The following is a 229,751-nucleotide window of genomic DNA, read 5'->3' on the forward strand; positions in this document are numbered from 1 at the left end:
CTCTTGGCCTTCTTTTAACACCATGTTTGAAAAACTGAGGTGTTGAAGGGCACCAAGAGGTCTGAGCTGTCACAGGTGGGGACTATTTAAACTCTTCCAATGTTCAAAACTCCCATTGTACTAGTCGCATTTTGCATCAGGGGATTTCATTGGCGCGAGCAGTTTCTGGGCTCTGGGTGCAGTACTGAGCCTAAGATTTCAGATTAAAACTGCAGAATAGAAGGAAAGGAGGACCTTTTTCTGCCTCCCCTCTTCCAACTCCTTTCTGAAGACTGGAGAAGAGACCCTCTTAAGAATACTAGGGGGGTGGGCAGGGGAATGACTAGAAAAATGAACATAACATTTTAGCCGCAGTTCGTTCATTTTCATCTTTGCATTCTTGTTATAAAAAAGCGCACCTAGACATTCTGTGGTTGTGCCCATAACCTTAAGGCTTAAGGTGCCATTTAGCTCCTAGCTTTCATATCTCAGTTTCTAACACTGAACTCTTCCATCTATGATCTATTATCCACGAACACTTGTACATAAAAGGGGTTCTGTCTAGCCCTGGAGCTTGTTGGTTCCAGAGTTTTGAATGCTATTGGGCTTGACATGGGGCTGGCTAACCACCCCGTTCAGGGGCCTGATCTGCCCACCCCCCACCCCAAGCAAAGGTCACACTGCTTTCAAAATAAAGCAAGCCACAGCCTGTCTCCTTTTTAAGGTGGAACGGAAATATCCTAACAGGGACCCCATGGGGATGCAAATGTATATAGGCATTTCTTTCCCACCCTTTTCACCAAGGAGCTCAAGGTGACACACATGGTTCTCCTCCCCATACTGATTTAATCCCCGCAACCTACCCTGTGAGGTAGGTTAGGCTGAGAGGCAGCAACTGAGCTTCATGGTCAAGTGGGCATTCGAACCCTTGTCTCCCAGGTACTAGTCTGACTCTTAAGCACTGAAGGTAAAAAAGGAAAAGGACCCCTGGACAGTTAAATCCAGTCAAAGGTGACGATGGGGTTGCAGCGCTCAACTCGCTTTCAGTCCGAGGGAGCCGGCGTTTATCCACAGACCAGCGGTGTAGCGTGGGTTGTCAGCACCCGGGGCAAGGCAAGTAATTTGCGCCCCCTAACCCAGGGCAAGGCAAGTAATTTGCGCCCCTAACCCCTAACCCCTAACCTGCCGCCGCTGCCAGCTTCTTCTTGCTGCTGCCTGGGCTGGGGTATTTACGGTAAGGTAGCCACGGCGGCGGTGGCGGGTCCGTGTCAGGTGATCTGAGGTGAGTTGCCGCTGGCGTTGCCGCCCAAACGACGCCGCTTGCCTGGAGGAGGAGGAGGGCAGAGAGGCGAGGAAAATGCAACATGGCCCAGCAGCTGCAGCAGCAGCAGCAGCGGCGGCGGCGGCGGGGGGGGGTGTGAGGAGGGCTGCCTGGCGCGCCCTCCGCGGCGAGCACTGAGAGCCGCTGCCTGCCGGACGCCTTCAGCCCGGACACGCGCACAGCTCGCCGGTTCCGCGAGACATGGGGCTCTGCTACAGCCTGCGCCCGAGGCTCTTCGGCGACTCCGGAGGCGGCGAGCACGCCCCCCCCCCCAGATGTTGTGCCCGGGGCGGGCGCCCCCCCTGCACCCCCCACGCTACGCCACTGCCACAGACAGCTTTCTAGGTCATGTGACCAGCATGACTAAACCGCTTCTGGTGCGACAGAATGCTGTGACGGAAACCAGAGCGCACGGAAACCCCATTTACCTTCCCTCCGCAGCGGTACCTATTTATCTACTTGCAGTGGTGTGCTTATGAACTTGCTAGGTAAGCAGGAGCTGGGACGGAGCAACAGGAGCTCACCCCGTTGTGCGGCTTTGAACCACCAACCTTCTGATCAGCAAGCCCAAGAGGCTCAGTGGTTTAGATCACAGTGCCACCCACTACACCTAACTGGCTTACAACAGCTCTGGGGCAAGTGACATTGAAGCTGAGTCCAAAAGGGGTTGCAGGTACCATGGATGGGGAGGGCCTGCAAGGCACTTGAAAGCCCCATCAGCTGGTTGTCGGGCCTTCAAAGCACAGCAGAGGGTCTCTGCAAACATCCATCTGCTTAGTTTGGCTGCAGTCTTCATGATTAGTTCAGGACTCCCATGCAAGAGAAGTTGCCTGCACATGTGACATTTTAAATGTACCAGATGCTCTTTGCATAATCCATCAAACCACATGACACTCAGAACAACCTATTCATTAAAATCTAGTTAAGGCTGACTTTTGTGAACCTGTCACTTCGTGCTTTTTACACAACCACCAATGCTCTCAGTAACTACTGATCAACATACCCAGAAAGGGGTTGTATTTTTTGTGGGTTTTTTGCACCCTTTATTCCCTTATTTATGAACTCTTCTTTCTTAGAACCAGGATGTGATCAGGAATTCTATCTTTAAATAAATAAATGAGTATTTGACTTGGGTCCCACCCCCCACAGAAAAGCACTGTAATATATATTTTAGTGATCCAATATGCAAATACTTTTCCTCCTAACCTAACTTTATTTTGTTTGGATTTCATTTTCCTCATTATCATATCTCAGTTTCTAACACTGAACTCTTCCATCTATGATCTATTATCCACGAACACTTGTACATAAAAGGGGTTCTGTCTAGCCCTGGAGCTTGTTGGTTCCAGAGTTTTGAATGCTATTGGGCTTGACATGGGGCTGGCTAACCACCCCGTTCAGGGGCCTGATCTGCCCACCCCCCACCCCAAGCAAAGGTCACACTGCTTTCAAAATAAAGCAAGCCACAGCCTGTCTCCTTTTTAAGGTGGAACGCAAATATCCTAACAGGGACCCCATGGGGATGCAAATGTATATAGGCATTTCTTTCCCACCCTTTTCACCAAGGAGCTCAAGGTGACACACATGGTTCTCCTCCCCATACTGATTTAATCCCCGCAACCTACCCTGTGAGGTAGGTTAGGCTGAGAGGCAGCAACTGAGCTTCATGGTCAAGTGGGCATTTGAACCCTTGTCTCCCAGGTACTAGTCTGACTCTTAAGCACTGAAGGTAAAAAAGGAAAAGGACCCCTGGACAGTTAAATCCAGTCAAAGGTGACGATGGGGTTGCAGCGCTCAACTCGCTTTCAGTCCGAGGGAGCCGGCGTTTATCCACAGACCAGCGGTGTAGCGTGGGTTGTCAGCACCCGGGGCAAGGCAAGTAATTTGCGCCCCCTAACCCAGGGCAAGGCAAGTAATTTGCGCCCCTAACCCCTAACCCCTAACCTGCCGCCGCTGCCAGCTTCTTCTTGCTGCTGCCTGGGCTGGGGTATTTACGGTAAGGTAGCCACGGCGGCGGTGGCGGGTCCGTGTCAGGTGATCTGAGGTGAGTTGCCGCTGGCGTTGCCGCCCAAACGACGCCGCTTGCCTGGAGGAGGAGGAGGGCAGAGAGGCGAGGAAAATGCAACATGGCCCAGCAGCAGCGGCGGCGGCGGGGGGGCTGTGAGGAGGGCTGCCTGGCACGCCCTCCACGGCGAGCACTGAGAGCCGCTGCCTGCCGGACGCCTTCAGCCCGGACGCGCGCACAGCTCGTTGGTTCCGCGAGACATGGGGCTCTGCTACAGCCTGCGCCCGAGGCTCTTCGGCGACTCCGGAGGCGGCGAGCACGCCCCCCCCAGATGTTGCGCCCGGGGTGGGCGGGCCCCCCCTGCACCCCCCACGCTACGCCACTGCCACAGACAGCTTTCTAGGTCATGTGACCAGCATGACTAAACCGCTTCTGGTGCGACAGAATGCTGTGACGGAAACCAGAGCGCACGGAAACCCCATTTACCTTCCCTCCGCAGCGGTACCTATTTATCTACTTGCAGTGGTGTGCTTATGAACTTGCTAGGTAAGCAGGAGCTGGGACGGAGCAACAGGAGCTCACCCCGTTGTGCGGCTTTGAACCACCAACCTTCTGATCAGCAAGCCCAAGAGGCTCAGTGGTTTAGATCACAGTGCCACCCACTACACCTAACTGGCTTACAACAGCTCTGGGGCAAGTGACATTGAAGCTGAGTCCAAAAGGGGTTGCAGGTACCATGGATGGGGAGGGCCTGCAAGGCACTTGAAAGCCCCATCAGCTGGTTGTCGGGCCTTCAAAGCACAGCAGAGGGTCTCTGCAAACATCCATCTGCTTAGTTTGGCTGCAGTCTTCATGATTAGTTCAGGACTCCCATGCAAGAGAAGTTGCCTGCACATGTGACATTTTAAATGTACCAGATGCTCTTTGCATAATCCATCAAACCACATGACACTCAGAACAACCTATTCATTAAAATCTAGTTAAGGCTGACTTTTGTGAACCTGTCACTTCGTGCTTTTTACACAACCACCAATGCTCTCAGTAACTACTGATCAACATACCCGGAAAGGGGTTGTATTTTTTGTGGGTTTTTTGCACCCTTTATTCCCTTATTTATGAACTCTTCTTTCTTAGAACCAGGATGTGATCAGGAATTCTATCTTTAAATAAATAAATGAGTATTTGACTTGGGTCCCACCCCCCACAGAAAAGCACTGTAATATATATTTTAGTGATCCAATATGCAAATACTTTTCCTCCTAACCTAACTTTATTTTGTTTGGATTTCATTTTCCTCATTATCCTGGCACTGTTTCCATGTTGCACAATATGCAAACACATTTATGTCTGCAGAGGACTTTCCCCCCTTTTTGCCACAGCAATGTTGTTCATTGAATGTGTGCATGGGGCTATAGCAGAGCTCTCCAAACTTTTCATGTTGGCAGCACACTTTTTAGACATGCATCAATTTCGCGACACAGCAATTCAGTTTTAATAGCAAACTGGAGGTTAAACTAACCCCTTGTAAGGGATACAGACGCATACATAAACTGCAATGACAAAATGTACGGGGACACAGTTACACACCACAACTGGCACACAGCTGGCAGAGTTTGGAAAGCTCTGGGATATCAGGTCCCTGACATTTCCACACTTAATGTAAAGCTGTAGATAAAAGAGTACAGGCCACTAAGTGACGGAAGTAGGAAATGCAGAGGATAACATTGCACCCAAACCCAGCCTGCTGCAGGTCTGTTTCACGCTGAATAGAGTTGCAATATAGCTACTGGAATAAGTTACTGGACAGATAGATGGATGCCTGGGCCATTGTCACCTAGCTCCTTGGCACTCAAACAGTGTGGCTGCTGGCTCACCCCAAGAAAAACTGTCTCTGGATTAGGTGTTCTTGGTGGGCATAGGCACCAACCCCCAGGGGCTGAGGCAGTTTCAGCCCTCCCCCACTCCATGTATTTTTTTTGAGCCCCTCAATTGTGCCAGACCACCTCAATCTTCTGGAGAAGTTGTAGCCTCTGGTGGTGGGGATTTTCTTATAGTGAAAGAGGGAAGACTGCAGGGGTTAAGTAGTTTCGCACAATCCTGTTTTAAAGCGGCAGGTTCCAAGCTTTTCTGAGCTTACACCCCACTGCATAGATTTATACCCAGTGGCCCCCTACCCTAACTCTATAAAAAGAGTTAGCAGTTTGGAAAACCCACTAAGAAAGTTTAATTCAACAAAATTAATGAACTTGATTTAGTGAGACCAGCCTTTCAGAACCTGAGAGTCGTTTACAGCTCCAGCACCACCCCGCTAGCAAAAGACCCTAAACCTCTTAGTAGCATGGGTCAGCTTCTGGTTTATCATGTCTGACAAAGTTCCCCCAAAGACAGGGCTGCAACTGAACGCATAGCAGGAGGCCAGTGATACTCTTTTGGAGGTTTCTAGGTGCAATTTTAATTTCAGTGATATGCAGCTCTGGAATGCAAGGCATCCAGTAACTTTCACTTCTGCACCTTCGGTTGCAAAAAGTCTTGACTTCCCACCCAACTAGAAAGCCAGGCTTGCAGGGGATGCCCCATGTCTGAAAATGAAGTCTTTTCCCGGAAACATTGCTGAAACCGTGAAACCCTTCATCTGCCACTCGGCTGACTCGCCCTGCACTTTGTACAAACAATTCTGGAGTTCCTTGATGTTATCCCCCTGGCTGTTGACTTTTGTCAGCAAGCTGCTAATAAAAGGCAGGACAGAGGCGACCTCTGAGCATCAGAAGACCAGAACGTGGACATCTCCTAACCAGGTGAGCCGGAAACTTTCCTTCAAAGCACAATAGTGTGATAGAATATGGAGGGAACAAGTCACACTCCCTTTGAACACAGAGAACCCACCACTGTAGAGCAGTAGGATTCAGCGGTTGCTGTGTTGATACCAGTTTTGGACAAACTTGAAGACCCAAAGGGAGGCAAGAGGGTTGTGGTGTATCAGTGACTGGTCTCTTTGCATTGCGGCAAATAGCAGCTGTGGGTGGGTGATGTTCCTGGCTGCTGCTGGTAACAAGAATAAGAGTGGTGGTCCTGGTTGGTGGGGTGGGGTGTTACTACTACTAGGTTGGTATCAGTGGTCCCGACTGGTACTGTTGCACGATACCCCAACCTTCAAGTGGTGCAAGATCCCGTGGGTTACAGGGAATGAGGCACAGCAGAGACTACGGTGTCTTTAGGATATATGGTTTATGTACAACCTGAGCCTACAATGGAGGGATTCACAGCATCAGTACCACCGAGGGGGCTTGTTTCTCCCATAGCTGCAGCCTGGATTCAAGCAGAAATAAAACATTGTGATCTCTCTCTCCCTCCCTCTCTCTCTCCCCCCCCCCTCTCTCTCTGCCTTTTCCAGCCAACAACTTTCCCCAGCCTTCTTATCACACATCACAGCCAGCTCTCAGCTCTGGCTTTTGTCCTTCTAGCTAGAAGGAGCTGAAGGAGGGTCCCCACCCATCTGCCTCTGGCAAAGGGCCCCCTCTCCTTTCCCGCAGGTTGTCAGGTAACGCCGCATCTGGCTCCAGGCTAGGATCCGCACCTGTGGGCAGAATATTCAGAGCAGAAGTCCTTTGGTCTTGCAGTTATGGCTGTGATCGTGGAAGAGAGGACATTCAACGCTGCTCAACTTCAGTCATGGAAAACTTCAGATGGTCTCAAATGCAGGGGCCAGATTACTGATTTGGGGTCCCATTAGATCTTATATATCCCATTGTTTCAAAACAGCGGCACTGGTTGCCCGTTCATTCCTGGACCCAAGTCAAGATGCTCATGTTAGCATTCCAAGCCCTAAATGACTCAGGCCCCAAATATCTGAAAGACCGTCTCCTTCCCTGCAGACCCTCTAGGAGGTGGTGTGATTAAGATCAGCAGAGGGGCCCCCTCTTGGTAGTTCCTTTGCCCTCAGGTGCTCGGGGGGGGGGCGGTGGCCCAAGAAGAGAGGGCTTTCTCTGTGGTGGCCCCTAAGTTGTGGAAGTCCCTGCAGAAGTGCATCTGGCACCTTCATCCTACAGCTTTCAGGGGATGCTGAAGACGCACTGCTTTGCCTGGCTTTTCACACAAGGGATATATTATTAGGACCCACCTTATTTTTATGGTTGTAAGCTGTTTTTTGATTGCTTTTAATGCTCTAACCCACCATGGGACCTTAGGGTGAAGGGATGAATGAATGAATGAATGAATGAATGAATGAATGAATGAATGTTGGTGTGGATGGGCCGTGGATAGTTCAGTTGGTAGAGCAGAAGACTCTTGATCTTAGGGTTGTGAGTTCAAGGCCCACCTTGGGCAAAAGATTCCTGCCTTGCAGGGGGTTGGACTAGATGACCCTCGGGGTCCCTTCCAGCTCTGCAATTCTAAAGCAAGTGATGAATCATGCTGATTGTGGGGCGCCAGATTAAGAGAGACGAATTGTTCAGTCGTTTGATTAAGACCACTGCTTTTTTCTCTGGGAGGACGCATAACCTGAAACATTTTGCGAATCTTTGTACTTTTGTCCATTTACTGTATTTCTTTTTCCCGATTTGAACTATAAAATGGTGATTTTCTTGCGTCAAAATGAGAGTACCCCTAAACATTTTTTATTTTTATTTTTTTAGGGGGGAAAGCACTGATTAAGGCCCACCAGTTCCTAGGGGTGAGCCACCCCGTCATTGACTCACCAGCCCTCTCATTTTCACCCACAGAAAAAGCCCACCATGAAGCGATTTGCTCTCCTCCTTTTACTCTTGGCTGACCTCCCAAAGGGGGACCTGTGTGGTAAGAATATGCTGGTGTCTAGGGTGGGGGGGGGGAGAGAGAGACTGTGCCAGGATGTTGTGCTTTTCTTTGGTCTTTTTTGGGGGGGCAAGGGGCCTTTCCATACACATTTGGCATATCTTGGGGCAAACTCTTGGAACCGTTGTGTTGGAAGGGCACCTCCAAAGGACATCTAGCCGAGCCCCCTGCCAATGAAGGAGATGCTCACCTGCAGCACCCAGTGATAAGTACCTATCCAGCCTCCACTTAAAAGCAGCTAGTGATTGAAGAGTCTCTCACCTTCCAGGACTCTGTGTTCCACGGCTGAACACCTTGTGTTCTCCCTGCTATTGAGTCAAAATCTATTTCTCATAAATTGAAACTGCTGGTTTCAGCCCTCGCCTCCGGAGGAACATAAATCAGATCTGCTTTCTGTGAGGGCCCTTCAAATGTTTGAAGGCGGTGATTGTATCTTAAGAACATAACAAACATCTCCTGGGTCAGGCGGCCAACCAGCCGTCTAGTCCAGCATCCTGTTCTCACAAGGGCCAAACAATTGCCGGTGGGAAGCCCGCAATCAGGATCCGAACAAAAGAACCCTTTCCCCTCCTGTGGCTTCCAGCAACTGCTAGTAGCCATTGATAGTCTCCTCCTCCTCCATGAATTTGCCCAATCCTCTCTAAAAACCATCCAAGCTGGTGGCCACTACTGTCCCCTGTGGCAGGGAGTTCCATAGTTTAACTATGTGCTCCGTGTAGAAGCCCTTTTGTTTCTCCACCCTGACTCTTCCAATATTCCACTTCATTAGATGTCCCCCGGGTTCTAGTGTCAGGAGAGCGGGGGTGTGTGTGTGTGTCTCAGCCTTTGGTCTCTTCTCCAGATTGAACAAAGCTTCTTAAACATTTTCTCACAGGATTGGCTTCCCAGGCCCTTGACTGCCCCCATTTCCAGTTTGTTCATATCCCTTCCTGACAACCAGAACTGGAAACAGTATTCAGGTGAAATCTGACCAAAGTGGAATGGAGCAGTACCAGTGCTGTTGGGTTTATTTTTTTTAAAGGGTACTCACGGGTACACAGTACTGGCACCTCTTTTTTGTTGTTAAAAAGTGTGGCACTTACTGTAACAACTTCATGGTGAGTAAGGTAAAGGTAAAGGGACTCCTGACCGTTAGGTCCAGTCATGGACGACTCTGGGATTGCGGCATTCACCTTGCTTTATTGGCCGAGGGAGCCGGTGTACAGCTTCCAGGTCATGTGGCCAGCATGACTAAGCCACTTCTGGTGAGCCAGAGCAGCGCATGGAAACACCATTTACCTTCCCGCCAGAGCGGTACCTATTTATCTACTTGCACTTCGTGCTTTTGAACTGCTAGGTGGGCAGGAGCAGCGGGAGCTCACCCTGTCGTGGGGATTCAAACTGCCAACCTTCTGACCTATTTTTCCAGGGAAAAAAGTACTGACCATTACTTCTCACATTCTGGACACTATACTTCTTTTGATACAACCTAGAATTGCACTGGCCCATTTTGCTGCCATACTACACTGCTGGCTCATGTTTTGCTTATCCATTAAAACCCGGGATGCCTTTTCCTAGGTTCTGCTGTCAAGCCAAGTTGTCACCCTTCCTGTATTTTGTCCCTGTGAGTCTGCCTATGTAAGTGCATTGATCTCTGTTGAAATTCATGTTGTTAGTTCTGGCCCAGTTCCCTGTCCTGCCAAGGTCACCCTGGATCCTGCTTCCGTCTTCCAACCTGGGCAACTCCCTCTCCATATGTCTGGGTAACTCAGCCTGTTCACACCTATTGTCCTGCACACAGATAGCAGCTGCTGCCTCAGCTCTGCAAAGCAAGATGTCCTCGGTCTGCTGCAGAAGTGGGAAGAGGCGTCATCCTGCAGCACAAGCAATCCACACGGTCTTCACAAGCTTCCAAGGAGCTGCAAAGAAATCAAGAGCTCCTCGCCAGGGTGCACAGGTGAGGAAATAAGCAGCTGTTCCGTGGACTACAACTCCCATCATCCCTAGCTAACAAAGACCTGTGGTCAGGGATGATGGGAATTGTAGTCCGTAAACAGACCCAAGTTTGGGAAACACTGATCTAAAGGTGGCCAAGTCTTCTTAAGACCACCCAATTGCTTGATCCTGTATTGATCCTGAAGGAGTTAAGACAGTTATGATTAAATGGGCGCAAGAGTTTGGTCACAATATTGAATTAGAGATGTGGGAAAGATTATGGACAAAAACAATTAAATTCACTGCATGTACGGCATTAAAAGAAAATTTAATGAAGATGATGTATAGGTGGTATTTGACGCCGACTAGCTAAAATGTATAGAATTTAAGATAAGGTATGTTGGAAATGTAAGGAGAAGGAAGGGAATTTCCTTCATATGTGGTGGATGTGTCCTAAGTTTAAAGCCTACTGGGGTATGATATATAATGAACTGAAAAAGATTTTCAAAAATACCTTTAGTAAAAAACCAGAGGCTTTCTTATTAGGGATAATAGGTGAAGAAATTCCCAAAAAAGACATAAATATATTTATGTATGCTACCACGGCAGCAAGGATACCTTTAGCCCAGAAATGGAAGCAGCAAGAACTTCCAGCGTTGGAAGAATGGCAGACAAAGATGACTGAATAGGTTAAGCTGGCGAGACTGACGGGGAAAATCTGAAACCAGTGCAACTGTTTGAAAAGGACTGGAATAAATTTGTACAATATATGAAGGAACATTGCAAACATTTGAAAACATTTGCAAGATTGATTTAAAATATTTTGTAAGGTTATGATTTGATACCTGTTTATAAATATTAGAAGTAAGTCTTTTAAGTATGGAGATAAGGTAAATAGGGTGATGATTTAGAAATGCGAAGATAAAACTGATTACATATGGAAGTCAGGGAGGGGGAGGGGAGGAAGTCAAAGCTCAATTTGAGCAAAGATATATGTGATGAAGAAATTTTATTTGGTTGTTATAAAGGAAAAAAGGAAATTTAATAAACATTATATTAAGGGGCGGGGGAAAGGTCCTCTCTTGATCCTGTCTTTTGAGCAGATGGGTTGTATTTCCTGGCCACGGAAGACGGAGAGATCTACCAGACCTTCTGTGACATGACCACCAATGGAGGAGGCTGGACTTTGGTGGCCAGTGTCCACGAAAACAACATGTATGGGAAATGCACCGTGGGGGACCGCTGGTCCAGCCAGCAGGGCAGTAATGCCAACTACGCTACTGGAGATGGAAACTGGTCCAACAACTCCACCTTTGGGTCAGCTATAGCCTCAACCAGTGATGACTACAAGGTGAGACTGTCTTTGTAGTGGCGCAATAGGTGAACGATACCCTTTGCCTGCCTATTCAGAAGTCCACTGCTACTGAGTTCAGCAGAGCTTGGCCCCAGCAGTAATGTAAAACATGTGAAAGGTTAAAATAACAAGAGACGGAAACAAATTAAAATCCGCGTCAACTTTCTAAACATCTGGGGAGGGTTGTCTAAACTGGAGGCTCCGAGGAAAGGTACAGTGACAGCACCGGCTGATATCAAGTGGCAGGGAGTTCCGAAGTTTCGCCATATTAAATGACTGAGTTCTTACAAATGTGGGTCTTGTGCGGCACCTGTGTCAGAATGGCAATTTTGCCAATTGAAGGTACATGGGGAAATGTTTCAAAGACATCCCCCTAAAGGGCAAAAACAGGGACAAAAATAGACTGCCACAAATAGGAACTTGCAAGGGGGAAATACAGAGGAAATGGCTCTTTCTCGACAGTGTCTCCTGTTACTGTAAAAGATTTACATTTAAAAACCAAACCCCCCTCCCCCTCTAACACCCCTGATTTCTCTTTCTTTCCAGAATCCTGGCTATTATGACCTTGAAGCAGCAGACATGGCCATATGGCACGTCCCCAACAACACCCCCATGAAGAAATGGCGCGAGTCTTCGCTCCTGAGATACCGCACCGAAAATGGGTTCTTGTCTGAGCTTGGAGGGAACCTTCTCAGGCTCTACCAGGTAAGCAAGTGGTGACTCAGCATTTCTGCCGGCTGACTCGGTATTTGGGATTTGGGTGGTTGAGCAGGGCAGGAGAATTCCCCCCCCCTTTTTTTTTTAGTAATGGGGACCCAGGAAGCTCCCTCAGAACCGTCTACACTGACAGACAGCAATGGCGCTCCAGGATTTTAGACAGGAGTGTCCCTCTAACCCCTCCTGGGGAGGCCACCAGCAGGGATTGAACCTGCGACCTTCTGCTTGCAAGGCAGACCCTCTGCCACTGAGCTATAAGGGCCCTTCCCCAGGCCTCCAAGTTTCCCTAGGAAAGCCCTGCTGTGGCAGAGACCCCAGATCAGGGCCCCATCTAGGCCAGTGTCCTGGGGCCTCCAGCAAGCCCACAAGCAGGGCAGGAAGGCACCCCCTGGTCACATACTGGGGTCTCACAGACCCTCCAAGTGCCCCCATTTTCCAGGGACAGTCACAGATTTACAGAAGCCATCCCAGTTTCTGATTTGGTCCTGGAATGTTCTCGCTTTTGCTTAAAAGGTAAAGGTAAAGGGACCCCTGACCATTAGGTCCAGTCGTGGCCGACTCTGGGGTTGCGGTGCTCATCTCGCTTTACTGGCCGAGGGTGCCGGCGTACAGCCAACATGACTAAGCCGCTTCTGGCGAACCAGAGCAGCGCACGGAAACGCCGTTTACCTTCCTGCCGGAGCGGTACCTATTCTCTACTTGCACTTTGACGTGCTTTCGAACTGCTAGGTTGGCAGGAGCAGGGACCGAGCAACAGGAGCTCACCCCATTGCAGGGATTTGAACTTCCAACCTTCTGATCGGCAAGTCCTAGGCTCTGTGGTTTAACCCACAGCGCCACCCGCGTTCCATCGCTTTTGCTTAGGACGTCCCTGTTTTCATCAGAGAAACATTGGAGTTCCTGTACTGAGAGTAATTAGATGTTCTGGATCTCCTTTCCTCCCTTATGGATCTTTTCTGGCTGAGCATGAGGAACGCCACAAGCCCAAAGCGAGCCTCAGATCCCTTCCTGCTTCTCTTTTCAGAAATACCCTGTGACCTATGGCATTGGCACCTGCCAGACCAACAACGGCCCAGCCGTCCCCGTCACCTACGATGCAGGGAGTGCCCAGAATACCTCGGACTACTATTCTCCAAACGGGCGAAGTAAGTCTTGCTTCCTTTGACCAGACTATGGCTGAGCATAAATAAGAAATTGGGGGAGGGGGCAGATGAGGGCTCTGGTGAGGTCTCTCCTCGACCTGCTGCTCAACTCACTCAGGTGCCTAACTTGACTGCCTAACTATTTGCCAAGATGCTTTGTTGCAAGGCCTGAGACACATTTATTGAAAAACTGGGTTTACTGAATAACTGGGTTCCCTCGCATGCTCACCTTACCTGGCTTATTTTTTTAAAAATACCATATTTTTCGCTCTATAGGACACACTTTTCCCCCTCCAAAAATGAAGGGGAAATGTGTGTGCGTCCTATGGAGCGAATGCAGGCAGCTATCCGCAAGCCTTCGGAGCCCGGCGGGAGTTCCACGGCTAAAAACGAAGCCAAGACAGCGAGCGGGATCCATCCCGCTCACTGTCTTGGCTTCTGCCAAAGCCGCGCGCAGCCTCTCCTGGATGGATCCTGCTGGCTGTCTTGGTTTCTTTGCTCTTTGGGGCTGGGGGGGGGGAAATAATTTCCCCCCCTTTATTTTCCCCCTCCCTAAAATCTAGGTGCGCCCTATGGTCCAGTGCGCCCTACAGAGCGAAAAATACGGTAAATAACAAATTATGTATCTCTGCAACAAGGGTTTAGGATGCGGCAGTGCGACTGAGGCTCAAGTTACGCAGTTATGTGTGGCACGGAGAAAGCAAATAGAGGAGTTTTTGTCCCGCTCTTGTTTAACACTAGAACTCATGCACATCCCATGAAGCTGAATGTTGGAAGATTCAGGACAGACCAAAAAATGAGGGCTTCTTCATGAAGTGCATAGATAAATTATTATAGAATTTGCTCCAACTTGGATGGCTTTAAAAGAGGATTAGACAAATTCATTGGGGGGTATTGGTTTGTGGTTTTGTTGTTGTTTCTATCTTGTGTTTTGTGCTTTCATATTGTATTTTTATGTCGTGAACCACTCTGAGTTCTGCTGATGAAGGGCGGTACACAGATTTTAATAGTAGTAATACTAGATGGCTATCCTCTGTCTCCAGGCTCAGAGGCAGTAATGCTTCTAAATAGCAGTTCTTGGAAACCACAGGAGGAGAGAGGGGCTCTTCTGCTCTGGCCCTGCTTTTGGACTTCCCAGAAGGGGCATCTGGTTGGGCCCTGTGAGAACAGGATGCTGGGCCATAGCTGTCAACCGTCCCTTATTTGGCGGGAAACTCCCTTATTTGGCGCCGTGTCCCGCTGCTGTCCCTTATTGATGATGTCCCTTAAATTTCCCAGGTTTCAAAGGAAGCAGCTCATCTCCCTCCCTCCCTGCTGGCCAGGGAAGAGGGGGACACCAAGTGTGTTGCTTGGCTGCGTTGCTCACCCAATAAGGAGTCTAAGAACGACTGGGGGGGGGTGGAGCTTGCATGCCTTGTGCCGATCAAATCGGCCGCGTTGCCTGGGGACTCGCCTTTGCTCAGCCCTTCCCAGCGGAGAGGCGATGGTGGTTTTCCTTGCTGCATCCCCTTTGCCGGGTTGCTGCGAGGGGAACCACCGCTTGAGGCTTCGTTTGGCTGCTGGCTGGGCTTTCTGCCTTTGGTTCGGAGGGGCTCAGAAGTTGAACATACCTGTGCCCGGAAAATCCCTTATTTTGGCTGCTGGTCCCTTATTTTCAAATCTGTAAGTTGACAACTATGTGCTGGGCTAGGTGGGCTCCTGGCTTGATCCAGCTGGCTTTTCTGATGTCGTTACGCCCAGCTGCTGGCCAAGGTTTTCCACCAGAGGGACTAAAGACACTTCTGCTATTTCTCCTTTCTTTTTCTCAGCCGAATTTGTCGCTGGCTTTGTGCAGTTCCGAGTGTTTAATCACGAGAAAGCCGCCATGGCACTGTGCCCTGGTGTTAAAGTCACGGGATGCAACACAGAACACGTGAGTCTCCTCACCAGCCTTGAATCTACAGCAAGATGCCCTCTTGTCTCTTCTTGGCTTCTGCCAGTTTCCCCTCCCAACAGCCACTTTTAAAGGATTTGAGTAGTCTTTGCATGCCCTCCACTTTTAACTTAGGATACTGAGGGTTTCCTGTATCTCCTGAAGTTCCTTTTGCCAGCTGGGGCCCTCCTCATCCACAAAACCCTCAACTCTTGCTTGCCTTCTGTTATAAAACTGCTCCTTTTCCCTTATGGGGTACCCAAGAGTCCATATAGAGTCCTAAAGCGAGTTCCCTATCGGCAGGAGAAAATAACAGAGGCCAACCAGAGAATATTGAGAAGCAAAGCAGCTAGTAAGCCTGATCTTTATTAAACTGTTGCAACAGGGTGCTTCCCCCCCCCCACAGGAGGGAGGAGGAACCCAGAACAATGATGTGCAAACCCTTATACAGTGGTACCTCAGTTTACATACGCTTCAGGTTACAGACTCCGCTAACTCAGAAATAGTGCTTCAGGTTAAGAACTTTGCTTCAGGATAAGAACAGAAACCATGCTCCGGCGGCGCGGTGGCAGCGGGATGCCCCATTAGCTAAAGTGGTGCTTCAGGTTAAGAACGGACCTCCGGAACGAATTAAGTACTTAACCCGAGGTACCACTGTATAGAATTTTGAAATTGCCACCCTGTAGATCAAGACGCAGGTGACGCTGTGGTCTAAACCACTGAGCCTAGGGCTTGCAGATTGGAAGGTCGGCGGTTCGAATCCCCGCGACGGGGGTCCCAGCTCCTGCCAACCTAGCAGTTCAAAAGCACGTCAAAGTGCAAGTAGATAAATAGATAAATGTTGTGTTCCAAAAGCAAGGAAGGATTGGACTCTGATTAATAAAACACACACGAGGCTTGCCCAGCAAGACTCTGGAGGAAGTGCCAATAATAATTTGTCCACCCCTTGGCCCAGGTTGTTTTATTCACAAAAGAACTTTTTACACAGTGTTCGTAAGAACCAATCAGATTTCCTCTGAGCATTTAGAAAACCCCACGTGGGACAAAGTCAGATCAGAAGAAATCCTTTTAACTACAAAGAAACTATTTCCTACTTGAGCATGCATACGTGGTTAAGCGAAATAAACAGGAACCAAGGAGGAATGCATTTAGTACCCCTCGGAGGTCATAAACCCACGGGAAAGAAAGTTGCATTTACCATCTCCATGTAAACTCTGTTCCTGGCTCTTAAGATCTATCTAAAGATTAACAAAACTGACAAAAGCTACATCAAAGCTACCTTCTATCTTTATGGCTCAGGATGCCTGGTGAACAACTGGCCTGTGTTTAGAATGCTTATACTTGCCTGCCAGGCATAGAGAAAGAAAATGGCAGAGGTGCAGAGGCTTATGGGATTCAATCAGAAATTACTGTCAATGACTCAAACCCAGTCAAGCAATGTTTTCATTGTGACACAATAGCTTGTTCCATTTTTCATAATTCCTCATAGCCATCCCACCTGACCCCCACATACCGCTCTGGCAGGGAGGTAAACAGCGTTTCTGTGTGCTGCTCTGGTTTTGCCAGAAGCGGCTTAGTCATGGTGGCCACATGACCCGGAAAAACTGTCTGCGGACAAACACCAGCTCCCTCGGCCAGTAAAGCGAGATGAGCGCCGCAACCCCAGAGTTGTTCACGACTGGACTTAACTGTCGGGGTCCTTTACCTTTTAGATCAAGACCACCCCACAATACATCATACATACATCACAGAAGGGGCAGTCTACAGCAGAATCCTGTCTGGCAGGTAACCTGTTAATGGGTTTACCTGGACAGCTTGGCCATTCTTTTGTCAGGATAAATACGGTAATTCCTGAGTCCAGGTCACAGGCTCACCCTAAAGGTAAAGGTAAAGGTACCCCTGCCCGTACGGGCCAGTCTTGACAGACTCTGGGGTTGTGCGCCCATCTCACTTAAGAGGCCAGGGGCCAGCGCTGTCCGGAGACACTTCCGGGTCACGTGGCCAGCGTGACATCGCTGCTCTGGCGAGCCAGAGCCGCACACGGAAACACCGTTTACCTTCCCGCTGGTAAGCGGTCCCTATTTATCTACTTGCACCCGGAGGTGCTTTCGAACTGCTAGGTTGGCAGGCGCTGGGACCGAGCAGCGGGAGCTCACCCCGCCGCAGGGATTCGAACCGCCGACCTTTCGATTGGCAAGTCCTAGGCGCTGAGGCTTTAACCCACAGCGCCACCCCAAATGTGCCCTTAAGGCAGGATTTGTGAGCACAGAGACAATGTTATATGTTAACATGTTATATTCTGGATTATGTATGTTTTAATAGATTATGTCTGAATAGGATGAGAGTGTTGGAGATACGTGCAAATGTGTATGTGAATCCGGTCTTGGGTGTTTGATTTTCGTTGTTGTGTATACTGTGTATATACGGACAATGACAATAAATTTATCTAATCTAATCTAATCTAATCAATGGCGAGGCTTTTCCCACTTCCATCCAAACTGCGGAGGAATATTTGAGGTCACTGAAAGAGTCAAAATGGCTTTAGGATTGTTTTCCTGTACTGTTTCAGACATGTGTTTATATATTTATGTATGTGTTTGCCTGGTACATTTATTTTATATCTTAGACCTTATAATTCTCATAACACCTTCCTTGTTATAAACAAACAGGGGGTGACCAAAGACTGGGCAGTCAGTGCATTTAGTAATGCAGCTCAAAAGTGCCACCACCTTGCTGTTGCAAAAAAATATCCCATTGCGGGCTGGCTGACAGTGGCCTGATCACACTCTGATGCTTAAGTCTCTCAGCAGAGTTCACAAGACTAGGTGTATTTTGTATTTGCCCCCCCCCCCCCCGAGTTTCTTTTTCTCCTATGCTGCTGAGCTCTGCAATCCATCACGCGCATTTCAAATTGTGATCCCATCCTCTCCGTAGGGCTTGCATCCCCTCCCAATTTGTCCCACCTCTCTCCCCTTGTTCTTTCTTCCCTTTCCTAGCACTGCATTGGGGGAGGAGGGTTCTTCCCAGAAGCCAGCCCTCGGCAGTGCGGCGACTTTGTCAGCTTCGACTGGAACGGATACGGAACTCACAAAGGCTGGAGCGCTTCCAAAGAGATGACGGAGTCTTCCGTGCTGATCTTTTACCACTGATTCCAGCAGAGGCCGGTGCTGCAGAAACAGATGCATCAGAGCCACAACTCTGAAGACGAGAAACTTCTATTTGGGGGTGCAGCTGTTGACCAGCATGGCCAGTGATCAGGAATGCTGGCAGCTGCTGCAGTCCAACAACAGCCCCCCAAATAATTTTTAATAATTTTCAATAAAAAACCAACCAATTATTAACTAATCAAACCAAAACAAATTCCAAACACAGAATACAGAAACCTTCAAAGGCAATAAAACTGTAAAAGCACTGCATTGAGGTAGTCCCTGTGGGGTTTGTTCTCTGTGTGACCTAAGGAGATGCATTCCTTTGGAGAGGGCTTCCAGGTGAACATCGCCCTAACCTAAGAACATAAGAACAGCTTGGCTGCTGGATCATGGGTGGCCCATCTAGTCCAGCCTCCTGTTCTCACAAGAGCCAATCAGATGCATCAATGGGAAACCCACAGGCAATTCTCTTTGAAAGCCATCAAGGTTGGTGAGCATCCCTGCTTCCCTTGTGCTGTGTAAAGGACTTCCTTTTCTCTGTCCTGAATCTTCCAGCATTCAGCTGCATTGGATGTCCATGAGTTCAAGTGTTACAAGAGAGGGAGCGGAACTTTTATCCTTCCACTTTCTCCATGCCATGAATAACTTTAGACACTTCCATCACGTTGCTTCTTACTTAAAGGTAAAGGTAAAGGGACCCCTGACCATTAGGTCCAGTCATGACTGACTCTGGGGTTGCGGCACTCATCTCATTTTATTGGCTGAGGGAGCCTGGGTACAGCTTCCGGGTGATGTGGCCAGCATGACTAAGCCACTTCTGGCGAACCAGAGCAGCGCACGGAAACGCCGTTTACCTTCCCACCGGAGTGGTACCTATTTATCTACTTGCACTTTGACGTGCTTTCAAACTGCTAGGTTGGCAGGAGCAGAGACCGAGCAACGGGAGCTCACCCCGTCACAGGGATTTGAACCACCAACCTTCTGATCAGCAAGTCCTAGGCTCTCTAGCTTAACCCACAGCACCACCTGCGTCCCACTTCTTACTTACCTTTTCTCTAAACTAAAAAGTCCCACACGCTTTTCTCCATATCAACCCCTGTATATCCACACAGGAATTTTATCTGCTGATCCCAGCTAGACTTAGTGAAGGTTGTAAGAATCACAATATCATCATCATCATCATTATTAATGTTGCACTTCTGACACCAGTGTTGCATGTAGCCCAAACTCTGAGCAGCCAGAGACTCTAGGTGTGCCTGCATTGACCCAAGGTCCGGTTTCCTTAGAATGAAACCAAATAGAGACCATGGAATCTTTGGGATATATAGTTTTATTTACAGTACACATATACAGTATACAACCTGCTCTCAGCGTTAACACCTCAGTAGATCTTTCTTCCATGTTAGGGTTCCAGGGAAGCCCCAAGCCACAGCTTGGGGTCCAGGAGGGAGCAAGACAATATCTCTGTCTCTCCATATTCCAGCATCAACCCAACTCACACACAATTCCCCACTTTGTCCTTTTGGTCTCCATATTAGGGTGACGGTGGCATCCAGCCAGGTGGAGTGGGAAAAGCCCACTCATTTGTCTCTACGGCAACAGAGCTCACTTGGTTAAGATGCAAATGACAAGGACTGTACTTACGGTAGCTTTCCTGACAAAGATACTCATAGACAGAGGATCACAGAGGCCCAGGGTATCATTCAGACTGACCCCCCTAACTCTAGCTAAATGAGGGGTATGTATTTGGGTTAAATGTGGGTCCTGGGTCCAGTGGCGTAGCGTGGGTTGTCAGCACCCGGGGCAACGCAAGTAATTTGCACCCCCTAACCCCCAGATGTTGCGCCCGGTGCGGCCGGCCCCCCCTGCACCCCCCACGCTACGCCACTGCCTGGGTCTGAAATGGTGGGAGGTGACTGGCCCCCGCTGGCAGCAGCTCTCCAGAGTTTCAGGCAGGGAGTCTCTCGCAGCCCTACCTGGCAATGTCAGAATTTGAACCTGGTGCTTTCTGCAATGCAAGGGGGAAGCGCCACCACTGAGCTACGCCTCTTCCCCTAAACTTGGGAGATATGAGTTCTCTACTGTATTTAAAAGGATGGGATAGGTTTTCGCTAGAAACATTGCTTAAAGGGGAACCGCCTGGGAGAAGCTTGAGCTATGAAAGTGGAAGAGAGATGTTTCAGCCAGCTGCCAGACAGAATGGGAGGAGCCTCAAAGTTCCGAAGAAGCGTCAAGGCGCAGGAGGCGCAGGATTGGCCCAGGGAGCAAGTGGGTGGGTTGTCAAGGTAACAGTGACCAGCCCTCCTTTGTGACATCTTATTTTTCAGCTCAGGGTGGGAGTTAGAAGTGAGGTAGTTAGTGTGTATGGTAGAGAATAGAAGAGGCTCTTGATTTTGATATTTACATATATATATAAATATAAATATATGTGTAATATTTATACATTTGCTTGCTTTTAAAATGCCCTGTTCTTCGTTTCCAACCTGCTAAGAAAGATCTTCTGCATCTCTCAAGGTGCCTCCAGGCTAATGCATCAACACCCCACCTGCCGCCCAGATCTGTTCCCCCGCCCTTGCACTTTTAAGAGCATCAGGCGAGCCTCTTGGATCAGGCTAGTGGCCCACCTGGTCCAGCATCCTGTTCTCACAGAGGCCAACCAGGTGCCTTACTGAGAAACCCACAAGCAGGCCCCAGCACAACAGCCCTGTCCCCTCCTGTGGCTTCCAGCAACCGGGCGGAGGTCGTAGGTAGTAGCCATACATAGCCCTCTTCTCCATGAATTTGTCTAATCCTCTTTTAAAGCCAGCCAGGTTAGTGGCTATCACTGCCAACTGAGGGAGGGAGTTCCACAGTTTAACCGGGCGTTGCATAGTGTTTTCCTTCGCGAGGGCAACTGTCCAGCTCCTTGCATGGGGCTCTTAGGAAATGTTTATATCATGCACCCCCAAACTTGGCCCCCCCAGCTGTTTTGGGACTACAATTCCCATCATCCCTGATCACTGGTCCTGTTAGCTGGGGATGATAGGAGTTGTAGTCCCAAAAGAGCTGGAGGGCCGAGTTTGGGGATGCCTGGTTTATACCTACAGTTGTTCCATTGCAAAGAGAATCATCGAAGGAGCGCGCTTTAAAGCAGCCGCAAGAGGGCTCTCTCTAGCTTTGCCGGCGACGCCTTTTTGCAAAGATTGCAACCCCTCCCAGCAGAAATTGCATTTCCTCCCGCAGCAGCTTCCTGGGGCTGCCCTTAGCCGGCAGTCGGCTTCACTTCCTGCCTGAAACTCACAAGCCCCTAAAACAAGGGATCGTGCAATGCACAGGTTGCAACAGCCTTGCAAGGGGGGGAAAACGGGTCTCCTGTTCCTTTGCAACCTCTGCGTGCGAATGCAACGCTCGGACGCCGCGGAGCCTTTTGCAGCGTAGAGGCAGCATGTTTCAATTTTTCATGATAGTGAATTTCCTCCAAGCAGTCAGGCTGAAAAGCCGCTGAAAAGCCTCGCTCCGATGCTGGCTAGGAGGGCGAACATGAAGAGCATCACGAGGGTGGTGGTTTACCTGTCCAAAGAGAACAGCTGCCCGCAGCGCGCCAGGTTCCAGCAGGTAGCGACGGAAACTGTGTGTGGGTCTGTCACTCGCTGTCCTCTGTTGGGGTTCTGTGGAAGGATCCGGGTGATTTGCAGGCGGATGAGGTCCCGCATCCACACCAGGCATTTAAAGCAGTGGATCCCGGGGTGATCCCTAAAGGCCACGGCAATGGATTAAGCCAGGGGTTCCCCAACATCTGGGTGGCCTCTTGGTTCCATAAACTCGCCCCCATTGCTCCCTTCCCTATAAAAAGAACAATTCATAATTGCAGTTTGCAGGACTCCCTAAAGAAAATAATAGCACAAGAAAATTGAACACAGTAAAAAGTATTTCCACATTGGTTCAAAAGTTAGTTCAACAAATCGATGAACTTGATCCAACAACAGCAGATTATTATTATTATTATTATTATTATTATTAATTGAATTTATATATCACCCTATACCCAGAGATCTCAGGGTGGTTTACAGAAAAGATCAACATAAAAACCACAATATATATATAATCAAAATAAAAACAACAACCCCCTCACAAAAAGAGCCACATTTCAAAAGGGTATAGGATGTCAATCAGGTGAACCAAAGGCCTTTTAAAAGTCTAATAGTAATTTACACCCCTGGAACTCAAGGATTACCTACAGTCTTAATTGGACACTGCTCCCCACCAAAAAATAATCTTGCATACAGTATTATGAAATGGTTACCAGGATTTTGTTTTTTGTCTGCTTATCCCAGAGCATCGTTGGCCACTTTTGCACAGGCGATGAAGACAGCTGCATGGTGAACTGCGCCTTGGACCAGCGCCGGTTCCTGATTTCTGACAGGGAGTTTGCTGGCTCCAACAGGGTCCTCTTGCAGGTTGGTGGGGGAGATGGGGGGAGATGGATGGGGTTTCCAGAACTGAAACACACTTTTAAAAATGTTCAGTTCTGCTTCTTTTTTTAAAGACGCCTTCTTCAATTTATTTTCACCCAAGTTGCTACTGTGACCTTTTTTCTTTTTCTTTTTGTAGGAGAGAATAAAAGTATAAAACCAAAAAATTACCTTCTTATTTGTCTATCAATTGCCCAATGATGGAAAAGGTAAAGGGACCCCTGACCATTAGGTCCAGTAGTAGCCGACTCTTGGGGTTGCGGTGCTCATCTTGCTTTATTGGCCGAGGGAGCCAGCGTACAGCTTCCGGGTCATGTGGCCAGCATGACTAAGCCGCTTCTGGCGAACCAGAGCAGAGCACAGAAACGCCATTTACCTTCCTGTCAGAGCGGTACCTATTTATCTACTTGCACTTTGACGTGCTTCCGAACTGCTAGGTTGGCAGGAGCAGGGACCAAGCAACGGGAGCTCACCCCGTTGCAGGGATTCAAACTGCCGACCTTCTGATCGGCAAGCTCTAGGCTCTGTGGTTTAACCCACAGCGCCACCCGTGATGGAAAACTTTGTCTCAAATCAGCACCTCCCTATGGTGGAGTAACATATGGAAAATAGCATTACACCTGTTTTTGCAAAGAAAAAAAAATTACAGTTGTCTTTTCCACACATCTGTAGAAAGTTGGGATAAGTAACATCCAATTGGTTGGGGGCAGAAACACTGGTGTAATTTAGAGCCTTTTATTCTTGGTACTCCTTGTGTCTCTGGTGGTTCCAGTTATAGGTTTATGTTTCTGTATATTGGGCAAGTCATCTCTGATTCCCTCATTTCTTATGTTGCTGCTCTCCACTTACCTGTCACAGGTATCTAAGGATAACCAGCTTTTATTGTTCTTCTTGCAAATGTAGCATCCCATGCTAACCTTTGTTCGGTTCGGTTTATGTGTTTGTCTCATGAAGAAAGGAAAAGATAAAAAAAATACCTTCTTCCACAGAGACCACCTTTCTGCCCTATCAAACACCTGACAGAGGTGCAAGCTTCTTCCCTCCCTGCGGAGACCCAGGAGCGAGGGGTGGATGTGGGTGTGGCCATCCTCCTGCAGTCGGCCAATCAGAAAGTGTTGCTGACAAGGCGGTCCAAGACTCTGAGCAGCTTCCCCAACATTTGGGTCCCTCCAGGTAAGAGTTGGAGGTGAGGCAGGGGAAGGGAATGTGTTTGTGACACCACAGTTAGAGAAATTAGAGGTGGAGAAGGGATGGCATAAGCTGCCATGCTTCAAAGGCAGGAGAATACACAGTCATCCTACAGCCGGACTCTACAGGTGGTCCACAGGAAGGCTGAGAGCACCTGTATTTCCCCCTGCAGTTTGTATCCCCACCCCACCCCAGGTAACTGGGATAGAGGATCTTTAGACTAAGCCTGTATGCTTGAACAGGCCAGCCAAGGACCTTACCTGGGGGCCCTGATTTCCATAAGAAAGTGCTTTGAATTTTTTTTCTTCTTAAGACCAGCAGTATATAAATTTTACAAAATTAATAAAAGAAACAATACCACATTGGCTTTGAGTTGGATCCTGGGGCTGAAGGACCTGACCATTAGGTCCAGTCATGGCCGACTCTGGGGTTGCGGCGCTCATCTCGCTTTATTGGCCGAGGGAGCCGGCGACAGTTTCCGGGTCACGTGGCCAGCATGACTAAGCTGCTTCTGGCAAACCTGAGCAGCGCACGGAAATGCCGTTTACCTTCCCACCTATTTATCTACTTGCACTTTGACGTGCTTTCGAACTGCTAGGTGGGCAGGAGCAGGGGTAGTATATCTTTATCCCCATCGTGCATGCCGGAGGGGCCGTATATTCTGTGGAAAGCTGCCCCCCCAACGTTTCACCCCCTTTCCTTTGTGTCCAAGAGCTGAGACAGCAACTCCAAGAATGAAACGCTGAGCTGAGCGGTGGGCTTAGAGGGGGATCGAGCCTGTCAGAAATAAATTGGCATGGACCTTTTTTTTCCTTTGCAGGTGGCCACATCGAACAGGACGGACAGGTAACGAAACAGCTTGCTGTGCTCTGGAAGGAGAGGAAGTACAGAGGCAACCTGTGTCAGGGGAAGCCAGGCTGGGAGGAAATAAGTTTATTTATACCAGGGAGGGTCAATGTGGTTCCTTCTGCATATTGCTGGACTACGCCACCCATCAGCCTGGCCGAGTCAGGGGCTGATGGGAGTTTAGTCCAGCAGCATCTTCATGTTGGCTACCTGCAATTTATAGAGATTTCTGTCCCATCCTTCTTGTACCTCAGAGTGGCTTCTATCAATCTGAATTTGTGTTTTTCCTTTAAAAAAAAAGGGAGTTTCAGGATCTGCTCCAAACCTGCTTTTTCTGCTCCTGTAGTTGCTGGATGCTGGGCTGAGGGAACTGGGGGAAGAGACAGGCCTGTGGCTTGAGGACGGGGAGTTTTCCTGGCGGCCGCTGGCCCTGTGGGAGGTAAGAGTCACTCAAGCACCCCAGAAGAGCTGAGGTGAATTATGGGGTGCCTAGAAGGGCTGGGAGGGACCAGGGTTCAAAGGCCTGTCCACATGAGGCAGGGGCAGCCATGTTAGTTGTGCATGACTTTGTCCTCTTCATATCTAAAATGCACAAGTGTGAATTATTTGCACACTATTAGTTGTGCAGAGTCACCCATGAGAGACTCTTTGGTTTAGCAATCTGGTTAAGGCTGAGGAGACACCAGTTCTGATTCCCACTTGGATGCAGTTTGCCAGGTGACCTTGTCATCATCTCTCAAACCTGGCCTACCTCACAGGGTTGTGTTGAGGATGGAATTGGGGTGGGGAAGAGCCATGCCACCCTAATCTCCTTGGGGCTATTAATTTTCAAGAATAGATAAAAGAGAGTTATGAAACATGGCAATACTTGAGACCTATTGCTCTATCTACCGTATTTTTTGCTCTATAAGATGCACCAGACCACAAGATGCACCTAGTTTTTGGAGGAGAAAAACAAGAAAACAAATATTCTGAATCTCAGAAGCCAGAACAGCAAGAGGGATCGCTGCGCAGTGAAAGCAGCAATCCCTCTTGCTGTTCTGGCTTCTGGGATAGCTGCGCAGCCTGCATTTGCACCATAAGACGCACACACATTTCCCCTTACTATTTAGGAGGGAAAAAGTGAGTCTTATAGAGCAAAAAATACAGTACCTCAGAATTGTCCACACTGACTGGCAGCAGTGGCTGTTTGTGGTTTTCGATGGTATCTTCCCAGCCCTAACTGGAGATGCCATTGGGGTTTGAACTTGGGACATTCTGCATGCCAAGCAACTGCTCTGCCCCTTGAGATAGGGCCCTCCCCCCAGTGTTCAAAGCAGTTCACTTCCAGCCTGCTCCTTACAACACCCCTGTGAGGAGGAGTTGGTCTTCTCGCACAGCCTAGGGGTTTCCTCACGGGTGCTGCCTTCTCTCACCCACTGCAGTCTGTGTACCCTCCCATGCTGAGCAGAGGCCTGCCAAAGCGTCACCATATCGTCGTCTACCTCCTTTTGCTTTCCCGCGAGAGTCACCAGCAGCTCCAGGTGAGGTGGTTGGTGCTGTTCAGGGTCACAGGAAGCCTAACCGGGTGTCCAAGCGACCCCCCAGAAGAGAAGATCAGAAGCACACACACACACCCTCCTGGTTTTAAACTATGCACAGCATCCATATGTCGAAGAATGCTCAAGTTGTGATTGCAGGGGGTTGGAATAGATGATCCTTGGTGTCCCTTTCAACTCTACAATTCTGATTCGCTCTTATGGGCAAGCTCTGGTGACTCTGGTTTCTTGGAATTCTAGTTCAGCCTTTTTCCACCCGAGGGCTGATTTCCTTGATGGGCAGCCTGCCTAGTTCCTAGAGTGGTTTAACAATCTATCTCTCCACAGTGAACTCTGGGAGCTGCAGCTCTAGAAGGGCATTAAGGGGGTCTCCTAGGAACTCTCAGCACCCTTAACAAACTACAGCTCCCATAATTCTTTGGGGCAATTTAAAGTGGCATCCAACCAGCCTTTTAACTGAGAATGGCAAACCCCAGATATTTCATGGGCAAAGATGGGGGGCATACTTTTGTACTGGTGATAACCTTGTTTACACACCCAGCTTTGCCTACTTAAAATGATCCTAACAGGTTTTTTTAAAAGAAAATGGAAATTTATTAGAATATTTCATCTCAGCGTAAACAACAGAGCGTCTTGTGGCATAAGCTGAGAAGGATGGGGAAGCTTTTCTGATCAATGGGCCAGTTATCCTGACCCCTGGCAGGCAAAATTTCACAGGTGGGTGGGGCACATACCTGCCAATCGCCCTATGTCACAGTGACATCAGGTGATGCTGCACTCTAAAGTGAAGCCCTGGTTGTCGGGATTTCAAAGCACGGTGTGGGGCTGTTTGAAAGCCCTTTTGCAAGGAGACACAGACTGCTTTCAAACCTCTGAAAACCTGTTTGCAAAAGGGCTTTTAAACTGCCCCACACTGCTCTTTGAATCACCAGTTTTCTTTCAAAATAATATCCCACCGTACTCAACATGCCTAGAACAGTTCTGGTTGCTTGCTGTGCTTACTTTTGTGTCACATTTCAGGTGAGACTGAAGCCCAATGAAGCAGAAGTGAGCGCTTACGCCTGGCTGGACGAGCCAGTCTTGGCATCCATCGCTGCTACGCAGAATGAGATTGGGGCCACCAGTGCGATGGCAGGCGATCTCCCACCAGCTGTCAGGTATGTGGATGGTTAGGCAATGCGGAAAACGGGGGGGGGGGGGGGGAGAGCACCCCCCTCTCCTTCAGCACCTAGGTCAAAAGTGTGCTGGCAGCCCCTTGGGCAATGTTTTGGGCTAACTGGGCATCTTCTTTGCCTCCCTGAACAGCATCACCGAACTGCAGCACGGCTCAGCCAAGACAGTGGCCATCCCCACCACAATGTTCCTCAGCTCCGCTCCGCTACAGGGGGAAGATGTGGAAAGAGTGAGCACCGGGACAAAGTTTGCCCTGAGGCTCTGGCTGGACACTTTAGCGGTGCAAGCAGAGTGAAAGGATCAAAACTGGGACGGAAGAGAAAGAAAGAGGTGGCAAGCCACATGGGGTATCATCCGGACTCAGCCACTGGATTTAATCCTAGTTTTATGCTGGTGCCAGTTGGCTCTCTCGATACCACTAAGGTTAATCAGCCTTCCCTTTTTGGGGTGTGTGGGGGGGCGGGAAGGACTGATCTAATGGGGGAATTGTATTTTCACATTTTATTGTTCAGTGACCAAGGAGCAACAAGAGTTTCACTTCTTGCCTGGACTTTCAGAGATGTAGGCACACTCCACATTAACAGGGGCAGGAAAGCAAATGTGGGCTTTTAAAAGGTTGGGTGTGTTGTTTTTTTAGCAGAATCTGTCATTGTACATACTTATGGTTCCTGTTCAAAGGACTAGCACATATGGGTTCCCTTCGCATTCAAGATAACAGAAAATAACCCGTGGAAGTGTGGCGGATTTGAAGCCCTGCCTTCTTGCTCAAAAGTCTTACAACTTGTTCACTCGTCACCGTGGCCATATCTAGCAACCACTGTCGTGCTTTTTAGGAAAGGGCAACACATCTTTTGTAATCAACTACTGCTGCTATTATTTTAAAAATACTTGTTTTGAAAAACCCAACAAAAATAAAAGAATTGGTGACATATGGCTCCACTTTGCTGCTCTGCTCAGATCAGCAGCCGTATCCTGTACCAGCCGCGGCTTCCAGCCTGCCTGCCAACTCTACAATTCAAGGGTAGCCCCGGGTGCAGCACATTGCAGTAGTCCAGTCAGGACTGCCAACCAGGCTCTCTTGGTCCAGGGACAGCCATAGCAGGTGAACCAGCTGAGGCTGGAGATTGGCACTAATGAAGTTAGAACTCCACAACAGTTCTTTTGCCAAGAATTTATTTTATCTAAAAGGTACTTTTTGCATATACACAATGGCTCCAAGCTGATAAAACAAAGAGATTCAATGGACAGAAAAAGGAGACCCAAAAGTGTGAAGCGAAGCATTCCTCTTTTTTGCTATTGGGGTGCAGATGAAATGTTTTATGAAGTTAGTGAGATGAAGCACGGTGTGTGTTCTGTCTGCAGACACATTGTTTTAAAGCAGTTGATAATGGCAATGAAAGAAAAACCAGAACCCCTGACCTTTCTTTGTCCCCAAATGCTCATTGTTAATGTACAAAACATTTATGCCTGTAGAGCTTGGCGGTTCTTCATGCGGCTGCCTGGTCTTAACCCCCACTTGAAAAACAGCCGCAAGGCTGCATGCCAAGGGGGGGGGGGTAGGAACCTTGGGGGACACCTGCCCCCAAGTTCCAAGAAAATGTCTTCCTGAAGGCTCCCCACACCCATCCTTGAAAGACAAATCAGGTCAGCGCAAATAGATGTGTGTGTTGTTGGAAGAGAAATTTGCAGTATCGCTTACCAAGATTTCTTTTTCTTTTTTATTTTTAACCAAGATTTCATGCTTCAAAGGAGCAGGAATGTTGGAAATGCTCAGGAGGAATGGGGGGCGGGAGAGGTGTACAAAGCATGGAGATTTGAGGTTGGAAGATAAGACTGCAGCTGTAATACAGGGCAGGAGCTCCCTCCCCGCCCCCAGCTCTTTATTTCTGGCTTCAAACCTTGCTCAAAGAATAGCCTCACATCACGACGCTTCCCCTCCAAAGGACTAGAGACTTGAGTTTTTGTATAAACAGAAGTGGAGTTTTCAGGAGACGAATGCCTAGGGCTGGGTGACAGGAGTCGGTGCGTTTTGCAGTCTAGCGTTATAGATTTATGTCAGCTAGAAAAGTGGCTCCCCACCCACCCTGAAGGCGTAAATCTCTCAGCGTTTGACCGTTCTAAGCAGATGCCTAGATGGAAATGACTAGGGGACACCCAAGTCACACACTTAATGGCACATAATGAAGAACATCAGAAAAGCCTGCTGGATGAGGCCAGTGGCCCATCTAGTCCAGCATCCTGTTCTCAGTGGTGGCCACCCGGATGCCCATGGGAAACCTGGAAAGCAGGATTTGAGCACACAAGTGCCCTCTCCCACCCTGCGGTCTCCAGCACCTGGTATTCCTGGAGGCAGCAGTGAGCAGCTACTGATAGGCCTCTCCGCCATGAATCTGCCTAATCTTTTAAAGCCATGGAGGTTGGTGGCCATTGCTGCTTCCTGTAGAAGGGAGTTCCACCGTTTCAACTCTTCATTACCTTTCCGATTCAAAATATCCCCCCACTTCTACAGCCGCAGATCACCAATGCAGATTAATACCGCTTGCCCACCAAAGGATGCTCTGAAGAAATGGTGTAGCGTATTTGCATCCATTCAAGCATCCTCTAAAATGTTAGTGAAATGATATATTGGGGTGGGGTGAGGTGAGGAAGCTAATCTGCGTTAAAGCAAAGGTTGGATGACCTCCAAGGCACCAACCCTTACACTGTAGTCTGGCAGACATAAGTGCTGCTGAAACGTAAGACATTCCCTACAGTGGGAACTTCCAACAAACTCAAATTTGGATCGCCGTGAAGTACCGTATTTTTTGCTCTATAAGACTCACTTTTCCCCTCCTAAAAAGTAAGGGGAAATTATGGAGCGAATGCAGGCTGCGCAGCTATCACAGAAGCCGGAACAGCAAGAGGGATTGCTGCTTTCACTGCGCAGCGATCCCTCTTGCTGTTCTGGCTTCTGAGATTCAGAATATTTTTTTTCTTGTTTTCCTCCTCCAAAAACTAGGTGCGTCTTGTGGTCTGGTGTGTCTTATAGAGCGAAACATACGGTATGCGGATTTTATGTGTTGCTACTTGGAAGCGAAGCGGTTTGAGGCGGCTTTGGCCCAGTGATGCTAGGAAGTTTTTGGGCTGCTTAATTTTGACTTCCACCTCACTTTGCCAGCTGATCCTTTTGGCTGAATCCTTTTGGTGGGGTTGGGGGTTGGGTTTGTGCCTTCTGCATGTAATGGAAGGGCTCTACGACTCAACTATGGTCCCAACGCAGGGAGCGAATGTCTCCTATTTAAGGTTACCTTCAGGAACCTTAAATAAGCTTCCAAGGAAGCCCAGGATTCATCAAAACCTCTTTCTTGTTCCACGCTCAGATTTAAAACAAAACTTGAAAGGACTTATCGAAGCAAAGTTCTCCGCGGAGTGGGAGGTCTGGGTAATGGGCTATGCCAAACGGAATTAACAGCTCTGATCAAAATGCGTTGGAACATTTCCTGACCTGAAATTGGACATATCTGGCTTTTTGATCTGCACACCGTGGAGTCTTTGTTGAGTGATTAAAAAAAATAAAGTTGAAAAGAGGCAAAAGCTTCCTCATAAGGCTGTCACTGCTTTGCTGCATCTGGCTTAGTGCTCCTGTTGCTTTCAAGCAGGGAGAGATTTTATTATTTAAATTCTAAACTGCCTTTCAGGGCAGAACCACTCCGCTCAAGGCTTGTTCTTCTTGTTGAAAGCAACAGGATTCGTTAGAAAAGGAAAATGTGCTTAGCTTTCCAGAACACTGTCTGTCTTTCTCACCGCATCGTCTGGCTTGGAAAAGGCGAGACGGGCAGGTGCAGGAAGCGGAAAATGCAGAAGCAGCGGCTACAAACTTAAAACACACACACGCAAAACAATTATGCACTTAAATACATAAATAAAGTTTGTGCAATGGACGATGCGCTGCCCCCACCTGGGCAGGGAGGGAAGTGCAACCTTCATTTCGTCCTTGGAAGAGAGGGTGGGGGTGGGGGGACACAGAAAAGATCTTTGGAGTTCCTTATGTACAAAAACTGAAAATATAGATTATAATAATTATATATATCTATATATATATATCTATATATATATCTTTTGTTCTCTGTACAAGATTGGCAGGAAATATTTTAAGAGGAGTGGGGACGGGAACCCTAGATCTACAGCTTTAGAAAAATACACTGTGGTAACAACAGTCTTGAGGATGGACAGGCCCGCAGTGGATGTTGGTGATGGAGGAGAGGAGGACAGAGACACGGGGCAGGGGGGGCGCAAATCACGGGACTTTTAAGGGCATGCTGGTTTCGGAAGCGTCCCCTGGGGCTGCACATTAGCGTAAGTCCGAATGTCAAGGAAGCACAGCTAAGGAGGTACCTTTGACAAAGAGTCAAGACAGTGTTGCCTGCAATGGGTCAGGTTTTGTGGGCAGTGGGGGGGGGCACACAGACCCAGAAGTCACAGCCCATTGCTCTGTAGAGGGCACAAGCTCTCCACCCACCTGCGGCTCCCGTCAAGTGCTCACGCAGCCCAGGGGAAGAGGAGAAAGCAGTCACAGATGCCCCCACTGCGGGAAAGTCAGCAGGAAAGTAGAATCTCCGTTCCCCAGTCCTTTTGAGTCCTTGAGCTGCTCCAAAGCTCATCCCGGGCTTGTACTTCATCTTCATTATGAGTAAAACAACTTTTTTTTTTTTTTTTTGCTTGCCGTCAGGCTCTCTCGAGTGTAATAATCTTGAGAAGTTTGGGCACATGGAGGATCTTTGAGAAATCGGTTTTATTTGTGGCAAAACTCTCAGCTGGAACCGGCCACTCCTCACTGTGGAAGTGAGTTTCCTGTTATGCCCTCACCGGATGAGTCTGTTAAAAATCTGCTTGGGAGGGGGGTGGCTTTGGTTTTGGCAAATTAGTACACTGCTTTCAAGTCTCACGTTAGCCCTTCATCAGGCACATACAGTATGTCCTTCCCTGACAAAGAATTCTATCAGACTTCCACTTTTTTGTTTTTTTTAATGCCAGTCTGAAATGGTCCAATATAACCTGCCTGGGATCTCTGGTCATTTGTTGCAGAGCTGGCGATGTGCTGAGTATGAGCTGACCCAAACACTGAATTTATTCGTGCTTATGATAAAGTTGCCTTGATTTCACTGGCATTTTGAGGATTCTGCATTCAAATGCTGGACAGAAGAAACCCAGGTTTCATGCTCCCCCCCAAAAAAAGAAGGAAAAAAAAAAGTGGAATTCTGCAACTCAGATTATATGTTGACGAGTCTTCATTTGCATAAATAATCCTGCTTTCGTTAAGCCATGGGGACCTGGAACTCGACCCTCCCATGACTGAAATTAATTCTTGTTTCCCCAGTTCTTCAGGGCTTTCTGGACTCCACCAGCTCAAAACTCCCAAGCAGCTCCAAGGCCAAATGAAAAAGCGAGATTCTTTGGGCCCCCCAAACTGTCCCGAGCCAATTCCATCATTTTTCAAACCTTGAGAAGAATTGAAGAGTGAAAAAAAGAGCCCTGAAGGAAAACAAGAGAAAGATCTTTGCCCGATTTGTCTCTTTGCAAGAAAGGCTTGACAGAATTGTTTTTCCTTGTTTCGCTCCAGTGGGGGAACGACGATTCCACCTCCTGCCATCCTGTAGGGAAAGGGTATCTTCCATGCTGCAAGCTTTTAGTCTAGAGAGATGATATCTGGTCGGCACCCTGGCAAGATGGGGCTGCCCCCCACGGTGCCACTGTGCACATGGCTTTCCCGCAAGGCCGTGGTGGGTGAAGAGACAACACTGTTCATGCGGCTGCTGCTGCTGGTGGGGGAGCCCACGGTGCCATGGGACCCCACGACCACAGGGGCCAGGGGGTTCATAAAATGGGGTGAGGTGCCACGATACTGGAAGAAGTGGCTCAGGGTGTCTTGCTCATCCAGGGAGGTGATCACGGAAGGGCTGTAATGCTGTCAGGGAAGGAGACAATCAGTTATTTGATGCAAAACAAACAAACAACAACAACAACAACAACGAGTTAAAAGGTATTAACCAAGGCTGTGAGCCGGCATGATCCATTATGTCAGAGGAGAGGGGTGGGAAAACTTCAGGGAAAACACTTAAAAACAAAACCCCTAGGACTCCCATGATCTTGTCTGCTGCCAAATAGACATGGACGTCAAATTAAAGGAAGTCTGATGTAAGAGCTTGACCCAGGGAAACGAACAAACCCCCAAGTCTGGCACACAGACAAATAAACCAGAGCTTATTTCTCCAAAGTTTGGTTTCTTGCCTGGTGCCTCTGCAGCCTGGCGAGCGTGTGGAGTAGCCCCAAAACTTCCTAGGTGAAGAAGAACCCTGGGTTCCTGCACAATCGCAAGCCACAGTTAACAAGGAGCCAAGGTCTGTAAGCATCAACAAAACTCTGGATTGCGGGCAGTGAAACAAAAGCACAATTAATCTGCTAGGCTGGGTTTAGACAATCAAACCAACCAGAGTTTCATACAATGGTTTAATAAGCTGTGGCTGGCATTATGAGCGAAGGGTAAGAGGAACTGTCAATTTACCAAGTCCAGCCAGACAGGCTCCCTGCTTCCCCACCCAAATCCAACAGGCAGCAACAGCTTTAAGAAGTCCCAGGAAAATCAAAACTCCTTTCTCTAAAGGCAGATAAAGGAGATGACTCTTGAGTTGCAGAGTCTTGCAGTTCATGAGGATTTCCTCAGAGTGGGAAGCAGGTGAGGCAACTACCACTAAACCAATTAACATGCCTCTCACAAACATTTGTTGCTCGGGGACAGTTTGGAAAGGAGGAGGTGGGCAAAGTCCAGCGGAGAAAGAGAAACTGCCCCCTCCCTACCCCTGCTTCAGAATCCAACTTTGTTCTCCTCAGGTTAAGTTCCCTCGAAGTTTCTTAGATTGTTACTGGCAATCTTGGGCTGAGCTTGCTAGATCAAAGCAGAACATTTTGCAAGACAAGAGCAACTCTTTTGCAAAGGTTTTTATAGGAGCTCATTGCACAAACTGAACTGAAAGCTCAAAACCAGCCTCTCTGCAACAGCTTCAGCACAACAGCTCAGCTCTAAGGTCCCAGACAAACACAATTTGCTTTCCACGGAGCCGAGGGCTGTTAAGCTGTTCTTATTTCTCAGAACAGTTCTAGGAATGGATCCACACAGTGAATGCACCTTGAAAGGAAGGTGCTGGGGGGGGGGGGCAGCAGCCTGCTCCCACAGTGAAAACAGACAGAGTGAAGCAAGGAGGTAGGAATTTGCAAGAGGCAGGGAAAAGACTGATTTCCCCCAGCCTGTGTTTGCTGGGTTAGCTCAGTGGCAAGAGAAAGGCTTAGGTTCGCTCAATTGGTGAAGGGTGGAGAGAAAGCTCACTGGGTGGCTATGTTGCTGAACACATGGAGAAATGAAGACTGGGGAAGGGAGAATGGGGAGATGAAGGAAAAGGGGGGGGGGGGAACATACCTGATTTTCACTTTGAAGGAAGGAAAACAAATCCAGACCTAGAAAAATGAAAAGGTGAAAAAATAATCTTAATGGTAAAATGAACATATTGGAGAAGAGGAAGGGATTACTAAAAAAAAATATTGTAAAGTTGGGAGGGGTGTAGGAAAAGATATTTTGGTCATGGCAGGAGGGCCAGTCTCCACGGACACCGCAAAGGCCTCAGTGTCCTGGGAGGGCCTGCCAGGGTGGTGCCATTGAGGAGCACTCCTGGGATGGGTGACCCACCTGCCTCCATGCCCCCCCCACTGCCTGCAGTGGCAGAGGGGTCCTCCTGTGAGCAACACCCCCACTGCAAGGAGAAAACGCTGCCCCCTTCCTGCCACACAGCTGAGGAAAGGGAATGCAACACCCCCAGTCAAAAAACTAGCATTGTCGTTTCGGCTGGAGCAGTATTGCTTGGCCTGGGGGGCACAGGGCACTGGGGTTTGCTTGGTATGGAGGCACCTAGGTTGGGGGCAGCCAGGGGAGAGACCAGTGGGGGGGGGGGAAAGCTTCCTGGCCTTATGGCTGGTGTGCAGAGAGGGAGCTGTGCCACACAGCGGCTGGCCCATGACATGCCAAAGCGCCTGACATCCTCTCTGGGCCAGGTTTGGGTGGGTATTGAGCTGGCAGCTTTAGCGACCGCAGTTACATCAGCATTTCCTGACTGTCTGTTTGTCTTCAGAGCCTTCACCTTTTTTAACTTTTCGGACTCTGCCTTCTCTCCTCTCCTCTCTTGCACTGCCAAATCCCCAGGCCACAATTCCTTTGGACACAAACATACAAGCATCACGACGGGAATGAGGCTTATCAATCAGGAGGGGCAGGGAGCACCTGGCGGGATGGGGAGCGGCTCACTTTATGCCAGGCGAGAGTGAGACTGTGTATTCTGCCAACTGAGCAAGAATGGCACATTGACACACACCAGATCCTGGGGGTTTGCACAGCGTACGGCATCTCAGCCAACTCTTAACATTTCTAGTTCTCAAGGTTTCAAAAATGTGCCAGGAAGGATATGGGGTGGGCTTAAGGAGAAAATTAAAAAATGTTTGCAAATAAGCTTACTCTGCTTATATCCACGCAGGTCACAAATATGTTTTCTAGGGTGTATTTTGGCATGGAAAATCCCGAGCAAGCCGTACGTTCTAACAGTTCATGCTGCTTCATCCCACCACACCCTGAAAGCCAGGCGTAAGGTCGATTTGCCTCCCTGCCTGGTCCTGACTAGCAACCCTCAGCTCTCTTTCTCCGCAGGGCTCTGTGTCCACAGCTGCATCCTTCAGAGGTATACACTGGGATTGTGTAAGAAGCATTAGATTGGCTGTGCTTCTTCACAGCCTCTCTCATTTCTGAGGCTGTCCCTAGGTGCATTTGCATTCCAATAAAGGCCTCTCTTTTCACTTGTAGCCTGCATCCTTTTCTGTGAGGTATACTTCAGACCATTTAAATTTATCCAACATGGGACGAGGGCACAGGGGAACAGTTTATGGAACCAGGGGGGCGATATCCCAAAAAAGTTTGGGAACCACTGGTCTAAGCCTTCACAGCGCAGAGTGTCTCATGAAAACACTGCTTGGTTCTGGCGTGGTTGTTTTTAAGCAGGAGAATTAAGTTACCCTGCTCCTACGGGGATACAAAACAGAGCAACAAGGAACTAAACGCAAGCTTTGGCCCTGTGCTGAGCGATGCAGCCCAAATTACCTTGGATGTCCGAGGGGACCTGGTAAGGGTGGTAGTCGGGGATCGGGAGGCTGGAGAGGTAGTCGCTCCCCACAGTGGCCATCGGGGGGCTGCGCAACACCGAGGAGGGCTGGTGATCAGGGCTTAATACTCTGAAATGAAACAGAAAGACTAGGCTTGGAGAAGGAAAATAAAGGGGGCGCACATGGTGGACAGGTACCAAATCATATGCATAGTGTACTGACAGAAGTCTTTCTCCCTCTCTCGTAATACTAGAACCCAACGGGGTCATCCAATGAAGATGAACGTGGGACGACTCAGGAGAGACAAAACAAAGTCCTTCTTCATGCAGCACACAACCTAAAACTATAGAATTTGCTCCAGCAGGAGGCAGTGAGGGCGACCAACCTGGATAACCTCCATAGCCAGAGGTAGCAAAGCTTCCAAATACCACTTGCTAGAAACCACAGGAGGGAACACGGCTCTTGTGTTTGTCCTGTTTGCGGCTTTCCCACTGACCTCTGTTTGGTCCCTGTGAGAAAAGGATGCTGGGCAAGATGATCCCCCCCCCCTTGATCTGATTCAGCAGGGCTCTCCTTATTGTTCTCTGCTCTTCCCCATTCTGAATAACCCGCTTAATCTGGACCTGGAGCATTCCGCACAAGAGAGTGGGTTCGATGAAACTATTGATGGCTACTAGTCATAATGGCTACAGTAAGGATTCTGAATCCCAGTTGCTGGAGAACAGCACAGCCGTGGTTTAGCATGCTCATGTCCTGCTAGCTGATTTCCAATGGGCACCTAGCTGACCACTGTGAGAACAGGATGCTGGATAAGACAGATCCCCCCTTGGGCCTAATCCGCCAGCCAGGCTCTTCTCAGGCTCCTACACTCCCTTCTTTCCACGCAAAAAGGTTTAACCCAACACAGAGTAAACACAAAGCGAGCCCCACCCCTTGGGCCCCGCTGCAGATGGGATGGCCGCAGTGGTGAGCGGGAAGGGCTTCTTGGCGGGGGGCTCCTCCTCGTCTGAAGAGCTGTCCAGCGTGAGGTCGATGACCTCCACTTTCTTCTTGCCTTCGGCCAGCTGCTTCCCGTCAGAGCCCACTGTGTACAGCGAGGCTGCGAAGAGGAGGAGAAAAGAGGTTAAGGTAGGCGAAGACAGACAGCCCTGCCGTATAACAGCAGCAGGGCTCCAATCTTCAAACTCGGCAGCACTCAGGTTAGCACAGACAGCAAGGAGTTCCCTGTTCCCCCGTCAGGAAGGTGTGCAGTTGGCTCCCAACTCCCTTCATCCCTGATCACTAGCTGTGTCAACCGGGACTAATAGAAGTTGGGAGTCGAGTAACATCAAAGGATGTAAGCTAGGCTGACTTAGGAAGGAGGAGCAGGAGGAGCTGCAGGGGTCCCAGGACTATGGCATTTCTGTTCCCAGGGTCTTGTATCTTGCCCCTGCCATACAGACACGTAGGCAAGACTTGAAGAGCTTCTTCCTTAACTGAGATCATGGTTAGCTAGGATGTCTGAAGAGGAGGAGAGGGGCTGTGGCTCTGCCCTGCCCTCTCCTCAACTGCTTATGTCTGGCTTGGCCGTGCCCTTGCACTGTGACTATAATACCTCTTGCCTGCTTAAATGCAGGAGGGATGTGAGTGCAAATCCCCAAATGCTGCACAAAGGTGACATCAGTTGCTCGACAAAAAGTGGCAAAAGTGTGTCAATGCAGGAATTTACAGCCCTTGGGCTGGTCAAGAACTGTGTGTTTTGCTTGCTAACTTGGCTATTGTATCTTTATCTCTTGCCTTGCTCTTGTCTGTCTGTCGTGAAGATCTGTCCCAAAATGCCACTCTAAAGTACTTTGGCTCTTCATCAATCTGCCATTAGACATGACACTGCTAGGCCCAGACTAAAGGGCACCAGTCGAGGGCCCCATGAAGGCCAGAAGAACTCAAAGATGTCTCATCCTCTTCTAAAGCCAGCAAGTTGGCGGCCGTCATTGCTGCCTCATGTGGGAGGGAGTTCCACAGTTTAACTCAGTGTTGCATGAAGAAGGGGACTTTGACTCTTCCTCCCATCAATTTCAATCACAGAACGGCCAACTAACATGCACAGGGAGGTGCCAGGCCTCCCCAGTTCCTCCTACCTTCCAGCCCATTGTAAGCAGATGGCTGGCAAACCTCCTGGTTCTCTTTCTTGGGTTTCATGGGACACCAGGAGCCATCCTCCATGAATTGGATCTCATCACAGTCTGTGACAGAGTTGAGGATTTCCATGAACAACCTGGGGGGGGGGGGGAAGGAGGGGAAACAGAGGAAAACATAGGGGTGATTCAACATCTGGACGGTGGCTGAAGTGCTATAGCCCTAACCACCTGGAGGGCACCACTTTGGTGGAATCTGAGATTACTATAATTGATCTACAGCTGCCCATAATCTTACATAGTCCCTACGCTCTTCTTCTCTTCTTTGTGCACAAGGAGGAGGAGAGGAAGCTTCCTCATTCCTTTAGAACAGCGGTAGCCAATGTGGTCCCCTCCAAAGGCTTTTGGACTACAACTCCCATCATCCCTGACAACTGCAATGCTGGCTGGGGCTGATGGGAGCTGCAGTTCAAAAACATCTGGAGGATTCCAGGTTGGCTGCTTTGGAACTCGCCACAGTTCAAACTCCAGAAACCATGACTCGTTTTAACGAACGTCGGATAGAACCAACCACAGGTCCAAGTTTGTACGTGGCATAACACTGTAGTTTGTCCTTAAAGCAAAAGCAGATGTCTGCATGGAGGGAAAGTGAAGGAGAGCTATGCCAAGCCAGAGGGTCATCATGGTTTGTTCGCCAACAGTCTGATGCAGGCCACACAAAAGATGGACAAAACTGTAAGTATGGCTGCAATTCTTGAAAAGCAAAGATGGCGGACAGAATGTGGCTTCTGGAGAATCTCATCTTGTACTAAATCATTTACTAATTTACAGAGGTTGTGGAACCATTAATTTCTAGGTAATAAAACAGTACATCTATGCAGCCCTGAAGATAGACAACACCACCATCCCTCCAGAATTTAGTACGTCTGATGGCAAAAGCTGTGGGCAGGAGGGGTCATGCGGGGAGAGAGCCTGACCTCCGAGCCTCCCCCAGCATTACCCGTCAATAATCAAGGCCTCGTAGGGGGCCTTCTTGTCACAGACAGGGCAGGTCCAGGTGGGCTTCTTCTCATTCATCTGAAGGTAAAGGGCTGCGTCGAAGCACTGCAGGTGGGTGCAGGTGAAAGCTCGGCAGGGGACGATGAGCCTCATCTTGCCCAGCTGAAAGGAAGAGGGAGCTTATTTATCATAATCTATCTACTGCATTTATATCCCACCACTCTTGAGAGTTAAGAAATCCTTGCTGGTTTACTTCAAATTATCCAGAGATCTACCAGAAGATCTCAATCCACCTTCCGCCCACCCTGGTCCAGATCACAGACTGGGAGCCCTTCGCAAATAACACTGGTATTGGTGAAATTTCACTGATAGAAGCTTCACATAGAAACTCCCTATGCTCACATACCATACCATTGAGCTTTCATGGAGGTTGCAAGCTTTAGCGTAACTAAAGCTTCTAGCGGCTGCCAGATTAGTAATTGCCCGTTATTCTTAACGACTGCAATAGGTCTTACAGGAAAAAGCAAGGGGTGAGAAGGTGAAAAATGGCTTTGTCATGTATAATGAGATAAGAATCCAATGTCTTTGTTCAGACCAGGTCTCTCGATGGTTTTAAGTTTGGTAATAAGTTGCAATTCAGCAGCTTCTCTTTCCAGTCTATTTCTGAAATTCCTTTGTAATAGAACAGCTACTTTGAGATCTTGTATAGAATGTCCTGGGAGATTGAAGTGTTCTCCTGCTGGTTTCTCTGTCTTGTGGCTCCTGATGTCATCAGCTATCTGCCAATCACCCAATCCCACCACCCTTCTGAGTAATACCCCTCCCCACCTTCTCACTATATAGAAGGGTCTGGTGACTTCTGTTTCAGTGTATCTGAAGAAGTGTGCATGCACACGAAAGCTCATACCAAGAACTAACTTAGTTGGTCTTTAAGGTGCTACTGGAAGGAATTTTTTTATTTTGTTTTGACTATGGCAGACCAACACAGCTACCTATCTGTAACCCAAATGTAATCACAGATGAAGAGGGCATCTTATTCAGGGCATCAAGCAAAGGCTGGGCCTTGACGTCAGATGCCTTCTGTTCAGAGAAGAACAGAGTGGCATGGAAGCTTCATTTTCTGCAGCACCCTGGAAGCAGGCTCTGCTGCAGCGCTTGGGAGTCCCCAACTGGGGCCTCACACTGAATACAATGAGCAAAAGTGCTGGAGTGGGATTTTCCTTGTGCTCAGGGAAGGGCTGCTGATCCAGTGGAGCCACTCACTAACGGAAGAGGAGGGAACTGGGTCGATTCTCCCTGCAGTTCCCAGGCTTATTTTCCACCCTGTTCTCTCAACACTCTGAAGTCGGCTTGAGAGAGAGAGTTGCAAGGGGAGAGGGAAAGCCCTCTGGGTCTCTATGTTCAGGGTAGAAGTTGTGACCAGGACAAGGACCTAAGAAGAGCCCTGGCGGATCACGCCAATGGCCCATCTTAGCCCAGCATCCTGATCTCAGTGGCCAACCAGATGCCCCAATGGGACACCAGCAGGCAGGACCCCAGCACAAGAGCAACTCTCCCCTGCTGTGGCTTCCAGCAAGTGGTATTCCAGCAAGTGGTATTGCTGCCTCCAACTGTGGAGGCAGAGAGGAGCCATCATGGCTAGAAGCCGTCGATAGCTCTCTCCTCCTCCATGAATTAGTCCCTTTTCTTTTTAAGCTATCTAGGGTGGTAGCCGTGACTGCCTCCTGAGGGAGCAAGTTCCACAGTTTATCTAGGCACTGCGTGAAGGACTTTATTTGCCCTGAATCGTCCAACATTCAGCTTCTCTGCATGTCCCTGAGCTCTAGTGTTAGGAAAGAGGGAGAAAACCATTTCTTTATTCACCTCCTCCATACTCGCCTTTTCTCCAAGCTAAAAAAGTCTAAATGTTGCAGCCTTTCTCCATAAGGGGATTAGCTTCACCCCCCTTGATTATTTTTCTGGCCCTTTCCTGAACCTTTTCCAACTCTACAATATCCATTTTTGTACACAATATTCCGAGCACAGTTGCAGTACAGATTGGCATGACAGCATTATATCAGCAGTTTTATCTTCAGCTCCTTTCCCAACGATCCCTAGCATGGTATTTGCCTTTTCCACGGCCGCTGGGTTGGTATCTTCATCAAGTTACCTACCACAACCCCAAGGCCTGTCTCTTCCTGGCCAGATTTGAGAGTATATGGAAAGTTAAGGGGAGAGGGTTTTGCCCCCAAATGCATCTGAGATTAATTATCTTTGGTTAAGCTTACAGCTGCCTTCACTAACCCCGTGCCCTCCAAATTTTCTGGATTACAGCTCCCAACTCAGCAATGGCTGCTGTAATCCAAGACACGTGGCGGGCACCAGCTTGGTGAAGGCTGGTTTGCAGCATCATACAAAATCAAAGCGGAAACAACAATGGGAGAAAGGCGGTTTTTGTGCATAATGAGCAAATCATCAGTTGCACGTTCCAAATACATATTTATGAGCTTGGGCTGGAACAAGCTCCTCATCTGTTTTTGGACAGATTTGGTTTAATTCTCAAGGCAGATTTATAGTGTTTTGGTGGTTCTTCATGTATTTACATATATACGGCTTCATGTGAAATAAAGAGATAAAAGGAGAAACCCGACATACCGGACACATGAGAGAAACTCGTAAGCTTGTTGTCGCTATCTCGCTGTCGGGATCGGCTGTCAGTTTTTCTTTGACTGTGAGGTGTGGGGAGAGAAAGCAAAGAGCCCACTCAATATTAGGAACACACCATGATGCACACTGTGTGGGACCAGCCATGGCTCCGGGGTGAAGCATCAGCTGGCATGCAGAAGGGAAATGGTTCATCTCCATGGGCAGCTGGGGAAGACCCCTGCCTGAAACCTGGGGAAGGTGATGCTTGTCAGGGTAGACCTGAGCTAGATGGACCAAGGGTCCAAATCCGTACAAGGCAGCTTCCAACTCCCCCCTAAACACCTGGTGTGCGAGGGCAGGACTCCACTCTACAATCTCTTTTTACACTGGGACTTTTAAAAAATATGATCTGGAGTAAAGCTCTGCTCCACATTTAGGCTGGATGAACAATTTCCTGCAGGCAGGAGGGCAAACAGATCATAGAACTATAAATTAGAAGGGACCCCTTGCCCACAGCCGTCCCTGGGTGGGCTTGAACCACCAACCTTCTGGTTAACAGTCAGACATATTGACCCATTGAACCATCCAGTTCTGGGAGTAGTATTCAATTCTTTGCACTAGCGGGAAGCACTTCTGCTCATGAGAGATGAAGCACATGACTTTCACCAGTCCCCAATACACAGCACAAGGGCTGCAGTGAGCCAAGATGATAGCAAAAAGGTGCTTTGCCTTGTGTGACTAAGAGAGCTTTTCCCTAGTGCTAACCTACCACCTGGAGGTAATTGCAAGAAAAAAGCACACACATCCCTGACGCAGAATCATAGAGTTCGAAGGGACCCCAAGGGTCACATACTCCAACTCCCTGCAATGAAGGAACCACAACTAAAGCGTCCTTGACAGATGCAGACAAGATTTCAAAGGACACAGAACTTACTCAGGGCTCGTGAGTGGTCTGGGTTTCGGATGCCCTTGGCTCTCAGTTTCTGTAGCAGTGTCACTGATGTCAACTGTTTCACCAAATAAACCGATAGGGAGTAATTCTAGGCAGAAGGAAACCAATTATTATTCAGTTGTACAGAGGAATTAATGTATCCACTGATCTACGTAACAGGCTAAACCCTGGCTCTCGTCCATTGGCTACAGGCCTCCCTGCCCTTCTTCAACCATTGGCTGAGCTTTGCTGATGTCATGGAATGTTCACAAATGTTTAGCTGCTAAATTGGAGAGGCTGCTCACAGGATGTTCAGTTTATTTATTGCCGATCACCTAACTGGGACAGGCACTTTCATACACACAGTTGCAAGGATGGACAGGAAAGTGGAATAATTCTGTTCACACGTGGGGAGAAAAGTGCAACATAAACCACAAAGCTTCTCCTTACCCTGCCAAACTCAGAAGACCAGTTCACGACAATTGTATTGGGGACAGTGGCCGAAAGCCGCACCAAAGGGGTGATGTTGATGGGTCGACTGGGCCGCTTGGGCTCTGCCCCATTTTTGGTGGGGGGAAGATAACCCTGCAGAGGCAGAAGAGGACATCTGAGGTCAGGCCCCTTGACCCTTTGCCAAGGCTGGACATACAGGGAACCAAGAATAAGGATGGCAGGTGGGCCATCAAGGGGCTGAAGTCAAATATGGCCAAGAATCCCATGAAGCCAAGAATATACAATGGTGGATGGGAGGCAGTTCACCTTTCCATTTCATTATGGTGTCATTTGCTAGGAAGGGCAGCCATGCCCCCAGCTCCCCTAGGGGCAGAGGAAAAGCTCACTTACTGCCTCCCCCCACTCTAACTGAAGGCATCTCCTGGAAGGAACATGAACATAGGCAGGCACTAGTGTGCATTCCAGAACACCACCAATAATAATAATAATAATAATAATAATAATAGTTTATTACCTGCCCTTTACCTTAAGGTTCCAGGGCAGGTTACAACATTAATATACTGTCAGGATTAGGGTCCTGACGCCCCCATAACTTTTCTGGTATGCATGCCTGGTCTCTCAGACCCCAGGGCATGTACAGAGTTCAGCAGAGTGTTGGCAGCAAATGAATCACACGAACAGCTCACTCCATCGGCAAATATGCTTTACTGAAGCATCTCGATAAGCATTGCGGTTGCAAGTCCTCAGCCAGATCCCTGACTGGGTGCATAGCTCAAAAAACAGTTACAAAGAGACACCGGCGAACTGCATAGCTTGAAAACGAAAGAAAGACTGACTGACTCTCACACCTGCATACAACTATATAAGGAGGGCTCAGACAGCCTGGAACCTTCTGGTCAGCAATGAATACTGATGAAAAAGGTCTGCTGAGTCACATGTGCAATATTTAAAGCCGTTTAAAACAATCACAAAAATAAGGGAGATGTGATGAGGAAAGTGCTTCTTTGAGACACTATATAAACTATACACCAACTATATGGGGTTTGACAATATATAAACATAGATGGACTCTCCACACCTTTTACTTCTGCAAAAAAGACTGCTATTAATTCATTGCAAAGCTGAATGGTGATGGAGACTGTTGCCTGGTGTATATTGTATTACAGGCCATGTACTGTTGCAGGGTTGTTTGATTGTACTATAACATTAAAACATTTATTTGAAAAGTACAACTTGGGAGATCAGAATGTTCTGCATGCAAAGGGTGCACTTTTGCCACTAAGTCATGGACCCTTCTGACGGAACCGAGGAGCGGGTGGGAGGAGGGGCTTACTCACCGGAAGAGGGCAGAGCTTCCCATTGATCTTGACAAACAAATTGGGTGGGAAATAGTCCTCTTGCGGGCAACTGGTTTCACACAAACAAAACCTGCAGAGAGGCAAAGAGACCGGAAGGGTGAGGGGAAGATTACCCCAAGGACAAAATGGTAACTAGAGAGGGAGAGTTTCCCAGAGTCAAATTCCTTATTAAGAGAGATGGATAAATGAGAACACAGAATCACAGAATTATAGAGTTGGGACCCTGAGGGTCATCTAGTCCAACCCCCCTGGAATGCAGGAACCACAGCTAAACCACTACGCAGACAGGGCCTCCTAAGTTGCTCTGAGCTCTTATAGGGCAAGCCTCAGGGATTTTGCTCATTTGTAACTACACAAATGGGGAGGAGGACAGGTTCAAGGGCAGGCCCACCTACAGCACTTCACAATAATACAACCTAGAAGTCTCCAGAGCATGGAATACACTGGCCAAGTCATAGCTGGCCAACCAGCCTTGGCGAAGGTTGAGCCAGGACTGCTTTGTACAAAGGAAAAAGCACCCCAGGAGCCAATCCCTAAATAGTGTGAGATTTGTAGAAATGTATTTTTCCGATTTGTAAAAGCCCAAGAAAACATCAGGCTCTGCTTACCTCAGCTGTACCTGGACGGTGTAGTCACATTTGGCAGCAGGTAAGATATCGCTGGAAAAAGGAGGGGTGGAGGAGAAATTCTTAAATTTCCCAGAACAGTCAAGCTACTTGGAAATACTGTCATTATAATACAATACGTAACAGGCTGAAACCTACTTTTCAGGTTAGATTTTTGTTTTGTTTTTAAAGAACACATACACAACAAAAACCAGCCCTCCACCCCACCCCCCACTGGCGGAACTTCTGTGACATCACAGAGGGCTTGTGGGCTTTCTAACAGCAGAGGGGAAACAGCCTACCACAGATTGTTGCTGTGAGGGAAATGGGAGAATTGTTGACCTGCATGGGGACAGGGAAGAACCTTCTCCTTGGCTTGTGTCTTGGAACATCAGAGTCAGCCTATAGTTAGAAAATTACAATTACAATAAACAGGGAGCTGAGGGCCAGCACTTCACGCCTGGAAGGGGTTCTCTGGTTTAAGAGCACAATTAAGAGCCTGCTGGATTAAGCCAATGGCTCCTCTAGCCCAGCATCCTGTTCTCACAGTAGCCAACCAGGTACCCGTGGGAAACCTGCAAACAGGATTCGAGCACAGGACCACTCCTCTCCTGTGGTTTGCAGCAACTGGTATTCCAAAACACTGCTGCCTCCCGCGCAGGGAGGAATTTGTCTGAGCCTCTAGGCTGGTGGCCATCCCTGCCTCCAGTGGGAGGGAGTTCCATAGTTTAACTATGTGCTGCATGACTTTCTTTCACCTGCCCCCGAATCTTCCAACCTTCCATTTCTATAGCAAGCAAGATGGTGTCATTTGCTGGTCCACAGCCCAGGCCTAGAACTGTGTCATTGTCTGGAGTTACAGCACGGAGCCAGTGGGAGATGTTTGGCTATACTGCTGTATTTGCCCCTGACTGCTGCCAGTCTCCGCAGCAAGCAGCCTTTGTTCCTGCCCAAACAATGCCCAAACTCCTGCTAACAAATGTGGTACCTAAGGCTTCGTTCAAACTGACTACAGTCAAATTATAGGTGGTCAATTAGTAGCATTTGACCAGCGTGCTAAGCCTAGTGGCCAAACTTCTAGTTTATTTTTAAAGTAACTCTTTATATATGAAGTCCGCAGCAGGGAAGGGTAAAAACCTTCTGGAACGCCCATTTTGGTTGCATATATGTTTATGCGCAGCTGCCTCTGTTGGTGATACCCATGGCGGGGGGAGGGGGTTGTAAGTTTGGGAGAGGGAAGTAGATTATATTAAGAAGCAACTTAAAGAGGATAAAAACTGATATGAGGGAACTTTAAAATGAAATTATATTACAGTTATAAACACCAAGGACGGGTGAGCAGGAAGTCATTAGTATTGCAGAATAGGGTTATAATTATTGAGTGTTAAAATGTAATTTTGAATCTTGAAATCAGATAAAATATTGATATGGGGGGGGGATGAGAGGTCATCTTTAACTATCCTCTAAACGAAGGAGCCAGCCTGGTTGCCTTGTTCTACTGTAGACTACCTACTTAGGCTAGAACTAAAAAGTTACTCCCTAAATTGTGTATATCCGACAATAAACATAGCTTCATTACTTTCTTACCTACAAACATCTCTCTCTCTCTCTCTGTATGTGTGAAAGCAACAGGAAAAGCCTGCTCTCTGAGCAAGATTCACTGGTTTAAACACAACTCATCCTGCATACTATCCCATTAGTTTGTTTGTGTGGGTGAATGAATGCGTACATGTGAAAATTGATTTGAGGTGTGGACGTGTTAGTCAATGTGGAATTTGTGTGGGTTTTGAGTGAATGGAATTGTGAAGTCCTGCATTGTGGGTTTTTTCTTCATGTTTTATACAGTGGTGCCCTGCAAGACGAACGCCTCGCAAGACGGAAAACCCGCTAGACGAAAGGGTTTTCCGTTTTGGAGGCGCTTCGCTAAACGAATTTCTCTATGGGGTTGCTTCGCAAGACGAAAAAATCTTGCGAGTTCCCGCGGGTTATTTTCGCTTTCCCCCCCCCTTCCTAAGCCGCTAAGCCGCTTATCAGCTGTTCCGCTGATAAGCCGCTTAACAGCTGATCGCTAAAAGCCGCTAGACCGCTAATAGCGCTAATCCGCTAAGCCGTCAATGGGCTTGCTTCGCAAGACGAAAAAACCGCTAGACGAAGAGAATCGCGGAACGGATTAATTTCGTCTTGCGAGGCACCACTGTATAATGTATTTAATTTTGGGTTTTTTCCTTTGTAAACCACTTTGCAGGCGTTTCTGGTGAAAAGGAGGATGCAATACTTGAAATAAACATCCATTGCTCTTATGTTGCTGGCTTGGTTCAGACACCGCACCACAGTTTGTATCAATCATAGTTTAGAACAAACAAGCCAAACTAGGGTTTATCAGATGCTTATTTGATTCATTTTCTGTCTGGCTGAGCACTCCTGTTTCGAGGCAAAGAACCGGTTGTCACTTTGGTTTGGCAATTCAGACACTGCACAAAATAACGATACTTAGTCCTAATGCGTAACTAAAATTTCCTGATGCTTAGTGCAAACCACGGTTTGCAGGCACACTTCAAACCAGCTTCCAATTCCAGTTTCTCAGGCAATCACAAACTGTGGTTGTTAACCTCAGACATCACACCAGTTAAGCACCCTTGACTGTGGTTTCATACGATGTCTGCACTCAGCCATTGCATTTTGTGTGTGTGTGCTGAAAGAGCTACTAATCCTAAACAGAAAATAAAATGGCCCTTACCGAGAGGCAAGGATCTGCTGCACCTGCTGAGGAGTCAAGGCAAAGGTGAAGTGAGCCTCCTCAAACCTCTGGCTGTTCACAGATGCTGCAAAGAGAAAAGGCCAGAGGCTAAGCAGTGATCAGACAAGGCCGCAATCGGAAGCCCACATGGGAGAGGCCAAACCAAGCATTCTGCTATGCACAAAGGAATCCTGAAACAGAGGGAAGAGGATGGGGTGGGGGGAGCTCAGCAGGCTCCCTGGACCACCTATTTGCCCTCTCCATCATAGGTGGAATGGAAATGGGCTCCACATGCTTATCCCTGGCTCCTTAATGTCTAGCACAGGGGTGGGGAAAATGCAGCTCTCCAGATATCCTTGGACTCCAACTCCCATCGCTCAGCCCTAGCAGTCAGCAATGGTCAATGGTCAGGGATTATTAATACTATTATTACACTTAATTTATTAATTGCCTTCTAAACTGCCATCTCAACTAGGTTTAAAAACAGTTCAAAACACAAGCACAGCTAACACATTGCAGCAACAGTATTGCATGGAGGTAGAGAGGAAACTGGTGAAGAATCACCAGTGTGCACTACCAGTTGGGAGGGAAGGAATGATTCAGTGGGGGACCATGTGCTCTGCATGCGGAAGGACCCAATCCATGGCATCAGAAGTTAAAAAACGGATCAATGTGCAGCAGGTGACACCCACCCAAATCCAAAGCTGCCGACTGGCCATCTGATCTGGCTGAAGGCAGCTTCCTATGCACCTCAATATATAGATATTTTGGACTACAACTCCCATCAGCCCCAGCAACTATGACCAGTCCCAAACATCTGGAGGGCCCTACATTGGGGAGGTTTGGCCTGCACAATTCAGGTTCCTGCGCACAACTTGCAAAGCAAAAAAACCATCACACAAAATAGTTAGGGAAGGCAGAAGGCATTGTGCAAATTGCACAATTGACACAGATAATGGAATTTTTTTTTCTTTCAGTGCAGAATGCATAGTGCCTGGTGTATATGAGACTAGAATCTCTGTGTCTTCATACTCTCTCTCCTACCATTACAGGGTGAGACACAAGCAGCTCTGCCCCTCAGCAGAAAAATCTGAAAAATGCTAGCCCTGGGACAGAGAAATTCCCGGGCCCTGCAGGTGAAGCCAAGGCAAGAACTATCAGTTAAACATTCCTGCAGCACTTCATGGCCTCAGGAATGAGAAAAAGGGCCCTTTACCCTTACTCAGTCTCACTCTGGTTCTACTGCAAAACACATGCCACTCTATATTATTATTATTATTATTAAGCTGGCATTAGCTCACCAACACTCTTGCCATGACAAATCTGTCAATTTTTCATGTGCCATAAGACACATATAATTACTTTTGGCCCTGACAATCAAACCAAAACTTGCAAGGATTTGGCAATGGTCTCCCTCTACCATCTCTTTCCATCTCCTTGGACACACACAAAGCACTAATGCTTTGTTAAATTCTCAGAAAAGTGTTTATTTTTTGGAATCTTGGGACTCAACAAAAATTGTCTCACTGAGAAGCTTCTGGTTTCAGTGGCTCATTTTCCACAGCACAATGAACCATGGCTTGCCCTAACCATCATTTAGCCCCCCCCCCCCCCCACAACAGACAAAAGGCAATCCTGGGTGCAGAGCTGCTTGCCTCTTTCCATTTTCTTCTTCTTTTGTTGATTATTGGACTAATTAAATAATTTAACCAGAACACAAACTCTGCCGCACAAACTGTACCCGCTCCACCCTGTAACATATGGTTGTATTAAAGCCTTCCTTAGAGTGACATCGACTTTTGGACTCTCTCTGCTTATATGAACCTAAATAGTATTTAGATCTGAACTATTCTTTCAGGATGATGGGGGGGGGGGAAGGGGAGGGTGTTTTGTTTGCCATTTTTCCCTTTTCAATATGTAACTCAAATTAGCCAGTCTATTTTTCATTTTCTATCCCTTCAGCATTCAACTTTGTAAGTTCACCTCAATGTCTATGGCATAAAAGACCTCACAGGGTTGAGCAACTAAGATTTAAGAACATAGGGAGCTACCTTATTCTGAGCCAGGCCACTGGTCCATCTAGCTCAGTACTGCTTACACTGACTGGCAGCAGCAGTGGCTCTCCTGGGTTTCCACACAGGGGACATGCCCAGCCCTACCTGAAGATACCAGCAGAGATTGAACCCGAGACCTTTTGCAGGCAAAGCAGCCGCTCTATCGGCGAGCCTTGACCCTTCTCTTCCATTTGTCATCACGCCAAACCATAGCTAACCACAAACCCAGATTTGCAAACCCACTTCAAACCAAGGCTTGCTGGCCAATTGCAAATCATGATTTGTCAATTCAGACATAATGATTTCCTCTTGTGGAATCTTATTTCCCCTGGCTGGCGCCAATGTTTTGGCAGACACAGTTTGCAAGCTTCTGGGTTCCACAGCACTCTTCATCCCTAGCTATCTCAAGTTCTAGAGTCAGTAGGGAGGAAAGGGCAAAACGGAAGAAACAGCTTGGAGGACTCACCCAACGTGGTGGGCTTGATGAGCTCGTCGTATACATCGTAGAAGGGCAATCGCCGCATTTTCACGTCCGGGTGAACTGGGTGGATGGGGGGAGACAAGTGTGGGACGTCCGCCTCATGCTTGGGTCCCAACATAGGCACCGGGGGCAACATGCCAACCGGCACCCCAGAGGTCACTGACCCGTTGTCGTAGGGCAAGTGGCACATGGTGCCCTGGGTCAGCGTCGTGGTGGAGGGCAGCTGTCCCGCCTGGAGGTGCAGCATGGATAAGTCCGAGGGGGTGAGGATCTTCCGGGGGAACCGTCGCCGGTACAGCTCCTTGATTTTCATCTGAACGGCCGGGCTGCAGCCAGACTTCAGCAGCTGCAGGGCCTTGGTGAGCAACTCATGCTTCCTCCCGCTCTTGTTTCTGCCCGCGAAACCCAGAAGCACCTGCAGCTCCGACACTCTAAAGCTCATAACCATGTGCTGGAAGGGGGTAGAGAGAGGAACAGAATATTTAGAGAAACATCTAGATTTTGAGATGGCACTCCCTGAACCCCAAATTTTAGTGCTAGCCATCTCTGGCATTAAAACATCTGATATTGTACACATCTGGTACCCAACTCAGAATGAAGCACCTATCTCCAGCTCCTGATTCCATCTACACAAGAACCAAACTGACTGCAGGATTTCCAGTTGTGAGGGTGGAAGACGGGTGGGTGGGGGGTACTCCTAGACAATAGAAGGGGAGAGGGTGCTGCTTAGGGCACAGAGTTTGGGCTAGAGAAGCAAAAGCCTGGGGAGGAGAAGGAAAAATTCAGGTTCACTTCACCCCATATCATCAAGAAAGAAATAGGAGGGGAATTGATTTTTTTTAACAATGGAGAAATTGGTGGAAGAAAACCAGTTTTCTAGAACATAAGGAGGGCCTGCTGGATCAGGCCAAGGGGGACCTATTTAATCCAGCATCCTGTCCTCACAGTGGCAAACCAGATGCCCCAATGGGAAAGCTGCAAGCAGGATTCAAAAACAAAAGAGCACACTCCCCTCCTGTGGCTTGCAGCAAGAAGAAGCATTCTTGCCTCCAACCATGGAGGCACAGCATAGTCATCATCCCTAGCACCCATCGATAGCCCTCTCGTCCATGAAATTGTTAATGAAATTAATAATAATGAATTTGGTCCAATCCTTCTCTTTCAGATCTGCAAGTAAAATACTTTTTAAAGCAGAGTTTTAAAAATACTACTTACACAGCTAATTCATAGTCCTGCACACCTCCCAGTCAAATACAAGATTCAAAAGCAGTAATATCAGCAACTGCAGTGCTGATGTACTTGATTGGATGGCCAAGCAAGCAACAATTCTAGGATCTGGTGCTGGAAAAACACTTTCAGATGTTGCCAAACGCAGACCATCTTCAGGTGCTTCATAAATGTGTGCAGCCTAAAAGGTAAGGCGTTTCAACCTTCTGGACCTGGGCTCTTAGCTCATGAAGTCACCTGCAGGAACCCGAAACATTCTCTCTCTCTCTCATTTTCCCAAATGGCAAAAAGCTCTTATCAATAGCTCCTAGATATATTCACGGTTGCCATTTCAATAAAACTAAGGCATGTATATCTTTAAAAACTGCATAGCTTTATATTAAAAATAAAAAAGTCAAGCAGTGTGTAAACTGTGTGAAATAAATAAATACGCAATACAACTGTGAGCACTAAGATATACGGTACATTAAATACACACACACTTCATATTCTCAAACCAGCAAAATAAGTTTAGGGTTAATGAGAAAGCACTGCATACAATACAACTTTTTCCTACAATCCACTCCCCAACACTTTCCCCCCAGGTTTCCCCCATAGCTACAAAATGTTTTGGAATGTGATACCTTTAGTCAGTCTTGCCCCCCACCCCCTGCAATGTAGCTGCCTGCTTCCTATCATGCCACTTTATAGGCTAAACCAGGGGTCAGCAAACTTTTTCAGCAGGGGGCCGGTCCACTGTCCCTCAGACCTTGCGGGGGGCCGGATTATATTTTGAAGGGGGGGAAATGAACAAATTCCTATGCCCCACAAATAGCCCAGAGATGCATTTTAAATAAAAGCACACATTCTACTCATGTAAAAACACCAGGCAGCCCCCCCCAAATAACCCAGAGATGCATTTTAAATAAAAGGACACATTCTACTCATGTAAAAACACACTGATTCCCGGACTGTCCATGGGCCAGATTTAGAAGGCGATTGGGCCTGATCCGGCCCCGGCCCTTAGTTTGCCTACCCATGGGCTAAACCATCCCAAAGAATTGAGGGGGAGCAGGACATAACGTACATCCAAGAGGCATTAGGTCATACTTGGAAACTTAGGAATGGGGGGCAGGTTAGCCATTAATGTTTCCCAAGATCTGGATCATGCCAAGGTGGTCACCTGAGCTCAGAGGCAGAACACCTGCTTTGGGAAGAGAAGACCCAGGTCTAATGCCTCTCAAAGGATCCGGTAGCCCATTAACTCAGTAGAAAGTACCTGCTTTGCATGCAGAAAAGGGATACCAAAATTATCAAGGAGATGGAGTGACTCCCCTATGAGGAAAGGGACTTTACTTCCTCTCTACAGAAGCAAACACCTTTCCTCTCATTTCAAGATGGTAAAATGTGGGCTGGGGCAATACCACGGTTAGGCAACTCAACACCTGGTTGAGTGCTCATTATTGGCTCTATGTCAGCCTTCTCCAACCTGCTGTTCTTCAGATGTTTTGGACTACAACTCCCATCAGCCCCAGCCAGCACTATAGCTGGGTGGAAAGCAGGAAGGGGGCTAACAGGTGTGCAAGCAAGGGGTAAGGGGAATGGAAGCTTGCAGCATGTCTCCAGTAGCTGGTTTGAAAGATCACCTGAATTTAGACACCCTTTAAATTGGTTTCTAGTCCTCACTGACTACCAAGATCAAAGAGAGAAAACTGACCAGCAACACATGTGAGGTTTGGAGGGAGAGGAGGTGGACAGTCTTTCTTGCAAGGGTACTCACCTCCCACCCCTTCACCCAACTTCACATTTGCCAGCCACATTTCCTCAGCTCAAACCTCCACAGGCTTCTCTCCCTGCTCAAAACTCAAGAACAACCAATTCAGAAAATAAGGCAGGGCAACTCTGGTCCAGCAGATAAAGAACTGCTTTGGGGCCTAAGAGAAGATGAGTTGGGAGTCTCACCTCTATTGAGTGTGCAGACCCAGGAGGATGAGAACAAACACCTAACTCACAAGGCTGTTCTGAGGATGAATGTCACAATTATTTAAAACACTAAAAGTTTGTAACATGGGAGGAGCTACTCAGAGATGGAACACAAATTATAGGACAACCTGAGAGGAAGGCTTACAGAGCATCACCCCAGGGGTTTTCAATTAAAGATAAAATCCTTTCCCTTTAATCCTCAACAGCATTCTAAATTTGGGAGTCTCAGGGTTGTTTGGTTTGTAAATCGGGCAGAGGGCTGCTCATTCCTGTTTTTATGCTATTTATATGGTTCAGTCTGCTTTTAAGGTCGTGTTTGTTGCTTTTTTGTTTGTTTCTAGTTTAACAGAAAATAAATTGAGAAATGTTAGGAACGCAAACAACAAAACAGTCTATATAGGTTCACAGAGATACGGGGACAACGCGTGGTTTTCAATCTGCTTCTCAGATTTTCAGTGGGAGCTCTTGCCAGTGCAAGAGGCACAGAGAAGGTTGTCTTGAAGCCAAGAGCCTCTCTGGTTTCCAGGATGCAGCATCAACAAGGCACTCTCAAGAATTACAGGGATCTCTCACTAAGCTACCGTGGGTGTTTTGGTTTTTCTTCTGCGGCCCAGGGGATGGGCCACAGCAAAATGGTAGGGTGTCCCTCTGGCTGCCAATTGCTGGGAATCACAAGTGGGGCTGCTGTGCTCAAGTCCTGCTTTCGGGCTTCCCATAATGGGCACCTGGTTGGCCACTCTGAGAACAGGATGATGCAGTGGCCAGGCCATTAGCTTGACCCAGAATGCTCTTCTTATGATAAACTTTGCACACAGGAGAGCCTAGGTTCATTCCCAGCTTTTCCAGATGGGGCTAGGAAAGACTCCTTTTTGAACATCCTGGAGATCAACTTCCATCAGCCTCAACCAGGATGGCCAATGGATGGAACGATGAGTGTACTAACCCAACAACAACTGGAGGGTCACAGTCTCCTCGGTCTTTGGGCAGGCTCTACTGAGCGAGACCAACCCATCTTCTGTAAAAAGAGGTTTCCCATGTTCTAAGGACTTCCGGAGGCGGCGCGAACGGCAATGGCGGTCCTCTTCCTTCTGTGAAGAGGAAGCTTCGTGGGAAACGGGTCGTCCGCTACGGCAAAGCGGAGACCCACGTCGGAAACCCACAGGCAGCAAAAGCCTGTGGTCTTGGGACCCAGCGGGCGCCAGAAGCAACCCCTGAAACGTTGAAGGAACCCCGTAAGGGGCTCCGGAGCGGGGAGGGGGTAGCGGCGCTGTGGGTCGTTTCGCAAGCTACGGAGTGAAGCCGCGCTGCTGCTGCCGGTGAGCGCTGACCTCTTTTCCTGAAACTTCTGATTTGGAAAAGCAACAATCCGTGAGTAAAGAGGACTTTACAAAATTTGAGACTAAAAATTATTGAATTTGGCTGAAAGCGGAGCGACGTAAAACAGGAAGTCCGTCTTCCGCTGTCACTGAACTTCAAAGCAAAGAGCTGGAGGAGTGGAGGCAAAGAAAGAATTTTTAACCTAATCGATCTGAGCAACCGCTGAACTTTCTTGTAAGCAAAATAAGGACTTTAAGCACTTGATTTTATGCTCTTTACTTGCATCGTGATACCTTTCTTCTATCGGAAATATAATTTGAGTAAGAAACCCAGGTTCTGGAGCTGCCTGAGTGACTGAGCTGTCAGTCTGCAGATTTGGTTACTTTGAATTAAAAATTGCAACATTCTGAGGGAGTTTGGACTTGCTACTTTGAAGCATCATTTGAAATACCAGTTTGCACTGTTTGAAACAATGTGGCTGTTAATACTAACTCTGCTTAAAACCTGCTATTGAAGGTTCCTGGACTTTAAACTTGATTTTAGCAATTTTACCAGAATTGATCTTTTCCCTAAAGACATTTTAAGCTCCCCCTAGAGGATTCGGGATTTACAGCAGTGACATTATTTTACTTTCCTTTCCTGGCCTCCTGTTTGACTGTTACCATCTGGGCTGTTGTTTTCTCATGGGAACAACTCAGCTTGACCTTGACTTTTAGATAACTCTGGAATGAGTGGCGCAAGAAAAAAGGGACCAAAAACTAGACAAACAACTTTAACAACTTTAACCACAGCCTCTCAGGCACGTAGATCATCTGTACCTACTCTGCCTTCAGAAGAAGAAGCTGCTTCTCGGTCACAAGCAGGGGAGGGAGAAACTGAGCAATTACAACTGGAAGATATGGCCTCAGGAGCAACTGCTTCTATTTTAGAGAAAATCTATGAAAAACTGGAATCTTTGGACAAGAGAGTAGAATCTCTGGATAAGAAAGCTGATGAGCAAACAGCTAAAATTGATCAAAACACAGAATGTTTAAATAGATTAAATGGACAAGTATCACAGAACGTACAAGCAATTGGAGAACTGACGGAGGCCACGGCAGAAAATCAGAAATTGGCTGAGGATACTAGCCAAAGACTGGGAAATTTGGAACAAGAGGTAAGACCACTCAGCAAACAAGTAGGTGAACACCAGACCTACCTCTCCATGATAGAACTGCGGAACCGGGAGAGCAACCTTAGGATAAGGTCAATACCAGAAGCGGAAGAAGGAAACTTCCTGACTAAAGAGTTTTCCAAGTTTTGGAATTTAGAGGAAAAGGACTTTAAAATCATATCAGCCTTCAGGCTTGGAAGACTTGTAAAGAAAGAGAAGCCCAGAGACTGTTTGATAACATTGAGATCAAAGGAGGAAAGGGATAAGATTTTGGGCCTACACTACGGAAAGTCACTGGACATTTCGGACAGAAGAATTGAAATTTACAAGGACATCCCTAAACAACTGTTGGATCTTAGATCTGAATATCTTGAACTGGTCAAATTGTTGAGGAGCAACTCAATTATCTTCAGGTGGGAATTTCCCCAAGGAGTATCTTTCACTGTTAGAGGGAAGAAGGTTAAAATCAGAACATTGGAAGACAGAGATAAATTTTTGACTGCATACGGAGAGGACCTTCAAAAGGGAATTGAATTACCCTCTGGGCCTGGAGCACCAGCGGTACCTGCACCCTCGGAACCTGAAGATCCAGTGAACAAGACACCACCCCCAGGAAAATAATCAGATTAATTCAGGATGTCTCTGCAACTCTTGAGTTGGAATATAAATGGCTGTAACATCCCGGAAAAAAGGAGGAAAATTTTTCACATATTAAAAAAGGAACAATTGGATATCATTTGCCTACAAGAAACACATGTGACTAGGCTCCACAGAAAAGTGTTAATAAACAAAAGACTTGGCCAGGAATTTATATCTTCGGACAGAGTAAAGAAGAGAGGCGTGGTGATATATGCAAAAGAGAGCCTGTCACCCAAATTCTTATTTAAAGATGAACATGGAAGAATTTTAGCAATTGAGATACAACATCAAGGAGAGAAGATTTTGTTATTAGGAATTTATGCACCAAATGAAGGGAAATCGGAATTTTACAAGAAGTTGCATGAGACAATGCTGGATTCAGTGGACTATGACAACATCATTATGATGGGAGATATGAACGGGGTCGTATCAACTAACATGGATAAGTCACAAAGCCAAAATGTTACAAAGGACGGCAGACTACCAAAGACTTTTTTTGAAATGACAGACAATATGGACTTAATTGACATTTGGAGAACGAAGAATCCCTTGGGAAGAGAGGGAACATTTTTCTCTGAAGCCCAGCTGACTTGGACAAGAATCGACCAAATATGGATAACTAGAGGTCTGGCACCCAAGGTCAGAAAGGTGGAAATCTGCCCAAAGACCTGCTCCGACCATAATGCAACGAAGATGGACATGACACTACTACCAACCGGCTCCTTTAGATGGAAGATGAATGACAATTTGTTTAGAGATCAGGAGATTGTTGAGAAGGCCCAAAAAGCCTTGAAGGACTATTTTGAGATAAACATGAACACTACGGTGGAAAAAAGAACTATCTGGGACGCAAGTAAGGCTGTAATGAGGGGGTTCTTGATACAACAGAATGCTGTAAAGAAAAGGAGACAAAATGAGAGGAAAGACAAGATATTGGAGAAAATCAAAGAATTGGAGAAGAAGTTAAGGTCAAATCCGAAGTCACAGCCGACCCTGAGAGAAATCAAACTTCATCAAGCACAATATTCTAAATTGATAAACCAGGAAATAGAGTGGAAGATTAAATTAATGAAACAAAAAACTTTTGAATCGGCAAATAAATGTGGGAAACTGCTAGCTTGGCAGTTGAAGAGGAGACAAAAACTAAATACAGTTACAAATTTAGAAATTGAAGGAAGAAATATTCAGAACCCTGTGGAGATCAGAAAGTGCTTCCAGAGATATTTCAAAAGATTATATACTCAAGGGCCGCAAGATGAGGTTGAGATTAAACAATTTTTGGAAAAAAATGGACTAACAAAATTGTCACAAGAAAATAGATCAATCCTGAATTGCAAAATAACACGACAAGAGATTGAACAAGCCATTCAGAACATGCAATTGGGCAAATCCCCAGGGCCAGATGGGCTGACCTCCAAGTACTACAAGACATTAAAAGACTATCTGATACAACCACTGATGGAGGTCAGCAATGAAATTATGGAGGGGAAGAAGGCGCCGGAATCGTGGAAAGAAGCTTTTATCACATTGATACCAAAATCGGAAGCTGAAAAGACACAACTTAAGAACTATCGTCCCATCTCCCTTTTAAATGTGGATTACAAAATATTTGCAGACGTTTTGGCAAGTAGACTCAAAAAAGTATTAAATGAAGTAATTCATAAAGACCAGGCAGGCTTTCTCCCAGGTAGACACTTGTTTGCTAACACAAGGAATATCATTGACATTTTGGAACTTTTGCAAACAGACATAAATACAAAAGCAGTGTTAATTTTTATAGATGCGGAGAAGGCCTTTGACAATATCTCTTGGAAATTTATGAAGGGAAATTTAAAAGAAATGGGAGTGGGACGGGGTTTTGAGAATGGGATTGATGCAATATATTCAGAACAAAAAGCTAAATTGATAGTTAACAATGTGGTTACAGAAGAGTTTAAAATTGAAAAAGGAACACGACAAGGCTGCCCCATTTCCCCTCTGCTATTTATTTCGGTTCTGGAGGTGCTCTTGAACATGATCAGAGGGGACCGGTTGGTGGAAGGAATCCAGGTCGGAGCGAAACAATACAAACTTAAAGCTTTTGCAGATGACCTAGTTTTGACCCTGCAGGAGCCAGAATCTAGTACGAAAAGAGTGTTACAATTGATTCAAGACTTTGGTCGGGTGGCAGGATTCAAATTAAACAAACAGAAAACTAAGGTGCTGGGAAAAAATTTGACAGATACAGAGTCAGAACGGTTTCAGAGAGAGACAGAACTGTGGTTAAAAAAGTAAAGTACCTAGGGGTAAACATAACAGCAAAAAATCTGAGTCTTTTTAAGGATAACTATGAAAAATGTTGGTCTGAAATTAAAAGAGACTTAGACAGTTGGACAAAATTGAAACTTTCTTTGTTAGGCCGAATTGCTGCTATTAAGATGAATGTATTGCCAAAAATGTTGTTTTTGTTTCAAACACTACAGATTGTGGACAAGACGGAGTGCTTCTGGAAGTGGCAGAGAGACATCTCTAAGTTTGTCTGGCAGGGCAAAAAGCCCAGAATTAAGTTTAAGATATTAACTGATGCGAAAGAAAGAGGGGGCTTTGCCCTGCCAGACCTAAAGTTGTACTATGAGGCCGCAGCTTTCTGCTGGCTAAAAGACTGGCTACTTCTCGAGGACACTGACGTTCTGGATCTGGAAGGTTTTAACAATGCTTTTGGTTGGCATGCATACTTATGGTATGACAAGGTTAAGATCAATAAGGCCTTTAAGAATCATATTGTCAGAAAAGCAGTGTTTAATGTCTGGACAAAATATAAAGACTTATTGGAAAATAAAACTCCAAGGTGGCTTTCACCGCTGGAAGCTAAGGCCCGAAAAAGACCCAATATGGAGGCCAAATGGCCAAAATATTGGGAAATACTAGAAAAAGATGGAGACAATTGGAAATTGCAGAGTTTGGAGAAAATGAAGGATAAAGTGCGAGACTGGCTACACTACGCTCAGATTAAAGAAGTCTTTAAAAATGACAAAAAGTTAGGGTTCCAGGTGGAGAAATCGAAGTTGGAAACAGAACTGTTAGAGCCTAAGACTAAGGTACTTTCAAGAATGTATAACTTGCTGTTAAAATGGAATACACAAGATGAAATGGTTAAATCGGCTATGATAAAGTGGGCACAGGACATTGGGCACAACATTATGTTTGAGGACTGGGAAAGGTTGTGGACCATTGGGTTGAACTTCACTGCATGTAATGCTTTGAAGGAAAATGTAATGAAAATGATATATAGATGGTACATGACCCCAGTTAAACTTGCCAAAATATACCATTTGTCTGATAATAAATGTTGGAAATGTAAAGAAAATGAAGGAACATTCTTTCACCTCTGGTGGACTTGCCCTAGAGTGAAGGCTTTCTGGGAAATGATATATAATGAGCTGAAAAAGGTATTTAAGTATACCTTCACTAAGAAACCAGAGGCCTTCCTTTTGGGTATTGTCAGCCAGAAGGTGTTAAGGAAGGACCGAACATTTTTTATGTATGCAACAACAGCAGCAAGGATACTTATCGCTAAGCACTGGAAAACCCAAGATCTACCCACACTGGAAGAGTGGCAGATGCAGCTGATAGACTATATGGAACTAGCCGAGATGACCGGCAGAATCCGAGACCTGGGAGAAGAGAAAGTTGAAGAAGACTGGAAGAAATTTAAGATTTATTTTAAAAAGCATTGTAATTTGGTTGAATGTTAAGAAGGATGCTAGATCATAAAGAATTGAGCACCACTAAACTAGATGGAATTAGGATGACAAGTGAGATTGAGGAAAAAAACATAAACCTTTGGGAGGATTATTAGATTATATTTTAAATGAATGGGATATAAGAATGTAAACAAGATGATAAATTGCGGGTAAGAATTGACAATGACGCAAGTGGGAGCGGGAGACGTGAGGGAGTCCAATGAAGCTAAGAAAATATGTTATGATATATGTTTCATTGTTTTTTATTTCTGCATTTATGTTTAAAAATTTTAATAAATATATATAAAAAAACAAACAATAAAAAAACAAAATATCTGTGCAGCACCTGAGTTAAGCCCTGCAGATCCACAACTTCTCTGTGCAAAGATGGAGCATTGCTACCTGGGGCAAAGGATTTTGTATCATGACAATATTTTTCATTAATATAAGAGGAAAGGCAAGTTCCTAGCCTCTGAAGATTAGATTGAAATCATGTGGGCAAAGGTGAAGGAGGAAGCTGGATAATGACAGGAAACGGGGGGCGCTGCAGAAGATTTTAGTGCCCACCCAAGATCTAAATTCCCCCTTTGTTCCATGTGTACCTGACAAAGCATTGCAAGTTCTTGTGAGTCCTATATACAGTGAGGAATTGCCTAGTCTCTGCTTGCCTCAGAGTCTGGGAAATCTTTTATTTTATTTTTAGCTGCCAAATATGCAAAATTATCAGAGCTAGTCCTAAGTATACAATCGCTGAAAACAAACCCTTCATTTCTCTTTCCAAAGGAGCCCCTTCCTGGACACTGCAGCCCCCCCCCCCCCAACCCCAGACAGACAGACCTCCAAGGTGGGGAAACCAAATCTTTCTTGGTCTCAGTCAAATAAATATGGAACAAACGAAACAAAGCAGAACATGGGAAAAGGGTTGATGGGGGCGAGAAAGAGAGACAAGAGGGGATTCAGTTTGCCGGGAGGGAGCCTTCAGACTTCAAAGAGGTTAAGAAAGCCATCAAGGCAGCCAGCTGGGCAAATGCTCCAGCTCCATGGGTGGGCTAAATCAGCCTTTGAAAATGCAACGCTCTACACACACACACACACACACACACAACCAACCCATGTGCTTAAACATTACTCTCCTCCAAGTGAAATGTCTTAGCTGAGGCCTTATTTGCAGAAGGGGGGATTGGCAGAAAAAGGGCCTGGAAAATTCCATCCTTTAAATGGAGGAGTTGGGGGTGGCAATGCAAGGCCCACAGGCGGCTCCCCACTGCTTGCCAGATCCGGCTCTTCCTGTCTGAAAAAGCACAAAGCGGCAAAAAGTGGGAGGGGGCAGGGGAGAAGAAGGGAGTTTGTGTAGTTGTGCTATCTCCTTCAACCTGACCCACTGTATATGCCTGACACTCCCCACAGGATTTCCTACTTCTGCCTACGTTTACTCAAAAGTATGCACTGCAGAGTTCAACAGGACTTAATCTCAAGGAGGCATGTGTGCATAATATTGCTGCCTAAACCTTATATGCACATATTTGAGTTACTATTATTATTGCACTATTATTATTATTATTTAAAATTTATATACTGCCCTTCATCTGTAGATCTCAGGGTGGCTCACAACATAAAGGTAACCCAGGGATATTAACAATGTATAGTAATTTAACTATACAGCGAGTCCTTAATGAGACCCTGGTCTTTAGCTTCTCTTTGCAGTGTTTTCACATTTTCATTTGCCATGGGCATGGGGGGAAATTCTCTAACATTCACCCACCCTTATTGCACAGCAGGATTTGCAGAAAAATAACTTCTTCTAAGGAGTACCTGATCTCAGATAAACCCACAACATGAAATATGCACCCCACCTGTGGTGGGGAAACGTGGAAACTAAAGAGATCCCAAGAACTAGAAAATGCAACAGGAGCCAGACAAGAAGCAGCCCTGGGATCCTGTCTGGTCTCCAAATAACTCACTTGGCAGTCACTGATCTTACTTCACTCATTGGCTAAAAACACGTAAAATTGGGAGCAGCCAGTTTGGGCCCGTCTCACAAAAATGGCTTGGAAGAAGACCTGCACATTTTGCTTCATAACTTACTTTCAAGGAGAGCTATAGGCTTACTTTCTTAAAATAACAAAAACAAAAAACAGAAAATTCAGAATCTTGGGCCCCTGCTGGCTATGGGACCAGTATACCAGGAGCTCCTTTGCCCACCTCCCCAGGTGTTAAAAGCAAAGTGTTCCGATTTAAATTCAGGAAAGGTGTGCTCTGGCTCTCAAAAGTTCAGGAAGTGACACCTTACATGTACAGAAGTGCTTCTTTCAGGGCTCTCCAGTTCAACCCTAACCCCAAAGAGATTCCAGCCATGAGGGGCAGGTACCCTGCACAATGCGCCTTGAATAGCTTGCTTGAGCCACCTGATGCTATTTGGTATAAAGGTATCCTTTCAGTCACTGCTGCTGGCATTTGATCACCTGCTATTAAACCACAGTCAAACCTTCCACAGCCCTGAAGATGAAAAGCTGGCCTGTTGCTGCCAACTTAGCCTTTTAAAAAGTAACTTTTGTTCTTTTTGTTAGAGTTGCTGTCCCTGAGCTTCATTTCTTCCTTTTAAGCAAACTGCAACTTCAGGCTGACCTTGCTGTTCCAAGATAAAAGGGAAAGAAAAGGAACTTTCCCGTGAACCTGTTCAAATTTGAAAAAAATCTCACATAACATTGTAACTCTTAACTGTTCTTTATATATTTTTTAAAAGTTCATTTCATGGTTTCGCAATAAACAGTAACTAATTTGTTTCTTAGCCATGAGTATCAAACTTGCAGGCAGTTGAAGTTACCTTTCCCCCCTTTTCTTGTTCTAATCAAGCTAATGCTTTCAAAATCTTGACCATTAATTGAATCTTCCTTAACTAGTCAAATGCCCCAGAGTGTGGTCTGGATTGCCTGTCCGAGGGAATGTGTTACACGCTAATGATTCTCTCTCGTTACACACTAAAGATTCTTTAGTCCTTTCCAAGACTATGGCTCCTTGCATTCTCTCAGCAGCATTCATACATTAGGCCTAATTCCTAAAATGTCTAGTTCTGGCTCTTCATGTCCCCCTTCAGTTCAAAGGCATTATTTTATTTAAAACGTTTCTTACGCAATGACACAACCATTTCAGAGCAGGTCACAACTATAATATTAATGTTCTCAATATCATTCTTTTCTGCAACAGGTGTGATGGATGTGGTCTAGTTCACACAAACAGCAAGGGGAAGATTGTACTAATCTGGGCTGTAGGTATGGGAATCACAAGACTGATCCACATAATTTTAAAACAGAACAAAACTCAGATTCTGTGCAGTTAGAAAATTAACACAGCGAGGAGAGGAGTTGTAACATAGCCAATTCCCTGCTGTAGTACGGAGATTAGATTTTGCATGGAGAAACATTCTGTTGTGTGAACTCCCCCTCCCTTGCAAAGTGGTACATTGGAGAAACTGTTTTAACCACCTCCTCTGTTAATGCAAATTAGACTTTTTGGGGCAAAGAAGCAGAGGGCATTATTCAAGGGCTGTGTGTATGTGTGAACAAGCTTTTAAGTCTGTACATGTGCACAGCCTATACGAAAAGCTGCTAACACGTATTTGCTATAAATACTTCCAACGACCTGAAGACAAAGCTTCCTTACTACTAAACAATGTGTGGCCACACCTGGCTGAAAGCCCCACGTGAGGTATTCACCAGTCAAGCCAGCTTGTCATTTTATTGACAGAAGCTGTCCAGTCTGTCAGCATTCTACGGCTGTTGTCTTCCCCTACCTCCCCAAGCAGTTAAAACATGGTGATTCCTTGACAACGCAGCTCCTTAAGCCAATGAGAGATGTAAAAAGGGTCAGAGATAAGCAAGCGATGATTATTAATATGCTTGGGTAGATAAGTTTAAAAACGAAGGATTCACAATCCTCTCCTGCAATTTCAAGACCTAGATTTCCCAGCAAGCTCAATGTTGGGGGTTAGTAAAGATCTAAGAGACAATAAAGTTCTTTCATTAAAAATAAGATGGAAGGTAAGGAAAGACAAAAGCTGGAAAGTCTTAACAATTCTATGAATGTTTAAAGATGTCCCCATGACTACTCCCAGCCAAGGTGGGTAGAACCTCAAGATTTACCCCCAGGAAAAGCCAGATAGGAACCCATGCAGGGGATTTTAACACACCAACGAGGACCCCAAATTGGTTTCAGAATTCGTTAGTTACCAGGGGCAACTGCATATTCCGGGGTCTGGCAGTGGGCAATGATGGCAGTGGGCACTCTGACTCCTAAAGATGAGAAAGAAAGAAAAAAACCATATATACAGGAGAGCAACCCCACACCAAATTCTCTAGCTATGGGATCATATCATGAAACAAACTGCAGCACAGGGGAAATAGGAAGCTGCTTTTACCATACTTATTAGCCACGTGTTGTGGCCGTATTTGAGCAGATTATACGGAATCAAGCCATTGGTTCAATTAGCTCAATATTCTCTACACTGACTGGCAGCAGTGGCTTTCCAAGGTTTTAGACAAATGTGGTCTCTCCCATCCCTACCTGGAGACACCAGCAGGGATCGGACCTGGGACCTTCTGCATGCTAAGCAGACCACTGAGCCATGATCCTTCCTCAATGATCTTATCCCTCCTGAACCCCAGATCACACTCAATCTGTACACCCCTGCCACAGCCCACCCTTCCACCTCTGGTTTTCATTGCACAAAACTACACATACCCAATGTCCCTTTGGGTCTTCTATCAGCTTCACATCACCCCAGGTGTTCTGCCCCCACCGCAATATTATTTGTCTCCCCCCCACCCTAATATCCTTTTTACGACACAGGTTTTCCCAACTCACCTCCCCAATTCATCCTGAACCCACGTCTGATTTCCTCTGCTCTCTCTGTACCCCAAACACCCCCATCTCCCTATAGCTTCTCTCTCGCCAACATACCCCTCCCTCCACATCACCACTGTACCCCATCTTCTGTTTTGCAGCCCCTCTTTCTCACACTAATACCCCTCCCAGGCAAATTCTCTTCTCACCCCTTCACCCCCTCACTTTGAACTCCAACCCCCCACCCCCTCACGATCTCCTGTAGGAGTCATTTCCCGCCCCCTCCTTGACCCCATGTTCTTACTCCCCAACCCTACCAAGGCTTCTCACTCTGCACATGTTCTTACTCACCCCCCAACATCAACCCTCCCCTCCCCCTGCACCCCACAGCTACTCACACCCCACCCTCTTTACACCCATCACTAACCTAACCTATACCCCATTGCCCCCCACAGCCCCATTATTCCCTCCCCCTTTTACCGTGGGCTTTACTGCACAGTTGCTTTCCACACCCACCTCTCTTCTCCCTCCCCCCAACCTGCCAAAAAATTGTACCCTCAGGTACCCCCCTTCCAGCCCTCCCCTCCTTTTCTACCACCCCCCCCCATTTATTTCATGCAATAAAGCTCTCTCATATCCCTCCCCCCCACACACCTGGGGGGAGGATGTCCCTCTTTCTACCCCCAATTATCCCAGGCGCCTTCCCCATCCCTCTTGCCTATTGCAGCCCCCCGTTTTCTACCCCCCCCATTTGTTTTGTATATATTCAAGGCTCTCTCATATTCTTCACACACCCAAATAGCTGGGGGGGTTCCCTGCTCCCCACACAAAAAACGCGCCCCAAGTACCCCCATTTTACCAACTACAGCCCCCGTCATCTTTACCCATTTGCTTCATGCAGCAGAGGCTCCCTCATGTTATTTGGGGGCTCCCTCCTTATATCCCCCCCAAAATGCACACCAGGTTTCTCCTCCCCCCCCCCATTTTCCTACCCATTCGCTTTATGCAATAAAAGCTCTCTCTTATTTTTGGTTATAATTCTCCTCCCCCTCCCCTTTCCTGGGGGGCGCCCTCCTTCCCTCCCCCGCCCCGCTTCCTCTTCCTACCTTCAGCTCGGCCGCCTCCGCCATCTTGAGGCATCGTAGCCGCCGCGGCCGAAAGCGGAGGGGGCGGCCCAGGGAGCGGCGATAAACTCCGCCGCCGCCCGAGAGCCGCACGGAGTGCCAGAGGGGGCAGGAGGAGGGAAGACAATAGAGGGTTGGAGCGCTGGAGGAAGCCCCGCCCCCTTCGAGCTCCGCGGAGGGGCGGGGGTTGATGAGAGGGGGCGGAGGAAACGCCGTAGAGAACAGCGGGGAGGGCCTAAGGGAGCGGCGCTAAATTCTTCTGCCCGCAGTCAGGCGCACCGTGCTCTTTTCAGCCGCTCTTTTTTGGGGGCGCAAAACCAAATTGTTTAGTTTTTTGGGGGAATCCTCCCCTTAAAAATAGTGATTTTACGCTTTGGGGGCTGTTTTTCCATCGCGTTGCCATATATCCGGGGTTTCTCTGACAAAATTTCCCTGACAAAATCTGTATACCGCTTGGTTGTAAGGGGGTGGGAGGTGGGGGAGCTCAAAGTGGTTTACAGAAAGAATAAACATTTTAAAATTGTCAGTTGAAAACAGCTTAAAACGACTATTTCAAACATTCAAAAACAACGATGTTTGACGATCAAGTAAAAACCATGCCTAACCATGCTAATCTCTGTTGCAGCGGCCCCAAGGCTGTCATTTGATTGCAGCCCCCCCACCCCATAATAATAAATGTTGTTAATTATTAGCAGATTTATTGTGGTAAAAGCCTGCTCTGTTTGATGCATGTAGTGGCACCCACAATTTGGCAGAGATACGTCTGGGACTGGGAAGGTAAAGAGTAATAATGCTAGGTAGGTAACCAGCCTTGTAGCTGGAGGGTCTAGCGCAGGTGTCAGCACACTTTTTCAGCAGGGGGCCAGTCCACTGCCCCTCAGACCTTGTGGGGGGCCGGACTATATTTTGAAGGGGGGAAATGAACAAATTCCTATGCCCCACAAATAACCCAGAGATGCATTTAAATAAAAGCACACATTCTACTCATGTAAAAACACGCTGATTCCCGGACCATCAGCAGGCCGGATTTAGAAGGAGATTGGGCCGGATCCGGCCCCCAGGCCTTAGTTTGCTTACCCATGGTCTAGGGTAGGAGCAGGAGGTACAATCAGCACAGAGTAGCTGCAACCAAAATATTATTATTGTTGTATTAGATTTATTTATATCCCACTTTTCCCCCAGTCTGGGATTCAAGGCGGCTTACACAGATAAAATATAACGAGCTAAAAGTATAGAAAACACCATCACTAAAATGTAATTAAACACGAATAGAATTAAAATAGTATTTTTAAAAAATATATCAATTAAATGTAGGCAGTTAATAAAAGCATCATAGCACCAGCCCTTTCTTCAAAATACAGGTAGCCCTGATGCAGGAACCACCCTGGGCTCCTTTGTGAGGAAGGGCAGAATGTCAATTAAATATGTTTCTATGAAAATTATACAGGAAATTTGGTATCTATGAGGTTTTAAAACAGGGCATGCGGGCTGCAAGTCAGCCCATGGACTTCACACTCACTAACTGGAAGTTTCCTGCTTTTTTCAAGAGCAAATGGGTACAAGTCACCTATTTGTACAAAATCAGCTCAGGAACAAGATGGGGAAAGGGTTAACACTTCTCCTGCTCCCCACTCATGCTATTTTCTTCATTAAACCCAACCACAAGTTTCTATAGAGGGAAACTCAGCTATCATAAATGCACAGCATTTTCAAACAACCAATCCATTAACAGATTAATTGGATGAAAAGCAGGCAATTGAAATCTTCTAGATGGCTGATGGCCTTCCAGCACAATCCAATATTTGTGTTTACTGAAAGCAGATCCATTTAAAGCGTATCCAAGGCATGTTTACAGCACTGTGGTCCATGAACGCTGATGATGTGACACGGAGCTCATGGCAGAGTCGCAATTTGAACCCAGGACTGTTTGGTTTGTTGCTCACCGTGCTAGCCTGTATGATGTGTGCTGTGCGACATGGGAGAGGGCCTTCTCAGTGGCTGCCCCAGCTTTGGAACTCCCTCCCTAGAGAAACCACAATAAGATTTGAAGCACTATCAATTGCACATTTATTCAAAATCCAGTTAAACCTATTCAGTTCAATTAATTCAACAAAACTGACGACCGTGATCCAGTGATACCAAAGCCCAGTACATTCATTTGCCTCCAGAGCCGCTTGCCCCTTAGCCCATACACCCCTGGTTAATCCCACTGCCCCCCACAGGGAATCGCTACCACCCACTTTGGGAACCACTGATTTGGGGGGGGGGGGTCAGGGCAGAAACTGGTCTGATGGTACCTGCCAAGGGGTGCTGATGCCAGGCCTGACCTCAGACCACACACTTTGGTTGCCAGTTTTCTACGTGGAAGTGAGTTCCGTGTACGAAGTCTCGGCAGAGTGTGTCCCTGTGACTTTCACTTACCAAGTTATTTTTTATAGAAGGTGGTGTTTTCCCTGCCGGCTCAGGAGTCCCAGCTGTCTTCAGAGAAGTCCAGAAACGGTTGTGGTCTTCTCTGCAGTTCCTGCAAAGGAGCACTATGATCAAGGCTTTCTCAGTTGTGTGTGTGTTTTTCCCTTACTCCGCAGAAAAAGAAAGTATCAGACTCTCCCAAACAGCTCAAAACCACTCCTTCCCCGTCATCTGGGAGGTTTATCTTGGCAGTTGGAACCCGGAAACCCAAGTTAACAGACCCAGGCTGGTTAAAAAAATTTCATCACAGTTAAAAATAACTTATTTCTTTCTTTTTGCTGCCAATGCTGTGCTGCCCCCTGGAGCTCAGCACTCCACAGCGCCAAGAATAACTGAACCATCCTACTCATTTATATGGCTCATATTTATCAGTGGTTTTCAAAGTGGTTCCCCGCCCCCCCAGGGGTGGTGGGGTTACCCATGAGGGGCGCTAAGAGGCAAGGGAGGTGGCAGACTTTCAAAATAAAAGTCTGGATCAAGTTCATCAAGCAATGTGCGTGATTTGCTTTTTCTAATACTTGCTTATTGCCATCGCAATTTATTATTTAATGTGAAGTGTTTAGGCCGACGCCTGATACAAGCATAATGTGTGAAGGGCACACAGAGTGAGTGTCTTAAGAATGTAGACCGGCAAGTGAGTTGCTTTTTAAAACAAGGGCCTCCTGCCACTTGCAGCAGTTGCAAAGCCCTCTCCGCAATTTCCGTGTCGGCCACAGTTCCTGGTGTGGCTTGAAAGGACCCCACGTTGTGTCATTTTGCTCTGAAACCCTTTGAGGAATTGTGGAATGCGTCTGAGAGAGCCTCGCGCTCTCAAAACCCGCCTTTGGAAGTTAAAAAACAACAAAAACCACTGGACATCTCCTGTGATTAAAGGTAAGTAGCTGTCACAACATCCCACAAAGGCTTCAGATGAAGTCTTTGGAGGGATGCAAGCTTGCCCCCAAACCACCCTGAGAACGTTTTTTTTTTTTGGGGGGGGGGGAGAAGAAAGAATATTCAATGCAGCACATTTTTTGAGCGCATAAATGCCCAGTTTGCACGTTCAGCAATAACAGGAAAAGCCAGACAGACAAAACCCACCTGAAGTGTAAGTGGAAGGGGCAGCGTCAAGATGTTGGCTGAAAGTAATATTATTTATTGTGATTATTCACCAACAGGACTCAAGGTGGGTCATAGCAATTTTTAATTCAAAATTCAGAACAGTTAAAACAGATTGCAGTTACAGGAACAGGGTGGGCTCTGAAAACAAACATCTCGAACATCAAAGGTCACAGTAAAGAGGTGTCTCTTCAGCATTTGCTAAAAGCTGTATAGTGAAGTAGTCAGGTGCAACTCCATGGAGATGGACTTCCACAACTTTGGAGCCACCACAGAGAAGACAGCGTCCTGGGCCCCATATTTCTGAGGGTGGTGGAACAACCAAGAGGGCCCCCTCTGCCAGTCTCAGAGGGTCTGTAGGGAAGGAGGCGGTCTTTGGGGTATTTGGAGCTCGAGTCTTTTAAGGCTTTAAGCACCAATGTGAGCTTGAATTGGGTCCAGAAATGAACTGGGAACCAGTGAAGCTATTTTAAAAGTATGGGTTTCTCAATGGAACCCCATCCAGTCATCTGGCCACTGCATTTTGGACCATTTCAAGTTTCCAAGTTGTCTTCAGGGCATAGCTGTCAACGTTTCCCTATTCCGAATAGGATTCCTCGCAAGAAAAGGGAAAAGTTGACAGCTATGCTTCAGGGGCAGCCCTACTTAGAGCATGTTGCAATAATCCTCTCTGGAAGTTTCCAGAGCATGAAGTACACAGGTACTTTCAATCAAGTACCATCGTCTCGTGGAGACACACCCAGCTTTTGCAAAGGAAGGTGCTCACTCAAGTTATCTACCCTGGGCAGTAAGTACATAAGGTCTGAAGAAGAGGTTGCTGGATCAGGCCAATGTCCCAGCATCCTCTTCTCACAGTGGCCAACCAGTGAGATGCCTGTGGGGAACCTGCAAACAGGACCTGAGCACAAGAGCTCTCTCCTTGCCTGTGGTCTCCAGCAACTGGTCTTGAGAAGCATTTACAGTGGTACCTCAGATTACAGATGCTTCAGGTTACAGACTCCATTAACCCAGAAATATTACCTCGGGTTAAGAACTTTGCTTTAGGATGAGAACAGAAATAGTGCTCCGGCAGCGCGGCGGCAGCAGGAGGCCCCATTAGCTAAAGTGGTGCTTCAGGTTAAGAACAGTTTCAGGTTAAGAACGGACCTCCAGAACGAATTCAGTACTTAACCTGAGGTACCACTGTACTGCTTCTGACTATGGAATCAGAGCTAGTAACCATCAATAGCCCTCTCTTCTGTGAATCTCTTTAAACCTCTTTTAAAGTTGGTGGCCACCCCTGTTTCCTGTGGCAGGGAGTTCCATAGCTTAACTTTGTTCTGCATAGAGAAAAGCTTTGGTCTGTCCTGGATCTTCCAACATAGTGGGCCATAAGCATCTCCTTTCACTACCCCTTCTCTCCAGTCCCTGGGGAAATGGCCACAGTCGGAGGAACAGCTTTGTGTTAGTTCCTCCCAAAGGCATTTTTAAAAAATGGACTATCATAGAATCATAGAGTTGGAAGAGACCACAAGGGCCATCGAGTCCAACCCCCTGCCAAGCAGGAAACACCATCAGAGCACTCCTGACATATGGTTGTCAAGCCTCTATAACTATAATTACTCTATGCGCCATTTCCAGCGTCCCTTTCAAGGAAACCAAGCAAACAAGGAAGTTGGCAAGGCTTTCCACCAACCGTATCAGTTTCATCGGACAAATTCAGAACGGATAAAAGCAGAAGGCAGATCAATTCAGTACATGCATATCTAATAATTTCATTTGCGATTTGTTCTGTTGATGGGTGGGGATGGGGGGCTGAGAGCAATGCCGGGGGGGGGGGGTGTGGAATCCCCACTCCAGGGTAAATGGAAACTTTGCTCAGATCTTTGGCAGACATTGTCTACACCCTGGAGGCAGCAACGCTTCCAGTTGCTGAAAACCACAGAAGAGGAGAAGGCTCTTGTGGATTTCCCATTGGGGCATTTGGGTGGCTACTATGAGAACAGGAGGCTGGTCTAGATGGGCCAGTGGCCTGATCCAGCAGCCTCTTCTTTAGCTCCTCCTTAAGGCAGAGCTGGCCTGCCCCTAAGGTGATATGGAGCGCCGGCCTCAGGTGGCAGAACTGCACCTGCCCCACCACTTCTGCCGCCAAGGTGGGGTTCTGGTGTGCGGTTTTGCCGTTCATCTTCAACCCAGGCAGAGGTGTTGCTTGGCAATGCTTTGAGGAGTGACCTGGCTGCTGTCGAGTTTGGTGAGAGCTGGGGCCAACGGAAGTGGTGATAATGCAATGGGTGGCAGAAGACAGTGGCAATCCCCATTTTGTCTCAGGTGGCAAATTGAGACAGGCCACCCCTGTCTTAAGGATTAGGGACTTTGAACCAGGGAGGATGCAGCAATTTTGTATTCTGTACACAGCACCCAGCAGGTTCCCATTCCTTCAAAAAAGAGTGCTTTATTATTTTTTTTGCCTTGTGAAATTCTGGGAAGGTCATCAGCTTGAAAACTGGGCTATTTCTCTCTGTTCCCTAACTGGGTTGGCAACCAACTCTCCCATTCGCTCCACCCTTTCTCTATGGAAACAGGTTTTTTGTCCCTGGCTTCCCATTGCATTGTGGGCCGATGCAGAAGGTTGGCTGCTCTTGCTTAGTTAGCTTCGGAGGGGGAGGGGGAAACCTCCAAACACAGGGGGTCCATTTGGGGAACAGAAATGCAGGAAAAGGGGAGAGGTAGAAAGGAAAGGGTGGACCTGAAAGTGGTTCACTTTGCCAGACTACCCTCTTAAAAACGGGTTATGCCATTTGAGGGAATTTGCAAAAAAGAGACCGTGGACCCCAGTCCCTCAATTTTTTCCGTACCAGAATGAAGCACACGTGGAGACACTCTGCTGGATGGTTGCCATTTTTATCATACAGCACAAAAAGGAATTTTGTGCCGGAATTAAGCTACAACCAGCATGCATATTGTCACTGGGGAGAACTTCACTGCACAAGATGTGGTGCCTATCGCTGACAGTTTGCCACAATAGTTATAAGGACCCTCCCTGGCCAGCAGCAGTGTACCTTTCAATGTACCACTGTTGTGCTAGGGAACAACAGTGTGTGGAGAGGCTGTTGTCTTCATGTCCTGCTTGTGGACATCTGATCGGCTCCTGCTGAGGCATCCGATTGGGCCCTCTTGGAAAGAGGATGCTGTGCTGGATGAGCACCCACCTTGGTCTGATCCAGCAGCCAGGCTTTTGGGGCTCATCCACATTTTCACTTGAACCATATTTTGATGGTGTCACATCCCAATTCATTCTCCCAGGTACGAAAGCATTTTTTCGTTCCTCTGCGATTGCACCTTGCGAAAATTCAAGCCCACCCGCTGAATTGAAGCTCGGTTAAGCAGATCTCTCTCCAGGCTTTCTACGCAACTGATAAGATCCGATTCAGCCCCAAAGATTGCGTTTCCACAAGGCAAAGCCACGGGACAACGAGAAAAGCTCTCAGACTGGGTGGGAGCAGTGATGGGATTAATTGGCACACGATGTGATCAAAATATGAGTGAAGCAAAATTATGGACAAGCCCTTTGACGTGCTCAGAGAGGGTGACCCATGGGATAGACATGTGGGGAGGAGGGAAGAGACAACAGACTGAAGGCATTACTGCCAGGCACACATAATTTATTTGAGTTCTTTCCGCAGGACTCAATGCAACCTGCATTTTTCTTTTAAAGAAACAAAACTAAACACAAGCATGCACGCTTTCTCACACAGTTGTTAAATACACAGTAGCACAGATCTTTTTTAAGATGAAGCAGCAGCAACCACCCCTCTCCAGGTGATCCAAACGAGATTAAACAAATAATCCTTGGCAGAGGTCAGAGTGCATGGCCTTGGGGTACCTGCCAAGGTTTTATGATTCCAAGAGCTGAAGGATGCATCTTGTGCAAACTGTCACAGCCGTGATCCTCGCAGAAGGGCTCAGCCATTAACCTAAAAGCCACCCTCCTTCAGAGCAGGGGAAAGCAGGTGCCCCAGAGAGTGGATGTGAGGCACTACTACGGATGGCAGAGGGGGAGATGGGCAGATCAGAGGCACGTGGGACCCAGTTTGCAATGGTGCATCCTCTTGCGTAAGCCTTGCTAAAATGAACAGGAGTAGCACAAGAGCATTACTCCCGTTCATTACAGCGGGCAATTCTGGATCACCCAATGGAGGAGAGGGTGATTGATGGCTCCTAGCCACAATGGTCCAAGGGCCGGAAGCAGCAACACTTCTGAATACCAATGACTGGAAAGCCCAAGAGGGGAGAGATGCTCTTGTGCTCAAATCCAGCTTGTAGGCTTCCCACAGGCATCTGGTGCTGGCCACTGTGAGAACAGGATGCTGGACTAGATGGGTCCATGGCCTGATCCAGCTAAAAGCTCCTCTCATGTTCACTCTGCCAGAGACTCCAGGCACAGGTTATCCTGTCTAGCACAGGTTACAGTGTCGGACTACTAGGACCTGAGTTCAAATCCACACTCTGGGTGACCTTAACCTCCACTCTACCCTTGTCTTCCCCAATTTCTCTGTTCTCTTTTTGTTTCTTATCCCTACCTAGAGTCAGGGGGTGTCCTACTAATATTGATCGATTTTTTTAAAATAAAAAAAAACGTTTTCTTTTTATTGTTTATAGCATGGTTTTTATTTTAAATAATATGTGGGAGAGGGCACCATGCTCTGTTCATTGCTTGCGGCCTCTAAAGGTCTTAATCTGGCCATGTATGTAGGGTCTTGACCCCAGGGAGGGAAAACCCTACGGGACCGAGGCCCACTGTCAACTGTGTGGCTGCAGGGGGCATCTCACCATCTCTGACACCAAAATGCCTTGGGGTTAAGGCCCATCGCCCTGGAATAAGCCAGTTTCAAGATGGGAATATTGATTCACTTCCCTTATAGTCTCTCTTTTACCCCCATTGCTCACTCTCCTTTCTGTTCACCAGCCCAGCCCATATTCCCCATTCTACAATAATAATTTAAAAAGAAAAATGTCAGGGGGTGGAGGGAGACAGAGGAAGATATAATACTATTTTACAAAAAAAAAATAAAAATCCCAGTACAGCCACATGGGTGGGCATCACGGTATGGAATCCTTGCTCCCTGCCGCATAGATTTGCCACTTGGACAACTCCGGAAATCAAAGCTGACCTCTGGGAAGAGGTGTGTGTGTGTGTGTGTGTGTGTGTGTGTGTGTGTGTGTGTGTGTGTACGGGTGTCTTGATGCTAGAAAGGTGCAGGAACCACAGGCCAGGATTCTTCTTGCCCTCCTGGTATTTGCCTCTGCCATGGAATGGAAACCTGGAATGAGAAAATGATTCGAACACTGTGAAGAACCAAACATTGAAAATGTTACAGAACACTTGAAAACGCCATCTTGGTAGTCACGATAACCCCAGGGCTAATTGTTCATTGCTGCAAGAATGAGCTCACATGTGTTAATCTGCTTTGAAGCCTTTGTTTGTTAGTTGGGAGAGGAGAGGCTTCTTACAAGCTGCCTGACAGCTACTCCCTTATCTGAGAGATGGATGAGACAGTTGGGAAGGGGCCTCTGAGCCAGGGGTGCATTAATTGGGCTACTGATGCTGGTCTACATAGTTTGCTTGGTGTGTAAAGGTAAAGGGACCCCTGACCATTAGGTCCAGTCGCCGATGACTCTGGGGTTGCGACGCTCATCTCACTTTATTGGCCGAGGGAGCCGGTGTACAGCTTCCAGGTCATGTGGCCTGCATGACTAAGCCACTTCTGATGAACCAGAGCAGCGCATGGAAACGCCGTTTACCTTCCTCCCGGAGTGGTGCCTATTTATCTACTTGTACTCTGTGCTTTCGAACTGCTAGGTTGGCAGGAGCAGGGACCGAGCAACAGGAGCTCACCCTGTTGCGGAGTTTCGAACCGCCGACCTTCTGATCAGCAAGCCCAAGAGGCTCAGTGGTTTAGACCATAGCGCCACCCGCTTGGTGTGTAAGTAATGCCTAACATATTAGTGCTTGGCAGACAAGTCATGACGACCTCTCACTGCTGCGGTGTCCAACTCGTGTCTGTAACGGCACTGAGGCTTTGCAGGTTGTGTTGTAAAGATGACACTTTTCTTTAATAAAGCGTGCTTTTGACATCCTTTGGTATTCCTGCACCAAGCCACTTTGGGCCTGTGGATCAGCACAATCGGCATAGGATTCATGAGCTTTGCAGCAGAGCTGTCTCGCCTCTTGGGGGCAGCACTTACTTGGAGGTCCCGATCTTCATTTTGGAATCGATTCCTAACCCAATGCAGCAAGAAATCTACTTGACTACATAGGAAGGAAATGAACTTTAGACGGGCTCAGAAAGTATTCTGAGTGCTCTGGGCATGTTCTTTGGGTGTGCAAAATAGCTCCCCCCCCCTCTTTTTGACTAGGAGTGGGATCTTTGATGGTTGGTGGCTTCTACAAGCTACCAGAATATTACTATTACAGTGGTACCTTGAGTTACAAACGCCTCAGTTTACAAATGCTTCAGGTTACAAACTCCGCTAACCTGGAAGTGTTACCTCGAGTTGAGAACTTTGCCCCAGGATGAGAATGGAAATCGTGTGCCAGTGGCACAACGGCAGCAAGAGGCCCCATTAGCAAAAGCACACCTCTAGATAAGAACAGTTTCAGGTTAAGAACGGACATCCGGAACGAATTAAATTTGTAACTAGGGGTACCAGTGTACTATTATTACTGTTGTTATTATTATTATTAAATTGCATAGCATTCAAAGGGCACAGAGCAGTTCACAACCAAAAAAATACATAACAACAATCTCACATGAAGGGGAAGTGGGAGGCCTGGAAATTTGCCAGTCAACCGTCGTTTGTCCTCAGGATCCGTAGCAGCATCGCATGGACTTCCTCGTCCATGAATCCCTGAATTGGAGAAACACCACACGTCAGACCCTGGGAAAATTCACCAGCATCTTAGCTGAAATTTCTCCCAATAATCACTTTTCTGCATTTATTTATTTTATTGCATTTGCAGTCCATCTTTTTCTCCAGGGAGCTCCAAGTGGCACACTTGGTCCCGTCCCCCCCCCCCCAATTTTATCCTCACAACAACTCTGTGAGGTAGGTTAAGTTGAGGAGCAGTGACTGAGCTCAAGGTCACCCAGTGAGCCTCACTGTCAAATGGGATTTTGAACCCTGGTCTCCCAAGTCCTAATAGCCTGCCACTCTAACCACTATACCACACTATATGCCGTTTTGCCTAATGCAGACATGGCAAAGTGTCTTTTGGTATGTTATTTCCTTTTTTATAACAGTTTATTAATTTTCAAAAATAAAATTCAAAAATAAAATAAAACATAAAAACAGTATAAAAACAAAACAAAATGAATCAATTATGACAATTCAGATCATACATCTTAACTCAATTGACTTCCCTCCACTCCCCCTCTTGGTTCCATTGTATTAACTTATTCATGCATGTTCCTAGAGCCTTATATTCTTAATAACCCAATCTTAAAACCTTATTCATCTTAATACAAGTAACATTTAGAAGTTCTACTAATGTACAAATCTATAGATTTATTGGTATGTTATTTCTATTAAAACATGTGGCCTTATACACACTCCCCCGATACATGCAATGTTTGCAACACATCTATTGACTGGGAAACTGCACCCAAAAATCGGGAGAAATGTGAATTTTGAAGGATAGCGGAACAGTACTCATGTATTGTTCCAGAATTGTCAGTTAGGTACCTTAGCCTTTCATTGTGGACTGGCAAGAGATCATGTGACTGGATGCTCCTCCCCATATTACAAAAACAAGCACATCCCCACGCATAGAGAAAACTAGACATCACGGAGGGGCATTTCGAGCCTAGTTTTCTTTTGCTGACATGCCAGAGTTCTATATGCCTTTTTCAATAATAAAAAATAATCCCCATCTGGGAGTTTTTGAAACATGCAATCCAGATCTGCTGAGAGAGGGGGTTCAGTAGAGGAAGGTCTGTTGTGTGCATAGATCAGCCCTTATCCTTCTGACTCTGTATGGTATACAGCAGCCTTCTCCAACCTGGTGCCCCCAGCATGGCTGGGATGGGTGGAAGTTGGACTCCAAAACAGCCGGAGGGTTGGCATGGGAAGCAGAGGTTCACTATTCCCACTGGAACACCATCCCCTGTCCCCCCAAAGTTATTAAGTTTCCAGGGGTCCACCTCTTGATCCCAGACTCTGGGAAGGAATATCTCCTCCACTCAAGGCTTAGGGACATGCACCACTGAAATGCTTACTTGGGCTGCGTTGAGCAGGTGTGTTCTGTAGATGGCTACAATCTCTTGGTGGTTCTTCTGGACAACCTGAAATACATATGAGTAAGCCGGTGAAATGAAGTCCACAGACATTCTGCTGGCAGAAAAACGGTGGGGGACTTCAGGAGCAGGTTGCACAACAGCCTAACCTACCTCACAGTGTTGTCGTGGGGATTAAATATGGGGAGAACCATGTATGCCACCTTGAGCTACTTGGGGGAAAAGGTGAACTATAAAAGTAATAAATCAATAACAGCAGGGGAAACAGGATGGGAGCAAAAAAGGAGGAGGAAGAAAAGTGGTGGTTTAAAACAATGGGAGAGGTCTGAATAGATTGGGAAGGGAAGAACATAGAGGGGCTGCAACTAGGGTTTTTAAATTTATTTTAAGGAAGTCCTAACAAGGAGAAATAGTGGAGGTGGGTAGAACACAGCAAAACCTTAACTCCCTTTTCCCTGTACTCAGTCCTCGTTTTAAACCTCCACTTTATTCCTCTCAGTGTAACCTCCGGTTTGCTCTGCTCAAACCTTTGCCATTACAGTGGTACCTATGGTTAAGAACTTAATTTGTTCCGGAGGTTCGTTCTTAACCTGAAACTGTTCTTAACCTGAAGCACCACTTTAGCTAATGGGGCCTCCTGCTGCGACTGCGCCACCGCTGCACGATTTCTGTTCTCACCCTGAAGCAAAGTTCTTAACCTGAGGTAATATTTCTGGGTTAGCGGAGTCGGTAACCTGAAGCGTATGTAACCTGAAGCGTATGTATCCCACGGTACCCCTGTATTTAAAACTACCATTTCCCCCCTCTCAGTGTGTCTCCATCTCTGCTCAACTCAAACCTGAACCTTGGTCTCTCCTAGTCCTCATGTAATCTCCACAACAATTATGTGAGGTAGGTTAGGCTGAGAGGTGATGTCCAGCTCAAGGTCACCCAGTGAGATTCATATGTGAGTAGGGATTCAAACCCTGGTCTCCCAGGTCCTAGTCCAACACTACTCCAGTGCATTATAGACAGACAGACAGACAGACAGACAGACAGACAGACAGACAGAGATAGATTAGATAGATAGATAGATAGATAGATAGATAGATAGATAGATAGATAGTAAGCAGTCTCTGTAAACTGAAATAATTTGGGGACGATGACCCCCAAAGCTCACTTCATTCTGCAGCTGGAGTCGGGCACGTTCGCTGCGCAGATTAAGAACTTCACTTGAAAGCTTCTCTGTTTCCTTCAGCAACTTCCTGATCTGAGGGGATATGATAAAACAGGTGGCATCCAAGTCAAATCTATTGCACGGAATCCCTGAGCAGACTCCTCAGTCTTAGTCTTCCCAGCTATATTATGGGGTAATAACATTGTAAGGGGGGTTGGACTAGATGACCCTTGGATCCCTTCCAACTCTACAATTCTGTGATTCTATGGCCTTACCAAGCCGGGACGCAGGTGGCGCTGTGGGTTAAAGCCTCAGCGCCTAGGGCTTGCCGATCGAAAGGTCGGCGGTTCGAATCCCTGCGGCGGGGTGCGCTCCCGCTGCTCGGTCCCAGCGCCTGCCAACCTAGCAGTTCGAAAGCACCTCCGGGTGCAAGTAGATAAATAGGGACCGCTTACCAGCGGGAAGGTAAACGGCGTTTCCGTGTGCGGCTCTGGCTCTGGCTCTGGCTCTGGCCAGAGCAGCAATGTCACGCTGGCCACGTGACCCGGAAGTGTCTCCGGACAGCGCTGGCCCCAGGCCTCTTAAGTGAGATGGGCGCACAACCCCAGAGTCTGTCAAGACTGGCCCGTATGGGCAGGGGTACCTTTACCTTTTTATGGCCTTACCAACAGGGTCACTGGTGCAGACTGGTCAAAGTTAATGGTATATTTCTAATAATGCTAACAATAATATTTGTTCCCTGTTCCCCCAAGATGGCCCTTGCAATTCAGGCAGGCCCAGTGATGCCAGGGGTTCCAGTGAAGTTATTGCACAGATCTTTTCTAATTCCCCACTTGCTCCTTTGATCTTGACAAATTTACTGGTTCCGCTAAAAATATGACAAATTCTCACATATTAATTAATTCTTAAAAACATAAAAACTCAGCTGTTATCGGGCACCTCATACTCTTGAACTGTGCTAGCCAGTCATTATAGGAACAGCTGTTTCAGAATCTGGGCTTTAATATATTTTTGTGACATAACATTATTTACGTATCTCCATAAATAAACAAGAACTGGTGGCTGAGATTGGATTTCCCCCCTCTTCCCTCCCTGTCCCTTCCCCTTGCATGTCGTGGGCAGGGACTGCCTTGCTTTAACTGATTCTACATTTAGCCATGTTGGGAGCCCTTTTGGACACAAATAATAAAGGCATAAGACCGAAAGGGGTTAGCCGCCCCAGCCCTCGAAATTTCCCCGCCTACCTTCCCTTCTCTGTCCTGGCAGGTCCTGGCCAGCTCTTCCATCTTCCTATTCATCTTCTCCATTGCGCTTTCCATCATCTGGGACTTCCCTCTCAGCTCCTCCACCTCCTCCTCATGCTCCACAGCCTCAGCGATGAGCTCCTCGTTCTTCTGCTTTTCAGAAGCAAGGTCTTCCTTGAGGCGGGAGCACTCCCCGCTCTCTTCCTCGTATTTCTCCCGAAGGGCGGCCAGCTCCTCTCCCAGGGCTTGCGCTCTGACGGACAGCATGCCACGGACTTTCTCATGCTTCCTGAGGGCCTCCTCTTCCTCCTGGCGCAGTTCGGCCATCTTGGCGACGAGGCGATCAAGCACCTCCTTCAGCCGGGCGGCCTCCTTGTCTCTTCCTCCCAGGGAGACCTGGACGGCTTCTAACACTCCTTTCAGCTCTTGCAGGCCTTCCTCCAGCTCGCTCATCCGCTGCCTGACCTTCAAGTTGTCTCCGATGGCATCAGAGGCCTCGGAGGAGCCTTCCCGCCAGGCCTTGTCCTCTGCCACGGACGAGTCAAGGCCGTTGGCAAGGAGGCTGCGGTCCACCTCAAGGGCGTGGCTCTCCTCCTCCATCTCAGACACCAGCTGCAAGGCCTCGTTCTGCTTCTTCACCACGTTGTCCAGCTTCCAGTGCAGCTCCTTCAAGATGCAGCTGTCGAGATTCTCTGGCCTCAAGTGGCCGGCCTCTTTGGACATTTGCCTCAGGAAGGTGTCCCTCACGGATACCATCTCCTTCCTCTGGGCCTCCAGTCTCAGGCGCAGCTTCCTCGATTCCTCACTCTCAGCCGAGAGCTGCTGGTTCAGAGAGTCCACCGTCTGCTTCAGCTCTTCCACCAAGCTCCCTGGTGCCTCTGCCTCGGCGGGTCCATCTTTCGGAGAACACAAACTCCTCAGCTGCTCCTGGAGCTTCTCCCTCTCCCTGCTCAGCTCTGCCAGCTCCTTGACGAGGCTGCCATTGTTCTGCTTGAGGTCCCACACCTCCTTCTCTAGGTCGGAGCTCTTCCGGCAGGGGCGGGCCTTGTTTTCTGCCACCTCAGGCTTCGGCCTGAGCTTGACCTGCCCGGAAGAGCCCTCAGGGAGCTGGCTCTTGCCTTTCTTGGCTTTTCCCAGTTCCTCAGGGGCTTTGGCATCACCCGCGGGCAGCTTCTCCTCATCCTCCATGATACCATTCTCTTCTTCTCTGTGATACCCATTCCTGTTGGCCACAACTCTCGACCCAGAGGCCAAGATGGCTTCCCGGAGAGGCCTGGCTTTCTCCAGGAGAGCAAAGTTCACCTGCTCCAACTTAGCCAGGGCTCCTTCCAGACCCACCACAATCTTCTTCCAGGCGGACACGCTCCTCTTGACCACCCCCGATGGCACCGCTTGGAACTGCAGCTTGCTCCTGAGGGCCTCCTCTGCCTCCCACTTCAGGGCCTCGTTCTCAAAAGCCACCTCAGCGTTCTCCCTCTGCACTCTGGCATATTCTTCCTCCATTTCTGTGAGGAACTGGGACAGCTTCTCCCCAGAGGGGAGCCCACTCTCTTGCTTCCCCACCTTCTCACACTCTCCCAGGTGCTTCGCCAGCAGCCCACGCAACTGCTGGTTCTCACCCTCCAGCTCCAGCGTACGGGCCTCCATCTCCTTCAGCGTCCCGCTCTGGGCCTTCTTCTTTCCCTCGTAGACGCTGATCACGGCCCGCATGTTCTCCATGTGGCCCTCCATCTCCTGCACCCTCCTCGTGGCACTCTCTTTTTCCTCGAGGGCTGCTGCAACTTCGTCCCGGAGGCGCTTCAGCTCCTCGTCGTGGCGTTTCCCTTCTTCGGCCTCCTCCTCGCCAGGCCACAGGACTTTCTCCTCCTGGGCCATAGTGGCCTTCGGCTCCTCTTTTCCTGCTTCTTGCGCGGCCACCATTTTGGCTTGCTCTTTCTGAAGCTTCTCCTCCTCCTGCTGCTGCTTCCTCCTCTTCTTCAGCTCTTGCACTTGCGCGGCCAAGAGGTTGAGGTAATAATCTTCTTCCGTGGTATCGCGGCTGTACCGTTGGCTCAGCTCCTCACAGTCCTGGCTCCTTCCGCCCCCCTCAGGAAGGAGCTGGTTGATCTCCTGCACCTGGTCCCAGACCCTCTCCTTTGTCACTTTGCACCCTTCCAGGAGGGTGTCACATTCTTTCCTCTTCTGGTCCAACTGCAGTTCCAGCTGGATTACTTTCATTTTCTCGTCTCGGTACCTGCTCCTCCACTCCTTCAACTCAGGATCCTCCTCTTCTTCTTCATCGCTTTGGTCCCCGACTTCGCTCTGGAGGTTCAGGCTACTCACATCAGTCTCTCTCCCGCTCTCAGATGGAACCTGGAGGCACAACCCAAACCAATGCATGAGTTAACTGAGAGACAGAAGGTTCTGACCCATCTGTAACAGGTACACATGGCTGCAAGGTAGGGGGTGTTGGTTTCAGTACCATGGATAGCTCCTTCCTTGGAGATGTGCCCCCAGGAAGAAGCTGTCTGTGGTACTGAAATCACCAGCCAGTGGTCTGTGAGGCTAAAGACACAACTGAGCAGATAAATTAAGGCAAATGTTACCTTTGTACAGTTGGCTAGTTTGTATTCTCCATCCAGACAAGCAAGAGGTATTCATAGAATCATACAATTGTCAAGTTGGAAGGAACCCTGAGGGACATCTAGTTCAATGCCATGCAATGCAGGAATCTCAACTAAAGCATCCATGACAGATGACCATCAACAACAACAACAACAACAACAACAACAACAACAACAACAACAACTAGCCTTTCACTCTAAAGTCCTAGGGTGGGTTCCAGCAATTAAAACACAATATTAAAAACAGTTTAAAACAACTGCAGAAAAAAATGTGGGTTCAAAAAATATACATTTCAAGTGTCAAAGGCCAGGGTAAAGAGATATGTCTTAAGCATTCAATGAAAGCTGTATAATGAAAGTGCCAGACACACCTCAGGGCGGGGGGAGTTCTACAACTTAGGGGCCATCACAGAGAAGGCCCTCTCCCAGGCTGCCACTACCCCAAGCTTTTGAGGGTGGTAGAACAACCAAGACAGCTCCCTCTGTCAGTCTTAAGACCTGATAGGTTCTGCGGGAGAAAAGGCTCTTTTTCAGGTATTTGGGACCTGTGTCATTTAGGGCTTTAAAAACTAACATAACCACCCTGAACAGGGCTTGGAATCAAACTGGCAACCAGATTTTTAAAACAGGGGTTATAGGAGATCTAAATGGAACCCTGGCCAATAATGCAACTGCAGTGTTTTGGACCAGTTGAAGTTTCCAAGACATCTTCAAGGGCAGCTCCAGCAGTTTCCAGGAAAAAGTTTATTAAACAAATAAGCATCCCCTTCTTACCTGTGAACCAGTCTCTGATGAATAATCGCATCCTAGTTCTGTGGAAGTTAAGAAAAAAAGGATTTGAGCGGAATGATATTCCGGAAGCGCATATCCCCAAAGCACTTTTTTTGCCTACCTCTGCCCTGAATTCCTTCTATCCAGGTCACAAGATAGGACTCAGATACTGGTAAGCAACAAGAAAGCGGAATGAGTAAAAAAGGTTATTGCTCTTGGACAGTTAACCACATTACAACTAATGCTTCTGGTTGTGTGAGTTGGACCACCTTGATCATTGTGAATGAGTGGTCAAGGTCAGGGTTGGGGAACTTCTTTGACCCTAGGGGCCACGTTCGCTTCTGAGCAGCCTTCTGAGGGCCACATGCCAGAACTGGCAGAATAATGAATGTGCCTTTTACCTTTGTACAGTAGGTTGTTTTGTACACCCCCACCCTCTATTCTCCATCCAGTTAAGTAAGATACGGTACGTTTTACCAGAATTTAACAATAAATTCCTGCCAGACAGAAATGCAGTCTGAAGCAAGGCTGCTGAGGGATGCAGAGTCCTATAGGTCAGATAGAGAGGCCTAGATGCACCCCCTGCTTTGAGTCTTAGGGGCCCCACCCCTTCTGTGATCACACAAAGCCACTTGGGGTGAAGGGCCTTTTGTGGAGAGCATGGTGCTAGAAATGTGGTTTTGCTGTATTTGTGTACAGCTGAAAACACTGGCAGCGTTAAGATAAATTCAATAGTGTAAACAAGTTTTGATGGATGCAATAATGGAATACTGAATCGTATAGTTTTTGTAAAACAGAGAAGAAGGGAAGTCATTGATATCTTAAGGATGTATAATGAAGAAGAAGAAGAAGAGTTTGGATTTGATATCCCGCCTTTCACTCCCCTTCAGGAGTCTCAAAGCGGCTAACATTCTCCTTTCCCTTCCTCCCCCACAACAAACACTCTGTGAGGTGAGTGGGGCTCAGAGACTTCAAAGAAGTGTGACTGGCCCAAGGTCACCCAGCAGCTGCATGTGGAGGAGAGGAGAGGCGAACCCGGTTCCCCAGATTACGAGACTACCGCTCTTAACCACTACACCACACTGGAGTATTTTAAATTGTAAAACAGAAAACTTAATAAAATTATATACAAGATACAAAAGAAATAAGAAATGTGGTTTTGCTGACTGTAGTGGGAGTGCCTGTTTTCCTCCACTTATGCTCTACTTGTCATTTTGCAAACAAAACAAATACAGTGGTACCTCTGGTTACGTACTTAATTCGTTCCAGAGGACCGTTCTTAACCTGAAACTGTTTTTAACCTGAAGCACCACTTTAGTTAATGGGGCCTCCCGCTGCTACCGTGTGATTTCTGTTTTCATCCTGAAGCAAAGTTCTTAACCCGAGGTACTATTTCTGGGTTAGCGGAATCTGTAACCTGAAGCATATGTAACCCGAAGTACCACTGTATTGGTGCTTCCTCATCCAAAGAAAACAGAGATCTCCTTAGCGCACCTGATCCCACTTGCAAATGAACATTCCAGGGCTCACTCTAAGCTCCTGGCTGTTCCTTTGTGGCCACACCCATACCTGCCACACACCTGACATCACATGGGACATCAGGTGTAGGGCACATGGGTGTGGTTTGTGGTGAATGACCTCACAAGTCAAACTGAGACCCTTGCTGGACTGAACTGACCTGAATCTTCCTAGCTGTACCCTAAGGAACCCTTGCTACCCCCAAGAATAGTGGAAGAAGCTGTCCTGTCACCAGTGTTGAATTAAGATCCAACCACTTGTCTGACTGGCTTCAGTACATAGAAAGATACGGCATATTGTCCACTGGTTAAGAAGCAACGTGTTTTGGACCAGCCTTGGAACACCCTGGGGAGAGGCCCAGGAGCTTGGGAGGTGCAGATCTGGATGCTGGGCAGGGGGATGATTGGGTTGTCCAGAGAAGGTCCTGCCTCAGTGTCTTTGGATGCCCCGAATGTGTTAGCAGACCCTCCTGATGTGATTCTGACACCATGTCCCACCAGGAAAGCTCTTGTGTCCAAGGCAACATCAGATAGATAGGTGGCAATAGAACCTGGCGACGGTTGTACCCATGCAATGAGATCTAGTTGCCTTGCAGGAGTGCCCACTTTCTTGCCCAATCACATGCCTAGGGATGACCACTCTAGGCAAATGACTGTACCTGCTCCGCTGTTCAAAAAGGGTATTCGTGGTGGGATGCATGTCAGGCATTGGGAAAATGTCTTAGTTTGCACTTGGCCATATGCCTTAAAACTCTGCTCTGAACTTCGCCACCAGCATGGTGTGGTAGTTAGAGACTAGGACTTGGGAGACCTGAGTTCAAATTTCCACTCGGCCACGAAGCTCATTGGGTGACCTCAGGCCAGTTGCTGCCTCTCAGCCTGCCTGACAGGGTTGTTGTGGGAATTAAATAAGGGCTAAGGCCCGGGACAGACCAGGATTCAAGTCACCCCCCCCCAACTTGGCCATGAAGCTTGCTGGGCGACATTTGGGGTCACTCACTGTCCCTCAGTCTAACCTACCTTGCAGGGTTGTTGTGTGGATTAAGTGAGGATGGGGAGAACCATCTAAATAAACAGAACCTACACCATCTATGTCTGGGCATTATAGTGATTTTGGAACCGAGTCTTTGGCAATGAGCCAGCTGAGAGTCTGAGAAGCCAGGGCACTGGCCAGCCAACCGCTCCCTTACCTTTTTTCTTCCACTTCTTCAGGGCAGCCCGGACCAGCCTCCTCAATTTGCGATTCTTGGCCTGCGTGGCGTAGTAGAGGGAGTCGTGGCCTGTCTTGTCAAGAAGCGTCACATTGGCCTCATTCTGCAGAAGCAGCTCAGCTGACTCGGTGCTTCCACTTTCACAAGCAAGGATGAGAGCTGTCCTGTGCAGGAGCAGAGGAGAGAAAGATAGGTAGTGTGCTGTAGTGGTTAGAGTGAAGAAGTAGGGCCTGGAAGAGACCAGGGTTCAAATCTCCACTCGGCCATGAAGCTCACTGGGTGTGACCTTGCACTCAGCCACTGCTCCTCAGGCTAACCTACCTCACAAGGTTGTTGTGAGCATAAACCGGGGGGGGGGGGATGATGCTCCATGCCACCTTGAGCTCCTTGGAGCAAAGAAGGTGCAACAGGCATGCCGGAAATAAAAATAAATAGCCTCCTCACAGGAGGAAAGGCAACAGCAGGAGGTATTTCAGCTGGGTTGTTCAGGAGATCATTAACAGCAGCTGAATCAGACCAGTGACTGTGTGGAGGGGGAAAGGGTTAACACCCCACCCACTGCGCTCATGATCTTGATTCCCCCCCCCATCTGCTGCAATTTGAGGGAGTGGGGGAGGGGGAGATATATAAAGGCAATGCTGTTTGGAGATATAAGGGTTAAAGTGAGTTAGAGTTTGTGCCTAGAGACAAGGGATGGACCACAGGGAAGGCAAGAGCAATCTATGCAGGCCATAACCCAGCCAGAATAGCTATACAACAGGCTAGCTGCACCTGGGAAAATGGTACAGCTGTTTCACTGAGTTTTTTAAAAAAGTGGGACTTTCTGAACTCCTGGGGATGGGAGGAATGAAGGTTGAACAGAGAAAGTATGAACAGGAGATTTGCTGTTGTGCTGTTCATGACATCCAGCTGATGCCCCATAAGAAGCATAGCTAATCCCCAGGAGATGCCCAGTGTCAAAGCCTCCAGAGACTCACTTTCCATCCTTATCAATGAGGTCAACCTTGGCCCCTCTCTGCAGCAACTGGGAGCAGATAGCAGGCTGGTTCCCCTGGGCAGCGATCATCAAAGGCGTCCGTCCATTCTGGAGAAAAAGCGTGGAGAAAAGAAAGAAGATTCTTGGAATCTTGCTTTGCGGTGAGAAGGCATGTAAAATTAAGAATAGTAATAGCTATAACTGTGTAACTTCCAGCTGTTCAAGAGAGGGGCAACTGGTTCTGGAAGACACCCCCCGCCCCAAGAAACTATCAATTCACACTGGACCACACTGTAATTCACACTGGACCAATAAGCTCCATAACAGATGTCAAGATTCTAGCCCTCAGTGGGTAGAAGGACCAGCAGCAACTTTCACAGTCCAGCCTGGTAAGGCTGTTTTTTTTTTTGCAGCTGGACAAGGAAAAAGGCAGGAGAGGCTTCTCTTGACGGTCTCCCCCCCACACTTCATCACACTCCTAACTATAACTCATAGTCAGCTGCCCCAAGTCCGATACTACCGTGGATCCATTGCCCCCAGATTTTATTTTGATACACCAAGCAGAGCCTGTTCAGACGTACATTATCCATGACATCCAGGAAGGCCTCTTGATCACACAGGAGCAGCACGCTGGAAGCACACCCGGAGATGGCTGTTAGCGGGGGCGATTTTAAAAAGTGGAGGAAAGCAAGGGTTAAAAGTCAGGGCTTTTTATACCATATGCATAATAATATATACATGCAAATAACATTCATATTTCGATAGCAGTTTTCTCCCAGGCCAGCTAGCACACTCTAGAATATAAACAATGCATCATACTTGTTTTAAAAATCTGAGGAACACCTATTTCTTTAGATCCGGATGGCTGCAATGTGCTTTATGTGGGGCTTCCCTTGTGTTTGACCTGGAAGCAGCGGTCAGTGCAGAATGCTGCAGTGCAGTTGTGAGATGCTGTCTGCATGCAGCACTCCTGCTCAGAGAGTTGCATTGGCTGCAGATTTATTACTGGGTCAAGTTCAAAATGTTACTATTAGCATATAAAATGCTTAACAGCTTGGGGCCAGTTTACTTGCAGGATCCGCTTATCCCACTCGACCACTTCAGTCTGTGGAACTCCCGCTGCTACAGGTGCTACATAGTACCCATTAAACATTTGTAATAAATTGGTCTCTTAGTGTGGCAGCACCCGCACTTTGGAGCTCCCTGCCTGTTGACACTGGGCAGGCATCTTCACTGTACTCTTTTCAGTGCCCACTGAAAATATTTTTGTTTAGGGACGTGTACTCAGACATTGGGCTTTTCCACACTTACCTTTTGCCCTGCTCTTTCCAGGCAGAGGTCTGTGCATTAAAGCTCTGTGTCTGTGGTTTTTGCTTTGTTTTCTCCCAGAGCTAGTCCCGCTCTTTAAAGATGAATTGGAGCAAATGGCTATTCAGATTTTCTGTGGATTGCTGTTTGCTCCGACTGAGCTTCAAAGAGCGGGTTTTCATGGGGAAAGCTCCAGAGCACAAAAAAACAGTGCTCAGAAACAGATCTTTAAAGCACAGACTGCCCGGAAAGAGTGGGCGAAAGTGTGGGGAAGTCCACTGATGTGTTTTAATTTAGACTGAAGCAAGTGCTTCACTACATGATGGCAAAAGTTTAAAGGATACTTGTGCCCCAAAGAGTTGAACCAGGCTTCCTCAACCTCCGCCCTCCAGATGTTTTGAGACTACAATTCCCATCATCCCTGACCACTGGTCCTGCTAGCTAGGGATCATGGGAGTTGTAGGCCAAAAACATCTGGAGGGCCGAGGTTGAGGAACCCTGGGTTGAACATTCTTGCAAAAGGCCTGAGCTGTTATTTGATGCTCCAGGCAGGAGGGAGGAAGATCAACTTTAGCACAGGAAGTCTCCCACGCTGAGAAGGATCCCAGGTTTCCTTTGGGGTCTGGCTCAAGGATTTGATTATTGATTCAAATGCTACTCCCCTAGGTGACCTCCACTTGATTTGAATCATTTAAGGACTCACCCGCCCAATGTAGTGGTGTCCGGTTCTCCCCATCTACACAGTCTTCATTGGCTCCATGCTGCAAGAAAGAAGTTTTTTTGTTTTTTTAAAAAATGCATTTCATTGGCATTGATAACTTGCCACACCCTGAAGGCTCAGAGTAGCAACACCCCCCGCCCCCAAACAGCAGTGTCACAAACCAATTCAGTAAAATCATAGTAAAATCTGAAGGAGTGTCTCCACCCCCATCGTTCTACCCGGACACTGAGGTCCAGCGCTGAGGGCCTTCTGGTGGTTCCCTCACTGTGAGAAGCCAAGGTACAGGGAACTAGGCAGAGGGCCTTCTCAGTAGTGGCGCCCACCCTGTGGAATGCCCTCCCACCATATGTCACAGAGAACAACAACCACCAGACTTTTCGAAGACATCTGAAGGCAGCCCTGTTTAGGGAAGCTTTTAATGTTTGATGCATTACTGTATTTTAATATTTTGTTGGAAGCTGCCAGAGTGGCTGGGGAAGCCCAGCCAGATGGGAGGGGTATAAATAATAAATTATCATCATCATCATCAAATTGTAGAGTTGTGGAAGGGATCCAAAGGGTCGTCTAGTGCTTTTAAATCCTCATGGGGAGGGAGTTCCACAGCTCAGGGGCCATCACAGAGAAGGCCCTCTCCCTGGCCAACACCACCACCCTGAGGCTCTCAGAGGGCAGAGGAACCACAAAAAGGGCCTCCTCTGCGGGCCTCAGCATCTGAGATGCAAAATGTATTTCCATGGAATATTCTGATGGTCCAGGTTGTAGGATGCAGCATCCATCTCATTGCAGGAAACGACAAGCACATCATACATGCTCTGCATGCATTGATGCAGATTTTGATTTATGGACACATCCTAGTGCCAAAGGTTTCCACCTTCTCCCCCCCGCCCCATATCTAGGAACAGCAGGAATTATGTCTGGCTTCAAGAAGAAAAAGCTTAATCAGCAACTCTGTTGCTCTCCCTAAGGTGCTGTTTAGAGAGGCATCGCTGGCACAGAGATGGGTACCTGGGCCTCTATGACCCGGAGGCTCCTTGAAGGATGATAAGCCGCCAAGCAGGAATCCCTCTGCTTTCCTGATCTTCACATCAACACACCCTTTTCTCCCTTTTGCTGTAATGATTCTCAACGCAAGATTTCACACCCCACCCAGCTCTTCATTTTCCCCTTCGCCTCTGTGTTGAAACTGCCTCCCAGGTGAGCCTTGCAGAATCACAGGGAAATGATTAGGCCCAGAAATTATTCCATCACTGCGAGGGCGGCTGTTTTCAAGTGGTGTTGATTATCGTTAAAGATCAGGCAGGAGTATTATAAAACAAAGAGCTTTATTTAAAACAGCGGTGACAGCTTGGGGCACACAGACAGATGACAATCAGGGGACAGAGACCACAATTCCTCAGTGGCGGATATAAAAAGTTTGCCTCTTCCTTCCATCTATTTTCCTTCCCTTTACTGCAAGGCTTGTTTGATTACAGGCCTTTTTAGGCTCAGGGATTTAATGTTTAATATCAAATAAAAACAATCAAATTTATTTATCCACCCCCTCAGAAGTTTGAGGCTATGGGGTGTTGGTCCAGGAGAGGCCTTCTCTGTGGTGGCCCCTCAGTTGTGGAATTTTTATCGCATGGAGCTGTGCCTGGCACCTTCACGGTACAGCTTTTGGCAAATGCTGAAAACCTGGTTTTTGGCACTTGAGATGCATATTTTCAGGACCCACCCACCCAGATTGTAGTCTGTTTTAACTGTTTCTAATTCTGAATTTTAAATTGTTGAAACCAGCCCTGGGAACTGCTAAAATGTATCATTATTTTTTCAGAAAATGCAATGAGAGCCTTCTGGCTTCCCATCAGCAGGGCCTGTTTTGCTGTTTTTAATAAATCATACACCTCTTAGAGAATTTTAGGTTTTATTATTAAGGGCAGACATGGACCTGGTTTGTGCATTTGCACAGTGCAAATGTGTGAATGTCCCAGAGAAGAAACTGTGGCTCCATTACTTCTCTGGTCTTCCTGACGTCACCCTGCTGGGAGCCAGGCTTTCTGGGGCCTTATGGTTTGTCTCATAACCAAACCACAGGCCCAGGTTTGGACGACATGCTCAGCCAAACCATGTCTTAAGCTCACAGGAGCAGGACTGAAGGTGGGATGATGCAGCTGCGGCCTCCTCTCTAAGGACCCTCACACTTGTGCTTTCACACTTAACCTTGTATAGACTGAGCCACTGAAAATGAAAACAAACAAAAAAATGCTGGTCTGCTCTTGATCATTTACAGCAGTGGTTCCCCAAAGTGGGTGGTAGCGCCCCCTGGGCCCCATGGGGTTACCTGCGAGGGGGAGGCAAGGAAGTGGGGCAAGGAAGTGGAGCGGCTTCTGAAGGTGTAAATGACTCCCAGACTTTGAGAAGCAGTGTCACTGGATCAAGTTGAATCTATTTTGTTGAACTAATTAAACTAAATAGTTTTAACTGGATTTTGAATCAACGTGCAATTAGTTGCTACCGTTTTGCATTTCATTCTGTTATTATCTTCCTTGGTGGGTTGTAGGAACTGCTATTCTGAATACTGTAATGCTTTTTATATATGCCCGCTTACCTGGGAGTAAGTCCTGCTGGATTCATTGGGGCTTACTTCAAAGTATACCTGCACAAGGTCACACTGTTCTTCATGTGCTCTTTTTATATGGTTCAGCACAAGGTAACACATGGGGTTGCGGGGTGGGCAAAAATCTCAGGCAGCAAAAAAATCCTCAGCCCAGCCCCTTAGGCCTGCACAACCTGTCACCCCCACCAAGCTGAAAGCTCCCTCTGTACCCCCCCAGGCAGACTCTCTTCTTTGCACCTCCCATGTTTCAAGGCTGAACCACTGGCACAAAAACCACACTCAAGATTAAAGCCTGCCTCAACATTAAATCCTTGTTACCCCTGATAGAAAGGAACATAGGACCATAGGAAGAGCCTGCTGAATCAGGCCAATGGCTCATCTCGTCCAGCATTTTGTTCTCACAGTGGCCAACCAGATGCCTGTGGGAAGCTCGCAAGCAGGATTCGAACACAAGAGCCCTCTCCCCTCCTGTGGTTTCCAGAAACTGCCATTCAGAAGCATTTATGCCCTAGAACATGGAGGCAGACCACATCCATCCTGGCTAGTAACCACCCATAGACTTGAATTTGTCCAATCCTCTCTTAAAACCACCCAAGTTGGTGGCCACTGCTGCTTCCTGTGGGAGGGAGTTCCACAGTTTATCTACGTGCCACACGAAGATGTAAACGTGGGTGTCCTATTTACCTGCAGAAGGACCTTCACGCACTGAGGCTGGCAAGCGATGGTGGATAAATGCAGGGCAGTGCTGCCTAGAAAGACAGAAGGAAAGAGAAGTCAAAATATGACAAACGGTGGCGGAAAGGGAAGAGCCAGGCCTTTTCTTCCAGGGGAGGCTGGGTGTGCCGTTGTTGAGACTCTGCTGGAGCAGATTCAGAAACAAAGTGGTAACTCTGCCCTTGATGCTTCAAAAGCACTTGGCACTTACTTGTGGATTGAATCAAAGGGAGCAAAGGAGGGTGCTTGGCAACTGCCACTCTCCACTTTGCTGGGCACTCGCAGACCCACCAAGCCAAACTCCCCTTCCCTGGCTGAGAGGCTGGACAGACAGTCTGTTTTTAAGGCCAGTGACCCATCTAGTCCAGGATCCTGTCTCACAGTGGCCAACCACCCTCTCCAGAGTGCACAAGAACCCTCTCCCTTCCTTGTTCCCTGCAACTAGAGTTCAGAAGCTTTGCTGCCTCCAACTGCATTCCCATTGTGGCTGGTAGCCGTTGAGAGCCCTGTAAAGAAACATCAAAACTGATTGAAAAGCAACATCGTTTTGGAACAACTATACTGTATCCCACTTCTTATCTAACGACGTTCTCAAGAATATGAGATTGCATGAGTTTTTAATCTTGTGGGAGGGCGGTAAGCACACTCGCTCCCCTGTTACAGAATCGCTCCCCCTATGACACGTACCATCGTCATTCTTATCATTAACATCAGCCCCATGAGAGAGCAGGATGGTGAGGCATTCCGTGAGCCCCTTGGAAGCTGCCAGGTGGAATCTGCAAGGAAGAGGAAAAAGCGGGATCTTGACAAGCAATACTTTCCGGATATCTTGTAAACTAAAAGTACCCCAGTGTGTAGCTCAGCCGGAAGAGCATAAGACTCTTGATTTCAGGGTTGTGGGTTCGAGCCCCACTCTGGGCAAAAGATTCCTATATTGCAGGGGGTTGGACAAGATCATCCTCGTGGTCCCTTCCAACTCTACAATTCTATGATCTAAAGGGCAGAGCTCAAATGACCATTTTTCGATATATGGGGTGGTTTTGTTTTTTCATGCAATCAGATCGCCGTTCATTGCCATCGGCATATGAAAATGTCTGGCTCATTTAAGGCTATGTAAAACATTTATTCTCAATAAGTGAAAAACTCACAGGTGGAGAATACTTTTATTTTGTATGGATCTTTATTATTTGTAAAGGGAATCTTTGTATGAGTTAATACTTTATTATCCCTTTGGAGCTGCGCTAGATCTTTGGTACTTTTGCCCTTCTTAGGCTGTGACGTGTTATGGTTTAAACCTTTGGTTCTTTTTCTTGTTGTATTTTTGTTACGTTTGAACTTTTGTTCGTTAATAAATCGATAAAAAAGAAAAAGCAGGATCCTGAATCAGGCAGAGCCATTCTTGGTTCCCCTCTCATCCCCCCCCCACCCCCAATCCATCATCAGCTTTAGACAGTGAAATAAATCATCACCAGCAATGCAATCTGCTAAAACTTCTCCACCTCAGGCTCCTAATCACTTCAGTTTTCACCAACCATCAATTTAGTCTGGCTAATCATTCTATGATCAGGTGTCAACACTGAAAGCAGCTGTTTCCTTGGATCCAGAGGATGTGCTTATTAGCCCACAGAAACAAATTTGCATGTGCTAAATATATAAGTACAGTGCAAATTCAGGATGTAAATGTTGCAGAAGGCCAGCCACCTAATTTCCCCTCCAGGTCACCTCCTTCCACCCCTCCTTCCCCCTTCCCCCCAATTAACCTCCGTCTCCAGGGCTCAGTGGTAGGTGGGAGCGCAGGGGAAGAATCACCAGGGCTGTATGCCCTGTGACATCACCAGGGGCTGCCCCTGGGTCTCAAAGTTTGAGCCCTGAAATCTCAGGGTCTGGGATGCTCCTCACCCAGCAACCCTACCCAAGAGACTGCCTTGTCCTTTGCAGAGCCTGCGAACAAGAGGGATTATGGGGCAGGGAAAACTTACGTACGCAGATTGCCCCAGGGCATTCAGTTTGGTGGCTTTGGCTGTCTTCTTGGAAGCGAGGACGGATACACGCCCCACGTCGCCTTTCTCAACAGCGTCAAAAAGCTTCTGGTCATGCTTGTTCCAGCTCTCTACCTGGTTGTCATGAGATAAGGAAAGCAGCCATTTAGTGTCGTCGGAGGCTTACCATGGGGCTGTTCTGTGCCAGAAGAGAGACCTGCTCCCCTGAAATGAGCAAGGGTGAAAGTGAGCACGGATGTTGGCCATTCTGCAGGACTGGAATTGAATCATAGAACTGTAGGGACCCCAAGGATCATCTAGTCCAGCCCACCCCGATGCAGGAACCACAGCTCATCAATTTATAACCCTTTACAAGTGAAAAGCCATAGCACCACATTATTAAAATATAAATACAGTGGTACCTCGGGTTAAGAACTTAATTCGTTCCAGAGGTCCGTTCTTAACCTGAAACGGTTCTTAACCTGAGGTGTGCTCGAGAACCAAGGTCCGACTGTATAAGCCAACATTAGTCATACTCAAGAGTAGACACATTAAAATCACTGTCGTCCTGATTTCAAGAGGTCTGCTCTAAGAATGATAGGGAATCTGACCTCTTAATCCTGACTACTGGTTGTATAACACCCTTCTCCCAAGAAATCCTTGAAACTGTTGTTCAGTGGAGAGATAGGACCTGTGATTTCTCGACCATGTTCCCCTCTCAGCAGCATTACAATTCCCTGAAAATCGGGAATTATTCTTAACCCTGTTAAACTTGAAGAAAATGTCTTAATCAAAATGTTTCCTCTGATGACAACTTGCACTTTAAGTTAATGAATGTTATCTGGGGAAATGCAAAAACACTGAGGAAGAATTTTCTGATGGCAAGAGCCCTTGGAAGTTGGTAGCTTCTCCTTCACTGGAGGTTTTTTCAAAGAGAGGTTTGGTGATTTGGGATCATAGCTGTGACTCCTGCATTGCAGGGATCTAGTCCAGTGACCTTTGGGGATCCCTTCCAACTCTACAATTCTGTGTTTAAGTAAAGTGAATGGAAATGGCTACATTAAAGGCATAAGGTATACCATGCAGTGATAGATTATGATTATTACAGTGGTACCTCAAGTTACATACGCTTCAGGTTACAAACGCTCCAGGTTACAGACTTGGCTAACCCAGACATAGTACCTCGGGTTAAGAACTTTGCTTCAGGATGAGAACAGAAATCGTGCAGTGGCGCAGCAGCAGCAGGAGGCTCCATTAACTAAAGTGGTGCTTCAGGTTAAGAACAGTTTCAGGTTAAGAACGGACCTGCGGAACGAATTAAGTACTTAACTCGAGGTACCACCGTATTATGATTGTCAGGAAGAATACCCTCCAAAAAATTCTAGTAATCAGGGAAGACGGGAGATCCCTTCTGATCTAGAGGAAGATCTAGGGAGAGCCATGGACTCCACGTTGCTTAGTAACCGCCATTCAAGCCAGTAATAAAAGAGGAAAGAGCCTCAAAGCTGGAATGCGGAATGTGGAAAATGTTATTTTTATTTCATCGCCTGGCTCCATCCCACACAGGACAGGTGGCCGACGGCCATTCTCCTTTCTCCCATGACAGCCATTCTTTTTGCAACATCACACACTGCCTCCAAGCGGGTTGGCAAATTTCCCAGAAAATATATACTGTAGTTAATTGCCCTGGAATAAGTTGCCTTGGGAAAGCGTAGGTCTTAAAAAAGAAAGGTGGCATGAAGCTGTTCAGGAGGCAACAGGGATTCAGGCAGCAGTGCAAAGATAGCCTTTGTTGAGATGGATATAGAGATCTAGGCATTCACAGGCAGCTTCTAGCTCATTTCTTTCCAAGGAAAACAGGGCTCCAGTCTGGCAAAACTTAAAAGGGGTTCAATCACACACACCCCCCCCAAAGGTAGAAGAGAGGGAGATTCAGGATATAGCCCCTTCACATACTGCCAAAAATAACTGAATTGCAAAGTTGGCAGGGACCCCCAAGGGCCATCTAGTCTAACCCCCTGCAACGCAGGAATCACAGCTAAAGAATCCCGGACAGAATGCCTTTTAAAAACCTCCAATGAAGGAGAATCCACATATATAAAAGGCAAAGTTCTGCAGCTGCCCCAGCAGAAAGTCATGCCAAAGAAAAAAATGTAAGGCTTTATTTTGGGGTTGCGGGGTGTCGTACTTTTGGTTAAAAGGTTCACTTGTCCCTTCCGTTTGGGGATTTTTATTTTAAGCAGATCTGTTTCAGCAGCTCCGTGAAGATGGGCAAAGAATGTGCTTGGAGACAATCCGGTTCTGAATGCCGTTGCTGATGGAGCAACACGCCCAGAGTTTGCGGAGGGCAACATTTCACAAGGGCCACACACCCCGCTGTTGCTTAAGTTCTAATTACGCTGGGAAAACACAGTCCTCCTACAAGATACAGCTGGGACATTTCGCTCTCAGTTCTCTCCATTCCCAGAAAGGCAAGAGGAAAGTCTGCTTTCGGTGGACAATTATGACTATTAATAGATTTGCTTTCTCTCTCTCTTTTTGTAAAGTTTTAATTTCATTTTTATAAGGGAGAAGAGTTATAAGAACAGGTGAAAATTAAAAGAGGAAAAACAAAAGCACAAAACAGGCACCTAGAATGATGAATTAGAATGATGAATTAGAATGAATTAGAATGAATAAAATATCAAAGTAAAGAATATCCAGGCTATCTGATTTTGATCAAGTCTACTTCCAGATTTGTCAAGCTTGTGTTGAGGGTTGCCTTGAAAATGCTGGCTCTGTTGCATATATAATTAAAGAATGCCAAATCATATAAAAAGTGCTTGAAGGGCTCTAGTGCTTGTAAAAAAAACCAACCCTCAATTTCTAAGTCATTTTCTCCACTATAGCGCCTATGCATTTGCTTTCAGCCTGCCATTTCCTCCAGGGCAGTGGTGGCTAAACTTGGCCCTCCAGATGTTTTGGAACTACAATTCCCATCATCCTTGACCACTGGTCCTGCTAGCTAGGGATGATGGGAGTTGTAGTCCCAAAACATCCAGAGGGCCAAGTTTGGCCGCCACTGCTCCAGGGGAATCAGGATAGCATGCAGAGCTCCCCCTGCTTTTGAAGCTAAGAGAAAGCAGCTAGCCCAAAGTCACCTAGTAAAGTTTTGTAGCTGAGTGGGAGTTTGAACCAAAGTCTCCCAGTACTCTAACCATTGCACCACAACTGCTCTTGGTAAGCTGTAAGGTGCCTGAGAACTTATCCCAGCTGTTTTGCAGCCCCATAGAAATACCCACCTGATGAATTTTTGCCTGTAAACACAGCTGTTTAAAGTATGGGAGCCTTGCAAGAACAAAAAAATGCATTGGTGAGCATAAGGCAGATACAGAGAAAGGCTAGGGTGATGTACCTTCTGGAGAAGAGAAGGTTTTAGACTGGTGCTGCTTGTCATTTCAGGCAGCTGTGGGGCAGACAGAGAATCCGAACTGGCTTAAATTCTGCCTTCTCCCCAGCTCTCTTTAAAGGCACAGGAGCCAGGTCCTCTTTCGAACCAGGCCACGGCTATTCAGGGTGAAATTATAAGATACTTTCCTCTAGAGAAATGTTAGCATGCACCGACATTTCATAACCGCTCTTCCAGTTCTTAAAAAAAATGCACAGCGGATATCGTAAATTCAAGGAGCCATAAGCAGGAAATGCAATTTGGGCAACCAAAGGATTCCTGAGCATGTGTAGAGAGCTCTCCGTCGTGACCAAAAAACACAAGCAGTTGGTGCCCATTTGGGATCCAGGATAAAGATGTTCTGAGAGAAGACTTGGTGGTCTTCTTGAACCCCTCAGTCTTTGCTGTCTTAGTCATTGGACAGGTCCCTTGGTTTCAATAATAAAATTTTGGTAAGATGTGCAGATGTCAAAAAGTGAAGGAATGTGCCTTCGCAGGGCTGATGATCACCCGATTTTATTTTGTCTCCCCATGCAAAGAACAAGATCAGCCCAGAGAGCTGACGTCAGAGCAGTAGATAAGCTGCCATGACCAGGCCTGTTTGTCAGGCCTCGAAGTCACTTGCTCGGGGCCAATTTCATGCTAAACGCAAGTCGTCCCCAGGAGTGGATACACCCCAAAGGCAGGATGGAGCAAGACTGAGCAAAGCCTCATGTCAAGAAAGGAATTCATGCTGAGACTTCCAGTTGGTCATGCTTTGCTTTGAACTGAGTGTGTGTGTCAGCCTTCCCATCGTGGCCTCATCTGAGCTGGGACTTGTTATTGATTGATTGATTGATTGATTGATTGATTGCATTTATAAGCTACCTTTTCTCCCTCGAAGGAGCTCAAGGTGGCTTAGCTGGTTCTGTCCCTTCTCATTTATTCCCCACAACAACCCTGCGAGGTGGGTTAGGCTGAGGGAAAGTGTGACTGGCTCAAAGTCACCGAGCGAGCTCCATGGCCAAGTGAGGTTTTGAACCCTGGTCTCTCAGGTCCTAGTCTGACGCTCTAACCACAACACCACACTGGCACAAGGACTCAGATCAAGATCCTGTGGAATGAAGAACAGTGCCTCTGAACACGTGCAGAGTGCCTTTCATGCACCACCTATCTCCAGCCTGCTCCTAGGAATCTGGGAAAACGACTTGCCGTCATATAACCCCAATGTTCTGCACAGACAAGAACAATGGTTTGCCCTGAAAGATACCTCAGGCCTCTGTGAAGTAAGGTTGCTAACTGACCAGGAAGAACTACAAAAGCAGGCATGCTTGCTCTTAAAGGCACAAGAGCAACTTAATGAGGATAAACCACTCAGTAAAGTTTTTTATTATTATTTGTCGCATGGAGACAGACACAATTACCTATTATTATAGTAATATCATCATCAGGCCAAGTGGCCCTTTAAGGAACAGGAATTGATTAAAACGTTGGCAACCTGAATGGAGCCTCTTTTTAAATGAACAAGAAAAGTGTGACACTGTGCTTTATTGGAAACAGCCACCCACACGTTGCACGTTGTTATATTATTAAATGCATGGCCTGTTTATGCAGCCAGGAGTTATTGGCTCCACAAACCAGACACCCCTGTCCTCTGCTGATATCCCTGGAAACAATAAAAGGAGACTGGCCAAGTAGTTTTTGGTTTGTCCTGAAGGACACTGGTGCCTCAGCAGGAGAAACTTGTTTACAAACGCAACTCGTGTCTAGAGCTGTCAGGTCAGGAGCATCCTAGACCCTGAATTGCAGGGCCCAGCCCAGCTCTTTTCCTCCCTCCGCACTTCCATCACTGAGCCTTGGAGATGGAGGTTAACTGGGAGAGGGGAGCCGAGGACAGCAGACCCTCCCAGAGTGTCTCTGCTACAATTGGCAGCCGGGTCCTGCCAGGCTGAATCTTGCATGTTGCCTGCACAATCCCAGGCTCAGACAGACTTGCACCTTGATCCTTTCTCTTCCCATCTCTGCATGATTCTGTCATTATTCTAGACTTGGAAACAGGGCAGAGGCTGGTGGCTTACCCAATCTGGACCTTCTAGATCAAACCTTTTTTTGGGGGGCAGGGGTGCCCCTTTGTTCCATAAACTCATCTCCAACACCTACCACCCTACCCTATCAAAAGCATTATTTGCATGACCAACTAAGGAAGATAGTAACACAATAAAATTCAAAATTTTAAATTTTAAAGTTGTGCTTTTACTCAAAACCCAATTCAAACTATTGAGTTTAATTAAGTCTGTCAATTAACCCCACAGTCTCCCATTGGTTTATCCAAAGGTTTGCATTGTCCTCACTCGCCAATAGGCAAACACTGCCCCACAGAAACTAGCCTCTGGGTTGGCGAAACTTACAGCTGCCCCACAGAAACTAGCCTCTGGGTTGGCGAAACTTACAGCTGCCCCACAGAAACTAGCCTCTGGGTTGGCGAAACTTACAGCTGCCCCACAGAAACTAGCCTCTGGGTTGGCGAAACTTATGCCCCTGCTGCAAAAAGAGGTCAAGAGAAGCTGCCATTTGGCATAATATTCAAATGGGTTAATTTGTATGCACAGCGATGCAGATATAGATAATGACTATATAAATATAAATACAGAGATAATTAAAAGAAATGCAATACAGTGGTACCTCAGGTTAAGTACTTAATTCGTTCCGGAGCTCTGTTCTTAACCTGAAACTGTTCTTAACCTGAAGCACCGCTTTAGCTAATGGGGGCTTCCTGCTGCTGCCAGGCTGCCAGAGCACGATTTCTGTTCTCATCCTGAAGCAAAGTTCTTAACCTGAAGCACTATTTCTGGGTTAGCGGAGTCTGTAACCTGAAGCGTATGTAACCTGAAGCGTATGTAACCCGAGGTACCACTGTACTTCTCCCCATAGTACCAGTGTGGTGTAGTGGATAGAGTGTGGGAGACCAGGGTTCAAATTCCTATTTGGCCATGAAGCTCACTGGGTGACCTGGGGCCAGTCACACACTCTCGGCCTAACCGACCTCACAGGGTTGTTGTGAGGATTACATGGGGAGGAAAAGAACTATGTACACCACCTTGAACTCCTTGAAGGAGAGATGGGTTATAAATGTAATAATAAGTAAACAGTGGGAAAGGCTGCACTCAGTGATCTGTATGCTTGCCTACTCAGGCTGCTGTTCTCCAGGTGCTGCTAACAAGCACCACAACTACCTGCTCTTCTTTTCTAAAGTTCTTCAAGCCAGACTTGGCCTGGACAGACCTTCAAATGGAGGATTCATTGAAATGGAGGGCAAGTTGGACACATGGCCATTTTCCTGACAGCGTCCAGGGAGCGTTTGCAAGCAAAGCTGAACCACATGTGCATGCTGGGTGGGTGTTTGTTCTATGATAGTCTCAAAGGAAACGCACTCTGCCCATGCTCAGGAGTACTCTTTGTTTTGCTCCCTGCCTATTCCACACAAACTTTTATTTCCAAAATGAGAGCCACTTGCAAGCGATCAGAAACGGAGATTAATAACGAGCAGTGCTTGGAACTCACCGCCACTTGATTGCTGGAACAGGAGAACATCTTCTTCATGGCTGCTGCAGCAGCTGCTCCTGCTTTCTGCCGTCTCCAAACACGAGTGAGATGAACCACATTCAAACCATCTCTGAGAAGAGGCCCGTGGTCAGGAGGAGAGGAGTCCGTCTGCTCAGCCCAGGCGCCCGGCCTGGATGAGAGAAGGAGGAACCAGCAGAGACATCCATGGAGCTGGAGCCCCAGAGAATCTCCTGGCTGGCTGCTGGAGCCCAAAGAGGTGTCTGGCGGCGTCCAGGGAGCGTTTGCAAGCAAAGCCCTGTCGGCCCGCAGGCCTCACCGCATGAAACCTTGGTGCCCACCCCCAGCACACCTGTTTCACAGTCCCAGGTCTGAACTTGCCTGAGAGAGAGACGCTCTTTGCTAATCTCGCTTGTCTCCTGATTTTAAAAGGACGGAGGTTCCCGCCCCGCCCTCTCCCTCGAATTGATGGGCGATTTTTTTCTTCTTCTCACGTTCCGTCACCAAAGAGGCAAACGCCGGAGACCTTCAATGATAGCTTGTTTACCTGTGGGCAACTTGCAAATGACAGAAGCCACCCTTTCTCCAAGGAGCTCAGCTGCGTCAATGAGTTCCCCACTCAGCTCCACTTCCGTCCGCACAACAACCCTGCAAGGGAGCCTAAAAGAACAGTGTGTGGCCCAGTGGCGTAGCGTGGGGGGTGCAGGGGGGCCCGGCCGCACCGGGTGCAACATCTGGGGGTTAGGGTTAGGGGGTGCAAATCCACGGGTTAGGGGGCGCAAATCCATGAGTTAGGGGGCGCAAATTACTTGCCTTGCCCCGGGTGCTGACAACCCACGCTACGCCACTGGCGTGGCCTAAGGCCGCCTAGCAAGCCTTGCAGCTAAGCTGAAGGGTTTGAATTTGGGCCTTCTCCACCCTAGTCCAAAATCCTGCTCAGTTTCACTGTGTGTAGATGTTCTCTACCTGTATTTACAGACCTATTTCCCCACTTCCACACTTCCGATCACTGTCTCAATTTTTCACTCGGTTTCTTAAAAGACAGATGCCAGGCCTGTCAGGGAACTAGGCCTTTAGATGAAAACTCAGCCTGCTAATCCCAAACATGTTCCATCTGCCCATGATCATGTAGCACCCTGCTTGTGGTTAACGCTTAGCTGGAATGAAATATTCAACGCAGCAATAGAGAAATTAAAATAGTAATTTATTTGTCAGACAAATAAATATGAGGCACAGTGGTATATGGTTACCAAGCTCTGGCCTGGCCTCTTGCCATTCTGGCCAGCACTTATATTTCCTTAATCCAGCCCCCTTGCTCCTCCTGTGGCTGCCTCTGTCCAATCAGCCTGGTTGAAATTCCTATTGGCTGTTTGCTAGAACCAATCACAAAAGATACACCCATTTCCTTCTTGCCCTTTTATGGAAATCAAAAAGCTATATATTCTTCTATCTATAAATGACAAATAAGTAGTAATATATCTTACATGTGTCTCAACAAGGAATCTTAATTACCAGCTCACCTCTTGCCCTCCTTGCCCTATTGCCTTCCAAAACAGATAATTAATCTTGAATTTTTATCTTATGCATATGTCAAGGATTGAGTTCACATCAACATTGAGAGATCTCCTTCATTTGAAGGTTTCTAAACAAAAGGCCTGACAACCATATATCAGGAGTGCTCGATGGCGTCTCCTGTCTGGCAAGGGGGGCTGGTGGCTGACTTAATTTCAGGATAGTTACAACTCTTACAACTATATGAAATAAGAATCTAGCATTTCTTAAATCCTTTGCATAATTATATTTAAGCTAATATATTTAATACATAAATAACCTTTTAAAAGGAAAAGGAATCTTAAAAGGATCTTAGTTTAAGAAAGAAACAGCTTTAGAAAAGGCTTCCCAAAAATGCTCCCTTTCTGCCAGCTCTTCTTCTCTTGTTTCTCAGCCTCAAAAATAGAAAGAAAGAAAACCTATTTTCTCCAGCCAAGTCAGTTGTCTTTTTCACTGCTCTTGACCTTCTTAACCTTAGGAAGAAGATATGGCTCATTTTACTATTTATCCACCCTTAATTTGTAGGGTCAGTGTAACCTTGGCTGTCAGCCTGTAATTCCCTTTTTACGACTTTGAGAATTGTTTTCTGCTATAAATCAGGGGGGGCCCTTGTCTAGGAGTAAAAACATCTTGCCAAGGTTTTTAGGCAACTGGTCTTCTGCCTGGCATAAAACATTTATGAATTTGAACTCATTTTTAAAATACAAGCCCTGATTAAACATATAAGCTTTATAAAAATGCAGGCTTATGATTAGATGCCTCAATCAGAGACACTATTTCCTTTGACTGGTACAATTCCTTCACATTATTATTATTATTATTTAATTAAATGTGTACACCAGTGTTCATCCGTAGATCTCAGGGCAGTTCACAGCGTAAAAATACATACATAATAAAACAAGAACAAAGCAAACCAATAACGTCCCCTCCCACAGAGACAAATCCTAGCAGGAATAACAATTTCTGAAGTCAAATCCTGGAAAGTAGAATCTCCAAGTTTCTTTTCCTGAGCTGAGCACCTGAATGGCCAAACCTGTTGGATTTCTGCCTGCTATATTTCTATTACTGTACAGGATAGCTTCCTATAATAGAAATATAGCAGGCAGAAATCCAGCAGGTCTGGCCACTGATTTCTGTGTTTGTTACATTAGTTAGTGGCTTCTCTCTCAGAGTGACCCAAAATGACGTACAGCAAAACCAATTAAGAACATCCAATAAAAATATAAAAGCACAGCTAAGTAGATAAATGGATCAGGACTTCCTGATCCCACCCTACTAAAAGAGGCCGTGGAATTAAGGGCCAAAAATCTGCTTGAATATAAAAGTCTCTGCCTGGTTCCTAAAAACAGATAAAGGCAATGCCAAGTGTGCCTTCCAGGAGAGAGTATTCCACAAGTTGGGGGGAGGTCACCACTGATAAGACCCTGTCCTTATGTTGCCATCCTATGGCTCTCTCAAGGAGCGGGCACATGGAGATGATGGTCATAGGATCCAGGTTGGTTCACATGTGGAGAGGTGGTCCTTGAGATCTTGAGCCACATAAGGCTTTATAGGTCAAAACCAGTACTTCAAACTGAGCCCAGAAACAAATTGTTAGCCCGTGCAGTTGTTCCAGGGCTGATGTTATATGTTCAGACTGCCCTGCTCCAGTCAACAATCTGGCAACCGAACACTGCAGCAGCTGGATTTTCTGAACCGCCTTCAAAGGCAGCCACATATACAAAGCATCACAGTAGTCCAACTTAAGGGTTGTCACCCCCAAGCTATATGCCTGCTCCTCAGAGAGAGTGCAACACCCACCAAGAGCAGGCCATACCCTATTTGTCCGGTCTAGGAAATGACCCACTAAAAGTGCCTCTGTCTTCGCTGAATGGTCTGGGCATAGCAATCCAAAACATCTGGCGGACACCAAACTGGCTAGCCTTGAAATAGCCAACAAGCATAAGGGGGACCAGTGATCACACACACACACACACACACACACACACACACACACACACTGGACAAACCAGTAAATAATGGGGTAAGTCTTCAGGCCCATTGCCTCCACGAGGGCCTGGGGGAACCCTGAAGTTTCCAGAAGTTTTTAACGCAACACTAAGGGGACAACAACAACTCCTTACCCCAGAACAATCCAATGAGGACGGAGCACACTCAGTAGCCACAGACAGGGGGAATGCAAGGGAGAGGGAATAGTGGAGTCCTCTGATTGACTGGCTGAGACCTAGCACTCTGGCTAGGAGGAGGATATACTGCAACATTCTGTTGCAGATTGTAATTGTCTAAAGCAGGGGTTCTCAGCCTGGTCCCTACTGCCCACTAGTGGGCGTTTCAGGATTCTAGGTGGGCGGCAGGGGGTTCTACAGCAGAAGCTGACTCCTCCTTCCATCGAGCACTGGTGGGCGGTAAGGAAATTTTACCATCAAGAAAGATGCATTAGTGGGCGGTAGGTATAAAAAGGTTGATTGCCCCTGGTCTAAAGCTCTGGCAAATTCTGTGCCGAGATCTCAAAAGCCAGCCAGTATGCATCTAAATATATGTGTTAATTTTGCCTTGTGGGGTGAGGCAATGAGCAATGCAGGCAGGGCCGTCTTTACCCGGGGGTGCAAGGGCTGCGGGGCACCCAGGTGCCGAATTCTGGGGGATGCCAGGCGCCCGCAGCTGAAGCCGCCTAAGCTCTTAACTATCTACCTGTTATGAAATAATAAATAATTTTGATCAAGCTAGAAAAACAAAATACATATATACATAGGTATTCCCGAAATGTATACCTACTGTTTTCCTAAAGGGCTTTTGACTTTGTGCACTCATTTACTAAAGGTGCCCCACACCGCGCTAGCGGTGGTGCTTGTCATTCATAACAGCGGTGCTAAATGAACAAATAAAAAAGTTTGGTACTTTTCCCTCCCTTCTTTTGTAAACAAGAGATAAGGCATAAGCGTGGTGTCTGACACAAGCATAATAAAAATTAATTTGGGGGCTAAACTAAATTTGGGGGCACGGGGCGGATCTTTGCACCCCAGCGGCGCATATGCTAAAGACTCCCCTGAATGCAGGGCACTCTTTCTCCCCACTTAATGACAACTTCATTCAGGCACCCCTTGGAGGCTTGAATGTTATGAAAACGCTTCTCCAATGCATTTTTCAAGCATGCCTTGCTCGTCACCATAGGGACTAGGAACTTGGTTTTCTTTACTTCTTCTTTTTTTAAGCTATTGGGGCTTCTCTGGAAGTCTAACCACATGCTGCAGTTTCAGTTGTGGCATATGCACAGCCCGCCCTCCGAAACAAGCACAAAAGCCATCCAACCATCTCCTCCTGGCTGGAATGCACTGGAGGCGTCTGTGGCAGATTATCTGTCTGGAGCATCACAGCCAGAGGCAATTCTTTCAGCAGAGCTAAATTTCGCAAAGAAAATGGTGAATCAGTTCGGTGGCTGGAGGAAGCGTTTGTAGGTTCCAAGATGGTGTACATTATTCTCCCCCTCCTCATTTAATCCCCACAACAACCCTGTGAGGTAGGTTAGGCTGAGAGGCAGTGACTGAGCTCAAAGGCACCCAGTGAGCTTCGTGTTGGCCGAGTGAGGATTTGAACCCTGGTCTTTCCTAGGTCCTAGTCCAACACTTTAACCACTACACCACATTTGACGGTGTCTTCGGTGCAGTTCTCATCTCTTCCCTGTATGAGAGGCAACGAAAGCTTCGCCTGACACAATTCCTCCTACTCACAGCTACACAAAAGGCCGACCCAATGACAAGTCTCCTTGTTCCATTAGAACATACTTTTAACCACCAGAAAGAAAACTCGGCTGAAATTTTGATTAATGCCCACCCCCAGAAGTGGCGAATCTAAGTCAGCTTGTGAATATCTCACATATGTGAGGGAAACTGAGGCAACTGGCTACTCAGTGGTAGCCCAGAGGTACTCTGCAGAGACTCAGCTAGGCCCATTCTTCTCTCAGGCGATTTTGTCGCAAGCCCCCACCCCCCAGCATCCAAGCAGGGCCGAGGAATAATGCGCCTTTCTCCTTTTTCCTTTCTCCTTGGGAAGCGGTCTCTCTGCAAAGCCCCTTCGATAAGAGCAGCAGAGGTTTCCCAGAATGCCTTGCTTCTTGTCCAGGGTCCTGCCTGACTCAAAGTTCCCTCTGTGCCTGCTGCTGGTTTGCATCACAAAGAAAGCTTGGTGTGCCAGAGAAGATAAATAACCGAGCAAAGAGTTCAAACAACCCCACGTGAAGAGAGGCCAGGACTTTCTACTCCCCGCCCTCTTCCTCCTCCAAGAGAAACCCTGCCCCACCCCATCTAAATGAGGGGCTGTCCACCATCACACAAGGCGTGGTTAGAACATTCTCAGCTCTGCCAATTAATCCTTTTTTCTCATTTCCCCAAGGAAGGAAGGGACAGACACCAGCCTGGACTCGGGAGAGACAGGCATCAATGCCAATGAAGTCCCCTGTTTCTCAAAGGGGAAGACTGAAGGACCTGGGACCTCAACTGCTTGCTCTCTTCATCTGCTGAGTCCGGGAGGCACTGGAAGAATGGACTTTGGGTTCTTCAAGGCTACTTTGCAAGCTTCCCTGCGGTGCAAACCAACCTTCGCAGCCTAGGAGGATTCGACGGCCGGCTCCTTTCTGCTTTGGCTATGCAAACAAGCCACGGCAATCAGTCAGAGTTTTCGGCAGGTTTTGACGGATGACGTTTTCTCCAGCCGTGAGAGAAGCAGCATGTGCCACGCCTGACCGGCGCAAGGGTCCCAGCCACGGCGGCAACGCAGGATTTCAGCCAGTCTCAAAGATGCAGGCAAGCGGACTCCGGGAGCCTGAGCGGAACAGCACCCTCGCGGATCCCAGAATTGGGAACGGGTCGTTGATGGGAGGTTTCGACCTCGTGGGGGATGGCAGTGCCTTGACCTCATCGCCAGACATCTCGTTTGGCCTGCAAATGTTCATCGCTTTCATCTATTCGGTGGTCTGCTCAGTAGGACTCCTGGGGAATGGGCTCGTGATGTACTTGATCTGGACTCACAAGGGCAGGCCCACCCCGGTCATCAACATTTTCGTCTTTGGCTTAGCAGTGGCTGACTTCCAGCTCTCTCTGACACTTCCCTTCTGGGCCACGGAGATCGCCTTGGACTACAAGTGGCCCTTTGGGCAGGCCATGTGCAAGGCTGTCCCCTCCCTCACCACCCTCAGCGTCCACGCCAACGTGTTCTTGCTGACCGCCATGAGTGTCACGCGCTACTGGTCCGTGGCTTCGGCCCTCAAGGATGGGTCGAGGATGACTCCTCGCGTGGCTCAATGCATCACTGTGGCTCTCTGGGCCTTGGCTCTGGTGGCCACCGTGCCCGTACCAATCTACACGAAAGTGGTGGAATACGGCGGCATGAAACTGTGCTTCTACAAGTTCCCCACCACTCGTCTCTTGGGCGTCTACCACCTCCAGAAGGTAGTGTTCACCTTCGTGGTCCCACTGGTGGTCATCTTGACCTCTTACCTCCTTCTCCTGAAGCTCCTCAAGGCCCACCAAGTCCAAGGCAGCAATCTGAACCGGCAGAACCAGGTTGCCACCACCGTCCAGTTGGTGGTCGGATGTTTCTTTGTCTGCTGGCTCCCCAAACAGGCGATCACTCTTTGGGGGGCTCTGGTCCAATTCGAAGTGGTGTCCAGGGGGGATGCCTTTTACTTCCTCCACAATTACATCTTCCCCCTGGCTACCTGCTTGGCTCACAGCAGCAGTTGTCTGAATCCTGTCCTTTACTGCTTGATGCGCCAGGAGTTCCGGGAAGCCACAAAGGAGATCTTCCAGAGGCTCACTTCTGCGGCTTCTTCCTACCAGTACTTTTCCTCCCGCAAGACTTGGGAGGATGGCGTGTTGGTGGCTCTGCCCCGTAGCCCGTCTCGGAACCCCAGCAAGATCTCTCACAGTGAGGAGAAGGAAGACTCTACCCTCTCCACCATCTTGGAGCCGAGACCCAAGGAGCCAAACGCAGTCACTGAAATGGAGTTGATCCCCGGAGTAGAAATGCTCATGTAACCCTCTGCAAGTTGGAGGAAACACGTGAATTACCGAAGGACCCCAGGGCAAAGATTCCTGGATGCCGAGGAAAACCGGTTCGTGATCACTTTCTGACCTGACAGAAAAGTTTTGTTATCATAGAACTAGAGGGGGCTTCTTTGAGCTGAGGGTCTCCAGAACTGACCACCCCCATCTGTGACCGATGCTCAGCCTTGGCACCTGTGAGACCATAACAGAGCTCCCTTGACCATATGCAGAGGGCATTTCTTGCTACTATGCATCTGTGGTTAAAAGAAAGGACTTCTATGATGGTTAGGCAGGATTGAGCCCCCCTGCACCTGCCTGCTTAGAACTAATCATTAGAAATGGAGGGCAGAAAGATACCTAGAGATCCCCCCCCGGGGTCATCATCTGTGGCCAGATTAGTTTTGTCAAATTCCTCATTCTGTAGCATTTCATGTCAGAAATTGGCCAAAGAGATTGTTATGAGTTTGCGAGGGGAGGAAGTAAGATGAATGTAAGAGATCCTTCTAACTCCTGTTAAAATATAAGCCAGGGTAGTTTCCTGTGATGAGTTGATAGCCTGGGTGATGGGCCATTTAGAGAAACAAAGGGTGTCTGTGTGAGACAGCAGCTTGGGAATTGTTAGGCCAAAGCCTGAGTTTAGAGTTGAGTTGCAGTGATGTGACCTAAAAGGAAAGCAGCAAGATGGAGTCAAAGAAATGTTTGAGTGCAATGTTTGATTTCTGTATGAAGCCAAGGTTGCGGCCATGGGTCTTGTGATCCCCTCCATCTAGGCTCAGGCTGTAAATGTGTAAATAAACCATATATTCTAAAGACACCACAGTCTCTTCTGTGCCTCATTTCCAAAGGAAACACAAAACCTGGAACCCCTGGAATCTCTCACCGCTCAGAAACTGGGGTGATGGGCAACAATATTATAATGCTTCCCACCATGGGCAGTAAAACTGGATGTGGGGAATCTGTGATCAGAGGCCCTGACTTTTAAAATTATTGTCATTTCAAGCCAGATGGGGCCTGAGGAGTGGCGGCCGGGAGGGGGCTGTTTAACCCTTTCCACTGCACCATTTCCCTGATCTAAATGGCACCTGACACTCCTGTGGAGCTGTGGAGAGAAAAACACAGGCCCAGTTGAGGTACCCAAACATTTCCCTGAATAGCAGCTTGGGCGGGCAGCGTGTGTGTGTGTGATTGACACTGGGGAAACAGCTAGCTATAAAGTTTTCCCTCACAATGTATATTTCAATTCTTCCCATCAATTAAAAAAAAAACATTTATTCTCTTTGTCGCTGAGAGGGTTTTGTGGTGAACAGTTGACACACCCCTTCCAAGTCCGGGGGGGCGGGGAGAAAATCTCTTTACTCCAATGTAGGCCCATTGAATGCTGCTAAACTTGTCTGGAGTGAACCAGTTATACTCAAATGGCATCCCTCCCCTCCCTCCTGACTCTTCAGTTATCTCCTGGAGGCAGATCCCAGGTAGATTTACTTGGAAACAAGCCCACAACAGAACTTACACTCAAGAAAGCAGGTTCAGAGCTTTAAGTGTTTCTTCCACATTCCCCTCAGCAGCTTTAATTTCCAAAGCAGCTTCTTCCTTTCTTTATCACCGTTAATCATTAATTTGGTCCCATGGAAAGAGCCCTGACTTCACCCTGGCCAAGGGCCACAGCTCAGCAGGAGAGCACCTGCTTTGCATGCAGAAGGTCCCAGGTTCAATCCCTGCTGGCATTTCCAGGTACGACTGGCAGAGATCCTGCCTGAAATTCCAGAAAGCTGCTGCCGGTCTGTGTAGACAATGCTAAGCTAGATGGACTGACTGGGTATAAGGCTGCTTCCCATGTTCACCTCTCACAACCACCCTGAAATTCCATTTGAAAGACAGCAGAGCTAAGGTCCTCAGTTGGGTATTTTCCAAGTCCTCTCTGCCAGTGAGTCCTGGGCAAGCTGTGGTGAGATTTAGAAACAAGGGGAAGGTTTAAGTTTAAAATACAAATATAAGTTTCTATCTTCTGCTGAGTGAGAGGCTACTGGTCCAGCTATGGGCTTTATGTTGGGGGGGGGGGGTAGAACTGAGTTATCTGTGACACAATTGTTCAGTTAGTTTTTTTATTTATTTACTTGATGGGGGGCAGCTGTCCCCCCTGCCTACGCCCATGGGTCCAGCTAACCCCATATTGACTGCTGTAGCAAAAGCTCTCCAGACTCTCAGTCTAGAGCAGGGGTCAGCAAACTTTTTCAACAGGGGACTGGTCCACTGTCCCTCAGACCTTGTGGGAGGCCGGACTATATTTTGAAGGAAAAAAATGAATGAGTTCCTATGCCCCACAAATAATCCAGAGATGCATTTTAAATAAAAGCACACATTCTACTCATGTAAAAACATGCTGATTCCTGGACTGTCCATGGGCTGGATTGAGAAGGCGATTGGGTCGGATTCGGCCCCCAGGACTTAGTTTCCTACCCATGGTCTAGAGGGTCTTTCTTAGCCCCTCCATGGACTTTTCCCAACCTGGAGCCCTTCAGGGGCTCATAGGAGCTGCATTCCCAAACAGCTGGAGGGCACCAGGTTGGCAAATGTCTGCCCCACCATGCAAGAACAGCTGTGGGGTTCCTCTGCTTTTTAAAAAAAGAGTTTTCACTTGGTGGGGTATGAATTCAAGTGCTGCAGGAAATGCGCTTTAACGTTAAATATGATTTGGGGCAGAGTTGAGCAGGCACATTTATTGGCAGAATCCACACGCAGTCGTTGGCATCAAAAAATATCCAGCCTGTATCTCCATTCGGGGCCTGGCACAGGATTCAAGGAATGCTAGGAGGGTATAAGAATCTCCAATGGAGACGAAAACAGGTTTCTCTTCCCCTTGACCTCCAGAATATTCTCTTATTAATTACATATTAATAACGTATGAGCAAAGCAGGGTTAGCACCTTCAGCACCAAGAACAATTCAAAAGCCTGTATGTCGGGAACTTTCCACTTACTTATTCTAAGCAAGTGACTGAAATGAGATCTTAACATGTCAAGTTTTCATCACATTCCGTATTCAAGCTTGCATTTATTTCAATGAAGCCTTGCCATGAGAACTGATACTCATCCCACTGCTTCCAATGGGCTTCCAGGTAAGACCCCCACAGTTTTCAGTGGGCGTTCTTCTCCCTGTATCTGTGCGGTGGTGCTCAACACATTTTGGAAGAGGGGGCAGCGTTAAAAAAGGCACTTTTGGAGAGAGAAGGGGCAGATGGTGAGGAGAGGAGCAAGGGGCCCCCAGAAGGAAGCCTTCCTATCCAGACAGTCTCACTGTCTTCAAGAGGCAGCATGACATAGTGGTTGGAGCGTTGGGACTCCAACCTGGGAGAGACCAGGGTTCAAATCCCCCACTTGGCCATAAAGCTCACTGGGTGACCTTGAAGGCCAGTCACTGCTTTTTGGCTGTGGGTTAAAGCCTCAGCGCCTAGGGCTTGCCGATCGAAAGGTCGGCGGTTCGAATCCCTGCGGCGGGGTGCGCTCCCGCTGCTCGGTCCCAGCGCCTGCCAACCTAGCAGTTCGAAAGCACCTCCGGGTGCAAGTAGATAAATAGGGACCGCTTACCAGCGGGAAGGTAAACGGCGTTTCCATGTGCTCTGGCTCTGGCTCTGGCCAGAGCAGCGATGTCACGCTGGCCACGTGACCCGGAAGTGTCTCCGGACAGCGCTGGCCCCTGGCCTCTTAAGTGAGATGGGCGCACAACCCCAGAGTCTGTCAAGACTGGCCCGTACGGGCAGGGGTACCTTTACCTTTTTACCTCACAGGGTTGTTGCGGGGGTTAAACGAGGAAGAGAGAGAGAATCACGCACACCTCCTTGAGCTCTTTGGAGAAAAAGGTGGGCTGGAAACGCAATCAGTATATAAACATTTGTTTATGAACTGCAGCCAGGCAAAAGGGAAGATCCTGCCGCCCCATAGACATTTGATGGTAGACGTCAGAACCACGCCTGGTCTTCAGATTTATGGGCTGTTTTGAGTTCAAGATTTATTGGCCTGAAACACTGTTATCAAAAGGTAAAGCGATCCCTGGGAATGGGCCAGAGACGTTCCTTGGAGGGGTGGGGAGCCATAACTTTTCCTTCCACCAACAAGAAGGGCTGCACCCCACCGTCTCTGCTCTGCACGTGGAGCAGAAGCCTCAAGGCTCCAACGGGAGTCCATTACCTGCCGTCCAGCCATGTCTGATGTGAATATGGAAGACCTGCATGGGGCCACCTTGAATTAACCCTGATTTCTCTCTTTTCCTCTCTCTGTCACCCACCCATTCACCCCAACATAAATGCAAGTACTTCATTCTCTCTGCAACAAGAAACTTTGCAGTGTCATGTAGCAGTTAAAATGCTGGACTAGGACCTGGGAGACCAGGGTTCAAATCCACCACTCAGCCACAAAGCTCACTGGGTGACATCAAAGGCCAGTCACTGCCTCTTAGCCTAACCTACCTCACAGGGCTGTTGTTGCCCCACAGGGCTGCCTTTCTCTTAGTGTAGGACCCAGGGTGACACATGTCATAAATTACAAGTGACACTAATAAAACATGCTCTGTGTGTGTTTTAAATAATTAACCCTGTTAAAACCGGCGCTGAATATCATTTAACACATAAAAACACAATGCAAGTGCTCTTTTTGGGCGGTTTTTGCGCCTTTTTCACAGTTTAAATCAGTTTAATTATTACCCAAAGTCTGTTCAACACTTCACCTCAGCAGAGGCTGAGCCAGGTTCAATTCCTTTATGTCAGAAAAGCTGACTGGGAGACCTTGGTCAGACTGCTGCCTCTTAGTCTAGCCTGCCTCACAGGGTTGCTGTGTTGACAATGTGGCGTTGGGACAATGTGGTGGTCCCACTCTCTCTTTGGGTAAAAAGTACAATCATGATCCATGTTTTTTAAATTTTCATGGGAGTTTTTAATATCTGAGCTGAGGTGAGATTTGAATCCAGAACTTCCAGGTTCATGCCTCATGTTCTTTGCAAGGCAGGCAGAGACTGGGCAGCGTAGACATGCTGCCTAAGGGGACCTCAAGGAGAAAGGGAAACAGAAGCAGATCCCTCGAATAAGCAGCCCACAACCTGTGTTGTGCATGGAGCAGTCCAGAGAAGGTCGTGACAAAGATCCATCACAGGAGAGAAATCACGGTAATAAAGTTTGGAGCAAACACAATAAATGCAAATCCGGGCTTCCTGTTTAGAGAAATTAAATTACAGGAGTCAAAAGGCGGGGCAGCAGAGATTTCTTGAGAAAACACCAGCTGCACATTTTCCATTTCCACAGTCTGTGCTGTGTTTGTGCTCCGGGTGGAGTCAGCTCCTCATTAAAAAAACAACACATATTAGGCACAAGGAAAGTCCACCAGAGATCTCATTCTTCAGCTGCCTCAGAGACTAGGCTCCTGGGGTGAATATCCTGGTTGTGTCCCAGATTTTCTTTTCCCTTTGATTTTTAGGCGGGGCTTTTTCATTATTCCAAACTTGGGCCCCCTTTCCACTTTAGCTGTGGTTCCTGCATTACTGGGGATTGGACTAGACCAGGGATGTCCAACGCCCAAGAGAATGATCTACTCATTGGATTGACAAAGGCTGTTGAGCTTTTGGGGGGGGAGGAAGACCTAAAGTTCTTGAGCTTATTCTGGGGAGGCTTCAGCAAAGCTGTTGAGCTTTTTTTCTTTTTGTATTTCTTTTCTTTTGGTGGGATCATTTAAGAATCACGCAATCGACCAGGAATGCCCTGCGATCGACCGGTGGTTCGCAATCGACCGGTTGGACATCCCTGGACTAGACCTTTGGGATCCCTTCCAACTCTACAATTCTATGATTCAATCTTCCCCAACCCAGAGTCAGAGACAGGCAGGCTGGAGATCAACTTTTATTATTATTATCAAAACTGTAGTACAACTGTATCAACCCAAAGGTAACCAGCCCTGTCCAGATGAGGCAAATTGCTTTGCAACATCATGACCAAAAGCTGTTCCTCAAGATACAAATAGCCCAACTCCCAGCTTCCAACTAGCCTGGCCTAATTAGCTCCAAATTACTACCAGCAATCAAGAGTAACTTGGTTATTCTAATTACCTGCCCGCTTCTTGCTTTCCTCCCTTTCTTTTGTTTGATGTAGCATTTAATTTCCTCTTTCTCTCTGACAAACATGGAAAATGGTGCCCTTTATCTTTGCAATCTCCCGGGGACTGGTCTTCTATATTATCTCTCCGTTCTTCCCTTCTGTACAAACAAACACACCCCAACCCACCTCTTTCCAACTTCTGCTTATTTTTCTTCTTTAAAGCAACTGATTTAACAGGTTGACTCGAGATAGCAGGTTTGGGATGCAATGTACCTGCCTGCCACTTTGAACGGAGAGTTCAATTTTTTTGAATTCGCACCCACCACCATCCACATTCTTGGGCGACTAGTCAAATATTAAGGACTTGCTTTGTATGCAACTAGATTGGGCTTATTCAGGCAGGCCTTTGGGCCTCATAAGATTAATAGTTGCCGTCAGGCTAACATTTGCTCTACAATTTTATCATACAAAGCCAAATTGAAGGCCAGGAACCTAGCCAACCGTCAGGATCGACTTGGAGACTTTATCCCTGTCCAGGTATTCAGACTGCTTCTGCCCACCAGGTGCCCTCCAGATCTTTCAAACTACAGTTCCCATCGGCCCCAGCCTGTTGCAGCCCAAAATGGCTGTGCTGGCAAGGACTGATGAGAGCTATAGTCCAAAATATCTGCAGGGCACCAGGATGAAAGCAGAAACATTCCTAGCCTGAAACACCCGCAATCCCAAACCAAGGATCATTTTGAACCCTGCTCTCCCCGCTATGTACTGTTGAAAGCACTTTAGGGCTTGCTGTATTCACCTTGGCTGCAACCACGCCTTTGGCTGACTGGAAAGCCAATATAGCGCTTTATATATTGGGAGGGTGGAAGCAGACCTATGAAGGCAAGCTGCATCAGGGTCCCTTTCTGCAGGTACTTCCAGAAGGGTGTGGATCAGCACCTGGCATCTCCTGGTGGCTACTAGCCCAAGTGGCTCTGCTCTGTCTCCACAGTTAGAGGGAGCGATGCTTCTGAATCCCAGTTGCTGGAAAAGGCAGGTTTGCTCTTGTGCTCAGGTCCTGCTTGCTGGTTTCCCATTGGGACCACTGGTTGGCCACTGTGAGAACAGGATGTTGGACTAGACAGGCCATTGGACTCATCCAGCAGGGCTCTTCTTACATTCTTATGTCTTGGTCTTGGATGAAATTGCCATCTTTTCAACTTAATCCCTCCCCAGCCCCAAGCAAAGTCGACACATTCTTGGTTTTGACTTCTTTAATTAGCCTTTTTTTTCTCTCCTTTCGGTTTACAAGTTAAATCAACAGGAAACAATAAACCATTTTTTTCTCGTCATATAATATATATATATATTTATAAAAATCAGTCTTGAGAATTAATTTAAAAACAAAAAGTCCTTTGTAGCGATCACTCCCTCTTCTTTAATGTTTTCTATTAAGAGGTGTTATTGGTCAGCACAGCAGGATTTAATTTTTTTAAATTATCTTTACAAAAAACAACAACAACCCAATGTGTCTTTTTCTAAGATGTTTTGGAAAAATGGGAGTGGGGTGGGAGAGAACATCCATTGAGTTTTACTTCTAGAGATGGGGGAGGATGCATTTGCCATCAGAAAGGCAGCATTTGAGGAGGGAGCAGCATTTTACTGTATCAAAACTTGTTTTACCCAAAATGGGTTTTCCACCCTGGATATGTACATACATACCTCTCCCTGAAATAGTTCAGGGATTTTGAGGTGTGCATGCAATTTTCTTTTTATAAGACGGGGAAGAAAAGGCAGCTCATTCACAAACTCCGTAACCACTCCTTTCAAATCATATTCACCTTGGGCAGAAAAATTTCTGCTGTGTAATCTGCTCTAGGGCTAACTCTCCATGGGTCACCAAATTGGGTTGAAATCCCTGCTTGTTTCAGTGGAGTGTGTTATGGTGTAAAGTCTAGAGCTGTAGCCTAATCAAGCTAGCTCCAGGACTCCTTTAAAAAAACAACAACCCTGGATTAAATCTCCCCCCCACCCCGACAGATATCTTTAAAGAAAAATCCCTAGCTTTGGTACAGAAAGGAAGTCACTAGATTGAGTTAAAAATAAAATTTCCACTGCCCCTCCCCCAATATACAGCAGGGCCGTCTTCATTACCTGCAAACTATAGGTAACACCATAACTTGGGGGAAATTCTCCCTCCAATAACACGGCCAAGCCTGGTTGGGCAGCCAGGAGGAATCGTGTCTGCTTCCCAAATGTCCTCCTCATCATTTGAGTAGCTTTAGGGCAAAATTTAGAATCTGAGAGGCAGTCGTTCCATTTACTGTCCTCTAGGAGGCAGTGTGTCGACATATTTTTACAAAGCAGCAGAGGCTCTGCTTGGAATGTTAAGGGCCACAATATTGTAATGCAGAATTTGCGGGTAAAACACCTCTGGGTGTTTTGGGCTACAATTCCCAGCCTGTGCACCACGGGGCTGATGGGAATTGTAGTCCAAAATATCTGGAGGGTATCAAGTTGTCAGATGTTTGCAATATCTCAGTCTCCTGCAAACTGCAATTGCATTAACCAGCCTTCCCAAGGCCTGTCTCGGAGCGATGAATTGTTGTGCTTTAGCAGCTTGAATCATTATAAAGATAAATCAGGGGCTTCTAGATGTATTCCCCAAAGGAAGTTCCCCTGTTTTAGCATTTGGGTCAACATTCTCTGGAACTGAAGGTCCTTGGCAGGGCGCAACCATTTACTACTGAAGTGCTTTGTTTCCTGCCACAACTATGAACCCTGAAACTGTGTGTGTGTATGTGTGTGGGGGGGGGGCGGGGACCTGCAACCGGTGTATGTACAACCGGTTTGCCAATTTGTAATGTAGAGTGTTCCTTTAAAGAGGCATTAGAAAGTTTGTTCTTTGTGCTGTGTGTCACAGGGAGAGAGGAATGCCTGTCTTGGTAGCAGATTTGTGTGTGAGAGAGACAGAGAGAGAATGGGAAGCGGGGTAGGTAGAGTGTGTCTTATCCAGATAAAATACTGGATTCAAAGTGTGTGTGACCGGGGGGGGGGGGGAATCCCTGATGAGGGGTTAAATCCACAACTCCAAGGACACCAGGCACACAAACCTGGTGCTGGGACACATGCAGTGTAAGAATTCTGTGGACTCATATGGACTGTCTTGGGTTGACAGACCTTCCTCCTTCCCCTTCTCAAGATGCAGAGGTTGGCCAGGAAAGCAGAAAACACTACTTCTTGCCCTGTGCGCAGAGACCCATGGAGAAGCAATAAAATAAAATAAAGAATAATTTAAAACTTATTCTTTGCAAGGAGAGGGGGGCAGGCTCCACCCATTCCCAAAATAAATAAAGTTCAACTAAACAGAGGTGGGGTGGGGTTCGGAATCAGCCACATCCCAGGTATTCATGGTACCCGAACTCTCCGGGTCATCCCCCGCTCTCCCCGCAATCTGAATTGAAGAAGACGCCCTGTGGGGCAATAAGAAGGTGGTCCTCCCCCTGCCCCATCGCCCATCAATGAGGAATGATCAAGGCCACAGATCAAGCGGCGGTCCCCAGGGGGGGAGCTGTGACCCAGTTCCCGGTGCCTCTCCCCACTCTCAGGGCGTGGTTTCCCGCTACCCCCTCCCCTCTTACCCGCCCACAGCCCACTCCAAAGTTAGCTTGGTGTGGCCTTTCCAAGTCCCTGAAGTTCCAGGCATGGCTTTGATTGGAGGAAACCTGGAGTTTGGTTGGGGGCAGCGATACCCCAATGTAACCCCACCCTGCCACACCATCTAGCTCTCTGAGGAGCCGCCGTCTCCGACATTCAGTTCCTGGGTGTTCTCAGCCTCCTCCGGGATGTCCTGCATCCTCTGGAAATCTGGAAACCAGGCAAAAAAGACCTTGAAGTGGTGGATAATGGCCGTTAATGAAGATCAAAAACAGTAAAGAAAAAGCAGATTGACTGTAGAATGTGGGTCTTTTCTGCAGAGACAACTTGGCTCTTACACCTGGACGTTCACATCAGATTTTTATCTGCGTGCAAATTTGGCCAAATGTTTAGAATCTGAATCTAGAACCTCAAAATGTAATATTTATACATGTCCAAACTCAATACTGCACAGTCTACATTTCTAGGGCCAAGAGCATTGATACCTTGAGAGGGAGGGGAAATCTCTCAGTTTGGTATCAGCTGCAAATCTGATGAGCATTCCTTCATCCATGTCATTTATAGAGCTGTGGGACAACACCAGGTCCAAGACAGAACCTTGTATCTTAATTATTGTATTTTATTTGTTGCTCTATGCAGGGCCACCCAAAGAACATATACTGATGGATATCTGTACAGATATGGAAAATAATCAGGTAAGTAAATAAATAAGTGCTCAAAGGGTAAGGGAAAAAAGCTACAGGACCATGACGAAAAGGTACCTACAAAAGATTTTACTGGCTTAGGCAACAGGATACTTGGCTGGCCATGCTAATGAAGACCTACCCCTGACTGCTGTTCCATTTAAAAGCAAATCCCTCTTTTATTTTCTTTTATTTAAGGCCACTTAAAAATTAGCATTTCTAAGTGGTGTATATAAAAATAAGCCATGCGGAGAAAAAAGTCACCGTAAAGCTGAACACCACCTTCAAATGCCTGCTGGAACCAGAAAGTCCTTGTCATGCGCCTGAAGTTTAGCAAGTTGGTTCCCTGTCTAATCTCTATTGGGAGGGAGTTCCACAGGCTTGGACCAACTGTGTGGCTTCTAGCAGTTACGACCTGTGCATCTGAGCCGTGGGGGGCCACCTGCAAAGAGCTTGGTGATTGGGCAGGGATCTGAGGAATCAGGAGGTCCTGGACCCAAGCTGTAAAGTAATGCAAGGCCCTTGAACCTGGCCTGGCGTCATATGGGCATATGGGTTTGGCTTTGATTTTAATCTCTCAGGAGAGCCTAAACATAGGGAAAGCTTGGCTATCCTCCCTTGCAGGGGAAGCTGGATGACATCACAGCTTGCAGCATCTCCAGAGAAAGACCTTTCATCCCTCACCTCTTGGGCTCGAAGGGGGAGAATGTGGGTGGGCAACCCCTCCTCCTTCCTCGGGGAGCACCTCCAGATCGTGGTCACCCTCCTGGAGTCTACCAGGCGCACCGTGGTAAGCCATGTCATCCCGCTGACAACCGGCGAAGGTCTGGTGGAAGGAGTGGCTGCCAGGAGAGAGCAGGTCGCCTCCTCGGCTCTGCTGTCAGAAAGAGAAGAAGGGGGTGAACCTGGATCAAAGCCTCAAAAGGATGCGTTCCGACGAGCTGTTGGCATTATGGACATACCTTTCAATATTGTGGTTTTATTAATGTGGGTTGTAGCCAATTACAAATAATGGGCACGATGGACCCAAGTCCATTCAATTCAGTGGACCTACTCTGAGCAGATGCAGTAAACAACCCTGGGTCTTTGTTACTGCTAAGCTGCCTTGGAAGGATTTTGCAGAATTGTAGAGTTGGAAAGGACCCAGAGGGGGTCTTAGCTAAAAGGTAGGCTATAAATAATTATGCATAAATAGATTTAAGCTTCAAAGAGACTTACGTTTCCTTAAAATGGGCCCCCCCCCTTGCAGAGCTCAGGGAAGGAATAAGGTTTTCCCACCTCCAACTCAGGCATCTCAATGGGGGAACCTAGTATTTTTTATTTTTTTTTAAAGGACAAATGGGGGGGGGGCAGAAGCACAAAAACACTGAGAGGGCAGGATACAGCCCACAGGGCAGCTCCCCATCCTGCTGTAACTAATTGATCTAACACTCCTCCCCTGTTTATTTTGCCACCATTTGCTCTATTTTCCTACGTTTTTAGACTTGGAAACCCTCCATTGGACCCTACTGAGATTTTATTGGGATACCTGAAGGGAAATGGCTTAGGGATGGAAAAAGAAGTACTTTATTATTCGTGGATGGCAGAAAATGTAATTCAGTCCCAGCCAGCATGCCTTTTTGCACTCCCACCATCCTTGGCCAGTCCAAACTGATGGGAGGCATCTGGAGAGTGCTGGGTTGGCGAATACCAGGCTGACCGGAAAGATTTCGAGCCCAATGGGAAGATGCGCTTACCGGAGGTGGGGTGAAGCTTTGGTACAGAGCGTCGCCTGCAGGCAAGCTGCGCCTCCGAGGCTCCGCCCCCTTGCGCCCCCAGGCCGCCTCCAGAGGTTGCCGCAGAGCCACCATCTGCCTGCGCGCTTCTTCCGCCTCCTGCTCCTGCCGGGCCCTCTCCTGCTCGCTCTCCCGCAGACGGACCTCCAGGGCAGCCACCTCCTGCACTTTCTCCTGGCAGAGCTGCCGGCAGCGGCTCAGCTCCTCCTGTAGCAGCGTGTGCTGCTTCTGCAGCAGCGAGAGGTCGGTGGCCTGCCGGTCGGCGGAGGAGGAGCCTTCCTTGCGTGAGTTGGTCCGGCTCAGCCTCTCCCGCCGCTCACCGGCCTCCTGCAGCTGAAGCTCCAGGAGCGAGTCCTGATGCGCCACAACACCCTGGAGGGGAGCAAACGGAGAGGCGCCATTAGCAGGAGGCAGGATAGCCTAATCGGCCTTGTTATTGGCTCTTGATATCCAGAAGGGCACTGCAAGGCTGTTGTGCTGCCACAGTCTTGCATCCTGGCCAGCTACAACAGAGGTGAGGATGACAAGCCAAGCATTATCCTGCCATTATTGAAGAAACTGGCCTCTGGGGACTCAAAACCAGGCTTTCCAAAGCTGGCGCCCACCAGCTGTTTTAAACTGCAGTGCCCAGCAGCCCCCAGCAGCATTGCCATTTTGGACTACAATTCCCACCAGTCCCTGGCAATACAATCCTGCTAGCTGGGGCTGATGGGAATTGTAGTCTGATACATGGAAGGCATGGGGTTGGTTGGGGAAAGCTGCTGAAAATGTCTGGACCTCCTCAGGAAGAGAATTGCATAACTGCAGGTGCAGGGCAGTATACAAATCTAATATAACAACAACTGGATTGTGAAAAGCAAGTGCGTTCTGCTCCTGTTTTGCCTTCCTGGGGCTGGTCACCTGGTTCAGCAACAGGCCGTTTTCTACCCTTCATATACTGCATGATTGCATCTTACATGGTGGTTCACTTTCCAAGCGTCCTGCGTATAAAAAAAAATGTGCATACCCTAAACTAAACTTTGGACCTGCCCTGCAGTCAGACAGTTGGGGGGGGGGGAGTGAAAGACTCCTCAGCACTTCCAGAGTCTCCATGCAGAGCAGACCTTGCCCCCCAAGCAAGGTGGAGAGCTTAAAGGCTCTTTTCGCGCTTGGATCACGTGAAGCGGACACAGAGCAAAAAGAGCTTTCAAGTTCTCTGCCTTGCTTGCATTGAACTCGTGCAATTTCAATCAGCCAAGTTAAATGCACCTAAGATGCAACTGTGCTGTACCCAAAAATGCAAGCTCTTAGCAGACGCAGCTCTGAAACAAATGACATCCTCTTCGAACAGGAGCCCTGGAATGGAGGCTAAAATCACACTGACCTGCAGGTTGTGAAGAAGGGAGTACAGAGTCCTGAGCCGCTGCAGCACTTCCTGCGGGGTGGAAGGACAAGGCAATCAGTCCGACAAGGCCGCGCCACCCCATAGCCCCCGGCCCCGGCCCCCTGCCCCAGGTCTCCTCTGTTCCACTCACCTCCTGTGGTACTTTCTGTTGTAGCTGATTGCCGTTCCCATCCTACAGTAGGGATGTAACACAAACTGTGTCAGGTGCCAACTTGGAAAAACTGGCCAGGAAATCACATATCCACCTAGCTCCATATTGTCTACACTGACTGGAAGCTGCTCCCCAAGGATTACAGGTGTGGGACATCTCCAGCCCTACCAAGAAGCACCAGCAATTGAAACCAGAACCTTCTGCAGGCAAAGTAGATATTCTATCAGTAAGCTATGGATATTTTTTTTTCCCCTTGGGGGAAAAAATCTCCAATGGAGATCTTAAAGCTCTTGAGATGTTTCAGCTAGTGAGGGACAAACCTCTTTTGGGCTTGCTTGGCGGAAAAAATATTTGGTTTTTCAAGCTTTCTTTGAGAATACTGGTGGTGGTGAGAGGGTTCCCTAGAGGTAAGAAATGACTTTGCAGCTTCTCCTTAATTGAGATCATTTCCTGCTTAAATGAGATCATTTCCTGCTTGGGGAGGCAGGAGGGTGTTGCTTTCTCCCAGTTCAGTTTGCTCCATCTTGACCGAGGAGAACCTTCTGCTCCATTCTAGACTCCAGGCCAGGCGCAGAGCTCAGGCACGAACTCCCCACCAGCCACACCAAAAGACTCACCCGTTGATTTGAGTCAGACTCAAGCCTGATGAATTCGAGAGAGCCGTTGATGGTTCCGGTTTCGCCATCTGCAGGAGGAAAATAGATGAAACCAGGTGAGAGTGTGGATCCCTTTCCAGGCACCTTGATCCTCCCCCCCCCCCGCCCCTGCAAATCTTAGCTCCCTAAACTCCATGCAAATTTAGCCAGCAAAGAAAATCAAATTGGGGCAAATTCATTTACTATCCAAATTTACACCAAACAGAGGTCGCTTCCGAATGACCCATTTATTGAGCCTTCACCCTGGAGCTTTTAAGATTATATTCTGATTTTCACCATGAAGGTCTCAAAAGCAGCTCACAACAATAAAATATACAATATGCAAAATTTAAAAACATAAACCTCAAAAATTTTAAACCTCAAGGATTTATAACTGCACAAGGTTGTCTTTTGGATTTTTCTGTTTTGATTCATGCTGGTTTTTATGTGTTTGTTTCTTCATTGTTCCACCTTGCTTTGAGGTTTTTTGTGTGAAAAAAGCAGCCAATAAGATTGATCGATAATAATGAAAATAATTAATTGCACAACCCAATTTTCCTGGTATGTGACTGAATCCTACCCATGAAACAGTGATAGTCTGGAAGGGGCGACAGGAGTCGCTCAGCACATGGGGTTATGAATTCCTTCCCTAGGACTAGCTCAGCAGGGGAGCTGCTCTGCCCTGTAAGGTGAACTTTGGGGTGGGGGATGGACTTGCTAGGGGAAACTGGCAAGGAAGAGGGGCACATACTTGTGGAATTGTTGGGGTTTGGGCTGGAGCACCCGTTGGGAGCCTGGCTATGGTTCTGGTCTCGGTCCCAGCTGGGTCCCACGAAGAGATCTTTGAGAAGTTCCACTGCGCAGGCATTTTGTCAGTAAAGAGAGAGATTGGGGGCGTGAAGACAAAGGGAAAGAGACGCAGATTGATTACTGAGCCATGTAATATTTGACGGAATGTATTAATATGTACAATAAATCCTGATTACCAACATTGTCCCCCTGATCTCCAACCAACCCGTCACACTTTATTGCAGCCTTTGTCAACTCAGTGTCCCCTGCACCCGCTGTTTTGGACTACAACTCTCACACTGCAAAGCATCCTCACCTGCTGCCTGAGCAGTCTAGGCTGCCAGCCGTGTCTTCCTATGGGACAATGCAAGCTCTTGGGAGCTCAAAGAAGCCCATTTGTTCTTTCCTCCCTCAAGCCACCTGTGGTTTATGGACACCCTATTTGTACCTCCTGCAACCCCTCATCGGAGGCAGGAGACTTGGGCCAAGGTGGGGAGTGTCCCTTGAGTGCAGCAGCTTGCTACCTTCTTTGACGGCCTCCTGGATCAGCTTCTCGCCCTGGGGGGTGTCGGACGACTCGGTGCGGAAGAGGGTGCGAGGGTTCACGCAGCTCAGGGGCCCGTCCTCGCTGCAGCTCTGAAGGGCCAGGATGTCTGCAAAGAGCCTCACTTTATCCTCCAGGAGTTCGGAGATTTCCCGGTCGCACTGAAGTATCTTATCTGCACGAGGGAGGAAGAGAGATGGTTGCTGGGGGGAGGTGGTGGGTAGCAGGAACAACACCCTTTCCTGGAGGTCTTGTTTCGTTTGCCCTACCTTTCATCTTCCGCAGAGAGGCCTCGTTCTCTGTCTCAATGAGGGGGAAATCGGCCCGGTCGGGGCAACTGTAGTGGGCAAAGCGACAGCAAAAAAGATCAGTTTAAGATTCCTGGCAGAGCAAAGGATGTAACTTGCACCTTTATGCAGGAAGCTACATTCCAGCCACATAAAAGCCAGAGGAGGAGGGGGCAGAGGAAGGCACATGAGGGTGTGTGCCCTGGGGAGAGACCCAAGGACTGGGGAAAGAGGCCTGGAGGGCTGCATTTGGTTCCTGGGCCTGAATTTGCCTACCTTGGTTTACCATGACTGGCGATCCAACCTGGGACTTTCTGTGTATCAAGTAGGTGCCCCACTGCTGTGCTATAGCCCTTCCCCTAAATAATTTTTAAAAAACTTGTATCTTCCACTGGCATGCATTAGATCCAAACCAGACTTTAGGAATTCTCTTCCTCTGACACCTGATGCAAAACGTCCTAATCGGCATCTCTCAGATTGATGTGCAGACTGTAATTTGAATTTTGCACTGCTCCAAATTTGGTGAGATGGTATTTGGCACACACACAGACAGAGATACACACACAAATGGTACCAAAATGCATTAAAAAATGTGGGTTAAAAAAAAAAATTAAAGTGTACATGCTCAATGAATGTGAAGTAAAATCCATTGGGGGGGGTTCTTTAAAAAACACACACTGATTATTGTGGAAATAGGATGGAGTGGGCTTATGAATGTGAAGCTCAAGCAAATTGGAAATAAGTTGATCTATCCAGTAGTCAATAAAACCAGCTCACCTTTGCCATTCATTGTTCTGTTGCCCCTACTACTGTTAACCTGTGGGCCAAATATTTGCGTAATTTATGCATCCACAAATACAGAAGGGGATTTTCTGCTGCACCTTCCAACCTGACAAGATGCCTTCGGCTTTTGGGGGTGGGAGGTTTAGGGGCACCTGCTGCTCTAACGGGTTATGCCCCTGTGGTCCAGAAGAAAATGAAAGAGTGAGCCATGCCCTACCATTTTGTGAGATTTATTGAGATCTCCGGAAAGGGTTGGTGACTCCAGAAACACCTTTGTATCTTCTGAATATTAAGTTTTTCTTTTTGGGGGGTAACATAGTTATAGAAACAGTAGCTAAGTTCCTGTTGACAACAATGTAGGACCGAGGGGGGGGGGAGTTATTTAGGGGAAGGACCATCATTCAGAGGTTGAGCCGCTTCTCTGCACACGGAAGTCCCAGGTTGAATCCCTGGCACCTCCAGGGGAGGCTGCGAAAAGATCCCAGTCAGTGTGGACAATTCTGCGCTAGTTTTTTCCTGATTCGGCAGAAGGGCAGCTTCCTACCTTCCTATGTTTATCCAAAGAAAATGTGGCCGTGTTTCACCATCTGCTAAGAGACTGATCGACAATCTTGCCCTTCCTTTCATACGCTGATGGGTGTGGACGTTTTTATTGTGAGGTCTGTTGGCTGGATCAATAAACTGGCTGATAGACCGACTGATCTGTCCATCCCCACAAGAGCCTCCGACCAGGAGGGCTGGGCCCCATCACCCACAACACTCACAGCTGGACTGCCTGCTGGATGTGCCTCATCCAGGTGTTGCGCTCCTCGCGGGAGGCGGTGTGCACCTCGTACATCTCTGGCGGGGTGTTGCTGAGGAGGAACATGCCCTTCTCTTGGTTGGCAATGTCTCGCACAATCAGTCTTTGGAGGGAGATGACAGAAGGCTTGTCCTGGGAGAGAGGGAAGAAAGTCAGCGTTTGTGGCGCCTTTCTGGTTGTTGTTTTTTAATTCATTCCAACAGTCATGCCCCACATTTCATCCAAAGGGGTTTACATGGTTTCCCCCCTTCCCTGATTTTAACCCCACAACAACCCTGTAAGTTAGCTTTAGGCTGAGAGGCAATGACTGGCCCAAGGTCACAGGGCGAGTTTGGACTCACATTGGAAGTTTGGACTCTGCTTCAAGCAGAGATTGGGTAGCCATCGGCCAGGGATTCTTTAGCTGTGGTTCCTCTATTGCACAGGGTTGGGCCTTGGGGTACATTCCAGCTCTACGCTTCTATGATTGCCCCATCTCAGAAATGCTTCTGGGCTGACATCATGTTGTCACGATGCAGCAAATCAGACATTTTAGAGAAGCATGGAAGCCACTTAGAGAGGATCCCACTGATTTCCCCTAACTTCTTAAAAGCTCTTTATTTCCACCCATCCCAGATAAGCAAAAAATGTAGATTTTATTCCTTCCTTTTGCCAAAGATTCCTGATTTCCTGAAATTTTGGCTCAAGTTAACCATTATCTTAGCAGATGTTTGTGAGAGACAGCAAGAGAGTGTGACTCTCTTCCCCTACCATTTCCATTTTTCTACTTTGTATTTTTGTAAAGACTGCAAGATGGCTCTCGTAACGATTTGTTGCCAATCCTTAAGTCACCTGTGCATCCCTTATCATGTGGTTTAAAAAAAGAAGAAGATTCAAAGGAACCTGTCCCATTTTCAGGGCAGAACCCTGTCCAAGGTAGTGTACAACGAACATCACTAAAACATATTAGAAACATATAGAAGAGCCCTGCTGGATCAGGAGAGTGGCCCATCTAGTTAGTCCAGCATCCTGTTCTCACAGCAGCTAACCAGATGCCCCAATACAAAGCCCTCAAGCAATACCCAAGCACAAGAGCACTTTTCCATCCTGTGGCTTCCAGCAACTGGTATTCAGAAGCATTTACTGCCTCCGACCATGACAGAAGAGCACAGCCACTCTGGCTAGTAGCCATCAACAACCCTCTCCTCCATGAATTTGCCCAATCCTCCTTGAAAAACACTCAGGTTGGTGGTCATCATTGCCTCCTATGGGAGCAAGTTCCCTAGTTTAACTATGTGCGAAGGGCTTTCTTTCGTCTGTCCTGCTTCCCTTAGCCAGAGTATCCAGTTTGAGAGGCTGAGCCCTTTACACCAGGGAAGAGGCACAGCCCACAGAGCATCTCTCACCAGGGTGGGGAAGGTGTACTTCTGATCCTTCTCCTGAAGGAAGATGAGAACATCTGTCATCAAAACCACCAGGACGTCTGCAAGAGAAAAGGGGAAGAAACAAGGCGTTAGGGGCTGAAAGGTATTTTGGGTTGTTGCTGCACATTCAGTCCCTCGCACTCCCCTATCAAAGTGAAGATCCTGTAGAACCACTACCCAGCACTGCTGTTCTGGAAGGAGATAACGAGGTCCCCTTTATTATCCTGGCTGTCACTCGGATCCTCCGTTCTCAGAACTGCCTGCCTTGGAAGGGGTTACATCCCCCTGGAAGGAAAAGGCTCACACAACTTGGGGGGTTGCTACTGGATTCTGCACTACCACTGGAAGCTGAGTGGCTAAGAATGCCTTTTTACCACTCCATCTGGCTTACCAACTATGGCCCCTTTTAGAGAGAGATGAATTGGCCACTCTACTCCATGCTCTGGTAATTTCCAGAGCATTGGATTATGGCAATGGGTTTTCCGTGGGGCTGCCCTTGAAGACTACTAGGAAACTTCAACTAGCCCAAAACGCAGCAGCCACATAGTTAGCTGGGTTTCTGTTTGGATCTCGTATAACCCCTGGTTCAAAACAGCTGCACTGGTTGCCGGTTTGTTTTTGGGCCCCAAAATTTGTTTTAAACTCTTTTTAATTTTGCATTGTTGTGTTTTAATACCGTAACCTTCCCTGGGACCTTAGGGTGAAGGGCAGGTTTATAATAACAACAATAATGGCATTCTTTCAAACTGCGACGTGCCTTGAATATGCTGGCCAAAAGCCGATGTATAACCATAGCAAATACATATAGAAAGCATGACTGCGCCTGTTCATAATCAGGGATTCTTTTTGCCATCTGGGAGATCCCCCTCCTTGAGAGCCGCATGCCACTAGAGGGCAGCAGTGAGCTACACACACAACTCCACAGGCTCCACCCACCTTTGAAGCGCCCGGTGGCCGTCTTCCAGAGCATGCAGCCATCGTGCACCAGCTTGCGACGCAGCATCTCCTCTTTGCAGAAGGGGCCGTGCTCCCAGGGCAGGTCGGCCTTGGCACGCCCATCTACCCGCCCGTAAATCTCCTGCAGCCGCGCATTCTTCTCATAGTCGTGCACTTCCTGGTCGACGGTGGAAATGAGTTCCTTGATCAGAGTCAGGGCGGTGCTCAGGTCCCGCTGGTCTGCTTCGTTCCCTGGGGTGGGGGAAGGTAGGTGGGGAGACCATGATCAAAGGCTCGGTTTGGTTATTGGGCTTTTTGGCCACAGGGAAAACCCCTCTTCCAATCAGCTTATGCCCAGAACCCATTGAAGCCTCTCACAGTTGCTGCCTCCCAATCGCATTGCAGATTCAATGCCCCTCTGTCTCGCTCACTTCCGGTTCCTGGGTCTCAAAGGGGTACCAGACCTTGCCCACATTCGGCAGGGCTATAAGCATCACTAGACCATTCTGAACAAAGCAACACAGCAGGCTCTGGGTATCAGTCTTAATTTTCTCTCCCCCACCAAATGGCTTTACTGAGCTTGGGAAGTTCATCAAGGTTACATTAGGATGGTTATCAGCAGCTGAATATTAATTTATTATGTCCTGGGAGCTGTGTACAATTCCACTTTTGGTAGAATGGTACCAAAGGACCTGGCAGGTGATGACGATGAATAGAGTATCTAGGTCCGATTTTTGTGCAGGCACTTTAAATACCATGCAGTGCATCTTGAATGAACCATCTTCCTTAAATACAGTATATATGAAAACTGCATATACCCAAATCCTTGGAGCTGAGGGGGCAGAGAGTATGGCCAGTACTCCCAGAGCCCACATGCTGAGCAGGGCTTGTCCAGCAAGCAAGGCAGAGAGCTTAAAAACTCTTTCCACATCAGGTAACACAAGCAGAACCCCGTGTGAAAAGAGACTTGAAGCTCTACGCCTTGCTTGGGGGGCCAAGGTGTGTTTGGTGTGCTAGCTCTGGAAACCAAGGGGTGCTTGTGTGTGACCTCGCAGGAACTCAGATTGCCCAAGAGATCTCATGAGATCACCCCAGAGTCATTGTAGAGACTGGGCCTTGCCATACAAGCAGGCCCAGCACAAAAAGAGCTTTTAAGCTCTCCGCCTTGCTTGCATTTAACTTGTGCAATTTCAACCAGCCTGCCTTCAACTGTGCAAGTTAAATGCATGTAAGACACAATTGTACTGCATTACAAAGAAAGAAGATTCCTGATGATTGATTGCATGCATAACGAGGCTACAGAAATGCTTCAGAGAGTTGATATTGTAGGCATTAGTTGATTGTTTGATGGTCATGATTAAGAGAAAAAGAAGCCAACTTTTTGCCCCTTTGGTGAAAGGTCACCCTGCCCTCCATTCTCTGGTACCTTTGGAGTTTTGCAGGATCCGGTCGATGAGCCCGGGGTACTTGGTGATGCGCTGGGTCACCAGAAGGATGCACTCTTGAACCCCATGCCGCCTCAGCACCGTCGACCGTGTCAGCCTCTGGAGAAAGGGGCAGAGAGGGGCAAAAGGTCACACTGGGGAACAGGTTTCACAGCCTTGGGAGGCGGAGTTCCCATTTGGGGCGGAAGGGGGTGAGGTGATAGACCTTCCCAGCGGGAAGGAAGGATGGAGAGTCCCTTTACCCGGATGAACTGCTGGAACCGCTTGTCTCGTGCAAAGAGCTCCTTGTAAAGCTTCACGGCCTTAGTGTGGCGGCTGCAGAACTCAGAGTAGGCCTTCTTCATCTGCTCAGCGCTGCTGCCTGAAAACTGGAAGGCAGAAGTGCAAGGAGGTGAGATCACAACAGGAAGACAGGCCACAGCTCAGCTGGAAGAGCACATGCCTTGCATGCGGCAGGAGGGCCCAGGTTCAATCCCCACTAGTATCTCTGGGTAGGGCTGGGACTCCCTGGGACTCCCTTGCTTCAGACCCTGGAGAGTCATTGCTGCCAGTCAGTGTAGACAATACTGAGCTAGATAAACCCATGGTCTGACTCAGTACAAAACAGTATCCCATGTTCCTGACATACTAGCTGGGCAGGGAGAAGGGAGATAAGAGTTGCTTTCTCCCTCTATGCCCCTCTATGCCACACACCCCACTCCAAATGGGTGCCAGCAAGAATGGCGGCTGCTGCACCTGTTGGATGAGGATGTCCCCCAGCCGGTTGATGACAAAGTTCTTGTTGCTGTCGGCGGCCAGGGACTCCTTGCGGCGCTCCAGGAGCTGGACGAGGAAGCGGTCGTGGATGTCGCTGAGCTCATCTACGCAGGGGAACATGCTCTGCACTAGGGCCACGTCCATCTGGAGGTCCTCCAGCATGCCCTTGCGGAAGAGGTTGGTCATGATCTTCAGCGTCTGCACGTGGTGGAGTTCTGTCTGGATCAACTCTGCAGGAGCAGGAAGAGGGAAGATATGAACCGGTTTGCATTGGCATAGTATAGGCGAAAGAAGATGGGGTGGGGTGGGTGTGCCAGGGCTCATCCACACTTCTGTTTTGCTTGTGACTTCCAGGCATGCGTCCAAGAGGTTTTTCATTCGCCCCACCTATTTCCCCTGGGAAAAGCCGCTGTTCACTGCTGAATTGCAGCAAACATCAGTCGGGTTTTCTGTGGATTGACGTTTGCTCCAATTCAGCGATAAATGGTGGGTTTTCCCACAGAAAGTGGAAGGACACAAGAAAAGCCTCTCAGACCTGTGCCTAGAAGTCAGGAACCAAACGGAATAAATCATGCGACAAAGGAAAGCGTGTAGGAATACTGAGTGCAAATAGCACAATTCTTTTAATCGGTTCAGAATTCAGATGGTAGCTTGTGTCTGAATGTTCCACCCACACCGGAGTGTTTGTGTGCCATTAGGGAGAATTCTGTCTCCTCCCTTTTTTACTTGCTGGGTAGTTTTTTACTTGCTGGGTAGTTTTATTCATTTTTTTCACAGGGGAGCATTTAAATATGCAATTTCCCCTTCCTCCTGCATGCGGAAGTTGTGCAATCCCAGGAGGACTGTGCCACCTGATCCTTCTAAATGTTTTGCTCGGCTCATGGTGTCAGAGGTCTGGGTGGGACCTCTAATCCTCCTTTAAGGTTGTTATTCTGGCCAACAATAAACCCAGCCCCAAAATCAAAACAGTAGAAACACCACTCAGGGGGTTGTATTTGGTTTGAGACACTTATCAAGGAGGATCCTAACAATTTCTGTATGCCTCCCTGCAAAGAGGCTTACAAATACCAGGCAAGGCTTAAATTCCACAAACTCTGTATACCAATTTCCACTGGGGGGGTCGAAGGAAGGAAGGAAGGAAGGAAGGAAGGAAGGAAGGAAGGAAGGAAGGAAGGTTATTTCCCATTCCCAATGGCTGTGAGCTTCAGGCTAAATGACACACGATATTAAACATGTGCTTTAAGGCTTATCCTGCCATCAATTTGCTAGTCCTTAAGATGCTTCAAGATTCTGTTGGTTTTGTTGGTGCAGACTGACACAGCTACCTTTCTGCATTTCATGTGTCTTTCAAACTATATATTGCTGGGAAGACATTGACTGGCTGTGACTATGCTTCTCCTTCCAAGGTGACATGGCGTTTGGGACCCATTGCTTTCAGAAATCCTCAGTAGCTGGGGTGGAGGGGTGGCAAAAGTGGCACAAGTCCTCACCGTAGATGACATCTTGGCGCTTCATGACTTCCTTTTTGTGCTGCTGCAAGAAGTTATTGTCAACTGCCAGGCTCCAAGAATCAGCCTCAAAATCCTTCTCGCCAGTCTCAAAGTCGCTCATCAGCTGGTTGTATATGACTTCAGCTCCTGGAGGAAAAAAGAGGGGAAATGTGTTTGTGCATGTGGAAATGACTTTGATGAAGGAGGGGAGGAGGGAAGAGGATGAAAGCCTAACTGAGCCTCGAGGGCACGCAGAATATGTGAGCCACTGGACACTGGGAACTATCAAACCACAACATGCACACAGAATAAGTGCATCTGGGGTTGTGGTCTTGGAACCCAGGTCCAACTCACACAGAGACACTGGCTCTGATGTCCTCTCCCCAAGACTTCATCCAGGAACGCTGTATGCTTTGATTGCTCAGAAATCCCATGCAAAAAAAGGGGTGGGGAGCTCAACCACAGAGACAAAGCAGGCAGGTTTGATGTTTACAATCAAGAAGTGTATAAATTTTATGGAGGGAAAATAAAAATAAATAAATAAAAGCATCTGGGGATTCAAGGTTGACAAACACTCAGCATTCTTAAAAACAGAGCCCTCCTAATTTGTCAGGCAACAAACAAACAAACAAACAAACAAACAAACAAACATCCAGCCTGTCTGTTCTTATTTGTGTTAAACTCACCCAGATTCCTAGTTTTCTACACATATGCACAGAATATTGGCACAGGATTTCATCACCCACACCTCCCATCTCACCTTCGTCGATGAGGGACTCGACTGAGAGGGTCCGGTTGCGCATGTTCAAGGAGTCAGTGGACTGGGACAGGATCCTCCGGAGGCCCAGAGGAGATTCATCGTTGAAATTCCTGGACAGAAAGAGGAGAATTTTCTAAACCAATACAATTGTTGCTTTATCATCTTTTTTAATACACAAAACAACCCTTTGAAGTAGTTGAGGTTGAGATAGAGAGGGGTTGCCCAAAGGTCATGAGCGATCCTAGTGAGTTTCAAGGAACCCGGCAGGAATCGGAACCCAGGTCTTCTTAGTACAAGTCTGATAAGAAATACAAGACTGACGCTGTCTATTACAAAGAGGGTTCAAGTTTTGAGAATATTCCTACAGGGAGGGTGGGGAACCCATAGCCCTCTCCAGGTGTTCTTGGACTAAACTCCCATCCTCCTTGACCATTGGTCTCCATTGGTTGGGGTGGACGGGAGTTGGAGTGTAGCAACATCTGGAGGGCACTGGGTCAGGAAAGACTGGGCCAATGTAAGTCAAGAGACAGATGACCTGCTCCACAAAGTTTGCAACGTAAATCTGGGCACACAAGGGAGAGATTTGTGCTTTCTCTCCCCACTAGTTTAAGAGCATAAGGAAAGAGCCTCCTGGATCAGGCCAATGAACCATAAAGTCCAGCAACCTGTTCTCACGGTGGCAAACCAGGGAAACTCGCAAGCAGGACCGGAGCAAAAGAGCCCTCTCCCCTCCTGAAGCTTCCAGCAACTGGTATTCAGAAGCATTGCTGCCTCTGACTGTGGTGGCAGAGAACAGCCATTGTGGCTAGCAGCCGCCGCCAACCCTCTCCTCCATGATTTTCTCCAATCCTTTTTTAAAGCCATCCGTTCAACTTACCCTGCAATGTTAGTGGTGGAGACACTTTTGGAAAGAGACAAGGTGGGGCGACCCCGGCGAGACCCCAGCAGGGTCTGGCGGAAGCTCTCAGAGGGGTAGATGGCAGAATTGGGGCGCTCCCTGATGGTGGCTGGAGATTTGAAAGAGAAACGGGGGTGATAAGAATTGCAAGACAGCCAAAGGACAAGTTGCACCATGCAATTCAGGCAGCCGATAATGCCCCACCGGGTTTCTACAAACGACTAAGGGTGCTGGTGCTTAAGACAGGCTGGAGGCAACACTTCCATCCCCACTGTATACAGAAAAGATCTCAGAGGCGTGGCTTTGACAGAAAGGCACTCTGCACATGTTCAGAAGCACCCGCTATTTTCAGAGCTGGCCAAAGAGGTTTCAGGGCCACACTTTATCGAGGGGTCCATTAGACTAAAGTGAGCCTCACTCTTCCCCTGCCCCACCCCAAACTGGGAAAAGCACCTCAGAAGCAGTATCTCCCCAGCTGCCCTCTCCTCTTCTCAGCAGCACAGGCCCTACTTACTAAGGCCCCATCCGCAATAATAATGAAAATATTATTAATAATGTAAAGCAGCAGCATCTTGCTTTTTAACAGATACTTTAGGGAAAGCCATGACTCTTTAACTGTCAGTCCCACTTCCCAGAGAATTCTGGGGATTGTAGTTCTGGTAAGGGAGTAGGGGTTTCCTAGCAACTCTCAGCACCTTTAACAAACTACACTTCCCAGGATTCCTTGGGGGGAGCCGAGACTGTTTAAAGTGGTATGATACTGCTTTAAGTGTATATCACGGGTGGGGCCTTATAAGGCAGTTCCTTTAGCAGAGGAGAACTGCTTCCGCAGCTGACTCCCTGCCCCGCTTCCCCTTCCTGGCGTAGGATTCACAGCTCCACTCACTTTTGTTCCTCAGGGACACCGTCTGCAGGGCTGAATTGTTCTTCAGCAAGGCTGCCTTTTGCTGCTGCAAGGGGCGGGGGCGGAGAGAAAGAAAGAGAAAAACGATGAGCAGCAGCTGGGCCATTGCAATAAAGCTCTGGTGGAGGAGAAAGGGGGTGGGCTTTGAAGTATCTCCTTTGTGCTTTTGGGTGGTTCGCTCTGGAACAGGAAAGCGAGCACCGTAGCTTATGCTTGTCTCTATTTCTTGGTATCCATATCTGGTAAATTACTGCTTTTGTGTTTGGGGGACAATCTCTCAAAGTGCTGCTACCGCAAGCAGATTCCCGAAGGCTCTTATTTATTTATCTTTTCAGCTGCCTTTTCAGTCTGTGCTCAAGTCAAAACTTTTCAGTCAAAACTCAGCATAGGAACATTGGAGGAGCCTGTTGGATCAGACCAAAGGGGGCTCATCTAGCCCAGCATCCTGTTCTCACAGTGGCCAAGCAGATGCCTGTGGGAAACCTGCAAGCAGGATCTGAGCACAGGAGCCCTCTCTCCCCTCTTGCGGTTTCCAGCAACTGGTGTTCACAAGCACCGTCTCTGACCACAGAGAAAGAGCATAGCCATGCTGGTCAGTAGCCATCACAGCAGCCCTCTCCTCCTCCATGAATTTGCCTAATCCTCTTTTAAAGCAGTCTAGCTTGGTGCCTGTCACTGCCTCCAGTGGCAGCGAATTCCATAGTTTAATGACTTGCTATGTGAAGAAGTACAAAATGCCATCCTGTAGTAAAACATTCAAAATCAAAACAAACGCCGCCACGTTATAATATAAAACCCATTTCAAAAGCAGAAGCAGAAAAACAATAAAGCACACACACACAATTTTGGCTGGCATCCAACTGAAGTAGGCAGGCTTTTAAAGCTTTTTTTTTTTAAAAAAATACTGCAACTGAAAGGGGCCCTGAGGATGACCCAGGGATGGCCTGAGCAGCTCAATTCTGTACCAGTACCATGCAATACCCACTCCAAAATTGCAAGAAATAAACCTTTTAGGCACCTAACACTTTGGAACTCCCCGCCTATTGACATCAGACAGGCACCTCCTTCGTACGCTTTTCAGCACCTGCTAATGACATCTGTGCTTAGACAAGCCTGTCCATATGTTTAGAATGCTGATGTGTTTTTAGTTTATTGCTGGGTTTAATTTTTTAAAATGTTTTTACTACTTTTTTTTACTAATAACTCTCTTGTTTTTTTCTTTTGGTAAACCGTTTTGAGGTATTTTTCTCCAATTAATTGATATGTAAATTTCATGAAATAAAATGAATATAAGTAAGTAAAATACTGTAGTATGAGCCACAAGCTGGTTAAAAACATTAGTCTCTCATGTCCCTACCACCCTCCTCTTGCTCATGGCTTACAAGAGTTCCCCTCTCACAAACACATCTACATGAACACACTCACCTTTTGCTTGACTTTAGTGCAGTTGGGCAGGGTATCTTTGCAGCGGTTGTGAATGGTGACATTGCAGGCTGGAAGGGAAAAACAGAGGAGGCATGAGTGATAAAGAGACAAGTGTCAATTGGATGCTCAGATTCATCCACTAAATCAAAAAAACCGAACATCATATTTTTTAACAGGCCCTTTCAGCTGGGGGGACCAAGCAGACAGGGCTTCAACTGAGCCAAGCTCTCCACTAGGCCCCCATCTTGCAGTGACATGATAGATTGAAAACGAACATAGGTTTGCACAGGCAGAGTCAGGGCTGGCCCTACCATTAGGGAGAGTGAGGTCATTGCCTCAGGCGGCAGAAGCTGGTGGGCAGTGGCTATAGCCCCTTGGCTGTTCCCCTGTGTGTAACAGTGGTGACCTGCCACAAGATTACATCTGATTCTATAGCTACATAAAATAATATTGACAGCCCCTACACTAACCCTCTGCTCTGCTTTGAGGTTCAATGGCCAGCTTCTATACATATGAAATGGAGGGAAGGGGAGCCATCCTGCTCTCTGCCTTGGGCAGCAAAATGTCTTGGACCAACTTCAACCATCTCAGACTCTACAATTGGCAGGTGAGGTCACGGTGGGGGTAGTGCTGCCTGGCTGGCATTGACCCCCGGCAGGGTCTTCTCAGTGGCAGCTCCCTGTTTGTGGTGCACCTGTCTCCCTTGTTGTGCCAGCCAAATGGGCAGGATGCATCTGCGCAAGGTGCATCTGTCTCCCTTGTTGTTGACCTTCAGGAAGAACTGAAAAACATTCCTGTTTGCCCAAGCATTTGGTGGCAGGAAGATGCTGTTCCTGGGATCCCTGAAATCATTGGCTGGCAGAACATTTTTACTTTTAACATGTATTTTGTTATGAATGTGTTTAGTGCGCCAGGGTGTCTTTGTGAGGAAGGGTAAGATATGATGATGATGATTTTTGGGGCAGTATCTGTATTTTACCACAATGCGCCAGAACAAGTCAACACCTGAGTATTGCCAGAAACAAAAAAGAAAGCTTTCCACAGATCCTATGGGGGGCATCATCATTGGAGGCGGACCAGGAAACAATACTTTGCTGAAAATGGACCCCACATCTTGGAGCCAATCAGGGGTTCAAAAGGAAGTTTGGAAGCAACTTGTAAAGCACCATCAAAGTTTCTGGGTCTGTAGGAAGGAGTGGCAGGTAGGGTGGCCATTTGAAAAAAACAAAAACAAAACCCAAACAGCTCTGCCTTCTGGATGATGCCCACCCCCCTCACACTGCAGCCTGCTGTTTCCTCCACCCCCAGAGAAGAGTGAAGGCCGACATCCTGCCCATTTGGCTGGCACACAGATGGCAGCTTGCCCCTGCTGGGCATGGCCTGTGTGCCAAGTTTTTGGCTGCAAGGAACTATCGGGGAGAACACGGTGATCACTCCCCCATGCTACAGCCTGTTCCTTCCACGATCCGCTCGGAAGGATGGCGTGAGTGAAATGGGGTGGGAGGAGGAGAAGGCTGCCTCTCTGACTGCAGGAATAAATGGATCAAGGACACACACATACGAGGGTGGCCACCTCCTTCTTCATCCGCAAGATTCGCAAAAGGAGGTGTGACCACAAGGCAACCATTCCAGTCCCACAGACTACATGGTGTTGCATCACTGTGTCTCCACTCACCCCATTTAATCTAGATTATTACACTCCACAAGCAGACAGCAACGCCACCATGAAAAAGGTGCCACAGAGCAAATCTCTCTAACTGATTGAAGCAAGCTGTGAGTGTTCACATGGAAAGTCCCTGGATAATGATTTTCTCCGTGAAAAGAATGTTCAATGCATTCAAGTGTGGACCCTTTTGGTTTTCTGAATAAGGAAGAGGAGAAATAAAAAGGCTCAAATTGGACCGGGGGCGGCGGACAGGGGGCTTCGTCTATGATTTGCCAGATAGCTTCAGATCCAAAGAACACATCACCTGCTTTCTCACAAATTCTGACTAAATATTAGGAAGGGCTTTCTGACAGCTAGAGCTGTTCAACAGTGGAACAGACAATTTTGGAAGGTGGTAGACTCTCCTTCCTTGGAGCTTTTTAAGCAGAGGTTGGATGGCTGTCTGTCAAGGATGCTTTAGGTGTGATTCCTGCATCTAGATGACCAGGGGGATCCCTTCCAACTCTACAGTTCTAGGATTCAATTATTCTAAATGATGCCCAGGCAAAGGGCTGGTTTAGCATGGACACTTGAACTCTTCTCCCCAATGCTCCCCTCCAAACACTCAGTCCACCATGAGCCAAAAGCTGAGGTGCCTCATGAAGGCCTTTGGTGCAGTTTATGCTGAGGAGGAAAAGGTCAGGGAGCCCCAAGTCAGTGGGGCTGTGGGGCAGTTACATGGTTCTGTAACCAACTTAAAGTTTGCAGTGTCAGGGCATGTCCTCACTACAAATTTAAACCAATTTCAAACCCAGCTTCAACCTTCACTGTTCCCAGCTAGGGAATTCTGGAAATGGTAGGGTGGTACTGAGGGAACACTAAGAGAACACGTCTCAGTCTCCCCCAACCACCACCATCACCACTCTCCTGCAACCTCTATGCCTGGTAATTTGAAGCCTGCATTTCATGTACAGTGGTACCTCGGGTTACATACGCTTCAGGTTACATACGCTTCAGGTTACAGACTCCGCTAACCCAGAAATAGTACCTTGGGTTAAGAACTTTGCTTCAGGATGAGAACAGAAATCGTGCTCCGGCGGCACAGCTGCAGCAGGAGGCCCCATTAGCTAAAGCAGTGCTTCAGGTTAAGAACAGTTTCAGGTTAAGAAAGGACTCCAGAACAAATTAAGTACTTAACCCGAGGTACCACTGTATCTTCCTTCTCCTCTGAACAACAGACAAATAAAATTGCAGAGAATACAGTCTCCTCTGTATTTCTGGCCTAAGAATTCTGTTGGCAATCCCTTGCTCCTCGATTCCCAGGACACCCTGTGGGGGAAGCCCATTCAGTTTCACATCACTGCCCAACTGGTTTACGCCTGTACTTAAGAGGGCAGGGAAGCAATTAAGATCAAGGAAGCAAAGGGGCAGCTCATATTCTGAGCTACCCCTCCTGGGCCAGCAAATCAAGGCCCTCTTGTGAGTGACTGCCAGATGGGATAGAAAGTCAATCCCCGTTTTTCTTTTCATGCATTTCTCCTTCAGGATATACGACGACGTTTAATCAGAGCCTGCCCCACCACCAGCAGCCCTCCATTTGCTCAATCTGCTTATGCTAGGAGAACCACAACAAGTTCACCAAGCTCAGTGACTCACGGAATATCCAAGAATGCATGAGTAGGAGGAAGTGATGCACACAGGAAGTGGATTTCTCTGGCAGTAACAGTCATTTCTCGGTTATGTCTGTACGTGGATGGGAATGTGGGAGGCAGGGAGACTTTTTTAATGTGTGGGTTTTTTTGTTTTTTAAAAAAGAAAATGCCTACAGCCACCACTGCCTGTGTTCACACCTGGAAGACAAGCAGGTTTGGGATGCAGTCTTTTGGAATGAAAACCTGGGTCTGTTTAATGCCTGGATGGGTGACTGCCTGGGAACCACACAGATAGGTTCCAGGATGGAAGAAAAGCATAATATAGATGTAAAAATCAGGATTTACTCGTTTAAGGACCTACTTCATGTCTGCAGCTGGGAATATATAAACACAATATTGGAAAACAGCTACTAACTTAATTCTAGAGGCACGGCTCACTCTGGGACACTCACCTGATGGAATAAATTCTAAGCTATTTACAAACTTTGTGTTTGACTATTATTTGCATTGTGTATAGGCATGGAATGCTTCTTGGAGAGTGGTATATGAGAATCGTTTTTGCTGCAAGTATTTTCATCAACGGATAGCTCCCTCAGCGGCCCCTCAAAGAACAAATGGCCTTGCCTTTGATGTAGGATCAGAAAGAGATTTCCAGACAACAGCAGTAAAATGAGTCAAGATACTCAGATCCTTGTAAGTACAGGATGGGGGAGTGAAAGTTCTCACACCTCCCTTCTCCTTGTGAGTCACTGAGCTGCTCAAAAGTTTTTAGCCAACCCTCACTCCTGAACTTTCTTTAAAAGACCGCAGGAGAAGCAGAAATTCCCCAGGCCAATATAGTGTTACAAGCCACCCCAATCTCCAGGGGTCAGAGACTCTATAGGTTCCAGGCACTTAACCAGGTTCAGAAGCCTTGGAATGAAGGTCAGCAGATACTGTGTTGGCTTTAGGGTATATGGTTTCATTTACATTTATATATGGTTTTGTATAAAACCTGAACGTAAGATGGAGGGGCTCACAGAATTAACCCCACAACGGGCTCATGTTTCTCCACTAGTCGCAGCTTGGGATGTAGCACAGAGAAAGCATGTCGCCCTGTCTCCAGCTTCCAGCTGAATCAAACACACAGCTCTGGCTACTGTTCTCCTACCTAGCGGCTGGGTGAGAGGAGGTGGAGGAAAGGCCTAGCCATTCATTCTATGGCGCAGAGCATTTCAGGAGGTTGGAATAGAGGACCTCAGGGTCTCTTCCAATGCTACAATTCTAGGATTGATTATGCTAATCATGGTACTTAATCTGTCAAACACAATCAAACTTTTCATTTTGGTGACACTTTTTAGACATGCATCAAACTGAAGCTGGCACATGAACGTGTTGCGACACACAGTTTGGAAAGCTCTGGCCTAGACAAAGAGACTGGTTTGGCAAGCTCAATATTTTACATTCTACAACCCCCCTACAGGATCCCTCAAACTCCTAACAATATTCTCTGCATGACAGGCAAAGAGAGGCTCAACAGCATGGGATGGAGACTATGGGAAATGCTCCCCTTGATGGATTTCTGCCTGCTACAGTGCCTAGAACCACCCCAACATTTATAAAGATCCATCTTCTCCCACAAGAAAATAATATCCAAAATACAAAAGTTTAGAAGACAGAGGAGTTCGTTTAGACACAACAGCCTGGGACTGCCAGCAAGGAAATGAAGTCATGTTCTTTCTGAGAAGGAAGAAAATATTGTTTTTCGAGATTGGCAAGTCTGCTTGTCTCACGCACTGCTCCAAGTGGCAAAAGGGAAGTGAGAAATTCCTTCCCGCTCCACAGGACCAAATGTCTGCAGCCTAATCTACCTTCCTGCACTTGCTTCATTTCTGGAGAGAGATGCCCAATGCGGCAATTAAAAGAACAAGCCGTGAGCTGCAAGGGAACTCGGGTTCAGATCTTGCCTTGGCCACAAACTCACTGGATTGGTCTTTCAAACCTGGTACCCAGCTGCTGGTTGAGGCTGATGGGAGTCCAAAACATTGGGTGGAGGCACCAGGTTGAGAAAGGTGGATTCTGGCAGACACCCGCACTGTTATTCTAAAGAAGGCATTGAGATTGGTGCCAGATTTTTCAGGGTGGAGGTTTCCTAAGAAGGGAAGAGAGCTGCCCTACACACACACACACACACACACACACACACACACACACACACACATACACACACACTTTGCACGCAGACACAGGGAACGCAAAACATGGCAGATATGAAATGTGCAGGCTCACTTTTGCTAACCACACACCACACACAAGCTGGGTAGCCGTGTATATTCCCATATCTGCTTCATTCACAGGTGTAGGGACATCTACCTTTTAAAAACCCCGCTTTTTTTAACCAAAATGATCCAGGGGCTGGAGTGGCAACCCCATGAGGAAAGGCTGCAGTGTTTCAGATGTTTCTCAGTTTGGAGACAACGCGAGTAAGTGGCCTTTGGTTAGCCACACACATGCTCTCTCTGCCTCGCCTACCCCACAGGGTTGTTGTGAGGACAGAACAAAGGAGGGAAGGACTATGTCTGCTGCCTTGATCTCCTTGAAAGAAAGAAGGGTATGAATATGAAGCCCTGCCTTGGTGACCCTGCTTGAGACTTGGCAGCCCTGTGTGCTCTGTTCATTATCTGCTCCACTCTAGCCCCCATGTTTGAGAGAGATCACAAGCACAGGCAAATCTTGGCCCAGGAAAAAGGCCAGCCTGAGATAACAGCAGAGCACAATTGGAGTGACACAGGCGGACAAGGAGGCCTGCAGTGCCATTTATTTGCTTCCACAAATACAAGTGCCCCCCCCATCCTAGAGATCAAAGCAGGGGAAACCAGCAGAGTCCCAAATGTGGCTGCAGGCCAATTAGGAGATTCAGGGAGGGAAAGGCGGGTGGGGGTGGGGTTGATTAAAAAAGACCATGATTTGCCTCTAGAAGATCCATCATCATCATTAATTATTATTATTATTATTACTACTACTACTACAAAAACAATTGCATTATTAATGGTCTTTGAAGCCATCACCTCAAGGCAATGTGCTTGTAAGGTGATTAAAAACACAAAAGCAACGAACAAGCCCAAAACCCAAATAAAGCAGACACTCCTGGTGCATAGACTGTGTGGTGTAGTGCTTAGAGCATGTCTAAAAAGTGTGTCATCAAACTTTTCATGTTGATGACACACTTTTTAGGCATGCATCATTTCATGATGCAGTAATTCAGTTTTACTAGCAAACCGGAGGTTAAACTAAATCCCTTCCAGCCCCGGGAGGAGTGCAGGGAGCGCACGCTAAAGCCAACACACAGCTTGGAAAGCTCTGGCTTAGTGTGTCAGACTAGGATCTGGGAAAGACCAGGATTCACATCTCTACTTGGCGATAAAGCTCACTGGGCTAGTGACTGTGCTGGCTGGGGCTGATGGGAGTTGTAGTCTGAAGCACCAGGAGAGCACCAGGTTAGCAACCACTGGTCTATTCAGTCCAGGTGACAGAGGCCTTTCCGTTCACCTGACACCTGATTACCGTATTTTTCACTCTATTAAGACGCACCAGACCATAAGACGCACCTAGTTTTCGGAGGAGGAAAACAAGAAAAAAAATATTCCGAATCTCAAAAGCCAGAACAGCAAGAGGGATCGCTGTGCAGCAAAAGCAGCGATCCCTATTCCTGTTCTGGCTTCTGGGATGGCTGTGCAGCCTGCATTCGCTCCATAAGACGCACACACATTTCCCCTTACTTTTTAGAAGGGAAAAAGTGAGTCTTATAGAGCAAAAAATACGGTATATATTGTGACACCCTTGGAAGGGTTTGACCCTAAAAGGTGGCTAGATAGATGGCTAGAATCTTTAAATGGAGACACCCAGTTCTGCCCTCTACCACTGAGCTTTGGCCTCTCCCCTAAGAACCAACCAGACCCGACTATTGGTTTCAATCTCCAGTTCTCTTGTTGGTGGTCCTAGGGGTCCCCCTGCTGCCCCATTTCTAATGCTGCGAGGCAGAGCTGACTTTTAAAATGCCCCCGTTTGTTAACAGTTTTCAGTATATTTCATGAGGAGCTTTGATGTTTCTGATCAATAATGCAAAAGGGCTTCCAGGAGATTCCCCCGCACCCGGAAAATTCCAGGCCCACCCCCAACCATTGGGGAGGAGGGCTGAGGGGAAAAACACCAAACGGCCGACTTGTTCAGAGCACCATCTGCTGGGCCGGGAACAGTTGCCAAGTCCTGTAGCCCACGTGGAAGGGACAGTCTCAGCCGGAAGAAGGAGGGAAGGAGAGATGAGCCCCTTTTGTGCCTCTCACACGGATGGGAGGAGGAGCCTTAAAAACTTTTGGCAGACCTGTACCAATAATTTAAAATGTAGTTTGTAAAGTGTGTGGGTAATGGTTGGGAGGCCCCCTATTCCCCCCACAGAGCTACAATTCCCAGAGTTCCCTGGGAAGTGACAATGTAGCTCTGCGAGGGGGAAAAGGGGTCTCCTAGCAACTCTTGGCACCCTTAACAAATTCCAGCTCCAAGAATTCTTTAGGGGAAGCCCTGAGCGGTATCACAGTGCAGATTTGGCCCTTGATGGGTGAGGATGCTCTGCGGCTACTCGGGAGCAAGGGAAAGGAACTGTGCACCTGCATGCTGCTTCTCACCTCCCTACTATGCCATCTCCTGTCTGACAATGAATGCAGGTGTTGTAACAGGTTGAGGGGCTGAATCCCAACTAAATGATGTCCTAAATATATATAAGGTCCGTATAGTTAAAGCTATGGTTTTCCCAGTAGTGATGTATGGAAGTGAGAGCTGGACCATAAAGAAGGCTGATCGCCGAAGAATTGATGCTTTTGAATTATGGTGCTGGAGGAGACTCTTGAGAGTCCCATGGACTGCAAGAAGATCAAACATATCCATTCGTAAGGAAATCAGTCCTGAGTGCTCACTGGAAGGACAGATTGTGAAGCTGAGGCTCCAGTACTTTGGCCACCTCATGAGAAGAGAAGACTCCCTGGAAAAGACCCTGATGTTGGGAAAGATGGAGGGCACAAGGAGAAGGGGGCGACAGAGGACTAGATGGTTGGATAGTGTTTTCGAGGTTACCAGCATGAGTCTGACCAAGCTGCGGGGGGCAGTGGAGGACAGGAGTGCCTGGCGTTCTCTGGTCCATGGGGTCACAAAGAGTCGGACACGACTAAACGACTAAACAACAACAAATATATATATGCTTTGAAAGATCAAGGATAGTTATCTTTTTGAAGTGATTCTCCGCTTGGAAAGGTGCTTGGTCCAAATTGGGTTTAAAGATAATGACCCTTATAAAAAGGGTGGGTTTGATGTTGCCTCTCAGTATCTAGCATAGAATCACAGAATTTTAGTGTCCCCAACGGTCATTTAGTCCAATCCCCTGCAATGCAGGAATTACAACTAAAGAATCTCTGACAATGACCATCCAACTGCTGTTGAAAAACCTCCAATGAAGGATGATCCACCACCTTCCGAGGGAGTCTGTTCCAGCAGCACTTGGGAGCAGAGTGAGCCGGCACACAGCCTTCCCCACCATGACAAGATATACTCTGTTTTCATTTAAATGATAGTAATTACCTCCATTCATGAAAGTTGGCACTTGTACCTGTTATGCAGATCTGTGTCCTCTGCTGCTCTCTTTTTTGGCAAGGCCTTATGTGCCCAACCTGTTGAATTATCATGTTCAGCAAGTAAGCTTTGGCCTCAGCCTGAACTCAGACTGCGGTAGAGCAACTCCAAAATGTAGAATTGTGTATAAAACCAGGAGAACCAACTTGTGGGAGCGGGGAGCACAGGAGTAGCTCAGAGGTAATCTCCTCCTTTCCCAGAAGTGGGCATGGGCAAGAGGGTAACTATAATGAGCAGGCTGAGATCCAGCCGCCAAGTAGCTTAGCAAAGGGAAGCCCAACTCTTGAGAACCTAGGCTAGAGGTAGTGAACTTATTTCAACCAGAGGGCAACTTTCTCTCACAGGGTCACATGCCATGTACCGTGATGGCGCTATATAACTATAGGTAAAAGGATCCCTGACCATTAGGTCTAGCCATGGCCGACTCTGGGGTTGCGGCGCTCATCTCGCTTTATTGGCTGAGGGAGCCGGCGTACAGTTTCCAGGTCATGTGGCCAGCATGACTAAGCCGCTTCTGGTGAACCAGAGCAGCGCATGGAAATGCCGTTTACCTTCCCGCTGGAGCAGTACCTATTTATCTACTTGCACTTTGACGTGCTTTCAAACTGCTAGGTTGGCAGGAGCAGGGACCGGGCAACAGGAGCTCACCCCATTGCAGGGATTCGAATTGCTGACCTTCTGATCGGCAAGTCCTAGGCTTTGTGGTTTAGCCCACAGCGCCACCCGCGTCCCGCTCATATCACTATAGGTTTGATAATAATCATAATAATGCCAGTGGTATATGGAGCCAGACACAAGAGTGGCTGAGGCTAGAGAGCCCGTGTAGCATAGTGCTTAGAGTATAGTATTTAGATAGTTGGACTAGGTCCCAGGAGAGACCAGGGTTCAAATCCTAAACTGGTCAGGAAGCTCACTAGGTGACCTCCAGATCAGTTACTGCCTCTTAGCCTAACCTAGGTCACATGCCTGTTGTGGGGGTTAAATGGGGAAATGTTTGGAGCCACATACACCGCCTTGAGCTCCTTGGAGAAAAAGGTGGGATAGAAATGCAATAAATAAAACAAAGTAGGCATAGTGTCGGATGTGAGTCTTACCATGCAAAAATTACTAATAATTACTTAGTGATTACTCACACTCACAAACATCCACCCCTGCCTCTCCATCCAGGCCTGAAAGAGCCATGATCACCCTTCAGAGAGGCATTCCAGCCAGGCAAACACACTTAAGGAAGGCAGAAGAGAAAGCTGTGAGGGGTGTGGCCAGGGAAGAGGGTGTGTGGCCTATGGAGAATCCTGAGGGCCACATAGAGATGCCTCAAGGGCCACATTCCACCTCTGGACCTGAGGTTCCACCTCCCTGGTCTATATTCAAGCTGTTAGCCACCACCAATATATAAATAAAGCACACTGCCTGACAATGTTTATTTACTCAAGGAGAAGGCTGCTTTTGGCATGGCTGCCGGCAAACTCTCTAACAGCTCAAGTGTGACTGCTCAGATGCAGCTGGGGCCAAGTTTTCAGGCCAGGGGCTGGTGGGGTCAGGAGAAAACAAGCCGCAACATCAAAGGCCCTTCCAGGTCACCAAGGGAGAGTCAGACAACAAAGCCAGCCCCTGCAGCCTAAGAGCAAAAGCCCCTCTGGGAGGCCCAGCCCCAACAGCTGTCCTCACAGGCAGATGTTCCAGACTGAAGATGTTGTGGCCCAGGACTGCAGCTGTTCTGGAAGGCCTCTCTCCAGGCGAAGGGGGCAGGAACAAGCCCAGAAACAGGTTAGGGGGTGAGGAAGAGTCATCTAATCCCACCAAGCCACAAGAAAAGGAGATGAGAAGAAAGTAAGGCATCAGCCTATTTCAGGGAGTTGGAGGTGGCTCAAAGCAGGCACAGTTGCTCACAGTGAGCACACTCAGCCTTTTGTTCTCTCTAGTGAACAGGTTTGGTAGGTTTTTGCAGAGTTTCTGAAACCTGCGGAGCTCATTTCATCAATGACAATCAAGGGGCAGAAGCAGTGAGGCTGGAGCATAGTTTCTGAGAGGGTTTGTTTGACTGAGGCTTCTATGGTGTAGAAAGTTCTGCCTCACTGTTGCCCCTGGTCAAAGAGGTCTAGCAGTTTTTTACCTAAAAAACCTGCACACTCTGTTTAACCAAAGACAAAAGGTGGGATGATTGCCAGTTATGGTGGGTGCTGTCTCATTCAAACCACCATCAGCTCTCAGAACACCCACACACCCCATTACTGTCTGAATCCAACCTAAGATATGTAGACCACAGCCAACAATGCCTCTGGTTCCAGTCTCCAGTAACACTGTGCTGCATATTTCTACAAAAAGGTTGGCAATCCCTGTGCTCAAATCATCAGCAGAGAGCCTTCTCTGATTGCCCACTCAATCTCAGGAACAGCTACAATGGTGAGGGGCTTCTCAGTAGTACTCCCTATCCCCAGGTTTAGAATGCTCTCTCTAGAGAAGTCAGAGGGCTATGGCATGGGGCGGTAACATGACAAATAAATAAATTCAGCTTAGCAAAAGGGGCTTTGTGCCACCAATACCACTTGAGCATCCATGACTGGGGCTGGTTCTCATGGCACCTAGAAGCTGCGACCCCAATCCTTAAATGGGAAGGCAACTCCATCCAGAGCAGGCCAAATGCCATCTCCTCCATCAAGGCCAGACAGAGTGCTTAATCCTCATGCAGCCCCATTACTGAGTCTGGGCATGGACTGAGAACATTCACTTGCACATTTGGGGCAGATGGAAAGCAGCAAGAGAACTACCGGTAAGCCTCATCAGCACACACAGAACAACCCTTCAGGGCTCCAACTACCTGAAAGAGCTTATCGTACACCCGCATTTCATGAAAATTAGTTGCTGGGCTGGGGAGAAATCACATTTTCCCAGCATTTAAACAGTAACTGTTTGAGCATTGGAGAAATGGCCAAATGGTTATAAAGACAAACATCTTTCCTGGCTGGGTGGGAAAGTGGAGTCTGATTTGGATGTGGTGCCAAGCATGAATTTTCTCACGCGGGCTTCGTGTTTAAACTGGGTCCTCAGCCACTAAGACAGCAAGGCTGGCAAGCATGTCTATGCAACAGGTGCCCTGGCATGCTGGCAATGCACATGGCACACAAAGGAAGCCAAATGAAATCCTCCTCCGTCCCTATCTGCCCTTCCCCAAGGGAAATTTAGAGAAGGGCATTCTGAAGCTACTATCCAGCAGCCTATGTGCTTATTTCAGTTTCTAATGACCCATAACTTGAGGTATCGGTTGGTTGGGTGGGATACAATACACCCACACCCCAAATCCTTATTTACTGGTTCCCCATTTGCTACCGGGCCAAGTTCAAGGTGTTACTATTAGTTTACAAAGTCCTGAATTACTTGGGGTCAGTTTACCCACAAAATCATCTTACCCCATGTACGCCCGCTCAACTGCTTTGATCGGCCTGAACTGGCACTGTTACAGATGTCACATAATACTCATTCTGCATTTGTAAGAAATTGATCTTTTGCTGTGGCAGCACTCACACATTGGAACTCCCTGCCTATTGAAACCAGGCAGCCGCCTTTGCTGTACCCTTTTCGGTACCTGCTAAACACATTTCCCTATCAAGACATATAGAACACTGACATGTCTTTTAATCTGGTTTTCAGCTTGTTGCTAATTTTAATTCTTTTTTTACAAATGTTTTACATAGTTGGGTGGTTTGGTTTTTTTTTTTTGTTTTTACTGTTTTACCGATAATTTTATCGTTTTATTCTTTTTGTATGCCGCCTTGAGGTTTTGGGGGTTTTGTTTGTTTTTACAATCAAGTGATGTATAATTTATTTATTTTTTGAAGTAAATAAAAAGCAATAAAGAAAGAAGGCTAGAGGCCTACTCACTGGGACAAATCAGTGCCTCCTTGGCAGTGATGCTCTTGTTGCAGGCATAGCACATGGTCATGCCTGAGACGGTGATGGAGGTGAAGAGGTGCCCGTTGGTGTAGCGGGCATCTTTGCTCTCCTTCATCCTTTCTTTCTCTTTGTTCTGTGGGAAAGCAAGAAAGAGATGGGTTAGCAGCAGTGACCAGTGGCCTCTCCAGAAAAGGGCCTCTGAATCAGAGGTGTGTTTCAAGCTTGCCAATGTGGCTCCGCCCCAGCAGGTGTTTACAGCCTGTATGCAGTTTCCACCTTGCCAGCATTTACAGATCCAAGGAACTGGGGAGGGGGGTGGCCCCACAGACAGGTGTAACACAGACATGAGACAATAGAACCTTCTAATCGTTAAAACCCCATTTAAATTCTGTGTGAAGAGAAAAACACACCTGAAAACAAAACTAAGCAAAATACCCAAGTCTTAAGCCCTGCTGCTGATTTAAGGCAATTGTGTTACAGTGCCGACATGCTCTGCTCTTTTTGCACTTGCTGCTCAAAGTCCGGCCGCATCCAGAGTTGGAAATGTCATAATCAGGAGCGCATAAAGGAGAGCCATCACAAGGGAAAGCCAAGCCAGAGAATTTGTTCTCTATTTCCTCTTGAGCCACCCTAATTCCCTTCAATTGCACATAGACACCCCAGGAATGCGCCCCACTCTTCCTTTGCTACCCTCTGCCTCACCTTGAGGTTCCGCTAAAATGTTTTGGCACCAGGATCATTTCTGTACACAGTCACAGTGGCCAGGCTAACCGGGGATGTTCCTTTCACGCAAGAGCATGAAAGGAATTAAATGCTACATTCAGACTGGTGGGGGGTTTAAAAAAAGAATACTGGGCTTTCAAAGTTACAAGAATCTTAACGTTTGCCTGTTCCAAACTGCTACCCAGAGGCACAAACCTCTTTCCAACAATTCCACACACACAATCTACAATAAAGGGGCAATCTAGGTGGCTAAAGTGAACAAGACAAGCTACATGGAATCATTGAATTATATATTTGGAATGGGCTCCCAAGGGTCATCTAGTCCAACCCCCTGCAATGCAGAAATCATAATTAAATATCCCTAGCAGATAGCTATTCAAAATCTGCTTGAAAACCTCCAACGAAGGAGTCCACCCCTTTCTGAGGGGTCCATTCCACTATTGAACTGCTCTTACCATCTGAAAGTTCTTCTTAACATTTAGTCAGAATCTCCTTTTTGTAACTGGAATCTGTCAGTCCAGGTCCATCTTCCATGTGACAGCCCTTCAGGTATCTGAAGATGGTGATCATATATCCCCTCTCAGTCTTCTCTAGGCTAAACATACCCAATTCCCTCAACGGTTCCTCACAAGGCTTGGCTTCCAGACCCTTTATTATCTTGGCCACCTTCCTCTGCACAACTACCATCCTGTCAATATCCTTCTTGAACTGTGGTGCCCAGAACTGGACACAGGACTCCAGGTGAGGTCTGACCAAGGCAGAATAGAGCCGTACTATGACTGTCTCATGAGCTGGACTAATTTGTGAAGGTTGATCCAATCTGGAGTGTGAAAAGAAACCGTTCTGCCAAATCATCCTAAGTGAAAAATAAATTAGGCACAAGCCCCCCACTCCATCCCTGGCAAAAAATAGCACGACACAAAACAGCCTTCACGGAAACGAACTTCTGCTAACGAACACACACAAGCAGAATGGTTGACCCAGCCTCGGTCCTCCTCAACACACCTTTGCCACAGTCCCTCTCCGGCTTGGCTGCCGTCTGTTCCAGCTCATCCCTGGACTAGGGGGATCCCGGCAGGGTCTTGAGACTCCAAGCCTCAGCTGTCTCTCATAAACCGTAGGGTAACTCATCTTCCGCTGAGGTGGGATGCTACTGAGACATCTAACCACCACCACTCTTATCAATTAAGGCCCCAGAAAGAAGCAGGAAGGGAGAAACCAGTATGTAGACCCAACTTGAGCCTGGAAAGCCCAGATTGCAGAGATGCAGAAGGAGGAGGTGGATGGGGGGGGGGGAGAGAGAAAGAGAGAGAGAGAGAGAGAGACACCCATGCAGTTCATCTTCTCCTGTACCTCTCTGCTTCCAATAACCATGACAACCATATGTCTGACTGAGAAATTCCACCCCCACCCCCAGCGCACGTGCCTACAGTCCTCAGCGTCGAACAGTCTATAGAGAAAGGTCTTGCTTCATCATGTCTTCATTACCGGGGCGGGGGCGGCAGGATTATTTGGAAGGCTGGGTCCAAGAAATATTTAGTTGAAATAAAAAACGGTGCGAATGCTCAAGCCAAGCCCCGCTTCCCCCAGTGTTTGGGTAAAATATATATATATATATATATATATATATATATATATTCCAACTTTTAACCATTTTAAAAAGGATGTGAGGTATAATCAAGTGCATCAACCTGCAAAACGCCAGGCTGGCTGACCAGAACACCTGGGCTGCCTGCCTTGCAAAAAAACAAAAACAAAAGTGTTTTCCTTCTGTCTACAAGGGGGTGAGCTGGCTTGCAAAGGGACCAAAAGGGGGGGCACATGCACAAAAAAGGACAACAAACAGGGACAAAGATTTGTATTAAAATTCATGCATGCTAATGTATATGCATATATGTATGTTTGGTGCACATACTTCTTCTCCCCCGTCTGTCCTCACAACAACCCTGTGACGTAGGTTCGGCTGAGAGTGAGGGACGGGGCCCAAGGTCACCAAGAGAGGTTCACAGCCAAGTGGGGATATGAACTGTGGTCTCCCAGGTCCCAGTTCAACACTACAGTCATTTATGACATTTATATCCCACAATCTTCTAGGGGTGGAGGTCCTGTTTGTTGAAGCAAACGGGTTATCGCAGCACATTGGGGGCTAAAGACCAGTACAGTACAATCCAACAGTGTCTACTCAGTAGTAAACCAATTCTTTAAAAAAAATCTCATGAAACCTTGTCAGTATTTTAATGCAAATTATCTTAACGAACACATATTTGTGTGCAGTTTTGACAAAGTGCAAGTTGGACAGGTTTGCCTTTAAATGCAAACTGGCTCATATCTGTCCCTGATTCCTTGCTGGGACTAGTGTGTGTCTGCTGAGCCCCAGAACCCTCCTCTTGCACAGATTTTGAGAACTGACATTGTGCAACATCATTCCCTGTGATTGACAGGCAGAATGAAGCTTTTTGATTGGCCAGGCCAAGTAGAAATACTGGGATCCTGATCTTACGCACTTCAGATTCTGGGGGAGGTTTCAACTTGGGGATTTTCGAACAGGTCCTGGCTTGGATAACTTGAAGAAGTGGAAACTGACCCAAACAGAGGGAAAGGCAGAGGGGGCACAATTTCAAAACCGGGAAAGCTCAACCTGGAAAACTGGAGCTCTGCCGGCAGGCTTTTGACCGACAATCAAACTGCAATACTGGGGAGCCCATCGAAGGTCATCCTAAACATGGCCAAAAATGCAGATGGAAGAGCGAGAGGGTTGAGGGCCTACAGGCCCTGTGACCTGCTCGGGGCATAGTCAGGCAACTGGGTTGCCATGGCAGTTTCCCTTGAAAAGGGGAAGTGAGACAGGGTCTTCCTGTTGCCAAAGCTTTGAGCAAGAGGCGCAATCAGAGGCTTGGCTATTTTTGACTCAAGAGCCACCCTAGCCTCACGTGTCTGAGAGGGGGGTGGGGGTGGCAGGCACTGCTGCGTTGCACATTTTCTTGGGAAACAGAGAGGCTGGCACAGAGCGGTTGTCTTTGGCAGGGATGCCACATCCGAGGCTTTGCAACATGATCAGAACCAATTGCATAGAAGGCACCGGTGCGCTCTTATATTTGCTGAGCCATCTGTGCGTTCAACAGTAATTTAAGGCTGCTGGGTCACTGTCTCCTTGGTCCATAAGTTCTCCCCTGGTGCCCCCTACCCTATAAAAATAATAATACGCAGAATAGGATATTTTGCACAACCCACTAGGAGAGTGATGCTTGGGGAGTGGCCCAGCTACGCCACTACCTGGAGAGGGGGCAGCCTAACTTCTGTTGTCTGTGTTCTGGTAACCTCTAGGTTAGATTACCGCGACACATTATATGGGGCTTGGAAACCAGTGGTTTAAGGCCTGCTTTTAGCACACCAGCAACACTGCACTAGAGGTCTGAAGGTCACCCCTTTGAGTGTGCGCTGCAGAGAAGGCACTTCAAGACACACACTCACTTCCCTCGGCCGCAGGGCCTCACTGTCATGTGTGGCTTGAGAAGGAAAGGATCAGTAAAGGCAGACATTTCATAAGTAACTCTGGTAGGCTTCCTAGGAACCCACTATTTAGAAACCAGCAGGCGACACTGTCACAAGGGAAGCAGATTGGGCAATTTCCTGGTTAGTCTGGTGAGGCAGAGCAGATGAGCTGGATTGCAAAGTCTCTGCTTCTGAGAATGAGAGAGGGTCCCGGGAGCTGAAGGGTGGTCCTTGTCAGACTGGGGGTGGAGCATGGTGGGGCAGGGCTGGGGCTGGTGATGTCTGGCAGGGGCACAGGATGGGGCACGACTGTGCCTGGCACTTCTAAGGGTGAAGCTTGATGGACACCCCAGAGCAGAAGGAAGATAAGCTCACCCACCAAATCAGAATTCAGCCTGCACTCTTGACTGGGGTCCTGAGGTTTTAGGGCTTCCTTTGGTGGAAAGCAGTGCCCCCCAAGGGGGAATACCTTGGAGGGGGCACTCAGAGGTGTGGGGGGGCTGGGGGGCACAGGTGGATTTTTTTAGACGGGGCGCAACCAGACACCCCCTCCCCTCATTAGAGCCTGGTTCCAGCATGCAACAAGCTTTCTCACGCCCAGCGGCAGCTCTGCTCTCAAGTCAGGTCTGACCCGGGGACAGAGGAGAGGCGGTGGCAGCAGCGTTGCCAGGGCGGTGCCCCTCTGCTGCACTGGGGTGTGCACACGAGGAAACAGCCAGCTCCCTTGCACCCAGCCACAGCTCTGCCTCTTTGTCAGGCCTTACCCGGGAGGAGGAGAGTCGCAGTACAGCATTGCCTCCCCTCTCCTTGGCGGGCAGCATTCTCGAGCCCAACCCAGGTGGCGGGAGCATACACTCGACCACTGGGGGCACTAGAGGAACCACTGCCTTAGATAAAGGGGAACTTTAGGCCGAGGTGGTCAACATTTTTCCAGCCTCATTCACTCTTGGGCAACCCTCTGGGGGCCACACACCAATGCTGGGTGTGGTCAAAAGTGGGAGCATGTGCCCATCTCTCTCATGCACACGGTCCCTCCTCTCATCTGCTAAGTGCAGATCAGCTGATGAAAAGGGGCTTATCTTACCCCCTCTCTACTCATCAAATGGACAATCTGATGGGGCAATTTGGGTTGTGAGGACAAAGCGGGGAGGGGAGAACCATGTACAACACCTTGAGCGCCTTGGAAGAAAAGGTGGCCTATAAATGTAACAAACAAATAAATTGCTTGGTGTTTTCTACACTGATGGACAGTGTCTCTCCAGGGCTTTTGATGGGGAATTTCCCCAGTCCTACCTAAAGATTTTGGGGAATGAACCTGGCACCTGTTGATGCAATCCATGTGCTCTACCACTAAGCCATGGCCTTTGCAAAGTCTTAAATTACAGTCTCAGGACAAGAAGGGTTTGAAATTTAAATACGCTTCTTTGCTGCTTGTTTAGTTCCAAAGGAGATATGAGGCTCATTTGCAGAGAAGATGCCGTTTGGTGTCCTCTATCTGCCCAGGCCAAGCAGACAGACAAAGGGAGCCTTGTTCTCTGTTGCATGCCTACAGAACCTCTGCCCTGAGAGGAGCGAGCCTGTCTGCCCCTCTCAGCAGAGACAAGCTTCGGGTCTCCAGAGCAGCAGCAGGAGGGAGTTCAGCAATACAAATATGTTATTCTGTACTGTTTGGGCGGCAGCCAGAAGGCAGGAGCGATTGCGGCATCAAGCAAGAGGAAGCTGGCTAGATAATCTAAAAAAACAGAGAGAGAGATCAACCTACCACTCCCTTCTACACTGCAACTGCTTGAAAATCGCAGTTGCCTGGAGGCTCTTTGGGATGGATTTGTGGAAGACAGGAAGGCGGCAAGTATTTATAAAACGTTTCTGCAAATCCAAACTCTGCCATACAAGTTTGGTGCAACGGCCCATGCAGCAACCAAGTGGAGCAGCCCTGTTTGTACAGCTGGGGGAACAAAGCCCGAGATGTAGATGATGATTATTTTTAAATATAGTGCCCTCCATCAAAGTACATAATGCTTTGCAGCAGCCTTTGCCAAACTGCTGCCTTCTGGGTGTTTTTGACTCCAGCTGGCTGGGTCTCATGAGCTCCTTGGAGACTTCTTGGTAGGGCTGGTCAGACAGGGAAGAGACTGGGATGGGAATGTGGAGTTGGACCCTCAGGGAGGGGGCCCAGGGGCCTGGGAGGCATTGATCGGGATGCTGGGGGGGGCAAGTGGGATGTCTGATGAGAGGCAAAAATCCTCCCAACACCAGCTCACCATTCCTGGCCAGTTTTAGCCATGCATGGGGGCAGGGAAAATACCCGCCTCACTCCAGATATCAGGATCAGTTGGACCTTGAGCAAAACCCACCAACTGGATTCTCCAAAAGCAAGGAGGTAGTCCAGAGTTTCTTGCCCCCCTCATCCAGGAGTTCTAATACAAAGTGCTCCAGGCAGGGAGCCCATACTGTCACAGAGACCCACAGCTACCCCCCCTCAGTGAATGTATGCAGGAGGGAGTTTATCACTGCCTCTCAGCTCATCAAATGATCAATATGAAATGGGGAGGGAGCTTCACCCGTCCCAGTGCTGTGTCTACTTTAATTTTTCTTCTTCAATGCTGCTACTGCAGCCAAAATGGATGGAATGGTGAGAGATCAGAAAAACCTGCTTGGGAGTGGAGTAGGGGCTGGGTTAGCCCCATCCCAACAGACAATTAGCCACCCCTGGCCTTAAGGGGGGAAACTCCCATTATGATACAGGCAGTAGAAATATATACTTTTAGGCAAACTGAAAAATTTGGGTATCCAAGTGAGAGGCACCCTTCCCCCCCCCCCCCCGTTCTCTCCCCTCCCCACAAACCAAGCCCACTCTGATTTTTTATAATCTGCTTTAAATGGGGCCAAGCAGCTGGAAGCTTCTTAAACGTTAACCCCACTGAGCCATGGGGATGGATTTCCTTGCAGCACTTGGGCACCTCTCCGTGCCACAGATTTCAAGGCAAGAGAAGATGTGCTTGTCCTTGTCCAGCACTCCACCCTGCTCTGCCCACTGCCTCAAGGGAAGAGCTGAGATTTCAGGATTGCGGTGAATATTGCTAAAGCAGGGCTGGCAAGGCACAGAGTTGCTGCCTTGTTGGTCCCACAGGGTGGATGATACAAAGGAGCATACATGGGGTAGAAAAGGACATCTTTGACTGAAGTGTAGTTGTTAGTGTGTAGGACCAGAACCTGGAAGACCAGGGTTCGAATCTCCACTGGGCCATGTACCTTGGACTTGTCAATGTCTCTCAGCCTAGTCTACCTCATAGGGTTGTTGTGCAGATGAAATGAGGAGGAGGAGAACCATGTGCATGCCACCTTGAACTCCATGTGGGGGGAGATGGGATATAAATGCAATAAGCAAATAAATATGAGCATGCATACTTTTGAGTTTCACAGACCTTTTCTGGGGAAAGAGCAGTTTCAAATGCCTTTCTACCAGTGATTCCTTTCTGCCACTAGTTCAACGTCACCAGTCACACAGGTTTGCAGTCTAGGACCCCCAGCACTGCCCTTGCAGAGGATAGCAGCATGTGGTTACTTTGAGCAGCAAAAACATTGTCTCTTTCTCTGCCCTGTCTTGGTGCGGACCAAGCCCTAAATCAGTCTTCGCTAATTTAGTGCACTCATCAGCCCCATCCAGCCCAAAACATCTGGAAGGCACCATGCTGGCAAAGCCTACCCAAAACTATTTCATAATGTCTCCTCAATCGGTACTTTTTGCCCCAGAGTTTTCACTCACAGAGCCTGGGCACTGGCGGCTTTCAGTTTTTGCAGACAATTGAGCAGCTGTGGGTTGAATGAGAACAGCCAGATACTCAGTTTGTGTCCATCCCAACTTTCTCTCCTCTTAGCTGGTCTAGCCCGAAGGAAAGGAGCTAGGAAAAGAGGCAGGGGCTGCCTAATCTGTTCCCCCCATCCCCATCCCCAGAACTCTGCTTGATTTGTGGGGGAAGGGGGTGATAGGCTGGTTGGCTGGCATCGTGCCTGGTCTACAAATCTAGATTTAATGGGTGCAAAGCTGTAGAGCCTCAGATAAAGCCTGCTGAAGATGTGACCCACTTTTTTCTTTCTTTTTAAGAATACTGAGGCTCTCTGAGCTGATGGAGAAGAATCAACTGGGGTGGGGGTGGGGGTGGGAAGTAGGTGCCAGGGCTCAAATTAAGCCCCCACCCATCTCAACAGCTGGAAAATATCTAGGCTGAAAGCACAAGCACCATCAGCCTGATCTCAGTGCAGCGACAGCCTACCTCAGTGGTTCTCAACCTTTCCCCTCGCTCTGGATCATTTTGAAATAGTTAGGAATCTTGGCAAGCCCATCAGCATTGGCATAATTGCCAAAATGAGTACTGTATTATGAAAATCATGGGTCCTAGGTCAGGGGCTTCAAAGGGAAAAGCTGTAGCTCTGTGGTACAGCTTCTACTACTGTATGCAGGAGGTCTCAGCTTCAAACCCTACTGGCACTTTCAGGTAGGGCTGGACGGTGCTGCAGAGAATGGGTTTGGGTCCTGGTGAAAAATGGAAGGGGCCCCCCAGCATGGGAAGACGAGCTAAACATATTTACATGGGATATAAAATAAATGCATGATCTCATTTTAATAATAATAATAATAATAATATTCATACCTGTTGAGAATATTAAGATCCTAATGACTAATATCAATAACATAAGCACCCACACAAACATTACTGAACTATCCATACACTTAACCGTTAAACAACAACTTTGTTGTGTTCACACGGTGTTTGCTTATGAAAACACACAAATGAGACTGCGCATCATAAAATGAGACTGCACCATTATACTGTCAAAGAGCAGGAGCAAATGTTCGCAGAGAGTTGGAAATACTCAGAAATGCTCAGTTCGTGACACAAGTTCCCAAACCATTATTCAGAATTGTGTATGCATTGAACATAGTGCATAGGTTTTGTTAACAATTTCATGAAACATATGCAAGAGAGTTGGGCCCCGGGACCCCTTCTGGACCACTGGGCCTGGTAATTTGTACCCGCTTTCCTGCCTCTCATAAGCCCTGGGACTGGAGGAGACTCCTGCCTGATAAACCTGGAGAGCTACTGTCAGTCAGTGTAGACAATATTGAACTAGATGGACCAACGCCCTGAGTACCAATGAGTAGGCAGCTCCTATATTGCTGGCTTGTTGAATACAGAACTATCTGAGCACCAGAGCACTCTCCCCTCCTGCAGTTTCCTACAACTAATATTCAAGAGCACTGACTACCCCTCCTGATCTAAATCATGGGTGGGGGCAAAGGGAAGATTGAGTAGCTAGGAATGGCTGCGACAAGAGCGTCCGAGAACACGGGCACTTGAGATGTTACCACAGAGACACATGAATTGTGGGCAGCAATTTCTGAGCTGACTGAATAACAGTCCTAAAAGCTTAAGAGGTTCTAAATGTGGGGCACCCTGACCAGAAGCATTCAGTGTTTATGGTGCTATATTAATCTTGGTATCATGCAGCCCCGCAACCTGGGACAGAAGAGGCAGAGGCCGGTGTTTTGGATATGAGGAGGGAGGGGGCCGATCTGGCTGTCGTTTGGCCCCTTCCTTCTCTCTGCCTCTTCCTCTTCTCCCCTCCTCCACTCTAAGAGAGCATGGGAGCTCCCTGGGGCAGGGACATCATGGCTCCTTGGCTGCTTTCTAGTGCTTATCAAGTCATAAAAGGTAGTGAGAAGCCTTGCCTTTTCTTTTTTTAAGGACAATTAGAAACAGTCAGTAACTCACAAAGGCTTTACAGAAATCAAAGTCTTGGGGGGGGGGTAATGGGGGAGAAGGGAAGCCCCCCCCCCCAGGATAAATGCTCTAGCTTTGGTGGGGGGAGGGAAGGGTTAAAGGTCACATGCCCCACATTCACCCATGCATGGCTGGGCAAGAGAGATTCAATTCCAGGGAGGAGTTTTGGTGGTGGTAGGGACAGTGGAATTATACCAGGTGCTGACAGCCTGAAAGCCTTTAACAAAGCATCCTATGAAGAAAAATCTGGCATTTCAGCCTAGAGATGCCAGTCCTGGGCTCCTGCAATGGGAAGGGGGCGATAGAGGCCATCTAGGCTGACCCTCTGGCCCAGAGGCAGGATCACCAACCCCCTCCTGCGTTTCCATCCCCAGGCAATCTGACATGGACCTACCCAAGCCAACCCTGGAAACGAGCAGAATTAGAAGCATTTCAGGCAGTTTCAGGTCACCATTGGGATAGCTGTGGCTACCTGAATTTGTTGTGGCCACCTCCACCTTCAAACCAGACAGCTGCATGCTGCTGTTGCAAGAATACTTTTTTGCACACCTGGCCACACAGAAATGCAGATTTGCTGTGCTCTGCAAAGCAGCTTGATCTTGTGTGTGTCAATGGTGCAAGGGGGGGGGGGGCAAAGGGCACCCAATTTCAAATGCCTCCCAAGAGCCCGGTTGTTGCACTGTTTGCCACACAGCCTTGCCTAAATGAACTCTCTCTCCCCCTCCCTCCCCCCCCTCTCTCTCACTCACACACACACAGAATGGCCACTCCTTTGTCCCCACTATCTGGTATCCTTGGATACACTGAACATGGAGGTTCCATGTAGGAATCAATAGCTGTCTGTAGGTGGTCTTTTATTATCCAGGGATCATTATCAGTGTACATTTACAGAGTCAACAAAAGCAAGAGTGAAAGCTCCATACCCCATGGGGCATACAGTGTCTCATTGCAATGGTGGAAGATCCAGAAGAGAGAGAAGGGGCAAATTTGTCTCCCCTAATCCTTTCTAAAACAAAACAAAACACTTGACCATCTAATCATTCAGCAGCAAATATATATATAAAGAAAACACACACACAAGTTCGCTGCTGCATGAGCACACACAAACAAATCAGCACAGCTCTAAGGTTTACTCCCTGTCCTGTGTTCCTACTATGCTCTGCAGGAAGCCAAAGCAGCAGCATCATACAGAGGACTAGCCTCTTTCTGAATCTAAAGCATTAGTGCCAACCTTGCAACAGTGATCCTTGCAAATAGCTGTCCAATCGACCTTAGCTGAGCCCAGTGTCCACTCTGCTTCCCTCTCGCTATAACCTCCTCTATCTACAAGTGGGGGGCGGGAGCAGGGAGGAGAAAGGGTTGGGCTCCAGAACAGAATAGAGGCTCAATGTTTCTGGCTTCAGTCTGAACTACTAGTTGGGAACTGAGCCAGGTAGATAAAAAGAGCAGAGCTGGAAGGCATGGTGTGGGGAAAGTTGATAGAGAAAAGTTTTTTCTCCCTCTGTCCTAACATGAGAATTCATGGACACTCAATGAAGCTGAATGTTGGAAAATTCAGAACAGGTAAAAGAAAGCCCTTCTTCATGTAGTGCACAGTTAAAACTATGGAACAGGAGGCAGTGATGGCCACCAACTTGGATGGCTTTAAAAGAAGTTTGGACAAATTCATGAAGGGGAAGGCTATTGATGGCTACTAGGCACGATAGCCATGCTCTGCCTCCACGGTCAGAGGCAGTAATGCATCTGAACTGAACAGTTGCTGGAAATCGCGGGAGGGAAGAGTTCTCTTGTGTTCGAGTCCTGCTTGGGGGTTCCCCACTGGGCCATCTGGTTGGCCACTGTGAGAATAGGATGCTAACCTAGATGGGCCCCTGGCTTCATCCAGCAGGGTCCTCTTAGGTTGCTCTGCAGAGTTCCCTTGTGCTCAAATCCTGCATGTGGGCTTCTTACAGGCATCTGGTTGGCCACTGGGAGAACAGGATTTAGGATTAACGGAAGTGAAACCCACACCTACACAGGGCTGTTTGCCTGCTAGCCACATCTGGCCTCAGTTTCTCCCTTCCTTTTTCAACACTGACAATGTAAGCTCCTTGGGGGGGGGGGGGACAATCTTTTTTTTTAAAAAAAATCAAATCACAAGAGTTGGAAAGGCAGCATCCCCAACAATGTAGGGCATAGGAACATAAGTAAAGTCCTGCCGAATCAGACCATTAGCCCACCTAGTCTAGAATCCGGTTCTCGCAGTGGCTGACTAGGCTGCCCGTGGGAAGCCCACAAGCAGGAGCCAAGCGCAGGAGCCCTCTCCCCTCCTGCAGTTTCCAGCAGCAACAGCATCCGCTTAAATACCTTAAATACTTTGCTATATCAGGTGCCTTCCTTCTTCCTCATACAAAGGGAAAAAGCAGCCAGGAGGGTTTTAAGACACCGCAAAAAGATCATTGGCTCAGGTCAAGCAAAGAAATGAAAGTGAAATTGAGGTTACAGGTTCCTCTGGAAACAAGTTTTCTCCTCTCGATCAAGCAACCCACAGAGCCCCAGGCCTCCTGGAACCTGACATGTGGAGCAATGATCTGAAGTGTATTCATACATACACAACTTGAAATCTTCTTTCTCAGGGTTTACTTAATCCCAAAGAAATATCGCTGCTTGAACTCCTGTTCACAGCTCTTTTAGGATTCGCCCTTTGGGGTAGGACGGGGTAGGACACCCTGGCCATGAATCTAGGTATAAAATCTCCTAACCTCAAAGGCAAGGATGAAGTGGAAGGTTTGGTGTAAAAGCAGCTGAGTGGGAGAGAAATGAGTTTGACCTGCTCTCCACAAGCCACTGTGACAGTCTCATGGAGACAGATAGGAACATAGGAAGCTGCCTTTATACTGAGTCAGAGCACTGGTCCACCTGGCTCAGTATTGCCTACACTGGCTGGCAGCTGCTCTCCAGGGTTTCAGGCAGGGTTCTCTACCAACCCTACCTAGAGATGCTGTCTCCAGGAATTGAACCTGGGACCTTTTGCATGCAAAGCCAATGCTCCATCACTGAACCTATGGGGAACGGGGGAGCACTGTGCTTTTGTGTACTTCTTGTTCAACCTGAAAACATCCCAGTGGACTGGGCCCCTGTGGTGACGGTGCAATGCTGTTTAGATTTCCCACCTCAAGGTATCAAAACATTTCAGACCGCCCTCTCTTAAAGGCTCTCTAGATACTGCTGGACTGCAACTCCCAGCATCCTTCCCAATCACTGGCCACGCTGGCCAGGGGTTATGGGAGATGGAGTCCAACAGCACCTGAGGAATCCCAGGCTCCCCATCCCTGTAGCAAAATGTTGTAGTGCTTGTGTTAACCTTTGGGTTCTTTGCCCCTTTACAGAGTTCTTAGTATAAGAACCTAAGAAGAACCTGCTGGATCTGGCCACTAGCTCATCTAGTCCAGCATCTTGTTCACACAGTGGCCAACCAGACGCCCCAAAGGGGAGCCTGCAAACAAGACCTGAGCACCATAAGAATGTTAGGAGAGCCTGCTGGATCAGGCCAATGACCCATCTTGTCCAGAACAATATGCCTGTGGGAAACCCGCAAGCAGGACCCAAGCATAAGAGAACTCAGGTCCCCCTGTCATTTTCATGCCTTAAGAGGAAAAACTCTTACCCAAATCTCTAAATGCAGATTGGCTGCCTCTGCCAATCACCAGAGACAGAGTTCTGGGCTTGATGGGTCGTTGGCCATTCTCATCTCTAAATTGCTTAGACCCTTTCTCTGTTCCACCCAGGCCACAGATGTCACCAGCATGGGGGGCAGGAAAGATCAATATTTGGGGGAAAATAACTTATAGAAAAAGTAAAAGTTGGCAAAGCATTCAATACATACATACATACATACATACATACATACATCAAGCAAGCAAGCAAGCAAGCAAGCATTATCTGACACTATGTTTGGTATGCTGGTGTCCTCCAGATATCCTGGACTACAACTTCCATCATGCTGGCTGGTCCTGATGGGGGTTGTAGTATAAAATGGCTGTGCTGGCTAAGGATGATGGGAGTTGAAGTTTAGTTTTTCCATTTATATCCCGCCTTTCCTCCAAATAGCTCATAGTTCTCCTCCACCCCATTTTATCCTCAAAACTACTCTGTGAGGCAGGTTAAGCTAGGAGGCAGTGAATGGCCCAAGGTCACCTGGTGAGTTTCATGGCTGAGTGGGGTTTTGAACCCCGGTCTCTCCCAACTCCTAGTCCAACACATAACCAGAAGGCACCAGTTTGGCTCACAGAAACACAGAAAGATGCCTTATCCTGAGTCAGGCCATAGGTCTGTTGAGCTCAGCATTGTCTTCTCTGACAGGCAGCAGCTCTCCAGGGTATCCGCAGGGCTCTCTCTTAGCAGACTGCCCTAAACAAAGAGATGCACTTCTTCCACAACATCCCAAGAGAACAAAGGACAGACAGATCAATTCAGCTGCTGGCAATCTCAACACAGGAATGAGATGGCGCAAGGCGGCTCCCCTTCCCCTGCCCCCCTCACTGCCCCCTTCACCCCGCCTGAGTGCACATGGCTACCCTCTTCCTCTGATCTCCACAAACAATAACAATGGGGGAAAGAGGCCGGAATTTGCAGGGCCTATAATGAATTTGTGGATTATTATTGACTAAAGGACATGGCAGCTGTTTGGGGAGGGGTCCTCAGGAGATGGCCGCATTCCAAAGGCCTGGCTCATTCATTCCTGGAGAAGCTCAAAATAATTGGGGAGAGGGAGAGAGGACTGACAACATGGGACTTGTTTTGAGTTAATGCCAGGATCACTCATCGTGCTAAGTACTCTGTAGAGAAAGCCCCCACACCCTGCAAATTCAGGGCTCCCTGCTACAGGATTAACCATCAGGGGTTTTATTCCCCCTGATGAGAAAGGTTTTTTTAATTTTGGCTACCAAATACTTAACAGGGTAGTGGCAATCTTACACCTTCTCCAATATAACATTCAGATAAAATTCTCTCTGCTGCTAATTTTAAAAATTGTGCGGAAGGCAGTGTCTGCGGCAAACTGTGTGTGTATTTGTGGAGCGAAAGACATGGCATGAAGGATGGAGAGATATTTGAATGTTGCCCTGAACCAAGGCTTTTAATCCTGTATTAGCACATAAAATGAGAGTACTGACCATGTGCAAAGCATAATTTGCAGACATGCTCAGCCCGGGGCCTGCTTTCAATGTCAGGGATCAGCAAAAGCAGAGAAAGGCACTCTGCATATGCTCAGGGCTATTTTAATTTTTATTATCCCAACAGAGACAGGAGGTGACCCTGAGCATTTGCAGAATGTGTTGTTTCCCACTGTGTAATGACTGAACATGCTCCTTAGCATATGCAGAATGCCTTCCCAGATGGGCAACCACATCCAGGTCAAGAAATGCAACATCCATACAGGACTGAGCGCCAGCCTCTTCCTCTAGAAATTAAGCACCAGTGAAAAAAACACTGGGATTACATGTGGGAGACCTGAGTTCATGAAGCCAGTCACCTCAGTTGCCTTTCCATTACAAAATAGCTTACCTCCAGGGGGAAATCTTAAGGACAAAACAGGGGGGTGGCTTTCTTTGTGGGTTGCCATAGGTAGGCTTTTGGCTCTTTTCAAACTGCAAGGCCCCATTCACACATGCAGGTTTGTTTGCATTTGTGAATGAGTTTGTGGTAGAACAAACACCAGTTTGTGGTAGAACAAACACCAGGCAGGCAGAATTCCTTCTGCCTCTCAACCCCAAATCCCTTGCTCTTTCCCATAGAAGTAGTTTCACAGACACTCAGCCGGGTGTCATCATGTCATCAAATGCTGAGTAATGGAGAGAGGCACATGAACAGGGTGATTTTAACTCCTTGGGTTAACACAGCATATTCAAAACCCCAGTCTTTTGGGGCATGGGGAGCGATTATTCTTCCACCCTGCCTGCAAAACCTCAAGTTTCCGCTGGAACATCTGCCTTATTATCGCCTGCCTCGTTTGGCACCCAAGAGGGACTTGGGGCTTTGATGGCAGTGCTGCCCACTACAGCTGCCAACTGCAGAGGGCCTGGCTGGCGCCTCGCCAGCCTGACAGAAACCTCTGCCTCTCCCCACCCGCTCCCCATTCTCGCAGCACCAGCTGGGGCCCCGGGAGCCTCCCACCAGGCAAGGACGGAAACCAGGCTGCTGGGCTTGCTTTCGAGATACTGAGAGCTATTGCATCATGCAAGGCCGCCTCGTTTCACAAGCTGCTGGAGAGAAGAGGGAGGGAGTAGGCCACTGCTCTTTATATTTGTAAAATGAGAGGGGCTGGGGTGGAAGTCATGGCCTCCCACAATGGAAGGTAATTTTGAATGACTATGTTGAACTGGTAATCTACCATTGCCCTACATGAATAGGGGCAGGCTGTGGCTGGAACCCAGCACATGCTCAGGGGCACTCTGCTTGTCACTGTAGCTTCATTACAGTTCTCAGCTGTGTCTTGGCACTGAAAGGAGCGCCCCTGCCCCTTCTCGTGCCAAACAATAGGGGCACAACAGAGAACAGAGCCAAGCCCTCTTCTTCGGGAGAGGACCCCCCCCCAAAAAAAGTTTACCCATCTCTTTTCCTCCCCCACCCCGCAAAAAACCCCTAGTGGAACCAAAAAAGTTAGCAGGTATACCAATGAGTCATTTATCCCAACCCCCTCTGTCCCAAGAAAGGATGTATTTTACCTAAAACATCCTCCGCTCCAAAGATGGAGATTCTCACATATCTTAAGACGCTCAATCCAGTGTTAATTTAAAAGCTTTAGATAGGGCTCAATCTATATCTGCCATGGCATTTGTTCCTTCCATCCTCTGTGGAACTCCCTGACTCTTGATATATGCTAACAACTAAGCAGATGCACAGCAAGACCTTGAGCACTATGTTGCTACAAAAGTTTACTCAGAAGGAACGTCCCCCTGACTTCAATAGGACCTACTCCCTAATATTTGTGGCTTGGGGTTGCTGTGCAATAGTGCAAATTTTTGAGGTTTCAGTTCTATTCCTGCTATGGGCTCAAGTGGCCTTGCTCAAGTCACATTTCCTCTCAACCTTGGTCCCCCATCTGTAAAATGGAAATATGTCACAGGGTGTTTGTGAGAACAAATGTAGTGCATTTGCAAGTTAAAAGTGCTATTAGCTATACATATATAAAAATTAAAAATCAACAGGGTTGGATCATCCTGATGTATAAGCAACTTCATGCATTGCAGGGGTTAGACTAGATGGCCCTTGGGGTACCTTTCAACTCTACAACTGTAAGATTCTATCCCCCACCCCTGTTGGCAAATACACTGCTTAGTTTTAACCAACCCACTAACACCAGCCTCAAGTATTTAGGCGTGCTCCATATTTACTAAACACATTAACTTGTGGCTGTTTATCCTCAAGCCATGTTAACATTCGCTTAAAAGGGGAAAAAAACTCTGAGGAGGAAAACAGAAGTTTTAAGAAGGAGCAGCTATTTTAAGCTCGGCGGTTCATATTTTGTTTTGAAATAGCTACAAAGATCCGTGCCTGTTATAGACATTCTTCCATCACGCACAACGACCAATAAATAAATCTCCCCATAAGGGCAGCTGGAGCATAAAAAGTCCCCACCCCCCACCCTCCCTCTGCCTAATGCTGGGGAACTGAAGGGGTTAATGGTAGGAGGAAGCAGATAAACAGAGGCTGTTCCCTTTTCTTGGCTGTTTCATTTCACAAGGTTACTCCAAGGCTTTACTTTTGAACATTTTTTTTAAAGAATCCACACTGTTCCGTCACTCATTCTAGAGAAGCAGAGAGTTCCCTCCCTCCGCTCTCCCCAAGTTTGAATTAGCTCTTGATTTTATTTTGTTTTGACATGGGGGGGGGGCGGGAAATGGACGGACATAAGTAGATCAATTTCAGGCAAAGAAAAAGGCAACCTAACAGTGGTGCCCACACCATCAGCACCCCAAAGCAAAAGGGATCTCAAGCCACAATGTGTTAAAAGTCTGCCCAGAAACAGGGGTCCAGTTAGCCAAAGTTTCTGAATTGTGGTACCAGTTTTGCAACCTGAGCAGAAGCACAAGGTCCAATACTGTATGCAAAACTCAAAAGAGTTCTGCGCTAAACAGAGACATATTGGAGAATGGCACGTGCTGTGGCCCTTTTGTGGAACCCATCTTGGGCTGAAGGACCTCCATCACCACGTGGTTTTGGTGTAGAGAGCCCTCCTTTCCCAACTGGCCCTGTTGGGTTAAAAGCGCCCCCCCCCCCAATAGCCCATTGTCTTGCCACACACAAAGGAACAGTAGCAAAAGCCAGGCAAAGGCTGAGCAGCCAGGGAGGCACAGAAGCAGAGGTGAGAGTCAGCTAGAAAACATGGTCCAACTTTTGCTCCCTGGATGCAGGAATCAGAACAGGGGAAATCACAGAAGGAAGGTTTAAGCAATGTAAGAAAAATAATGGTGAGGAAGGGGGGGTCCCCAATGAAAATGACCCAAGGGCAGGGGAGGAGAGAGATGCAAATACCCATTCAGAAGTCTGGGAATGAAATTTCTAAATATCTGGGACACACAGCAGAGCTGTTCTGTGCCCCTTTCATGTGGCATAGACAGAGAAACTTGATTGCTCACCCGTTGAAGAATAATAGGACATCTGGCAAGGCGAGATCTGGGAGGGGGAAACGGGGTGTGGGAGGGAGGGTGCATTTTGTTTTAAAAGAGTAAAATAAAATTGAGGGTTTCCTTCAGGGCCACAAGTCGAAACAAGCTTGCCAAAACACACATGCAGGGTCATGAAAGCAGATCGAGAATATTTGGCATTTGGCTGAGATCCTTGGTGAGAATATTTATTTGCAAGTCAGTGAAAGGTTGAGCTTGTGGGGGTCGCTAATTTCACTGAGTCGCAACAGCCTGGAAACTTTTACAAATCAAACCAAATCAGATTAAGAGTCGGACATGTGTGTGTTTTGTTTCTCTCAAACAAACAAACGATTTCAAGGGAATGTTTAAAACATAGAATAACTTCTGAATCTGAGACAGAAGCTTCCCCTCCCAAAAAAGAAACAACAACATCAACGTACAGAGACACTTCTAAGGGCAAAAAGAGGTTACAAAGAGCAGGCTGCTAATGTCCCAAGATCATGCCCCACACCCCAATATTTCTAAAGCCTTCTCTATTGAAAAGATTATATGCCTGTCCCACAAATGTGTCTCCACCCCCACCCCATCATGCCACAATAGTCCAGCTGCTCTCAAAGGCACCCCAGAACCTTTGCTCCTCTTTCCAGAAGGTCACCCCAACAAATCCAGTCCCTCACTAGACACACAGACGCTAGACAAGGCAATGTGAAATGTCCCTCCATCACCCCCAAACTTCAAGAGCTGAACAGGGACAAACCTTCAAGGCGATCTCCTTCGCACGATCACTTCTCGATCTGGCCAACGACTCTATCCGAGACATAATCCAAGACTGAGTCCAAACGACCCCCCAATCAATCCCCGACTGGGTCTCCCGCTAGGTGAATTGCTGGGGGCGTTTTGGGCATGAAAAGCAAAGGGGTTGGGGTGGGAAATCAGAACCAGAAAAGGACCAGCACAAGGGATGAATGGATGGATAAGGCTCTCTCCGGAGGACAAAAAGAAGGAGAGAGGCAGGCAGACGGACCAACGCTTCAGGCTTGCTCAGCTCAGCTCGGCACATCCAACTCAGAGCAGGAAGTTAACTGGCTAAGCTCGCTCAAAACTGTACTCTGTCTGGGCTGTTCAAACTGCATCGCTCCTCCTCTCTCTTGAAAGAGGAGATGGAGGGGGAGGGGGGGACACTCGCTGTTGGCTTGGAACAAACAAGAGAGATGTGAGCACCACAGCCAGCAGCTCTGATCCTGAAGAACAGCAGCCTGCAGCGGCAGGAGGGTCCTCAGAGGTCTGTGGCACAGAGCCGGGTGGTCCCCGTGTCCAGGACCATGCAATGCGCTCAGGTTTTCAAACCCTTTTGCCCACGATGCTCACCACCTCTGGAGCCACATGTGGATCACTCAAGTGGCACAGACCCTGCAAACGTTCTGACTCCTTGCCCTCCAGAGACAGGGAGAGAGATGGACCTCCTCCCAAGAATCTCAGGCACTGGGGTGATCTGGACGCAATGCCTCATGTCAGTCAGCCGTGTGAAAGGGTTGAAAGTAGCAACTGGAGAGGCCTCCCCTATTCCCAGTGCGGTGCTACAAGGTTTTTCCACACACCTGTCACAGGCACATAATAGCCACAATAGGGTAGCAATTTAGCAATCAAGAATGCAAGAAGAGCCTGGCTGCCAGATAAGGCTAAAGGATCATCTAGTCCAGCATCCTGTTGTCACAGTAGCCAGCCAAGATATCCCTGTGGGAAGCACACAAACAGGATCCGAGCACAACAGCTTGTGGTTACCCGGCAAGCAGCCTACAGAAAAGCATACTGCCACTGACAGTGGAGGGAGCATATAGCCATCATGGCTAGTAGCCTTGTGCATTTTGAATTTATCTTTGCACCTTTTAAGCTGGCCAGGTTGGTGGTCATTGCTCCATCCTATGATATCAGAGCACAATCCTATACACATCTACTCAGCCTTCTGTCCCTGCTCCTGCCAGCGATCGAAACTCACCAGGCATTAGGTGCATTTTGCACCTGCTATTGGTCACTTGTGACCTGTGAGCCAGGTGGCACGCTTTTCTGCTCCCATGCAAGGATGTGAGTCACCTGGCTCCCACCATAGCACTTCAGCAAAAGAGCAGCCTTCTTCTGCTGCGAGCCAGCTGATTCGCATAGCAGCGCAGCAGCAGAAAAGTTTTTCGCTGAAGTGTGTGGTATGATTTCATTTTGAAACTGGCATAGCTGAGACCCAACCCTAATGTGGAATTGAACCTAAATGTTTAGCAGTATTTCTTCTCTCTTGTCCTGTTCAGTTCTGATCCAGACATTAACTTGAAATGATTTAACAACTGGCTCAGTTACTTTGAACTTATTCAGATACATATTGTGCGGATTGATGTCATCAACTTTTATTCTTGCGGAGTAACTCTGGTGGGAGTGAATATAATGTTGAATATTTAACTAGAGACCTATTTAAAACATGGATCCAAAGGACACTGCTTCTTCCTCCATGTCACTCCCCTGAACAGGATTTGCTGAAGCCTGAGAACTTGCAGTTGGAAGGGGAAATTGTAGAAGACCACATAATTACTTAGGTGCATGCCTGGGGATCATTGGATCTTGACTGTTTTCACACACTAATGCCACATCCTGTGTAGAAATCTATCAGTTATATTTTATCTGCACAATCAGAATGAATTTCAGGAACCAAAGGGCTTTTCCTGTGCCGCCTGAGCAGGCGCGGTGAACGTTATTGTTATTTGTTATAGCTTGTCTTCACTTACCCCACCACACTGCCCTGCTCATAGTTGTGAAGAATATTCTTACATTATGAATGGTCCATGTCACCATTAAGAAAAATAGGTAGGAATGGGCCAATATATATGTGGACTGTCTCTGGATCAAGTAACTTTTCTTCTTTAAGTTCTCAAAGTTCTTAATCTAGCTCAAGGCAGAGGCTGACTTTGCCACTTCAGGGGTGTGTAGGTGTGTGTCCAGCTGAGCACCCCATGTCTGAAAGAGGAAACATTCCTTCATTTAGGTTTGGGGTAGTCTTTTCCCCTTCTGTGGCCCTAGCCATATTCCACCTTGGAGCACAACTGAGAGTGACCTTCAAAGGCAGGGAGAGAGAAGCTGGGGCACTCCATGTTAGGGGAAGGGCTGCAGCTCAGTACTAGAGCATCTACCTTGAATGCCAAAGGTCCCAAGATCAGTCCCCAGAATCTCCAGATACGGCTGTGAGAAAACCCTTCTTCAAATGCCAGTTGTCTACCAGCCAGTTGCAGACAATACTGTGCTAGATGGACCAATGGTCTGGCTCATTATAATACGGCTTCCCATGAGAAAGAGACCAGTCTCTGACCCAAGGAGCTTGCAGTTTAAAAGTGGACCACGGGGAAGGCAACAAGATGGATGCAAGCCTTTGACTGAGCCATTTGTGCAAAAGATTGATTGCCACAGTTAAAGGTAACAAACCCAGATTTTCATGTTAATTTGTATTCAGAGCTGCTTGCCATTTCACAAATTATCTCCCCACCTGACCCCCCCCCCCAATCCCGTGTTAATCATCCCCCTCTGAACTGCTGAACACTTTTTTTTCAGGAGCAAAATGCCTGGGTGTTTTGGGGGGCTTCATCTGAGCTAGAACATAGTTTCAAGGAAAACAGTCCTAGAACACATGAAGTGACACAAGAGTGCCTCCAATACAAGCCGAGTGTGCCATTCTCCCCACCCTTCCCGGCCATCTGAGATTAGGGGCCAAACTGCAGGCAGACTATAACACCATAAACTTTTAGAAATTCATCTCTCTCCCTCCCCCTCTTCCCAATCTGTTTTCTGAGTCTCCTCCACTCTCAAGCCCCCACTTGGCCTCACTGTGTTGGGGAGGGGTTAGGACAGCAACTTACTCAATAATGGTTGGGGCACAAAGCCTCTTGGCTAGCTTGGCAGCTGCTGGAGTAAAGGACTGGCTCTTCTCTGCCTGCCACACCAACTGGACATCCAGCTTTGACTGACCCGGTAGGACGAAAACAAAATGACTCTCTGGCTGAGGCTGCAGAGCCCACCCCTGCCTCAGGGCATTTGACTGCTACTCACAAGGGGGGAATTTCCTTTTCCTTGACCTTCCGGGCTATTCATTAACTGAGGTTAACTGGGTCCCAGCAGCAGCTTCAGCAAAGCTTCCAAACCCTGCATTTTGTTAGGTCACCCTGTCTCTCTCTCACACCCACACACAACAAGCATGTGCACAGGATTGTTTCAAAGTACTTTCCTACAAGGAGCTCAAGGGGCATCCATGGCTCTCCCCCTCCTCATTTTAGCCTCAGAAACCCTGTAGGGCATGGTAGGCTGCAAGAGAGAGACAGAAAGAGAGAGAGAGAGAGAGAGAGAGAGAGAGAGAGAGACTGATCCAAGGTGGGACAGGAAAAGGTGGGATATAAATGCAATAATTTAACAACAAATCCTAGTGATAAAATTGACCCATAGGTGTGGGATAGGGTGTTAAGTTCATTGGAGCACAAAAATGCATATACTGTACTTTAGGTGGACTCAATATTAATGGGGTGGGGGGAGAACACAGTTCACCGCCTTGAGCTCCTTGAAAGAAAGGTGAGATATAAAGGCAATAACAAGCAAACAGCACTCCCTCTTTAGAAGTGAAGCTGTGAGCAAGAGTTTTTCCACTTCCTGGATTTTACAAACTGTCAAAGAACTGCCATGGATCAGCTTTTGCATGTGACTGGCCAGCAACCCACTATGGAGAGATTAGGGCCTGGCCTACAAACCAGCAGGGTCTGCGGTCTCACAACCCACCCCCCACCCAAGACTTTGCTGGCCCAGAACACATCTGTCAAGCTGGTCATGGGCCATCATAAAGGCTTGGCTGGTCACATGTTGTTCCACCCTTGCCATATGTCTCAGGGCAGCGGCTCTGATACAAACAGCCTCCAGATCCACACCACACGTTTAATGCACATGCTTCCCCCAAAAGAATCCTGGAAGCTGTAGTTTGTTAAGGGTGTTGGGAATTGTAGCTCTGTGGGTGGGGAAACTACCATTCCCGGGATTCTCTGGGTGAAGGCATGTGATTTAAGTGTGCATTGTGTGTAGTGGTGTGAGACAGTGCTACATCGGTTCATCCTTGCCCTGTTTTTCTAGCGAGCAAGAGTCCCTGGAGCCCAGCACTTACGTGGCTCCCCCCCCCCATCTCAAAAAAATGTCCATTGCCCATCTTTTTCTTCTGAGTGATATAAAACTGAAATCCCCAAGTTGCATAGTTGGAAAAAACAGGTACCCTGCATTACTGAGCTGTTTAAAAAAACATAAATCCTGGCCAGAGATCAACTTGAGGATGGTTTGGTGCTTTCTAAAAAAAGGTCCAAGCTCTGTGTCATTCTTTCCAACTAAAGTTGGCAAGAAGGTCCACTCGAGGAAGAATAAAAACTCAACTCCCATGTCACCCCCACCCCCTTTCCGTTCCCACCCTCAGGGATTTGGTTTCCCTCTCACCAAATAAGAAAAGCATAGCCTTCAACATCCAGAATTTTAAGAGGGAGAAGCTAACACCAGCCTTATGGAGATAACTATATTTATCCCGGGGAACATTACGGTGGAGGAGAACACCCACAGTCATTCTGTTAGGTCTCAAGAGACCAGAGATGGAATCTTCGGCTGACATCAAGCCTCTTAAAAGACAATGCAGAGCAATCTACAGGTAGCCAGTTGAGGGATTGGCTTCGTAGTCAGTCTTGGAACATATAGCACAACAGCAAGAGCATTTTGGAGCAGCTGCAAAGTGCTTCTATAGCTCACCACCAATTATGCACAATCGGACTTAACGTATCTAGGGTGAGGGGAAGCATTGCTCTGCTGCAGATCGGAATTCTGCCCGCAAAACTCATTTTCATGCCTGGGCTCAGCTCTGCAATATTATGAGAATGTGCAGAGTGCCTGTCCCTCCCCAGTTCCTTGATATGGGATTAAGGGAGCAGGGCTTCCAGATCAGAGGATCAATGTTGGGCCCTCAAACTGGACATTTTAGAAATGAATAATCCACCCAGTTCTGCGAAGGAGCAAAGCTCAAGAAGTCACAACGTGTGGTGCTTCTGGAAAGGCCACAAGCAGGATATGAAGGCACAGGATGCTCAGAGGTGTCCTCCTTCAAAAGATGGAGGCTCTGTGTTGCTGTCATCACTGGTTGCAGTTGCTAGAACCAACTTCCTCCATGGACATGTCAAAAGGTCTTCCTAAAGACAGACAGTGGCTTTTGTCACATCTTGCAGCAGTGTATTCCTAGGATGAGGTATGCACTGTGTGAAGTATTTCCTTTAATCTGTGCTGTATTTACTGCCCCTTAGTTCCTTTGGTGGACCCTGAGTTCTAGTATTATAGGACAGGGATTCCCTCCCCCCTCAATCTACTTCCCCTACACTACATATAATGACTTGGAAAACTTTTTCAGCTCAAGGAGAGCTGCATTCCCTTATGGGCAAACTTCCAGAGGCTGCATGCCAGTGGAGGGCAGGGCTAGAGGCAGAAGCAGTCCAGCCCGTGAATGCGATTCTGTATAGAAGGCAACATTCCAGCCACCCAAAAGCCAGAGGTTTCAACACACCTGCACATCTATGTGTCCCCAGTCTCCACCCAGGCAAGGATGGGTTCCTCCAGATGGCCTGTTATGTACTGAGCACATTCATCCTGATTTGCTTGCACAAAGCTTATCTGGAGGTTAGACTATTTACAGTCTTTATTGAGCATTTATTCCGATTTGTTTGTGCATTTATCCTACTTCACTTGTGGGCGGGGGGTGGCGGCAGTAAACATCTTCCCATTCATCCTTCGTTTATCCCACACTTTCCAGAGCATTTCCCTGTCACTTTCCAACCTGCAAAAGCTTGATTTTTTTTTTTAAAAAAAGTGGGCTTGCTGTGCTAAGGGCAAAAGAGAGGTCCATCGTGATTGCACAAACCTAAACTCATGGGATGCACTTGACACCCTCCCAAGTCTGAAGGCACCACATAAGGCATCATCACAGCCAGGCAAAAGCACCTGAGGGCATGGAACAGGGACAGTGAGAGTCCTGAGGGCCAGAGACAGATGCCTGGAGGGCCACATGTTGGCCAATAGGCAGGAAGTTCCTCATGCTTGATGTGTAACTTTATAAACCTACCCAGTGATTGTCTGCACACCACCTCTCTTCACAAGAGGAGCTTGAACCCAGTTTTACGTTTTGGGCATCTAAAAAATGATGTCCAAACTGACATTGAAATACACATGCACGCTAGTATTAAAATTCTCATCCTCTTCCATCCTTTTCTGGTATGGAGGAAAACCTGGACGTTGACCATCTTGCTGTTAACCAGACTGTTGGTGGTTCAAGCCCATCCAGGGACAACTGTGGACCGGATTCCTGTATTGCAAGGGGTTGGACCAGAGGGCCCAAGTTATACAATTCTATGAAAACCATCAGTGCGCATCTATAGAACTTCATTTGCAAGGGGGAACACATTCTTCAGACCACTCACATTCAAAAGCAACATGTTTAGAAACTGTTATTCCCATTTAAAATGTACTACTCCTGGGTTTCCACATGTTGTTAACTGCATTTGCACATATCCCAAATGACAAAAAATGTAAAGCCCTAGATGTGTTTGAGGGCACTGTCTATGTTTATCGCAGCACAACTGCTGCTGCTTCCCTCCCCATCTCCTGATTATTTAGCTTTTCTCTCTCTTTATTCCCCTCCCAGCCTGCCTGTCAAATGAAGAGTAGAAGCTGCTGCTTTTCAGCCATTCCTTTTTTTTTTAATTATCTTTTGCTTCCTGGCTTAAGTGGAACCAGCAGTGGTGCAAGCAATTAATCCCAAATAGCATTAACAGCGGGGCCTGGCTGCCTTGATTGAAACTCATCGCCCAGCCCTTACACATCCTCAAACCTTGCCCCACCACAATGGCTCCATGGGCCACCTCTCCAGGATTCATTAATATGAGTAATTAAAGAAAGAGCCTTCCCTTGGGGAGGGGGGTGGAGCAGGAAAAGGAAATTGCAGGGGGGGTTAAGCAGAATAGGGAATCCCCTAACACTGATCTCTGAACCCTACTTTTGATACCAGGGAATAGTCTTTAAAATTAATTATAGAGTAGAAAGCACCTCCATTTGAATCCATTGGTTTGGGTCCTAGCCTCCGGAGCAGAAGAAAACAGGCTTCCTCCATCTTTCTTGTGACAGCCCTAAACCCCAATTGATTATTCTCCGCTATGAATTATTCTTCTCTACAGCTAACAAAACCAGAATAAAATTATGCAAAAATAAATACCATGGAAAGGTGCTTGATTTGCACAATGTACCTAAGACACAGGGTTCAAATATCCTTAAGCATGTACTTTGGGCACAAGTGAATTCTGATGGATCTTCTCACTGAGAAGCAGACACAGCCATTTCTCTCTATGACAAAGGCCCTCAAAAATCAGCTCTGTGTCCATTAAGTGTTTGAAATGTAGGAAATAAAACATGAAGGAGCAGTAAGTGGGTCCTAAGGCAAAAGGGGAGCCATCAGCTGGTGCACAGCCAATCTTCAGAAGGAGAATGGAAGCGCCACCAATCTAAGAGAGGGGTGGGAGGCTATGGTATATTTCTGACCAGAAGAGAATGAAAAACTACAAAGAGACAAGGAGGGAATCTTTCCCTGAGGCCTAAAAAGCATCTGAGAAACATAAAATGAATTAGAGGCAAAGGAATTCGACACACAATAAATTCACTCAGCTCAACAGGACGTGTAAAAGGCAGGAAACTACCACGAAGGACAATGGAAAACGGGTTAGACAAAAGGTGCAGTGTCCTCCCTTTGGAATGTGGGGCCTGCTTTTCGCAGGGGAGGCGAGAGCAAACAAAATGCTTTTCTCCCCCGGCTAAGTGTGCAAGGAGAGGTGGCAGCTGTTGCAGAGATATAATAATTTCCCAAGCTCGTTTTATGTTCAGCCACAGTGGCAGCAAGAGGGCACATTGTAAAGGGGCAACTCAACCCAATGGAAAAAGTGCCAAAGGGCAATTCTGTAGTGATCAATGTGACGTTTGGAAGCTTCTTTACATAATCACTGGTGTTTTAGGTAATATTATCTGAATTCCAATTAAGATTAAAATATTTGTGTGTTAACTGGACTGGCTTGATCTTCCCTACAAAAATATTCAAGAAGTCTGCTGCAAGTAGTTCAAATGCTTTCTTTTTATTGTGTTTTAAAAGATGTGACCAATGTAACAGTTTCACAACTGGGGTATAAATGCAATCAATACATAAATAAGGCAAATGTGTTATCTAAAAGTATGAATAAAAAATAATTTCATCATACTAATGTTTCATGAGCAAGTATCAAATTTATGGTAATGTTTATTTGAAAGTGTGGGGAAAAGGTTTTCCTGCAAATTACCTGTGACCAACATAACCACTCTGAGGTTTTTATTTTATAATAATAATAAAAAAGTGGTGTATAAATTATATGAAATAAAATAAAATTAGTAAATAACATGGCCAATGTAACCTGTGTTAATTAATGGATACAAAGGTGAAGGTAAAGGACCATGTGGTAAGTTGTAATGTCCAGGGTAATTTAAAGTTAGCTGTGGCAAAACCCTCATGATTTGTTTCTTTTCAACCCAATGTTTTCAGGGAAGACAAACGTTACAGAAGTCTCCTTATTAAGAAGAGGATATTGCATCACCTGGCCAACCAATTTTCTTTTCAATTTCCCCGTCTCAAACTCAACAACAACAAAATTGCCAACCAACACATCAGTGGCTGTTTCTGCTTCCGCTCTTTCTTTCAGGATAGCCACATTATCCACAAGGACATTGTTCTCTGCGTTTGTGGTGTTTTATTTTAAATTATGTTGAAAATTCATCTACATGTTTCGCAGGGTTGTCAAGTTCCCTGAGGTAAGGCAAGAAGAGGCCTTCAGTTCCTGAGGTGAATTTTTATATCTCTAGCTCAGGAGTGGAGAAAACACCCAGTGCCGTACAGGTCACCCAGTGAGCTACATGGACAAGTGAGGATTCGAACTCTGGTCTCTCCATGGTCCTAGTCCGACAGTCCAACTCCAACTGGCTCTCTTCCTCTGGGTCAGCCATCCCCTTCCTGGTTCCTTCACCGGCTGCCTTCCCCTGGCCCCAGAACTGTTCTGCCTCAGACCCTGCCAAGGCCAAAAGCCCCAATTGGCAAACTCCCTGTCTCACTATCTCAGGCCAGCAAAAGTGCAGCTGTTGACTCTTTGCACATTCTGCAGCTGTTGAAGGCACAGGAGCTGTGCCAGAAGCAAAGTGTGGCAATGCCAAGGCCGAAAAGATTGCCTTCTGAGACAAGCCTACCCTCTCGGACTGGAGAACAGAGCCTATTATGTTGACCAGGAGCAGGAGCAGGACCAGAGAAGGCTCCCATCCGTAAAACAGCCTATTCTGTGCCTATTTACTTGAAAGTTTGATTGGGGCACCTGCAAATGACCAGTTTATTGAGCCCCTTCATCCGGATTTGCCTTTATGGAGGTTATATCATAGAACTGTAATGCTGTGAACATTCATCCCAGTATGGTTGCAGGCTGTTGAATCATTCCTTCCTCCCACAATTTTCAATCCATTTCTCAGTCTCTTTCCAAACTATAATAATCCATATGTATTCCTTTTAGAGGAGGGTTTGTTGCACCTTGGATGCAAGATGGCATTAACCCACTTTAACTGTGTAAACCTAAATTTACGCTATGCAAAATAGTGACTAGTCTGGAGGCACCCAATGTTGGGTTTGGCTGCTGTAAAGCACCTAGGGATTTGTACAAAAGGTGGCATAATAAAAAATATTTCAAATAAATAAGTGAAGTAAAAGCCCACTAAGCTGAACGGTGCTTCTTTCCATTAAGTGTGCATGACAAACAGCTTCAAAAGTGGCACCCAAGGGAAAAGTCTATTGGATGCAGTTTCTCCTATTGCAGTAGACGTATGATAGGAAAAGCTGCACATGGCTGAATTCTTACTTTTGTGCCATTTTCCGTACACATCCAAGTGCATTGCAGGAGGTTGCTTTAGATGACCCTTGGGGTCTCTTCCAACTCTACAATTCTATGATTCTAAGAAATATCCACAATCAACACCATATTTAAATGGGGTAACTGCTCTTATGCATAACAGCATTGGCACAATGTTCCCCAACCACAGATGCACAGAAATACATGTGCCCCCACTTTACATTGGGCCTTAAAAGTTTTGGGAGCTCTCTGAAGGTTTGCATCTTATAACTCCATGCAGTTCGCAGAAGGGGGAAGAGACAGAGGGAAATATCATTTGTCTTCCGCCTTCTGTGGGAACTGGCTCCCTGCTTGCTGCAGCCTCCACGCCCACCCAGCTGTTGCTTCAACGGCTGAAATTACAATCTGGCTGGAAAAACCAGGGGAAAGGAGGGAAGGAACTAATCCCCTTGATTCCTCCTAACAGGTGCTCCATAGCAGCAGCATTACTGATGGAAGGGGAACTCCACCCCCCACTCCAGCCGCCCTGTTCTTCCGCTGGCCCCCTAGAGGCCAACTTGCTTGAGTAACCAACGGCTAGTTGGCGCTAATAGCTTAGCATGCAGGTCAGTGCCAGCTTAAATCCGCTTCAAAGAATGTTGCATCTGCAGTTACCGAGCAAAAAGCACCTGGGTTTTGGCTCAGGCCTGTTTGGAGCATGGACAGACCAACACCCGCAACCAGAGCTCAGCCCCAGGTCCTGTTTTGGACACAGTCCTGTAGTTAACTACTTGTGTGGTTGCCATTGGCGAGCTGGAATTTCACACAGGCGAGTCCTTCACTAGTCCATTTGATTTCCATGCTGGCCAGGGAAGGAGGGAGAGGCTTTCTTTCCTATTAGATCAGGCCAAAGGTCCAATTGGCCAGCATCCTGTTCCCAACAGTGACTGGTCAGATGCTTCTGTGAGTGCCAGTGAGAGCCAGTGTGGTGTAGTGGTTAAGAGCGGCGGACTCGTAATCTGGTGAACCAGGTTTGATTCCCCGCTCCTCCACATGCAGCTGCTGGGTGACCTTGGGCCAGTCACACTTCTCTGAAGTCTCTCAGCCCCACTCACCTCACAGAGTGTTTGTTGTGGGGGAGGAAGGGAAAGGAGAATGTTAGCCGCTTTGAGACTCCTTCAGGTAGTGATAAAGCGGGATATCAAATCCAAACTCTTTCTTTCTTTCTAGGCAACCCACAAGCAGGGCATGACAGAGAGGGTAGCTTTCCAGTTTGTCCTCAGCAGCTGACACTCAGAGGTGGACTGCCTTTGGCCATGGAGGTTTCACTGAGCTAGTTGCTGAGGACAGACTTATGCCCCCCCCATCAGTGGCTATTCCCCTATCCAGACATCTCCCACAGCTGGTCTGTCACATTAGTGCTGTCCCACCCTGCTGCTATTTATAACAACCTACAGTAAGCCAGCCCACTTTGCAAGAGGAAACTGATCCCAATCGAACCACCCCAAACTTCCCCTTCAGCCCCACTGGGGACTTTTTTTTTTTGCCAGCGTGAGACTTCCTCCCTGCTTCTGTGGCTGAGAAAGCAAAGCCGGGGACTCCCCACCCCCTCATCAGTAACCTTATCAGGCCCCAGCCTCACTCAGGGGCTCTTCCTGGGATGGGCAGGCCCACTGGAACAACAAATAGACGATGGGGTTTTTTCTGGCATGCAGGATGGAAGCTACAAGGGGGTCTGGTGAGGGGGGCACTGCAGGGTGGAAGCCCTGAGACTCCAAAGAAATGCAAGTTATTGCCAAAGCAACAGAAAACCAAAAGGCTCAAGGCATAGAGCCCTTTGCCAGTTCTTTTTGCAGAAGTCTCAAGGCAAAGGGCTGGTGTAGGCACAATGTCTAATGTAGAAAGCACCGCTCAACCAAAGCAGCCGTATGGGCTGCTGAAACATGAAAGTGTCCTCGTAACCCCCTCATGGCTGCCACTAATTCACAAGAGGGATGTGCAGCAGATTTGGGTGAATCCCAAATCTCAAAGCAAAAGTTGGTTGCTTAAAAGGGACTTTTGGCTTTGCAGAGGGGAAGCCAGTTCAGTACAAGGAGGCATGAGTTAAGGTGCTTTATGGCACCTCAGCAATCTGGGCATAAGTTTACAGACTTCTATCATGTCACATGTTACCCGCCTTTTCTCTAACCAGAAAGTCCCAAATGCTGCAACCTTTCCTCACAGGGGAGTTGCTCCATCCCCTTGGTTGTTTTGGTTGCCTTTTTCTGAACTTTTTCCAGCTCTACAATAACCTTTTTGAAGCAAGGCAACAGGATCTATGCACATCCCCACTCTGCTGGCTGAACCCGAGGTTGGGATCCCAACGTGCCCCTGATGTTTTGGCCATGGGTGGGTGTTCCTGGCTCCACATGCTGCCACAAATTTCATGGGTGTTCCACCCAATGAGTCCCCACAAACAACATGCTACGCAGCAGCGCTCCATCCAAACAGCAAGGCCTTGGGAACAAAGGTGGTTCCCTCGAGGAAAGCCACCTGCGGCTCAGGTGGCAAACGAGAAACAACCATGTGCGTGTGAGGTGAGTCACAGGCTGAAGACTGCAAGGCCCCAAAAGTAAGGTGGAAACACACAGGTGGTGTAGGAAATGCTTTTGACACTGGCTTGCTGAGCTGAGCCTTAAACCAAGCTGCCTCTCCACCCTGCCAAAAATCAGGCCTTTCTCTGTAGACTAACCCTGGGAACCTTGGGTCTTTCCTAATAAAAAATGTTCTCCTTGGCCTGGGGAAGATCCCTGCTTCCCCTCAACTGGGACAGAAAGGACCGTGTGAATGCGAACCCAGTGTTGCAGCCCAAACACATGGTCTGCCCCAGCAGTGCTGAATTTAACTCATTTTATTTCATGAAATTTATACACCCCTTGATTGCAAATAAACATATAAACCTCAAAGTGGTTTACAAAAAGATAAAACACTAAAATCAAGGAAAGATTATGACAATAGTTTAGAATGTACAAAAGGTTAAAATACTAAAAGAGATTAAAATTCGCACCAGCTTCCTAACCTTCTCTTCAGAGAACCACCGACTCTTTTGAGGGGAATGGGTGAGGGGGAAAGTGAGACCCCTGCGCTGAGAGCATGCTTCCCTTTGCTTTACCCCACATGACCAGACCCAGCTCTGCCTGCTTATGAGGACGGGAGGCAGAGGAAGCAGTAGGCGTCAGTAAGGCAAAGGTATTTCTGAAGGACTGAGTCAGAACTACGCCAGAATGTCTGCCTCACAGTGGGGAGGTCTTGTGACGTGAGGGTGGAAAACGCACTAAAGCTCAACCTACCCACGGCACCTAGCACCTTCCCTGACACTTAAAATAGAAGAACAGAGAGAAAAAGTGCCACCAGCGTGAATAAAATAATAATTGTGAGAGGGGGGGGCACAGTAAAAGGCTCGGTGGTTTGACGATAGTGGCTGGATGTGGAAGGGCAGAGGAACTGGAAGCCGGAATCCCCTCTTAGCAATGAAGCGTAATGAGAGCCAGAGCGTCAGGCTAGGACCTAGGAGTCCAGCATTTGAAAACCTGTGATTTAACACTGAATTGGGTTCCCCGCAGATTACCATTTAGCGCTAAAGAGTGGATTTCCCAGGGGAAGGTTGCAGGGCAAAGGCAAACCACTCAGCTCCATGCCTAGAAAGCATGGGACAAGCAGAAAACCACTCCGGCCTGTGCTTTTTAGGCAGGGGACAAGCGGAAGTGTGGACAAGCCCTCAGTCACAAAGCTCCCTGGGTGACCTTAGACTACTCACTGCTTCTCAACCTAACCTACCTCACAGGGTTGTTGTGGGGGTTATATGAGAACTAGCACCTGACAGACCAGGGTTTGAATCCCCACTCGGCCAACCTACCTCACAGTGGAAACACTATCATGCATTTGTGTTGGGGTGGGGTGGAGATGATTGGAACCCTCCCCAGGTGCTCCAAGGTCCTCTCCCCATGCCTCAGGCTCCCCTCTTCCACCCCTTGACCACCCAAGATATAGGTACGGTGATTTTTGTCTTCACCAGAAGGCCCTGAAAACCCCTGGCACCAGGCATGTTAGCTGAACCTTGAAGCTTGCCCCAAAGTGTTAGACGAGCTGGATGCCAAGTTTATATTTTATTTTACATTATTACACTCTGCTTATCTCTTGCTCCTCCTTCCTTAATCATTGCTTTTCTAAAATAAACTCTCTATCATCCAGAATACTGGAGGTTGGCTGGCTTTTTTAGGCCACAACCGCCTTATCTCCCACACACCAGGCACTGAAACTACAAGCTACAAGCTTTCTGCAGAGACTCAGGCTGACTCTTGCATCTAGCAGAGACTAGAGGAAGTTGGCTGGCAAGTTTCCCAATTCCCAGGATAAAAGCCGGGAGGATCCCCACTGCCCTATAGCTTGGGGGCTTATAAGCAGTATTGCCCAAAGGTTAGAGAGGTAGGGGGTGTTATACAGGGTGGATATACCCAGAGGACGCCATAGCAGGTGGTCCCCTGCTACTCCCATAAGAACTTAAGAGCAGTCTGCTGGATCAGGCCGATGTATCATCTAGCCCAGCATTCTGTTCTCACAGTGGTCAACCAAATGCCCGTCCCTTCCCCATGGTTTCCAGAAACTGGTATTCAGAAGCATTTCTGCCTCTGACTGTGGAGGCAGAGCACAGCCATCATGGCAAGTAGCCATTGTTAGTCCTCTCCCCTCCAGGTCACATAGAGCTTTATAGGTCAAAACCAGCACTTTGGATTGGGCCCGGGGGGGGGGGGATCAGAAGCCAGGAAGGTGGCGTGGAAGATCCATCCCTGCTTAATGACACCTCAGGGACAGTTTATACTTTCAAGGGAATCAAGTAGGTAAACGTTTTCTTGGGCTGAATCGCTTCAGGACTGCAGGTGGAGGAAATGGATGTGACCATAAAGAGCCAAGTCAGAGCAAAGAAGCCAGCCTAGTCTCCCTTGGCATACTGTTTCTCCATGTGCAGGGAAAGGGAAGCCTTCAGACACACAGCCACCCTAAAGGGCTACAGTCAAGTACTGTAACTGCTTGTTTCCCCAGTGACACCATTTAAATCAGCAGGACGTATTACAAACCAGTCACAGATCTCTCTCTCTCTCTTCCCCTCCCCACCCACAAAACTCTTGGGACTGCTCACGTGGCCGTAAGTTGCAGAAGATGCATGCAAACTTATTTCCTTTTGCCTGGCTCAAACCTACTGCAAATCAGCTTAACTAGGTGACTGTCATCAGCTATAACTGTCTCCACACTGTCCATCACCCTGCAAACCTCTGCAAATGATTTCACAGGTGACTTTAGTCCACTTTGCTTAAAAATGTTGGGTCTAATAGACCCAATTTGAGTTGCACGACTCAAATTGATTATTTTTGTTGTTGTATATATTTCAACAATCCCAAAGTTTGAGAGTCAGTAGCACAGATGCTCTAAGGGTGGAAAAACCCCATTGAAGAAGATAAGTCACTAACCAGACCTTGTTGCAAAGGGACCCCCTTGAGAGTTCAAGCTTCAGGGCCCCAAAATGTAGGTCCAGTGCAGGGGAAAACTGGAGGAGGAGAGAGGCAGTGTGGTGTAGTGGTTAGAATGCCTGACTAGCACCAAGGATATCCCTGCTTGCCCATCAGGAAACTGAGTGAGTGAAGCTCGCTGGTCTGACCTGCCTCACAGGGTTGTTGTGAGAATAAAATGAGGAGGGGGAGAACCATGTGTGCTACCTTGAGCTCCTTGGAGGAAAAGGTGGGATATAAATGAAATAAATAAATAGTAAATAAATAAATAAATAAATAAATAAATAAATAAATAAATAAATAATAAAACTCTTAGATTCAGCTGTAAACCGAGCTAAACACCATTTCAGAAGTCTTCTCCTTCCGAAAGCGTCACCTTCTCTATTCTTGTCATCACAGCTCCTGCTTGCAGGAACAGCCTGACGTTCTAAAATGGGAACGCTGTGGAATAATTTGCCCTTAATGAGTCGCAAGTATTAGCTTTGTTCCAAGCAGGTCAGGCAGTTTAACTTGCTAATAATATACAGTATACATCTTTAAGAAAAGAAAAGGAAAAAAATGGGCCACATTGTTGAGACCAGTCATGTGAGCCCTCAAGTAACATGGCGGGGAGAGGGAGGAAGTTTGAGAACAGCCATAAAAAGGAAATTTGCCTCTCAGCCCCTCTGCCTGGGATTATTATTCTGCAATGCTGCCCCAGGACATAGTGGTAACCTGGGAGAGAAAATCTAAATGGCACTCCTTCCTTCCAGTAACAAACAAGGGGTGTGATCTACTGGGAGGTCCTGCTGCAAAAGTCCTATGGAAATGAATGTGGGAGAACATTTCCCCTGGACTGTGCCCACCTGAGATAATATGCTTGTTTCCTTCTATGCTGCTCTTAAGGCTGCCCAGCAACTTGTGACCTCACCAGACTCCATGGTCAGAACAAGGACTGCCCCTGTATGGCCACATTCGCAGCCTACATTTAAAGCACTCTGATACCGCTTTAAAGGATTCTGGGAGCTGTTGTTTGTTAAGGGTGCTGAGAGTTGTTAGGAGACCCTTCCTATTCCTCTCTCTCAAGAGCTAGAAATTCTCAGAAGTTCCCTGTGAAGAGGGATTGATTATTGAACCACTCTGAAGATTATAGCTCTGGGAGAGGAATAGGCAAGCCTGGGGCTGATGGGAAATGTAGTCCAAAATGCCTGGAGGACATCAGGGTTGGCAAAGGCTAGGCTACATGCTCAGTTATGCATCAATCCATCCTTTGACTCCAAAAACAACCAGCATCCGAAACCAGTTAGTGGCTTAACTGGGTTCTCTTAACAGCGGCTCCATTCAAAGACAAGTGAAACCTGTGGATGGAGTGCGGTTTGCCAAAGGCAAATCTTGGATCCGATGCACTGAACAAAAAGTAAAATAAGAACTACCAACACCACCATATTAAGAGCCAAGACAAAGCTTAATTAGGCTTAATTGTGTCTTCTAAAAGTGACTGAAGCTGAAATATGCTGGATAGAAAAATGCAAAAACAAGTTGCTCAGAGTCAACTGATAGGCAATTTGCAGGCGGTGGAATTGCAGAGGACAGATGAGCCAATGAGAGGCAAAGTCAAGTGCTGGATTTGATCCCAGGATGCCGCAGGAAACGCTTCTCCTTGGCAGGAGCTGAAGGTATTAATTTTTCAAAGCCCTGGGCAACTTAGGTCCAAGGTACCTCAAGGTCTGCCTGAACCCTTATATCCCATCTCGATCACAGAGATCATCTGCAGGAGCATCGCTGGTTATTCCTAGAGTTGACGAGACCCATTTGACAGTAACAAGGAACTAAGTCTTTAGTGTCATTTGTCCCCAAGGGTGTTCCTGTTCATTCCGCCTCCATGTGGAATGGCGGAATGGAGATTTAGCAGGCAACTTCTGTGTCAACTTCTAAACACCTGCTGAAAACTTTTCTATTCCGTCAGGTTTATGCAAGAAATTAAGAACACATATTTCCATAATAGCTGATTTTCCATTTTAATTTTTTTATATAGTTTTCATTGTGCTGTTTTTAACGTGTCATTGTTGTAAGCCACTCAGATTTTTCCTCTCTCTTAAGAATAGAGGTATATACACATTTTTGTAAATAAAATAAATCAAGTGATGTGACGGATGCAACATGTCTGAGCTGCTCAACACAGGGATCAGCCTGCTTTCTTGCAGACAAGGCTGGCTCTACCGTCAGGCTAAAGTGAGGCAGCCGCTTCAGCTGGTGTATTTTGAGGGAGAGGCCACAGGCAGAGTTGTGCGCTGCAGGCCTGCCTTGCACTCGCTAAGCTAGTCTGCTGACCTCAAGTGCAGGGAAGGAGGACACTGACACATCACCAGTGTTCATCAAATACAATTCAACTGCCCATCTGGCACATGGAATAAGGGGATGCGCCATTCTGTCCTTCACCACAGGAAGCAATATGACTTGGGCCGGCCCTCCTTGGAGAGCCTCATAGGAGTCTCCCAGATTTAAACGTCATGAACACGGCCTCAGCTCAGGTTTCTCCCTTTCTGTTTTAGCAATAAAGCGCTGAGCCCAAAGGGCAGGAACCACCTGTGCAAACAGGCCACTTTTGAACTCCAAATCTGTTTATTCGGACTGCTTCAAGACAGGCAAAAGGGCCTGATGCAATCATTGCACAAAGCATGCCGTGTCCTCCCAGACTGGCGGGGAACAGCTGGACCCGTTTTTTCTCCCCTTCTAACCCAAATCAGCTGGAGATCCCTTTCAAGTTGGAGACGGGGAAAGAAATCCGTTCCTAATGACAAGTCCCAGATTTCCTGAAAGGAATCGTGAGCTGGAGAGGAAAGGAGCAAGGAATCAGCCCCTCCTTCTTCCCCAGGCGACAGCGACCACAAAATGCACACAGGCGCAGACACCCTGGATAGCTAAGCAAAAGGGAGCTCACACACTGAAGCAGGTATCAAAGGCCAGATTGAGCAAGAGGCTAATTGGGGCAAAATTTGAGCCCAGGCAGACCAAACCCAAAGCAGTTTTGTTACCCGAGGCAATTAATCCACCTGCTTCTCAACGTACTGACTACATTACTGAGCATTCTGTGATATCGCAGCAGGCAGCTCCGAGTTCAAGTACACACAACCGTGTGGCAACGCAGGTCTACCCCAGTATCAAACAGTGGCAGAGTGCCTCCCCCCAACCCAGCTTTCGAGCAAAGGAGGTATTTGTGAGAAGGGAGTGCTATTTCCCCTGAGTCTCTCTCCCCTTCCCCCTCCCCCCCATACTGGCCAACATTTTCCTCTTCAGTCAACTGATACCAGAAGTGAGCTCAGATGGGGCTACCACGCATAGGGTGAGAGGCTACAGGAAGATGGGATGGGGAAAGTTCAGCTCACTTCACAGGTGTGGCCTTTACTGCTTCAAAAAGAGGACACTCTGCCTACTTTATTTACTACTTAAGTTATTCTTTCTCCACTTAAATCTCAGCTTTCAACCTTATGAGCCCCCAAGGTGGCTTGCCAGAATCATTTTAAACTACTGGAGTAAAACGAGGTAGGCATAAAGACAATTTCTTCTTGGGGCTGAGAAAGATAATAGCATAGTAAATGCCAGACAAGCAAATCAAGAGTTCCCCAAGCAGGGTGCCACCAGAAAAAAGGCCCTGTAATACCACTTAGACACAATTGGGGCAGGTGAGGGTTTTAAAAAATGATGCAGTGCCAGGTTTAGCACTAGGACTGAGGTGTGCAGGCTACAAGCAACAGCCAGTTTTAACCCTTCTGCCAGTGAACTCTCCCCCCCACCCCATCAGAAAACAGCTGGTGCTTGGGAGTTTTGTGGATACTGATGGCAGCAGTTCTCTGTGGTCTCACAGAGGGGTCTCTCCTGGAGATGCTGCAGGGTATTGCACCTGGTACTCTTTGCCTGAAAAGCAGATGCTCTGCTACTGAGCCTTGACCTGTCCCTATTGAATTGAGTAGGACTGATCCAAGCTAGTAATTTGAAGTTAAGTTCTTAACTGTGTGTGCGTGATTTCTCATTTCCCCTCCTCCCTATTCAGAAGCCCAGTCAAGAATGCAATTGTAAGGAAATGTCTTTAAGAAGGAGGAGGGAAAGAAAGCTTTGCAGCAGCCTAGAGGGGCACAGAGGGCAAGCATTTACACATCAAAGCCATCACTGGGCAGAGCCTGACCATGTTAAACAGCTGGCTGGTAATCTAGATTCCCCCCCCCCCACTTCCTTACAGAAGTGGGAGAGGGGAGAAGGGGCACAAGACTGAGATTAGATCTGGAATCCTGGGCTAAACTACTTCTCTATGAAGAAGGAAAATAATCTTGGCACAAAGATGTGGATTCCTAGGCAGGCTTTCCTCTTGTGTGTTTTGAGAAATAAAGGAAATGCTCTGAACTTCAAGGAGGAAGGACGTTGTCATCAAAGACGCTTGAAAAGAGAGGCTCACCATCCCAAAGTGCTTTTTTTATTATTATTATTTTTAAAGCGCAGCCTGTAGCTGGTGAACTAAGATATCACAAACCAGATGTTAGAAACTGTTGCATTATTATTTTTTTACATTATTTGGGGGCAGCAGCAACCTTGGCATCTTTCAAGTTTTCCCTTCCCTTTCCCCCCTTACTAGAAACAGTCAGTTCAGTGGGGAGAGCAGCCACTGTCTAGAGGAGCTGGCCATAATGGCTGGGGCTGGTGGGAGTTGTAGTCCAAAACACCTGGAGGGCACCAGGTTGGCGGAGGCTGCTATAGAGAGAGGTAAGGAAGGAGCACACCACATGTTTAAAGCACATGACACCCCCCCTCCCCACAAACAAATAATCCTGGGTAACTGTAGTTTGTAAAGGTTGCTGGAAATTGTACCTTTGTGGAGGGAAAACTACAGTTCCTGGGATTGGGGGTGTCTCGTGTGCTTTGAATGTGAGTTGAACATGCTTTAAATGTGTAGTGTGGATCTGGTGGTGACTGGAGTTTTGTGTCTTGTGAAAATATGGGGGCAAGACAGCTTGGATCATCTTCCTTCCAGGGCCATCCTGAGACATTTCGTGCCGAAGGGGGAACAGCCAACACCCCACCTTGCATACCCTAATCGACACGGGGCACAGCCTTGAGGGAATTTATCCTGGCATGGGCTCTACTGAAATGAAAGGAAGCTGGCCAGACTATATCTGGAGACATAAGAGCATGGGATCAGGCCCATGGCCCATCTAGCCTAGCATCCTGTTCTCACAATGGCCTACCGGATGCCAGTGGAAAAACCAGCAAGGAGGATCTGAGCACAAGAGCCCTCTCCCCTCCTATGGCTTCCAGCAACTGGTATTGAGAAGCACTGCTGCTCTAACTGTGGAGGGAGACCATACCATTGCCATCATGCATCCAGTTCTGCATGCTCAGAGGAGGTGGGAAGCTAAATCGTCTCTGTGGAATGGTTGAAAGAGTTGCAGAAAAGAAGATGAAGGGGAGACACAGTTCTGGTCACCTCACCTCAAAAAGGATGTAAAAGTTTCCAAAAGGAGCAACTGAAATCATCAAGGGGATGGAGCAATTACTCTGCGAATAAAGCTTGTAGCATTTGGGATTTTATAGTTTACAGAAAAGGCAAGCAAGAGGCAATGTGATGAAGGTTTATAAAAATATGTGCGGCATTGAGAGAGTGGACAGGGAGAAGTTTTTCTCCCTCTCTCCTAACATCAGAACTCGTGGACATCCAGTGAAGCGCAGAGTTAAACTATGAAACTCGCTCCCATGGGAGGCAATGATGGCCACCAACCTAAAATGACTTTAAAATAGGCTTAGACAAATTCACGAAGGCTATAACAGAAGGTATGTCCTACCTCCACTGTTGGAGGCAGCAATGGTTCTGAATACCAGTTGCTGGAAACCACAGGCAGGGAGGGGGCTCTGGGGCTTGGGTTCCTCCTTGCTGGTTTCCCCCATGAACCTGTTTTGCCACTGTGTGAACAGGATCCTGGACTATAGATAGGCCAATGGCCTGACCCATCTTACGTTGCAATCTTCGAATCATATCTGAAAGGCTGTCACACAGAAGCAGACTAGTTCTCTGTGGCTCCGCAGGATGGGATTAGAAACAGTGGGTCAAGAGCGGCTTGGATAATTGCACGGAAGGAGATTTTGGCCACATTGTAGGAGAAGCTTCCTAAGGGTAGCAGCTGTTCCATACTGGCACAGATCGCTGGGAGGGGGGTCGCTCTCCTTCGCTGTAGGTACTTAAGCAGAGTCTGGGCAGCCATCTGTCAGGGATGTTGCGGTTGTATCCTGCACTGTGAATCCTGCATTCAGCCAGGATGGGCATGCTAGGCGACCTCCAAGGCCTTCCCAGTGGCTCTCTGAGTATCTCTTGTGCAGCAGCCTTTCATTCTAGAGGGGCTTTTGCCACAGAAACATCTCACTGGGCTGTGCTTCCTCAGTCAGATCAGAATCCATTACAGTTATATTAGCCGTAGTGGCTTAGTAGAGCCTCCATATTCATCAGGAGCCTACCACTAAATACCAGCGTCAAGCGACATGTCCAAGATGCAGCCTTCCTGCCCTACTCGTGGGCTGGGAAATAGGGAGGTGGACTTGAGGGGCATTTGTTCCCTTTGCCCCTGGCATTCTTAGACTCTGATTTGGACACCCACAATCTGCCTCCTCCTATTTGTGCTGTGGTAGAGCCACCTCTAGCCCTGCGCGTCCTAAGCGTGTGAGGAAAGCCCCACTTTCTCTGGCTCTGCTCCCAAGGAAACAATGGCTGGAAGCTCCTTCCAAACCAAAGAGGCCATGGCTGAAAAAGCCCAGGGTGGTGTCCTTAATCGCTGTGTAAACAAACCCTCGCCTGGCATGAGGCAGGAAAAGGCCACGACTTCCTCTGACCTCACCACTCCAAAGGCTGTTGTACAAGATACAGGGAGTTTTTTGAGGAACTGAGAGAAGCTGAGAAGGCAGTTTTAGGGGCTCAGGGTTTTGGAAGGGCCAGCGCCTCTGGTTCCCTAGGATAAGCCAAATCAAGACTTAGTGTGGATATGCAAACAGGTGGGGTCTCCTAAAGATGAGAAGGTGTCTGCTCTGTACCTTCTCTGGTCTTTCTGCTGCTGCACTCAGCCATGGTTTGATGTGTTGTCCAGAACCAAACTTGGGCCCTATCTGTTTAAAGCGGTACCATGCCACTGCTTCCTCCATAGCATCCCCCAAAGAATCCTGGGAAGTGCAGTTTGTTAAGGGCGCTGAGAGTGGCTAGGAGACACCCACCCACCACTCCAAATTCCCCTCACAAAGCTCCATTTCCCAGAGTTCCCTGGGAAGAGGGACTGACTGTTTAACACCTCTTGGAATTGTAGCTCTGTGGCGGGGGTGGGTGGGGAGTAGAGGTCTCCTAACAACCCTCAGCATCCTTAACAAACCACACTTCCCAGAATTCTTTGGGGGAACCTGTGACTGTTTAAAGTAGCATGGTCCTGCTTTAAATGGATAGTGCAGCTGGGGCCTCACACATGTGTCAAAAGCCATAGATAGCACATGACATTTTGCTGCCTGAGGCAAAAGCAAGACGGCACCTTCCCCTGTTCCACCTGCTTAAACCATTCATGAATGAGACATTGATAGCGGGTGGTCTGATAGAGGTACCCTGCTCTTGATGGGTTACAATCCCTCTGAAGGAGCAGGCACATAGCTCAGGGGTACTTCTGAACCCTTTGCTGTCACTTGAAACTCTAGTGGCCTCAGTTGATGAAGTACCTTCCATTAGCTTTGACTGCTGGCCCAGCTGTACTCCTATCTGGAAAGGGATAGCCTAATGTCTGGTACCTATGCTCTGGTAATGCCTAGGTTGGACTACTGCAATGTGCTATATGTAGGGCTGCCTTTAGGTTTGGAAACTGCAGCTGGTGCAAAATTTTGATGGCAAAGACAGACAGAAGCATGGGTCTAGATCAAGTAAAACAACAGAAATATTTAACTGACCAATCACGTCGGTTCTGCCCCCCACAAAAAGCCCTGCCCCCCAAAAAAACTTGGCTACACTCATGGAAGGAAAAGGGTTAAGCAGCCTTATCCATTCACCTCCCCATCCCTCCAACTACGGCAAGGTGAGGGGCAGGGGTAAAACCTCAGTGGCACAACCCTGGCATTGCATGCAAAAATGTCCTGGGTTCAACCCCTAGTGTCTCAAGGGAGCAGGTGCTGGAAAAGACTATTTTTCTGCCCAAGGCCCCCTCTGGAGAGGCCCTGCAGGTCTGAGTAAATAACACCAGGCTGAGTGGGTGAATGGTCAGACATGGTGCAAGGCAGCTTCCCTAAAACATGAAGTCTCAAGTGCTGCTTCCAGTTTAGTTTTAAAAGCGGGGAGTAGGAGAGAATTTATTATGTACTGCTGAGCATATAAGGTGCCTTTTGGCCCTCGGTGATGTAGACTTAGAAGATAGTTGTGGTGGATGAGTAGGGAACCAAATAAAAACTGCTAAACGTTTTGCACATTTTCTTTTTTTAAAATCACTATAAAACTGGCCAAAATGGTAGACTTTGCTCATTTTCAAAGTGGGGAAACAGCACCACCTCTTGAACAGTTTTGCCACTCTCTCACCCGCCCCGAGTCTGGTTAAGTATAAATGCTCAGATCTTAGTCAGTTTGGAGTCACAATGAGAAAGACTCATTCCTGCTTGCGTAGCCTGTGCCTCTGGAGAGTAGCAAAATAGTTGGAACAGGGGGGTTCTTCCCACCTTTTTATGAGGAGCCCTCAAGCTGCATCAAAAGCTATAGATTTAGCAGCTGTGCTCCTGCAATGCTTTTTATTGCAATTATAAAATGAGGAAAAGGCTCTCCCAAATATAATGAAATTGACAAAGTGTTAATTGAGATTGTCCAAACAGAGATAGGTGACATAATTAGGCTGATCTATACACACACCAAAGCTAGGAATCACTAAGGGGCCCAGAGGCATGCTCTGGGAGCAGTGGGGAGAAAAGGACACATCAGAGAACAGCACGGTTTGCAGAATGGTGCAGGCTGCAGCAGTGTACATTGCACAATTAATTCCTGTCAAAGCAAACCCAAATACAACTATTTTTTTTAAAGGCCACATACAATTTTTAAATAAAATAGGACAGGCCCCCATCAGTGTTGGCAACCCGCTGATTGATGAAGGCACACCTGTTTAGGAAAGCAATACCCCGGACATGAACTTCTGGTTTTATTATTCTAACTATTTTAATTGCGATGCTTTATAATTTTTTGTTTTATTGTGCATTGTAATTAAGGATGTTACTGTGCAGTTTAATTAAATATTGATTCTATAGTTGTAAACTGCTTAGAAGCCTTTTTTATTATTATTGCATTTATATTCCACCTTTATCTCCAAGGAGCTCAAGGAGGCATGTCCATAGTTCTCCATCTCTGCATTTTATCCTTGCAGCAACCCTGTGAGGTAGGTTAGATGAGTGACTGGCCCAGATTCACCTGTTGAGCTTCCTGGTTCAGTGGGGGCTTAAATCTTCATCTTGCCCAGGTCCTACTCCAACACTCTAACCTCTACACTACACTGGCTCTCGAATTTTGACATACAAGTGGCATATAAGTTTATTATTAACTATAATAATTAATTAATGCTTATAAATGTAATTATTATGATTAATAATAACAACAATCACTGCGAACAAGAGCTCACATTGCGCCAGAGCCTAAACTAAAGCGTGAGACAGCAGGTACAGAGTGCTGCTCTCCCAGTTCAAAGGTAATCAAAGCCCAACACACAGACTACTGGGGACTGTGGCCTGCTTAAGGGTGGAGCTTTTCATGAAGTCTCTACTTAACAACAGGCAGAACAATCCTCAGTCCTGCTGCTGGCCAAGGAGGAAGGAGTCAGCAGGTTTTCCTACCCTTTTGTTTCTGCTGCACCAGCTCCAGGATCAGGCCCCTCAAGGAACCTGAAGCCTGCAGCAGTAGTTTCTGCATTTTTACACTAGTGAGTGACCTGCCAGTGCTAAGCCCCAAGTAGGGGCTCTGCCATATCCTAATTTCCTCCAAAGGAAGGGACCAGGGGTTAGGATTACACTGGTAATCCCAGGGGTGGGGATTAGTAGGATCTGCTTTAAGTGCTAGCACGGAAACAAAGTTGAAAAGTCCAACATAAAAATACCCAGAATAAAGGAGAAAGATACTAGCACTTCCCCCCGCCCCCAGTAAGAATCTATAAGCATCAACACATTTAAATTAATACACGAAAGCAAATTTACAGGCCACCTTGGAAGTTTAGTAGATCCAAAGTGAGATGAAAATGGGGGGGGGGGGGAATCGGATGCCCACATAAACACACACACACACACACACATATATTACTGGGCAATTAATGCAAAATTTCACCCGGATATTCAAATACGTGTTATCCAATTGTTATGGAGCATCAAAAGCACACTTTCAGAGCCCAAATAGCTTCTTTTTTTAAAGAGCTAAGCAATATAAAAAGCAGCCAACATGTGATGGGGAGACTTGTAGGGCATGTATCAGCTTGGGGAGGAGTGGGGACTTTTCCATTCTGAAAACAATCCTGGAGAGTGAAAACCACCACCCCTCAACACTGTGGCTCTCACACACATCCCAGGCTACTATTGCTTGAAAAAAAACAAAGTAGGGTTTTTGGGGGGGCACATCTAGTTTGGCCCTAAGGCATAGTGTTATAAGAAACAAATTACCAATGCCTGAAGTTAACAGAAGGGTTTAAGGAACTGCAAAGCTTAACGGTTAACAAGACAAAGAGAAAATGAGATCTCAATGGAAAACAACCCAAAATCTTACATTGGACTGCTGGTCCCATTGACTCTGGAATATAGCTATAATGGAGAAAACTACGCATAATCTGAGATTTTGACAAGGACTAGAAGCACCAGACACTTTTTATATGGCTTGACATTCTGGTGTTACGCATACAATGGAACCATCATTTTCAAGGCAACCCTTTTGCAAGCCTGGCAAATTTGGAATTATACTTGATAATTAGATAATGCTGATGTTGTTTACTTGGACTTTGTTATTTTAACTCACGTGCAACATGCTCATTTTACATGCTCATTTTATAGTTTGCTTTTGCTCTTTTGATTTTCATCTGTTATAACAATTTTCTTTGTTTTATATACACTATAAAATGAAACAAGAAATATTCACCAAAAGAAAGAAAGAAAATGAGATGCTGAGAAAACTGTGAGCACTTTGTTCAGGGTTTTTTTTTGGGGGGGGGCAGGGAAACCTGCATTGGGAAACTGATTGAAAACAATTAATTTTCATTACTGTAGGCATTAAGCTGTTAAATCGGAGAGATTTGGAGGCCGTGTACAAATCGATGCTTATAAAGGATCAGTTTCACAGGGATGAAAGACACAGCAATGAAATCAAACTGTAAACTTCCAAGGCCCTACCTTTGACTTCCCAGTCATCTTCTTTAAGAAGCTGAGGGTCCGCCCCAGGGTGGTCCCCTCCCTCTGCGGGTGCACCTGGTCTTCGGCCTCCACCGTGGTGGCGTCCAGCCGCCCGCAGCTCCCAGCGCCAAAGCTGAAAGCATGGAAAAAGTGAGAAAGGAGGAAGGTAGCAAAACAAGCACACACTCACTCACTCACTGGTACCCAAGCCAAACAATCCCCCTTTTTGTTGTTATTGTTTCTAGGCCAGGAAGTAGGGAGGGGCCGGCTCCCTTGGCGGCCCCCAGTGACCTCAGAGGGTGGCTGCTCCTATTCCCGGCTGGGGAGAGGCAGCACAGAAGCATCACTGTTTGCTTAAGCTCCACTAGCAGAGAGCAGAAAAGAGGCAGGCTGCACATCATCACCTGGGCCATGAGCAGAGATTTCAATGCCCCAGAACCTCTCACAGGCAGCGAGGCTCCCCCTCTGGTCCCATCTTGGGGTCTCTCCTGAAAAGGACTTCCATTTGTGTGGGAATCGACTGCCACAGATCTTTCACTGCTACCCTCATATTTGAGCTCATCACTCCAATCATAAAAAAACAACAACCAGTGCTTGGTGCTTCCCTTTAAATCCCTAAGTGGCTTGGCATCCAAATTCCTGAAAGCACACCCCTCTGCCCATTCCAGATTGCTGGCAGCCTCAGATCTTCTGCTGAGACCCTGATCCAAGTGCCTTCCTTACTGGAAGCGCAGGATGCAAATCCCAAAGAGGAGGGTCTGGAATAGCATCCCTCAGGAGGCAATCCTGGTGCCGACTTAATGATGTTTTCAGCACTGGGTTAATACACTTTTATTTACATCTTAATTCCCATAATCCCTCACTCTGCTTTGTAATTCTTACCTGCTGTCTTTTATTGCAGATGCTCAGGTGAGTATCATATTGTATTGTATTAGGTTAGTTATCTATATCTGTTTTGATTAAACCGATTAAAGAGCCAGAATGGTTTTGCGGTTAGAGTGTTGAACTACTAGGACCTGGGAGAGATCAGGGTTCAAATCCCTGCTCAGCTGTGAAGTTCACTAGTTGTGACTTTGAGCTCAGTCACTGCCTCTCAGCCTAACCTACCTCACAGGATTGTTATTGGGATTATATGAGGATGGGAGGAACAATGTACATCACCTTGAACTCCTTGGAGAAAAGATGCAATATAAATGCAATACAACAACAACAACCTGTCTCAAAGTCAAAGCGGGGGTAACATATATAGTAATAATCTTATTATTATTTGTCTATTATGAAGAAAACAATATCTCCACCCCCTTTATATATTCTGGGGGAAAGTATTACTGAACTTTATTTATTTAGCACATTTGTACCCCACCCTTCAGCCAAAAGGGCTCCGACAGCAACTCACATGCAATCCCTACCCGCAGGCTTACAATCTAAAAAATGTGGCATGTAAGGAAAAGGGACGGGGAGGGAAGAGGAAAATCAAAACCAAAACTCAGGCACCAGTTTCTGAACAGCTGTTCCTATAGTGCCCAGCTGGCACAGTTCAGGGGCAGGAGGTGCCTGGTGGAGCTGCCACAGCAGTGCTGATAGAGCAAACTCTGCTTCCCAGCTCTCCCACTGCTGGAAAAGCAAGACACAGCTCCTAAAAAAGCCGGCCCATGGAATAGCAGAAGTCCTACCAGATGAGTCCTGGTAATGAAGATGGGAATATGAATTGGCAGGGGCAGCGATGGGGAAGAACAGACACATTCTCAAATACTGGGGGGGGGGGGGGGGAGACTGTACTCTGAATTTATAGAGAGGATGGTGGTGATAATGTGTGATTGAGAATGCTGGGATTTTTATGGGACAGCCCCCTGACCTCTCCTCCATCTCTTGTCTTTGTCTTCCTCAGTATAAGTTAAGCCCTCTGTGCCAGAAGGTATTTTCAATGTGTATGTTTTGTTTGATTTAAGAATTTATAAACTGCTTTATATAGACTAAGCAGTCAACAAGAATATATAAAACCAACCAACCAAATAATAAAACAAAACCACAAAGCTTAAAAAAAACTCTTTCTGTGAATTGGCTGCAAACTAAGAACAGCAATTCAGCCAGGGTTCAAATTTGCATTAAGACAAAAATATACCCTAAGAGCAATAAAACAGTGTTATTTATCTATTTGAGTTAGGTGCTTCTTTTTTAAATTGTTTTATTTAACCTAATGTTGACATGCTCCATATCCAAATGTTAAAATTCATGGGGCAAGCAAGTTTGCTTATTGGGGGTGGGTATTTGGTGAAAACTCCACTTTGGATCTTGTCATTCTCTAAGCAGCATAACAAATAACACATGATCAAGAGTTGTTTGGGGTACAATTTTGTTATGTTCAGTACCTGTCTCTTCTTTAAGTTGTCCCCCTTTTACAATTCTGCCTATGCCTCAGGAGGTGTGTCAGAGAGCTCTCCCCCTCGGGAGAGGCAGATTAGTCAATTTCAATTACTTTCTGCAGTACTCCACATTTCCAGTTTGTATTAAAAAATCCTCAGGAAAACCCATCATAATTTTAGTACGCTTTCTCTTAATATACACATTTTTGTATGCAACTTTGCCAAATAGACACATTTAACAAAGCAATCTTCCTAATGCATTGAAAACAGGAGTGGGGAAGTTATTTTTGCTTCCAAGACCATATCCTTATCAAGATTGGCTTTGCAGGCCAAATTTGACAGGCCACTGACCTGTCATGTGATACCGTTATGATGTTACATGATTGCCGGCAGGTGAAGCTGCCAGCACCCTCCTGTCAAAATTATTCATGCAGCTTTGCAGGTCTTCCCACGCTTCCTCCTTAAACCCAGTACTGGGGGTTTAAAAGAAGAACACAGGGAGACTTGCAAAGCCAACCACTATAGAGCAGTCTGTCTTAAAGCTGTAAGAGGTCTTTTGAAGTAGCCTCCAACCTGTTCTCAGGCGGAGGTTGCTTCAAAGTGTGTACAGTATTTGCCAAGCACTTTAAGACAGGATTGACTGCTTGTGCTCCTTTCTTTCTCTCTTCCTCTTAACTCTAAAGAGAAAGGTGTTTTTGCAAGCAAAGGCAAGGATGGGTGTGTGTGTCTCCCATGCTCTGGTTTGCTTGCAAAACGCTCCCTTTAAGATCAGAGCAAGATGCGGACTTAGAAGGGAAGAAGGAAGAGACTAGCAGTGACTTCTGTGAGTCTCCTCGTTCTTTTAAATCCCTAATCTTACAGTGATCTCTAATCTCCATTCACCAGCAGATGAGCGGAGATTAAATCCTACTGCTAGGCCTTGGGATCCAATGCAAGGTTAAATCCTGCCCTCCTGCCCATCAGCTGATGTCACCAGTGATGTCAGCGGATAGGAGTGGTTTGGGGAAAACAGCCTGATGAGCCAAATGGATCCTCTGGAGGTCCAAGATAGGTCCATTTGCCATAAATTCTCCACCACCAATTTAGAAGGTTTTTTAAAAACATTTAATATCTGTTTATACACTGTTTACAATGGAAAAATAATTTGCATTAAGACAAAAATATACCCTAAGAGCAATAAAACGGTGTTATTTATCTATTTAATGCCCTTCTATCCCATATTTTTATTTTATTTATTTATAGAATTTATATATCGCCCTATACCCGGAGGTCTCAGGGTGGCTCACAGAACATATTTTTCTCCAAGGAGCTCAAGATGGCATATATGGTTCTCCCCGTTTAATCTTCACAGTAACCCTGCAAGGTAGGTAAGGCTACTGGCTCTTAACTGGCTCAGCAACTAGATTTTGTAGTGGGGGTGGCAATTTTTTTTCTTGTCATCCAAGGTCACGCCCAGTGAGCTACATGGCTGAGGGGATTTGAACCCTGGTTTCTTCCAGGTCCTAGCCCGGCACTCTAACCACTACACCACACTGTTTTATTTTATCAAACAGATTGGGAGGGATTCTTACGTATAGATCAGGGTCCGAGCATGCATTTTTGTACATGATTTTCACTAACATGCACATTTATATACAGGCTTTACCCCAGTATATGAATTTTTGTACACATGTCTTGGCTGGAGAACTACACTGCAAAATTCAGAGAAGTGTAGGTTTCAAAGGAGGGCTGCATCACTAGCACTCCATGGCCTACACATATGCCTGGTTGCTTTCTTTTTTGTATCCTCCCCACCCCAACCTTACTGCCTGCAAACCTCTAAAAATAAAACTGGTGCCAGTGATCCCTAGAGGGTAGGGGAGAAGGAGGTTTTCCTGGAGCATCAAGGGACCGTCAGTGGGGAAGATTTAACATTAGTGATAATTAAACAGCTATGATTCTCCCCTTCAAAGTTAGACCTGTTATGGAAAAGTTGGATTACACATCTGAGCAGTGCAAAGAGAATCGTTCAAATGCGGCCATATCAGCCAAACAATGCTGCCATTCCCCTTGAGACCAAGGACTCCCAGGTCAGGAGCTGAGCTACGAGCTCATATCCCACCACCCTCAGTCATATCTGAAGGGCAAGAAGTGTGACTCACCCATTGGACAGGCTCACAGTGTCACCATAAAGGGAGATCCCTGGCAACGGAAGGGAGAAGAGACATATTTTATCTACTTGAATGACAAGGTATATATCCCACCTTTCTACTTCAGAAAGTCCTCATGTGTTACCCGTTTTAAAATCACAACAGTGAAATATCAACAATAAAAACCATGAAAACAAAACTGACAGCGACAAGGAGGGTGATTCCAGATGGGGGGGGCAGATCTTAATGCTGGAAATGGGTTGTTGAGATATCATAGAATCAGAATTGTAAATGTCAAGCCCCTGAAACACAAGAATATGCAATTGTCCCTTATGGGGATCAAACCTGCAACCTTGGCATAATCATTGCACAGGGCTTGTTTGCAACAAGACCCCCCCCCCCTTCTTATACAAATATTGAGGCACATGGTCACCCAGAACTACCAGTATATGCAAATGTCTGCCCCATTTAAGACTATAGAACCTTTATTCTTAATAATAATGGAACTCACAGGGGGATAATACTTTTATTTTTACATGTCTTTATTATTTTTGTATTATTATTTATTATTAGTAAAAGCAATCTTTGCATGAGTTAATATTTTATTATCCATTTGGAGCTGTGATGTATTTTTATACTTTTAACCTTCTGATCAGTCATACTTTACAGTTTATATTTTTGATTCTTTGTTTCTTCTCTTTTTGTTATGTTTGCACATTTTGTTGCTGTTAATAATAAATTAATACTTTAAAAACAAGTTTTTTTGAACACTGGATTTTCATACAAAAGATAAATCCAGATTTTTAGGGAGGGGGGATATGGACTAGCATTTTGATGCCAATAATGGTGCCTGGGGGCTGCAAAAAAAACAACAACTTGCAAGCATGAGCAGCCCCCATCACACAATAAACCTCCACCTAGAAGCCCCACAACTAAAGCAGCAGCATAAGCAGAGCGAAACTGCCGAAGTTAATTACTGGTTAAAACCCCAGCAGTACAGAACAGGGAACAACAACAGGGACATCTCCCTGGAGAGGGAATTTCAGAGGTGGAGTGGAATTGCAGAGAGCACCCCCTCTCCAGTCACAACCCCACCTGACTTTCAAAGGCAGCTGGCAGCTGGATGAAGACCTCATCTCAGAAGAGAGTCTTAACTGGAGGGAAGGCTTCACCTGAGAGAGCAGGTGGTCCTTCAGACACCACCTGCTCTTGGTCTGTTTTGGTGTCTGAACGTGCAAGAACCCCACAGAGGGAGCAACGAGGAGCAGCTAGATGCTAGAGGCCCAGTGGTAGAACATCCACTCTGCATGCCTAGGGCTGAACCCAGGCTCCAGAAAATCCTACTTTTAAAAAACACAGCGGAACAACTGTGCAATTTTCCCAGGTGTAATGACCCATTGTGCAGCTATTCAACAGCCTGGCTAGCCAGTTAAGCCTGTATAGATTGCTCTAGACATTTCCCTTTCTATGATCCATCTCTCCTCTCTAGGAATCATCACTTAACCCAGTGCTTCCCTAATGTTTTAAGGCCACCACACCCGTGGTTCCATAACCTCACCTCCAGTGCCCCTTGCCCTATAAAAACATTGTTCAGAATAGCAGTTTGCACAACCCACTATGAAAGATAATAACACAAAAAAATTCAAAACACTAACAATTAATTGCACATTCGTTCAAAATCTAGTTAAAACTATTCAGTTTAATTAATTAAACAAAACTGATGAATTTGATCCAACGACACCACCAGCACCCCACTCAGGAAATCCCACCACCCCCTCAGGTAGCACTACCACCTACATTAGGAATCACTAAAAGAGAATCACTTCCCTTTTCACATAGCATACCCTTTATATTGTTTTCTTCCCTGTGCCCCCCCCCCCGCCCTAACTGCACTTGGGGTGGCTAATCATGATCAGGAGTGCTGTGAGGGCAAAAGCCAGCATTTAACCCTTCCCATCCTCACCAAAGCCTAGTGAAAATCACTCTCCCTTTCCCCTCACAAACATATGGGGCTGGGGAAAGTGGGCCAGCCCACTCGGCTACAGAATGTTATTTGGATTCCAGAGGTCTGGAACCAGAGTTTCAATTCCACTTCCAGGATAGCAGTGATTGGGTCTGCTTAATGGTCCACGCTTAGAAATGCCCCACCCCACGAATCTCCACACTCACCATCTGCTTCTGCCGGGTAGCTGTCGATGCCACTCATGGAAACAGATTTGGACAGAGAGCTGCCATTGGAGTTCTGGGATGCATGATATGCTTGCATCCTCTTGGCATGTTCCTGAAAATGAGAGCGGGCTATTAATGTCACAAACACCGCCACCAACCCTTGGCAAAGCATTCCTCACTTCAGCAGCAGCAGGAGGGCATAGAAATCTGGGACACATACACTCTACCGATCTAAAGCCCAGCTTACTACTACTCTAGCTTTCAGTAAACTAAAAGCTACCCACTTCTTCATTATTATTTCAGAAGTCACCCATGGCCGGTCCTTAATGAAACTTGGCTGAAACTAAGTTTTGATACAGGCTGAAGTGAGGGGAAGATAAAACCACATTCTTAATATGACGTTCTACCATTTTTAGCAACCATTATGACAACAACAACAAAGGAGAATATGCAAGAGCTTATTTTCAGTCACTAAACCTGCTTGAAATGCCATGGGATCCCTATAGCATCTGAAACTGGATATTCATTCTTTCATTGACATGGATACCTGTGAGCTAAATTGGTCCAGAGGGCCTCTCTCTCTCCACACAGGTGTATCAGGAGAGGCTCCAACCTCCTCCACCAGCTCCTAGGGCCCCAGCCAGAGCAGGAGCACTTGAGAATTCTGTTCCAACTGCCAGCTGCCCAGGGACTGCAACAGCCAAAGGGGAGGGTCACTCTGGCCTCTAACCCTAGGCTGAAGGAGCAAGGGCCACTGAGCCACTGCACTGCCTCCATCCATGCAAGGGAAAATCAACCTGGCCCCGAAGGGGAGATCCAAATGACTGTCAACATCTTGCTGCCTCATTCTAGCATGATCAAATCAATCCCTCCTGTAACTTCCTTCTGTCTAATATGACTCTTTTGTTTCTTATCCTTTTTCATCTGTAAGCCTGGTGTCTATGTACAGCATCTTCCACCAACATTTTGCATCCTAAATTTTAACAAAATGACCTTTTGGGGGGTGTGGAAAGTGGGATTAAAAAATCTAAACATACATCCGTACCTGGGAGAATTCCTGGTCATCCTCCTCTTCATCCTGAGAGAGCATGGACTCTGTTTCATCGTTGCTACGGATGATAGGGGCTCGGCGGGGGTCCCTTTGGCTCTGAGGATGTCCGTCCAGTTGCTCGGTGGAGGAGTCAACTTCCTCGTGGGCTAGTCCTTTCATACTCATGCTGGAAAGGAAGCCAATCAGACAGTCAAGAGCTTAAATGTGATCCCATGTTGAGCTACCCACACCCAGTTATAAAGGACCTTCCCACTGCAGACTCAAAGCTGAGCACAGATATAGGAGGGTACAATTGCTAAAATAGTGGTTGCACCAAGTTCATATGCACAGCCTGGTATCAGTTTCCCAACTTGCCATGCACTCATGTGTGGGCCAGCTAGCCAAACCAGTGTGGCATAGAGGTTAGTGTGCTGGGCCAAGACCTTGGAGGCCACAGTTCTCACAGCTGCGAGAACCATGGCCTCCAAGGTTTTGGCCCAGCACACTAACCTCTATGCCACACTGGTTTGGCTAGCTGGCCTGCACATGAGTGCATGTCCATACTCACTATACTCACCAGAGCTTGCTGGACTTGACATCCATCAGAAACCCAGCAAATCCCTTCTGTGCGTAATGTGATTTTTGTCTCTCTCCCACCACCACCTTCCCAAAGGTCTTGAGAAGCTGCTTCTGACGTGTAGAGGCACACTTCCCTCTCTAGAGCTCCCCACCGCTGAAAACATTTGCAGAAGTGGGGAGAGTTTCAGTCTTTCCAAGCAACTCTTTTTGCAGAGAAAGGGAAGGCAAGGGGGGGTGGCGCTGGAAATCCCAAGTGGGTTTGTCCTCAAGTCAGAGGGAGAGGAGCTATACTCCAATATATGCTATTTAATTCTATTATTATTATTATTAATAATAATAATACTATTACAACAATTTATTACATACCCTTCACCCTAAGGTCCCAGGGTGGGCTACAACAATTAAACCACAATAATAAAAACAGTTTTAAGCAACTTGCAAACACAGAAACAAGGTGGGCCCTAAAACATACATTGCAAGGGTCAAAGGTCAGGGTCAAAGGTCAGGGTAAAGATCCGCTAATCTTGGTGCCAAAGATGGTAAGGAAGAAGGTGGTATTTCAAGTTTTGGGGGGATCTGAATTGTTTAGGGTTTTGAACGCTAAGGTGAGCACCTTTAATTGGGCCTGGAAGCGAACAAGCAGCTGTTTCAGAACACAGGTGTTAAAGGGAACCCCAGCCAGAAATCTGACTGCAGCATTTTGTCAGACGTCAAGGTTGAATAGTTAAAAAGGTATGATAAAGTTAATTTTAAAAATTGCCTTATACAGAGTCAGACATATTGACCCATCTCGGTATTGCTTACATTGAATGGCAGTGGCTCTCTAGATTTTTCAGGCAGGGGGCATTCCTAGCCCTACTTGGGGAAGCCAGGGATTGAACCAATGTCTTCAAATCTCCCTGCAAACAAATTAGGATGCTCAATGAACAGGTTGGCTGGAATAGACCTTAGCAAGGAAACACCTTGCTGCCAGCAGGGGGCAACCCAAGACTGGTTTGGATGGGACCATCCAACCAAGCTGAGTTTGGGAAGATCCCCACTCCACGCCACAGAGTTCAGGTGCTTCCAGGTGCAAGTTTACAGTCAAGGGTTGGAATAGCCGTGAAAATGGTAGCTGGAAAAATGGTACAGGTACCAATTCCTTACACAGAGTGGGGCTGGGAGGAACAGACCTGAGACAGCACCCCTGTGGAGAAGCAGCCAACTCACACAGCACATAAATTCTGGGGGATTTGATGCCACAAGGTGCAGTGATGGCTGCAAACTTAGACAACTTTAACAGGAGGTCAGACAAATTCATATAGAATTCAGAAGGGTATCAATGGCTACCAGTGACAATTGCAATGTTTCTTTCACTTATTTATTGCATTTACGGTATTTCCTACCTTTTCCCTCCATGGAGCTGAAAGTGGGTCTCCCCCTCCTCCTTTAATCCCCCACAACAATCTTGCAAGGTAGGTTAAGCCAAAAGGCAGTGACTGGCTGAAGGCCACCCTGTGAGCTTCACAGCCTGGTGGAAATTTGAATCCTGGTCTCTCCTAGGTCCATGTCCAACACTCTAACCACTGCACCACACTGGCTCAATGTTTTACCTCTTCTATCTGATGTGGCCAGGGTCAGAAGCAAAAGTGGGCAGAGCAATAGATGTGTACAGTAGGGTACATTCTATTCAAAGTTTCTGTACACACACACACCTCTCTATGGAGGCAAGCAAGAGGCATTAACGCAGTTCAAGGACACATTCCAGCCAGGTAAGAGCACTTGATGTAGGTGAGCAGCAGAGCCAGTGAGTGGCCATGCCCAAAGGCAGGGCCCAGAGAGGCCTGGAGGGCTCTATTTGGATATACACCCACCCACCCTGAGCCTGAGATCTCACATGCCTGCTTTATGATGCTGGGTCCCAAGAGCTTCCAAATTTTACAGTAGTTTGGACCATTTTCTTCACATTTCCTAGCTAGCTGAAGAAGTGAACTATTTTGAGCACCTGCAGAGAGCTAGGCCCTCATCACTGCAGGCTGTACAATTAAATTGGATTTGGTGTTCTTTTGCAACAAACCCATCCTCCACCCCCAGAAAGCAACCTGGAGGTTTTCATAGTAAGGAAAGTCACAGGAAAATGCACCAGACAGTGTGAAATAACAATTGCTTGATGTAACATCTTATACCCTTCCCCACAAATGAGAATGAATACAGTGGTTCCATGGTTTACAAACTTAATCCGTTCCGGAAGTTCGTTCTTAAACCAAAGACATGCTTTCCCATAGCAGCGGGGGACTCAATTTACAAACAGAACACACTCAACAGGAAGCAAAACATGTTCTGCTTCCAAGGCAAAGTTCACAAACCAAAACACCTACTTCTGGGTTTGCAGCATTCTTAATCCAAGTTGTTCATAAACTAAGCTTAAACCAAGGTACCACTGGACTCAATAAGCAGCCCAATGTTTCATAACATCGCCCCGCAAACAAATCTGGATGAATGCCAAGCAGCCTTTCTGTGGTCTGGATGACGGTTTTGTGTGGACACCCCACAACCATTCTATATTAAATGTTTTGTGTATGAGCAGCCACAGGGTGCTCCCAGGTGACCTGTTTATTAATAATTCAATCCTGATTTTTTTTTGCAGTGAGGTTAGATGACAAAGCAAGTGTTATTCCATATTTTCTATTGCATTTGCTCAATACTCATTTTCTCATCACTCATTACTGCAAAAAGTTTGATCACGGGGGCAGGGGAGCAAATTTGTTTCACAAGACCCCTCAAAAAAATATAACTGCGCAAGCAAATTTGTTGGAATGTGATTGAACCCTACCTGAAGTTAGTCTGTATTTGTGAGCTTCTACTAAAATACATGAGCACAAGAACTGAGGTGCATCATATTTCCCACTAAGATATTTAACAGAGTGTCTGAAAGCTGAAAAACAACGGTGCTTGTAACAAGGCAAAAAGGGAGACAGGGATTTTCCAGAAATCTGGATCAGAAAATAGGAGCTGTCCTAAGTAAAGAGTGGCAGTTGAAGTGTGAGTGTGTGTGTGTGTGTGTGTGTGAGAGAGAGAGAGAGAGAGAGAGAGAGAGAGAGAGAGAGAGGGAGAGACTGAATAGAGCACTTCCAGGTGTGGGTTTATTGTGAGATGGGTGCTCCTCACGCAGGCAATGATTGATTGATTGATTGATTGGCCTCCATATCCCACTTTTTTCTCCTAGGAGCTCAAGGTGGTGTACAGGGTTCTTTCCCTCTTTATTTAATCCCTACAACAACCCTATGAGGTAGGTTAGGCTGAGAGGCAGGGACTGGCCCATGGTCACCCAGGCAGCTTCACATGGCCAAGTGGGGATTTGAACCCTGGTCTCCCAGCTCCTACTCTAATATTCTAACCACCAGCTCTCAGCATCCACAGGACATCATTAGTATCAAAATGCCATATTGTATTTCTACCCCACCCTGAATTTATTCCAGATCTACCCTTTCAGTTACAAAAAAAAAAAAAAAAACCCACCCTGTGTTGCCCACAATGCATTTGCAATATCTGCTGCCTTCTGGAGAAACCGGTAGAAACCTGGGATATGCTCAGCCCTGCTTAAAGACCGCCTTTTCCTGAGTGAGGTCAGCTTCTGGCCTGAACAAGCACCTGACATAGTTTTCCACTCAGGGTCAAGCCCTAGCACCACCCTTGCGATAAATTCAGTCTCCCCCACCCTTGCCAGCCTAGCTGTTTTAAGCTCTTAAAAGAGTACAAAGGCTCCCTGAACATGGAACTAGCTAGAACCTCAGAGCCTACACTCTCCTACAGAAATAGTACGACAGATATGCAGCCCCAGAAGCCAAGGCTTTGTCCAGACACCATAGATCAGGAAGGGTTGTTTCCCAAGACAGGCTGCTGAGAGGGAGAGATAAAAGGGGAACAAAAGCAGCAGAGACTGATGGGAAGACCAAAAAGGGACACATGACTTCAGAAAAAGAAGCTGGGCATCACTTGCAGAATCTGAAAGACTATTCCCCCAAAGAGATTTTTCAGGGGAGCCCTTCTCTCAGTCCCATCACCCTCAGAGGCATGCTTGGTGGGCTAACAGGAGAGGGCCTCCTCAGCGGCTGCTCCTAAGCTTTCAAACTCCCTTCCTACAGAAGTTAGACTGGCTCCTTCTGTGTTTTCCTTCTGCCAGCAGGTGAAGATTTTCCTGTTCCAACGGGTTCTTGGAAAGGAACTGTTTTTAAGCAAAGGGCTGGCGCTGTGATGTTTTTTATTGCAATTATCTGATAGTTCTTATATGTAGTTTTAAGACTATCTACCCATGTTTAATTGTTGTTTAATTATTGTCTGTCCCCCTCCCTCCGGTCTCTATTTTATCTGAAAGCCGCCTTGAGTCCCTGTCAGAGGAAAAGGTGAGATATAAATAAATAAATAACTATCATCATCATCATCATCATCATCATCATCATCTACCCTCTTGAAAGGACACTAGGATCGCTTCCACATTACCTGTTTACCCAGCTTTCTTCCTGATTCATTTGCAGGGTAGTTATACTCAGATGATTATGTGGGTTGCTCACTGAGCATCCATCCTGATTTGTTTGCAGGGAAGTTATATGACTGTCGCATCAAGTAATTGCTAACACACTTTCCTGTGCATCTCCCCATCACATTTCTTACCGCAAAAAGTCTTATTTTGTATGGGAGTGGCAGGTTTATGGTCTGCGGGACCCTATGTGCATTCCTTTCTGGGGTTGCCTTTCCCTGTCAGAGTACCTGGAGGCAAATTCCCCTTCACCACAAACAGACAGATGAATGACCTATTACATTTATAATATTACTATGGTTTACCTTCGCTGATCAAAATCCGGGTCATCCTCAAGCACTTTCCCTGGCTCCCAGCTGTGTCTCCGGAAGGAGTCGTAGGCATGACCAGAACTCCCAAGGATGCCCAACCTGCGCATGTTAACACCCAGGAATCGACCTTCCTCCTCCTCTTCTTCCTCTTCCATCTCCTCCCAGCCTCCTGCGGGAGGCTCCACAGCTGACAAGCAGCGGCGCTTCTGGACCCGTGAAGGGCAAGGGGTGCATTCACAGGGGCTCAGGACCAGCTCAGAGGCAGAACTGCTCATTCCCCAAGGAGGTCGTGGATCCAAAAAGCAGAAAGGCTTTGCGGAATGAAAAGGGGGGCTGGAGAAAGAGGGTGCTGATGTTAAAAAAAGAGCATAGCCCAGCTTGCAAAAACCATCACACGTTTTTATTACCCTTGTACATACTCTTGTATCGGTTTACCTGCAAAATCCACTCAACCACTTCTATCTATGGAACTGGCACTGCTACAGGTGCTACCTAATACCTGTTCTGCATTGGTGAGAAATTAGGCTTTTTTTAGTGTGGTGGCACCCACATTTTGGAACTCCCTGCCAATTGACATCAGGCAGGCATCTTCAGTGTAATGACTTTATGCTTTTTTGAGGTTTTAAAGAGTTGGTTTTAGCTGTTTTTAGCACCAATAATTTTATTGTTTTAGTCTTTTGTAAACTGCTTTACAGGTTGTTGTTTTATTTTTTTTACCATCAAGCAGTGTCTACATGTTACTCATTTATTTCACTTGGTCCTGAAATAAATGGAAAGATCCAACTCTGTAAAGATGCCCTGCCTGATGACTCTCTCACAAGCCCCTTATTCAGGCAGAATCAATACATGGAGGTGGGGGGGTGCCAGGATCATGCCCACTGACCCTACCCACATCAACAGGCTCATACCTATGTAGGCAGCAGCACAGTTCAGGAAACGCAACCATCGTGGAAAGGCAGGGCTAATGGGCGCAAACCCAATCTCACTCCTTTGCCTGGACAGGGCCGTACACACCTATTTGCAGGCCTGCCTGAGGCCTATTTAGTGCTGGCAAAGCGGGAACGCAATTTCTAGAGGAACCCAGAACCCCAACCATCAAATCTACACTAGGTTTAGGGGGACCTCAGACCCAGAGGCCAAATGTGGACCTGCAGGCATCTCCCAAAATACATTTTGGGGTGCGGGGTGCAAAAATGCCTCAGCCCCTATAAAAGCCCCTATTCCCCCTCACAGAGCTACAATTCCCAGTTACCTGGGAAGACAGATATGTTTGTTAAGCCACTCTGGGAAATGTAGCTTTCTTAAGGGACTAAGGGATTCCTAACAACACTCAACAAACTGCAGCACCCAACATTTCTTTGGGGGAAGCCAGAGGGGCACCATAGTGCTTTAAATGTCTGGTGTGGATGTGCCTAGGCCAAATGCCTCCTATAGGCCCCGGACCCCCATTATAAATGGATATTTTTCCAAGATACCTTTGCAACACTATCATTCCTAAAGCTGGCCCGGAATAATTTTAATTCCTGAGGCAACAACCCAAAGGGATCTGGTTTCTCACACATCACCGGCCTGGCATTGGCCATTCAGGCCTACCTCACAACTACCAGCCAGCCCTAGAGTTGCTACGCTTTCTTCCAAGATATTAAAGACCAATGGGAGACTAGGGTTCAAATCCCCACTTGGCAATGAAGCTGACTGTTTGAGCTTGGGGGCCACCAGCCACTGCCTCTTTGCCTAATCTACCCCACAGGGTTGTTGTTGTTGTTGTGGGGAGGGGGAGAATCATGTACTCCACCTCGATTTCCTTGGGGGAAGGAGGGATATAAATGCAACTAAACAAATAAATATGCCCTTATACTTTCTTTTGTTTACTTTGGCAGGCAAATGGGAGAGCAAAAAGGAGGAAGGGGAGCCCCCCCCTTTAAGTGCACTCCCTCCATTGCCGCCTTAGTTACTGATTAAACTTTGAAGAATTTTGGCAAAAGTGGGCTCTGTCTCCAGCGGCCGACGCCTGAGCGTCTGGATGGGCAGACAAGGGGAACAGCATAGAGCCTCTGCATTGTTTGTGCAACGTTAATGGGGGCATTAAAAGGGGAGACGGGTAAGACAGCAAAAAGAAACACCAATTTAGATGGCACCTGCAGATACCTCAGAGGAGATGACATAGCAGGTGGGGAGAGCGGCCCAGAAATGGGCCACATTCACACCACACACGATACCTCTTTTAAGCAGTCATGGTTTCCCCTGGGAGCTGTAGTTTGGTAAGGGCACTGAGCTACAATTCCCAGAGTGGGAACTATAGTTCTGAGGGGGGATAGGAAATAGCAATGGAGTGAGCTTGGATCCACTGTCAGAGCCTATAACCTGTCAGTTTGCATTTCTTAGTGCAGAAAGTATTGATCTGATGTGTAGAGATCTTTCCTATTCTAATTAATTCAAGAGGGTTCTGGGAGCTTCTCTGTGAGAAAGAAACAAGCAGAAGGTTCGTGATGTTTGGGTTATTCCTTCAGAGAAGCTGAGAACAGCTGGTTTAAACTGGTTCTCTTATCCCTTCTGTCAAGGTCATGCTGAATATAATAGTAAGGACAGAAGGAGCCTGGGTTTCTCTTTCTATCTCTCTTCCTTCTGATGTGGTGCTCTGCACGTAGTATGCTTAGTGTTAAGATTTTAGACTTATTGTAAGTTATTGTAAGTTAGTTAAGTCTGCTGCATTTGGATTTCTAATGGACAGTGCCAATCCTGAATGTATTGGATTTGTGACCATTATGCTCATTTGCATTCAGTAGCAGTAAAGCTCTGCTGGATGAAATATTCATTGCCTCTGGTCTATTTTTGGGAATCCTGCAATGTGTTTAAGTTGTTACGCTGCTAACTATACATTGGAATCTGCTCTGGATCAATATTGAGTAGAATTTCATGACATAACCCTCTCCCTGTAGTTCCTAAAATTCCCATGGGTGGACCATTTAATTGAAGTTGTAAAAATATTTATACAGTGGTACCTCGGGTTAAGTACTTAATTCGTTCCGGAGGTCTGTACTTAACCTGAAACTGTTCTTAACCTGAAGCACCACTTTAGCTAATGGGGCCTCCTGCTGCCGCCGTACCGCCGTAGCACGATTTCTGTTCTCATCCTGAAGCAAAGCTCTTAACCTGAAGCACTATTTCTGGGTTAGTGGAGTCTGTAACCTGAAGCATATGTAACCCGAGGTACCACTGTACCTGTAACCAACTCATCTCTAAATGACTGTGCTTTAAAATGAAACGATATGCGAAGAAAAGCTGGAATTTCAGTTTTGCAGACTAAGCAACTATGTATAATTTACATCATATTGCATACGGGCCGTAGCTCAGTGGTAGAACATCTGCCCTGCCTGCAGAAGGCCCCAACTTCAATCCACAGCATCTTCAGGTAGGGCTAGAAGAGACTCCTGCCTCAGACCTTGGACAGCTGCTACCAGTCAGTGTAGGCAATACTGAGTAAGAAAGGCCAATGGTCTTGACTCCGTAAAAGGCAGCTTCCTATGTCCTTAAAATCCTGCAAATTAATTTTCTGTTTTCCACAAGGAATTCTGGAGGCTTGCCAAATCTCTAGCCTGAGCATGGTGCATTAATGGATCATGAGTGTATATTCAAAGCCCAATGCCACTATTTTAATGAACTACTTTATTTCTGGTACTGCTGGCAGGGGCTGATGGGAGATGTAGTCCAAAACCAACTGGATCCTGGAGACAAAGGTCTGAGTTACATGTGAATTAAGAGTTTTGGGAGGTATTTAGACCAGGGAAGTGTCACAGAGACTTCTTCCCCCACTGCTAATGCCCCAATCCAAATTGGGGACCCTCTGTGGCTGCTTTTAAGTTTTTAAAAGAACTCCTCAGGTAACCTGATTACAGTACTAATTGCCTGAATGCTTAGCTTGACCCAGTATTTAGGAAGAGGAAGTGTAAAAACAGAGTGAAACAATGTACTGCTTTCAACTGGGACCAAAATATTTTAGTAACTAAACTTTAGGATGCCAGACAAGAAACGTGGCTTCATAATTTTAGCCTTCATCTAAGCATTTCTCCACTTGGGAAGATTTGGGATTGGGGGGTGCAGTCAGGCGAGTGGTTAGAAATAAAACATCTTTTGTTAACCCAGCCATAGCACCAAATCTGTACAGCAAAGAGATGCCCGTCATAAAGTCCTGCTCAAACATTCCTTTGGCTTTGATCTTGCACTTAAACAGCTTTCTAACCCAGCTGGGGTCAGATGTGATCATAGTTTTGGAGAAACTGTGTCTCCAACAAGGGCCTAGCAAGAGTGCACCTGTTGGAATAGCAAGGGTGAAGGTAGTATCCAAGGCAGAACCTGTTGGGTCACCCCAAAAGTTGCAAATTTCCCAACAAGGAAAACAAGCCCATATCATTGCATAGACCGTACACTGCTTTATACATTTATTTATAACGATTGGAATTCCTAGGGCTGCATTTTAGGGCAAAGACCTCACAAGGCAGGATACCCAAACCAAACAGTTTTAATTAACTCACAACAATCACCAAATGATAACGAAAAAACGATTAAAGATAGTAGCATACTTGAGTAGCCAACAGTTGCAGGGGAAAAGGTCAGGTGGGCCAAAGCACAGAATGAACTCAGGCTTGCAAGAAAGGTTAAAAATGAAACTATAGCTGCGTATGTCTAAACCGGCCTTCCCCAGCGTGGTGCCCTGCTGACTGGGGGTGATGGGAGCTGTAGTCCAAAACAGCTGAAAGGCAACACGTTTGAAAGGGCTGGTCTAAACACTTGGGCAACTGCTCACTCCCTTGCGATACTGACACCTCCCCTGTCTCCATGGAACATTGCCCTTACCTCTTCTCCCCCCCCCCCTCTCCTTTTTTCGCCACAGTCAAAAAAATTAGAAGTGTAGACTCCTTGGGGCAGAGTGTTAGCCTTTCTGAATGAAGCACCACATACACACCATTCATTTAAAGCGCTATGATACCACTTTAAACCATCAAGGCTTCCCCTGGGAGTTGTAGTTTGGTAAGGATGCTTAGTTGTTAAGAGACACCCTCCCTCCATTCCCTTCCCAGAGCTACAATTCCTAGAGTGGTTTAATAATCAATCCCTCTTTCCCAGGGAACTCTGGGAATTGTAGCTCTTTGAGAGGAGTAGGGGTCTCCACACAACTCTCAGCACCCTTAACATACTACAGCTCCCAGGGTTCTTTGGGGGATGCCATGACTATTCAAAGTGCTATGATACTGCTTTAAATATAGGGCATGAACATGACTAGAGCTACAATTCCAAGCACACTTAACGAACTACAGTTCCCAGAAATTGCAAGTGGGGGAGCCATGACTTGTTTTAAAGAGGCATGAGACCGCTTTAAATGTAGTGTGGGTGTGGCCATGGATGGATACAATAGTTGCATCTTCTAGGAGGCCTGAACCCCCCAACTCCACCCCACCCCACCCCCCAGCTTCAGGAGGAAGCCTGTCCTAGGGCCCAAATAATTCACCTCTGCTCACCTGCTGTGCTGCTCTCCCCGCCAGTGCCTTCCACAGAGTACGAGGATAAGTTGTGGGCAGGATTGCAGCTGCCCCTAGGATGGCTCAGGGTAGAAAAGGAAACAGGATGATCTCAGCTTCTTTCCTGTTTCCACAGTCAGCTGGTGGGAACTGTTCTTTATCTTCTGCACCATCAGCACTAAATCCTCCAGAAGGTCAGGGAGCCCTACGGTTCAGATATGGAGGAGGAGGACCATGGCAGCCAGGAGGGAAGACATCTTCTCGAGGAGAGAACCTCTTGGTACTATTATTTCAGGCTCTCTTGGCTGTAAGGAAGCTTAAAGGAGGAAGGAAGATGGGCAGAAAGCGGCTCAGTCCCTCTTCTCAAAATCCACGTCTTCGTTTCTCCACTTCCTCCACAATCCTGGCCCTGGTTCTGAGAATTAAGAAAGGAGAGGTGAGCTTGCCAATATTATTTATTTATTTGTTTGTTTGTTTGTTTGTCGTATTTCTATCCCACCTCTTTCTCTGAGCAGCTCAGAGTGACGTCCATGATTCTTCTCCCCATCCTCATTTAATCCTCACAACAACAACAACAACAAAAACCACAACCCTGTGAAGTAGGTTAGGCTGAGAGGCAATGATTGGCCCAAGGTCACCACCCAGTGAGCTTCATGGCTGAGTGCGGGTTTGAACCCTCGTCTCCCAGGTCCTAGTCCAATAATCTAACCACTGGTGAGTGTTCATGCGTGTCCAACACAGAGGGGTCCAACTGGGAGCACATTGGGGGCTCCAAGTTAAGGCAAGCTTGGCATGTTGCTCCCAGGAGATCAGAACAGGGCTTCTTTAGTTAAACTGTGGAATTCCCTCCCACAGGAGACAGTGATGACCACCAACTTGGAAGGCTTTAAGAGAGGACTGGACAAATTCATGGAGATGAATGGTTTAACAATAACTCTGTAAGGGGAATATGGGTCTCCAAGGGGACTCTTGGCACCCTTAACAAGCTATATCACCCAAGATTCTTTGGGGGAAAGCCACAACTGTTCAAAGTGACACCTTAAATGTATGGTGTGAAGGTTTACAGTATCTGTGAGGGACAAACTACAGTTCCCAGGATGCTCTGCTTCAGATGATTGGGGTGTACACAGAGAGGCAGAGAGCAAGCAGATTGCAGTGCCAGAGAGGGGAAGCAGGTCCAGGAGGGCTCTCCTCAGTGGGCGCCCTGCTGGAGGGTGGGCCGTGGGCAGGGCCCCCATCATGCTGACTCCCGACACCAGCTCTGTAGAGAAAAGGTGTTCTGGGAGAGAGGAGGGGCGCCTGATAAGAAAGCCAAAAAAAACCCCTAGTTAATCATTTTGCGTTCCAGAGTTGTGTGTTATCCTTTCTTTGAATAATGAAGTATGAGGTCAGAAGGCAGGGGTGATCTCAGCACCGAGGAGAGGGGAAAGGGAGTCAACTCTGACCACTTTTGGAGGAAGCGCTTCCATGGGAACCTCAGCAAGTGTACATAACAAAGCGGAGCCATGCCACCAGGCTGGGCACCTGGAGAAGGGAATGGCAGGCAGAGGGGAAGGGAGAGCCAGTGTATCCCTCTGGATCTCTCTCTGCAATAGGGGAAAAAGAACTTTGCTTGGGGAAGGAAAAGCAAGCCATGAGAGCTTGTCCACACCTTGCTTGTGCCGTGCCTAATATGCACAGGTCCAAGAGCTTTTCCGCTTGTCTCATGTTTTCTAAGCGGGGGTACAAGAGGTTTTTTGTTTGCCCTGTACTGCACACCCATCATAGAGTGACTATTCCAGCACCTGTAACAAACTATGGTTCCTATCATTCTTTGCGGGGAAATTGTGTGCTTTAAACATGCTTTGAATTAGTTGTGTGTACACAGGCTTAGGACACTTTAAATGTGGAATCCCAAAGATCTGGAAAGCGGCTGAATCCCTCCTGCAAAATACAGTCTAGAGGTGCCTGCTGATGTTATGCGCTTTTTAAGCTTTGCATTGATTTATTGTTTTGTTCTTTGTATGGAAATCTAAAACCGAACAACAATACTGGATTGGCTAACACTTCTTTATCAATTTAAACCATCTCAAAAATAGCTATTGTGTTATTAAATTACTAAAACACACACACAAACTTTTGGAGTCATTTCGATTGTACACAGATCCATTTTCCCACATGCACTTAAACTTGGAAGGATGGGGGGCTTTACATACCCTTTTTATTGTTTGGGTGTCAAGTATGACCTCAGACTTGTAGGACGATTTAAGTGGATTTACAATCACCCACAAAGCAAACCGAGTCAGAAATCGTACTAGGGGGCCTGTCCTGAATGAGTGTGAACTCTTTATACGGGCAGGTGTGCCTCTGAACACCTGAAAAGTGCATTCTCCTACAAGTGTACAATTGCCAGTCCCAAACATCTGGGGTTTCATGGGGGCTTATTTCCCAAGAAGTGTGCATCAGGTACGGACCCCATGTGAGAAGAACTAGGCTTCTAAAATGTGAGGGCAAAACCTCTAAAATGTGGAGCCAGTGCAGAGTAGAGTATTGGACTAGGACCAGGGAGGCCTGGGTTCAAATCCCTGGCCACAAAGCTTGTTAGAGGACTCCTCACAGGGTTGCTGACCGGATCACAGAGGAAAGGGATGGAATCACACTGTCCTTAGAGAAAGGGCAGGATGGCAACATATTAAAATAGATAAAGTAATGATTGTCCGCCGACCTAACAAATTTGCAAGGGCCTGTTAAGCTCATGCTGAGGCGAAGAAAATCCAATCAGGAGTTTAACAACAACAAAAACAGCCAAGAAGCGAACACAGTTTTAAGATTGTTCCAAGCTGAACTCATGATTCTTGGTCAGTCGCTTTACATTTCTATCATTCCTTTGTAGCAAAAGACATACACGATAACAGGCTATTTTAATTCTCCACCCAACCAACCAACAAGACGACTTCCTTCCATGCCTTTCTTGCTACATCCAGGCTTTTCAAAGTTGCTTTGAGACATTCGGCTGCTTTCAGACCAGATTTGCCCTCAAAATATCTCAACACTGAAATGCTATTTTAGTCTTCGTATGGAAATTTAAGAGACACACTTCAAGATTTGCATTTTAGAGTAAGAATTGTCCATCCTGGGAGAGAAGGGAAAGTCACACTTATCGTGTGTCTACCCAAGCTGCTAACCTGGACTTGCCTCCTGATCGGACAGGGACACTCCCCAGGGTGGTGACTCATACAGAGACCTGATAAGTAGTCATAGGGTCACCTGAAGCCACTTCACAGCAAGTAAAGCCATTGGGTCCATATAGCTCAGTACTCTGAGTGGCAACAGCTTTCCAAGGATTCAGGCAGGAGTCTGTCCCATCCCTACCTGGAGATGCTGCTGGCGATTGAACCTGGAACCTTCTGCACACAAAGCATGTGTCCTACCACTCAGCCACAGACTTTCACCTGCTCCCTGTCTTCTGTGACAGCAGAGGACGCCAAATCAGGAGTCACTGAATGACCCACATATTCCCGGTACACAGAGACACAGAATTATCCATCCAGCGAAGGCTGATTGGGAGATCAGCAACTCACACAGAGATGCGGCAGCCAGACTCCCCCCTGAAGGTGGGCATCCAGGAACTTCTCGTGACTTTATTTAACTCATTGGCAACTCTTTCTGAGCCTGGTGGCTGGGAACTGCTGGGTTAAGGACTTCCAGTAAAAAGAGAACTCCGGCAAGAGTATCATCCTTGAGGGTCTTGGAAGGAAACCACAACAGCAGAACTGGTTTCAAACGGTTGGCGCTCTCCCTAATAATGACAACTAGGCATACCCCAAAGGCAGGAGTGGGGCATAAAATGATAAGCAAAGCCCAGCTCCATCACAGGCCGGCACCCTTTTTCGAAAGTGGTCAGGCAGGTGCCTCTCAGGAGCCTGCAAGCTTCTGGAACTCAGCAACTGAAACTTGGAGAAATATTGCCTCTGATCCTGGAGAGTAATTGAGATATTTGCCATAGAGGGAAATATGGTGTGTGTTTATGGTGTATCAGAGGGATTAAGTCCCAAATCATTGGAGCCACACACTGCCTGGGCTTGAGAAAATCTAATGGGGTCCCTTCCAGATCTACAATTCTATAATTCTAATGGGACACATTGATCACCAACGATCAGATGCAATGGTCCCTGAGCTTTCATTAGCCTTCCAAACAAATTCAATGCAACAAGAAAAGAATTAAGAAACCAACAGCAGGTCTGACCAAAGCAGCCCACCCATCTCCTGCAAGAGGTAGGGGTGGTCAAGAAATCTGTGTTACAATACAAAAAAGGGGGCAGGGGGAGGGGGGAGAGAAATGTGCCAGGCAAGAGGAGGAAAAGTACATAATAAAACTCACTTCTGCCGGAATGTAAATAACTCTTGAAGCCTAGGCTCAAGGAATGTCAAAAGAAAGAACAACAATATTGAAAGAGGATGGTGAGTGGAATTCAGAGATAAGGAAGGAGAAAGCCTTAGAATCACAGAACTGTCGAGGCGGAAGGGACCCTGAGGGTCATCTAGTCCAACCCCATGCAATGCAGGGCTCACGGCTAAAGAATATCTGACAGAAGGCCATCCAACACCTGGTTAAAAACCTTCACTGAAGGACACATTTCAAAAGAGTCCAATTCCACTGCTGAACAGCTCTTATAAATTGTTGTGACTCACCCTGGAAGGGTGGATATATAAAATAAAGTTATCAACAGGCTTTTTTTTAGTTTCCAGGCTCATAGGCGCTGCTTTTACTCATTATTTGTGGGGCTTTGTTCTCTGCCTTGAGTTACCTACGCTCCTGACTTGTGGCAGCTTGATATGCTAGCAGCATCTGTATTGTGCTTGGATGCAGGAAATCAAGGTTCGAGAAATGACTTGACTTGGTCCTGGGTGGTCATAATTTCCCAACCTAGCCTACCTCACAGGGTTGTTGTGTGAGGCTAAAACACTGCTCTCGGTAGAATCAAGCAAGTGTTTCCTGTTTATACCCTGGATAACGTAGGCGTAATCTAGAATGCAGGGGAGGAGCCCACAAGTCCAGGAGGCCAGATGCAACTATGCTAGTTATTTGTGGCACACCACCGGCCAGAAAAGGAGGGAATAAAACTAGCTCTCTTCCAGCTTGTTTTCTCCTTTGCAGGATTCTAACACTACAGGTGACAAGGCAAGAATTTGCAAGGCTGGCTTAGAACGGAAAGATAAGCAGCCAAGCAGAAACTCTGCCCCTCCATTGCTTCACACACAAGGGATCCACGTGTAAGAGAGAGTTACTCCCTGACACTGCAATTGCCAGTGAACGCTGATGCATCATGCCTGAAAAATCTCAAATCAAAACACTGGCAGGATTAATGGAAGCCAGGCCTTGTAGATAACGGACGGCAGAGGAGGAAGACTCCAGCATTCACCACTCCCCGCCCCAGATCGCTGAAGCATTCTTCACCTACTCCCTTGCAACATCAACGCATAATGCCACCGAGATGTTCATCACCCTGCTCATTTATGACAGCTGGCGTGTGCCGCTTGGGATCTGTGCCCTGCGACTAAAATCTTTGCCCTGTTAACCCCCCTCCCTCACAAGAGAAGGCTAATGTGAGGGTCATAAAGCAGGTAGACTGCAAGCACTCAACGCCCCCCTCCCCCAAAGGAAGCACACCTTGAGAAAACTGTTTGGGTTTGGCTAGAGGCATAGCATACATAGGAAGCTCCCTACTGAGTCAGACCATTGGTCCATCTAGCTCAATACTGTCTGCACTGACCGGCAGCAGCTCTCCAGGGTGTTAGGCAGGACTCCCCTCCAACCGTACCTGGAGACGCTGGGGATTGAACCTAGCAACCTTCTGCGTGCAAGGCAAATGCTCTACCAATGAGCTACAGCTCCTCAGTTTTTGGAGGTTATCCGCATTGTTACCAGAGTAAAAAGGAGCAGGAAACCAAGAGGCTTTTTGCATCACCAGGATCACACCATTCGAACCACCAGCAGCAAGAGCTGCATTAACTGAGAACAGGCCACTGATGCGCAACAGGAATTACAGCCCCTTATTACCCTGCTTTATCTCCTGCCCGTCCTCTTTCAGTTGTGTCCCAACATGGTGCCTGTGAGTGCAGTGGTACCCTTGAGGTCCAGTCCAGCATCCATGAAGCCTCTGAGTCATGAGATGGTGAAAAGGGCTACTTTTCCCTCCCTTTAAAAAGTACAGTACCCAGAACTGAAGGAGGAAGTGAGGAAGAGTGACTCTCTTTCCCACTTCCTCTTTCAGCTCTATGGGCTTTTCATGGCTCAGATGAATGCTACTGGATGTTGTTGTTGTTGTTTAGTCGTGTCCAACTCTTCGTGACCCCCTGGACCAGAGCACACCAGGCACTCCTGTCTTCCACTGCCTCCCGCAGTTTGGTCAAACTCATGCTGGTAGCTTCGAGAACACTGTCCAACCATCTCGTCCTCTGTCGTCCCCTTCTCCTTGTGCCCTCAATGGATCACTGCCTTGCCATGGCAAAGGGGCTTGAATAACTCAGAGAAGCTATGAGCTATGCCAGGCAGGGCCACCCAAGATGGACAGGTCATAGTGGAGAGTTTTGACCAAACATGATCCACCTGGAGCAGGAACCGGCAAGCCAGTCCAGTATCCCTGCCAAGAAAACTCCATGGACAATTCTACTGGATGCTACTGGCCAAATCCCGTGGAAAAGTGACACGTGTGTGTGTGTGTGTGTGTGTGTGTGTGTGTGTGTTGATCTCCTCTCCTTCTATTTTTCAGGGAGAGGTTAATCCAGGGGAGAGAAGTGACAGGAGGTGGCACCCACCCCAAAAATACAATGCTACCGACATATCTGAAAAGCTAGCAACCCCTGGCTTAGATCCTAACCTCCTTAGGTCACGGGGCACAGGTTTCATTTCACTTTTAGTTTGTGCTATGCCGACTTTCTACATTGCTATACACAAGGCAGTTTACAAGATTCAAACAGCAACTGCTCTTCAGAAGTATTGCTGCCTCTGATCGTGGAGGCAGAGCAGAACCATTGTGGCTAGCTAGCAGCCACTGACAGCCCCCTCCTCCACAAATTTGTCCAATTCTCTTTTAAAGACAACCAAGTTGGTGACCATCACTGCCTCCTGTGGAAGAGAGTTCCACAGTTTAACTTTGTGTTGAATGCGGAAGGGCTTTCTTTTATCCGTCCTGAATCTTCCAACAAACCCTCCCCACTTTTCTCCTATGATAATACTGCGGTAAAATACAAATAAAGAATGTATTGATCCATTTAAATGTTGCCTTTACTACTGTGCCAGTCTTTTAATTGTTTTATTATTGCTGAACGTGCAAACAGAGTGAAGTGCTGACCTACTTTACAGGGGCGGCCCCATCTTTGAAGGCCCGCCCAGTCCAAGAGTGGTTTAAAATAAAGGCCAAGAACCGCAGGAAGTGGAGAGTGGTAGCCTTGGCATTGCCCATATAGAGGCGGCAGCACCTGGATGGCAAACTGAGCAGCCAGGCAGGCCCCAGACTTCTTCCCCTCCTGAGATTTATTATAGTCCTGTTTAAGTTTGCCTCTGTACATATAAATCAACATATGCAGATTTTAAGAACAAATCTCTCCTCTTTGTTTTTATGAACAATGCCACCCTATCTATCACTGAAGAGCCAGGCTACGGGCCCATCTCGTCTAAAAATTTTCCCCAGGTACAAAAAGGTATTTCCCACCACTGGCTATCCATCCCCTTTAATTTAAGGTTGTCATGTTTCAAAAAGTGAAAATCCAGACACAGCTTTTGAGGGGGGGGCAAAGCTTTTTTTTTTTTTTTGCCAAAGTTTTTCTTGCAAAAGAAGTTTTTGAGCTATTTTCCTGGAGATTTCTGTGATTTCTGCCTGGACCCTGTTTGCGGATATGTCTGGGAAATTCCGGACATATGGCAACCCTATTTCAATTGGCAGTGCCAGAATCCAGCCTGGGGACTCGCTTCATGCAAGACAGGTGATATGATAGCCGCCATCAGATATCTGCTGTCCTATGGAAGAAGAAGTGAGTTTGCGTTCTGCTGCTTCAGAGGGAAGAACTCAAACCAATGGATTCAAATTAGAAGAAACAAAATTTTGACTAAACATGAGGAAGAATGTTCTGGTGGCAGGAGCTTTTAACAGTGGAACAGACTCCCTCGGGAGGTGGTGGACTCTCCCTCATTGGAGGTTTTCAAACAGAGGTTGGATGACGAGTCTGTCAGAGATTCTTTAGCTGTGATTCTTGCATTGCAGGGGATTGGACTAGATGACCCACAAGCCCCCTTCCAGTTCTACAATTATCTGATTCTAAAACAGATGGTATGGCTCCCTCTCCAATAGGAAACTGTACTCATTTCAGCGCCAGCTAAAAACATTTTTGTTTAGACAAGCCTAAACAAATTTTAGTTTTAATCTGTTTTTAGCCTCTTGCTATTTTAGCTTTTGGGAAGTTTTGGATTGTTGTTAAATTTTTCTTATTGATAATTTTATGGGCAGTTTTTTGTAAACCACTTTGAGTTTTTGGGGGTTATTTTTACAATCAAGCAGTATATAATTTTTATGAAATAAATACATAAATATTGAACCTTACAGGTAAAATGAAGAGTGTCAAAAACATCACCAATCATAATTGTGTGGCAACTCTAAATCTCTTAAGACCTCTAGGAGCAGTGGATGTGGTTTATAAAAAAGCCCCATCCTTGGAGGCAACATGGAGGTGGTTATTCCTAAGGATCATTCAAGGAGAATGCAAAAAATTCATCAGGGGGTGAACCCCACAGGAAAGTGGACCCACTTAGCTGTGGAGAACAAGGCCCTTAGTTGCCCAAGCAACCAGATTTCCATTTCTAAAGGTCTTTTGCAGGGAAACATTTCCCCCCATTAGTAAGCAAATGAGGTCCAGATTCAAATCAGGAAAACAGAAGCATTCACCTCAAATGTCCTCAAGTGTAATTTGCTGTGAGGGCTGTTCTTCTGCCCTCAGCTTATGCCCACACAACAGAGAAAAACCATTCACCAGAGGAGCCACAAAATGGTGTAAAGTGGTGTCCTGGCCTCAGTCTTGCTTTTTTATTCAAAACTGGAAATCCTCAAGAAGGGAACCCCAGTGCTCTAAATTTGCACCCCTGGGATTATCTTCAAGCAACAGCTAATCTAATATGTGCACAGCCTATAAAATAAAAAATGAAAGGGCAATATCTCTCATAGGCCAATATCGCTTAACACCGGAAGAGCCAAACCTTCAGTTTAAACAGAACTCTCCAGCAGGGCAGAATTTTAAAATGGCAAACAGTAGCAGAGGCAACTGGAAAACCCCATCCTAAGGGAGGAAACGCTGAAATATTTGCCTGGGGTAGGGGAAGAGATGATGAGGGTAGGCAAAGCAGCTTGCCTTCAACTACCTAGAGACCTAGGTCGTGCAAAAGGCGGAGCAGACTGTTGCTCTCTGTTGATCCAGAAGCCGGGAGGAGACCCAGTGGGCGGAAATTGCCTGGGAAGCAGATTTCAGATCAACCTGAGGAGAAGATTCCTAACCGCAAAAGCTACTTGGCACTGGGAGTTTCTCTGGTGACTACGTGGGTGGGGCGCCTGTGGAACACCCTCCATGACAAGGATATAAATAACTATATAGCTTTTAGAAGACACCTGAAGGCAGCCTTGTATAGGGAAGTTTTTTTTTTTAATGTTCGATGCTTTACGGTGTTTTTATATTTTGCTGGAAGCCTCCCAGACTGGCTGAGGCAAGCCAGTCAGATGGGTGGCATATAAATTAAAAAAATAATAGTATTAGTAGTAAAGTAAAGTAAAGGTAAAGGACCCCTGGACGGTTAAGTTCAGTCAAAGCAGACTATGGGGTTGCGGTGCTCATCTCACTTTCAGGCTGAGGGAGCCAGCGTTTTTCCACAGACAGCTTTCTGGGTCATGTGGCCAGCGTGACTAAACCGCTTCTGGCGCAACGGGACACCGTGACAGAAGCCAGAGCGCACGGAAACACCATTTACATTCCCGTCGCAGCGGTACCTATTTATCTACTTGCACTGGCGTGCTTTCGAACTGCTAGGTTGGCAGGAGCTGGGACGGAGCAACGGGAGCTCACCCCGTCATGGGGATTTGAACTGCCAACCTTCTGATCGGCAAGCCCAAGAGGCTCAGTGGTTTAAACCACAGTAGTAGTAGTAGTAGTAGTTGGAAATATGGCTGGATGGCTATCTGTCACTCACAGGATGCTGCAGTTGCAGCATATAGGAACATAAGAGGAGCCTGCTGGGTCAGGCTAATAGCCCATCTAGTACAGCATCTGTTCTTATGGAATCGCAGACATGGAAGGGACTCTGGGGGTCATCTAGTCCAACCCCCTACAATGCAGGAATTGCGGCTAAAGAATCCCCTAACAGATAGCCATCCAACCTCTGGTTAGAAACCTCTACTGTAGGAGAGAGCCCTCCACCTTCCAAGAGAGTTTATCAAACAGCTCTGACCATCAGAAAGTTCTTTCTAACTTTTAGCTGGAATCTCCTTTCCTGTCATTTGAATCCATTGTTCACGTCCTACCCCCTGGAGCAGCAGAAAACAAGCTTGCTCCATCTTTCATGTGACTTTTATTAACTGCCATGTTTGGATTAATTTCTCCTTGTTCATTTTTCAAGGGGTGACTGTCTCAAATGTCCTTACGTTCATTATGGAATTTGTACACCACTTGCGAGAGCGACTGAGTTATGTAAAGTAGCAGAGAAGTCTTAAAATGAACCAATGTAATTAACTCTGATTCTTTAGGCTTGCCTCGTATCAAATACCCTACAGCTTTCCTATTTCTCCCACCACCACCACCACCTGCCTTGGGGAAAGACGGCAGATTAACTTCAGCATCAGTCTGGAGGATAGTAGAGGGTGCCCCTTAACATGTGCAGAGTGCATTTCCCTCCACAGCAAGCTGGCATATCCGTGATCCCACTCTGAGGCGCTCCAAGGAGGTATCAGCTTATTTCCAAAAGCCAACAGGATGCTTTATAGTCCCAAGACACAGGGTAAAGGTTAGAGAGGAAGTAACTAGGTGAAAATCTTGAAGACAGTAGAACAGCTCAGAAGGAAGCTTTTTAAGCAACCACAACAAACCTCCGACAATAACAAATCAGTACCGTTGCCAAAGAACCAGTTTTAAAAAATAATTATCACAGACCCACAAACCAACAGGGAGGATAAAAACTTTCCAAACTCATATTCAGGTACTGCCTGCCTCAGCCTCACAATGCATGACCTACATCTCTCATTAGAGAATGAAGGCACGGCTCACTCGGTGAAAAGAACTCTGCCCATGCTCAGAGAGACACAACCATCCTTTTCCACATGCTCTAGGGCTAAGCCTTGGTGCTGAAAGAGTCAGGACTGAAGCAAACCCCCGTGAAGCCGTCACCAAAAAGACCTCTGGGCACGTGCAGAGTGCCTTTGCTCCAACCAGCCCTGTGTTGCTGATCTTAAGGAGCAAAAGCTTCCAATCCAGGGAGGTCAGAAGCTATAACTCCGGGCATCAAACTTCTGGCATCTCTGGGGTCCTCCCCAGCAAAAATAATAATAATTAAACTTTGTTTTGCTGCCAAGAGAACAGGAGAGCATCACCACCTGAAACCCATTTATAATAAGGGAGGGAGAAGGCAAAATCAAACAAACAAGCCCCTACAAAACGTACCTTTTGCAGAAGAGGGAGCAAGCCACTCTCCCATCAGCTCAGTTCCTCAGTTTCCCCCCCAGTGTCGCTTCTGCTCTGGAGTTTCAGGGGGGATGGAAAAGAGTGAAATTACCCAGGATATCAGGTGTCCCTGTGCAGAACCAAAAGCCACCTTTTGCACCTCCTGGCTTGAGGGCTGCTTCCCAGCCTTTTCCCTTTCTTCCTCTTCTCTGCTCCAGCCTCCTCCTCTCCTGACACCAAATAAACCAGGAACAGCCGCCCTGAGTTTAGATCCTCCTCGGAGTTAACCCTTTGCCCTTCCTTCCGCCTGCGGGCTCTTTGCAGCCACAGCCCCGAGGGGGGAAACTTCTGCTCCTCCTGCAAAAAGGTTAGGGTCCATCTCTCTCTCTCTCTCCCCCCCCCCACCATGCCAGTTCTCCAGGGTTTTATATGCGCCCCAGGACCTGCCAATGAGATGGGAAGCCAGAAGAAAGAGGTCCTTTCTTGAGCTTGAGAAACAGAAGCACTCATAACTTAAAGGGGACAGCGCACAAATCATGCGTCCCTTAGAGAGGAGAGAGAGATGGAGGAGGGTCGTCTTGAGCTAACACAACCCAAGAAATCCAAATCAATCTTCATCTCAAATGGAGAGAAACTATTGTTTCTATTACCACCCAGTTTGCCCCAATGTATGCGCCTTAGGGGCAGAGACCAGATATTTTTTCCCATTTTTATTCATTTAAATAACCTTATGTACGTAAATAATAACTAATATTGCATCATCATAAACATATTTGTGGACTAATCTAACCACTGTAGTTCATTTACCCTATTTTATAGTCCTTGAGGGTTTTCCAATTAGCTTTTTTTTTAAAAAAAAAAGGAATGAAGAATAAAGTGTATTTGAACATGCACCTTTTCTCTTGAAAGGAAACAAGAGGCTGTTATTAGCATCTATTAGGCTAATCTGCCGCCCTTCCTCCAGACCTCCCATCTGCATATGCACAACACGTGTGCGTTTAAAAAAAATTAAAATATGTACTTTGCATTCCCTTTTTTGTTGTTTTGTGTCATGATCCTCAGGTGAGGGGTGATTATACAAATTTAATACAGTAATTTACTGACGATTTTCTAATTATTCTATGCAGTTTATGTTGTATTTGCGGTATCCTATAATTATCATTCAGAATCATATAATTGTGAAGCAGGAAGGGACCACATGAGTAATCTAGTCCAACCCTTGCAATGCAGGAATTTTTTGCCCAAGGTGGGGCTCAAACCCATGACCTTGAGATAAAGAGTCTCATGCTCCACCAGAGCTATCCCAGAGATTATGTTATCATTATTTATTGTTTGTAAGCTGCTTTGCAATTCATGTGAATGAAAAGCAGCATAGAAATATAATAAATCGTTTTTTTAAAACCCCCCTGAGCACGTGCAGATTGCCTCTCCTTTCTTTTTAAAAAAAGTTTTTTTAAAAAAAGGTGTGAGAACAGAGTGCTTCAAGGTACATGCAGAGTGTTGTTCCTTCATGTTTACCCTTTGGCACAGGTCTAAGCATACACTGTTGAATGTATATTGAGAGGCAGTGTGGTGTAGTGGTTGGAGCATCAGACTATGACCTGGGAGAGACCAGGATTTGAATCCCCACTGGACCATGAAGCTCACTGGAGGTGACCTTGAGCTCAGACCAGCGTACCTCACAGGGTTGTTGTGGGAATTCAATGAGGAGGAGGGAGAGAGCCATGTATGCCACACCTTGAGCTCCTTGGAGAAATAAAGGTGGAATATAAATGCAATAATTAATAAATGAATAAACAATACCGTGAAAACACACTTTCCACCCCTCCGGGCTCTTAGAATCACAGAACTGTAGAGTTGGAAGGGACCATGACAGTCATCTAGTCCAACCCCTTGCAATGAGGAATCTCTCGCCCAACGTGGGACTCAAACCCTCAACCCTGTACAAGCTGAGCTATCGCAGGTCTTTGTTGACTATTGGGCCTGGAGGGTGAAATTCTGGCTGGTCCAGTGAAACACTGACTTACCGCTCACCTTGAAATCATGCTCAGAGCCACTCTCTTTCTATTCATGTTTAGATGTGTGTGTGTTTTTGCCACAGAGGGAGGAGGAGAAAAGGCTTCTGGGTGGGCCAAAGCAGTAAATAATAATAAACCACCAATAATCCCAGCTGGCTAGGAGGAGGTATCCTGGAAGGGGGAGAGAGAGAGGAGGGAGGATGGCAAAGTCAGTGTGATAACAGAGGTGAGGCAAGGAACACACAAACACACGTCACCTTAAGCCCTCACCTTGTGCACACAGACACACAAGGCACAGACAGCAGCCCTCCTGCAAACA

At 47.2% G+C, this 229,751-nt stretch overlaps 6 protein-coding genes across 23 annotated transcripts; 3 read left to right on the top strand and 3 right to left on the bottom strand.

Annotated features, from left to right (window-relative positions):
• Positions 1–5,977: 5,977 nt before the first annotated feature.
• Positions 5,978–18,397, top strand: LOC307204886 (intelectin-1-like). Its single transcript, XM_079956993.1, has 8 exons — positions 5,978–6,100; positions 8,024–8,096; positions 9,895–10,050; positions 11,132–11,379; positions 11,929–12,087; positions 13,124–13,244; positions 15,050–15,153; positions 18,150–18,397. The coding sequence occupies exons 1-8, from the start codon at positions 5,993–5,995 to the stop codon at positions 18,300–18,302; spliced, it is 1,122 nt and encodes a 373-aa protein (XP_079813119.1). The 5' UTR covers positions 5,978–5,992; the 3' UTR covers positions 18,303–18,397.
• Positions 18,398–20,714: 2,317 nt separating this feature from the next.
• NUDT17 (nudix hydrolase 17) lies at positions 20,715–32,699 on the top strand. Of its 2 annotated transcripts, none has more exons than XM_079957483.1 (9): positions 20,715–20,816; positions 21,767–21,896; positions 22,616–22,738; positions 23,743–23,926; positions 24,762–24,787; positions 25,134–25,226; positions 26,212–26,310; positions 27,346–27,482; positions 27,631–32,699. In XM_079957483.1, the coding sequence occupies exons 2-9, from the start codon at positions 21,801–21,803 to the stop codon at positions 27,791–27,793; spliced, it is 921 nt and encodes a 306-aa protein (XP_079813609.1). In that variant the 5' UTR covers positions 20,715–20,816; positions 21,767–21,800; the 3' UTR covers positions 27,794–32,699. The 2 variants fall into 2 exon arrangements, with proteins under 2 accessions (XP_079813609.1, XP_079813608.1); XM_079957482.1 differs by lacking the exon at positions 20,715–20,816 and adding an exon at positions 21,492–21,616.
• On the bottom strand, positions 28,655–69,603 carry PIAS3 (protein inhibitor of activated STAT 3). Of its 6 annotated transcripts, XR_013833969.1 has the most exons (17): positions 66,995–67,136; positions 65,276–65,338; positions 51,015–51,480; positions 48,495–48,579; positions 45,761–45,811; positions 45,132–45,222; positions 43,792–43,926; positions 43,345–43,450; positions 42,420–42,493; positions 39,787–39,947; positions 38,790–38,926; positions 37,603–37,771; positions 36,671–36,801; positions 35,664–35,735; positions 34,949–34,986; positions 29,075–33,442; positions 28,655–29,033 (listed from the first exon to the last, which is right to left on the bottom strand). XR_013833969.1 is itself a non-coding variant. In XM_079957477.1 (16 exons), exons 1-16 carry the CDS (start codon positions 67,016–67,018, stop codon positions 33,164–33,166), a joined length of 2,082 nt encoding a protein of 693 aa, XP_079813603.1. In that variant the 5' UTR covers positions 67,019–67,136; the 3' UTR covers positions 28,655–33,163. The 6 variants fall into 6 exon arrangements, 5 of the variants coding, with proteins under 5 accessions (XP_079813603.1, XP_079813606.1, XP_079813605.1 ...); XM_079957477.1 differs by having other exon boundaries at positions 28,655–33,442; XM_079957480.1 differs by lacking the exons at positions 65,276–65,338; positions 66,995–67,136 and adding an exon at positions 69,434–69,603 and having other exon boundaries at positions 28,655–33,442.
• A 4,600-nt stretch (positions 69,604–74,203) lies between these two features.
• Positions 74,204–103,276, bottom strand: ANKRD35 (ankyrin repeat domain 35). Of its 2 annotated transcripts, none has more exons than XM_079956493.1 (14): positions 102,616–103,276; positions 95,653–95,783; positions 94,357–94,445; positions 93,640–93,704; positions 90,342–90,399; positions 88,912–88,982; positions 88,332–88,438; positions 87,334–87,518; positions 84,630–84,667; positions 81,253–83,604; positions 80,012–80,101; positions 78,835–78,900; positions 77,370–77,467; positions 74,204–75,879 (listed from the first exon to the last, which is right to left on the bottom strand). In XM_079956493.1, exons 1-13 carry the CDS (start codon positions 102,652–102,654, stop codon positions 77,405–77,407), a joined length of 3,354 nt encoding a protein of 1,117 aa, XP_079812619.1. In that variant the 5' UTR covers positions 102,655–103,276; the 3' UTR covers positions 74,204–75,879; positions 77,370–77,404. The 2 variants fall into 2 exon arrangements, with proteins under 2 accessions (XP_079812619.1, XP_079812620.1); XM_079956494.1 differs by having other exon boundaries at positions 95,649–95,783.
• Positions 103,277–105,204: 1,928 nt separating this feature from the next.
• On the top strand, positions 105,205–110,996 carry LOC307205397 (relaxin-3 receptor 2-like). The gene has a single exon (XM_079957697.1). The coding sequence runs from the start codon at positions 108,858–108,860 to the stop codon at positions 110,196–110,198; it is 1,341 nt and encodes a 446-aa protein (XP_079813823.1). The 5' UTR covers positions 105,205–108,857; the 3' UTR covers positions 110,199–110,996.
• Positions 110,997–117,517: 6,521 nt separating this feature from the next.
• ARHGEF2 (Rho/Rac guanine nucleotide exchange factor 2) lies at positions 117,518–229,468 on the bottom strand. 11 transcript variants are annotated; one of them, XM_079956442.1, is made up of 28 exons: positions 229,449–229,468; positions 215,742–216,156; positions 210,220–210,558; positions 204,835–205,006; positions 203,790–203,901; positions 201,633–201,672; positions 197,129–197,261; positions 150,603–150,747; positions 137,769–137,836; positions 136,326–136,389; positions 135,419–135,548; positions 134,542–134,651; positions 133,782–133,928; positions 132,271–132,521; positions 131,778–131,903; positions 131,517–131,634; positions 130,091–130,342; positions 129,137–129,213; positions 127,714–127,883; positions 126,149–126,216; positions 125,860–126,054; positions 125,298–125,402; positions 124,529–124,596; positions 123,891–123,932; positions 123,740–123,790; positions 122,338–122,748; positions 121,286–121,478; positions 117,518–120,128 (listed from the first exon to the last, which is right to left on the bottom strand). In XM_079956442.1, the coding sequence occupies exons 3-28, from the start codon at positions 210,498–210,500 to the stop codon at positions 120,043–120,045; spliced, it is 3,615 nt and encodes a 1,204-aa protein (XP_079812568.1). In that variant the 5' UTR covers positions 210,501–210,558; positions 215,742–216,156; positions 229,449–229,468; the 3' UTR covers positions 117,518–120,042. The 11 variants fall into 11 exon arrangements, with proteins under 11 accessions (XP_079812568.1, XP_079812566.1, XP_079812567.1 ...); XM_079956440.1 differs by lacking the exon at positions 229,449–229,468 and adding an exon at positions 227,415–227,737; XM_079956441.1 differs by lacking the exon at positions 229,449–229,468 and adding an exon at positions 221,782–221,924.
• Positions 229,469–229,751: the final 283 nt, after the last annotated feature.

This window comes from Podarcis cretensis (assembly GCF_951804945.1).
Source record: "Podarcis cretensis genome assembly, chromosome: 16".
NCBI classification, from domain to species: domain Eukaryota; kingdom Metazoa; phylum Chordata; class Lepidosauria; order Squamata; family Lacertidae; genus Podarcis; species Podarcis cretensis.

Coding starts and splice junctions, on each gene's coding strand:
- LOC307204886 (XM_079956993.1), top strand. CDS start 5,993: ATGTTATCCCCCTGGCTGTTGACTTTTGTCAGCAAGCTGCTAATAAAA. Junction 8,097..9,894: donor CCCAAAGGGGGACCTGTGTG/GTAAGAATATGC, acceptor TCCTGCACACAG/ATAGCAGCTGCTGCCTCAGC. Junction 10,051..11,131: donor CTCCTCGCCAGGGTGCACAG/GTGAGGAAATAA, acceptor TCTTTTGAGCAG/ATGGGTTGTATTTCCTGGCC.
- NUDT17 (XM_079957482.1), top strand. Junction 21,897..22,615: donor AGCGCGCCAGGTTCCAGCAG/GTAGCGACGGAA, acceptor TGCTTATCCCAG/AGCATCGTTGGCCACTTTTG. Junction 27,483..27,630: donor GATCTCCCACCAGCTGTCAG/GTATGTGGATGG, acceptor CTCCCTGAACAG/CATCACCGAACTGCAGCACG.
- PIAS3 (XM_079957477.1), bottom strand. CDS start 67,018: ATGGCGGAGGCGGCCGAGCTGAAG. Junction 65,339..66,994: donor CGGAGGCGGCCGAGCTGAAG/GTAGGAAGAGGA, acceptor TCTCATCTTTAG/GAGTCAGAGTGCCCACTGCC. Junction 42,494..43,344: donor AGACCACTCACGAGCCCTGA/GTAAGTTCTGTG, acceptor CACACCTCACAG/TCAAAGAAAAACTGACAGCC.
- ANKRD35 (XM_079956493.1), bottom strand. CDS start 102,654: ATGAAGAAGATGTTCTCCTGTTCCAGCAATCAAGTGGCG. Junction 95,784..102,615: donor GTTCCAGCAATCAAGTGGCG/GTGAGTTCCAAG, acceptor CATGACAACCAG/GTAGAGAGCTGGAACAAGCA. Junction 80,102..81,252: donor GCCAGGACAGAGAAGGGAAG/GTAGGCGGGGAA, acceptor ATATCCCCTCAG/ATCAGGAAGTTGCTGAAGGA.
- LOC307205397 (XM_079957697.1), top strand. CDS start 108,858: ATGACGTTTTCTCCAGCCGTGAGAGAAGCAGCATGTGCCACGCCTGAC.
- ARHGEF2 (XM_079956438.1), bottom strand. CDS start 211,171: ATGGTTGCGTTTCCTGAACTGTGCTGCTGCCTACATAG. Junction 197,262..201,632: donor ACTGTGAGCCTGTCCAATGG/GTGAGTCACACT, acceptor CCATGCTTTCAG/CTTTGGCGCTGGGAGCTGCG. Junction 150,748..197,128: donor AGATGACTGGGAAGTCAAAG/GTAGGGCCTTGG, acceptor GCTTTCCCACAG/AACAAAGAGAAAGAAAGGAT.